Consider the following 232,500-nt stretch of genomic DNA (forward strand, 5'->3'; position numbering starts at 1 on the left):
ACACTCTCACACTCTCACACTCTCACACTCTCACAGCTTCAAGTAGCAGGACAACAAGCCCTACTGTCAGGGCTGTTTCATCAAGCTGTTCAGATAGAGAGATGGAGACAGAGACACGCACACACGCACACACGCACACTGCCCTCGTGTCACACACTTCAGGGAGAAAAAATATTAATTTTAAGACTCTTTTTATAAACACAAACTGAAGCAGAAAGCATGAGACCAAAGGATCTCTAGTATTTTGTACCAAGACATTCGAGCACAGAGCTGTTTAACCATGAGAACAGGATAGGAGACACAGAGAAAAGATCACAGAGAATTCCTCAGTAACAAACACACAGGACAGGAGACACAGTGAGGCAGAGAGGAGATCACAGAGAATCCCTCAGTATCAAACACAGCAGGACAGGAGACACAGTGAGGGAGAGGAGATCACAGAGAATCCCCTCAGTAATAAACACACAGCAGGACAGGAGACAGTGAGGGAGAGGAGATCACAGAGAATCTCTCAGTAACAAACACACAGGACAGGAGACACAGTGAGGCAGAGAGGAGATCACAGAGAATCCCCTCAGTAATAAACACACAGCAGGACAGGAGACACATTGTGAAAGGAGTAATGGAGGGAATTTCGGGGAAAAAGGAGATTGTGATATAATTACAGTATTGGTTTATCTAGCAGTATTAACTTGAGTGTTTAGATACACAGATTATATATATACTATTGCAACACGGTATCTATATCGCTTTGCCCTTACGCACACAAGGTATCTTATGCAATTTTCTATATGTATCACTTTTTCTTATTTAAACGTTTCAGTATTATATTTTATACACTTGGTGTCCCAGACTGCCTTGTAAAAGCCAGTGACGCTGTGTCACGAGACGGTGTCGGCCTCGTCATGTCGGTGTTGAGTTTTGTGCCAGTGTTGAGTTTGTCGTGGACGTGGCTACACAGTAATAAAGGCGTCTCGCGGTGCTGATCACACCCACTGAGCGTCAATGATCGATGCACACGCAGGCTGGGCCACGACCCGGATCGGGCTGCTGGGGTCTGTGTATGATCACAGCTGTACGGGGGCCTGCCCACTACACCCCCAGGACACTATAATTCCAGCAGGAAAGAAACACCACAGCACTGCTCAGGGAGCTACAACTTAACAACAACTGTGCCAACAGGCTTGAGGACCGCCGAGACATTAACGGGAATTCTTTAGAGCCAGCAGGGGTCGTGACCACAGGACAACCTCTCTACTGGAAAAATACACTCAGGGAGGAGCACTTGAGACAGACTGAGGCAGTTCTGCACACAGAGGGGGGTGGGAGGGGGGAACAAGCCTCCCAGCCATGTTGTGTAAACCATGATCCTGGCTTCTCTCCAGACCCAGCTGGGTGAGACACTCCAGTCAGGACAGGAGACACTACTGTACACAGAGAGGGGTGGGAGTGGGGAACAAGCTGATACCCCAGCTTCTCTCAGGACCCAGCTGGGTGAGACACTCCAGTCAGAACAGGAGACACTGCTGTACACAGAGAGGGGTGGGGGTGGGGAACAAGCTGATACCCTGACTTCTCTCCAGACACTGCTGGATGAGCTCCTGCAGTCAGGACAGGGGACACTACTGTACACAGAGAGGGGTGGGAGTGGGGAACAAGCTGATACCCTGACTGCTCTCCAGACACAGCTGGGTGAGACACTCCAGTCAGGACTGGACACTACTGTACACAGAGAGGGGTGGGGTGGGGAACAAGCTGATACCCTGGCTTCTCCCCAGACACAGCTGGGTGAGACACTCCAGTCAGAAGAGGAGACACTACTGTACACAGAGAGGGGTGGGGGTGGGGAACAAGCTGATACCCTGACTTCTCTCCAGACACAGCTGGGTGAGACACTCCAGTCAGGACTGGACACTACTGTACACAGAGAGGGGTGGGGTGGGGAACAAGCTGATACCCTGGCTTCTCCCCAGACACAGCTGGGTGAGACACTCCAGTCAGAAGAGGAGACACTACTGTACACAGAGAGGGGTGGGGGTGGGGAACAAGCTGATACCCCGGCTTCTCTCCAGACACAGCTGGGTGAGCTCCTGCAGTCAGGACAGGGGACACTACTGTACACAGAGAGGGGTGGGGGTGGGGAACAAGCTGATACCCCGGCTTCTCTCCAGACACAGCTGGGTGAGACACTCCAGTCAGGACAGGAGACACTACTGTACACAGAGAGGGGTGGGGGTGGGGAACAAGCTGATACCCCGGCTTCTCTCCAGACACAGCTGGGTGAGACACTCCAGTCAGAAGAGGAGACACTACTGTACACAGAGAGGGGTGGGGGTGGGGAACAAGCTGATACCCCGGCTTCTCTCCAGACACAGCTGGGTGAGCTCCCCTGTCCTGACTGCAGGAGCTCTCGAGACGGATCAGGCCAGGGGCTACTCCGAGAGGCCCGGCCCCACCAGGACACGGACAGCAGGCGCACACAAAACCGACACCAGGAGGCGCGGAGCTGCGATTGGACTGATCTTTATTGGGGTACAGGCCAGCGGTGACAGAGCCCCGCGGGGCAGCTCCTCTATCCCCCCCCCGGGGGGAGCTGTGCTCAGTGGTGGCGGGGGGTCTCGTACCCGGTGGGCAGTGGGTTGGTGTGGGTGTTGTGGAACAGGGAGTGGTTCCCATCACCCCAGGGGAAGGGCTGAGAGGGGGGAGAGAGAGAGAGAGAGAGAGAGAGATTAATACAGACACAGTCAAGATCCAGTCCATCTGTGCACAAAGGGAGGCAGGAGAGGGAAACAGGGGCCCCTTGAGGACGAGACTGGACCCCTGGGGTCTCTGCCCTTGAGACCCCAGGCTGGCCTGTGAGCCAGTGGTCAGTCTCCTGCCCTTGCCTACCCTGGTGCGGATGGGGTCAGTGTGGGGGTACAGGGGTACAGTACTTTGGTGCAGATGCGAAGGTGGGGGTGGGGTCAGTGTGGGGGTACAGTACCTTGGTGCGTATGCGAAGATGGGGGTACGGTACGAACGCAGGAGGCTCATGGGAGTGATGCTGCATCTTCAGCCAAGCGTTGAGCATACAGACCCCAACACCAGGGAGAGCAACCAGGAAGGTCAGAGTGCGCCAGGTCCGCCCTGCAAAACAACAGTCACTAACACTGCACTGAGAGAGAGAGGGGTTAATACACACACACTGACTGGACACTCCAGTACATGAACACTGCACTGAGAGAGAGAGGGGTTAATACACACACACTGACTGGACACTCCAGTACATTAACACTGCACTGAGAGAGAGGGGTTAATACAGACACACTGACTGGACACTCCAGTACATTAACACTGCACTGAGAGAGAGAGGGGTTAATACAGTCACACTGACTGGACACTCCAGTACATTAACACTGCACTGAGAGAGAGAGGGGTTAATACACACACTGACTGGACACTCCAGTACATTAACACTGCACTGAGAGAGAGAGGGGTTAATACAGTCACACTGACTGGACACTCCAGTACATTAACACTGCACTGAGAGAGAGAGGGGTTCATACAGACACACTGACTGGACACTCCAGTACATTAACACTGCACTGAGAGAGAGGGGTTAATACACACACACTGACTGGACACTCCAGTACATTAACACTGCACTGAGAGAGAGAGGGGTTAATACACACACTGACTGGACACTCCAGTACATTAACACTGCACTGAGAGAGAGAGGGGTTCATACAGACACACTGACTGGACACTCCAGTACATTAACACTGCACTGAGAGAGAGAGGGGTTAATACACACACACACTGACTGGACACTCCAGTACATTAACACTGCACTGAGAGAGAGGGGTTAATACAGACACACTGACTGGACACTCCAGTACATTAACACTGCACTGAGAGAGAGAGGGGTTAATACAGACACACTGACTGGACACTCCAGTACATTAACACTGCACTGAGAGAGAGAGGGGTTAATACACACACACACTGACTGGACACTCCAGTACATTAACACTGCACTGAGAGAGAGGGGTTAATACAGACACACTGACTGGACACTCCAGTACATTAACACTGCACTGAGAGAGAGAGGGGTTAATACAGACACACTGACTGGACACTCCAGTACATTAACACTGCACTGAGAGAGAGAGGGGGGTTCATACAGACACACTGACTGGACACTCCAGTACATTAACACTGCACTGAGAGAGAGAGGGGGGTTCATACAGACACACTGACTGGACACTCCAGTACATTAACACTGCACTGAGAGAGAGAGGGGTTAATACACACACACTGACTGGACACTCCAGTACATTAACACTGCACTGAGAGAGAGAGGGGTTAATACACACACACTGACGAGAGAGAGAGACACACCACAGCACACGGACGGGCGACTCTCAATAATTAACCAGAAGAAACAAACAGAAAGAGAGGCTCAGACAAGGGGACTGAACTGCAGCTCGACAAATCAAGCAGTGAATTTCAGGACGAACTCGATCAGGACGGCAGCGTGTTCAGCGCGAGAGAGTGAGAGCAACAGACACACACAGACTGACCTCCGCCCCCATGACCTGCGTGACCTCCAGCCGCGGTACTGAGGGCCCTGAGAGCCAGGGTCCCCCCGAAAAGAGTCATCTCTCAACGAAACAGGGTCCCCTGAAGGTGAGAGCTTGCTGTGTCCGTTTGTCCTCTGCGCTGTTCTGGACTGTTCCTGCTGAGCTCCTCCCTGCGGAGAGTCTGTCTGTCTGCCAAGAATCAGCCCGTTTAAATATAGACACGCACTGCAGAGGGAGAGCAGACACACCGAGGAACACAGGCTGGACCGGGCCAAACTGGGCCAGGACCAGCCTCAGAACACTGCAGGGACAGGACAACACAGACACACACCGGACTAGACCAGTACCCCACTCCTCCAGTACAGAAGAGCCAGTCCAGACACACTGGACTAGACCAGTACCCCACTCCTCCTGTACAGAAGAGCCAGTCCAGACACACACTGGACTAGACCAGTACCCCACTCCTCCAGTACAGAAGAGCCAGTCCAGACACACACTGGACTAGACCAGTACCCCACTCCTCCCGTACAGAAGAGCCAGTCCAGACACACACTGGACTAGACCAGTACCCCACTCCTCCAGTACAGAAGAGCCAGTCCAGACACACACTGGACTAGACCAGTACCCCACTCCTCCAGTACAGAAGAGCCAGTCCAGACACACACTGAACTAGACCAGTACCCCACTCCTCCAGTACAGAAGAGCCAGTCCAGACACACACTGGACTAGACCAGTACCCCACTCCTCCAGTACAGAAGAGCCAGTCCAGACACACACTGGACTAGACCAGTACCCCACTCCTCCAGTACAGAAGAGCCAGTCCAGACACACACTGGACTAGACCAGTACCCCACTCCTCCCGTACAGAAGAGCCAGTCCAGACACACTGGACTAGACCAGTACCCCACTCCTCCCGTACAGAAGAGCCAGTCCAGACACACTGGACTAGACCAGTACCCCACTCCTCCAGTACAGAAGAGCCAGTCCAGACACACACTGGACTAGACCAGTACCCCACTCCTCCAGTCCAGAAGAGCCAGTCCAGACACACACTGGACTAGACCAGTACCCCACTCCTCCCGTACAGAAGAGCCAGTCCAGACACACACTGGACTAGACCAGTACCCCACTCCTCCAGTACAGAAGAGCCAGTCCAGACACACACTGGACTAGACCAGTACCCCACTCCTCCAGTACAGAAGAGCCAGTCCAGACACACACTGGACTGGACCAGTACCCCACTCCTCCAGTACAGAAGAGCCAGTCCAGACACACACTGGACTAGACCAGTACCCCACTCCTCCTGTACAGAAGAGCCAGTCCAGACACACTGGACTAGACCAGTACCCCACTCCTCCAGTACAGAAGAGCCAGTCCAGACACACACTGGACTAGACCAGTACCCCACTCCTCCAGTACAGAAGAGCCAGTCCAGACACACACTGGAGTAGACCAGTACCCCACTCCTCCTGTACAGAAGAGCCAGTCCAGACACACTGGACTAGACCAGTACCCCACTCCTCCAGTACAGAAGAGCCAGTCCAGACACACACTGGAGTAGACCAGTACCCCACTCCTCCAGTACAGAAGAGCCAGTCCAGACACACACTGGAGTAGACCAGTACCCCACTCCTCCAGTACAGAAGAGCCAGTCCAGACACACACTGGACTAGACCAGTACCCCACTCCTCCAGTACAGAAGAGCCAGTCCAGACACACACTGGAGTAGACCAGTACCCCACTCCTCCAGTACAGAAGAGCCAGTCCAGACACACACTGGACTGGACCAGTACCCCCTGACCGCCCGCGCGAAGATTAACCCTTTCCGTCCACACGCCAGGAGCGCTGGTGCGGTTTTACCGCTTATCGACCCGTCCAGACCAATCGCGCTTCGGGCCCGCTCGGGAGGGGCTCACTCACAGGGGGCCAGCCGCGAGGGCGCAGGAAGTGGAAGCCGTGTCACGCGGAGACACCTGCAGAAGCTCGGCTGTAACCCCTCGATTTCTCTGTCGCACACCTGTCTCACTCACACAGCGGAGAGACGGCGGTGTTGCTCCGCCCCCCGGGGGCGGGGTTTATATCAGCACGCCCGGCGATGCCACGCCCTTCGGCGGGGGGAGGGGCGGGGCTTTAAAAGGGGCCGCCGGTGCGCGCGCGTTACGTGTGCTGTGGTCTGCAGCAGAGCTCGAGACGTGTTGCAATTCGTGCGACGGAAGACCGATCGATACAGAGAGACCGCGACAGCACGGGAACCCCAAGCGCACGGACCAAGATGAACCCCGCAGCGGAGCCGGTGAGTCCGGAACAGTCTCTCTCAGTGCTGTGTGTCTCTTTTGACCCCTCTCTCTCTCAGTGCAGTGTTAATGTACTGGAGTGTCCAGTCAGTGTGTTTGTATTAACCCCTCTCTCTCTCTCAGTGCAGTGTTAATGTACTGGAGTGTCCAGTCAGTGTGTGTGTATGAACCCCTCTCTCTCTCAGTGCAGTGTTGATGTACTGGAGTGTCCAGTCAGTGTGTCTGTATTAACCCCTCTCTCTCAGTGCAGTGTTAATGTACTGGAGTGTCCAGTCAGTGTGTCTGTATTAACCCCTCTCTCTCAGTGCAGTGTTAATGTACTGGAGTGTCCAGTCAGTGTGTCTGTATTAACCCCTCTCTCTCTCAGTGCAGTGTTGATGTACTGGAGTGTCCAGTCAGTGTGTCTGTATTAACCCCTCTCTCTCTCAGTGCAGTGTTCATGTACTGGAGTGTCCAGTCAGTGTGTGTGTATTAACCCCTCTCTCTCTCAGTGCAGTGTTCATGTACTGGAGTGTCCAGTCAGTGTGTCTGTATTAACCCCTCTCTCTCTCTAGGACCCTGATCCCCCAGTGACTCAGTCTGTGTGGTCAGGCAGTGGTCAGAGGCCAGAGGACGACAGTCTTCCTCTGTTACAGGAGATGGCTGAAGAGGACGAAGACATTGACCTTTACAATGAGGAGACGTTTGGTCTGGGTGGGTGAGAACTCGTCTTTCCCTCTGACTCCTCTGATCTCTGGTCCCTGTTTTCTCTCTGTTCAGTTCAAGATGCAGTATTGGTATATCTGAGTGGCTGATGAATCAGTGTTGCCATAGCAAATAAATATACAATTAAGATTAAATGAAAAGATAAATCTACAGGTATTTACAACAAAGAGGCATCATCAAATATTTATATTTGCTGTGAACATATGAAGCATAATTGGGAGACAGGCTCACTGTTCCTCAGGCAGGGACAGGAGATCACACCTGTATTATTATTATTGAGAGACAGGCTCACTGTTCCTCAGGCTGGGACAGGAGATCACACACTGTATTATTATTATTATTATTGAGAGACAGGCTCACAGTCTGTTCCTCAGGCTGACAGGAGATCACACACTGTATTATTATTATTGAGAGACAGGCTCACTGTCTGTTCCTCAGGCTGGGACAGGAGATCACACACTGTATTATTATTATTGAGAGACGGGCTCACTGTCTGTTCCTCAGGCTGGGACAGGAGATCACACACTGTATTATTATTATTGAGAGACAGGCTCACTGTCTGTTCCTCAGGCTGGGACAGGAGATCACACACTGTATTATTATTATTGAGAGACAGGCTCACTGTCTGTTCCTCAGGCTGGGACAGGAGATCACACACTGTATTATTATTATTGAGAGACGGGCTCACTGTCTGTTCCTCAGGCTGGGACAGGAGATCACACACTGTATTATTATTATTGAGAGACGGGCTCACTGTTCCTCAGGCAGGGACAGGAGATCACACCTGTATTATTATTATTGAGAGACAGGCTCACTGTTCCTCAGGCTGGGACAGGAGATCACACACTGTATTATTATTATTGAGAGACGGGCTCACTGTCTGTTCCTCAGGCTGGGACAGGAGATCACACCTGTATTATTATTATTGAGAGACAGGCTCACTGTCTGTTCCTCAGGCTGGGACAGGAGATCACACCTGTATTATTATTATTGAGAGACGGGCTCACTGTCTGTTCCTCAGGCTGGGACAGGAGATCACACACTGTATTATTATTATTGAGAGACGGGCTCACTGTCTGTTCCTCAGGCTGGGACAGGAGATCACACACTGTATTATTATTATTGAGAGACAGGCTCACTGTCTGTTCCTCAGGCTGGGACAGGAGATCACACACTGTATTATTATTATTGAGAGACGGGCTCACTGTCTGTTCCTCAGGCTGGGACAGGAGATCACACACTGTATTATTATTATTGAGAGACGGGCTCACTGTCTGTTCCTCAGGCAGGGACAGGAGATCACACACTGTATTATTATTATTGAGAGACGGGCTCACTGTCTGTTCCTCAGGCTGGGACAGGAGATCACACACTGTATTATTATTATTGAGAGACGGGCTCACTGTCTGTTCCTCAGGCTGGGACAGGAGATCACACACTGTATTATTATTATTGAGAGACGGGCTCACTGTCTGTTCCTCAGGCTGGGACAGGAGATCACACACTGTATTATTATTATTGAGAGACGGGCTCACTGTCTGTTCCTCAGGCTGGGACAGGAGATCACACACTGTATTATTATTATTATTGAGAGACAGGCTCACTGTCTGTTCCTCAGGCTGGGACAGGAGATCACACACTGTATTATTATTATTGAGAGACGGGCTCACTGTCTGTTCCTCAGGCTGGGACAGGAGGTCACACGCTGTATTATTGTTATTATAGAGTTCTGTTCACACAGATGCCCCAATAGTTGTTGGGATCGTGTCTCACGCCCAGTGTCTCTCTCTGACCCCCGGCACCTCCCCCTTCTCTCTCTCAGATCTGGAGTCGGGGTCTGACGAGGGGGACCCCACGGACCTCCTGCTCTTCTGTGGACACCCGGAGCCCCTGCCCGCCAGCGCCCCTGCGTTCAGCGAGGTGACTCCGAGAGTCCAGCCTGCGTCGCGGCCGGGGGGGCGCAGGCCGGTGTTTGATGACCCCGCGGTGGTCCGCACGGTGGAGGGGCGCCCCAGTCTGCAGGTCGGGGGGGGGGCCGTGGGGGGCGGGGTCACGCGGGGGGTCCCTCGGGGTCTCTGACTCCCCCTTCTCTCTCCAGAGTCTGGACAGCGCCATCGTCGACAGCAGCGTCAGCTCAGCCTGGGGGAGTCTGGACCCCGACTCGGTGAGTGACCCCTGCCCGCCGGCGTCTGGGGGGGCACTGCGCTAGGGCTGGGGGTGTCTGGGGGTTCAGGGTCACTGCTCTCTCTCTGTCTCCCCGTCTCCAGCCAGACACCCCTCTCTGGCTGCTGTCCCCCCAAGAGACTCCCCACTCATCCCAGAGCTCCATCCTGCAGGTGAGCACCCCCTTTTTCTGTGGGTGTGTGGATCACCCCTTTTATCCGTGTCCTTCTCTGTGTGCCCCCTGTCCCAGTCTCTGTGTGTGGTTGTGGGGGTGACCCCTCTGTGTGTGGGGCTGGGGGTGACCCCTCTCCCTGTCTCTGTGTGTGGTTGTGGGGTTACCCCTCTCTCCTTGTTGTTGTTGGGGTGACCCCTCTCTCCTTGTCTCTGTGTGTGGTTGTGGGGGTGACCCCTCTCTCCTTGTCTCTGTGTGTGGTTCTGGGGGTGACCCCTCTGTGTGTGGTTCTGGGGGTGACCCCTCTGCCTGTCTCTCAGGACAAGGCCATCATCAGAGTGATTGACAGGCCCAGCCCTGCCAGGATCCCGCCCACAACACTGGACTTCCTGTCTCCAGCGCCACGGTGCTTTACAGCGGGGTCCCCCTCCGTGAAGAGGGGTCCCCCCAGCCGGGGGTCCCCCCAGTCGTATGGGCCACGCTACCTGTCCCAGGTGAGGTGTGGGGTAGCCCTGGGTCGAGGTGGGGGTGTGTGGGTGTGTGTGTGTGTTTGGGGTAGCCCTGGGTCGAGGTGGGGGTGTGTGTTTTGGGGAGCCTGGGGTTGAGGCAGGGGAGGGGGGTGTGAGTTTGGGGGAGCCCAGGGTTGGTGTGATACACATCTTGACCACTAGGTGGCAATGTCGATCAACAGTGAGCGCCTGACTGAGAGATACTCTGGGGGTGATGTATGATGCTCTCCTGCCTCAGGCTCTGGGGGTCCCCAGGCTGGGTGTGTGAAGCTCTGGGCATGCTGTGTGTGATTCTGGGGTTCCCCAGGCTGGGTGGCTGTGTGTGATTCTGGGGTTCCCCAGGCTGGGTGGCTGTGTGAAGCTATGGGGGTGCTGTGTGTGATTCTGGGGTTCCCCAGGCTGGGTGGCTGTGTGAAGCTATGGGGGTGCTGTGTGTGATTCTGGGGTTCCCCAGGCTGGGTGTGTGAAACTCTAGGGGTGCTGGGTATGAATCTGGGGTTCCCCAGGCTGGGTGGCTGTGTCACTCTGGGGCTGCTGGGTGTGAATCTGGGGTTCCCCAGGGTGGGTGGTTGTGTCTGACGCTGGGGGGTGCTGTGTGAATGTCTGGGGGTGCTGGGTGTGAATCTGGGGTTCCCCAGGCTGGGTGCTGTGTGTGACTCTGGGGGTGCTGGGTGTGAATCTGGGGTTCCCCAGGCTGGGTGCTGTGTGTGACTCTGGGGGTGCTGGGTGTGAATCTGGGGTTCCCCAGGCTGGGTGCTGTGTGTGACTCTGGGGGTGCTGGGTGTGAATCTGGGGTTCCCCAGGCTGGGTGCTGTGTGTGACTCTGGGGGTGCTGGGTGTGAATCTGGGGTTCCCCAGGGTGGGTGGCTGTGTGTGACTCTGGGGGTGCTGTGTGTGACTCTGGGGGTGCTGGGTGTGAATCTGGGGTTCCCCAGGCTGGGTGCTGTGTGTGACTCTGGGGGTGCTGGGTGTGAATCTGGGGTTCCCCAGGCTGGGTGCTGTGTGTGACTCTGGGGGTGCTGGGTGTGAATCTGGGGTTCCCCAGGCTGGGTGCTGTGTGTGACTCTGGGGGTGCTGGGTGTGAATCTGGGGTTCCCCAGGCTGGGTGCTGTGTGTGACTCTGGGGGTGCTGGGTGTGAATCTGGGGTTCCCCAGGCTGGGTGCTGTGTGTGACTCTGGGGGTGCTGGGTGTGAATCTGGGGTTCCCCAGGCTGGGTGCTGTGTGTGACTCTGGGGGTGCTGGGTGTGAATCTGGGGTTCCCCAGGCTGGGTGCTGTGTGTGACTCTGGGGGTGCTGGGTGTGAATCTGGGGTTCCCCAGGGTGGGTGGCTGTGTGTGACTCTGGGGGTGCTGGGTGTGACTCTGGGGGTGCTGGGTGTGAATCTGGGGTTCCCCAGGCTGGGTGCTGTGTGTGACTCTGGGGGTGCTGGGTGTGAATCTGGGGTTCCCCAGGCTGGGTGCTGTGTGTGACTCTGGGGGTGCTGGGTGTGAATCTGGGGTTCCCCAGGCTGGGTGCTGTGTGTGACTCTGGGGGTGCTGGGTGTGAATCTGGGGTTCCCCAGGCTGGGTGCTGTGTGTGACTCTGGGGGTGCTGGGTGTGAATCTGGGGTTCCCCAGGGTGGGTGGCTGTGTGTGACTCTGGGGGTGCTGGGTGTGACTCTGGGGGTGCTGGGTGTGAATCTGGGGTTCCCCAGGCTGGGTGCTGTGTGTGACTCTGGGGGTGCTGGGTGTGAATCTGGGGTTCCCCAGGCTGGGTGCTGTGTGTGACTCTGGGGGTGCTGGGTGTGAATCTGGGGTTCCCCAGGCTGGGTGCTGTGTGTGACTCTGGGGGTGCTGGGTGTGAATCTGGGGTTCCCCAGGCTGGGTGCTGTGTGTGACTCTGGGGGTGCTGGGTGTGAATCTGGGGTTCCCCAGGCTGGGTGCTGTGTGTGACTCTGGGGGTGCTGGGTGTGAATCTGGGGTTCCCCAGGGTGGGTGGCTGTGTGTGACTCTGGGGGTGCTGGGTGTGAATCTGGGGTTCCCCAGGCTGGGTGCTGTGTGTGACTCTGGGGGTGCTGGGTGTGAATCTGGGGTTCCCCAGGCTGGGTGCTGTGTGTGACTCTGGGGGTGCTGGGTGTGAATCTGGGGTTCCCCAGGCTGGGTGCTGTGTGTGACTCTGGGGGTGCTGGGTGTGAATCTGGGGTTCCCCAGGCTGGGTGCTGTGTGTGACTCTGGGGGTGCTGGGTGTGAATCTGGGGTTCCCCAGGCTGGGTGCTGTGTGTGAATCTGGGGGTGCTGGGTGTGAGGTCACCTCTCCTTGTGCTGCAGTCGTCGGGGTTCCTTTCCCCCTCCTCCCCCAACCTGCGGACACCCCCGCGACCTTTCACCCCCAAGATGATGCAGCTGCGATTCGGGGCGCTGTCCCCCGCGCCGGGCCCCGCGGCCTTCTTCAGCCCCCCCCGCACCCCTTCACAGCGGCTCAGGTACGTGCCTGCTGCCCGGCTGCTGACCGCACCTTCGCCACAGGGGGCGCCACAGGCCTCACGCCTGCCCTCTCCACAGGGTCCCAGGACATGTGACCCAGCTGCACCCCCAACACCGGAGGATCCTCAACCAGCGCCAGAGAGTCCAGAGGTCAGTACTGACCCCCCTCTCAGTGTGTGTGTGTGAACCCCTCTCTCTCTCTCAGTGCAGTGTTAATGTACTGGAGTGTCCAGTCAGTGTGTCTGTATTAACCCCTCTCTCTCTCAGTGCAGTGTTAATGTACTGGAGTGTCCAGTCAGTGTGTGTGTGAACCCCTCTCTCTCTCTCAGTGCAGTGTTAATGTACTGGAGTGTCCAGTCAGTGTGTCTGTATTAACCCCTCTCTCTCTCAGTGCAGTGTTAATGTACTGGAGTGTCCAGTCAGTGTGTCTGTATTAACCCCTCTCTCTCTCAGTGCAGTGTTAATGTACTGGAGTGTCCAGTCAGTGTGTGTGTGAACCCCTCTCTCTCTCTCAGTGCAGTGTTAATGTACTGGAGTGTCCAGTCAGTGTGTCTGTATTAACCCCTCTCTCTCTCAGTGCAGTGTTCATGTACTGGAGTGTCCAGTCAGTGTGTCTGTATTAACCCCTCTCTCTCTCAGTGCAGTGTTAATGTACTGGAGTGTCCAGTCAGTGTGTGTGTATTAACCCCTCTCTCTCAGTGCAGTGTTAATGTACTGGAGTGTCCAGTCAGTGTGTGTGTATTAACCCCTCTCTCTCTCAGTGCAGTGTTAATGTACTGGAGTGTCCAGTCAGTGTGTGTGTATGAACCCCTCTCTCTCTCAGTGCAGTGTTAATGTACTGGAGTGTCCAGTCAGTGTGTCTGTATTAACCCCTCTCTCTCTCAGTGCAGTGTTAATGTACTGGAGTGTCCAGTCAGTGTGTGTGTATTAACCCCTCTCTCTCAGTGCAGTGTTAATGTACTGGAGTGTCCAGTCAGTGTGTGTGTATTAACCCCTCTCTCTCTCTCAGTGCAGTGTTAATGTACTGGAGTGTCCAGTCAGTGTGTCTGTATGAACCCCTCTCTCTCTCTCAGTGCAGTGTTAATGTACTGGAGTGTCCAGTCAGTGTGTGTGTATTAACCCCTCTCTCTCTCTCAGTGCAGTGTTAATGTACTGGAGTGTCCAGTCAGTGTGTCTGTATGAACCCCTCTCTCTCTCTCAGTGCAGTGTTAATGTACTGGAGTGTCCAGTCAGTGTCTGTATGAACCCCTCTCTCTCTCAGTGCAGTGTTAATGTACTGGAGTGTCCAGTCAGTGTGTCTGTATGAACCCCTCTCTCTCTCAGTGCAGTGTTCATGTACTGGAGTGTCCAGTCAGTGTGTCTGTATGAACCCCCCTCTCTCTCTCAGTGCAGTGTTAATGTACTGGAGTGTCCAGGCAGTGTGTCTGTATTAACCCCTCTCTCTCTCAGTGCAGTGTTAATGTACTGGAGTGTCCAGTCAGTGTGTTTGTATTAACCCCTCTCTCTCAGTGCAGTGTTAATGTACTGGAGTGTCCAGTCAGTGTGTTTGTATTAACCCCTCTCTCTCAGTGCAGTGTTAATGTACTGGAGTGTCCAGTCAGTGTGTCTGTATTAACTCCTCTCTCTCTCAGTGCAGTGTTAATGTACTGGAGTGTCCAGTCAGTGTGTCTGTATGAACCCCTCTCTCTCTCAGTGCAGTGTTAATGTACTGGAGTGTCCAGTCAGTGTGTCTGTATTAACCCCTCTCTCTCTCAGTGCAGTATTAATGTACTGGAGTGTCCAGTCAGTGTGTCTGTATGAACCCCTCTCTCTCTCTCAGTGCAGTGTTAATGTACTGGAGTGTCCAGTCAGTGTGTCTGTATTAACCCCTCTCTCTCTCAGTGCAGTGTTAATGTACTGGAGTGTCCAGTCAGTGTGTCTGTATTAACCCCTCTCTCTCTCAGTGCAGTGTTCATGTACTGGAGTGTCCAGTCAGTGTGTCTGTATGAACCCCTCTCTCTCTCTCAGTGCAGTGTTAATGTACTGGAGTGTCCAGTCAGTGTGTCTGTATTAACCCCTCTCTCTCTCAGTGCAGTGTTAATGTACTGGAGTGTCCAGTCAGTGTGTCTGTATTAACCCCTCTCTCTCTCAGTGCAGTGTTAATGTACTGGAGTGTCCAGTCAGTGTGTCTGTATTAACCCCTCTCTCTCAGTGCAGTGTTAATGTACTGGAGTGTCCAGTCAGTGTGTCTGTATTAACCCCTCTCTCTCTCAGTGCAGTGTTAATGTACTGGAGTGTCCAGTCAGTGTGTCTGTATTAACCCCTCTCTCTCAGTGCAGTGTTAATGTACTGGAGTGTCCAGTCAGTGTGTCTGTATTAACCCCTCTCTCTCTCAGTGCAGTGTTAATGTACTGGAGTGTCCAGTCAGTGTGTCTGTATTAACCCCTCTCTCTCTCAGTGCAGTGTTCATGTACTGGAGTGTCCAGTCAGTGTGTCTGTATGAACCCCTCTCTCTCTCAGTGCAGTGTTCATGTACTGGAGTGTCCACTCAGTGTGTCTGTATGAACCCCCCTCTCTCTCAGTGCAGTGTTAATGTACTGGAGTGTCCAGTCAGTGTGTGTGTATTAACCCCTCTCTCTCTCAGTGCAGTGTTCATGTACTGGAGTGTCCAGTCAGTGTGTCTGTATGAACCCCTCTCTCTCTCAGTGCAGTGTTAATGTACTGGAGTGTCCAGTCAGTGTGTGTGTATTAACCCCTCTCTCTCTCAGTGCAGTGTTCATGTACTGGAGTGTCCAGTCAGTGTGTCTGTATGAACCCCTCTCTCTCAGTGCAGTGTTAATGTACTGGAGTGTCCAGTCAGTGTGTCTGTATTAACCCCTCTCTCTCTCTCTCTCAGTGCAGTGTTAATGTACTGGAGTGTCCAGTCAGTGTGTCTGTATGAACCCCTCTCTCTCTCAGTGCAGTGTTAATGTACTGGAGTGTCCAGTCAGTGTGTCTGTATTAACCCCCCTCTCTCTCTCAGTGCAGTGTTAATGTACTGGAGTGTCCAGTCAGTGTGTCTGTATGAACCCCTCTCTCTCTCAGTGCAGTGTTAATGTACTGGAGTGTCCAGTCAGTGTGTCTGTATGAACCCCTCTCTCTCTCAGTGCAGTGTTAATGTACTGGAGTGTCCAGTCAGTGTGTCTGTATGAACCCCTCTCTCTCAGTGCAGTGTTAATGTACTGGAGTGTCCAGTCAGTGTGTCTGTATTAACCCCTCTCTCTCTCAGTGCAGTGTTAATGTACTGGAGTGTCCAGTCAGTGTGTCTGTATGAACCCCTCTCTCTCTCAGTGCAGTGTTAATGTACTGGAGTGTCCAGTCAGTGTGTGTGTATTAACCCCTCTCTCTCTCAGTGCAGTGTTCATGTACTGGAGTGTCCAGTCAGTGTGTCTGTATGAACCCCTCTCTCTCTCAGTGCAGTGTTAATGTACTGGAGTGTCCAGTCAGTGTGTCTGTATTAACCCCTCTCTCTCAGTGCAGTGTTAATGTACTGGAGTGTCCAGTCAGTGTGTCTGTATTAACCCCTCTCTCTCAGTGCAGTGTTAATGTACTGGAGTGTCCAGTCAGTGTGTCTGTATTAACCCCTCTCTCTCAGTGCAGTGTTAATGTACTGGAGTGTCCAGTCAGTGTGTCTGTATTAACCCCTCTCTCTCTCTCTCTCAGTGCAGTGTTAATGTACTGGAGTGTCCAGTCAGTGTGTCTGTATGAACCCCTCTCTCTCTCAGTGCAGTGTTAATGTACTGGAGTGTCCAGTCAGTGTGTCTGTATTAACCCCCCTCTCTCTCTCAGTGCAGTGTTAATGTACTGGAGTGTCCAGTCAGTGTGTCTGTATGAACCCCTCTCTCTCTCAGTGCAGTGTTAATGTACTGGAGTGTCCAGTCAGTGTGTCTGTATGAACCCCTCTCTCTCTCAGTGCAGTGTTAATGTACTGGAGTGTCCAGTCAGTGTGTCTGTATGAACCCCTCTCTCTCAGTGCAGTGTTAATGTACTGGAGTGTCCAGTCAGTGTGTCTGTATTAACCCCTCTCTCTCTCAGTGCAGTGTTAATGTACTGGAGTGTCCAGTCAGTGTGTCTGTATGAACCCCTCTCTCTCTCAGTGCAGTGTTAATGTACTGGAGTGTCCAGTCAGTGTGTGTGTATTAACCCCTCTCTCTCTCAGTGCAGTGTTCATGTACTGGAGTGTCCAGTCAGTGTGTCTGTATGAACCCCTCTCTCTCTCAGTGCAGTGTTAATGTACTGGAGTGTCCAGTCAGTGTGTCTGTATTAACCCCTCTCTCTCAGTGCAGTGTTAATGTACTGGAGTGTCCAGTCAGTGTGTCTGTATTAACCCCTCTCTCTCAGTGCAGTGTTAATGTACTGGAGTGTCCAGTCAGTGTGTCTGTATTAACCCCTCTCTCTCAGTGCAGTGTTAATGTACTGGAGTGTCCAGTCAGTGTGTGTGTATTAACCCCTCTCTCTCTCTCAGTGCAGTGTTAATGTACTGGAGTGTCCAGTCAGTGTGTGTGTATTAACCCCTCTCTCTCTCAGTGCAGTGTTAATGTACTGGAGTGTCCAGTCAGTGTGTCTGTATGAACCCCTCTCTCTCTCAGTGCAGTGTTAATGTACTGGAGTGTCCAGTCAGTGTGTCTGTATTAACCCCTCTCTCTCTCAGTGCAGTGTTAATGTACTGGAGTGTCCAGTCAGTGTGTCTGTATGAACCCCTCTCTCTCTCAGTGCAGTGTTAATGTACTGGAGTGTCCAGTCAGTGTGTCTGTATTAACCCCTCTCTCTCTCTCTCTCAGTGCAGTGTTAATGTACTGGAGTGTCCAGTCAGTGTGTCTGTATGAACCCCTCTCTCTCTCAGTGCAGTGTTAATGTACTGGAGTGTCCAGTCAGTGTGTCTGTATTAACCCCCCTCTCTCTCTCAGTGCAGTGTTAATGTACTGGAGTGTCCAGTCAGTGTGTCTGTATGAACCCCTCTCTCTCTCAGTGCAGTGTTAATGTACTGGAGTGTCCAGTCAGTGTGTCTGTATGAACCCCTCTCTCTCTCAGTGCAGTGTTAATGTACTGGAGTGTCCAGTCAGTGTGTCTGTATGAACCCCTCTCTCTCTCAGTGCAGTGTTAATGTACTGGAGTGTCCAGTCAGTGTGTCTGTATGAACCCCTCTCTCTCAGTGCAGTGTTAATGTACTGGAGTGTCCAGTCAGTGTGTCTGTATTAACCCCTCTCTCTCTCAGTGCAGTGTTAATGTACTGGAGTGTCCAGTCAGTGTGTCTGTATTAACCCCTCTCTCTCTCAGTGCAGTGTTAATGTACTGGAGTGTCCAGTCAGTGTGTCTGTATTAACCCCTCTCTCTCTCAGTGCAGTGTTCATGTACTGGAGTGTCCAGTCAGTGTGTCTGTATTAACCCCTCTCTCTCTCAGTGCAGTGTTCATGTACTGGAGTGTCCAGTCAGTGTGTGTGTATTAACCCCTCTCTCTCTCAGTGCAGTGTTAATGTACTGCAGTGTCCAGTCAGTGTGTGTGTATTAACCCCTCTCTCTCTCCGGTAGAAGGTGCTCAGACTCCAGGTGGGATCCTTACTCCCACATCATGTCGGAGAAGGAGAAACAGTGGGTGATCCGACTGCAGATGATCCAGCTGCAGAGTGAGAACCCACACCTGGATGATTATTACTATCAGGTACTGCAGCTGGGCAGGGGGATAGGAGTCTCTGTGCTCTGGGGGACAGGAGTGAGGAAGGGGGACGGGAGTCTGGGGGACTCTGCTCTCAAGGGGACGGGAGTCTCGGCGTGCTGCGCTCTGGGGGACTCTGCTTTCAAGGGGACGGGAGTCTCGGCGTGCTGTGCTCTGGGGGACGGGAGTCTGGGGGACTCTGCTTTCAAGGGGACGGGAGTCTTGGCGTGCTGCGCTCTGGGGGACGGGAGTCTGGGGGACTCTGCTTTCAAGGGGACGGGAGTCTTGGCGTGCTGCGCTCTGGGGGACGGGAGTCTGGGGGACTCTGCTTTCAAGGGGACGGGAGTCTCGGCGTGCTGCGCTCTGAAGGACGGGAGTGAGGAAGGGGGACGGGAGTCTTTGCTCTCGGGGTACGGGAGACTCAATGCTGCGCTCTGGGTGATAGGAGTATTACCAGCGCCTGGAGAGGAAACTGGCCGAGGAGGAGATGCTGGGTGACAGGAGCAAGAGGGAGCCTCCCAAGCTGACCACACCGTACGTGACCAAGACTGACACCTACCAGCCCGGTGAGTGTGTGTCTGTGTGTGTCTGTGTGTGTCTGTGTGTGTCTGTGTGTGTCTGTGTGTGTCTGTGTGTGTCTGTGTGTGTCTGTGTGTGTCTGTGTGTGTCTGTGTGTGTCTGTGTGACCTGACCACACCGTATGTGACCACGACTGACACCTACCGGCCTGGTGAGTGTGTGTCTGTGTGATAGGGCTCTCTCTCTCTCTCTTTCTCAATTCAATTCAAGGTGCTTTATTAGCATGACCGATGGGTACAATCAGTGTTGCCAAAGCAAATAAAAATAATAAAATTAACATGGAACAAGACAAAAAATAGAAGTAAAATAAAATCTACAGACATTTACAACAGAGACATATTATAAAATATTGACATATACTGTAGGCGGCTGGAGCATTATTGGGAGACAGACTCACTGTTCCTCAGGCTGGGACAGGAGATCACATACTGGGCTGCCAGATCAACTGAGTTCCCTCCTCCCTCTCCCAGTAGGATTGGGACCTGTTGTGGTTTTGGCAGGTGTGGGAACTCTGGGATTAGATTTCTGAATTTTGGGAAGAATGTTTCTCTAATCCCAGAGTATCTGTCACAGTGCAGTAGGAAGTGCACCTCTGTCTCTATTTCTCCCCGCTGGCAGTGGGAGCACAGCCTGTCCTCTCTGGACAGCCAGGTCTGCCTGTGTCCAGTGTGTGTGTCCAGGCTGTGGTCACTGAGCCTGTCCTCTCTGGACAGCCAGGTCTGCCTGTGTCCAGTGTGTGTGCCCAGGCTGTGGTCACTGAGCCTGTCCTCTCTGGGCAGCCAGGTCTGCCTGTGTCCAGTGTGTGTGTCCAGGCTGTGATCACTGAGCCTGTCCTCTCTGGACAGCCAGGTCTGCCTGTGTCCATTGTGTGTGTGTCCAGGCTGTGGTCACTGAGCCTGTCCTCTCTGGGCAGCAAGGTCTGCCTGTGTCCAGTGTGTGTGTCCAGGCTGTGGTCACTGAGCCTGTACTTCGTCAGGGTCGGTTTCTGTTTGTTGTTTCTTATTTTGGTCAAATATTCAGCTAGTGTGTATTGTCTGTTTAGGGTTCTGTAGCATTCCAGTTGATGTTGTTTGTGTGTGTGTCCCAGTGTGTGAGATATTGCTGTTTGATCTGTGCTGTGATGTGGTTGAGTCTGGGTTGTGGTGCTCTAGCAGTGCTGTCCTGAGGCTGGTTAGTGTCGGTGTGGCTCAGGTCAGTGAGCCTCAGGACCAGCTGGCTCAGGGGGCTCTGTTTTGGGCTCAGCTCTTGGCTCAGCAGGGCTTTGTGGTGGTAGGAATTTTGGTCGCTGTTTTTTAGGTGTAGCCAATACTTTAATACTCTCTTCTGTATGTTTATCAATAGTGGGTACTGGCCTAATTCGGCCCTGCACCCGTTGTTAGGAGTTTTTCTCTGCACACGGAGGATGTTTCTACAGATCTCCATGTGCAGAGTTTCTGTGGGGTGTTTGTCCCATTGGGTGTAATCCTGGTCTGTGAGGGGACCCCACACTTCACTGCCGTATAGGGCAATGGGTTGGATTACACTTTCAAATATTTGGAGCCAGATTCTTGTTGGTGGGTTGATGTTGAAGAGCCTCCTTCTTATTGCGTAGTAAGCCCTGAGTGCCTTCTCCCTCAGTGCCTTCACTGCCAGGTCAAAACTCCCTGAAGAGCTGATGGTGAGACCGAGATATGTGTAGCTGGATGTGTGCTCCAATGTGTTGTTGTTCAGTGTGAATTTGTACCTGTTTCCCTGAGGTCTGGCTTTCTTCTGGAAAACCATAACTCTGGTCTTGTCCAGATTGACTGTCAGTGCCCAGGTCTGACAGTACTGCTCCAGCAGTGCCAGGTTCTGCTGCAGCCCCTGTTCTGTGGGCGACAGCAGGACCAGGTCATCTGCGTAGAGCAGGAACTTGATTTCTGTGTCGTGTAGTGTAAGACCAGGAGCTGCAGACTGCTCCAACATTCCTGCTAATTTGTTGATTATAGATATTGAACAGTGTTGGGCTCAGGCTGCAGCCCTGTCTCTGTGTCTCTGACAGTGGGATGGGTCTCTCTCTCTCTCTCTCTCAATGTGCTCTCTCTCAGTCGTGCACATTGAGGGCTCTCTGGGTCAGGTCGCTGTCTCCACCTGCTTCTCTCCCCGACGAGCGATCGACGCCGTCCACGCACACACCTCGGAGGAGGTGAGCTCGCCTGTGTGTGTCTAGACTGGGGGGGTCCTGTGCGTATCTGGAGTGACCTCTCGTCCCCCTGCAGGAGCAGAAGGACACTCGTCAACAGCGCCTCTCTGTCCTGCACTCCATCGAGCAGGTGGGTCTGCAGCTCTGGGCGGTTCAGGGGTCTCTGGGGGTCTCTGCTCCTGACTGTGTGGATCCTCAGATGTACATGATGCTGTTGGGGGGAGAGGAAGGGGTCTCGGGGGGGTCTCTGTGGGGTTCAGGGGTCTCTGGGGGTCTCTGCTCCTGACTGTGTGGATCCTCAGATGTACATGATGCTGCTGGAGGTAGAGGAGGGGGAGAGGAAGGGGTCTCTGTGGGGTTCAGGGGTCTCTGGGGGTCTCTGCTCCTGACTGTGTGGATCCTCAGATGTACATGATGCTGCTGGAGGTAGAGGAGGGGGAGAGGAAGGGGTCTCTGTGGGGTTCAGGGGTCTCTGGGGGTCTCTGCTCCTGACTGTGTGGATCCTCAGATGTACATGATGCTGCTGGAGGTAGAGGAGGGGGAGAGGAAGGCGGCTCTCTTCTCCGAGGAGGAGAGACAGAGGCTGAGGGACAAGAGGACACTCCGGGTCCAGAAGATCTGTGGGAGGCTGCAGCGCCCCCTGTCGGTGTGAGTGTGGTACTGCGCCGCTGCCTGCCCGCGAGCCCGGACCCGCTGCCAGCGGCTGACGGGCTCGCTCCGGTCCTGTCCTGTCCACAGGGAGTCCCGGGACGAGTTCCTGCCCTACCTGCTCGTCGCCAAGGGCAAGCGACTGGTGGCCAGACTCCTCCCCTTCCTGTCCCATGAGTCTGCGCTGCAGATACTGACCGCCGTGACCACACACCTTCCTGTGTTGATGGCCCGCGACACCCCTGGAGTGGATGAGGTGCAGTGTCCAGTCAGTGTGTCTGTATTAACCCCTCTCTCTCTCTGTGCAGTGTTAATGTACTGGAGTGTCCAGTCAGTGTGTGTGTATTAACCCCTCTCTCTCTCAGTGCAGTGTTCATGTACTGGAGTGTCCAGTCAGTGTGTCTGTATGAACCCCTCTCTCTCTCTCAGTGCAGTGTTCCTGTACTGGAGTGTCCAGTCAGTGTGTCTGTATTAACCCCTCTCTCTCTCAGTGCAGTGTTAATGTACTGGAGTGTCCAGTCAGTGTGTCTGTATTAACCCCTCTCTCTCAGTGCAGTGTTCATGTACTGGAGTGTCCAGTCAGTGTGTGTGTGTATTAACCCCTCTCTCTCAGTGCAGTGTTCATGTACTGGAGTGTCCAGTCAGTGTGTCTGTATTAACCCCTCTCTCAATCAGTGCAGTGTTAATGTACTGGAGTGTCCAGTCAGTGTGTCTGTATTAACCCCTCTCTCTCAGTGCAGTGTTAATGTACTGGAGTGTCCAGTCAGTGTGTCTGTATGAACCCCCCTCTCTCTCAGTGCAGTGTTAATGTACTGGAGTGTCCAGTCAGTGTGTCTGTATTAACCCCTCTCTCTCTCAGTCTCTCCCTGTGCTGTACCCAGCTCTGTGTGTTGTGATTGGGGGGCTGACCTTCACTCAGCTGATTGGTGTCCTGAAGAGTTTCACTGCTGCACTTCCAGACTGCAAAGACACGCGTCTGTCTCTGGCCTGTCAGAACAAGGTCAGCATGTGGCTCTGCTTGCCTGCGTGAGTCCCTGCTGTGTCTCTTGTGACCAACCCCTCTCTCCTTCTCTCTCAGTTTGGGATATCATTGCTTTATGCTCTGCTGTCTCAGGGGGAGAGACTCCTCTCCTCCAACACCCCCATGGAGCCCAGCATTGGAGACTTCGAGATCTGGTTAGTGTACAATACAGACAAAGTGACCACTTCATCTCTGGTGTGTGTGTGTGTGTGTGTGTGTGTGTGTGTGTGTGTGTGTGTGTGTGTGTGTGTGTGTGTGTGTGTGTGTGTGTGTGTGTGTGTGTGTGTGTGTGTGTGTGTGTGTGTGTGTGTGTGTGTGTGTGTGTGTGTGTGTGTGTGTGTGTCTCTCTCTCTCAGTGCAGTGTTGATGGACTCTAGTGTGTTAATCTCTCTCAGGACAGACACAGTGTTCCAGGTAGCTCACCAGCTGTCTCAGTGCTCCCTGGTTGAGCCCTTGCTGCTGCCCTCTAACCTGCTGTCGCTGTTCTGTCGCTACCTGGACAAGAACACTGTGCACCAGCTGGAGGACAGCATGGAGTGAGTATCTGTCCTGCACCCTCCTCTCTGCCTTCTCTCTCTCTCAATTCAATTCAAGCTGCTTTATTAGCATGACCGATGGGTACAATCAGTGTTGCCTCTCGCTCAGGGACAGGAGATCACACAAATTATTATTATTACTATTGAGAGACAGGCTCACTGTCTGTTCCTCAGGCTGGGACAGGAGATCACACACTGTATTATTATTATTGAGAAACGGGCTCACTGTCTGTTCCTCAGGCTGGGACAGGAGATCACACACTGTATTATTATTATTGAGAGACAGGCTCACTGTCTGTTCCTCAGGCTGGGACAGGAGATCACACACTGTATTATTATTATTGAGAGACGGGCTCACTGTCTGTTCCTCAGGCTGTGACAGGAGATCACACACTGTATTATTATTATTGAGAGACAGGCTCACTGTCTGCTCCTCAGGCTGGGACATATATTTAATATGTTAAAGTGTCCAATTACTTTTGGGCCTCAGAGATGGGGCACTACGTATAAAAAGGGTTGTGAGTCCTATATGTTTTACCCAATACAGACCTAAATAACCTCAAATGAAAGCTGACATTCTGCACTTGAACCTCAGTCGTTGTTTCATTTCAAATCCAGTGTGCTGGTGTTTGTCTTCCAGCGTGTGAATCCTCTCTCTCTCTCTGCAGGAGATCCACTGCTGTTGGCTGCCCAGCTGTTCCTTCTTAACGCCTGCCCATCGGAGCGCTGTGTGTGTGTGTGTATTGGCTCCTCTCCCTGAGCTTGAGCAGCAGTCGCAGACTGGCCAGCAGGTGGCGCTGTCCCTCTGCAGCATAGCTCTGTGACTGTTCGTGGGTGTCGACTTGAGTCCTTCCAGGGGTCAAGGGTCAAGTCGACACCTGGAGCACTTCCTCTGTGATCTGATGTCTCCCCAGCAGGGCCAGAGCTCCTGTCTGACCTCATGACCCCCCCCCAAATGCAGGTCGAAGAAGGAAGAGTTCCCTTTCTGTCTCTGTGTGGGACAGTAATAGAGATCAGTGCTGTAAGAGAGCTGTGTCTCTGTGTGGGACAGTAATAGAGATCAGTGTTGTAAGAGAGCTGTCTCTGTGTGACAGTAATAGAGATCAGTGCTGTAAGAGAGCTGTCTCTCTGTGTGGGACAGTAATAGAGATCAGTGCTGTAAGAGAGCTGTCTCTGTGTGACAGTAATAGAGATCAGTGCTGTAAGAGAGCTGTCTCTCTGTGTGGGACAGTAATAGAGATCAGTGCTGTAAGAGAGCTGTCTCTGTGTGACAGTAATAGAGATCAGTGCTGTAAGAGAGCTGTGTCTCTGTGGGACAGTAATAGAGATCAGTGATGTAAAAGAGCTGTCTCTCTGTGTGGGACAGTAATAGAGATCAGTGCTGTAAGAGAGCTGTGTCTCTGTGTGGGACAGTAATAGAGATCAGTGCTGGATTTTATAGGCACTGCTGAATAGATCTGCTCAGTCTTGGGGAGAGGATATTGAAAGGAGTGTGTATGTGTGTATATATATATATAAAACTATAAGGTTTGTATAGTAAAACAAGTGTAAAATCTGATTTCTAATAGTGCAATTATGTTTTTCCTTCTTGAAAATTTTCCCTTTGGACACGATGGTTCGGTTCTGAACAGGCCGGAGTTACTGTGGACTCCTGGAGGTTTTGGGGTTCCTGGGCTGTTTTGGGGGGGACAGCCCAGCGCTGTGGACGGCGTCCGTTTTCTCAAGTTCATTTTCTTTTAATTTATACGACCCTAAACTCCTCTGGCTTTATTTTTTTTTTATTTTTCAGATTTTTGTACACCGAAACAAACGCTAACATTTAGTGCACTGGCTTTGTACAGCACCTGCACAGAAACAAATAAAGTGATTTCTTTCTGAACTGCACACCAGCGGGTCGTCTGGGGTCGTGATTGTGTCTGTCCCCTCGCTCTCACAGGGCTGGGGGCGCGAGTGTCTGTCCCCTCGCTCTCACAGGGCTGGGGTCGTGATTGTGTCTGTCCCCTCGCTCTCACAGGGCTGGGGTCGTGATTGTGTCTGTCCCCTCGCTCTCACGGGGCTGGGGGCGTGAGTGTCTGTCCCCTCGCTCTCACGGGGCTGGGGGCGTGAGTGTCTGTCCCCTCGCTCTCACGGGGCTGGGGGCGTGTCTGTCTGTCCCCTCGCTCTCACGGGGCTGGGGGCGTGTCTGTCTGTCCCCTCGCTCTCACGGGGCTGGGGGCGTGAGTGTCTGTCCCCTCGCTCTCACAGGGCTGGGGTCGTGATTGTGTCTGTCCCCTCGCTCTCACGGGGCTGGGGGCGCGAGTGTCTGTCCCCTCGCTCTCACGGGGCTGGGGGCGCGAGTGTCTGTCCCCTCGCTCTCACGGGGCTGGGGGTGTGAGTGTCTGTCCCCTCGCTCTCACGGGGCTGGGGGTGTGAGTGTCTGTCCCCTCGCTCTCACGCGGGGCTGGGGGCGTGAGTGTCTGTCCCCTCGCTCTCACGGGGCTGGGGGCGTGAGTGTCTGTCCCCTCGCTCTCACGGGGCTGGGGGCGTGAGTGTCTGTCCCCTCGCTCTCACGCGGGGCTGGGGGCGCGAGTGTCTGTCCCCTCGCTCTCACGGGGCTGGGGGCGTGAGTGTCTGTCCCCTCGCTCTCACGCGGGGCTGGGGGCGCGAGTGTCTGTCCCCTCGCTCTCACGGGGCTGGGGGCGCGAGTGTCTGTCCCCTCGCTCTCAAGGGGCTGGGGGCGTGAGTGTCTGTCCCCTCGCTCTCACAGGGCTGGGGGCGTGTCTGTCCCCTCGCTCTCACGGGGCTGGGGGCGTGAGTGTCTGTCCCCTCGCTCTCATGGGGCTGGGGGCGTGAGTGTCTGTCCCCTCGCTCTCATGGGGCTGGGGGCGTGAGTGTCTGTCCCCTCGCTCTCACGCGGGGCTGGGGGCGTGAGTGTCTGTCCCCTCGCTCTCACGGGGCTGGGGGCGTGAGTGTCTGTCCCCTCGCTCTCACGCGGGTCTGGGGGCGTGTCTGTCCCCTCGCTCTCTCGCCAACTGGGTTTGTGTGGAATAAGCAGCCCCCGACGGCGCACTCATACTCGAGCGGACACCGCTCTCACGGGGCTGGGGGCGTGAGTGTCTGTCCCCTCGCTCTCACGCGGGGCTGGGGGCGTGAGTGTCTGTCCCCTCGCTCTCACGGGGCTGGGGGCGTGTCTGTCTGTCCCCTCGCTCTCACGGGGCTGGGGGCGCGAGTGTCTGTCCCCTCGCTCTCACGGGGCTGGGGGCGCGAGTGTCTGTCCCCTCGCTCTCACGCGGGGCTGGGGGCGTGAGTGTCTGTCCCCTCGCTCTCACGGGGCTGGGGGCGTGAGTGTCTGTCCCCTCGCTCTCACGCGGGTCTGGGGGCGTGTCTGTCCCCTCGCTCTCTCGCCAACTGGGTTTGTGTGGAATAAGCAGCCCCCGACGGCGCACTCATACTCGAGCGGACACCGCTCTCACGGGGCTGGGGGCGTGAGTGTCTGTCCCCTCGCTCTCACGCGGGTCTGGGGGCGTGTCTGTCCCCTCGCTCTCACGGGGCTGGGGGCGTGAGTGTCTGTCCCCTCGCTCTCACGCGGGTCTGGGGGCGTGTCTGTCCCCTCGCTCTCTCGCCAACTGGGTTTGTGTGGAATAAGCAGCCCCCGACGGCGCACTCATACTCGAGCGGACACCGAGCTCCCGTGTGCAGGAGTGCGGGCTGCAGACACAAGCGGCCCTTTGTGTTTAAACACAGGGACTCCAGCGGACAGGGGCGGGCGAAGGGGCACTGCTGGGAACACAGGAAAGCACGGAAATGTGTGCTGGGAACGCTGGCAGCCCTGTGAGCTCAGGGAAGCGTGATAGATAACAGACAACCAGTTCAGGACTGTTCTAGGTCAATTTGAGAAAAATACGCCGCGCGTCTCTGTGTTTCGCTCCCGCGCGCCTGAAGTAAAAACTTCTTTTAGCTGCTGAGACGGACTCCTGCGATGGAAATGCAGCTGGCGGATTGCTGAAGCAGGTGAGCCCCACACTGCGCGTGAAGGGCTTGGTTTACCGCCGTGTGTGTGTGTGGAAAAAGCTGCTGAACGGCTCGACCCGCTGCCCCTCCGGAAGACGCGCTCACTCAGAAGCAGGGGCAGGGCGGATGATGTCAAGTGTGCAGTGGAGTGCTGCCCAGAGCACGTCACCACGAGCAGATGCTCCTCGCTGCGCTGAGCCGAGTCTGCGGAGGCCGTTGATGTGGCCCGTTTGCTCGTTCACGTTCGGTGCGAGTTGGAGGGCACGTCCCACGAGCGCTTTCTGTTCCGTCGGGCGCTTCAGGAGCGCGCGGATCTCAGCTGCTGGAGGGACGGGTCGCAGTGAAGGACACCCACGGGAGTTCGTACCGACGCTGCCAGAGCCGTGACGAGCCGAGTCGGCGGTGTAGCTGCACGGATTGGAGAGGTTGCTCCAGAAATGAGCAGCGCGGTCCGCCGTGAGGCCTGGGCCTGAGAACCTGTCGGCCTGGCGTGAGCAGTGACCTCACATCTGCTTTGCTCGACTGAACAGGCTCACCCCTCTCACTGAGGTGGTGCTTTTTTATTGTTTATTTTTAATCATCATTCTGTAAAGCGCTTTGAGAAGCCCCCTTTAAAGGCACTATATCAAATACAGTTTATGATGATATTTATTATATGTGTGTGTAAGTGTGCGCACACACACGCTCACGTCGGTCACTGAGAATTTCTGGGGTTCCTATGAGATGATGACTTGTAGGTGGTACCTGGATGCTTTGGGTTGAGCAGGGGTGGTACTTGGTCCAAACACTTTGAGAACCACTGGTCTATTTACACACGACTGGCCAACTGCATCATCAAGTCTGCTGATGACATCACAGTCTGCTGATGACATCACAGTCATCGGTCGTATCAGCAACCCTGATGGAACCGCCTACAGGAGGGGTGCCACAGCAACAACCTCGCACTTAACACACTTAACAACAACACTTAACCTCACACTTGACATCGGCGAATCAGAAGAGACTATCGAGAACGTGGGGCACACCCATCATCGTTCAGGGGGCTCCAGTCAGCCTTGTTAGCACCTCAGATCGCTGGCGGGCCGAGCTGGTCAGGGCTCCCTGAAGCTGGCGAAGTGGGCGATGAGCAGGACGGCGCTCACCAGTTCTCACCAGTTCTTGTCCGGTACTGGGGAGAGTGGCCTGACCGCTGGTTTGACAGGCTGGCGTGGTGGAGCCACAGGGAGCGTCCTGAGGTCCGCGCAGAACATCACCGAGACCGAGCTCCCCCATCGACCGGATCGGGCTCGAGCTGCAGTCTGGGACCCGGTTCTCCCTGTTTCCTGTTTCCCTGGGCGCTGGCGGGAGGTCTCAAGACCGACAGACTCAGGAACAGTTTCTTCCCCCGAGCAGTCCGCATCTTAATGAGCTCAAATTAGCACCTCCACGTACCAGCGCCTGCACTTGAAGGTACTACACTGTCTGCACTGTGTCCTGTCTCGGCTGTCTTATAACGTCGATTGTCCGTTTGTCACTTGTGCATCTGTTTTCTGGGTACAGCTGGACTCTTGTTGTCGAGGGCAGAGGAAGAATTGGTGACTCTTGAATCTCCCTGTGGCCGGGGGATCGGACACTGGGCAGTAAGATGGCTGGTAAAGGGTGTTTGTCGAGTTTGCAGTCTCCCTGGCCAAGACCAGCGCAGTGGACACACGCTGGGGCATCTCGGTCCGGGCAGAGCATACACACACAGAGCAGCACATCTGTCTGCCAGCTGCTGTCTGGGGCAACACTGAGCCCTCGGTCACAGCTGAGCTCCCTGGGCGCTAATAACACCGACAGCAGACACAACAGTCACTCAGCGTCTCTCTCAGTGCAGTGTTCATGTACTGGAGTGTCCAGTCAGTGTGTCTGTATGAACCCCCCTCTCTCAGTGCAGTGTTAATGTACTGGAGTGTCCAGTCAGTGTGTGTGTATTAACCCCTCTCTCTCTCTCTCTCTCTCTCTCAGTGCAGTGTTAATGTACTGGAGTGTCCAGTCAGTGTGTGTGTATTAACCCCTCTCTCAGTGCAGTGTTAATGTACTGGAGTGTCCAGTCAGGGTGTGTATTAACCCCTCTCTCTCTCAGTGCAGTGTTAATGTACTGGAGTGTCCAGTCAGTGTGTCTGTATTAACCCCTCTCTCTCAGTGCAGTGTTAATGTACTGGAGTGTCCAGTCAGTGTGTGTGTGTATTAACCCCTCTCTCTCTCTCAGTGCAGTGTTTGTGTACTGGAGTGTCCAGTCAGTGTGTGTGTATGAACCCCTCTCTCTCTCAGTGCAGTGTTAATGTACTGGAGTGTCCAGTCAGTGTGTGTGTATTAACCCCCCTCTCTCTCTCAGTGCAGTCTTAATGTACTGGAGTGTCCAGTCAGTGTGTGTGTATTAACCCCCCTCTCTCTCTCAGTGCAGTGTTAATGTACTGGAGTGTCCAGTCAGTGTGTCTGTATTAACCCCTCTCTCTCTCAGTGCAGTGTTAATGTACTGGAGTGTCCAGTCAGTGTGTCTGTATTAACCCCCCTCTCTCTCTCAGTGCAGTGTTCATGTACTGGAGTGTCCAGTCAGTGTGTCTGTATTAACCCCTCTCTCTCTCTCAGTGCAGTGTTCATGTACTGGAGTGTCCAGTCAGTGTGTCTGTATTAACCCCTCTCTCTCTCAGTGCAGTGTTAATGTACTGGAGTGTCCAGTCAGTGTGTCTGTATTAACCCCTCTCTCTCTCTCAGTGCAGTGTTCATGTACTGGAGTGTCCAGTCAGTGTGTCTGTATTAACCCCTCTCTCTCTCAGTGCAGTGTTAATGTACTGGAGTGTCAGTCAGTGTGTGTGTATTAACCCCTCTCTCTCTCAGTGCAGTGTTAATGTACTGGAGTGTCCAGTCAGTGTGTGTGTATTAACCCCCCTCTCTCAGTGCAGTGTTAATGTACTGGAGTGTCCAGTCAGTGTGTCTGTATTAACCCCTCTCTCTCTCAGTGCAGTGTTCATGTACTGGAGTGTCCAGTCAGTGTGTCTGTATTAACCCCTCTCTCTCTCAGTGCAGTGTTAATGTACTGGAGTGTCCAGTCAGTGTGTGTATTAACCCCTCTCTCTCTCAGTGCAGTGTTAATGTACTGGAGTGTCCAGTCAGTGTGTCTGTATGAACCCCTCTCTCTCTCAGTGCAGTGTTAATGTACTGGAGTGTCCAGTCAGTGTGTGTGTATTAACCCCTCTCTCTCTCAGTGCAGTGTTAATGTACTGGAGTGTCCAGTCAGTGTGTGTATTAACCCCTCTCTCTCTCAGTGCAGTGTTAATGTACTGGAGTGTCCAGTCAGTGTGTCTGTATTAACCCCTCTCTCTCTCAGTGCAGTGTTAATGTACTAGAGTGTCCAGTCAGTGTGTGTGTATTAACCCCTCTCTCTCTCAGTGCAGTGTTAATGTACTGGAGTGTCCAGTCAGTGTGTGTATTAACCCCTCTCTCTCTCAGTGCAGTGTTAATGTACTGGAGTGTCCAGTCAGTGTGTCTGTATTAACCCCTCTCTCTCTCAGTGCAGTGTTAATGTACTGGAGTGTCCAGTCAGTGTGTCTGTATTAACCCCTCTCTCTCAGTGCAGTGTTAATGTACTGGAGTGTCCAGTCAGTGTGTGTGTATTAACCCCTCTCTCTCTCAGTGCAGTGTTAATGTACTGGAGTGTCCAGTCAGTGTGTCTGTATTAACCCCTCTCTCTCTCAGTGCAGTGTTAATGTACTGGAGTGTCCAGTCAGTGTGTCTGTATTAACCCCTCTCTCTCAGTGCAGTGTTAATGTACTGGAGTGTCCAGTCAGTGTGTGTGTATTAACCCCTCTCTCTCTCAGTGCAGTGTTAGTGGACTCAGGGCTGCTGTGCTTGAGAAGCTGCCAATGTCTCCCAGGCTGCTCTGTTGTCTGGGTCTTCCAGACAGGCTGCAGGGAGTTTGGCCACAGACTGACAGTCAATAAACCGGAGAATTTACAGCTCATATTAGCTCACTGTCTGCGTGTCAGAGAGAGGAGCAGTGCTGGAGTAACAGTGCAGTAAGAGTGCAGTAACAGTGCAGTAACAGTGCAGTAAGAGTGCAGTAAGAGTGCAGTAGGGGTGTTGCTGTTCACCACAGACTTCCACACTGCACTGAGACACTTCATCATCGTCGTCATCCTCCTCTTTCTCAGAGCACACAGACCCAGTCCAGCTGCTTCATCATCACCCTCCTCTTCCTCAGAGCTGTAGACTCACTGCATACAGACCCAGACTCACTGCTTCATCATCACCCTCCTCTTCCTCAGAGCTGTAGACTCACTGCACACAGACCCAGTCCAGCTGCTTCATCATCACCCTCCTCTTCCTCAGAGCTGTAGACTCACTGCACACAGACCCAGTCCAGCTGCTTCATCATCACCCTCCTCCTCTTCCTCAGAACTGTAGACTCACTGCTCACAGACGCAGTCTGGCTGCTTCATCCTCCTCCTCCTCTTCCTCAGAGCTGTACTCTTCACTCTCCAGTCAGGTTCATCTTGGAGACAGACTTCAGCTATTTAAAAAATGTTTGATCATTCCAGCTGAGAAGCTCATATGTTTAGTTTAAAATCATGTATAGTTGCTCGTGTCCTGGGCTGCAGCTGTGTTTGCCTGGGAGTCTGACTGCAGTCATTGTGTTGGCATCTGTCACAGCTGGGCCACACTACACAGCCCAGAACACAAATATCCTGTCTCCTCCCTGACTGGGGCTCTCCATTCCAGCACCAGAGAGAGGAGGTCACAGAGAATCCCTCAGTAACACACACAGCAGGACAGGAGACACAGTGAGGGAGAGGAGATCACAGAGAATCCCTCAGTAACACACACACAGCAGGACAGGAGACACAGTGAGGGAGAGGAGATCACAGAGAATCCCTCAGTAACAAACACAGCAGGACAGGCGACACAGTGAGGGAGAGGAGATCACAGAGAATCCCTCAGTAACACACACACAGCAGGACAGGAGACACAGTGAGGGAGAGGAGATCACAGAGAATCTCTCAGTAACAAACACACAGCAGGACAGGAGAGACAGTGAGGGAGAGGACATCACGGAGAATCCCTCAGTAACACACACACAGCAGGACAGGAGACACAGTGAGGGAGAGGAGATCACAGAGAATCCCTCAGTAACACACACACAGCAGGACAGGAGACACAGTGAGGGAGAGGAGATCACAGAGAATCTCTCAGTAACAAACACAGCAGGACAGGAGACACAGTGAGGGAGAGGAGATCACAGAGAATCCCTCAGTAACAAACACAGCAGGACAGGAGACACAGTGAGGGAGAGGAGATCACAGAGAATCCCTCAGTAACAAACACACAGCAGGACAGGAGACACAGTGAGGGAGAGGAGATCACAGAGAATCCCTCAGTAACAAACACACAGCAGGACAGGAGACACAGTGAGAGAGAGAGGAGATCACAGAGAATCCCTCAGTAACAAACACACAGCAGGACAGGAGACACAGTGAGGGAGAGGAGATCACAGAGAATCCCTCAGTAACAAACACACAGCAGGACAGGAGACACAGTGAGAGAGAGGAGATCACAGAGAATCCCTCAGTAATGAACACACAGCAGTACAGGAGACACAGTGAGGGAGAGGAGATCACAGAGAATCCCTCAGTAACAAACACACAGCAGGATAGGAGACACAGTGAGGGAGAGGAGATCACAGAGAATCCCTCAGTAATGAACTAAGGGGAAAAACTAAGGCTACTCCTGGAAGAGGTGTGAGTGGGGCCAGCAGGGGGCGCCCTCACCCAGCTCACAGCCCACTGGAGCCCAGCAGGGGGCGCTGTCCCCCAGCTCACAGCCCACTGGAGCCCAGCGGGGGGCGCTGTCCCCCAGCTCACAGCCCACTGGAGCCCAGCAGGGGGCGCTCTCACCCAGCTCACAGCCCACTGGAGCCCAGCAGGGGGTGCTGTCCCCCAGCTCACAGCCCACTGGAGCCCAGCAGGGGGCGCTGTCCCTCAGCTCACAGCCCACTGGAGCCCAGCAGGGGGGGCCTGGCCAGTACCTGGAGGGGAGACTCCTGGGAGAGGTGTGAGTGGGGCCAGCAGGGGGCGCTCTCACCCTGCGCTCTGATGCCCCAGTCCAGTGATGGTGAGCTATAAAAGAGTAGGGCTGGACACTGACGGGGACACTGGACTGTAAACAGGCGCCGTCCTTCTGATGAGACATGAAGCCGGTGTCCTGACTCTCTGTGCTCATTAAAATCCAGTGGTGTCTCTATAAAAGTGTTGGGGTGTCACCCCGGTGTCCCCCTGGTCTTTACCAGTCCAGTCCTCCTAATAACCCCTAATGACCTCTGACCTGTCCTCATCACTCTGAGAGCTGCTGTGTGGGAGAGGACTGGAGTATCATCCAGGTGGGGTACACACTGCTGGGGGTGGGGGGGAACCCCATTACTGTAAAGAGCTTTGAGTGGGGTGTCCAGAAAAACACTATAGAAGTGTAAGGAATTATTATTATTATTTTTATGATTATTATTTTGATGATGAACACACACAACAGGACAGGAGACAGCGTGTGTGTGTCTATACAGTGAGTCTGAACTCCAGGTGTGTGTTTGTGTGTGTCTATACAGTGAGTCTGTACTCCGTGTGTGTGTGTGTGTGTGTGTGTGTGTGTGTCTATACAGTGAGTCTGTACTCCGTGTGTGTGTGTGTGTGTGTGTGTGTGTGTGTGTGTGTGTGTGTGTGTGTGTGTGTGTGTGTGTGTGTGTGTGTTAGCAGCAAGTGTTTTATTCCTACAGCCCAGGAAGCTGAGAGTGAAGATTAGTGTGGTCTGTGGGGGTCATCTGTGGCGTGTTCCCAGCACGCAGTCTTGACGTGGGGGTGTGAGGTATGTGTTGGGGCGCAGGCCTGCAGAGGCTGGGCGCTGTCCAAGTGTGCAAGGGGTTTCAGGGGTCAGAGGTCAGACGTTAACCCCTTGCTGACCCTGGGTTCAGACAGCAGTGGTGTATTTCACAGCAGGGTGAGAGTTCTCACAGAGAGAGAATCCAGGAGAACAGACTGGCGCCAGGGACTGACCCAGAGACCCAGAGACCCAGAGACACAGAGACACAGAGACCCAGAGACAGGGACTGACCCAGAGACACAGAGACCCAGAGACACAGAGACACAGAGACAGGGACTGACCCAGAGACCCAGAGACCCAGAGACCCAGAGACCCAGAGACAGGGACTGACCCAGAGACCCAGAGACCCAGAGACCCAGAGACCCAGAGACAGGGACTGACCCAGAGACCCAAAGACCCAGAGACCCAGAGACACAGAGACACAGAGACCCAGAGACACAGAGACACAGAGACAGGGACTGACCCAGAGACCCAGAGACCCAGAGACACAGAGACACAGAGACACAGAGACAGGGACTGACCCAGAGACCCAAAGACCCAGAGACACAGAGACACAGAGACACAGAGACAGGGACTGACCCAGAGACCCAGAGACACAGAGACACAGAGACACAGAGACAGGGACTGACCCAGAGACCCAGAGACCCAGAGACCCAGAGACACAGAGACACAGAGACAGGGACTGACCCAGAGACCCAAAGACCCAGAGACACAGAGACAGGGACTGACCCAGAGACCCAGAGACCCAGAGACCCAGAGACCCAGAGACACAGAGACACAGAGACAGGGACTGACCCAGAGACCCAGAGACCCAAAGACCCAGAGACACAGAGACACAGAGACACAGAGACAGGGACTGACCCAGAGACCCAGAGACCCAGAGACAGGGACTGACCCAGAGACCCAGAGACCCAGAGACACAGAGACAGGGACTGACCCAGAGACCCAAAGACCCAAAGACCCAGAGACACAGAGACACAGAGACAGGGACTGACCCAGAGACACAGAGACAGAGTCTGACCCAGAGACACAGACCCACAGACCCACAGACCCAGAGACCCAAAGACCCAGAGACAGGGACTGACCCAGAGACACAGAGACAGAGTCTGACCCAGAGACACAGACCCACAGACCCACAGACCCAGAGACACAGAGACACAGAGACAGAGTCTGACCCAGAGACACAGACCCACAGACCCACAGACACAGAGACACAGAGACAGTCTGACCCAGAGACACAGACCCAGAGACACAGAGACACAGAGACAGAGTCTGACCCAGAGCCACAGAGACACAGAGACAGAGTCTGACCCAGAGACCCAGAGACAGGGACTGACCCAGAGACACAGAGACACAGAGACAGAGTCTGACCCAGAGACACAGACCCACAGACCCACAGACCCACAGACCCAGAGACCCAGAGACACAGAGACACAGAGACACAGAGACAGAGTCTGACCCAGAGACACAGACCCAGGGACACAGAGACAGAGTCTGACCCAGAGACCCAGAGACACAGAGACAGAGTCTGACCCAGAGACACAGAGACCCAGAGACACAGAGACAGAGTCTGACCCAGAGACACAAAGACACAGAGACAGAGTCTGACCCAGAGACCCAGAGACCCAGAGACCCAGAGACCCAGAGACAGGGACTGACCCAGAGACACAGAGACAGAGTCTGACCCAGAGACACAGAGACCCAGAGACACAGAGACAGAGTCCGACCCAGAGACCCAGAGACAGGGACTGACCCAGAGACCCAGAGACACAGAGACAGGGACTGACCCAGAGACACAGACCCACAGATCCACAGACCCAGAGACACAGAGACACAGAGACAGGGACTGACCCAGAGACACAGAGACAGGGACTGACCCAGAGACACAGAGACAGAGTCTTACCCAGAGACCCAGAGACCCAGAGACACAGAGACCCAGAGACCCAGAGACACAGAGACAGGTACTGACCCAGAGACACAGAGACAGAGTCTGACCCAGAGACCCAGAGACACAGAGACCCAGAGTCAGGGTCTGACACAGAGTCACAGAGACTAGAGACACAGAGTCTGAGTCTAACCCAGAAACACAGAGACACATAGACACTGAGACACAGAGACAGATTCTGACCCAGAGACACAGAGACACTGAGACATTGAGACAGGGACAGAGAATCAGGGTCTGACACAGAGACACAGAGTCAGGGTCTGAAACAGAGTCACAGAGTCACAGGGACAGAGAGTCAGGGTCTGACACAGAGACACAGAGTCAGGGTCTGAAACAGAGTCACAGGGACAGAGAGTCAGGGTCTGACACAGAGACAGAGAGTCGGGGTCTGAAACAGAGTCACAGGGACAGAGAGTCAGGGTCTGACACAGAGACAGAGAGTCAGGGTCTGAAACAGAGTCACAGAGTCACAGGGACAGAGAGTCAGGGTCTGACACAGAGACAGAGAGTCGGGGTCTGATACAGAGACAAAGAGTCAGGGTCTGACACAGAGTCACAGAGTCACAGGGACACAGGGACAGAGAGTCAGGGTCTGACACAGAGACACAGAGGCACAGAGTCAGAGTCTGACACAGAGACACAGAGACACAGAGTTAGGGTCTGACAGAGACACAGAGACACAGAGTCAGAGTCTGACAGAGAGACACAGAGTTAGGGTCTGACAGAGAGACCCAGAGACAGAGTCACAGAGACACAGAGACACAGAGTCAGTCTGACACAGAGACACAGAGACAGTCTGACACAGAGACACAGAGACAGGGGGACAGAGAGTCAGGGTCTGACACAGAGACCCAGAGACAGAGTCACAGAGACACAGAGACACAGAGTCAGAGTCTGACACAGAGACACAGAGACACAGAGTCAGAGTCTGACACAGAGACACAGAAACACAGGTGTTAGTGTAACAGGAGGTCTGAGCAGTAGTCACTGTACTGAACACAGGTGTTAGTGGAACAGGAGGTCTGAGCAGTAGTCACTGTACTGAACACAGGTGTTAGTGGAACAGGAGGTCTGAGCAGTAGTCACTGTACTGAACACAGGTGTTAGTGGAACAGGAGGTCTGAGCAGTAGTCACTGTCTGATGCTATACTGAACACAGGTGTTAGTGGAACAGGAGGTCTGAGCAGTAGTCACTGTCTGATGCTATACTGAACACAGGTGTTAGTGGAACAGGAGGTCTGAGCAGTAGTCACTGTACTGAACACAGGTGTTAGTGGAACAGGAGGTCTGAGCAGTAGTCACTGTCTGATGCTATACTGAACACAGGTGTTAGTGGAACAGGAGGTCTGAGCAGTAGTCACTGTCTGATGCTATACTGAACACAGGTGTTAGTGGAACAGGAGGTCTGAGCAGTAGTCACTGTCTGATGCTATACTGAACACAGGGTTAGAGTAACAGGAGGTCTGAGCAGTAGTCACTGTACTGAACACAGGTGTTAGTGGAACAGGAGGTCTGAGCAGTAGTCACTGTCTGATGCTATACTGAACACAGGTGTTAGTGGAACAGGAGGTCTGAGCAGTAGTCACTGTCTGATGCTATACTGAACACAGGTGTTAGTGGAACAGGAGGTCTGAGCAGTAGTCACTGTCTGATGCTATACTGAACACAGGTGTTAGTGGAACAGGAGGTCTGAGCAGTAGTCACTGTCTGATGCTATACTGACTGCCCGTCTCTCACTCTCCTCCTGACAGAAACAGTGGGCGTGGTCTGGGTGGTGGGCGGCGCCCTGTGCAGTAAGGGGCGGTGCTATGGGCGGGGTCAGTCACTATAAAAGGCCAGTGCGCTCCTCAGACCTTCCCAGTTGTGCCGTCTGCTCAGTGAGGACCATCAGCCATCAGCCATCAGCCATCAGCCATCAGCCATCAGCCATCAGCCATCAGCCATCAGCCATCAGCCATCAGCCATCAGCCATCAGCGTATCTCTGTTCCTCCACAATGCTGGGACACACACTGCTGCAGACCTTCCTGGCGCTCTGGCTTGTGAAACAGTCTCTGCAAGGAGGTGAGACAGGCAGGGGGAGAGGGGCAGACAGGGGGAGAGGGGTACTGGGCAGAGGTAGACAGGTGCAGGGGGAGAGGGGTACTGGGAAGAGGCAGATAGGGGGAGAGGGGTACTGGGCAGAGGTAGACAGGTGCAGGGGGAGAGGGGTACTGGGCAGAGGCAGACAGGGGGAGAGGGGTACTGGGCAGAGGTAGACAGGTGCGGGGGGAGAGGGGTACTGGGGAGAGGCAGACAGGGGGAGAGGGCTTTTGGGGGAGGTAGACAGGTGCAGGGGGAGAGGGGTACTGGGGAGAGGCAGATAGGGGGAGAGGGGTACTGGGCAGAGATAGACAGGTGCAGGGGGAGAGGGGTACTGGGCAGAGGTAGACAGGTGCAGGGGGAGAGGGGTACTGGGGAGAGGTAGACAGGTGCAGGGGGAGAGGGGTACTGGGGAGAGGCAGACAGGGGGAGAGGGCTTTTGGGGGAGGTAGACAGGTGCAGGGGGAGAGGGGTACTGGGGAGAGGCAGACAGGGGGAGAGGGGTACTGGGCAGAGGTAGACAGGTGCAGGGGGAGAGGGGTACTGGGGAGAGGCAGATAGGGGGAGAGGGGTACTGGGCAGAGATAGACAGGTGCAGGGGGAGAGGGGTACTGGGGAGAGGCAGACAGGGGGAGGGGGGTACTGGGCAGAGGCAGGGAGGGGGTATTGGGCCGAGGGGGCAGATGTGAAAGGTTTCCTGCTCTGCTGTCACTCTTGCAGTCTCTGGGCCAGGCTGAGATCGTTACTCCTACAATCTCTTTGCTGATGGGCTGGACTGACTTCTGTGCAGTTGTACAGATCTTCAGGGTGTGTGTGTGTGTGTGTGTCCTGTGATGGACCGCTGTCCTGTCCAGGGTGTGTGTGTGTGTGTTTGTGTGTGTGTGTGTGTCCTGTGATGGACCACTGTCCTGTCCAGGTGTGTGTGTGTGTGTGTGTGTGTGTGTGTGTGTGTGTGTGTGTGTGTGTGTGTGTGTGTGTGTGTGTCCTGTGATGGACCACTGTCCTTTTTCTTCACGACCTCTCTCCCTCCCTCTCTCTCTCTCTCTCTCCCCCTCTCCCTCCCTCTCCCTCCCTCTCTCCCTCTCTCCCTCCCTCTCTCTCTCCCTCTCTCTCTCTCTCTCTCCCTCTCTCCCTCTCTCTCTCTCCCGGCTGTGTTTGCCTGTGAAATTCCTGCGTCTGTGTGGCGGTCAGCTGGGGTGAGACAGGCTCACCTCTGCAGCCTGCTGGGAATCTGGCAGGACTGTGTGAGGGCTGGGCCGGACAATGTGCCCCTTCTGCCCCTGTGCTGTTCCAGCCAGCGTGCACACCCCCTCCCCCCCTGCTGTTAACTAACACCCCCACTTTTACAACAGTCCTGCCAGAGTTACCCCAGTGTGTCTTCCTGTCTGACAGCTGGGGTTCTGTGATGGGCCAGACCTTGACCGGACCTGAGCCAGTGGACCAGCTGTCCTGTCCTCCTGGTCCAACAGGACTGGTCCTGAACCACTGGACCAGCTGTCCTCCTGGTCTAACAGGACTGGTCCTGAACCAGTGGACCAGCTGTCCTCCCGGTGTAACAGGACTGGTCCTGAGCCAGTGGACCAGCTGTCCTCTCCTCCTGGTCCAACAGGACTGGTCCTGAGCCAGTGGACCAGCTGTCCTCCTGGTCCAACAGGACTGGTCCTGAGCCAGTGGACCAGCTGTCCTCCTGGTCCAACAGGACTGGTCCTGAGCCACTGGACCAGCTGTCCTCCTGGTCCAACAGGACTGGTCCTGAACCACTGGACCAGCTGTCCTCCTGGTCCAACAGGACTGGTCCTGAGCCACTGGACCAGCTGTCCTCCTGGTCCAACAGGACTGGTCCTGAGCCAGTGGACCAGCTGTCCTGTCCTCCTGGTCCAACAGGACTGGTCCTGAGCCAGTGGACCAGCTGTCCTCCTGGTCCAACAGGACTGGTCCTGAGCCAGTGGACCAGCTGTCCTCCTGGTCCAACAGGACTGGTCCTGAGCCACTGGACCAGCTGTCCTCCTGGTCCAACAGGACTGGTCCTGAACCACTGGACCAGCTGTCCTCCTGGTCCAACAGGACTGGTCCTGAGCCAGTGGACCAGCTGTCCTGTCCCCCTGATACACGCTGGCCTGTAAGAGGACTGTGTGATGATGATGATGATGATGAAGGTGCTGTCTGTTCCACAGGAGTGAAGCCCCAGACAGGAGGTGCTCTTGGAAGATTGCTCCTGCCTTCAGCAATGAGAGGTGAGACACCAGGCTACAGCTGTGATCTCCTCTCTCTCTCTCTCTGAGCCTCCTGTCCTGTTGTGTGTTTATTACTGAGGGATTGTGTGTTGTTTGAATGTGTATTTCTGAATTACAGTGTTTATTATAGTGTGTGTCCTGCAGCTCTGTGCTCTTGTCTTTCAGGGTTTATTATAGTGTGTGTGTGCTGTAGCTCTGTGCTCTTGTCTTTCAGGGTTTATTATAGTGTGTGTGCTGTAGCTCTGTGCTCTTGTCTTTCGGGGTTTATTATAGTGTGTGTGCTGTAGCTCTGTGCTCTTGTCTTTCAGGGTTTATTATAGTGTGTGTCCTGTAGCTCTGTGCTCTTGTCTTTCAGGGTTTATTATAGTGTGTGTGCTGTAGCTCTGTGCCCTTGTCTTTCGGGGTTTATTATAGTGTGTGTCCTGCAGCTCTGTGCTCTTGTCTTTCAGGGTTTATTATAGTGTGTGTCCTGCAGCTCTGTGCTCTTGTCTTTCAGGGTTTATTATAGTGTGTGTGTGCTGTAGCTCTGTGCTCTTGTCTTTCAGGGTTTATTATAGTGTGTGTGCTGTAGCTCTGTGCTCTTGTCTTTCAGGGTTTATTATAGTGTGTGTGCTGTAGCTCTGTGCTCTTGTCTTTCAGGGTTTATTATAGTGTGTGTGCTGTAGCTCTGTGCTCTTGTCTTTCAGGGTTTATTATAGTGTGTGTGCTGTAGCTCTGTGCTCTTGTCTTTCAGGGTTTATTATAGTGTGTGTGCTGTAGCTCTGTGCTCTTGTCTTTCAGGGTTTATTATAGTGTGTGTGCTGTAGCTCTGTGCTCTTGTCTTTCAGGGTTTATTATAGTGTGTGTGCTGTAGCTCTGTGCTCTTGTCTTTCAGGGTTTATTATAGTGTGTGTGCTGTAGCTCTGTGCTCTTGTCTTTCAGGGTTTATTATAGTGTGTGTGCTGTAGCTCTGTGCTCTTGTCTTTCGGGGTTTATTATAGTGTGTGTGTGCTGTAGCTCTGTGCTCTTGTCTTTCGGGGTTTATTATAGTGTGTGTGCTGTAGCTCTGTGCTCTTGTCTTTCGGGGTTTATTATAGTGTGTGTGCTGTAGCTCTGTGCTCTTGTCTTTCAGGGTTTATTATAGTGTGTGTGCTGTAGCTCTGTGCTCTTGTCTTTCGGGGTTTATTATAGTGTGTGTGCTGTAGCTCTGTGCTCTTGTCTTTCGGGGTTTATTATAGTGTGTGTCCTGCAGCTCTGTGCCCTTGTCTTTAGGGGTTTATTATAGTGTGTGTGCTGTAGCTCTGTGCTCTTGTCTTTCGGGGTTTATTATAGTGTGTGTGCTGTAGCTCTGTGCCCTTGTCTTTCGGGGTTTATTATAGTGTGTGTGCTGTAGCTCTGTGCTCTTGTCTTTCGGGGTTTATTATAGTGTGTGTGCTGTAGCTCTGTGCTCTTGTCTTTCGGGGTTTATTATAGTGTGTGTGCTGTAGCTCTGTGCTCTTGTCTTTAGGGGTTTATTATAGTGTGTGTCCTGCAGCTCTGTGCCCTTGTCTTTAGGGGTTTATTATAGTGTGTGTGCTGCAGCTCTGTGCTCTTGTCTTTCAGGGTTTATTATAGTGTGTGTGTGCTGTAGCTCTGTGCTCTTGTCTTTCAGGGTTTATTATAGTGTGTGTGTTGTAGCTCTGTGCCCTTGTCTTTCAGGGTTTATTATAGTGTGTGTGCTGTAGCTCTGTGCTCTTGTCTTTCAGGGTTTATTATAGTGTGTGTGCTGTAGCTCTGTGCTCTTGTCTTTCAGGGTTTATTATAGTGTGTGTGCTGTAGCTCTGTGCCCTTGTCTTTCAGGGTTTATTATAGTGTGTGTGCTGTAGCTCTGTGCCCTTGTCTTTCAGGGTTTATTATAGTGTGTGTGCTGTAGCTCTGTGCTCATGTCTTTCGGGGTTTATTATAGTGTGTGTGCTGTAGCTCTGTGCTCTTGTCTTTCGGGGTTTATTATAGTGTGTGTGCTGTAGCTCTGTGCTCTTGTCTTTCGGGGTTTATTATAGTGTGTGTGCTGTAGCTCTGTGCTCTTGTCTTTCGGGGTTTATTATAGTGTGTGTGCTGTAGCTCTGTGCTCTTGTCTTTCGGGGTTTATTATAGTGTGTGTGCTGCAGCTCTGTGCTCTTGTCTTTCGGGGTTTATTATAGTGTGTGTGCTGTAGCTCTGTGCTCTTGTCTTTCAGGGTTTATTATAGTGTGTGTGCTGTAGCTCTGTGCTCTTGTCTTTCAGGGTTTATTATAGTGTGTGTCCTGTAGCTCTGTGCTCTTGTCTTTCAGGGTTTATTATAGTGTGTGTGCTGTAGCTCTGTGCTCTTGTCTTTAGGGGTTTATTATAGTGTGTGTGTGCTGTAGCTCTGTGCCCTTGTCTTTCAGGGTTTATTATAGTGTGTGTGCTGCAGCTCTGTGCTCTGATGTCTGTTGTGTTTCAGGGGCTGGAGCAGGTGCTGCACTGGGGCCATATGGGGCCAAAGCTGGAGGTGAGAAGTGGGGTACATTTGGGTACAGGGTCAGTGACAGTGGGGTACAGGGATAGTGGGGTACAGAATGGTGACAGTGGGGTTCAGTGGGGGACAGGACAGTTACAGAGGGGTACAGGTTCAGTGCGGTACAGGGACGGTGACAGTGGGGTACAGTGGGGTACAGGGACGGTGACAGTGGGGTACAGGGTCAGGGACAGTTGGGTTCAGTGGGGTACAGGGACGGTGACAGTGGGGTACAGGGACGGTGACAGTGGGGTTCAGTGGGGTTCTGTGGGGTACTGTGACAGTGACAGTGGGGGACAGTGACAGTGGGGTACTGGGTCAGGGACAGTGGGGTTCGGTGGGGTTCTGTGGGGGACAGTGACAGTGGGGTACAGGGACGGTGACAGTGGGGTACAGTGACAGTCGGGTACTGGGTCAGGGACAGTGGGGTTCAGTGGGGGACAGTGACAGTGGGGTACTGGGTCAGGGACAGTGGGGTTCAGTGGGGTTCTGTGGGGTACTGTGACAGTGACAGTGGGGTTCAGTGGGGGACAGTGACAGTGGGGTACAGGACAGTGACAGTGGGGTTCAGTGGGGGACAGTGACAGTGGGGTACTGGGTCAGGGACAGTGGGGTTCAGTGGGGTTCTGTGGGGTACTGTGACAGTGACAGTGGGGTTCAGTGGGGGACAGTGACAGTGGGGTACAGGACAGTGACAGTGGGGTTCTGTGGGGTACTGTGACAGTGACAGTGGGGTTCAGTGGGGGACAGTGACAGTGGGGTACAGGACAGGGACAGTGGGGTTCAGTGGGGGACAGTGACAGTGGGGTACTGTGACAGTGACAGTGGGGTTCGGTGGGGTTCTGTGGGGTACAGTGGGGGCACTCCGACAGTCTCCTCAGGCTCTGCTAACTCCTGTGCTCCTGCCTGCAGGTGTGACCCTGCCCCTGGGACTGCAGCCTGGCCGCAGGTTCGGAGTCAAGCCTGGAAAAGCAGGGGGTGAGGAGGGGCGCTGGGGCACTGGGGCGCTGGGGAGGGGAGGGGCGCTGGGGCACTGGGGTGAGGAGGGGCGCTGGGGTGCTGGGGTGGGGAGGGGCGCTGGGGCACTGGGGCGCTGGGGTGGGGAGGGGCGCTGGGGCACTGGGGTGGGGAGGGGCGCTGGGGCGCTGGGGCACTGGGGTGGGGAGGGGCGCTGGGGCACTGGGGCGCTGGGGAGGGGAGGGGCGCTGGGGCGCTGGGGCACTGGGGTGGGGAGGGGCGCTGGGGCACTGGGGTGAGGAGGGGTGCTGGGGCGCTAGAGCACTGGGGCACTGGGGTGCTGGGGTGGGGAGGGGCGCTGGGGCACTGGGGCACTGGGGTGGGGAGGGGCGCTGGGGCACTGGGGCGCTGGGGAGGGGAGGGGCGCTGGGGCACTGGGGCACTGGGGTGGGGAGGGGCGCTGGGGCACTGGGGTGGGGAGGGGCGCTGGGGTGCTGGGGCGCTGGGGTGGGGAGGGGCGCTGGGGCGCTGGGGTGAGGAGGGGTGCTGGGGCGCTGGGGTGAGGAGGGGTGCTGGGGCGCTGGGGCACTGGGGCACTGGGGTGGGGAGGGGCGCTGGGGCACTGGGGTGGGGAGGGGCGCTGGGGTGCTGGGGCGCTGGGGTGGGGAGGGGCGCTGGGGCGCTGGGGTGAGGAGGGGCGCTGGGGTGAGGAGGGGTGCTGGGGCGCTGGGGTGAGGAGGGGCGCTGGGGCGCTGGGGCGCTGGGGTGGGGAGGGGCGCTGGGGCACTGGGGCGGGGAGGGGCGCAGGGGCGCTGGGGTGTGTGGTGTGTGTGTGTCAGGTGGAGCTGGGCGTCGAGACTCGTTAAGAGGGGTAACACATTAACCCCTGTGTCTCCGCAGGGGCAGCTGCGGGGGCTGCAGCCAGGCCACTGAAACAGGGTGAGTAGAGTCCCACCCCTCGCCGAGCTCCGCACAGCGAAGCACAATCCTCGCGTGACTTGTCGCGTGTGTTTCAGGTTACGGCGTCCAGCCAGGCTATGGAGCAGGTACGACCATCTCTTCGTCATCATCAAATCTTCATCATCATCACTACTGTGACCTTCTTCATCACTGCTATTTCTGTTGCAGGAGCAGCACTCGGGCTACCTCAGGCCAGGAAACAGAAAGCAGGTGAGAGACACAGCAGCACCCTGTGTGTGTGTGTGTGTGTGTGTGTGTGTGTGTGTGTGTGTGTGTGTGTGTGTGTGTGTGTGTGTGTGCGCGCGCAACTGGCTCTCCGGTGCTCTGCTGTCCTCACTGTGTGTCTCTGTCTCTGTGTCTGTCTGCTGTCCTCACTGTGTGTCTCTGTGTCTGTCTGCTGTCCTCACTGTGTCTCTGTTTCTGCAGGTTATGGCGGCAATGGATATGCTTATGGGGCTCAGCCACTCGGAGGTCAGTGTGTGACAGTGTGTGTCGGGGTGTGTGACAGTCCACAGCTCTTTAAACTTACTACACCTGTCTTTTGTTGCTAGGATACGGACCTGGGGCAGGAGCCTATCTGGGGGCGGGGCTTGGGGCAGGTAAGAGCCAATAGGCTGTCTGTCTGCTTTTGTCCATGTCCCTGATTCGCTGTGTCATCTGGGTCTTCACCAGCACAACCCACCCCTCTCACACCTCTTTCCCCCTCAGGGCCTGGAGTCTCTGCTGGACTGGCAGGTCAGTCTGCGTGTGCGTGACTGTGCAGGTGTCTACATGTGTGCGCGTGACTGTGCAGGTGTCTACATGTGTGCGCGTGTCTGTGCAGGTGTCTACACGTGTGCGCGTGTCTGTGCAGGTGTCTACACGTGTGCGCGTGTCTGTGCAGGTGTCTACATGTGTGCGCGTGTCTGTGCAGGTGTGTGCGTGCGTGTTACAATAGGGGCTCCAGTCCCAGTACAGAAGACCAGTCTGTTACAATAGGAGCTACAGTCCCAGTGCAGTAGACCAGTCTGTTACAATAGGGGCTCCAGTCCCAGTACAGTAGAACAGTCTGTTACAATAGGGGCTACAGTCCCAGTACAGAAGACCAGTCTGTTACAATAGGAGCTACAGTCCCAGTACAGTAGACCAGTCTGTTACAAAAGGGGATCCAGTCCCAGTACAGAAGACCAGTCTGTTACAATAGGGGCTACAGTCCCAGTACAGTAGACCAGTCCTGTTACAATAGGAGCTACAGTCCCAGTACAGTAGACCAGTCCTGTTACAATAGGAGCTACAGTCCCAGTACAGTACAACAGTCCTGTTACAATAGGAGCTACAGTCCCAGTACAGTAGGACAGTCTGTTACATTAGGAGCTACAGTCCCAGTACAGTACAACAGTCCTGTTACAATAGGAGCTACAGTCCCAGTACAGGAGACCAGTCTGTTACAATAGGAGCTACAGTCCCAGTACAGTAGACCAGTCTGTTACAATAGGAGCTACAGTCCCAGTACAGAAGACCAGTCTGTTACAATAGGGGCTACAGTCCCAGTACAGTAGACCAGTCTGTTACAATAGGAGCTACAGTCCCAGTACAGGAGACCAGTCTGTTACAATAGGAGCTACAGTCCCAGTACAGTAGACCAGTCTGTTACAATAGGAGCTACAGTCCCAGTACAGTAGACCAGTCCTGTTACAATAGGAGACACAGTCCCAGTACAGTAGACCAGTCCTGTTACAATAGGAGCTACAGTCCCAGTACAGTAGAACAGTCTGTTACAATAGGAGCTCCAGTCCCAGTACAGTAGACCAGTCTGTTACAATAGGGGCTCCAGTCCCAGTGCAGTAGACCAGTCCTGTTACAATAGGGGCTCCAGTCCCAGTGCAGTAGACCAGTCCTGTTACAATAGGAGCTACAGTCCCAGTACAGTAGACCAGTCTGTTACAATAGGAGCTACAGTCCCAGTACAGTAGACCAGTCTGTTACAATAGGAGCTACAGTCCCAGTACAGTAGACCAGTCTGTTACAATAGGAGCTACAGTCCCAGTACAGTAGGACAGTCCTGTTACAATAGGAGCTACAGTCCCAGTACAGTAGACCAGTCTGTTACAATAGGAGCTCCAGTCCCAGTACAGGAGACCAGTCTGTTACAATAGGAGCTCCAGTCCCAGTGCAGTAGACCAGTCTGTTACAATAGGAGCTCCAGTCCCAGTACAGGAGACCAGTCTGTTACAATAGGAGCTCCAGTCCCAGTGCAGTAGACCAGTCTGTTACAATAGGAGCTACAGTCCCAGTACAGTAGACCAGTCTGTTACAATAGGAGCTACAGTCCCAGTACAGTAGACCAGTCTGTTACAATAGGAGCTACAGTCCCAGTACAGTAGACCAGTCTGTTACAATAGGAGCTACAGTCCCAGTACAGGAGACCAGTCTGTTACAATAGGAGCTCCAGTCCCAGTACAGGAGACCAGTCTGTTACAATAGGAGCTCCAGTCCCAGTACAGGAGACCAGTCTGTTACAAAAGGAGCTCCAGTCCCAGTACAGGAGACCAGTACTGTTACAATAGGAGCTACAGTCCCAGTACAGTAGACCAGTCCGTTACAATAGGAGCTACAGTCCCAGTACAGTAGACCAGTCTGTTACAATAGGAGCTACAGTCCCAGTGCAGTAGAACAGTCCTGTTACAATAGGAGCTACAGTCCCAGTACATTAGACCAGTCTGTTACAATAGGAGCTACAGTCCCAGTACAGTAGAACAGTCTGTTACAATAGGAGCTACAGTCCCAGTACAGTAGACCAGTCTGTTACAATAGGGGCTACAGTCCCAGTACAGTAGAACAGTCTGTTACAATAGGAGCTACAGTCCCAGTACAGGAGACCAGTCTGTTACAATAGGAGCTACAGTCCCAGTAAAGTAGACCAGTCTGTTACAATAGGAGCTACAGTCCCAATACAGTAGGACAGTCTGTTACAATAGGAGCTCCAGTCCCAGTACAGTAGACCAGTCTGTTACAATAGGAGCTCCAGTCCCAGTCCAGTAGACCAGTCCTGTTACAATAGGAGCTACAGTCCCAGTGCAGTAGGACAGTCTGTTACAGTAGGAGCTACAGTCCCAGTACAGTAGACCAGTCTCTTACAATAGGAGCTACAGTCCCAGTACAGTAGACCAGTCCTGTTACAATAGGAGCTACAGTCCCAGTACAGTAGACCAGTCTGTTACAATAGGGGCTACAGTCCCAGTGCAGTAGGACAGTCCTGTTACAATAGGAGCTACAGTCCCAGTACAGTAGACCAGTCTGTTACAATAGGAGCTCCAGTCCCAGTACAGGAGACCAGTCTGTTACAATAGGAGCTCCAGTCCCAGTGCAGTAGACCAGTCTGTTACAATAGGAGCTCCAGTCCCAGTACAGGAGACCAGTCTGTTACAATAGGAGCTCCAGTCCCAGTGCAGTAGACCAGTCTGTTACAATAGGAGCTACAGTCCCAGTACAGTAGACCAGTCTGTTACAATAGGAGCTACAGTCCCAGTACAGTAGACCAGTCTGTTACAATAGGAGCTACAGTCCCAGTACAGTAGGACAGTCCTGTTACAATAGGAGCTACAGTCCCAGTACAGTAGACCAGTCTGTTACAATAGGAGCTACAGTCCCAGTACAGGAGACCAGTCTGTTACAATAGGAGCTCCAGTCCCAGTGCAGTAGACCAGTCTGTTACAATAGGAGCTCCAGTCCCAGTACAGGAGACCAGTCTGTTACAAAAGGAGCTCCAGTCCCAGTACAGGAGACCAGTACTGTTACAATAGGAGCTACAGTCCCAGTACAGTAGACCAGTCCGTTACAATAGGAGCTACAGTCCCAGTACAGTAGACCAGTCTGTTACAATAGGAGCTACAGTCCCAGTGCAGTAGAACAGTCCTGTTACAATAGGAGCTACAGTCCCAGTACAGTAGACCAGTCTGTTACAATAGGAGCTACAGTCCCAGTACAGTAGAACAGTCTGTTACAATAGGAGCTACAGTCCCAGTACAGTAGACCAGTCTGTTACAATAGGGGCTACAGTCCCAGTACAGTAGAACAGTCTGTTACAATAGGAGCTACAGTCCCAGTACAGGAGACCAGTCTGTTACAATAGGAGCTACAGTCCCAGTAAAGTAGACCAGTCTGTTACAATAGGAGCTACAGTCCCAATACAGTAGGACAGTCTGTTACAATAGGAGCTCCAGTCCCAGTACAGTAGACCAGTCTGTTACAATAGGAGCTCCAGTCCCAGTCCAGTAGACCAGTCCTGTTACAATAGGAGCTACAGTCCCAGTGCAGTAGGACAGTCTGTTACAGTAGGAGCTACAGTCCCAGTACAGTAGACCAGTCTCTTACAATAGGAGCTACAGTCCCAGTACAGTAGACCAGTCCTGTTACAATAGGAGCTACAGTCCCAGTACAGTAGACCAGTCTGTTACAATAGGGGCTACAGTCCCAGTGCAGTAGAACAGTCTGTTACAGTAGGAGCTACAGTCCCAGTACAGTAGACCAGTCTGTTACAATAGGAGCTACAGTCCCAGTGCAGTAGACCAGTCTGTTACAATAGGAGCTACAGTCCCAGTGCAGTAGACCAGTCCTGTTACAATAGGAGCTACAGTCCCAGTGCAGTAGACCAGTCCTGTTACAATAGGAGCTCCAGTCCCAGTACAGTAGACCAGTCTGTTACAATAGGAGCTCCAGTCCCAGTCCAGTAGACCAGTCCTGTTACAATAGGAGCTACAGTCCCAGTGCAGTAGGACAGTCTGTTACAGTAGGAGCTACAGTCCCAGTACAGTAGAACAGTCTCTTACAATAGGAGCTACAGTCCCAGTACAGTAGACCAGTCTCTTACAATAGGAGCTACAGTCCCAGTACAGTAGACCAGTCCTGTTACAATAGGAGCTACAGTCCCAGTACAGTAGACCAGTCTGTTACAATAGGGGCTACAGTCCCAGTGCAGTAGAACAGTCTGTTACAGTAGGAGCTACAGTCCCAGTACAGTAGACCAGTCTGTTACAATAGGAGCTACAGTCCCAGTACAGTAGACCAGTCTGTTACAATAGGAGCTACAGTCCCAGTACAGTAGACCAGTCCTGTTACAATAGGAGCTACAGTCCCAGTGCAGTAGACCAGTCTGTTACAATAGGAGCTACAGTCCCAGTACAGTAGGACAGTCCTGTTACAATAGGAGCTACAGTCCCAGTACAGTAGACCAGTCTGTTACAATAGGAGCTACAGTCCCAGTGCAGTAGACCAGTCTGTTACAATAGGAGCTACAGTCCCAGTACAGTAGACCAGTCCTGTTACAATAGGAGCTACAGTCCCAGTACAGTAGACCAGTCTGTTACAATAGGAGCTACAGTCCCAGTGCAGTAGACCAGTCTGTTACAATAGGAGCTACAGTCCCAGTACAGTAGACCAGTCTGTTACAGTAGGAGCTACAGTCCCAGTACAGTAGACCAGTCTGTTACAATAGGGGCTACAGTCCCAGTACAGTAGACCAGTCCTGTTACAATAGGAGCTACAGTCCCAGTACAGTAGGACAGTCTGTTACAATAGGGGCTACAGTCCCAGTACAGTAGACCAGTCCAGTTACAATAGGGGCTACAGTCCCAGTACAGTAGAACAGTCTGTTACAATAGGAGCTACAGTCCCAGTACAGTAGACCAGTCTGTTACAATAGGGGCTACAGTCCCAGTACAGTAGACCAGTCCTGTTACAATAGGAGCTACAGTCCCAGTACAGTAGGACAGTCTGTTACAATAGGGGCTACAGTCCCAGTACAGTAGACCAGTCCAGTTACAATAGGGGCTACAGTCCCAGTACAGTAGAACAGTCTGTTACAATAGGAGCTACAGTCCCAGTACAGTAGACCAGTCCAGTTACAATAGGGGCTACAGTCCCAGTACAGTAGAACAGTCTGTTACAATAGGAGCTACAGTCCCAGTACAGTAGACCAGTCTGTTACAATAGGGGCTCCAGTCCCAGTGCAGTAGACCAGTCTGTTACAATAGGAGCTACAGTCCCAGTACAGTAGACCAGTCTGTTACAATAGGGGCTCCAGTCCCAGTGCAGTAGACCAGTCCTGTTACAATAGGACCTACAGTCCCAGTACAGTAGACCAGTCCTGTTACAATAGGAGACACAGTCCCAGTACAGTAGACCAGTCTGTTACAATAGGGGCTCCAGTCCCAGTGCAGTAGACCAGTCCTGTTACAATAGGACCTACAGTCCCAGTACAGTAGACCAGTCCTGTTACAATAGGAGACACAGTCCCAGTACAGTAGACCAGTCCTGTTACAATAGGAGCTACAGTCCCAGTACAGTAGACCAGTCTGTTACAATAGGAGCTACAGTCCCAGTACAGTAGAACAGTCTGTTACAATAGGGGCTACAGTCCCAGTACAGTAGAACAGTCTGTTACAATAGGAGCTACAGTCCCTGTACAGTAGACCAGTCCAGTTACAATGGGGGCTACAGTCCCAGTACAGTAGAACAGTCTGTTACAATAGGAGCTACAGTCCCAGTACAGTAGACCAGTCTGTTACAATAGGGGCTCCAGTCCCAGTGCAGTAGACCAGTCTGTTACAATAGGAGCTACAGTCCCAGTACAGTAGACCAGTCTGTTACAATAGGGGCTCCAGTCCCAGTGCAGTAGACCAGTCCTGTTACAATAGGAGCTACAGTCCCAGTACAGTAGACCAGTCCTGTTACAATAGGAGACACAGTCCCAGTACAGTAGACCAGTCTGTTACAATAGGAGACACAGTCCCAGTGCAGTAGACCAGTCTGTTACAATAGGAGCTACAGTCCCAGTACAGTAGGACAGTCTGTTACAATAGGGGCTACAGTCCCAGTACAGTAGACCAGTCTGTTACAATAGGAGCTCCAGTCCCAGTACAGTAGACCAGTCTGTTACAATAGGAGCTCCAGTCCCAGTACAGTAGACCAGTCTGTTACAATAGGAGCTACAGTCCCAGTGCAGTAGGACAGTCTGTTACAATAGGGGCTGTAGGACAGTACAGTAGGACAGTCTGTTACAATAGGGGCTGTAGGACAGTGCAGTAGGACAGTCCGACTGCAGGACAGGGTCTCAGTGTTGACTCAGGGTTTGGGAATGGCGCAGCTGGGTTCGCTGGGCTGGGCGATGGAGGTAAGACTGAGCACAGAGATTCGGACACACTGATATTGTACTTGTAAGATATACCCTAATTATACAGTACCTGTCTCCTCTCTCTCTCTCCTCTCCCCCGATCACCTGTCTCCTCTCTCTCTCTCCTCTCCCCTGATCACCTGTCTCCTCTCTCTCTCCTCTCCCCTGATCACCTGTCTCCTCTCTCTCTCTCCTCTCCCCGATCACCTGTCTCCTCTCTCTCTCCTCTCCCCCCATCACCTGTCTCCTCTCTCTCTCTCCTCTCCCCCGATCACCTGTCTCCTCTCTCTCCTCTCCCCCGATCACCTGTCTCCTCTCTCTCTCCTCTCCCCCCATCACCTGTCTCCTCTCTCTCTCCTCTCCCCCCATCACCTGTCTCCTCTCTCTCTCTCCTCTCCCCGATCACCTGTCTCCTCTCTCTCTCCTCTCCCCTGATCACCTGTCTCCTCTCTCTCTCCTCTCCCCCCATCACCTGTCTCCTCTCTCTCCTCTCCCCCCATCACCTGTCTCCTCTCTCTCTCCTCTCCCCCCATCACCTGTCTCCTCTCTCTCTCCTCTCCCCCCATCACCTGTCTCCTCTCTCTCTCCTCTCCCCCCATCACCTGTCTCCTCTCTCTCTCCTCTCCCCCCATCACCTGTCTCCTCTCTCTCTCCTCTCCCCCCCATCACCTGTCTCCTCTCTCTCTCCTCTCCCCCCATCACCTGTCTCCTCTCTCTCTCCTCTCCCCCCATCACCTGTCTCCTCTCTCTCTCCTCTCCCCCCATCACCTGTCTCCTCTCTCTCTCCTCTCCCCCCATCACCTGTCTCCTCTCTCTCTCCTCTCCCCCCATCACCTGTCTCCTCTCTCTCTCCTCTCCCCCGATCACCTGTCTCCTCTCTCTCTCCTCTCCCCCGATCACGTGTCTCCTCTCTCTCTCCTCTCCCCCGATCACCTGACTCCTCTCTCTCTCCTCTCCCCCGATCACCTGACTCCTCTCTCTCCTCTCCCCCCATCACCTGTCTCCTCTCTCTCTCCTCTCCCCCCATCACCTGTCTCATGTCTTCTCTCTCAGGTCAGGCTGGACTCCCTCAGGCTGGGAAAGTCAAGCAGGCTGGTAAGTGTCTCTGTCTATCTGTCTCGCTCTCTGGGTTTCTGTCTGTCTCTGTCTGACTGGGTTTCTGTTGGGAGTGACTGGTGTGTGTCGGGGTGGGAGTGACCAGTGTGTGTCTCCTCTCTGCAGGTTATGGGAATGGTGCTGCTGGCTATCCTGGGGCTGGACTTGGTAACGGTGAGTCTCAAGAAGTCAATCGGAGCAACAGAGACAGGAGGCACAGTGAGAGGGAGGAGACAGACAATCCCTCTGTGGGACAGGAGACACAAACTGCTGCTCGATGATGCTGTATCTCTCCCCTGCTTTCTGATCTCAGCTGATAGCAGAGTGAATGGATCTGAGTGACTGTGGTCTCTCAGCTGATAGCAGAGTGAATGGATCTGAGTGACTGTGGGTGTGGTCTCTCAGCTGATAGCAGAGTGAATGGATCTGAGTGACTGTGGTCTCTCAGCTGATAGCAGAGTGAATGGATCTGAGTGACTGTGGGTGTGGTCTCAGCTGATAGCAGAGTGAATGGATCTGAGTGACTGTGGGTGTGGTCTCATCTGATAACAGAGTGAATGGATCTGAGTGGCTGTGGTCTCTCAGCTGATAGCAGAGTGAATGGATCTGAGTGGCTGTGGTCTCTCAGCTGATAGCAGAGTGAATGGATCTGAGTGACTGTGGGTGTGGTCTCAGCTGATAGCAGAGTGAATGGATCTGAGTGACTGTGGGTGTGGTCTCAGCTGATAGCAGAGTGAATGGATCTGAGTGACTGTGGGTGTGGTCTCAGCTGATAGCAGAGTGAATGGATCTGAGTGACTGTGGGTGTGGTCTCAGCTGATAGCAGAGTGAATGGATCTGAGTGACTGTGGGTGTGGTCTGTCAGCTGATAGCAGAGTGAATGGATCTGAGTTGCTGTGGTCTCTCAGCTGATACCAGAGTGAATGGATCTGATTGGCTGTGGGCACTCACTGAGCCTGTCCTCTCTGGACAGCCAGGTCTGCCAGTGTTCAGTGTGTGTGTCCAGGCTGTGGTCACTGAGCCTGTCCTCTCTGGACAGCCAGGTCTGCCTATGTCCAGTGTGTGTGTCCAGGCTGTGGTCACAGTTTCTGTTTGTTGTTTCTTATCTTGGTAAGATATTCAATTCAAGGTGCTTTATTAGCATGACCGATGGGTACAATCAGTGTTGCCAAAGCAAATAAAAATAATAAAATTAACATGGAACAAGACAAAAAATAGAAGTAAAATAAAACCTACAGAAATATTACAGACATTTACAACAGAGACATATTATAAAATATTGACATATACTGTAGGCGGCTGGACCATTATTGGGAGACAGACTCACTGTTCCTCAGGCTGGGACAGGAGATCACATACTGGGCTGCCAGATCAACTGAGTTCCCTCCTCCCTCTCCCAGTAGGATTGGGACCCGTTGTGACTCTGGCAGGTGTGGGAACTCTGGGTTTAGATTTCTGAGTTTAGGGAAGAATGTTTCTCTAATCCCAGAGTATCTGTCACAGTGCAGTAGGAAGTGCACCTCTGTCTCTATTTCTCCCCGCTGGCAGTGGGAGCACAGCCTGTCCTCTCTGGGCAGCCAGGTCTGCCTGTGTCCAGTGTGTGTGTCCAGGCTGTGGTCACTGAGCCTGTCCTCTCTGGACAGCCAGGTCTGCCTGTGTCCAGTGTGTGTGTCCAGGCTGTGGTCACTGAGCCTGTCCTCTCTGGACAGCCAGGTCTGCCTGTGTCCAGTGTGTGTGTCCAGGCTGTGGTCACTGAGCCTGTCCTCTCTGGACAGCCAGGTCTGCCTGTGTCCAGTGTGTGTGTCCAGGCTGTGGTCACTGAGCCTGTACTTCGTCAGGGTCTGTTTCTGTTTGTTATTTTTTATTTTGGTCAAATATTCAGCTAGTGTGTATTGTCTGTTTAGGGTTCTGTAGCATTCCAGTTGATGTTGTGTTTGTGTGTGAGATATCTCTCTCTCTCCTGTCTCCAATCACCTGTCTCCTCTTTCTCTCTCCTCTCCCCCGATCACCTGTCTCCTCTCTCTCCTGTCTCCGATCACCTGTCTCCTCTCTCTCTCCTCTCCCCCGATCACCTGTCTCATGTCTCCTCTCTCAGGTCAGGCTGGGAAAGTCAAGCAGGCTGGTAAGTGTCTCTGTCTATCTGTCTCGCTCTCTGGGTTTCTGTCTGTCTCTGTCTGACTGGGTTTCTGTTGGGAGTGACTGGTGTGTGTCGGGGTGGGAGTGACCAGTGTGTGTCTCCTCTCTGCAGGTTATGGGAATGGTGCTGCTGGCTATCCTGGGGCTGGACTTGGTAACGGTGAGTCTCAAGAGGCACAGTGAGAGGGAGGAGACAGACAATCCCTCTGTGGGACAGGAGACACAAACTGCTGCTCGATGATGCTGTATCTCTCCCCTGCTTCCTAATCTCAGCTGATAGCAGAGTGAATGGATCTGAGTGACTGTGGGTGTGGTCTCAGCTGATAGCAGAGTGAATGGATCTTAGTGGCTGTGGGTGTGGTCTCAGCTGATAACAGAGTGAATGGATCTGAGTGGCTGTGGGTGTGGTCTCAGCTGATAGCAGAGTGAATGGATCTGAGTGACTGTGGTCTCTCAGCTGATAGCAGAGTGAATGGATCTGAGTGACTGTGGTCTCTCAGCTGATAGCAGAGTGAATGGATCTGAGTGACTGTGGGTGTGGTCTCAGCTGATAGCAGAGTGAATGGATCTGAGTGACTGTGGGTGTGGTCTCAGCTGATAGCAGAGTGAATGGATCTGAGTGACTGTGGGTGTGGTCTCAGCTGATAGCAGAGTGAATGGATCTGAGTGACTGTGGGTGTGGTCTCAGCTGATAGCAGAGTGAATGGATCTGAGTGACTGTGGGTGTGGTCTCAGCTGATAGCAGAGTGAATGGATCTGAGTGACTGTGGGTGTGGTCTCAGCTGATAGCAGAGTGAATGGATCTGAGTGACTGTGGTCTCTCAGCTGATAGCAGAGTGAATGGATCTGAGTGGCTGTGGGCACTCGCTGAGCCTGTCCTCTCTGGGCAGCCGGGTCTGCCTGTGTCCAGTGTGTGTGTCCAGGCTGTGGTCACTGAGCCTGTCCTCTCTGAACAGCCAGGTCTACCTGTGTCCAGTGTGTGTGTCCAGGCTGTGGTCACTGAGCCTGTCCTCTCTGGGCAGCCTGGTCTGCCTGTGTCCAGTGTGTGTGTCCAGGCTGTGGACACTGAGCCTGTCCTCTCTGGGCAGCCAGGTCTGCCTGTGTCCAGTGTGTGTGTCCAGGCTGTGGTCACTGAGCCTGTACTTCGTCAGGGTCTGTTTCTGTTTGTTGTTTCTTATCTTGGTCAGATATCTCTCTCTCTCCTGCTTCCTATCACCTGTCTCCTCTCTCTCTCTCCTCTCCCCCGATCACCTGACTCCCCTCTCTCTCTCTCCTCTCCCCCCATCACCTGTCTCCTCTCTCTCTCTCTCTCTCTCTCTCCTCTCCCCTGATCACCTGTCCCCTTTCTCTCTCCTCTCCCCCCATCACCTGTCTCCTCTCTCTCTCTCTCTCCTCTCCCCCCATCACCTGACTCCTCTCTCTCTCCTCTCCCCTGATCACCTGTCTCCTCTCTCTCCTCTCCCCCCATCACATGTCTCCTCTCTCTCTCCTCTCCCCCCATCACCTGTCTCATGTCTTCTCTCTCAGGTCAGGCTGGACTCCCTCAGGCTGGGAAAGTCAAGCAGGCTGGTAAGTGTCTCTGTCTATCTGTCTCGCTCTCTGGGTTTCTGTCTGTCTCTGTCTGACTGGGTTTCTGTTGGGAGTGACTGGTGTGTGTCGGGGTGGGAGTGACCAGTGTGTGTCTCCTCTCTGCAGGTTATGGGAATGGTGCTGCTGGCTATCCTGGGGCTGGACTTGGTAACGGTGAGTCTCAAGAAGTCAATCGGAGCAACAGAGACAGGAGGCACAGTGAGAGGGAGGAGACAGACAATTCCTCTGTGGGACAGGAGACACAAACTGCTGCTCGATGATGCTGTATCTCTCCCCTGCTTCCTGATCTCAGCTGATAGCAGAGTGAATGGATCTGATTGACTGTGGGTGTGGTCTCAGCTGATAGCAGAGTGAATGGATCTGAGTGGCTGTGGGTGTGGTCTCAGCTGATAGCAGAGTGAATGGATCTGAGTGACTGTGGTCTCTCAGCTGATAGCAGAGTGAATGGATCTGAGTGACTGTGGTCTCAGCTGATAGCAGAGTGAATGGATCTGAGTGACTGTGGTCTCTCAGCTGAAAGCAGAGTGAATGGATCTGAGTGACTGTGGTCTCTCAGCTGATAACAGAGTGAATGGATCTGAGTGACTGTGGGTGTGGTCTCAGCTGATAGCAGAGTGAATGGATCTGAGTGACTGTGGGTGTGGTCTCAGCTGATAACAGAGTGAATGGATCTGAGTGGCTGTGGGTGTGGTCTCTCAGCTGATAGCAGAGTGAATGGATCTGAGTGACTGTGGTCTCTCAGCTGATAGCAGAGTGAATGGATCTGAGTGACTGTGGTCTCTCAGCTGATAACAGAGTGAATGGATCTGAGTGGCTGTGGGCACTCACTGAGCCTGTCCTCTCTGGGCAAACGGGTCTGCCTGGGTCCAGTGTGTGTGTCCAGGCTGTGGTCACTGAGCCTGTCCTCTCTGAAAAGCCAGGTCTGCCTGTGTCCAGTGTGTGTGTCCAGGCTGTGATCACTGAGCCTGTCCTCTCTGGGCAGCCTGGTCTGCCTGTGTCCAGTGTGTGTGTCCAGGCTGTGGACACTGAGCCTGTCCTCTCTGGGCAGCCAGGTCTGCCTGTGTCCAGTGTGTGTGTCCAGGCTGTGGTCACTGAGCCTGTACTTCGTCAGGGTCTGTTTCTGTTTGTTGTTTCTTATCTTGGTCAGATATCTCTCTCTCTCCTCCCTCCTATCACCTGTCTCCTCTCTCTCTCCTCTCCCCCGATCACCTGACTCCCCTCTCTCTCTCCTCTACCCCGATCACCTGTCTCCTCTCTCTCTCCTGTCTCTCTCTCCTATTGTACTTGTAAGATATGCCCTAATTATACCTGTCCCCTCTCTCTCTCCTCTTCCCCCATCACCTGTCTCCTCTCTCTCTCTGCTCTCCCCTGATCACCTGTCTCCTCTCTCTCCTCTCTCAGGTCAGGCTGGACTCCCTCAGGCTGGGAAAGTCAAGCAGGCTGGTAAGTGTCTCTGTCTATCTGTCTCGCTCTCTGGGTTTCTGTCTGTCTCTGTCTGACTGGGTTTCTGTTGGGAGTGACTGGTGTGTGTCGGGGTGGGAGTGACCAGTGTGTGTCTCCTCTCTGCAGGTTATGGGAATGGTGCTGCTGGCTATCCTGGGGCTGGACTTGGTAACGGTGAGTCTCAAGAAGTCAATCGGAGCAACAGAGACAGGAGGCACAGTGAGAGGGAGGAGACAGACAATCCCTCTGTGGGACAGGAGACACAAACTGCTGCTCGATGATGCTGTATCTCTCCCCTGCTTCCTGATCTCAGCTGATAGCAGAGTGAATGGATCTGAGTGGCTGTGGTCTCTCAGCTGATAGCAGAGTGAATGGATCTGAGTGGCTGTGGTCTCTCAGCTGATAGCAGAGTGAATGGATCTGAGTGGCTGTGGTCTCTCAGCTGATAGCAGAGTGAATGGATCTGATTGACTGTGGGTGTGGTCTCAGCTGATAGCAGAGTGAATGGATCTGAGTGACTGTGGGTGCAGTGAGATTGCTGAGGTCGGTGAGGTTTGTGGCATTGATACAGCTCGGTCTCATCTCTCCCACTCCCTGCACCAGGCTTCGGAAACGGCTTCGGAAACGGCTACAGAAACGGCTTCGGAAACGGTTACGGCGCTGGGCAGCTTCAGCCAGGATATGGAGCTGGTAATTACCTGTGTGTGTGTGTGTGTGTGTTTTAGGTCTGGGATACCCCAGTGTGCGTAACTGTGTGTGTGTGTGTTTTAGGTCTGGGATACCCCAGTGTGCGTAACTGTGTGTGTGTGTGTTTTAGGTCTGGGATACCCCAGTGTGTGTAACTGTGTGTGTGTGTTTTAGGTCTGGGATACCCCAGTGTGTGTAACTGTGTGTGTGTGTTTTAGGTCTGGGATACCCCAGTGTGTGTAACTGTGTGTGTGTGTGTGTGTTTTAGGTCTGGGATACCCCAGTGTGTGTAACTGTGTGTGTGTGTGTGTGTGTGTGTGTGTGTGTGTGTGTGTGTGTGTTTTAGGTCTGGGATACCCCAGTGTGTGTAACTGTGTGTGTGTGTTTTAGGTCTGGGATACCCCAGTGTGTGTAACTGTGTGTGTGTGTGTGTGTGTTTTAGGTCTGGGATACCCCAGTGTGTGTAACTGTGTGTGTGTGTGTGTGTGTTTTAGGTCTGGGATACCCCAGTGTGTGTAACTGTGTGTGTGTGTTTTAGGTCTGGGATACCCCAGTGTGTGTAACTGTGTGTGTGTGTTTTAGGTCTGGGATACCCCAGTGTGTGTAACTGTGTGTGTGTGTTTTAGGTCTGGGATACCCCAGTGTGTGTAACTGTGTGTGTGTGTTTTAGGTCTGGGATACCCCAGTGTGTGTAACTGTGTGTGTGTGTGTGTGTGTGTGTGTGTGTTTTAGGTCTGGGATACCCCAGTGTGTGTAACTGTGTGTGTGTGTTTTAGGTCTGGGATACCCCAGTGTGTGTAACTGTGTGTGTGTGTGTGTGTGTGTGTGTGTGTGTGTGTGTGTGTGTTTTAGGTCTGGGATACCCCAGTGTGTGTAACTGTGTGTGTGTGTGTGTGTGTGTGTGTGTGTTTTAGGTCTGGGATACCCCAGTGTGTGTGTGTGTGTGTGTGTGTGTGTGTGTGTTTTAGGTCTGGGATACCCCAGTGTGTGTGTGTGTGTGTGTGTGTGTGTGTTTTAGGTCTGGGATACCCCAGTGTGTGTAACTGTGTGTGTGTGTGTGTGTGTGTGTTTTAGGTCTGGGATACCCCAGTGTGTGTAACTGTGTGTGTGTGTGTGTGTGTGTGTGTGTGTGTGTGTGTGTGTTTTAGGTCTGGGATACCCCAGTGTGTGTAACTGTGTGTGTGTGTGTTTTAGGTCTGGGATACCCCAGTGTGTGTGTGTGTGTGTGTGTGTGTGTGTTTTAGGTCTGGGATACCCCAGTGTGTGTGTGTGTGTGTTTTAGGTCTGGGATACCCCAGTGTGTGTGTGTGTGTGTGTGTGTGTGTTTTAGGTCTGGGATACCCCAGTGTGTGTAACTGTGTGTGTGTGTGTGTTTTAGGTCTGGGATACCCCAGTGTGTGTAACTGTGTGTGTGTGTGTGTGTTTTAGGTCTGGGATACCCCAGTGTGTGTAACTGTGTGTGTGTTTTAGGTCTGGGATACCCCAGTGTGTGTAACTGTGTGTGTGTGTGTGTTTTAGGTCTGGGATACCCCAGTGTGTGTAACTGTGTGTGTGTTTTAGGTCTGGGATACCCCAGTGTGTGTAACTGTGTGTGTGTTTTAGGTCTGGGATACCCCAGTGTGTGTAACTGTGTGTGTGTTTTAGGTCTGGGATACCCCAGTGTGTGTAACAGTGTGTGTGTTTTAGGTCTGGGATACCCCAGTGTGTGTGTGTGTGTGTGTGTGTGTGTGTGTGTGTGTGTGTGTGTGTGTGTGTGTGTGTTTTAGGTCTGGGATACCCCAGTGTGTGTAACTGTGTGTGTGTTTTAGGTCTGGGATACCCCAGTGTGTGTAACTGTGTGTGTGTTTTAGGTCTGGGATACCCCAGTGTTTTGGCTGATGGTGCTGGACTAGGAGCAAAGGCTGGGAAAGCAGCAGGAACAGCAGGAGCAGGTAACTAAACCACAAGGGACTGACCTCCTCGCTGTCTGACTAACCTCCTCGCTGTCTGACTGACCTCCTCGCTGTCTGACTGACCTCCTCGCTGTCTGACTGAAGGACTCGCTGTCTGACTGACCGCCTCGCTGTCTGACTGACCGCCTCGCTGTCTGACTGAAGGACTCGCTGTCTGACTGACCTCCTCGCTGTCTGACTGACCGCCTCGCTGTCTGACTGACCTCCTCGCTGTCTGACTGACCTCCTCGCTGTCTGACTGACCGCCTCGCTGTCTGACTGACCGCCTCGCTGTCTGACTGACCGCCTCGCTGTCTGACTGACCTCCTCGCTGTCTGACTGAAGGACTCGCTGTCTGACTGAAGGACTCGCTGTCTGACTGAAGGACACACTGACACTGAAGGACTCGCTGTCTGACTGAAAGACTTGCTGTCTGACTGAAGGACACACTGACACTGAAGGACTCGCTGTCTGACTGAAAGACTTGCTGTCTGACTGAAGGACACACTGACACTGAAGGACACACTGACACTGAAGGACTCGCTGTCTGACTGAAGGACTCGCTGACACTGAAGGACTCGCTGTCTGACTGAAGGACACACTGACACTGAAGGACTCGCTGTCTGACTGAAAGACTTGCTGTCTGACTGAAGGACACACTGACACTGAAGGACTCGCTGTCTGACTGAAAGACTTGCTGTCTGACTGAAGGACACACTGACACTGAAGGACACACTGACACTGAAGGACTTGCTGTCTGACTGAAGGACACACTGACACTGAAGGACTCGCTGTCTGACTGAAGGACACACTGACACTGAAGGACTCGCTGTCTGACTGAAGGACTCGCTGTCTGACTGAAGGACACACTGACACTGAAGGACTCGCTGTCTGACTGAAGGACTCGCTGTCTGACTGAAGGACACACTGACACTGAAGGACTCGCTGTCTGACTGAAGGACACACTGACACTGAAGGACACACTGACACTGAAGGACTCGCTGTCTGACTGAAGGACACACTGACACTGAAGGACACACTGACACTGAAGGACTCGCTGTCTGACTGAAGGACTCGCTGTCTGACTGAAGGACACACTGACACTGAAGGACTCGCTGTCTGACTGAAGGACTCGCTGTCTGACTGAAGGACTCACTGTCTGACTGAAGGACTCGCTGTCTGACTGAAGGACTCACTGTCTGACTGAAGGACACACTGACACTGAAGGACTCGCTGTCTGACTGAAGGACTCGCTGTCTGACTGAAGGACTCGCTGTCTGACTGAAGGACACACTGACACTGAAGGACTCGCTGTCTGACTGAAGGACTCACTGTCTGACTGAAGGACTCGCTGACACTGAAGGACTCGCTGTCTGACTGAAGGACACACTGACACTGAAGGACTCGCTGACACTGAGGGACTCGCTGTCTGACTGAAGGACTCGCTGTCTGACTGAAGGACACACTGACACTGAAGGACACACTGACACTGAAGGACTCGCTGTCTGACTGAAGGACACACTGACACTGAAGGACTCGCTGTCTGACTGAAGGACTCGCTGTCTGACTGAAGGACTCGCTGTCTGACTGAAGGACACACTGACACTGAAGGACTCGCTGTCTGACTGAAGGACTCACTGTCTGACTGAAGGACTCGCTGACACTGAAGGACTCGCTGTCTGACTGAAGGACACACTGACACTGAAGGACTCGCTGACACTGAGGGACTCGCTGTCTGACTGAAGGACTCGCTGTCTGACTGAAGGACACACTGACACTGAAGGACACACTGACACTGAAGGACTCGCTGTCTGACTGAAGGACACACTGACACTGAAGGACTCGCTGTCTGACTGAAGGACTCGCTGTCTGACTGAAGGACTCGCTGTCTGACTGAAGGACACACTGACACTGAAGGACTTGCTGTCTGACTGAAGGACACACTGACACTGAAGGACTCGCTGTCTGACTGAAGGACTCGCTGTCTGACTGAAGGACACACTGACACTGAAGGACACACTGTCTGACTGAAGGACACACTGACACTGAAGGACTCGCTGTCTGACTGAAGGACACACTGACACTGAAGGACACACTGACACTGAAGGACTCGCTGTCTGACTGAAGGACACACTGACACTGAAGGACTCGCTGTCTGACTGAAGGACACACTGACACTGAAGGACACACTGACACTGAAGGACTCGCTGTCTGACTGAAGGACTCGCTGACACTGAAGGACACACTGACACTGAAGGACTCGCTGTCTGACTGAAGGACTCGCTGTCTGACTGTACCGCTGTTCCTCGGGCGCTGAGCTGTCCTCTCCCGCCCTGTAGGGGGAGCCGGTCACTTGCCTTACGGAGCTGAGCCCGCGCTCCCGGCGGTGCTGGGTGCCGAAGGGAAGTCTGGGAAATACGGCCAGGTGCCGTACACAGGGGAGCCTGCGTCGCCCGCAGCCCTCGGACCCGAGGCCGCCCTGGGGAAATACGGTGAGCGACGGGCTGCGTTGGGGGGGGGGGCATGGTGTTCAGTTCTGTGACCCCAGAACTTCCTGTTGCAGGGGGAGCTCAGCCTCCGTTTGGCGCCGCTGGCCTGGGGTTCGACGCGTCTGCTGCCAAATACGGTACGGAGGCAACTTCCTGTCTCGGGCTGGGCGCGGGCGGGGCGCGGGCGGGCGCGGGGCGCCAGTCACACTAACTGTGCTTCTTCTTGGGACCTGCAGGGGGCGCTGGTCAGTTTGACTATAATGGAGCACAGCTGATTCCTGCAGCTCTGGACGGTGAGCCTCTGTGTGTGTCTGTGTGTGTCTGTGTGTCTATGTGTGTGTGTGAGAGAGAGACAGGCTACAGCACACAGAGAGGTGTGTGTGTGTGTGTGTGTGTGTGTGTGTGTGTGTGTGTGTGTGTGTGTGTGTGTGTGTGTGTGTGTGTGTGTGTGTGAGTGTCATTGTATCAGCAAGTTTACTGTCCCTCTCTCTGTCAGGAGCTGGACAGCTGCCATTTGAGCCTCAAACTGCTGGTCTGGGACCCAATGGGAAACTGGCAGGAAAATATGGTAGGAACCCCAATACCTTACTGTCTGTATTAACCCCTCTCTTTCAGTGCAGTGTTAATGTACTGGAGTGTCCAGTCAGTGTGTGTGTATTAACCCCTCTCTCTCTCAGTGCAGTGTAAATGTACTGGAGTGTCCAGTCAGTGTGTCTGTATTAACCCCTCTCTCTCTCAGTGCAGTGTTAATGTACTGGAGTGTCCAGTCAGTGTGTCTGTATTAACCCCTCTCTCTCTCAGTGCAGTGTTAATGTACTGGAGTGTCCAGTCAGTGTGTCTGTATTAACCCCTCTCTCTCTCTCAGTGCAGTGTTAATGTACTGGAGTGTCCAGTCAGTGTGTGTGTATTAACCCCTCTCTCTCTCAGTGCAGTGTTAATGTACTGGAGTGTCCAGTCAGTATGTCTGTATTAACCCCTCTCTCTCTCAGTGCAGTGTTAATGTACTGGAGTGTCCAGTCAGTGTGTCTGTATTAACCCCTCTCTCTCTCTCAGTGCAGTGTTAATGTACTGGAGTGTCCAGTCAGTGTGTGTGTATTAACCCCTCTCTCTCTCTCAGTGCAGTGTTAATGTACTGGAGTGTCCAGTCAGTGTGTCTGTATTAACCCCTCTCTCTCTCAGTGCAGTGTTAATGTACTGGAGTGTCCAGTCAGTGTGTCTGTATTAACCCCTCTCTCTCTCAGTGCAGTGTTAATGTCCTGGAGTGTCCAGTCAGTGTGATTGTATTAACCCCTCTCTCTGTTGTCAGGTAATGGTCAGTTGCCGTTTGGTGCTCAGACTGCTGGCCTTGGGGCTGAAGGCAAGCTGGGTGAGTCTTGTCACTGTCCTCCTGTCTCTCTCTTTCCTGTCCTTTCATTGGGACGCCTGTGTGCATCCCTCTGTGTGTGTGTGTGCGTCCCTCTGTGTGTGTGTGTGTGTGTGTGTGCGTCCCTCTCTCTCTCTCTCTCTCTCTCTCTCTCTGTGTGTCTCTCTCTCTCTCTCTCTCTCTCTCTCTCTCTCTCTCTCTCTCTCTGTGTCTCTGTCTGAGAGCTACTGACTGTCTTTCCTCTTCCAGGTAATGGAGGAGGTTACCTGAATGGAGGACTGCAGCCTGCAGGTAGGACTGAGGGACAGTCAGACAGGCGGACAGACAGTGGAAATGGACACACAGATATGACCCACAGTAGAAATGTCTTTTGTCAGATTCACTCTTAACCTCTCTGCCTGTCCGCCAGCCCTGTGTCTCTCTCAGTGAGCTGTCTGCCTGTCTGTCAGTGCTCTGTGCCTGTCTGCGTGTCTGACAGACCTGTCTCTCTCAGTGAGCTGTCTGTCTGCCTGTCTCTGTGCCTGTCGGTGCTCTGTGTCTGTGTGCTTGTCTGTCTGCCTGTCTGTCTGTGTGCCAGTGCCCTATTTCTGTCTGCCTGTCTGTGAGTCTGTGCTCCAGTCCCCACCTGTCTGCCTTCCTGTCAGTGCCCTGTGCCTGCCTGTCTGCCTGCCTGCCTGTCTGCCTGCCTGTCAGCGCCCTGTGTCTGCCTGTCTGCCTGCCTGTCAGCGCCCTGTGTCTGCCTGTCTGTCTGCCTGTCAGTGTCCTGCGCCTGCTTGTCTGCCTGCCTGCCTGCCTGTCAGTGCTCTGTGCCTGCCTGTCTGCCTGCCTGTCAGTGCTCTGTGCCTGCCTGTCTGCCTGCCTGTGTCCCTGCCTGTCAGTGCCCAGTGCCTGCCTGTCTGTCTGCCTGTCAGTGCTCTGTGCCTGTCTGCCTGCCTGTCTGTCTGCCTGTCAGTGCCCAGTGCCTGTCTGTCTGCCTGTCAGTGCCCAGTGCCTGCCTGTCTGCCTGCCTGTCAGTGTCCTGTGCCTGCCTGTCTGCCTGCCTGTCAGTGCTCTGTGCCTGCCTGTCTGCCTGCCTGTCAGTGTCCTGTGCCTGCCTGTCTGCCTGCCTGTCGGTGCTCTGTGCCTGCCTGTCTGCCTGCCTGTCAGTGCTCTGTGCCTGCCTGTCTGCCTGCCTGTCAGTGTCCTGTGTCTGCCTGTCTGCCTGCCTGTCTGTCTGCCTGTCAGTGCTCTGTGCCTGCCTGTCTGTCTGCCTGTCAGTGTCCTGTGTCTGCCTGTCTGCCTGCCTGCCTGTCTGCCTGCCTGTCAGTGTCCTGTGTCTGCCTGTCTGCCTGCCTGTCTGTCTGCCTGTCAGTGCTCTGTGCCTGCCTGTCTGTCTGCCTGTCAGTGTCCTGTGTCTGCCTGTCTGCCTGCCTGTCTGCCTGCCTGTCAGTGCTCTGTGCCTGCCTGTCTGTCTGCCTGTCAGTGTCCTGTGTCTGCCGGTCTGTCTGCCTGCCTGTCAGTGCTCTGTGCCTGTCTGTCTGCCTGCCTGTCAGTGTCCTGTGTCTGTCTGCCTGTCTGCCTGCCTGTCTGCCTGCCTGTCAGTGCTCTGTGCCTGCCTGTCTGCCTGCCTGTCAGTGTCCTGTGTCTGCCTGTCTGCCTGCCTGTCTGCCTACCTGTCAGTGTCCTGTGTCTGCCTGTCTGTCTGCCTGCCTGTCTGTCTGCCTGTCAGTGCTCTGTGCCTGCCTGTCTGTCTGCCTGTCAGTGTCCTGTGTCTGCCTGCCTGTCTGCCTGCCTGTCTGCCTGCCTGCCTGCCTGTCTGTCTGCCTGTCAGTGCTCTGTGCCTGCCTGTCTGTCTGCCTGTCAGTGTCCTGTGTCTGCCGGTCTGTCTGCCTGCCTGTCAGTGCTCTGTGCCTGCCTGTCTGTCTGCCTGTCAGTGCTCTGTGCCTGCCTGTCTGTCTGCCTGTCAGTGTCCTGTGTCTGCCGGTCTGTCTGCCTGCCTGTCAGTGCTCTGTGCCTGCCTGTCTGTCTGCCTGTCAGTGTCCTGTGTCTGCCTGCCGGTCTGCATGTCTGCCTGTCAGTGCCCCGTGTCTGCCGGTCTGTCTGCCTGCCTGTCAGTGCTCTGTGCCTGCCTGTCTGCCTGTCTGTCAGTGCCCCGTGTCTGTCTGTCTGCCTGCCTCCCTGCCTGTCAGTGCCCTGTCCCTGCCTGCCTGCCTGTCTGCCTGCCTGTCTGCCTGTCTGTCTGCGTGCCTGCCTGTCAGTGCTCTGTCCCTGTCTGCCTCCCTGTCTGCCTCCCTGTCTGTCTGCCTGCCTGCCTGTCTGTCTGCGTGCTGGCTTGCTAACCCTGCGGCCTCCCCCTCCCTCACACCTCCGCAGGTCCAGAGGTCCCTGCTGCTCCCCTGCTCCCCACTGCTGCTGGCCCCTCCCTCCCACCTCCTGACAGCCAATCGCAGGCTCCGCTGCCAGCGCAGGCAGAGCAGCTGCAGCAGCTACAGCAGCTGTATGCGCAGCTACAGCAGCTTCAGCAGCCCATTGCCAAGGGCAACGCTAAACCGTGCAAGACAGGTATGACACAGAGAGAGAGACAGACAGACAGACAGACAGACAGACAGACAGACAGACAGGGGGTCAGTGCTGACAGTGAGAGAGAGAGAGACAGACAGGGGGTCAGTGCTGACATTGAGAGAGAGAGAGAGACAGATAGACAGGGGGTCAGTGCTCACAGAGAGAGAGACAGACAGACAGGGGGTCAGTTCTCACAGAGAGAGAGAGACAGACAGACAGGGGGTCAGTGCTGACAGTGAGAGAGAGACAGACAGGGGGTCAGTGCTCACAGAGAGAGAGAGACAGACAGGGGGTCAGTCTGTCAGCATGTTACAGGTTGTTAGCGTGGGCTTGGCGTGTAGCAGGTTATTAATGTCTGCTGGGCATCTTGCAGGTTATGCAGGACAGCTGGGAGCTGGACAGGGACCCTATGGTGAGTAGAGAAATGACAGGTGTCACTGGAGTCTCTCTGTCTCTGTCTGCTGTCTGACTGTACACTGGGGTCTCTCTGTCTGCTGTCTGACTGTACACTGGGGTCTCTCTGTCTGCTGTCTGACTGTACACTGGGGTCTCTCTGCCTGCTGTCTGACTGTACACTGGGGTCTCTCTGTCTGCTGTCTGACTGTACACTGGAGTCTCTCTGTCTCTGTCTGCTGTCCGACTGTACACTGGGGTCTCTCTGCCTGCTGTCTGACTGTACACTGGAGTCTCTCTGCCTGCTGTCTGACTGTACACTGGAGTCTCTCTGTCTGCTGTCTGACTGTACACTGGAGTCTCTCTGTCTCTGTCTGCTGTCTGACTGTACACTGGAGTCTCTCTGTCTCTGCCTGTTGTCTAACTGTACACTGGGGTCTCTCTGACTGCTGTCTGACTGTACACTGGGGTCTCTCTGTCTCTGCCTGTTGTCTGACTGTACACTGGGGTCTTTCTGTTTGCTGTCTGACTGTACACTGGGGTCTCTCTGCCTGTTGTCTGACTGTACACTGGGGTCTCTCTCTCTGTCTGCTGTCTGACTGTACACTGGGGTCTCTCTCTCTGTCTGCTGTCTGACTGTACACTGGGGTCTCTCTGTCTGCTGTCTGACTGTACACTGGAGTCTCTCTCTCTCTGTCTGCTGTCTGACTGTACACTGGGGTCTCTCTGTCTGCTGTCTGACTGTACACTGGGGTCTCTCTGTCTGCTGTCTGACTGTACACTGGGGTCTCTCTGCCTGCTGTCTGACTGTACACTGGAGTCTCTCTGTCTCTGTCTGCTGTCTGACTGTACACTGGAGTCTCTCTGTCTCTGTCTGCTGTCTGACTGTACACTGGAGTCTCTCTGTCTCTGCCTGTTGTCTGACTGTACACTGGAGTCTCTCTGTCTCTGTCTGCTGTCTGACTGTACACTGGAGTCTCTCTGTCTCTGCCTGTTGTCTAACTGTACACTGGGGTCTCTCTGACTGCTGTCTGACTGTACATTGGGGTCTCTCTGCCTGTTGTCTGACTGTACACTGGGGTCTCTCTCTCTGTCTGCTGTCTGACTGTACACTGGGGTCTCTCTGTCTGCTGTCTGACTGTACACTGGGGTCTCTCTGTCTCTGACTTCTGTCTGACTGTACACTGGGGTCTCTCTGACTTCTGTCTGACTGTACGCTGGAGTCTCTCTGTCTCTGCCTGCTGTCTGACTGTACACTGGAGTCTCTCTGACTGCTGTCTGCTGTCTGACTGTACACTGGAGTCTCTCTGTCTGCTATCTGACTGTACACTGGGGTCTCTCTGTCTGCTGTCTGAATGTACACTGGGGTCTCTCTGTCTCTGACTGTTGTCTGACTGTACACTGGGGTCTCTCTCTCTGTCTGCTGTCTGACTGTACACTGGGGTCTCTCTGTCTGCTGTCTGACTGTACACTGGAGTCTCTCTGACTGCTGTCTGACTGTACACTGGGGTCTCTCTGTCTCTGACTGTTGTCTGACTGTACACTGGGGTCTCTCTCTCTGTCTGCTGTCTGACTGTACACTGGGGTCTCTCTGTCTGCTGTCTGACTGTACACTGGGGTCTCTCTGTCTCTGCCTGCTGTCTGACTGTACACTGGGGTCTCTCTGTCTGCTGTCTGACTGTACACCGGGGTCTCTCTGTCTGCTGTCTGACTGTACACTGGAGTCTCCCTGTCTCTGCCTGTTGTCTAACTGTACACTGGAGTCTCTCTGTCTGCTGTCTGACTGTACACTGGAGTCTCTCTGTCTGCTGTCTGACTGTACACCGGGGTCTCTCTGTCTGCTGTCTGACTGTACACTGGAGTCTCCCTGTCTCTGCCTGTTGTCTAACTGTACACTGGAGTCTCTCTGCCTGCTGTCTGACTGTACACTGGAGTCTCTCTGCCTGCTGTCTGACTGTACACTGGAGTCTCTCTGCCTGCTGTCTGACTGTACACTGGGGTCTCTCTGTCTGCTGTCTGACTGTACACTGGAGTCTCTCTGACTGCTGTCTGACTGTACACTGGAGTCTCTCTGACTGCTGTCTGACTGTACACTGGGGTCTCTCTGACTGTTGTCTGAATGTACACTGGGGTCTCTCTGACTGTTGTCTGACTGTACACTGGAGTCTCTCTGTCTGCTGTCTGACTGTACACTGGAGTCTCTCTGTCTGCTGTCTGACTGTACACTGGGGTCTCTCTCTCTGTCTGCTGTCTGACTGTACACTGGAGTCTCTCTGTCTGCTGTCTGACTGTACACTGGAGTCTCTCTGTCTGCTGTCTGACTGTACACTGGGGTCTCTCTCTCTGTCTGTTGTCTGACTGTACACTGGGGTCTCTGTCTCTGTCTGCTGTCTGACTGTACACTGGGGTCTCTCTGTCTGCTGTCTGACTGTACACTGGGGTCTCTCTGTCTGCTGTCTGACTGTACACTGGGGTCTCTCTGTCTGCTGTCTGACTGTACACTGGAGTCTTTCTGTCTCTGACTTCTGTCTGACTGTACACTGGGGTCTCTCTGACTTCTGTCTGACTGTACGCTGGAGTCTCTCTGTCTCTGCCTGCTGTCTGACTGTACACTGGAGTCTCTCTGACTGCTGTCTGCTGTCTGACTGTACACTGGAGTCTCTCTGTCTGTTGTCTGACTGTACACTGGGGTCTCTCTGTCTCTGACTGTTGTCTGACTGTACACTGGGGTCTCTCTCTCTGTCTGCTGTCTGACTGTACACTGGGGTCTCTCTGTCTGCTGTCTGACTGTACACTGGAGTCTCTCTGACTGCTGTCTGACTGTACACTGGGGTCTCTCTGTCTCTGACTGTTGTCTGACTGTACACTGGGGTCTCTCTCTCTGTCTGCTGTCTGACTGTACACTGGGGTCTCTCTGTCTGCTGTCTGACTGTACACTGGGGTCTCTCTGCTTCTGTCTGACTGTACACTGGGGTCTCTCTGTCTGCTGTCTGACTGTACACTGGGGTCTCTCTGTCTGCTGTCTGACTGTACACCGGGGTCTCTCTGTCTGCTGTCTGACTGTACACTGGAGTCTCCCTGTCTCTGCCTGTTGTCTAACTGTACACTGGAGTCTCTCTGTCTGCGGTCTGACTGTACACTGGAGTCTCTCTGTCTGCTGTCTGACTGTACACTGGGGTCTCTCTGTCTGCTGTCTGACTGTACACCGGGGTCTCTCTGTCTGCTGTCTGACTGTACACTGGAGTCTCCCTGTCTCTGCCTGTTGTCTAACTGTACACTGGAGTCTCTCTGCCTGCTGTCTGACTGTACACTGGAGTCTCTCTGCCTGCTGTCTGACTGTACACTGGAGTCTCTCTGACTGCTGTCTGACTGTACACTGGGGTCTCTCTGTCTGCTGTCTGACTGTACACTGGAGTCTCTCTGACTGCTGTCTGACTGTACACTGGAGTCTCTCTGACTGCTGTCTGACTGTACACTGGGGTCTCTCTGACTGTTGTCTGAATGTACACTGGGGTCTCTCTGACTGTTGTCTGACTGTACACTGGAGTCTCTCTGTCTGCTGTCTGACTGTACACTGTAGTCTCTCTGTCTGTTGTCTGACTGTACACTGGGGTCTCTCTCTCTGTCTGCTGTCTGACTGTACACTGGAGTCTCTCTGCTTGCCGTCTGACTGTACACCGGGGTCTCTCTGTCTCTGCCTGCTGTCTGACTGTACACTGGGGTCTCTCTGTCTGCTGTCTGACTGTACACTGGGGTCTCTCTGTCTGCTGTCTGACTGTACACTGGGGTCTCTCTGACTCACAGAGAGAGAGAGACAGACAGGGGGTCAGTCTGTCAGCATGTTACAGGTTGTTAGCGTGGGCTTGGCGTGTAGCAGGTTATTAATGTCTGCTGGGCATGTTGCAGGTTATGCAGGACAGCTGGGAGCTGGACAGGGACCCTATGGTGAGTAGAGAAATGACAGGTGTCACTGGAGTCTCTCTGTCTCTGCCTGCTGTCTGACTGTACACTGGGGTCTCTCTGACTGCTGTCTGACTGTACACTGGGGTCTCTCTGTCTCTGCCTGTTGTCTGACTGTACACTGGGGTCTCTCTCTCTGTCTGACTGTACACTAGGGTCTCTCTCTCTGTCTGCTGTCTGACTGTACACTGGGGTCTCTCTGAATGCTGTCTGACTGTACACTGGGGTCTCTCTGTCTCTGTCTGCTGTCTGACTGTACACTGGGGTCTCTCTCTCTGTCTGCTGTCTGACTGTACACTGGGGTCTCTCTCTCTGTCTGCTGTCTGACTGTACACTGGGGTCTCTCTCTCTGTCTGGTGTCTGACTGTACACTGGGGTCTCTGTCTCTGTCTGCTGTCTGACTGTACACTGGGGTCTCTCTCTCTGTCTGCTGTCTGACTGTACACTGGGGTCTCTCTCTCTGTCTGCTGTCTGTCTGTACACTGGGGTCTCTCTGTCTGCTGTCTGTCTGTACACTGGGGTCTCTCTCTCTCTCTGTGCCTGTCTCTCTTGATCACCGTCTGTTTATACGACACACCTGTCTGTCTCTCTGGATCATCGTCTGTATATACGACCCACCTGCCTGTCTCTCTGCCTGTCTCTCTCGATCACCGTCTGTATATACGACCCACCTGCCTGTCTCTCTGCCTGTCTCTCTCGATCACCGTCTGTATATACGACACACCTGCCTGTCTCTCTGCCTGTCTCTCTGCCTATCTCTCTCGATCACCGTCTGTATATACGACACACCTGCCTGTCTCTCTGCCTGTCTCTCTGCCTGTCTCTCTCGATCACCGTCTGTATATACGACACACCTGCCTGTCTCTCTGCCTGTCTCTCTCGATCACCGTCTGTATATACGACACACCTGCCTGTCTCTCTGCCTGTCTCTCTGCCTGTCTCTCTCGATCACCGTCTGTATATACGACACACCTGCCTGTCTCTCTGCCTGTCTCTCTGCCTGTCTCTCTCGATCACCGTCTGTATATACGACACACCTGCCTGTCTCTCTGCCTGTCTCTCTCGATCACCGTCTGTATATACGACACACCTGCCTGTCTCTCTGCCTGTCTCTCTCGATCACCGTCTGTATATACGACACACCTGCCTGTCTCTCTGCCTGTCTCTCTGCCTGTCTCTCTGCCTGTCTCTCTCGATCACCGTCTGTATATACGACACACCTGCCTGTCTCTCTGCCTGTCTCTCTCGATCACCGTCTGTATATACGACACACCTGCCTGTCTCTCTGCCTGTCTCTCTCGATCACCGTCTGTATATACGACACACCTGCCTGTCTCTCTGCCTGTCTCTCTGCCTGTCTCTCTCGATCACCGTCTGTATATACGACACACCTGCCTGTCTCTCTGCCTGTCTCTCTCGATCACCGTCTGTATATACGACACACCTGCCTGTCTCTCTGCCTGTCTCTCTCGATCACCGTCTGTATATACGACACACCTGCCTGTCTCTCTGCCTGTCTCTCTCGATCACCGTCTGTATATACGACACACCTGCCTGTCTCTCTGCCTGTCTTTCTCGATCACCGTCTGTATATACGACACACCTGCCTGTCTCTCTGCCTGTCTCTCTCGATCACCGTCTGTATATACGACACACCTGCCTGTCTCTCTGCCTGTCTCTCTCGATCACCGTCTGTATATACGACACACCTGCCTGTCTCTCTGCCTGTCTCTCTCGATCACCGTCTGTATATACGACACACCTGCCTGTCTCTCTGCCTGTCTCTCTCGATCACCGTCTGTATATACGACCCACCTGTCTGTCTCTCTGCCTCTCTCTCTCGATCACCGTCTGTATATACGACCCACCTGCCTGTCTCTCTGCCTGTCTCTCTGCCTGTCTCTCTCGATCACCGTCTGTATATACGACCCACCTGTCTGTCTCTCTGCCTGTCTCTCTGCCTGTCTCTCTCGATCACCGTCTGTATATACGACCCACCTGTCTGTCTCTCTGCCTGTCTCTCTCGATCACCGTCTGTATATACGACACACCTGCCTGTCTCTCTGCCTGTCTCTCTCGATCACCGTCTGTATATACGACACACCTGCCTGTCTCTCTGCCTGTCTCTCTCGATCACCGTCTGTATATACGACACACCTGCCTGTCTCTCTGCCTGTCTCTCTCGATCACCGTCTGTATATACGACACACCTGCCTGTCTCTCTGCCTGTCTCTCTGCCTGTCTCTCTGCCTGTCTCTCTCGATCACCGTCTGTATATACGACACACCTGCCTGTCTCTCTGCCTGTCTCTCTCGATCACCGTCTGTATATACGACACACCTGCCTGTCTCTCTGCCTGTCTCTCTGCCTGTCTCTCTGCCTGTCTCTCTCGATCACCGTCTGTATATACGACACACCTGCCTGTCTCTCTGCCTGTCTCTCTCGATCACCGTCTGTATATACGACACACCTGCCTGTCTCTCTGCCTGTCTCTCTGCCTGTCTCTCTCGATCACCGTCTGTATATACGACACACCTGCCTGTCTCTCTGCCTGTCTCTCTCGATCACCGTCTGTATATACGACACACCTGCCTGTCTCTCTGCCTGTCTCTCTGCCTGTCTCTCTCGATCACCGTCTGTATATACGACACACCTGCCTGTCTCTCTGCCTGTCTCTCTCGATCACCGTCTGTATATACGACACACCTGCCTGTCTCTCTGCCTGTCTCTCTGCCTGTCTCTCTCGATCACCGTCTGTATATACGACACACCTGCCTGTCTCTCTGCCTGTCTCTCTCGATCACCGTCTGTATATACGACACACCTGCCTGTCTCTCTGCCTGTCTCTCTGCCTGTCTCTCTCGATCACCGTCTGTATATACCACACACCTGCCTGTCTCTCTGCCTGTCTCTCTCGATCACCGTCTGTATATACGACACACCTGCCTGTCTCTCTGCCTGTCTCTCTGCCTGTCTCTCTCGATCACCGTCTGTATATACGACACACCTGCCTGTCTCTCTGCCTGTCTCTCTCGATCACCGTCTGTATATACGACCCACCTGTCTGTCTCTCTGCCTGTCTCTCTCGATCACCGTCTGTATATACGACCCACCTGCCTGTCTCTCTGCACACAGGTGGCAAGGAGTGGAAAACTGGTCTCAATGGATTTAATGGCTTCAGATACAGAGGTGAGATCTACCCCCTCACTACACACCCCTCACTACACACACACACTACCTCTACACACCCACTACACACCCTCACACCCCTCACTCCCACACTACACACCCATTACACACACTCACACCCCTCACTACACACCCCTCACTAAACACACACACTACCTCTACACACCCTCTACACACCCCTCACCTCACACTCACACCCCTCACTCCCACACTACATACTCACTACACACAGACACACCCTCTACACACACTCACACCCCTCACTACACACCCCCACCTCACGCTCACACCCCTCACTCCCACACTACATACTCACTACACACAGACACACCCTCTACACACACTCACACCCCTCACTACACACCCCCACCTCACACTCACACCCCTCACTCCCACACTACACACCCATTACACACAGACACACCCTCTACACACCCTCTACACACCCTCACACCCCTCACTACACACCCCCACCTCACACTCACACCCCTCACTCCCACACTACACACCCATTACACACACTCACACCCCTCACTACACACCCCTCACTACACACCCCCACCTCACACTCACACCCCTCACTCCCACACTACATACTCACTACACACAGACACACCCTCTACACACCCATTACACACACTCACACCCCTCACTACACACCCCCACCTCACACTCACACCCCTCACTCCCACACTACATACTCACTACACACAGACACACCCTCTACACACCCATTACACACACTCACACCCCTCACTTAACATCCACACTACAGACCCACTACACACACTACACACCCTCACACTCACACCCCTCACTCCCACCCTACACACCCACACACCTGTAATGAACACACAGCAGGACAGGAGACACAGTGAGAGAGAGGAGATCACAGAGAATACCTCAGTAACAAACACACAGCAGGACAGGAGACACAGTGAGAGAGAGGAGATCACAGAGAATCTCTCAGTAACAAACACACAGCAGGACAGGAGACACAGTGAGAGAGAGAGGAGATCACAGAGAATCCCTCAGTAACAAACACACAGCAGGACAGGAGACACAGTGAGGGAGAGGAGATCACAGAGAATCCCTCAGTAACAAACACACAGCAGGACAGGAGACACAGTGAGAGAGAGAGGAGATCACAGAGAATCCCTCAGTAACAAACACACAGCAGGACAGGAGACACAGTGAGGGAGAGGAGATCACAGAGAATCCCTCAGTAACAAACACACAGCAGGACAGGAGACACAGTGAGAGAGAGGAGATCACAGAGAATCTCTCAGTAACAAACACACAGCAGGACAGGAGACACAGTGAGAGAGAGAGGAGATCACAGAGAATCCCTCAGTAACAAACACACAGCAGGACAGGAGACACAGTGAGGGAGAGGAGATCACAGAGAATCCCTCAGTAACAAACACACAGCAGGACAGGAGACCCAGTGAGAGAGAGGGGATCACAGATAATCTCTCAGTAATAAACACACAGCAGGACAGGAGACACAATGAGGGAGAGAGGAAATCACAGAGAATCCCTCAGTAATGAACACACACAGCAGGAAAGGAGACACAGTGAGGGAGAGGAGATCACAGAGAATCCCTCAGTAACAAACACACAGCAGTACAGGAGACACAGTGAGGGAGAGGAGATCACAGAGAATCCCTCAGTAATGAACACACACAGCAGGACAGGAGACACAGTGAGGGAGAGGAGATCACAGAGAATCCCTCAGTAACAAACACACAGCAGGACAGGAGACACAGTGAGAGAGAGAGGAGATCACAGAGAATCCCTCAGTAACAAACACACAGCAGGACAGGAGACACAGTGAGGGAGAGGAGATCACAGAGAATCCCTCAGTAACAAACACACAGCAGGACAGGAGACACAGTGAGAGAGAGGAGATCACAGAGAATCTCTCAGTAACAAACACACAGCAGGACAGGAGACACAGTGAGAGAGAGAGGAGATCACAGAGAATCCCTCAGTAACAAACACACAGCAGGACAGGAGACACAGTGAGGGAGAGGAGATCACAGAGAATCCCTCAGTAACAAACACACAGCAGGACAGGAGACCCAGTGAGAGAGAGGGGATCACAGATAATCTCTCAGTAATAAACACACAGCAGGACAGGAGACACAATGAGGGAGAGAGGAAATCACAGAGAATCCCTCAGTAATGAACACACACAGCAGGAAAGGAGACACAGTGAGGGAGAGGAGATCACAGAGAATCCCTCAGTAACAAACACACAGCAGTACAGGAGACACAGTGAGGGAGAGGAGATCACAGAGAATCCCTCAGTAATGAACACACACAGCAGTACAGGAGACACAGTGAGGGAGAGGAGATCACAGAGAATCCCTCAGTAACAAACACACAGCAGTACAGGAGACACAGTGAGGGAGAGGAGATCACAGAGAATCCCTCAGTAACAAACACACAGCAGGACAGGAGACACAGTGAGGGAGAGGAGATCACAGAGAATTCCTCAGTAATGAACACAAAGCAGGACAGGAGACTCAGTGCTCGCAGGGTTTTCAGACGCAGGTTTAATATTTCCTCTCTCCTCTCTGCAGGCTGAGCCCTGAGTGACTCCTGACACCAGCGTCGGTATCTGCTCTCCATTGTTGTGTTTGTTGTGTTTGGTACAAGTTTTGTATATTGTTTCTCTTTGCTGTGGACTGTGTGAGTGAGAGAGGAGCAGATCTCATTTCAACACACAAAACTGTCCCTCTCTCTGTCCTCTGTCCTGTCTCGATCCCCATTTCTCAAGCTCCTCCTCTCCCTGTCTGTCTCTCTCTCCCTCTCCCCATCTGTCTCTCTTGCTTCTTTCCATGTCTCCTTCGCTGTGCCTGTCTCTCTCTCTCTCTCTCTCTCTCTCATACCCCTGTCTGTCGTCATCCCCTCCCAGTGCTGCTGTGTTTCAATAAAGATCTCTCCTCCAGAGATTTCTGGCTCATTTGTAAAAGTTATTGACAGTCCTGATCTGCGTCATCTTTACTGTACTGCACACTGAACACAGGCGTCCTGCTCGTCATACTGCACACTGAACACAGGCGTCCTGCTCGTCGTACTGCACACTGAACACAGGGGTCCTGCTCGTCGTACTGCACACTGAACACAGGCGTCCTGCTCATCGTACTGCACACTGAACACAGGCGTCCTGCTCGTCGTACTGCACACTGAACACAGGGGTCCTGCTCGTCGTACTGCACACTGAACACAGGCGTCCTGCTCGTCATACTGCACACTGAACACAGGCGTCCTGCTCGTCGTACTGCACACTGAACAGACCGGCGTCCTGGTCGTCGTACTGCACACTGAACACAGGCATCCTGCTCGTCGTACTGCACACTGAACAGACAGGCATCCTGCTCGTCGTACTTCACACTGAACACAGGCGTCGTACTTCACACTGAACAGACAGGCGTCCTGCTCGTCGTACTTCACACTGAACAGACAGGCGTCCTGCTCGTTGTACTGCACACTGAACACAGGCGTCCTGCTCGTTGTACTGCACACTGAACAGACAGGCGTCCTGCTAGTCGTACTTCACACTGAACACAGGCGTCGTACTTCACACTGAACACAGGCGTCCTGCTAGTCGTACTGCACACTGAACAGACAGGCGTCGTACTTCACACTGAACAGACAGGTGTCGTACTTCACACTGAACAGACCGGCGTCCTGCTCGTCGTACTGCACACTGAACACAGGCGTCCTGCTCGTCGTACTGCACACTGAACAGACAGGCGTCCTGCTAGTCGTACTTCACACTGAACACAGGCGTCGTACTTCACACTGAACAGACAGGTGTCGTACTTCACACTGAACAGACCGGCGTCCTGCTCGTCATACTGCACACTGAACACAGGCGTCCTGCTCGTCGTACTGCACACTGAAGAGACCGGCGTCCTGCTCGTCGTACTGCACACTGAACACAGGCGTCCTGCTCGTCGTACTGCACACTGAACAGACAGGCATCCTGCTCGTTGTACTTCACACTGAACACAGGCGTCGTACTTCACACTGAACAGACAGGCGTCCTGCTAGTCGTACTTCACACTGAACACAGGCGTCCTGCTCGTTGTACTGCACACTGAACAGACAGGCGTCCTGCTAGTCGTACTTCACACTGAACACAGGCGTCGTACTTCACACTGAACACAGGCGTCCTGCTAGTCGTACTGCACACTGAACAGACAGGCGTCGTACTTCACACTGAACAGACCGGCGTCCTGCTCGTCGTACTGCACACTGAACACAGGCGTCCTGCTCGTCGTACTGCACACTGAACACAGGCGTCCTGCTCGTCGTACTGCACACTGAACACAGGCGTCCTGCTCGTCGTACTGCACACTGAACACAGGCGTCCTGCTCGTCATACTGCACACTGAACACAGGCGTCCTGCTCGTCGTACTGCACACTGAACACAGGCGTCCTGCTCGTCGTACTGCACACTGAACACAGGCGTCCTGCTCGTCGTCCTGCACACTGAACACAGGCGTCCTGCTCGTCATACTGCACACTGAACACAGGCGTCCTGCTCGTCGTACTGCACACTGAACAGACCGGCGTCCTGCTCGTCGTACTGCACACTGAACAGACAGGCATCCTGCTCGTCGTACTTCACACTGAACACAGGCGTCGTACTTCACACTGAACAGACAGGCGTCCTGCTCGTCGTACTTCACACTGAACAGACAGGCGTCCTGCTAGTCGTACTTCACACTGAACACAGGCGTCCTGCTCGTTGTACTGCACACTGAACAGACAGGCGTCCTGCTAGTCGTACTTCACACTGAACACAGGCGTCGTACTTCACACTGAACACAGGCGTCCTGCTAGTCGTACTGCACACTGAACAGACAGGCGTCGTACTTCACACTGAACAGACAGGTGTCGTACTTCACACTGAACAGACCGGCGTCCTGCTCGTCGTACTGCACACTGAACACAGGCATCCTGCTCGTCGTACTGCACACTGAACACAGGGGTCCTGCTCGTCGTACTGCACACTGAACACAGGCGTCCTGCTCGTCGTACTGCACACTGAACACAGGCGTCCTGCTCGTCGTACTTCACACTGAACACAGGCGTCCTACTCGTCGTACTGCACACTGAACAGACAGGCGTCCTGCTAGTCGTACTGCACACTGAACACAGGCGTCCTGCTCGTCGTACTGCACACTGAACACAGCTGTCCTGCTCGTCGTACTGCACACTGAACAGACAGGAGTCTTGCTCATTGAAGAAAGAAAGCCAGAAGAAAGCCAGACCTCAGGGAAACAGGTACAAATTCACACTGAACAACAACACATTGGAGCACACATCCAGCTACACATATCTCGGTCTCACCATCAGCTCTTCCGGGAGTTTTGACCTGGCAGTGAAGGCACTGAGGGAGAAGGCACTCAGGGCTTTCTACGCAATAAGAAGGAGGCTCTTCAACATCACCCCACCAACAAGAATCTGGCTCCAAATATTTCAAAGTGTAATCCAACCCATTGCCCTATACGGCAGTGAAGTGTGGGGTCCCCTCACAGACCAGGAGTACACCCAATGGGACAAACACCCCACAGAAACTCTGCACATGGAAATCTGTAGAAACATCCTCCGTGTGCAGAGAAAAACTCCTAACAACGGGTGCAGGGCCGAATTAGGCCAGTACCCACTATTGATAAACACACAGAAAAGAATATTAAAGTATTGGCTACACCTAAAAAACAGCGACCAAAATTCCTACCACCACAAAGCCCTGCTGAGCCAAGAGCTGAGCCCAAAACAGAGCCCCCTGAGCCAGCTGGTCCTGAGGCTCACTGACCTGAGCCACACCAACACTAACCAGCCTCAGGACAGCACTGCTAGAGCACCACAACCCAGACTCAACCACATCACAGCACAGATCAAACAGCAATATCTCACACACTGGGACACACACACACAAACACAACATCAACTGGAATGCTACAGAACCCTAAACAGACAATACACACTAGCTGAATATTTGACCAAAATAAGAAACAACAAACAGAAACAGACCCTGACGAAGTACAGGCTCAGTGACCACAGCCTGGACACACACACAGGACACAGGCAGACCTGGCTGTCCAGAGAGGACAGGCTCAGTGACCACAGCCTGGACACACACACTGGACACAGGCAGACCTGGCTGTCCAGAGAGGACAGGCTCAGTGACCACAGCCTGGCGATAGAAACTGGGCGACACAGGCAGACCTGGCTGCCCAGAAAGGACAGGCTCAGTGACCACAGCCTGGCCATAGAAACTGGGCGACACAGGCAGACCTGGCTGTCCAGAGAGGACAGGCTCAATGACCACAGCCTGGAAACACACATTGGACACAGGCATACCTGGCTGTCCAGAGAGGACAGGCTCAGTGACCACAGCCTGGACACACACACTGGACACAGGCAGACCTGGCTGTCCAGAGAGGACAGGCTCAGTGACCACAGCCTGGACACACACACTGGACACAGGCAGACCTGGCTGTCCAGAGAGGACAGGCTCAGTGACCACAGCCTGGCCATAGAAACTTGACACAGGCAGACCTAGCTGTCCAGAGAGGACAGGCTCAGTGACCACAGCCTGGACACACACACTGGACACAGGCCGACCTGGCTGTCCAGAGAGGACAGGTGATCTCCTGTCCCAGCCTGAGGAACAGACAGTGAGCCTGCCTCTCAATAATAATAATACAGTGTGTGATCTCCTGTCCCAGCCTGAGGAGCAGACAGTGAGCCTGTCTCTCAATAATAATAATACAGTGTGTGATCTCCTGTCCCAGCCTGAGGAACAGACAGTGAGCCCGTCTCTCAATAATAATAATACAGTGTGTGATCTGCTGTCCCAGTCTGAGGAACAGACAGTGAGCCTGTCTCTCAATAATAATAATACAGTGTGTGATCTCCTGTCCCAGCCTGGAGGAGCTCTTTTCCACTGGGACCTTTGTGTGTGTGTGTGTGTATGTGTGTGTGTGTGTGTGTGTGTGTGTGTGTGTGTGTGTGTGTGTGTGTGTGTGTGTTACAGTAGGAATTATAAACTCATACTCCATTTCAGTATTCTTTCATTTGGATTGATTTCCAGCTCATATATCTGGCTCGATAAGCTGACTGTGGCACTGAAAGCCTCACTGTTCCTTCACATCTTATTGAGGAGTCTGACGGAGTATTATAGAACTTTATTGGGAAGAATAAACCTCATTCTGTTAGAAAACACCTTCTGAGTAAACCTAAACATCAAGGTGGCATGAATGTTATAGACTTTATGTCAAATATAACATTTAAAACTAAGTGGATTAGGAAATATATTAATAACAAATGAAATATTTGGAATCTTATTCCAAACATAACTTTTCAGAATGTTGGGGATCTTGACTTTTTGTTAAAATGTAACTTTGATATTAAAAAAAAATCCCAATTAAGTGATCTAATTTCCACAAGCTGGTATGATTATATTGGACTTTGTTATACAAACAGTTTTTCACCACACACATATCATATTTGGAAAGATAAAGACATTAAGGGTAAAAATAAAGCTTTTTTTACAGACTCGTTTAACAACACAATGTACAGTATGTCGTGGCTCAGCTGTTGAATGAAGACGGTGGTTGTTTACTCCTGAATTCCTGGAGAGACTCCAGCTCGCTGTCGCCCTGAGGAACACGCGGTAGTTTCTAGTGCCATTCCGGAAGGCGCAGAGCGCTTCTTCAAAGCAAATCCCAGCGCGATCAGGACCGACTTCCTTTCTGGTCCGTTCACGGGGGGCGTGGGCATGGAGGATAAGAAATGGAATTATACGTGGAGAAGGAATCTTTGTAAAACCCATCTAATCTCTCCTCGTTCATCTTTCTGGAATGCAGTGTGTGAAAATACAAACGAAGTTAGTTTGGACAACTCCTGGTCGATATTGTACTACAGGTCAAGTTAAAGAGATATCAGTTCTATCCAGTGAAATGAGCGCTCTCTGAGTGTGTGTCTGTGCAGGGGGACCTGTGTGTGTCTTGGGCTGACGGCGCTCTCTGAGTGTGTGTCTGTGCAGGGGGACCTGTGTGTGTCTTGGGCTGACGGCGCTCTCTGAGTGTGTGTCTGTGCAGGGGGACCTGTGTGTGTCTTGGGCTGACGGCGCTCTCTGAGTGTGTGTCTGTGCAGGGGGACCTGTGTGTGTCTTGGGCTGACGGCGCTCTCTGAGTGTGTGTCTGTGCAGGGGGACCTGTGTGTGTCTTGGGCTGACGGCGCTCTCTGAGTGTGTGTCTGTGCAGGGGGACCTGTGTGTGTCTTGGGCTGACGGCGCTCTCTGAGTGTGTGTCTGTGCAGGGGGACCTGTGTGTGTCTTGGGCTGACGGCGCTCTCTGAGTGTGTGTCTGTGCAGGGGGACCTGTGTGTGTCTTGGGCTGACGGCGCTCTCTGAGTGTGTGTCTGTGCAGGGGGACCTGTGTGTGTCTTGGGCTGACGGCGCTCTCTGAGTGTGTGTCTGTGCAGGGGGACCTGTGTGTGTCTTGGGCTGACGGCGCTCTCTGAGTGTGTGTCTGTGCAGGGGGACCTGTGTGTGTCTTGGGCTGACGGCGCTCTCTGAGTGTGTGTCTGTGCAGGGGGACCTGTGTGTGTCTTGGGCTGACGGCGCTCTCTGAGTGTGTGTCTGTGCAGGGGGACCTGTGTGTGTCTTGGGCTGACGGCGCTCTCTGAGTGTGTGTCTGTGCAGGGGGACCTGTGTGTGTCTTGGGCTGACGGCGCTCTCTGAGTGTGTGTCTGTGCAGGGGGACCTGTGTGTGTCTTGGGCTGACGGCGCTCTCTGAGTGTGTGTCTGTGCAGGGGGACCTGTGTGTGTCTTGGGCTGACGGCGCTCTCTGAGTGTGTGTCTGTGCAGGGGGACCTGTGTGTGTCTTGGGCTGACGGCGCTCTCTGAGTGTGTGTCTGTGCAGGGGGACCTGTGTGTGTCTTGGGCTGACGGCGCTCTCTGAGTGTGTGTCTGTGCAGGGGGACCTGTGTGTGTCTTGGGCTGACGGCGCTCTCTGAGTGTGTGTCTGTGCAGGGGGACCTGTGTGTGTCTTGGGCTGACGGCGCTCTCTGAGTGTGTGTCTGTGCAGGGGGACCTGTGTGTGTCTTGGGCTGACGGCGCTCTCTGAGTGTGTGTCTGTGCAGGGGGACCTGTGTGTGTCTTGGGCTGACGGCGCTCTCTGAGTGTGTGTCTGTGCAGGGGGACCTGTGTGTGTCTTGAGCTGACGGCGCTCTCTGAGTGTGTGTCTGTGCAGGGGGACCTGTGTGTGTCTTGGGCTGACGGCGCTCTCTGAGTGTGTGTCTGTGCAGGGGGACCTGTGTGTGTCTTGGGCTGACGGCGCTCTCTGAGTGTGTGTCTGTGCAGGGGGACCTGTGTGTGTCTAGGGCTGACGGCGCTCTCTGAGTGTGTGTCTGTGCAGGGGGACCTGTGTGTGTCTCGGGCTGACGGCGCTCTCTGAGTGTGTGTCTGTGCAGGGGGACCTGTGTGTGTCTCGGGCTGACGGCGCTCTCTGAGTCTGTGTCTGTGCAGGGGGACCTGTGTGTGTCTTGGGCTGACGGCGCTCTCTGAGTGTGTGTCTGTGCAGGGGGACCTGTGTGTGTCTTGGGCTGACAGCGCTCTCTGAGTGTGTGTCTGTGCAGGGGGACCTGTGTGTGTCTTGGGCTGACGGCGCTCTCTGAGTGTGTGTCTGTGCAGGGGGACCTGTGTGTGTCTTGGGCTGACGGCGCTCTCTGAGTGTGTGTCTGTGCAGGGGGACCTGTGTGTGTCTTGGGCTGACGGCGCTCTCTGAGTGTGTGTCTGTGCAGGGGGACCTGTGTGTGTCTAGGGCTGACGGCGCTCTCTGAGTGTGTGTCTGTGCAGGGGGACCTGTGTGTGTCTTGGGCTGACGGCGCTCTCTGAGTGTGTGTCTGTGCAGGGGGACCTGTGTGTGTCTTGGGCTGACGGCGCTCTCTGAGTGTGTGTCTGTGCAGGGGGACCTGTGTGTGTCTTGGGCTGACGGCGCTCTCTGAGTCTGTGTCTGTGCAGGGGGACCTGTGTGTGTCTTGGGCTGACGGCGCTCTCTGAGTGTGTGTCTGTGCAGGGGGACCTGTGTGTGTCTTGGGCTGACAGCGCTCTCTGAGTGTGTGTCTGTGCAGGGGGACCTGTGTGTGTCTTGGGCTGACGGCGCTCTCTGAGTGTGTGTCTGTGCAGGGGGACCTGTGTGTGTCTTGGGCTGACGGCGCTCTCTGAGTGTGTGTCTGTGCAGGGGGACCTGTGTGTGTCTTGGGCTGACAGCGCTCTCTGAGTGTGTGTCTGTGCAGGGGGACCTGTGTGTTTCTTGTCGGGCTGAATGGGGGGTCCTTGAAGCAGTTATTTATTTGTTAGGTGGAGGTTTGTGAAGTTCTTTTGGACGGACTTGCAGAGTTGTGTTTGCAGGCAGTTAAAGGTGTTTTTTAGATTTAAGTTTTTTTTATATTTTATTGTACTGCTTAATAGAAAATATGGAAAAAGAGCATGTATTTATAGAATGGTCTAGTAATAATCCCCTTTTTAGTACTTTCGAGGTGGAGCTGAAACACTATTTAAATTCTATTAAAAATGTCAGAAATAATAAAGCACGGAAAACATATGTGTAAAAAAATACAGTTTGATCACATAAATTACTTCATGACCTTTGGCGGTTAAATGTTTTTTTCTGTTTGTTTTTTTTTTCTCTCGTACATGTTTCTGATCCTCTGGTTGTAGTTGTATTTGTAAATTCTTTATAAGTTTAATAATCATTTGTTTTAAAAAGAACCTGAAAACCGCTATCAGCTCCAGCAGCAGCGCTTGCCGGAAGTCGTCATCAAGCTGCGACGCGCTGCGTCTCCGAGCTGCGCCCGCGTCTTTCCGTGATGACGGACTGCACCTCTTCCGAAAGCTGGCGAAATAAATAAATAGACTCAAAGAAATTTAGTTGGATTTTAGAGCAGTTTGAAGATGAAGCTTCTAAGTAAAGACATTGAGAAAGACAATGCGGGGTAAGTCTATCGGGATAGAAACGTCTGGTCTTCGGTATAATTGTCTCGTAGTCATTCATTTAAACTCTGTTGTGTCATAAAACATGAGTGATTTACTCTCACTGTTAATGTACTGGAGTGTCCAGTCAGTGTGTCTGTATGAACCCCTCTCTCTCAGTGCAGTGTTAATGTACTGGAGTGTCCAGTCAGTGTGTGTATTAACCCCTCTCTCTCTCAGTGCAGTGTTAATGTACTGGAGTGTCCAGTCAGTGTGTCTGTATTAACCCCTCTCTCTCTCTCAGTGCAGTGTTAATGTACTGGAGTGTCCAGTCAGTGTGTGTGTATTAACCCCTCTCTCTCAGTGCAGTGTTAATGTACTGGAGTGTCCAGTCAGTGTGTGTGTATTAACCCCTCTCTCTCTCAGTGCAGTGTTAATGTACTGGAGTGTCCAGTCAGTGTGTGTGTATTAACCCCTCTCTCTCTCAGTGCAGTGTTAATGTACTGGAGTGTCCAGTCAGTGTGTGTGTATTAACCCCTCTCTCTCTCTCAGTGCAGTGTTAATGTACTGGAGTGTCCAGTCAGTGTGTGTGTATTAACCCCTCTCTCTCTCTCAGTGCAGTGTTAATGTACTGGAGTGTCCAGTCAGTGTGTGTGTATTAACCCCTCTCTCTCTCTCAGTGCAGTGTTAATGTACTGGAGTGTCCAGTCAGTGTGTTTGTATTAACCCCTCTCTCTCAGTGCAGTGTTAATGTACTGGAGTGTCCAGTCAGTGTGTCTGTATTAACCCCTCTCTCTCAGTGCAGTGTTAATGTACTGGAGTGTCCAGTCAGTGTGTCTGTATTAACCCCTCTCTCTCTCAGTGCAGTGTTAATGTACTGGAGTGTCCAGTCAGTGTGTGTATGAACCCCTCTCTCTCTCAGTCAGGTGACACTGATTCCAGAGGAGCCAGAGGACATGTGGCACACCTACAATCTCCTACAGGTGGGCGACAGCCTGCGAGCCTCCACAATCAGGTGAGTCACCATGGAAACACCCTTCAGACACGTGAGTCCTGTCTGCCTGTCTGTCTCTCAGGAAGGTGCAGACAGAGTCCTCCACAGACAGTGTCTCTCTCTGTGTCTGTCTCTCAGGAAGGTGCAGACAGAGTCCTCCACAGACAGTGTCTCTCTCTGCGTCTGTCTCTCAGGAAGGTGCAGACAGAGTCCTCCACAGACAGTGTCTCTCTCTGCGTCTGTCTCTCAGGAAGGTGCAGACAGAGTCCTCCACAGGCAGTGTCTCTCTCTGCGTCTGTCTCTCGGGAAGGTGCAGACAGAGTCCTCCACAGACAGTGTCTCTCTCTGTGTCTGTCTCTCAGGAAGGTGCAGACAGAGTCCTCCACAGACAGTGTCTCTCTCTGTGTCTGTCTCTCAGGAAGGTGCAGACAGAGTCCTCCACAGACAGTGTCTCTCTCTGCGTCTGTCTCTCAGGAAGGTGCAGACAGAGTCCTCCACAGACAGTGTCTCTCTCTGCGTCTGTCTCTCAGGAAGGTGCAGACAGAGTCCTCCACAGACAGTGTCTCTCTCTGCGTCTGTCTCTCAGGAAGGTGCAGACAGAGTCCTCCACAGACAGTGTCTCTCTCTGCGTCTGTCTCTCAGGAAGGTGCAGACAGAGTCCTCCACAGACAGTGTCTCTCTCTGCGTCTGTCTCTCAGGAAGGTGCAGACAGAGTCCTCCACAGACAGTGTCTCTCTCTGCGTCTGTCTCTCAGGAAGGTGCAGACAGAGTCCTCCACAGACAGTGTCTCTCTCTGCGTCTGTCTCTCAGGAAGGTGCAGACAGAGTCCTCCACAGGCAGTGTCTCTCTCTGTGTCTGTCTCTCAGGAAGGTGCAGACAGAGTCCTCCACAGGCAGTGTGGGCAGTAGCCGTGTGAGGACCACACTCACCATCTCCGTGGAAACCATCGACTTCGACACGCAGGCCTGCCAGTTGAGAGTGAAAGGCACCAACATCCAGGAGAACGAGTTCGTCAAGGTGAGGCCCCGCCCACCCCTGATATTGACCCCGCCCCATCTGAGTATAGACCCCGCCCCCAATAGGATTATATCTCACCCTCCTTCGATTAGAAACACGCCCCCCTTAATCATGGCTCCGCCCTGTTTTAACCCCTCCCCAACCCAACTCCTGGATTCTCTGTCTCTCCTGTCTGTCTCTCCTGTCTGTCTCTCCTGTCTGTCTCTCTGTCTCATTCCGTCCTCCTGTCTGTCTCTGTCTCTCTCAGAGATTGTTATTATAGGATGTTATTGTTTCTAGATGGGAGCCTATCACACTATAGAGCTGGAGCTCAACAGGAAGTTGTCTCTGTCTCTGTCTCTGTCTCTCTCAGAGATTGTTATTATAGGATGTTATTGTTTCTAGATGGGAGCCTATCACACTATAGAGCTGGAGCTCAACAGGAAGTTCACTCTGTCTCTGTCTCCGTCTGTCTCTGTCTCTCTCAGAGATTGTTATTATAGGATGTTATTGTTTCTAGATGGGAGCCTATCACACTATAGAGCTGGAGCTCAACAGGAAGTTGTCTCTGTCTCTGTCTCTGTCTCTGTCTCTGTCTCTGTCTCTGTCTCTGTCTCTGTCTCTGTCTCTGTCTCTGTCTCTGTCTCTGTCTCTGTCTCTGTCAGAGATTGTTATTATAGGATGTTATTGTTTCTAGATGGGAGCCTATCACACTATAGAGCTGGAGCTCAACAGGAAGTTGTCTCTGTCTCTGTCTCTGTCTCTGTCTCTGTCTCTGTCTCTGTCTCTGTCTCTGTCTCTGTCTCTGTCTCTGTCTCTGTCTCTGTCTCTGTCAGAGATTGTTATTATAGGATGTTATTGTTTCTAGATGGGAGCCTATCACACTATAGAGCTGGAGCTCAACAGGAAGTTGTCTCTGTCTCTGTCTCTGTCTCTGTCTCTGTCTCTGTCTCTGTCTCTGTCTCTGTCAGAGATTGTTATTATAGGATGTTATTGTTTCTAGATGGGAGCCTATCACACTATAGAGCTGGAGCTCAACAGGAAGTTGTCTCTGTCTCTGTCTCTGTCTCTGTCTCTGTCTCTGTCTCTGTCTCTGTCTCTGTCTCTGTCTCTGTCTCTGTCTCTGTCTCTGTCTCTGTCTCTGTCTCTGTCTCTGTCAGAGATTGTTATTATAGGATGCTATTGTTTCTAGATGGGAGCCTATCACACTATAGAGCTGGAGCTCAACAGGAAGTTGTCTCTGTCTCTGTCTCTGTCTCTGTCTCTGTCTCTGTCTCTGTCAGAGATTGTTATTATAGGATGTTATTGTTTCTAGATGGGAGCCTATCACACTATAGAGCTGGAGCTCAACAGGAAGTTGTCTCTGTCTCTGTCTCTGTCTCTGTCTCTGTCTCTGTCTCTGTCTCTGTCTCTGTCTCTGTCTCTGTCTCTGTCTCTGTCTCTGTCAGAGATTGTTATTATAGGATGTTATTGTTTCTAGATGGGAGCCTATCACACTATAGAGCTGGAGCTCAACAGGAAGTTCACTCTGGCTAAGAAGGTTTGGGACAGTGTGGTTCTGGACAGGATCGGTGAGTGAGCTTGCCTGCCTGTCTCTCTCTCTGCCTGTGGGTCTTACTGCTTGCCTGTCTGTCTCTCTCTCTCTGTGTTTCTCTCTCAGAGAACACCTGCCTGTCTGTCTCTCTGTCTGTGTCCCCCTCTCTCTCAGAGCAGACCTGCCTGTCTGTCTGTGGTTCTCTCAGAAGAGACCTGCCTGTCTGTCTCTCTCTCTCAGAGCAGGTCTGCCGGTCTCACGGCCTGTCTGTCTGTCTCACTGCCTGCCTCTCTCTCGGAGCGGGCCTGTCTGTCTCACTGTCTCTTTCTCTCTCTCGGAGCGGGCCTGCCTGTCTGCCTGTCTCTCTCTTAGAGCGGGCCTGTCTGTCTCACTGCCTGCCTGCCTGTCTGTCTGTCTCTCTGTCTCTCTCAGAGCGGGCCTGTCTGTCTCACTGCCTGCCTGCCTGTCTGTCTCTCTGTCTTTCTCAGAGTGGGCCTGTCTGTCTCACTGCCTGCCTGCCTGTCTCAATTCAGTTCAATTCAAGGTGCTTTATTAGCATGACCGATGGGTACAATCAGTGTTGCCAAAGCAAATGAAAGTAATAATATTTACATTAAAGAAAACAAAAAATAGAAGTAAAATAAAATCTACAGACATGTTACAGACATTTACAACAAAGACATATTATATAATATTGACATATACTGTAGGCGGCTGGAGCATTATTGGGAGACGGACTCACTGTTCCTCAGGCTGGGACAGGAGATCACATACTGGGCTGCCAGATCAACTGAGTTCCCTCCTCCCTCTCCCAGTAGGATTGGGACCTGTTGTGACTCTGGCAGGTGTGGGAACTCTGGGAATAGATTTCTGAATTTCTGAATGTCTCTCTCTCTCTCTCTCTCTCTCTCTCTCTCTCTCTCTCTCTCTCTCTCTCTCTCTCTCTCTCTCTCTCTCTCTCTCTCTCTCTCTCTCTCTCTCTCTCTCAGAGCAGGCCTGTGACCCAGCACAGAAGGCAGATGTCGCAGCTGTGGTCATGCAGGAGGGTCTGGCCAACATCGTGCTTGTGACCCCAGCGATGACCCTGCTGAGGGCAAAGGTCGAGGTCACCATTCCGCGCAAGAGAAGAGGGAGCTGTGCCCAGCATGACAAGGTGTGTGTGTGTGTCTCGGGACAAGGTTGTGTGTGTGTGTGTCTCGGGACAAGGTTGTGTGTGTGTGTGTCTCGGGACAAGGTTGTGTGTGTGTGTGTCTCGGGACAAGGTTGTGTGTGTGTGTGTCTCGGGACAAGGTTGTGTGTGTGTGTGTGTCTCGGGACAAGGTTGTGTGTGTGTGTGTGTCTCGGGACAAGGTTGTGTGTGTGTGTGTGTCTCGGGACAAGGTTGTGTGTGTGTGTGTGTCTCGGGACAAGGTTGTGTGTGTGTGTGTCTCGGGACAGTGTGTGTGCGCGCGTCTCGGGACAGTGTGTGTGTGTGTGCGCGCGTCTCGGGACAGTGTGTGTGTGTGTGTGTGTGTGCGCGCGTCTCGGGACAGTGTGTGTGTGTGTGCGCGCGTCTCGGGACAAGGTGTGTGTGTGTGCGTGTGCGTCTCGGGACAAGGTGTGTGTGTGTGTGGTACTCACGCCCTGCCTGTCTCTCTCTCTCAGGCTCTGGAGAGGTTCTATGATGCTGTGATGCAGGGGATACTCAGACACGTCAACTTTGATGGTGAGAGTTTTCCATCGTTCTCTCTGTGGAAATGTGTTTTAACCCCTGTGTTTAGTAATGAGCCTGTCTCTCTCTCTCTCAGTGGTGCAGTGTGTAGTAATGAGCCTGTCTCTCTCTCTCTCTCTCTCTCAGTGGTGCGGTGTGTAGTAATGAGCCTGTCTGTCTCTCAGTGGTGAGGTGTGTAGTAATGAGCCTGTCTGTCTCTCGGTGGTGAGGTGTGTAGTAATGAGCCTGTCTCTCTCTCTCTCGGTGGTGCAGTGTGTAGTAATGAGCCTGTCTGTCTCTCAGTGGTGAGGTGTGAGTAATGAGCCTGTCTCTCTCTCTCAGTGGTGAGGTGTGTAGTAATGAGCCTGTCTGTCTCTCAGTGGTGAGGTGTGTAGTAATGAGCCTGTCTGTCTCTCGGTGGTGAGGTGTGTAGTAATGAGCCTGTCTCTCTCTCGGTGGTGCAGTGTGTAGTAATGAGCCTGTCTGTCTCTCAGTGGTGAGGTGTGTAGTAATGAGCCTGTCTGTCTCTCAGTGGTGAGGTGTGAGTAATGAGCCTGTCTGTCTCTCGGTGGTGAGGTGTGTAGTAATGAGCCTGTCTCTCTCTCTCTCTCTCTCGGTGGTGCAGTGTGTAGTAATGAGCCTGTCTGTCTCTCAGTGGTGAGGTGTGTAGTAATGAGCCTGTCTGTCTCTCAGTGGTGAGGTGTGAGTAATGAGCCTGTCTGTCTCTCAGTGGTGAGGTGTGAGTAATGAGCCTGTCTCTCTCTCTCTCGGTGGTGCAGTGTGTAGTAATGAGCCTGTCTGTCTCTCGGTGGTGCAGTGTGTAGTAATGAGCCTGTCTGTCTCTCAGTGGTGAGGTGTGAGTAATGAGCCTGTCTCTTTCTCAGTGGTGAAGTGTGTAGTAATGAGCCTGTCTGTCTCTCAGTGGTGAGGTGTGAGTAATGAGCCTGTCTCTCTCTCAGTGGTGAAGTGTGTTCTGGTGGCCAGTCCTGGCTTTGTGAAGGACCAGTTCTGCAGCTTCATGTTCCAGCAGGCAGTGAAGACCGACAACAAGCTCCTTCTGGAGAACCGCTCCAAGTTCCTGCAGGTCCACTCCTCCTCTGGACACAAGTACTCTCTGAAAGGTACCCCTCCAGTCCAGTCTGGGGCGCACTGTCCCCCTCCAGTCCAGTCTGGGGCGCACTGTCCCCCTCCAGTCCAGTCTGGGGCGCACTGTCCCCCTCCAGTCCAGTCTGGGGCGCACTGTACCCCTCCAGTCCAGTCTGGGTCACACTGTCCCCCTCCAGTCCAGTCTGGGTCACACTGTCCCCCTCCAGTCCAGTCTGGGTCACACTGTCCCCCTCCAGTCCAGAGATCACTGGTCCAGTCTGGGTCACTCTGTCCCCCTCCAGTCCAGTCTGGGGCGCACTGTCCCCCTCCAGTCCAGAGATCACTGGTCCAGTCTGGGGCGCACTGTCCCCCTCCAGTCCAGTCTGGGGCGCACTGTCCCCCTCCAGTCCAGTCTGGGGCGCACTGTCCCCCTCCAGTCCAGAGATCACTGGTCCAGTCTGGGGCGCACTGTCCCCCTCCAGTCCAGTCTGGGGCACACTGTACACTGGTCCAGTGATAATTGTACCTTCAGCACTCTCTCACCTGGAGTCTGTCTCTCTGTCTCTGTGTCCAATGCAGAGAGACACCAAGTGGTCAGAAGGTGTAACTGCAAGCAGAAACTCTGCAACTGCAGGCTGAAATACTCTCTTTCTGCTGCAATATCTTAATTAATAACCAGAATATTAATCATAATTATCATCTCTCCTCACAGAAGTTCTTTCTGATCCAGCAGTGACAAACAGACTGTCTGACACTAAGGTGAGTGTCTGTATTAACCCCTCTCTCTCTCAGAGCAGTGTTAATGTACTGGAGTGTCCAGTCAGTGTGTCTGTATTAACCCCTCTCTCTCTCTCAGTGCAGTGTTAATGTACTGGAGTGTCCAGTCAGTGTGTCTGTATTAACCCCTCTTTCTCTCAGTGCAGTGTTAATGTACTGGAGTGTCCAGTCAGTGTGTCTGTATTAACCCCTCTCTCTCTCAGTGCAGTGTTCATGTACTGGAGTGTCCAGTCAGTGTGTCTGTATGAACCCCTCTCTCTCTCAGTGCAGTGTTCATGTACTGGAGTGTCCAGTCAGTGTGTGTATTAACCCCTCTCTCTCTCTCAGTGCAGTGTTAATGTACTGGAGTGTCAGTCAGTGTGTCTGTATTAACCCCCCTCTCTCTCTCAGTGCAGTGTTAATGTACTGGAGTGTCTAGTCAGTGTGTCTGTATTAACCCCTCTCTCTCTCAGTGCAGTGTTCATGTACTGGAGTGTCCAGTCAGTGTGTCTGTATGAACCCCTCTCTCTCTCAGTGCAGTGTTCATGTACTGGAGTGTCCAGTCAGTGTGTCTGTATGAACCCCTCTCTCTCTCAGTGCAGTGTTAATGTACTGGAGTGTCCAGTCAGTGTGTGTATTAACCCCTCTCTCTCTCTCAGTGCAGTGTTAATGTACTGGAGTGTCAGTCAGTGTGTCTGTATTAACCCCTCTCTCTCTTGCAGGCTGCAGGAGAAGTTAAGACACTAGAAGATTTCTACAAAATGCTGCAACATGAGCCTGACAGAGCTTTCTATGGGTGAGAGAGACAGTCAGCGCCAGAATATGAACAAGAAACTGAAGCAGACAGACAGGCGGTGAGGGGAGATCTGGACAGACTGGGAGAGAGAGAGACAGACGGGCAGGCAGTGAGGGGGAGATCTGGACAGACTGGGAGAGAGGCAGACAGACAGGCAGGCAGTGAGGGGAGATCTGGACAGACTGGGAGAGAGAGAGACAGGCAGGCAGTGAGGGGAGATCTGGACAGACTGGGAGAGAGAGAGACAGACAGGCAGTGAGGGGAGATCTGGACAGACTGGGAGAGAGAGAGACAGACAGGCAGTGAGGGGAGATCTGGACAGACAGACAGACAGGCAGTGAGGGGGAGATCTGGACAGACTAGGAGAGAGGCAGACAGACAGGCAGTGAGGGGAGATCTGGACAGACTGGGAGAGAGGCAGACAGACAGGCAGTGAGGGGAGATCTGGACAGACTGGGAGAGAGGCAGACAGACAGGCAGTGAGGGGAGATCTGGACAGACTGGGAGAGAGGCAGACAGACAGGCAGTGAGGGGAGATCTGGACAGACTGGGAGAGAGGCAGACAGACAGGCAGTGAGGGGAGATCTGGACAGACTGGGAGAGAGGCAGACAGACAGGCAGTGAGGGGAGATCTGGACAGACTGGGAGAGAGGCAGACAGGCAGTGAGGGGAGATCTGGACAGACTGGGAGAGAGGCAGACAGACAGGCAGTGAGGGGAGATCTGGACAGACTGGGAGAGAGGCAGACAGGCAGTGAGGGGAGATCTGGACAGACTGGGAGTGAGGCAGACAGGCAGTGAGGGGAGATCTGGACAGACTGGGAGTGAGGCAGACAGGCAGTGAGGGGAGATCTGGACAGACTGGGAGTGAGGCAGACAGGCAGTGAGGGGAGATCTGGACAGACAGACAGACAGGCAGTGAGGGGAGATCTGGACAGACTGGGAGTGAGGCAGACAGGCAGTGAGGGGAGATCTGGACAGACTGGGAGTGAGGCAGACAGGCAGTGAGGGGAGATCTGGACAGACTGGGAGAGAGACAGGCAGGCAGGCAGTGAGGGGAGATCTGGACAGACTGGGAGAGAGACAGGCAGGCAGGCAGTGAGGGGAGATCTGGACAGACTGGGAGAGAGGCAGACAGACAGGCAGTGAGGGGAGATCTGGACAGACTGGAAGTGAGGCAGACAGGCAGTGAGGGGAGATCTGGACAGACAGGCAGTGAGGGGAGATCTGGACAGAGAGAGACAGGCAGACAGGCGTTGAGTGGCAGTAGATAATGTTAAGTAAGTAATTGCTCTGGTTCTGCAGGATAGCGCACGTGGAGAAGGCTAATGAGGCATTGGCAGTCGATGTGCTGTTGATCAGCGATGAGCTGTTCAGGTGAGGTGTGAGCTGGGGGGTGTGTGTGAGTGGGGGGGTGAGACAAGGTGTGTGTGTGTGTGTGTGTGTGTGTGGGGTGTGAGCAGGCGTGAGATCTGTCCCTCTCTGCTCCTGTCCCTCCAGACACCAGGATGTTGTGTGTGGGGTGTGAGCAGGTGTGTGTGTTTGTGTGGGGTGTGAGCAGGCGTGAGATCTGTCCCTCTCTGGTCCTGTCCCTCCAGACACCAGGATGTTGTGTGTGGGGTGTGAGCAGGTGTGTGTGTGTGTGTTTGTGTGGGGTGTGAGCAGGCGTGAGATCTGTCCCTCTCTGCTCCTGTCCCTCCAGACACCAGGACGTCGCCACGCGGAGCCGATATGTCAGGCTGGTGGACAGCGTCCGAGAGAACGCAGGATCCGTCAGGTCAGAGCAGAGCCAACAGGGCACCCCGATAATCCCCAGTGATCACCCCTCACCTCCACACACACACACACACACACACACACACACACACACACACACACACACACACACACACCGATCTGACATCTTGTCTCTGCTCTTCCAGGATCTTCTCCAGTCTGCATGTGTCTGGAGAACGTGAGTATCTGTTACTGTTCAATCCTGGAGTGACTGGACACACTCTCTCAGTGCAGTGTTAATGTACTGGAGTGTCCAGTCAGTGTGTCTGTATGAACCCCTCTCTCTCTCAGTGCAGTGTTCATGTACTGGAGTGTCCAGTCAGTGTGTGCATTAACCCCTCTCTCTCAGTGCAGTGTTAATGTACTGGAGTGTCCAGTCAGTGTGTGTGTGTGTGTGAACCCCCCTCTCTCTCTCAGTGTGTATTAACCTGTCTCTCTCTCTCTCTGTCAGAGCTGAATCAGCTCAGTGGAGTGGCTGCGATCCTGAGGTTCCCAGTAGCTGACCTGTCTGATGGGGAGCAGGACTCCAGCTCAGAGGAGGGCTGAGCTCTGCTGGCCCGGTGTTTCAGGAGGTTGGTCACCTGGAAACTAGTGTGTTCGTATTAAACCACTTTCACCCCGACTGAAGACCCCCGGACCCTGACGGACTGGGGTCTCAGGGACTGAGCTGAGCCCAGAGCCACAGTGACCTTTAACCCCTGACTGAAGACCCCCGGACCCTGAAAGACTGGGGTCTCAGGGACTGAGCTGAGCCCAGAGTCACAGTGACCTTTAACCCCCGACTGAAGACCCCCGGACCCTGACGGACTGGGGTCTCAGGGACTGAGCTGAGCCCAGAGTCACAGTGACCTTTAACCCCTGACTGAAGACCCCCGGACCCTGACGGACTGGGGTCTCAGGGACTGAGCTGAGCCCAGAGCCACAGTGACCTTTAACCCCTGACTGAAGACCCCCAAGCCCCTGAAAGACTGGGGTCTCAGGGACTGAGCTGAGCCCAGAGTCACAGTGACCTTTAACCCCTGACTGAAGACCCCCAAGCCCCTGAAAGACTGGGGTCTCTAAGACTGAGCTGAGCCAGTTACTGTCCTCATGAGCCCAGAGCCATAGTGACCTTTAACCCCGACTGAGCACTGGTCCAGTTCTGAGCTGTTGTTTTAACTGGTTCTGCTCCGGTTGTCCCGACAGGTGGCCGGTCTGGAGGCGGCGCCGGACCGGACCGGACTGGACGGGCTTGGCCCAGATGGACTCTGTGCTTCGGACCCGTCCTCTGCGGGGGTGTGTTCAGCTCAGCTCCTTAATAAAGTCTGTGTTGCTATTGGCTGGTTGTGGAGAAGTGGGTGTGGTTTAGTCTTACATCACAGACTGGGTGTCTGGTCTGAAACTACACTGGACACACTGAGCACCCCAACACACCGGCCATACTGAGCTTAACGCACACTGGACACACTAAGCACCCCAACACATGCTGAGCTTAACGCACATTGAACATACTGAGCACCTCAACACACCGACCATACTGAGCTTAACGCACACGGGACACATTAAGCACCCCAACACACACTGAGCACTCCAACACACTGAGCTTAACGCACACTGGACACACCGAGCACCCCAACACACCGGACATACTGAGCTTGACGCACACTGGACACACTGAGCACCCCAACACACCGGACATACTGAGCTGACGCACACTGGACACACTGAGTGCCTCAACACACTGGATCTGCTAGACACACTGAGCACCTCAACATACACTGAGCAGCTCAACACACTGGGTGCTGCCAGACCTCACTCTCAGTCCCCCCCGACAGAGGACAGGAGCAGCACCAGTAGGAATATAGAGCTCCAGTTTATTACAGAAAGATCCAGTTTACAGCGCGGGCCGCCTGCAGCCAGAGAGCAGAGCTGGACGGACGGACAGGGGGCGCGGCCTGGTCCTGGCCTGCTGGACACCAGCGCCCGACCCGCTCCAGGACACCAGCGCCCGGGCGTGACCCGGGCCAGGAGACCAGCGCTCGGGCGTGACCCAGTCCAGTAGACCAGCGCTCCGAGGTGACCCAGTCCAGTAGACCAGCGCTCGGGCGTGACCCAGTCCAGTAGACCAGCGCTCCGGGGTGACCCAGCGCTCCGGCGTGACCCGGGCCAGGAGACCAGCGCTCCGAGGTGACCCGGGCCAGTAGACCAGCGCTCCGGGGTGACCCAGTCCAGTAGACCAGCGCTCGGGCGTGACCCAGTCCAGTAGACCAGCGCTCCGGGGTGACCCAGTCCAGTAGACCAGCGCTCGGGGTGACCCAGTCCAGTAGACCAGCGCTCCGGGGTGACCCAGTCCAGGAGACCAGCGCTCGGGCGTGACCCAGTCCAGTAGACCAGCGCTCCGGGGTGACCCAGCGCTCCGGGGTGACCCAGCGCTCGGGCGTGACCCAATCCAGTAGACCAGCGCTCCGGGGTGACCCAGTCCAGTAGACCAGCGCTCCGGGGTGACCCAGCGCTCCGGCGTGACCCGGGCCAGGAGACCAGCGCTCGGGCGTGACCCAGTCCAGTAGACCAGCGCTCCGGGGTGACCCAGTCCAGTAGACCAGCGCTCCGGGGTGACCCAGCGCTCCGGGGTGACCCAGCGCTCCGGCGTGACCCGGGCCAGGAGACCAGCGCTCGGGCGTGACCCAGTCCAGGAGACCAGCGCTCCGGGGTGACCCAGTCCAGTAGACCAGCGCCCGGGCGTGACCCGGGCCAGGACACCAGCGCTCGGGCGTGACCCGGGCCAGGAGACCAGCGCTCGGGCGGGCAGTGAACCCTTCAGCTCACTGGATCGCGGCGGGCGAGGGCACAGACAGCGCCCCCTGCAGGCAGCCCCCCCCCCTGCTGGGACCAGTCCCGTTCGCTGAGCAGAATGACATCATCGCTAGTGATGAGACAGAATCGTTAATAACAGGCTATCCCGCACCTGTGTGTTAAAAAAAATATTTTAGTAGGAATCTTTCTGACCCAGATGAAATTATGACCAGCAGGATTCTCGGTATCGCTGAGCAACCCTGGACTCGTGTGCGCGTGTGGTTGTTCGCGAGAGACTCTCCATGACCTCTCCTCTCTCTCGGTGTGTCTCCTGTCCCATTGGTTTGCGGTCCGTACCGAGAAATTGTCAAAGAGCTCTTCTCTGTCCTCCAGTGTTATACAATGTAATTATTAAAGAATTATTCCAAGATCATATTAATGGAGTGTTTACTTCTTCATCATGTCCTGCTGACATGATCGCCAGTCTAACGGAAAAGGAGGGGGACGGGCACCCGTCCTGGGGCTGGACACGCCTGCTGATGGACAGGCTGGTGTCCATCCCACAGCCCCCAGCTGAACTCACCACAGTGACTCCGGTCTGCACCGCCTCACTGAGGAAGATGAGGAGGAACAAGTAGACAAGAGTCTACAGCTCTGAGGAAGAGGAGGGTGATGAAGCAGCTGGACTGGGTCTGTGTGCAGTGAGTCTACAGCTCTGAGGAAGAGGAGGGTGATGATGAAGCAGCTGGACTGGGTCTGTGTGCAGTGAGTCTACAGCTCTGAGGAAGAGGAGGGTGATGATGAAGCAGCTGGACTGGGTCTGTGTGCAGTGAGTCTACAGCTCTGAGGAAGAGGAGGAGGAGGATGAAGCAGCTGGACTGGGCCTGTGTGCAGTGTTTACAGCTCTGAGGAAGAGGAGGGTGATGATGAAGCAGCTGGACTGGGTCTGTGTGCAGTGAGTCTACAGCTCTGAGGAAGAGGAGGGTAATGAAGCAGCTGGACTGGGTCTGTGTGCAGTCTACAGCTCTGAGGAAGAGGAGGAGGAAGATGAAGCAGCTGGACTGGGCCTGTGTGCAGTGAGTCTACACCTCTGAGGAAGAGGAGGAGGAGGATGAAGCAGTGAGTCTACAGCTCTGAGGAAGAGGAGGGTGATGATGAAGCAGTGAGTCTACAGCTCTGAGGAAGAGGAGGGTGATGATGAAGCAGTGAGTCTACAGCCCTGAGGAAGAGGAGGAGGGTGATGAAGCAGCTGGACTGGGTCTGTGTGCAGTGAGTCTACAGCTCTGAGGAAGAGGAGGGTGATGATGAAGCAGCTGGACTGGGCCTGTGTGCAGTGAGTCTACACCTCTGAGGAAGAGGAGGAGGAGGATGAAGCAGTGAGTCTACAGCTCTGAGGAAGAGGAGGGTGATGATGAAGCAGTGAGTCTACAGCTCTGAGGAAGAGGAGGAGGAGGATGAAGCAGTGAGTCTACAGCTCTGAGGAAGAGGAGGGTGATGATGAAGCAGTGAGTCCACAGCTCTGAGGAAGAGGAGGGTGATGATGAAGCAGTGAGTCTACAGCTCTGATTAAGAGGAGGGTGATGAAGCAGCTGGACTGGGTCTGTGTGCAGTGAGTCTACAGCTCTGAGGAAGAGGAGGGGAGGATGAACACTCCTTCCTCAGCCCTGTGGCCTCAGTCCTGGCCAGTGGTCACTCTGCGCTGATGCAGGTGGACACAGGGAGTGACCAGTCCAGGGCCCTTCAGAGCTTTACTCACACGCAGCAGTGAGACAGGACGAGCGCGTAACCCTCCTTCTCCGTGTGAGCCCCCATCCTGAGGGAACGCTCCAGGGCCTACACCCTGTCCTCTACGCTCTGTGAGAGTGTACCCCTCTCCTCTACGCTGTGAGAGAGGATACCCCTATCTACGCTCTGTGTGAGAGTGTACCCCTATCCTCTACGCTGTGTGAGAGTGTACCCCTATCCTCTACGCTCTGTGTGAGAGTGTACCCCTATCCTCTATGCTGTGTGAGAGTGTACCCCTATCCTCTACGCTCTGTGTGAGAGTGTACCCCTCTCCTCTATGCTGTGTGAGTGTACCCCTCTCCTCTACGCTGTGAGAGAGGATACCCCTCTCCTCTACGCTGTGAGAGAGGATACCCCTATCCTCTACCCTGTGTGTGTGAGTGTGTACCCCTCTCCTCTACGCTCTGTGTAAGAGTGTACCCCTCTCCTCTACACTGTGAGAGAGTGTACCCCTCTCCTCTACGCTGTGAGTGTACCCCTCTCCTCTACGCTCTGTGTGAGAGTGTACCCCTCTCCTCTACGCTGTGAGAGAGGATACCCCTATCCTCTACGCTCTGTGTGAGAGTGTACCCCTATCCTCTACGCTCTGTGTGAGAGTGTACCCCTATCCTCTATGCTGTGTGAGAGTGTACCCCTCTCCTCTACGCTCTGTGTGAGAGTGTACCCCTCTCCTCTATGCTGTGTGAGTGTACCCCTCTCCTCTACGCTGTGAGAGAGGATACCCCTCTCCTCTACGCTGTGAGAGAGGATACCCCTATCCTCTACCCTGTGTGTGTGAGTGTGTACCCCTCTCCTCTACGCTCTGTGTAAGAGTGTACCCCTCTCCTCTACACTGTGAGAGAGTGTACCCCTCTCCTCTACACTGTGAGAGAGTGTACCCCTCTCCTCTACGCTCTGTGTGAGAGTGTACCCCTCTCCTCTACGCTCTGTGTGAGAGTGTACCCCTCTCCTCTACGCTGTGGGTGTGAGTGTATCCTATCCTCTACGCTCTGTGTGTGAGTGTACCCCTCTCCTCTACGCTGTGAGAGAGGATACCCCTATCCTCTACCCTGTGTGTGTGAGTGTGTACCCCTCTCCTCTACGCTCTGTGTAAGAGTGTACCCCTCTCCTCTACGCTGTGTGAGTGTACCCCTCTCCTCTACGCTCTGTGTGAGAGTGTACCCCTCTCCTCTACGCTCTGTGTGAGAGTGTACCCCTCTCCTCTACGCTGTGGGTGTGAGTGTATCCTATCCTCTACGCTCTGTGTGTGAGTGTACCCCTCTCCTCTACGCTGTGAGAGAGGATACCCCTATCCTCTACCCTGTGTGTGTGAGTGTGTACCCCTCTCCTCTACGCTCTGTGTAAGAGTGTACCCCTCTCCTCTACGCTGTGTGAGTGTACCCCTCTCCTCTACGCTCTGTGTGAGAGTGTACCCCTCTCCTCTACGCTCTGTGTGAGAGTGTACCCCTCTCCTCTACGCTGTGGGTGTGAGTGTATCCTCTCCTCTACGCTCTGTGTGTGAGTGTACTCCTCTCCTCTACGCTGTGAGAGACTGTACCCCTATCCTCTGCGCTGTGTGTGTACCCCTATCCTCTACTCTCTGTGTGTGAGTGTGTACTCCTCTCCTCTACGCTGTGAGAGAGTGTACCCCTATCCTCTGCGCTGTATGTGTACCCCTATCCTCTACTCTCTGTGTGTGAGTGTGTACTCCTCTCCTCTACGCTGTGAGAGAGTGTACCCCTATCCTCTGCGCTGTGTGTGTACCCCTATCCTCTACTCTCTGTGTGTGAGTGTGTACTCCTCTCCTCTACGCTGTGAGAGACTGTACCCCTATCCTCTGCGCTGTGTGTGTACCCCTATCCTCTACTCTCTGTGTGTGAGTGTGTACTCCTCTCCTCTACGCTGCGAGAGAGTGTACCCCTATCCTCTATGCTCTGTGTGTGTACCCCTATCCTCTACGCTCTGTGTGTTTCTCTCCGTGTATGAGTGTACCCCATCTCTCTCTCTCTCTGTGTGTGTGAGTGTACCCCGTCTCTCTCTCTCTCTCTCTCTCTCTGTGTGTGTGTGAGTGTACCCTGTCTCTCTCTGTGTGTGTGTGAGTGTACCCCATCCCTCTCTCTCTCTCTGTGTGTGTGTGTGTGAGAGTACCCTGTCTCTCTCTCTCTCTGTGTGTGTGTGAGTGTACCCCATCCCTCTCTCTCTCTCTCTCTGTGTGTGTGTGTGAGTGTACCCTGTCTCTCTCTCTCTGTGTGTGTGAGTGTACCCCGTCTCTCTCTCTCTCTCTCTGTGTGTGTGTGAGTGTACCCTGTCTCTCTCTCTGTGTGTGTGTGTGAGAGCACCCCTGTCCCTCTCTGCGCCCCGGTCAGTCGGGGGGACAGCGGTGTGTGCTGATCCACAGCAGGTCGTCCAGCACGCCCCAGTGCAGCTGCAGGATGGAGCCCACCACCAGCACGTGCATGATCTGGTGGCTGTTGCCCCAGTAGTCGAAGCGGCCGGGCCGCAGGCGCTCGGGCACGCGGCTCACGTTGATGAGGCCGCCCAGCAGCGCCAGCGCGTCCATGGCCAGGAAGTGGCGCAGCGCGCCGGGGGCGCCCGCGCCCAGCCCCGCGCCGCGCAGCAGGAACAGCAGCAGGCGGAACAGCGCCTGCCAGGCGAAGGACCAGAGCCGCCGCGCGCTGCTGGGCGCCGTCACCGCGCCGTAGATCGAGCAGCTGGACAGCAGCACGTAGGCCAGCAGCGCCACGCCGCGCGTCCGCGGGTAGCACAGCAGCGTGGTGTAGACGATCGGGAGGGCCCCTGGGGAGAGACAGGGAGAGAGAGACGGGTCACACACACTGAGACAGAGAGAGAGAGACAGGTCACACACACAGAGAGAGAGAGACGGGTCACACACACTGAGAGAGAGAGACGGGTCACACACACTGAGAGAGAGACGGGTCACACACACTGAGAGAGAGAGACGGGTCACACACACAGAGAGAGAGAGAGACAGGTCACACACACAGAGAGAGAGAGACGGGTCACACACACAGAGAGAGAGAGAGAGACGGGTCACACACACAGAGAGAGAGAGAGAGACGGGTCACACACACAGAGAGAGAGAGACGGGTCACACACACTGAGAGAGAGAGAGACGGGTCACACACACTGAGAGAGAGAGAGAGAGACTGGTCACACACACAGAGACAGAGAGAGAGAGACGGGTCACACACACTGAGAGAGAGAGACAGGTCACACACACTGAGAGAGAGAGAGAGAGACTGGTCACACACACAGAGACAGAGAGAGAGAGAGACAGGTCACACACACAGAGAGAGAGAGACGGGTCACACACACAGAGAGAGAGAGACGGGTCACACACACACAGAGAGAGAGAGACGGGTCACACACACAGAGAGAGAGAGAGACAGGTCACACACACAGAGAGAGAGAGACAGGTCACACACACAGAGAGAGAGAGAGAGACGGGTCACACACACAGAGAGAGAGAGAGACGGGTCACACACACTGAGAGAGAGAGAGACAGGTCACACACACTGAGAGAGAGAGAGAGACGGGTCACACACACTGAGAGAGAGAGAGACGGGTCACACACACTGAGAGAGAGAGAGACGGGTCACACACACTGAGAGAGAGAGAGACGGGTCACACACACTGAGAGAGAGAGAGAGAGAGACGGGTCACACACACAGAGACAGAGAGAGAGAGACGGGTCACACACACTGAGAGAGAGAGACAGGTCTCACACACACAGAGACAGAGAGAGAGAGAGAGAGACAGGTCACACACACAGAGAGAGAGAGACAGGTCACACACACAGAGAGAGAGAGACGGGTCACACACAGAGAGAGAGAGAGACGGGTCACACACAGAGAGAGAGAGAGACGGGTCACACACACAGAGAGAGAGAGAGACGGGTCACACACACAGAGAGAGAGAGAGAGACGGGTCACACACGCTGAGAGAGAGAGAGACGGGTCACACACGCTGAGAGAGAGAGAGGTCACACACACAGAGAGAGAGAGAGACGGGTCACACACACAGAGACAGAGAGAGAGAGACGGGTCACACACACAGAGAGAGAGAGACGGGTCACACACACAGAGAGAGAGAGACGGGTCACACACACAGAGAGAGAGAGACGGGTCACACACACACAGAGAGAGAGAGACGGGTCACACACACAGAGAGAGAGAGAGACAGGTCACACACACAGAGAGAGAGAGACAGGTCACACACACAGAGAGAGAGAGAGAGACGGGTCACACACACAGAGAGAGAGAGAGAGACGGGTCACACACACAGAGAGAGAGAGAGAGACGGGTCACACACACAGAGAGAGAGAGAGACGGGTCACACACACTGAGAGAGAGAGAGACGGGTCACACACACTGAGAGAGAGAGAGAGACGGGTCACACACACTGAGAGAGAGAGAGACGGGTCACACACACTGAGAGAGAGAGAGACGGGTCACACACACTGAGAGAGAGAGAGAGAGAGACTGGTCACACACACAGAGACAGAGAGAGAGAGACGGGTCACACACACTGAGAGAGAGAGAGAGAGACAGGTCACACACACAGAGAGAGAGAGACGGGTCACACACACAGAGAGAGAGAGACGGGTCACACACACAGAGAGAGAGAGAGACGGGTCACACACACAGAGAGAGAGAGACGGGTCACACACACAGAGAGAGAGAGACGGGTCACACACACAGAGAGAGAGAGAGACAGGTCACACACACAGAGAGAGAGAGACGGGTCACACACACAGAGAGAGAGAGAGAGACGGGTCACACACACAGAGAGAGAGAGAGAGACGGGTCACACACACAGAGAGAGAGAGACGGGTCACACACACTGAGAGAGAGAGACGGGTCACACACACTGAGAGAGAGAGAGAGAGACTGGTCACACACACAGAGACAGAGAGAGAGAGACGGGTCACACACACTGAGAGAGAGAGACAGGTCACACACACTGAGAGAGAGAGAGAGAGACTGGTCACACACACAGAGACAGAGAGAGAGAGAGACAGGTCACACACACAGAGAGAGAGAGACGGGTCACACACACAGAGAGAGAGAGACGGGTCACACACACACAGAGAGAGAGAGACGGGTCACACACACAGAGAGAGAGAGAGACAGGTCACACACACAGAGAGAGAGAGACAGGTCACACACACAGAGAGAGAGAGAGAGACGGGTCACACACAGAGAGAGAGAGAGAGACGGGTCACACACACTGAGAGAGAGAGAGACAGGTCACACACACTGAGAGAGAGAGAGAGACGGGTCACACACACTGAGAGAGAGAGAGACGGGTCACACACACTGAGAGAGAGAGAGACGGGTCACACACACTGAGAGAGAGAGAGACGGGTCACACACACAGAGAGAGAGAGAGAGAGACGGGTCACACACACAGAGACAGAGAGAGAGAGACGGGTCACACACACTGAGAGAGAGAGACAGGTCTCACACACACAGAGACAGAGAGAGAGAGAGAGAGACAGGTCACACACACAGAGAGAGAGAGACAGGTCACACACACAGAGAGAGAGAGACGGGTCACACACAGAGAGAGAGAGAGACGGGTCACACACACAGAGAGAGAGAGAGACGGGTCACACACACAGAGAGAGAGAGAGAGACGGGTCACACACGCTGAGAGAGAGAGAGACGGGTCACACACGCTGAGAGAGAGAGAGGTCACACACACAGAGAGAGAGAGAGACGGGTCACACACACAGAGACAGAGAGAGAGAGACGGGTCACACACACAGAGAGAGAGAGACGGGTCACACACACAGAGAGAGAGAGACGGGTCACACACACACAGAGAGAGAGAGACGGGTCACACACACAGAGAGAGAGAGAGACAGGTCACACACACAGAGAGAGAGAGACAGGTCACACACACAGAGAGAGAGAGAGAGACGGGTCACACACACAGAGAGAGAGAGAGAGACGGGTCACACACACAGAGAGAGAGAGAGACGGGTCACACACACTGAGAGAGAGAGAGACGGGTCACACACACTGAGAGAGAGAGAGAGACGGGTCACACACACTGAGAGAGAGAGAGACGGGTCACACACACTGAGAGAGAGAGAGACGGGTCACACACACTGAGAGAGAGAGAGAGAGAGACTGGTCACACACACAGAGACAGAGAGAGAGAGACGGGTCACACACACTGAGAGAGAGAGACAGGTCTCACACACACAGAGACAGAGAGAGAGAGAGAGAGACAGGTCACACACACAGAGAGAGAGAGACGGGTCACACACAGAGAGAGAGAGAGACGGGTCACACACACAGAGAGAGAGAGACGGGTCACACACACAGAGAGAGAGAGAGACGGGTCACACACACAGAGAGAGAGAGAGAGACGGGTCACACACGCTGAGAGAGAGAGAGACGGGTCACACACGCTGAGAGAGAGAGAGGTCACACACACAGAGAGAGAGAGAGACGGGTCACACACACAGAGACAGAGAGAGAGAGACGGGTCACACACACAGAGACAGAGAGACGGGTCACACACACTGAGAGAGAGAGAGACGGGTCACACACACAGAGAGAGAGAGAGACGGGTCACACACACAGAGAGAGAGAGAGACGGGTCACACACACAGAGAGAGAGAGAGATGAGGCTCACCGACCTGAGCCACACCAACACTAACCAGCCTCAGGACAGCACTGCTAGAGCACCACAACCCAGACTCAACCACATCACAGCACAGATCAAACAGCAATGTCTCACACACTGGGACACACACACACAAACACAACATAAACTGGAATGCTACAGAACCTTAAACAGACAATACACACTAGCTGAATATTTGACCAAAATAAAAAATAACAAACAGAAACAGACCCTGACGAAGTACAGGCTCAGTGACCACAACCTGGCCATAGAAACTGGGCGACACAGGCAGACCTGGCTGCCCAGAGAGGACAGGCTCAGTGACCACAGCCTGGACACACACACTGGACACAGGCAGACCTGGCTGTCCAGAGAGGACAGGCTGTGCTCCCACTGCCAGCAGGGAGAAATAGAGACAGAGGTGCACTTCCTACTGCACTGAGACAGATACTCTGGGATTAGAGAAACATTCTTCCCGAAATTCAGAAATCTAATCCCAGAGTTCCCACACCTGCCAAAACCACAACAGGTCCCAATCCTACTGGGAGAGGGAGGAGGGAACTCAGTTGATCTGGCAGCCCAGTATGTGATCTCCTGTCACAGCCTGAGGAACAGTGAGTCTGTCTCCCAATAATGCTCCAGCCGAATACAGTATATGTCGATATTATATAATATGTCTTTGTTGTAAATGCCTGTAACATGTCTGTAGATTTTATTTTACTTCTATTTTTTGTTTTGTTCTATGTTAATTTTATTATTTTTATTTGCTTTGGCAACACTGATTGTACCTATCGGTCATGCTAATAAAGCACCTTGAATTGAATTGAATTGAATTGAGACGGGTCACACACACTGAGAGAGAGAGAGAGAGGTCACACACACAGAGAGAGAGAGAGACGGGTCACACACACAGAGAGAGAGAGAGACTGGTTGTAAATGTCTGTAACATGTCTGTAGATTTTATTTTACTTCTATTTTTTGTTTTGTTCTATGTTAATTTTATTATTTTTATTTGCTTTGGCAACACTGATTGTACCTATCGGTCATGCTAATAAAGCACCTTGAATTGAATTGACTGGTCACACACACAGAGACAGAGAGAGAGAGACGGGTCACACACACAGAGAGAGAGAGACAGGTCACACACAGAGAGAGAGAGAGAGAGAGAGAGAGAGAGAGAGACAGGTCACACACACTGAGAGAGAGAGAGGGAGACAGGTCACACACAGAGAGAGAGAGAGAGAGGGAGACAGGTCACACACACTGAGAGAGAGAGAGAGACAGGTCACACACACAGAGAGAGAGAGAGAGAGAGAGAGAGAGAGAGACAGGTCACACACAGAGAGAGAGAGAGAGAGAGAGAGAGAGAGAGAGAGAGAGACAGGTCACACACACTGAGAGAGAGAGAGAGGTCACACACACACAGAGAGAGGTCACACACACACAGAGAGAGAGAGAGGTCACACACAGAGAGAGAGAGAGAGAGAGAGACAGGTCACACACTGAGAGAGAGAGAGAGGTCACACAGAGAGAGAGAGAGACAGGTCACACACAGAGAGAGAGAGAGAGAGAGAGAGAGAGAGAGAGAGAGAGAGAGAGAGAGAGAGAGAGAGAGAGAGAGAGAGAGAGAGAGACATACAGAAAAGAATATTAAAGTATTGGCTACACCTAAAAAACAGTGACCAAAATTCCTACCACCACAAAGCCCTGCTCAGCCAAGAGCTGAGCCCAAAACAGAGCCCCCTGAGCCAGCTGGTCCTGAGGCTCACCGACCTGAGCCACACCAACACTAACCAGCCTCAGGACAGCACTGCTAGAGCACCACAACCCAGACTCAACCACATCACAGCACAGATCAAACAGCAATATCTCACACACTGGGACACACACACACAAACACAACATAAACTGGGATGCTACAGAACCTTAAACAGACAATACACACTAGCTGAATATTTGACCAAAATAAAAAATAACAAACAGAAACAGACCCTGACGAAGTACAGGCTCAGTGACCACAACCTGGCCATAGAAACTGGGCGACACAGGCAGACCTGGCTGCCCAGAGAGGACAGGCTGTGCTCCCACTGCCAGCAGGGAGAAATAGAGACAGAGGTGCACTTCCTACTGCACTGTGACAGATACTCTGGGATTAGAGAAACATTCTTCCCGAAATTCAGAAATCTAATCCCAGAGTTCCCACACCTGCCAAAACCACAACAGGTCCCAATCCTACTGGGAGAGGGAGGAGGGAACTCAGTTGATCTGGCAGCCCAGTATGTGATCTCCTGTCACAGCCTGAGGAACAGTGAGTCCGTCTCCCAATAATGCTCCAGCCGCCTACAGTATATGTCGATATTATATAATATGTCTTTGTTGTAAATGTCTGTAACATGTCTGTAGATTTTATTTTACTTCTATTTTTTGTTTTGTTCTATGTTAATTTTATTATTTTATTTGCTTTGGCAACACTGATTGTACCCATCGGTCATGCTAATAAAGCACCTTGAATTGAATTGAATTGAGAGAGAGAGAGAGAGAGAGAGACTTCCAGGGCCAGGGAAACGTGCTGCTCTGTGGTGACCTCAACGCACGAACAGGCACACTGGCAGACTTCACCAGCACACAGGGAAATACTCACATATTCGGACAATCCCCTCTGTACCACACACCGGTCACCTCACACAGGTGCAGCCAAGACACCACGGTCAACAGCACCGGGCGCGAGCTGCTGCAGCTCTGTCAAGGGCTGGGCCTGTACATCGTCAACGGCAGGACTAGAGGGGACTCTCTAGGCAGGTTCACCTACAGCTCAGCTCTGGGCAGCAGTGTGGTGGACTACGCCATCACCGACCTGGACCCCTCCTGTATCAGTGCCTTCACTGTCAGGCCACAAACTCCCCTCTCTGACCACAGCCAGATCACACTCTACATGAAGAGAGCACACCAGCACAGAGACACACTGACACAGCCCAGCCAGCTGTATGACCTCAACCAGGCGTACAGATGGGACACAGACAGCCTAGACAGATACCAAACTGCACTGGGCCATGACGAAATTCAGACACTGATGGACACATTCCTAACCAACAAATTAGGCATAAACATGGCCACACAAAAACTAAATCACCTATTCCACAAACTAGCATCAAAATCTAAGCTAAAAACAACTACATCAAAAAACTACCAAAAAACAAAAGCAAAAGAAAAGTGGTTTGATACGGAGTGCAAAAACATCAGAAATGCACTACGAAAAGTCTCAAATGAAAAACACAGACAACCACACAACACAGATCTGCGACTCAGGTACTGTGACATGGTAAAACTTTACAAACACACGCTGAAAAAGAAAAGAAACACATACATAGACAAACAACTTGCAGAAATTGAGGAGTCACTAAATCAGAATTGTTTCTGGGAGAAGTGGAACAACTTAAACAAATCAAAACCAGAAGAATTGGCCATCCAAAATGGAACAATCTGGCAAACATACTTTGAAAATCTCTATGAAAAGCTCCCAAATACAAATCAATCAGACCAAAACACCATTTATGAAAAACTCAAAATTTTGGAATTGGCTATCAAAGACAACCAAAACCCCTTAGACTCCCCAATCACTGAGCAGGAGCTACTGGACAAACTCCAGGCCCTCAGACCACGCAAAGCCTGTGGCCATGATGGAGTCATAAATGAGATGCTGAGACACAGCAGCCCAAAGTTGCAACAAGCCCTGCTCAAACTCCTCAATCTCATCATGACAGCCGGATGTTTCCCAGAGGCCTGGAACCAAGGACTGATCACGCCCATCTATAAGAGTGGAGATAGACTCGATCCCAACAACTACCGGGGCATCTGTGTGAACAGTAACCTGGGGAAGGTATTCTGCAGTATCCTAAATACACGAATACTGGCCTTCCTTACCGAACACAATGTCCTGAGTAAAAGTCAGATTGGCTTCTTGCCAGATCACCGCACATCTGATCACATTTACACCCTACACACACTGATAGACAAACACGTCCACCAAAAACACAAAGGAAAAATTTTTGCCTGCTTTGTCGATTTCAAAAAAGCATTTGACTCGATTTGGCATGAGAGATTGTTTTATAAACTACTCCAAAGTGGCATAGGGGGCAAAGTGTACGACATCATTAAATCAATGTATTCAGAGAGCAAATGTGCAGTGAAAATTGGAAACAAAAGGACTAAATTCTTCACCCAAGGCCGCGGGGTGAGACAGGGCTGCAGCCTGAGCCCAACACTGTTCAATATCTATATCAATGAATTAGCAGGAATGTTGGAGCAGTCTGCAGCTCCTGGTCTTACACTACACGACACAGAAATCAAGTTCCTGCTCTACGCAGATGACCTGGTCCTGCTGTCGCCCACAGAACAGGGGCTGCAGCAGAACCTGGCACTGCTGGAGCAGTACTGTCAGACCTGGGCACTGACAGTCAATCTGGACAAGACCAGAGTTATGGTTTTCCAGAAGAAAGCCAGACCTCAGGGAAACAGGTACAAATTCACACTGAACAAGAACACATTGGAGCACACATCCAGCTACACATATCTCGGTCTCACCATCAGCTCTTCCGGGAGTTTTGACCTGGCAGTGAAGGCACTGAGGGAGAAGGCACTCAGGGCTTTCTACGCAATAAGAAGGAGGCTCTTCAACATCAACCCACCAACAAGAATCTGGCTCCAAATATTTCAAAGTGTAATCCAACCCATTGCCCTATACGGCAGTGAAGTGTGGGGTCCCCAAGAGCTGAGCCCAAAACAGAGCCCCCTGAGCCAGCTGGTCCTGAGGCTCACTGACCTGAGCCACACCGACACTAACCAGCCTCAGGACAGCACTGCTAGAGCACCACAACCCAGACTCAACCACATCACAGCACAGATCAAACAGCAATATCTCACACACTGGGACACACACACACAAACACAACATCAACTGGAATGCTACAGAACCCTAAACAGACAATACACACTAGCCGAATATCTGACCAAAATAAGAAACAACAAACAGAAATAGACCCTGACGAAGTACAGGCTCAGTGACCACAGCCTGGACACACACACTGGACACAGGCAGACCTGGCTGTCCAGAGAGGACAGGCTCAGTGACCACAGCCTGGACACACACACTGGACACAGGCAGACCTGGCTGTCCAGTGAGGACAGGCTCAGTGACCACAGCCTGGACACACACTGGACACAGGCAGACTTGGCTGCCCAGAGAGGACAGGCTCAGTGACCACAGCCTGGACACAAACTGGACACAGGCAGACCTGGCTGCCCAGAGAGGACAGGCTGTGCTCCCACTGCCAGCAGGAAGAAATAGAGACAGAGGTGCACTTCCTACTGCACTGTGACAGATACTCTGGGATTAGAGAAACATTCTTCCCTAAACTCAGAAATCTAATCCCAGAGTTCCCACACCTGCCAGAGTCACAACGGGTCCCAATCCTACTGGGAGAGGGAGGAGGGAACTCAGTTGATCTGGCAGCCCAGTATGTGATCTCCTGTCCCAGCCTGAGGAACAGTGAGTCCGTCTCCCAATAATGCTCCAGCCGCCTACAGTATATGTCAATATTTTATAATATGTCTTTGTTGTAAATGTCTGTAACATGTCTGTAGATTTTATTTTACTTCTATTTTTTGTTTTCTTTAATGTAAATATTATTACTTTCATTTGCTTTGGCAACACTGATTGTACCCATCTGTCATGCTAATAAAGCACCTTGAATTGAATTGAATTGACAGGTCACACACACACTGAGAGAGAGAGACAGGTCACACACACACTGAGAGAGAGAGAGAGAGAGAGAGAGAGAGAGAGAGAGAGAGACAGGTCACACACACACTGAGAGAGAGAGAGAGAGAGAGAGAGAGAGACAGGTCACACACACACAGGGAGAGAGACAGGTCACATACACAGAGAAAGAAGTTACACACACACACAGAGAGAGACAGGTCACACACACTGCGCGTCTGTGGGTAGCACACCAGTGTGGTGTAGAAGATAGGGAGAGTCCCTGGAGAGAGAGAGACAGGTAACACAGAGAGAGAGACAGGTAATACACACTGAGAGACACGTAATACTGAGAGAGATACGAAACAACACTGAGAGAGAGAGACAGGTAATACTGACTGGACACTCCAGTACATTAACACTGCACTGAGACAGTAGGCGAGAGGGGTTGATCAGACTGACCCAGAGTGTTTATCATGCAGATACCGCACATGTCCAGGGTGAGAAGGGTACGGTAGACAGGAGCCCCACCCTCATGGTTCATGAACAGGTGGTACAGCACTGAGCCCAGCTGAGGAGACAGGCAGGCCAGGAAGTGAACCACACCCAGCCATGTCACACTGATCTGGGACCAGGGAATATTGAGAGGGAGGAGCACCAAGAAACACAGCAGAGGGATTCCTGTGGAGAGACAGACAGGGGTTAATACAGACACACTGACTGGACACTCCAGTACATTAACACTGCACTGAGAGAGAGAGGGGTTCATACAGACACACTGACTGGACACTCCAGTACATTAACACTGCACTGAGAGAGAGAGGGGGGTTAATACAGACACACTGACTGGACACTCCAGTACATTAACACTGCACTGAGAGAGAGAGGGGTTCATACACACACACTGACTGGACACTCCAGTACATTAACACTGCACTGAGAGAGAGGGGTTCATACAGACACACTGACTGGACACTCCAGTACATTAACACTGCACTGAGAGAGAGAGGGGTTAATACACACACACTGACTGGACACTCCAGTACATGAACACTGCACTGAGAGAGAGAGGGGTTAATACAGACACACTGACTGGACACTCCAGTACATTAACACTGCACTGAGAGAGAGAGGGGTTAATACACACACTGACTGGACACTCCAGTACATTAACACTGCACTGAGAGAGAGAGAGGGGTTCATACAGACACACTGACTGGACACTCCAGTACATTAACACTGCACTGAGAGAGAGAGGGGTTCATACAGACACACTGACTGGACACTCCAGTACATTAACACTGCACTGAGAGAGAGAGGGGTTCATACAGACACACTGACTGGACACTCCAGTACATGAACACTGCACTGACAGAGAGAGGGGTTCATACACACACACTGACTGGACACTCCAGTACATTAACACTGCACTGAGAGAGAGGGGTTAATACAGACACACTGACTGGACACTCCAGTACATTAACACTGCACTGAGAGGGAGAGGGGTTAATACAGACACACTGACTGGACACTCCAGTACATTAACACTGCACTGAGAGAGAGAGGGGTTCATACACACACACTGACTGGACACTCCAGTACATTAACACTGCACTGAGAGAGAGAGGGGTTAATACAGACACACTGACTGGACACTCCAGTACATTAACACTGCACTGAGAGAGAGAGAGGGGTTAATACACACACACTGACTGGACACTCCAGTACATTAACACTGCACTGAGAGAGAGGGGTTAATACACACACACTGACTGGACACTCCAGTACATGAACACTGCACTGAGAGAGAGGGGTTAATACAGACACACTGACTGGACACTCCAGTACATTAACACTGCACTGAGAGAGGGGGGTTAATACACACACACTGACTGGACACTCCAGTACATGAACACTGCACTGAGAGAGAGGGGTTAATACAGACACACTGACTGGACACTCCAGTACATTAACACTGCACTGAGAGAGAGAGGGGGGTTAATACAAACACACTGACTGGACATTCCAGTACATTAACACTGCAATGAGAGAGAGAGGGGTTAATACAGACACACTGACTGGACACTCCAGTACATTAACACTGCACTGAGAGAGAGGGGTTAATACACACACACTGACTGGACACTCCAGTACATTAACACTGCACTGAGAGAGAGAGGGGTTAATACAGACACACTGACTGGACACTCCAGTACATTAACACTGCACTGAGAGAGAGAGAGGGGTTAATACAGACACACTGATTGGACACTCCAGTACATTAACACTGCACTGAGAGAGAGGGGTTAATACAGACACACTGACTGGACACTCCAGTACATTAACACTGCACTGAGAGAGAGGGGTTAATACAGACACCCTGACTGGACACTCCAGTACATTAACACTGCACTGAGAGAGAGGGGTTAATACACACACACTGACTGGACACTCCAGTACATTAACACTGCACTGAGAGAGAGAGAGGGGTTAATACAGACACACTGACTGGACACTCCAGTACATTAACACTGCACTGAGAGAGAGAGGGGTTCATACAGACACACTGACTGGACACTCCAGTACATTAACACTGCACTGAGAGAGAGAGGGGTTAATATAGACACACTGACTGGACACTCCAGTACATTAACACTGCACTGAGAGAGAGAGGGGTTCATACAGACACACTGACTGGACACTCCAGTACATTAACACTGCACTGAGAGAGAGGGGTTAATACAGACACACTGACTGGACACTCCAGTACATTAACACTGCACTGAGAGAGAGAGGGGTTAATACAGACACACTGACTGGACACTCCAGTACATTAACACTGCACTGAGAGAGAGAGGGGTTCATACAGACACACTGACTGGACACTCCAGTACATTAACACTGCACTGAGAGAGAGAGGGGTTAATATAGACACACTGACTGGACACTCCAGTACATTAACACTGCACTGAGAGAGAGAGGGGTTCATACAGACACACTGACTGGACACTCCAGTACATTAACACTGCACTGAGAGAGAGGGGTTAATACAGACACACTGACTGGACACTCCAGTACATTAACACTGCACTGAGAGAGAGAGGGGTTAATACAGACACACTGACTGGACACTCCAGTACATTAACACTGCACTGAGAGAGAGAGAGGGGTTAATACAGACACACTGATTGGACACTCCAGTACATTAACACTGCACTGAGAGAGAGGGGGGTTAATACAGACACACAAACTCCAGTAAGACTGCACTCAGCGTATTAACCCCCTCTCTCTGTTATTGTGTATACTGTGAATGGGGGATAACCTTTTTTTCCCTGTAAGCCTGTTAGCTAATGGACTTATCAAAGGTTTGTAAGGAGAAAGAGATTCATTAGAATGTCAAGGTCACAGAGGAAATATAAAACAATCTGGAGACACTCAGTTTAACACACACACTGATCCCAGCAGAGACACTGTCTCACACTCAGTTTAACACACACACTGATCCCAGCAGAGACACTGTCTCACACTCAGTTTAACACACACACTGATCCCAGCAGAGACACTGTCTCACACTCAGTTTAACACACACACTGATCCCAGCAGAGACACACTGTCTCACACTCAGTTTAACACACACACTGATCCCAGCAGAGACACTGTCTCACACTCAGTTTAACACACACACTGATCCCAGCAGAGACACTGTCTCACACTCAGTTTAACACACACACTGATCCCAGCAGAGACACTGTCTCACACTCAGTTTAACACACACACTGATCCCAGCAGAGACACTGTCTCACACTCAGTTTAACACACACACTGATCCCAGCAGAGACACTGTCTCACACTCAGTTTAACACACACACTGATCCCAGCAGAGACACACTGTTTCACACTCAGTTTAACACACACACTGATCCCAGCAGAGACACACTGTCTCACACTCAGTTTAACACACACACTGATCCCAGCAGAGACACTGTCTCACACTCAGTTTAACACACACACTGATCCCAGCAGAGACACCGTCTCACACTCAGTTTAACACACACACTGATCCCAGCAGAGACACTGTCTCACACTCAGTTTAACACACACACTGATCCCAGCAGAGACACCGTCTCACACTCAGTTTAACACACACACTGATCCCAGCAGAGACACACTGTCTCACACTCAGTTTAACACACACACTGATCCCAGCAGAGACACACTGTCTCACACTCAGTTTAACACACACACTGATCCCAGCAGAGACACACTGTCTCACACTCAGTTTAACACACACACTGATCCCAGCAGAGACACTGTCTCACACTCAGTTTAACACACACACTGATCCCAGCAGAGACACACTGTCTCACACTCAGTTTAACACACACACTGATCCCAGCAGAGACACTGTCTCACACTCAGTTTAACACACACACTGATCCCAGCAGAGACACTGTCTCACACTCAGTTTAACACACACACTGATCCCAGCAGAGACACTGTCTCACACTCAGTTTAACACACACACTGATCCCAGCAGAGACACTGTCTCACACTCAGTTTAACACACACACTGATCCCAGCAGAGACACTGTCTCACACTCAGTTTAACACACACACTGATCCCAGCAGAGACACCGTCTCACACTCAGTTTAACACACACACTGATCCCAGCAGAGAGACACTGTCTCACACTCAGTTTAACACACACACTGATCCCAGCAGAGACACTGTCTCACACTCAGTTTAACACACACACTGATCCCAGCAGAGACACTGTCTCACACTCAGTTTAACACACACACTGATCCCAGCAGAGACACACTGTCTCACACTCAGTTTAACACACACACTGATCCCAGCAGAGACACTGTCTCACACTCAGTTTAACACACACACTGATCCCAGCAGAGACACTGTCTCACACTCAGTTTAACACACACACTGATCCCAGCAGAGACACTGTCTCACACTCAGTTTAACACACACACTGATCCCAGCAGAGACACTGTCTCACACTCAGTTTAACACACACACTGATCCCAGCAGAGACACTGTCTCACACTCAGTTTAACACACACACTGATCCCAGCAGAGACACTGTCTCACACTCAGTTTAACACACACACTGATCCCAGCAGAGACACTGTCTCACACTCAGTTTAACACACACACTGATCCCAGCAGAGACACTGTCTCACACTCAGTTTAACACACACACTGATCCCAGCAGAGACACACTGTCTCACACTCAGTTTAACACACACACTGATCCCAGCAGAGACACTGTCTCACACTCAGTTTAACACACACACTGATCCCAGCAGAGACACTGTCTCACACTCAGTTTAACACACACACTGATCCCAGCAGAGACACTGTCTCACACTCAGTTTAACACACACACTGATCCCAGCAGAGACACACTGTCTCACACTCAGTTTAACACACAGCACTAATACTGTGATTTTACCCTGATCTCACTGGACTGTACTGAACTGCACTGTAAGTTTACCACAGTCTCACTGGCCTTTACTGAACAGTACTGTGATTTTACCCTGATCTCACTGGGCTTTACTGCACTGTAATGTGATTTTACCACAATATCACCACTCTTTAATGGGTTGTACCATGGTTGATGGTGTTACTTCAGGGTGAAATGACTGAAATGAACAGAGGGGTATTAATGGAGTATTAAGCGTCACAGGGAGTATTAATGGAGTACTAATCAGCTTTCTTCACCCCAGAGTTTCCACTCAACACCTTAATCTTCTCAGCCTCTTACCAACATCACTGTCCAGCTCAGAGCTTCACAGCAAACATTTCACCCAGGTACACACTGAACACACACACTGGTCTGTACTCCAGGAGTGTGTGTGTGTGTGTGTGTGTGTGTGTGTGTGTGTGTGTCTACACAGTGAGTCTGTACTCCAGGAGTGTGTGTGTGTGTCTACACAGTGAGTCTGTACTCCAGGAGTGTGTGTGTGTGTGTGTGTGTGTGTGTGTGTGTGTGTGTGTGTGTGTGTGTGTGTCTATACAGTGAGTCTGTACTCCAGGAGTGTGTGAGTGTGTCTACACAGTGAGTCTGTACTCCAGGTGTGTGTCTGTCTCTATACAGTGAGTCTGTACTCCAGGTGTGTGTGTGTGTGTGTGTGTGTGTGTGTGTGTGTGTGTGTCTATACAGTGAGTCTGTACTCCAGGTGTGTGTGAGTGTGTGTCTATACAGTGAGTCTGTACTCCAGGAGTGTGTGTGTGTGTGTGTCTATACAGTGAGTCTGTACTCCAGGAGTGTGTGTGTGTGTGTGTGTGTGTGTGTGTGTGTGTGTGTGTGTGTGTGTGTGTGTGTGTGTGTCTACACAGTGAGTCTGTACTCCAGGAGTGTGTGTGTGTGTGTGTGTGTGTGTGTGTGTGTCTACACAGTGAGTCTGTACTCCAGGAGTGTGTGTGTGTGTGTGTGTGTGTGTGTGTGTGTGTGTGTGTCTACACAGTGAGTCTGTACTCCAGGAGTGTGTGTGTGTGTGTGTGTGTGTGTGTGTGTCTACACAGTGAGTCTGTACTCCAGGAGTGTGTGTGTGTGTGTGTGTGTGTGTCTACACAGTGAGTCTGTACTCCAGGAGTGTGTGTGTGTGTGTGTGTGTGTGTGTGTGTGTCTACACAGTGAGTCTGTACTCCAGGAGTGTGTGTGTGTGTGTGTGTGTGTGTCTACACAGTGAGTCTGTACTCCAGGAGTGTGTGTGTGTGTGTGTGTGTGTGTGTGTGTGTGTCTACACAGTGAGTCTGTACTCCAGGAGTGTGTGTGTGTGTGTGTGTGTGTGTGTGTGTGTCTACACAGTGAGTCTGTACTCCAGGAGTGTGTGTGTGTGTGTGTGTGTGTGTGTGTGTGTGTGTGTGTGTGTGTGTCTACACAGTGAGTCTGTACTCCAGGAGTGTGTGTGTGTGTGTGTGTGTGTGTGTGTGTGTGTGTGTGTGTGTGTGTGTCTACACAGTGAGTCTGTACTCCAGGAGTGTGTGTGTGTGTGTGTGTGTGTGTGTGTGTGTCTACACAGTGAGTCTGTACTCCAGGAGTGTGTGTGTGTGTGTGTGTGTCTACACAGTGAGTCTGTACTCCAGGAGTGTGTGTGTGTGTGTGTGTGTGTGTGTGTGTGTGTCTACACAGTGAGTCTGTACTCCAGGAGTGTGTGTGTGTGTGTGTGTGTGTCTACACAGTGAGTCTGTACTCCAGGAGTGTGTGTGTGTGTGTGTGTGTGTGTGTGTGTGTGTGTCTACACAGTGAGTCTGTACTCCAGGAGTGTGTGTGTGTGTGTGTGTGTGTCTACACAGTGAGTCTGTACTCCAGGAGTGTGTGTGTGTGTGTGTGTGTGTGTGTGTGTGTGTGTCTACACAGTGAGTCTGTACTCCAGGAGTGTGTGTGTGTGTGTGTGTGTGTGTGTGTGTCTACACAGTGAGTCTGTACTCCAGGAGTGTGTGTGTGTGTGTGTGTGTGTGTGTGTGTGTGTGTGTGTGTCTACACAGTGAGTCTGTACTCCAGGAGTGTGTGTGTGTGTGTGTGTGTGTGTGTGTGTGTGTCTACACAGTGAGTCTGTACTCCAGGAGTGTGTGTGTGTGTGTGTGTGTGTGTGTGTGTGTGTGTGTGTCTACACAGTGAGTCTGTACTCCAGGAGTGTGTGTGTGTGTGTGTGTGTGTGTGTGTGTGTGTGTGTGTGTGTGTGTGTCTACACAGTGAGTCTGTACTCCAGGAGAGTGTGTGTGTGTGTGTGTGTGTGTGTCTACACAGTGAGTCTGTACTCCAGGAGTGTGTGTGTGTGTGTGTGTGTGTGTGTGTGTGTGTGTGTGTGTGTCTACACAGTGAGTCTGTACTCCAGGAGTGTGTGTGTGTGTGTGTGTGTGTGTGTGTCTATACAGTGAGTCTGTACTCCAGGTGTGTGTGTGTGTGTGTGTGTGTGTCTATGCAGTGAGTCTGTACTCCAGGTGTGTGTGTGTGTGTGTGTCTATACAGTGAGTCTGTACTCCAGGTGTGTGTGTGTGTGTGTGTGTGTGTGTCTATACAGTGAGTCTGTACTCCAGGTGTGTGTGTGTGTGTGTGTGTGTGTGTGTGTGTGTGTGTGTCTACACAGTGAGTCTATACTCCAGGTGTGTGTGTGTGTGTGTGTATACAGTGAGTCTGTACTCCAGGTGTGTGTGTGTGTGTGTGTGTATACAGTGAGTCTGTACTCCAGGTGTGTGTGTGTGTGTGTGTGTGTGTGTGTGTGTGTGTGTATACAGTGAGTCTGTACTCCAGGTGTGTGTGTGTGTGTGTGTGTGTGTGTGTGTGTGTGTATACAGTGAGTCTGTACTCCAGGTGTGTGTGTGTGTGTGTGTGTGTGTGTGTGTGTGTATACAGTGAGTCTGTACTCCAGGTATACGTGTGTGTGTGTGTGTGTGTCTATACAGTGAGTCTGTACTCCAGGTGTGTGTGTGTGTGTCTATACAGTGAGTCTGTACTCCAGGTGTGTGTGTGTGTGTGTGTGTGTGTCTATACAGTGAGTCTGTACTCCAGGTGTGTGTGTGTGTGAGAGTCACTGACACACAGAGAGTCACTGACACACACACACACACACACACACACACACAGAGCCCCAGAGTCACTGACACAGAGCCCCAGAGTCACTGACACACACACAGCCCCAGAGCCACTAACACACACAGAGCCACTGACACACACACACAGCCCCAGAGCCACTAACACACACAAACAGTCCCAGAGCCACTGACACACACACAGAGCCCCAGAGTCACTGACACACAGAGAGTCACTGACACACACAGCCCCAGAGTCACTGACGCACACACACAGCCCCAGAGTCACTGACACATAGCCAATGACACACACACACAGCCCCAGAGCCACAGACACACACAGCCCCAGAGTCACTGACACAGAGAGTCACTGACACACACACGCACAGCCCCAGAGCCACTGAAAAACACAGAGAGTCACTGACACACACAGTGCCCCAGAGTCACTGACACACAGAGTCACTGACACACACACACAGCCCCAGAGTCACTGACACAGAGCCACTGACACACACACACAGAGCCCCAGAGTCACTGACACACAGAGTCACTGACACACACACACAGCCCCAGAGTCACTGACACAGAGCCACTGACACACACACACAGAGCCCCAGAGCCACTGACACACACACACAGAGCCCCAGAGCCACTGACACAGAGAGTCACTGACACACACACACAGCCCCAGACCCACTGACACACACACACACAGAGCCCCAGACCCACTGACACAGAGAGTCACTGACACACACAGCCCCAGAGTCACTGACACACAGAGAGTCACTGACACACACAGCCCCAGAGTCACTGACACACACACACAGCCCCAGAGTCACTGACACAGAGTCACTGACACACACACACAGAGCCCCAGAGCCACTGACACACACACACAGAGCCCCAGAGCCACTGACACAGAGAGTCACTGACACACACACACAGCCCCAGAGTCACTGACACACACACACAGAGCCCCAGAGTCACTGACACAGAGTCACTGACACACACACACAGAGCCCCAGAGTCACTGACACACACACACAGAGCCCCAGAGTCACTGACACAGAGAGTCACTGACACACACACACAGAGCCCCAGAGTCACTGACACAGAGTCACTGACACACACAGAGCCCCAGAGCCACTGACACACACACACAGAGCCCCAGAGCCACTGACACACACACAGAGCCCCAGAGCCACTGACACACACACACAGAGCCCCAGAGCCACTGACACAGAGCCACTGACACACACACACAGCCCCAGAGCCACTGACACACACACACACAGCCCCAGAGTCACTGACACACACACACACAGCCCCAGAGCCACTGACACACACAGCCCCAGAGCCACTGACACAGAGCCACTGACACACACACACAGCCCCAGAGCCACTGACACACACACACACACACAGCCCCAGAGCCACTGACACAGAGCCACTGACACACACACACAGCCCCAGAGTCACTGACACACACACACAGAGCCCCAGAGCCACTGACACACACACACAGCCCCAGAGCCACTGACACACACACACAGCCCCAGAGCCACTGACACACACACACAGCCCCAGAGCCACTGACACACACACACAGCCCCAGAGTCACTGACACACACACACACACACAGCCCCAGAGCCACTGACACACACACAGAGCCCCAGAGTCACTGACACACACACACACACACACACACACACACACACACACACACACACACACAGAGCCCCAGAGTCACTGACACACACACACACAGAGCCCCAGCGGCCGGCGCCGTGCGGACCCACCGTGCGTGTAGATGTTGCCGAGCTCGTTGTGCAGGTAGCAGAGGCTGCGCAGGCAGTCCTGCACGGACGACACGGGCCGGTAGCCCGTCAGCACGTACTTGTTGAACTGCAGGTGCGGGGGCGAGCTGGCCCAGTCCAGGAGCCGCGGCCCGTCCAGGAACGCCATGGCCGCTAACCGCGCCGCCCGCACGCCGAGCTCAGCTGGGGCCCAGAGGCAGCTGTCTCCCCGGTCCGGTCCGGCCCGGCCCGTTAAAACCCCATCGCCCCCAGCTGCCGGCTCTCGGGTCCGGAGCCCCGCTCGGCCCGTGCCGTCCGGACCGGCTCCTCCGCGCACACGAGTGCCGCCGGTCCGGTGACCCAGGGGAACGGTCCCTCCGAGGGACACGAAGCCCAGCCGACCAGCCGGGCCAGCAGAATGAAACCGGTCCCAGTGAAGAGCCGCGTGTCCGCCGGTCCCGGGTGCCGGTCCGGCGCTCCGGTCACCGCGTTGCCTGGACACGCCGGGGGCGCGCACGCCGCCGGGGCCGCGCAGGGACGTCGCCAGGAAACCGGCCGGGTTGTTATTGTTCGAGGCGCCGAGGGGCTCCGGTCCCACAAACACCGGCTCGGCCCCGGTCGTGGTCCCGGCCCGGGCCCCGGTCCCGGTCTGCCCCGGCCTCGCTCTCTCCGCTGCTGGGCTCTGGGCCTGCCCCGGGCGCTGCGAACCGACCTGCCGGGCTGCGCGCTGTGTCTGCCCGGCTGCAGCTCCTACACTGAAGCCGCCGCCGCCGCCTTCCGGGGGGCGGAGAGGAGGGCGGAGAGAGGAGAGAAGAGAGAGGAGGGCGGAGACAGGAGAGAGAGGAGGGGGGAGGTACAGAGAGAGAGACAGGAGAGTACAGGCTCAGTGACCACAGCCTGGCCATAGAAACTGGGCGACACAGGCAGACCTGGCTGTCCAGAGAGGACAGGCTCAGTGACCACAGCCTGGACACACACTGTACACAGGCAGACCTGGCTGTCCAGAGAGGACAGGCTCAGTGACCACAGTCTGGACACACACACTGGACACAGGCAGACCTGGCTGCCCAGAGAGGACAGGCTCAGTGACCACAGTCTGGACACACACACTGGACACAGGCAGACCTGGCTGCCCAGAGAGGACAGGCTCAGTGACCACAGCCTGGACACACACACTGGACACAGGCAGACCTGGCTGTCCAGAGAGGACAGGCTGTGCTCCCACTGCCAGTGGGGAGAAATAGAGACAGAGGTGCACTTCCTACTGCACTGTGACAGATACTCTGGGTTTGAGAAACATTCTTCCCTAAACTCAGAAATCTAATCCCAGAGTTCCCACACCTGAGAATCACAACGGGTCCCAATCCTACTGGGAGAGGGAGGAGGGAACTCAGTTGATCTGGCAGCCCAGTATGTGATCTCCTGTCACAGCCTGAGGAACAGTGAGTCTGTCTCCCAATAATGCTCCAGCCGCCTACAGTATATGTCAATATTTTATAATATGTCTTTGTTGTAAATGTCTGTAATATGTCTGTAGATTTTATATTAATGTTATTTTTGTGGTGTTTCATGTGAATTTCATTATTTTTATTTGCTTTGGCAACACTGATTGTACCCATCGGTCATGCTAATAAAGCACCTTGAATTTAATTGAATTGACAGGAGAGAGGAGGGGGGAGAGAGGAGAGAGGAGGGGGGAGGGGGGAGACAGGAGAGAGGAGGAGGGGGAGGTACAGAGAGAGAGATAGGATGTAAAGGAGACAGACATCATGATCCTACAGGAGACATGGTGTCGGGGAGACTTGGCTACCCACTGTCCCCCAGGCTACAAGGAGATCATGATGCCCTCTGTCAAAAAACCCCAAATCACCCGGGGCAGAGACTCTGGGGGGATCATTGTGTGGTACAGAGCGGAGCTCAGTCACTCCATACAATTAGTAAAGAAAGAAGAGTCACGAGTTTGGCTTAAATCAAAAGAAATACCATCTGTACAGAAAACGAGGTTTTCCTGTGTGCTGTCTACATCCCGCCCTCAGAATCCCCCTACTACAGTGAGGGAATTCTCCCCAGTCTCCACACGGAGATCGGTCACTTCCAGGGCCAGGGAAACGTGCTGCTCTGTGGTGACCTCAACGCACGAACAGGCACACTGGCAGACTTCACCAGCACACAGGGAAATACTCACATATTCGGACAATCCCCTCTGTACCACACACCGGTCACCTCACACAGGTGCAGCCAAGACACCACGGTCAACAGCACCGGGCGCGAGCTGCTGCAGCTCTGTCAAGGGCTGGGCCTGTACATCGTCAACGGCAGGACTAGAGGGGACTCTCTAGGCAGGTTCACCTACAGCTCAGCTCTGGGCAGCAGTGTGCTGGACTACGCCATCACCGACCTGGACCCCTCCTGTATCAGTGCCTTCACTGTCAGGCCACAAACTCCCCTCTCTGACCACAGCCAGATCACACTCTACATGAAGAGAACACACCAGCACAGAGACACACTGACACAGCCCAGCCAGCTGTATGACCTCAACCAGGCATACAGATGGGACACAGACAGCCTAGACAGATACCAAACTGCACTGGGCCATGAGGAAATTCAGACACTGATGGACACATTCCTAACCAACAAATTAGGCATAAACATGGCCACACAAAAACTAAATCACCTATTCCACAAACTAGCATCAAAATCTAAGCTAAAAACAACTACATCAAAAAAACTACCAAAAAACAAAAGCAAAAGAAAAGTGGTTTGATACGGAGTGCAAAAACATCAGAAATGCACTACGAAAAGTCTCAAATGAACAACACAGACAACCACACAACACAGATCTGCGACTCAGGTACTGTGACATGGTAAAACTTTACAAACACACGCTGAAAAAGAAAAGAAACACATACATAAACAAACAACTTGCAGAAATTGAGGAGTCACTAAATCAGAACTGTTTCTGGGAGAAGTGGAACAACTTAAACAAATCAAAACCAGAAGAATTGGCCATCCAAAATGGAACAATCTGGCAAACATACTTTGAAAATCTCTATGAAAAGCTCCCAAATACAAATCAATCAGACCAAAACACCATTTATGAAAAACTCGAAAGTTTGGAATTGGCTATCAAAGACAACCAAAACCCCTTAGACTCCCCAATCACTGAGCAGGAGCTACTGGACAAACTCCAGGCCCTCAGACCACGCAAAGCCTGTGGCCATGATGGTGTCATAAATGAGATGCTGAGACACAGCAGCCCAAAGTTGCAACAAGCCCTGCTCAAACTCCTCAATCTCATCATGACAGCTGGATGTTTCCCCGAGGCCTGGAACCAAGGACTGATCACGCCCATCTATAAGAGTGGAGATAAACTCGATCCCAACAACTACCGGGGCATCTGTGTGAACAGTAACCTGGGGAAGGTATTCTGCAGTATCCTAAATACACGAATACTGGCCTTCCTTACCGAACACAATGTCCTGAGTAAAAGTCAGATTGGCTTCTTGCCAGATCACCACACATCTGATCACATTTACACCCTCCACACACTGATAGACAAACACGTCCACCAAAAACACAAAGGAAACATTTTTGCCTGCTTTGTCGATTTCAAAAAAGCATTTGACTCGATTTGGCATGAGAGATTGTTTTACAAACTACTCCAAAGTGGCATAGGGGGCAAAGTGTACGACATCATTAAATCAATGTATTCAGAGAGCAAATGTGCAGTGAAAATTGGAAACAAAAGGACTAAATTCTTCACCCAAGGCCGTGGGGTGAGACAGGGCTGCAGCCTGAGCCCAACACTGTTCAATATCTATATCAATGAATTAGCAGGAATGTTGGAGCAGTTTGCAGCTCCTGGTCTTACACTACACCACACAGAAATCAAGTTCCTGCTCTATGCAGATGACCAGGACCTGGCTGTCCAGAGAGGACAGGCTCAGTGACCACAGCCTGGACACACACACTGGACACAGGCAGACCTGGCTGCCCAGAGAGGACAGGCTCAGTGACACAGCCTGGACACACACACTGGACACAGGCAGACCTGGCTGTCCAGAGAGGACAGGCTCAGTGACCACAGCCTGGACACACACACTGTACACAGACAGACCTGGCTGCCCAGAGAAGACAGGCTCAGTGTCTACAGCCTGGACACACACACTGGACACAGGCAGACCTGGCTGTCCAGAGAGGACAGGCTCAGTAACCACAGCCTGGCCATAGAAACTGGACACAGGCAGACCTGGCTGTCCAGAGAGGACAGGCTTAGTGACCACAGCCTGGCCATAGAAACTGGACACAGGCAGACCTGGCTGTCCAGAGAGGACAGGCTCAGTGACCACAGTCTGGACACACACACTGGGTACAGGCAGACCTGGTTGTCCAGAGAGGACAGGCTCAGTGACCACAGCCTGGACACACACACTGGACACAGGCAGACCTGGCTGTCCAGAGAGGACAGGCTCAGTGACCACAGCCTGGACACACACACTGGACACAGGCAGACCTGGCTGTCCAGAGAGGACAGGCTCAGTGACCACAGTCTGGACACACACACTGGACACAGGCAGACCTGGCTGTCCAGAGAGGACAGGCTCAGTGTCGACAGCCTGGACACACACACTGGACACAGGCAGACCTGGCTGTCCAGAGAGGACAGGCTCAGTGTCGACAGCCTGGACACACACACTGGGTACAGGCAGACCTGGCTGTCCAGAGAGGACAGGCTCAGTGACCACAGTCTGGACACACACACTGGACACAGGCAGACCTGGCTGTCCAGAGAGGACAGGCTCAGTGTCGACAGCCTGGACACACACACTGGACACAGGCAGACCTGGCTGTCCAGAGAGGACAGGCTCAGTGACCACAGCCTGGACACACACACTGTACACAGGCAGACCTGGCTGTCCAGAGAGGACAGGCTCAGTGACCACAGCCTAGACACACACACTGGACACAGGCAGACCTGGCTGTCCAGAGAGGACAGGCTCAGTGTCGACAGCCTGGACACACACACTGGACACAGGCAGACCTGGCTGTCCAGAGAGGACAGGCTCAGTGTCGACAGCCTGGACACACACACTGGGTACAGGCAGACCTGGCTGTCCAGAGAGGACAGGCTCAGTGACCACAGTCTGGACACACACACTGGACACAGGCAGACCTGGCTGTCCAGAGAGGACAGGCTCAGTGTCGACAGCCTGGACACACACACTGGACACAGGCAGACCTGGCTGTCCAGAGAGGACAGGCTCAGTGACCACAGCCTAGACACACACACTGGACACAGGCAGACCTGGCTGTCCAGAGAGGACAGGCTCAGTGACCACAGTCTGGACACACACACTGGACACAGGCAGACCTGGCTGTCCAGAGAGGACAGGCTCAGTGTCCACAGTCTGGACACAGACACTGGACACAGGCAGACCTGGCTGTCCAGAGAGGACAGGCTCAGTGTCTACAGCCTGGACACACACACTGGACACAGGCAGACCTGGCTGTCCAGAGAGGACAGGCTCAGTGACCACAGCCTAGACACACACACTGGACACAGGCAGACCTGGCTGTCCAGAGAGGACAGGCTCAGTGACCACAGCCTAGACACACACACTGGACACAGGCAGACCTGGCTGTCCAGAGAGGACAGGCTGTGCTCCCACTGCCAGTGGGGAGAGATAGAGACAGAGGTGCACTTCCTGCTGCACTGGGACAGATGCTCTGGTGTGACAGCCCTTGACCGAGTGCTATTTTCCTCTGTGCCCAGGTGCTGCCAGTGAAGGGAGCAGATGAGGTGGGTGGAGGGATGTGGCGGGGTTCCTGGGTTCCTGGGGCTGGCGGAGGGTGTGTGCGTTCGGTCTGTTAGTGCAGGCAGGTGTGGAAGCAGAAGTCTTGTTTGTACCAGGCTGTTGATCAGGCACGGCTACATCTGTTTTCTGGTTCCAGTTTTTCTGCTGTGTTTGTTTTTCTTCTGTCGTCAGGATCTTGGCCTGGGAGTTTTTGTTTCCTGGTTTTTCCCCCCGATGTGAATCCGAAGGCCGACTTCTGGGTTCCTGGGTTTGTGGTGATGATGAAGTTGCTTGGTGCTCCCAGGGGAGTCTGATCTGTCGGATTTTCATGTTGCAGCGTTTCGGTCAAGCCCTAGTCATGTATTTTAGAATAATAATAATAATAATAATAATAATAATAATAATAATAATAAACTTTATTTTATATAGCACCTTTAAAGGTGGCTCCTCAAAGCGCTTTACAGGATGACAATAACAATAAATAAGAAGACTACAACAATAAATAAGAAAATTTCACAAGACAGGACACAATTATAATTACAACAATACAACAATAACAATAGAGGAGACCGTGGAAGGTGGTATTAAGAAGAGCAGAGGGGTGAAGAATGGAACCAGTTCAGTAAAGGCTTTTCTGAAGAAGAAGGTTTTGAGTCTGGATTTGAAGGAGTTTAGAGAAGGTGACTCTCTGATGTCCTTGGGCAAAGAGTTCCAGAGCTTGGGGGCGCAACAGGAGAAGGCCCTGTCACCCCTAGAGTGTCGAGGGGCTTGGGGGACAGACAGGAGGGCAGAATTAGAGGAGCGAAGGTGGTGAGGTGGTGAAGGGCGATAGTAGCTCAGACAGGTACTGAGGTGCCCAGCCAAGCAGAGCCTTACAGGTGAGCATGAGGATTTTAAAGTCTATGCGGAATTTGACTGGAAGCCAGTGCAGGGACTCCAGGATAGGAGTAATGTGAGCACTTGCACTAGACCTGGTCAGGATTCTGGCTGCTGAATTGTGGACAGACTGCAGTTTGTTTTAAGGTCGTAGCGTCGGGGATTAGAGAAACATTCTTCCCTCCCTTTACAGATCTAATCCCAGAATTCCCACACCTGCCAGAATCACAACAACTCCCCATCATACTGGGAGAGGGAGGAGCTGAACTGGAACTGGAGTATGTGATCTCCTGTCCCAGCCTGAGGAACAGACAGTGAGCCTGTCTCTCAATAATAATAATACAGTGTGATCTCCTGTCCCAGCCTGAGGAACAGACAGTGAGCCTGTCTCTCAATAATAATAATACAGTGTGATCTCCTGTCCCAGCCTGAGGAACAGACAGTGAGCCCGTCTCTCAATAATAATAATACAGTGTGTGATCTCCTGTCCCAGCCTGAGGAGCAGACAGTGAGCCTGTCTCTCAATAATAATAATACAGTGTGTGATCTCCTGTCCCAGCCTGAGGAACAGACAGTGAGCCTGTCTCTCAATTATAATAATACAGTGTGTGATCTCCTGTCCCAGCCTGAGGAACAGACAGTGAGCCTGTCTCTCAATAATAATAATACAGTGTGTGATCTCCTGTCCCAGCCTGAGGAACAGACAGTGAGCCCGTCTCTCAATAATAATAATACAGTGTGTGATCTCCTGTCCCAGCCTGAGGAACGGACAGTGAGCCTGTCTCTCAATAATAATACAGTGTGTGATCTCCTGTCCCAGCCTGAGGAACAGACAGTGAGCCTGTCTCTCAATAATAATAATAATAATAATAATAATAATAATAATAATAATAATAATAATAATACAGTGTGTGATCTCCTGTCCCAGCCTGAGGAACAGTGAGCCCGTCTCTCAATAATAATAATACAGTGTGTGATCTCCTGTCCCAGCCTGAGGAACAGACAGTGAGCCCGTCTCTCAATAATAATAACACAGTGTGTGATCTCCTGTCCCAGCCTGAGGACCAGACAGTGAGCCTGTCTCTCAATAATAATAATACAGTGTGTGATCTCCTGTCCCAGCCTGAGGAACAGACAGTGAGCCCGTCTCTCAATAATAATAATACAGTGTGTGATCTCCTGTCCCAGCCTGAGGAACAGACAGTGAGCCTGTCTCTCAATAATAATAATACAGTGTGTGATCTCCTGTCCCAGCCTGAGGACCAGACAGTGAGCCTGTCTCTCAATAATAATAATACAGTGTGTGATCTCCTGTCCCAGCCTGAGGAACAGACAGTGAGGCTGTCTCTCAATAATAATAATAATAATAATACAGTGTGTGATCTCCTGTCCCAGCCTGAGGAACAGACAGTGAGCCTGTCTTTCAATAATAATAATACAGTGTGTGATCTCCTGTCCCAGCCTGAGGAACAGACAGTGAGCCCGTCTCTCAATAATAATAATACAGTGTGTGATCTCCTGTCCCAGCCTGAGGAACAGACAGTGAGCCTGTCTTTCAATAATAATAATAATACAGTGTGTGATCTCCTGTCCCAGCCTGAGGAACAGACAGTGAGTCTGTCTCTCAGTAATAATAATACAGTGTGTGATCTCCTGTCCCAGCCTGAGGAACAGACAGTGAGCCTGTCTCTCAATAATAATAATACAGTGTGTGATCTCCTGTCCCAGCCTGAGGAACAGACAGTGAGCCTGTCTCTCAATAATAATAATACAGTGTGTGATCTCCCATCCCAGCCTGAGGAATAGTGAGCCTGTCTCTCAATAATAATAATAATACAGTGTGTGATCTCCCGTCCCAGCCTGAGGAATAGTGAGTGTATCTGTATCTTGCAGTGTGTGTGAGTGTGTGTATGTGTGTGTGAGTGTTTATTTGTGTGTGAAGCACTGTGTGTGAGTTTGTGTAGCAGTGTTTGTAGCAGTGTGTGTGAGTGTTTATTTGTGTGTGAATCAGTGTGTGTTAAGTGTTACCACACCTGCAACAGCACAGACAACACCCATTACTACACACACAACACACTACAACAGCACAGACAACACCCATCACTACACACACAACACACCGCAACAGCACAGACAACACCCATCACTACACACACAACCCACCGCAACAGCACAGACAACACCCATTACTACACACACAACACACCGCAACAGCACAGACAACACCCATTACTACACACAACACACCGCAACAGCACAGACAACACCCATCACTACACACACAACACACCACAACAGCACAGACAACACCCATTACTACACACACAACACACCGCAACAGCACAGACAACACCCATCACTACACACACAACACACCGCAACAGCACAGACAACACCCATTACTACACACAACACACCGCAACAGCACAGACAACACCCATCACTACACACACAACACACCACAACAGCACAGACAACACCCATTACTACACACACAACACACCGCAACAGCACAGACAACACCCATCACTACACACACAACACACCGCAACAGCACAGACAACACCCATCACTACACACACAACCCACCGCAACAGCACAGACAACACCCATTACTACACACACAACACACCGCAACAGCACAGACAACACCCATTAGTACATACACAACACACTGTGCCATTAACACACACAACCAACACGCAATCACACAACACACTGCCAGTGTGATCATTACTCATTGCTCTGACCTTGCTCAGTTTGTTTGTTCCTCTACACATTACAAACGACACAGCTTAGATTGAGTTATTGCTGCCCTCCCCTTGATCTAGGCCTCTCTGACCACCCAGCCATCCTCTTCAATCTGGAATGACCTGTTTCTAACACTCCCCCCCGACACGCTCTGTAAACGTCCGCAACTGGCGATCAATTGATCTCCCAAGGGCTGCAAGTTCTGCTTTGTCCTCCTTATCTTGTTTCTCTTCCTCTGACCCTCTAGAGGACAAAACACCGTTACTTGACAATGCTCTTTTATCTACCCTCAACACATTTGCTCCTTTAAAAACTCGAACCATCTCCTTCTCTCGCCCTGCCCCCTGGTACAACGACCATCTGCGCTCCATGAAGGTGCCTCTCGCAAACTTGAGCGTAGGTGGCGTCTTTCCGGCCTAAATGTACATTATCAGGCCTGGAGAGATTACTTATCTGAATATCAGGTTACTGTAGAGTCTGCTAGATCCACCTACTTCTCTCACATCATTGAAAATCACCAAAACAACCCCAGACACCTCTTCTCCACCATCAACAGACTGCTCAAGCCAAACTGCCCCACCACATGACCTGCCTCATCACAACTTCGCAACACATTCTTAGATTTCTTTAGTTCCAAGATCGACATCATCCGGCATCACATTCTCTCCACTACGGATATAATTTCCACACCTCCTCCCTCCTCATCCAACTTCTCTGGTTCCCTTCTCTCCAGCTTCTCTCTTCTTGACTCAGAATCCCTCAACAAACTAGTCACATGCATGAAACCCACCACATCTATTTTAGATCCCATTCCCACCACTTTATTCCAGTCCTGTTTCTCTTCTCTCTGTCCCATTGTCCTCAATATAATACATGAATCCTTGAGCACCGGCATTGTACCAACGGTCCTCAAAACTGCTGCCATTACCCCAGTGCCAAAGAAGCCTAACATGGCTCTCGACAATCTTAACAACTTCCGCCCCATCTCCAACTTACCCTTTCTCTCTACAATTCTAGAAGGTGCTGTCACACTTCAGTTACATAACCACCTCATGACAAACAACCTTTTCAAACCCCTCCAATCTGGCTTCTGTCAACTTCACAGCACAGAAACTGCCCTGGTCAAAGTCACCAACGATCTCCTAATAGCTTCTGACTCTGGTTCTCTTCCTATAATAATTATAATAATTGCTTACACTTATATAGCGCTTTTCTGGACACTCCACTCAAAGCGCTTTACAGGTAATGGGGACTCTCCTCCACCACCACCAATGTGCAGCATCCACCTATACTCATCCTTCTTGATCTCAGTGCTGCCTCTGACACTGTTGACCATGACATCTTGCTTTCTCGTCTCGAGACTGTGTTTGGAGTCTCTGACACTGCTCTCAGATGGTTCAGGTCTTACCTCACTGATCGCTGTCACTTTGTCTCTCTCAATGGGTACAGGTCTGGAATTGGTCTTGCTAAGTCTGGTGTTCCTCAGGGCCCGATACTGGGTCCCCTACTTTTCAGCATTTACATGTTCCCACTTGGTCAGCTTTTAGCATCACGTGGTCTAAGTCATCATTTCCGTACTGAAGATACTCAGATCTATGTCCATATTAAACCCGACACTGATGTGGCTGTCTCTGTTCTCTCTGTGACAAGACTTATTGACATCCCATCAGCTCTAGAGCCAGTGCTGTAAACCTGTCTGTGGAGGGTACTGTACCAGAGCTTCAGTCTACATTGAAGAACCTGGGGGTGATATTTGATTCAGGCTTGACATTCGGCCCACACATGCAGCATCCTGTCAAAACATCTTTCTTCCACCTCAGAATCATCTCTAGACTACGCCCTGTGTTATTCCTAACTGTGGCTGAAAAGCGCATCAACACATTCGTCTTCTCCTGAATCGACTACTGCAATGCTCTACTCTCTGGGGTTTCTAAATCCACACTGAACAAACTCCAGTCTGTCCAGAATCCGCCAGCCACAATCCTGACCAGGTCCAGTGCAAGTGATCCCATCACTCCTGTCCTGGAGTCCCTGCACTGGCTTCCCGTCAGGTTTCGTGTCGACTTCGAAATCCTCCTGCTCGCCTGTAAGGCTCTGCTTGTCTGAGCTGCTGTCGCCCTGCTCCCCACCTCACCACCTTCGCTCCTCTGATTCTGCTCTCCTGTCTGTCCCCCAAGCCCCTCGACACTCTAGGGGTGACAGGGCTTCTCCTGCTGCGCCCCCAAGCTCTGGACTCTCTCCCCAAGGACATCAGAGAGTCTCCTTCTCTAAACCCCTTCAGATCCAGACTCAAACCTGTTCTTCAGAAGAGCCTGGACTGACCTGGTTCTGTTCTTGGGTCACAGTCTGGGTCACACTGTACCCCTCCAGTCCAGTCTGGGTCACACTGTCCCCCTCCAGTCCAGAGATCACTGGTCCAGTCTGGGTCACACTGTCCCCCTCCAGTCCAGAGATCACTGGTCCAGTCTGGGTCACACTGTACCCCTCCAGTCCAGTCTGGGTCACACTGTACCCCTCCAGTCCAGAGATCACTGGTCCAGTCTGGGGCACACCGTACCCCTCCAGTCCAGTCTGGGGCACACTGTACCCCTCCAGTCCAGGGATCACTGGTCCAGTCTGGGTCACACTGTACCCCCTCCAGTCCAGTCTGGGTCACACTGTACCCCTCCAGTCCAGAGATCACTGGTCCAGTCTGGGTCACACTGTACCCCTCCAGTCCAGTCTGGGTCACACTGTACCCCTCCAGTCCAGAGATCACTGGTCCAGTCTGGGTCACACTGTCCCCCTCCAGTCCAGTCTGGGTCACACTCTACCCCTCCAGTCCAGAGATCACTGGTCCAGTCTGGGTCACACTGTCCCCCTCCAGTCCAGTCGGGGTCACACTGTACCCCTCCAGTCCAGAGATCACTGGTCCAGTCTGGGGTCACACTGTACCCCTCCAGTCCAGAGATCACTGGTCCAGTCTGGGTCACTCTGTACCCCTCCAGTCCAGTCTGGGTCACACTGTACCCCTCCAGTCCAGAGATCTCTGGTCCAGTCGGGGTCACACTGTCCCCCTCCAGTCCAGTCTGGGTCACACTGTACCCCTCCAGTCCAGAGATCTCTGGTCCAGTCGGGGTCACACTGTCCCCCTCCAGTACGGTCGGGGTCACACTGTACCCCTCCAGTCCAGAGATCACTGGACCAGTCTGGGTCACACTGTCCCCCTCCAGTCCAGAGATCACTGGTCCAGTCTGGGTCACACTGTCCCCCTCCAGTCCAGTCTGGGTCACACTGTACCCCTCCAGTCCAGAGATCTCTGGTCCAGTCGGGGTCACACTGTCCCCCTCCAGTCCGGTCGGGGTCACACTGTACCCCTCCAGTCCAGAGATCACTGGACCAGTCTGGGTCACACTGTCCCCCTCCAGTCCAGTCGGGGTCACACTGTACCCCTACAGTCCAGAGATCACTGGTCCAGTCTGGGTCACACTGTCCCCATCCAGTCCACAGATCACTGGTCCAGTCTGGGTCACACTGTACCCCTCCAGTCCAGTCTGGGTCACACTGTACCCCTCCAGTCCAGAGATCACTGGTCCAGTCTGGGTCACACTGTACCCCTCCAGTCCAGTCTGGGTCACTCTGTACCCCTCCAGTCCAGAGATCACTGGTCCAGTCTGGGTCACACTGTACCCCTCCAGTCCAGTCTGGGTCACACTGTACCCCTCCAGTCCAGTCTGGGTCACACTGTACCCCTCCAGTCCAGAGATCACTGGACCAGTCTGGGTCACACTGTACCCCTCCAGTCCAGTCTGGGTCACACTGTACCCCTCCAGTCCAGAGATCACTGGTCCAGTCTGGGTCACACTGTACCCCTCCAGTCCAGTCTGGGTCACACTGTACCCCTCCAGTCCAGAGATCACTGGTCCAGTCCAGTCTGGGTCACACTGTACCCCTCCAGTCCAGTTTGGGTCACACTGTACCCCTCCAGTCCAGAGATCACTGGTCCAGTCTGGGTCACTCTGTACCCCTCCAGTCCAGTCTGGGTCACTCTGTACCCCTCCAGTCCAGAGATCACTGGTCCAGTCTGGGGCACACTGTACCCCTCCAGTCCAGAGATCACTGGTCCAGTCTGGGTCACACTGTACCCCTCCAGTCCAGTCTGGGTCACTCTGTACCCCTCCAGTCCAGAGATCACTGGTCCAGTCTGGGGTCACACTGTACCCCTCCAGTCCAGTCTGGGTCACTCTGTACCCCTCCAGTCCAGTCTGGGTCACACTCTACCCCTCCAGTCCAGAGATCACTGGTCCAGTTGGGGTCACACTGTACCCCTCCAGTCCAGAGATCTCTGGTCCAGTCTGGGTCACACTGTACCCCTCCAGTCCAGTCTGGGTCACACTGTACCCCTCCAGTCCAGAGATCACTGGACCAGTCTGGGTCACACTGTCCCCCTCCAGTCCAGTCGGGGTCACACTGTACCCCTACAGTCCAGAGATCACTGGTCCAGTCTGGGTCACACTGTCCCCATCCAGTCCACAGATCACTGGTCCAGTCTGGGTCACACTGTACCCCCCCAGTCCAGTCTGGGTCACACTGTACCCCTCCAGTCCAGTCTGGGTCACACTGTACCCCCCCAGTCCAGTCTGGGTCACACTGTATCCCTCCAGTCCAGTCTGGGTCACACTGTACCCCTCCAGTCCAGAGATCACTGGTCCAGTCTGGGTCACACTGTACCCCTCCAGTCCAGTCTGGGTCACACTGTATCCCTCCAGTCCAGTCGGGGTCACACTGTGCCCCTGGTCTGTTGGTCCAAGCCCTGCCGAACACAGTGGCTCCTTTGTCTGAGAGACTGTGAGCTCTCTCGCCTGTTTCCAGGACAGAGACAGTGTCTGTGTGGTGTCTTGTCTGACATCCGTGATTGCAGGACAATGGTTCTCTCTTCAGTCATGAAGCACCTGCTCCTGGTACAATGATGGCCTTCTGCCAGAAAGCAGGAACTGAGTCCTGCGACTTTCTGTCCGATGAGGAAACAGCGACTGTACTTCCCTCGTCCCCATCGCTATAAATGTCCCGACATCCCCGTATTCAGTTCATGTATCTCCAGATCTCCGAGCTCTTCGCCCGTCAGCGAGTCCAGATCTCCGAGCTCGTCGCCCATCAGCGAGTCCAGATCTCCGAGCTCGTCGCCCGTCAGCGAGTCCAGATCTCCGAGCTCGTCGCCCGTCAGCGAGTCCAGATCTCCGAGCTCGTCGCCCGTCAGAGTGAGTCCAGATCTCCGAGCTCGTCGCCCGTCAGCGAGTCCAGATCTCCGAGCTCGTCGCCCGTCAGAGTGAGTCCAGATCTCCGAGCTCGTCGCCCATCAGCGAGTCCAGATCTCAGAGCTCGTCGCCCGTCAGCGAGTCCAGATCTCCGAGCTCGTCGCCCGTCAGCGAGTCCAGATCTCCGAGCTCGTCGCCCGTCAGAGTGAGTCCAGATCTCAGAGCTCGTCGCCCGTCAGCCAGTCCAGATCTCCGAGCTCGTCGCCCATCAGCGAGTCCAGATCTCCGAGCTCGTCGCCCTTCGGCGAGTCCAGATCTCCGAGCTCGTCGCCCGTCGGCGAGTCCAGATCTCCGAGCTCGTCGCCCGTCAGAGTGAGTCCAGATCTCCGAGCTCGTCGCCCGTCAGAGTGAGTCCAGATCTCCGAGCTCGTCGCCCGTCAGCGAGTCCAGATCTCAGAGCTCGTCGCCCGTCAGCGAGTCCAGATCTCCGAGCTCGTCGCCCGTCAGCGAGTCCAGATCTCAGAGCTCGTCGCCCGTCAGCGAGTCCAGATCTCAGAGCTCGTCGCCCGTCAGCGAGTCCAGATCTCCGAGCTCGTCGCCCGTCAGAGTGAGTCCAGATCTCCGAGCTCGTCGCCCGTCAGCGAGTCCAGATCTCCGAGCTCGTCGCCCGTCAGAGTGAGTCCAGATCTCCGAGCTCGTCGCCCGTCAGCCAGTCCAGATCTCAGAGCTCGTCGCCCATCAGCGAGTCCAGATCTCCGAGCTCGTCGCCCTTCGGCGAGTCCAGATCTCCGAGCTCGTCGCCCGTCGGCGAGTCCAGATCTCCGAGCTCGTCGCCCGTCGGCGAGTCCAGATCTCCGAGCTCGTCGCCCGTCAGAGTGAGTCCAGATCTCCGAGCTCGTCGCCCGTCAGAGTGAGTCCAGATCTCCGAGCTCGTCGCCCGTCAGCGAGTCCAGATCTCAGAGCTCGTCGCCCGTCAGTGAGTCCAGATCTCCGAGCTCGTCGCCCGTCAGCGAGTCCAGATCTCCGAGCTCGTCGCCCGTCAGCGAGTCCAGATCTCCGAGCTCCTCGCCCGTCAGCGAGTCCAGATCTCCGAGCTCGTCGCCCATCAGCGAGTCCAGATCTCCGAGCTCGTCGCCCGTCAGAGTGAGTCCAGATCTCCGAGCTCGTCGCCCGTCAGCGAGTCCAGATCTCCGAGCTCGTCGCCCGTCAGCGAGTCCAGATCTCCGAGCTCGTCGCCCGTCAGCGAGTCCAGATCTCCGAGCTCCTCGCCCGTCAGTGAGTCCAGATCTCCGAGCTCGTCGCCTGTCAGCGAGTCCAGATCTCCGAGCTCCTCGCCCGTCAGTGAGTCCAGATCTCAGAGCTCCTCGCCCGTCAGTGAGTCCAGATCTCCGAGCTCCTCGCCCGTCAGTGAGTCCAGATCTCAGAGCTCGTCGCCCATCAGCGAGTCCAGATCTCCGAGCTCGTCGCCCGTCAGAGTGAGTCCAGATCTCCGAGCTCGTCGCCCGTCAGCGAGTCCAGATCTCCGAGCTCGTCGCCCGTCAGCGAGTCCAGATCTCCGAGCTCGTCGCCCGTCAGCGAGTCCAGATCTCCGAGCTCCTCGCCCGTCAGTGAGTCCAGATTTCCGAGCTCCTCGCCCGTCAGAGTGAGTCCAGATCTCAGAGCTCGTCGCCCGTCAGTGAGTCCAGATCTCCGAGCTCGTCGCCTGTCGAGGGTCAGGAGTCATGCTGCCCAGTGTGCTGCTGTACTGGACTCTGTCCCTGTCTGTGGCGTGGGGCTCCACTGTCCAGCTGGACAGTAATGGATACAGAGGAGTGGTCATCGCCATTCACCCCAGAGTGCCAGAGAGCCCTGCCCTCATCTCCAGCATCAAGGTGAGCGGTGCTCAGGCTCGGAGCTGAGGCGGTCACTCTGCAGGTGTGCCACTCGAGCCTGTCTGTGTCTCCTCTTCCCAACAGGACATGTTCGCCGCGGTCTCGTCGTACCTGTTCGCCGCCACAGGGAGGCGAGCTTACTTCCAGGAGGTCAGGATCCTCGTGCCCAACACCTGGAGAAGAAACAACAGCCTCTACAGCAGGCCGCGCACGGAGAAATACACAAAGGTCAAGTACTGTAGTGTACAACACCATACTGAGAAAGACCCCACAGTCCAGGCTCTATACTACACAATACTACCCTGTAGTGAGAAATACTCCACAGGCCAGACTATGTACTTCATTATACAACACTGTACTGAGAAATACCCCCCAATCCAGACTCTATACTTCACCATACTACACTGCAATAAGAAATACTCCACAGTCCAGACTCTGTACTTCACTATACTACACTGTACTGAGAAATACCCCCCAATCCAGACTCTATACTTCACCGTACTGCACTGTACTGAGAAACAGTCCACAGTCCATACTCTGTACTTCACTATACTACACTGTACTGAGAAATACCCCCCAATCCAGACTATGTACTTCAATATACTACACTGTACTGAGAAATACTCCACAGTCCAGACTCTGTACTTCACTATACTACACCGTACTGAGAAATACCCCCCAATCCAGACTCTATACTTCACCATACTACACTGCAATAAGAAATACTCCACAGTCCAGACTCTGAACTTCACTATACTACACTGTACTGATAAAAGCTCCACAGTCCAGGCTCTGTACTTCACTATACTACACTGTACTGATAAATACTCCACAGTCCAGGCTCTGTACTTCACTATACTACACGTACTGAGAAATTCTCCACAGTCCAGACTCTGTACTTCACTATACTACACTGTACTGATAAATACTCCATAGGCTAGACTATACTACACTGTACTAAGAAATGCTCCACAGTCCATACTCTGTACTTCACTACACTACACTGTACTGAGGAACACTCCACAGGCCAGATTATGCACTTCACTATACTACACTGTACTGAGAAATACTCCATAGGCTAGACTATACTACACTGTACTGAGAAATACTCCACAGGCTACACTCTGTACTGCACTATACTACCCTGCAGAGAGAACTACTCCAAAGTCCAGGCTCAAAGGAGATACACAGAGTACACAGCTGGTCTCTCCTGTGCCCCCTACAGGCCAGTGTGATCGTGTCAGACCCCTCCTGCAAGGACAGCACAGGACCTCCCGCTGCTCCCTACACGCTGACCGATGGGCACTGCGGCCAGCCGGGACGGTACACACACATGAGCCCCAGGTACCTGCTGGAGGAACAGGGCGTCCGCAGCTACGGACCCAGAGGTGAGGGGTCAAACATGGAGCGTCCAGTCAGTGTGTCTGTATGAACCCCTCTCTCTCTCAGTGCAGTGTTAATGTACTGGAGTGTCCAGTCAGTGTGTCTGTATTAACCCCTCTCTCTCAGTGCAGTGTTAATGTACTGGAGTGTCCAGTCAGTGTGTCTGTATGAACCCCTCTCTCTCTCAGTGCAGTGTTAATGTACTGGAGTGTCCAGTCAGTGTGTGTGTATTAACCCCTCTCTCTCTCAGTGCAGTGTTGATGTACTGGAGTGTCCAGTCAGTGTGTGTGTATGAACCCCTCTCTCTCTCAGTGCAGTGTTAATGTACTGGAGTGTCCAGTCAGTGTGTCTGTATGAACCCCTCTCTCTCTCAGTGCAGTGTTAATGTACTGGAGTGTCCAGTCAGTGTGTCTGTATTAACCCCTCTCTCTCTCAGTGCAGTGTTGATGTACTGGAGTGTCCAGTCAGTGTGTCTGTATGAACCCCTCTCTCTCTCAGTGCAGTGTTAATATACTGGAGTGTCCAGTCAGTGTGTCTGTATGAACCCCTCTCTCTCTCAGTGCAGTGTTAATGTACTGGAGTGTCCAGTCAGTGTGTCTGTATGAACCCCTCTCTCTCTCAGTGCAGTGTTAATGTACTGGAGTGTCCAGTCAGTGTGTGTGTATTAACCCTCTCTCTCAGTGCAGTGTTAATGTACTGGAGTGTCCAGTCAGTGTGTCTGTATGAACCCCTCTCTCTCTCAGTGCAGTGTTCATGTGTGTCTGTCTCTTGCAGGACGTGTGCTGGTCCACTCCTGGGCTACTCTGCGATGGGGGGTGTTTAGTGAGTTTGACACAAGAATTCCCTTCTATCGTTCATCCACTGGACAAATAGAGGCCACCAGGTAAATACAACACAGGCGAACATACAACACATGTCTCTCAGTCTAGACTCCTCAGGGACTAGAAGAGTCTAGAGCCTGTGACTGGGCTGTGTCAGTGTGCTGGACTCCACAGGGACTAGAAGAGTCTAGAGCCCTGTGACTGGGCTGTGTCAGTGTGCTGGACTCCACAGGGACTAGAGGAGTCTAGAGCCCTGTGACTGGGCTGTGTCAGTGTGCTGGACTGCACAGGGACTAGAAGAGTCTAGAGCCTGTGACTGGGCTGTGTCAGTGTGCTGGACTCCACAGGGACTAGAAAAGTCTAGAGCCCTGTGACTGGGCTGTGTCAGTGTGCTGGACTCCACAGGGACTAGAAGAGTCTGGAGCCTGTGACTGGGCTGTGTCAGTGTCCTGGACTCCACAGGGACTAGAAGAGTCTGGAGCCTGTGACTGGGCTGTGTCAGTGTGCTGGACTCCACAGGGACTAGAAGAGTCTAGAGCCTGTGACTGGGCTGTGTCAGTGTACTGGACTCCACAGGGACTAGAAGAGTCTAGAGCCCTGTGACTGGGCTGTGTCAGTGTACTGGACTCCACAGGGACTAGAAGAGTCTGGAGCCCTGTGACTGGGCTGTGTCAGTGTGCTGGACTCCACAGGGACTAGAAGAGTCTAGAGCCTGTGACTGGGCTGTGTCAGTGTACTGGACCTGTCCAGTCTGTCTGGTCACCTGCTGCTCCTCTCTCAGGTGCTCGAAGGATCTTCCTGGCTCTCTGATTGACCGGGTCACTGGAGAAGCCTGTGATCTGGACCCCTTGACAGGTCTCCCCACTGAGAGCTGTGTCTTCGTGCTGCAGGACAACAGAGCCACTAGTGCCTCCATCATGTACCAGCCCTCCTTACCAGAGGTAAAACAGAGAGCACACATCAGACATCACACAACCTTTCAGTGTGATGGGCTTGGTTTCAGTTGGTGTCAGTGTGAGTGTGTGTCAGTGTCATTGTGAGTGTGTGTGTCAGTATCAGTGTGTGTGTCAGTGTGAGTGTGTGTGTCAGTATCAGTGTGTGTGTCAGTGTGAGTGTGTCAGTGAGTGTGTGTTAGTCAGTGTGAGTGAATGTGTCAGTGTGAGTGAGTGTATCAGTATGAGTGTGTGTGTCAGTGTGAGTGTGTCAGTGAGTGTGTGTTAGTCAGTGTGAGTGAGTGTATCAGTATGAGTGTGTGTGTCAGTGTGAGTGTGTGTTAGTGTCAGTGCGTGTTACAGTGTCAGTGTGAGTGTGTGTCAGTGTAAGTGTGTCAGATTCATTGAGTGTCTGACTGTGTTTGAGTGAGTCAGTGTGAGAGTGTATGAGTGTGTGATTGTGTGTGTCAGTTGAGAGGTGGGGAGTGTTCATGAGTGTGTGAGAGTGTGCCTGTGAGGGTGTGAGTGTGACAGTGTGAGCAAATATTAGTGTGAACGCGAGTGAGTATTAGTGTGAGTATTAGTTTGAGTGTGTATTAGTGTGAGTGTGTCTCCTGTGCCCAGTGCAGTGTCCAGTGTCCAGGTCCAGTAGAGGAGTATTAGTGTGAGTGTGTATTAGTGTGAGTGTGTCTCCAGTGCCCAGTGCAGTGTCCAGTGTCCAGGTCCAGTAGAGGAGTATTAGTGTGAGTGTGTATTAGTGTGAGTGTGAGTGTGTCTCCTGTGCCCAGTGCAGTGTCCAGTGTCCAGGTCCAGTAGAGGAGTATTAGTGTGAGTGTGTATTAGTGTGAGTGTGTCTCCTGTGCCCAGTGCAGTGTCCAGTGTCCAGGTCCAGTAGAGGAGTATTAGTGTGAGTGTGTATTAGTGTGAGTGTGTCTCCTGTGCCCAGTGCAGTGTCCAGTGTCCAGGTCCAGTAGAGGAGTATTAGTGTGAGTGTGTATTAGTGTGAATGTGTCTCCTGTGCCCAGTGCAGTGTCCAGTGTCCAGGTCCAGTAGAGGAGTATTAGTGTGAGTGTGTATTAGTGTGTCTCCTGTGCCCAGTGCAGTGTCCAGTGTCCAGGTCCAGTAGAGGAGTATTAGTGTGAGTGTGTATTAGTGTGAGTGTGTCTCCTGTGCCCAGTGCAGTGTCCAGTGTCCAGGTCCAGTAGAGGAGTATTAGTGTGAGTGTGTATTAGTGTGAGTGTGTCTCCTGTGCCCAGTGCAGTGTCCAGTGTCCAGGTCCAGTAGAGGAGTATTAGTGTGAGTGTGTATTAGTGTGAGTGTGTCTCCTGTGCCCAGTGCAGTGTCCAGTGTCCAGGTCCAGTAGAGGAGTATTAGTGTGAGTGTGTATTAGTGTGAGTGTGAGTGTGTCTCCTGTGCCCAGTGCAGTGTCCAGTGTCCAGGTCCAGTAGAGGAGTATTAGTGTGAGTGTGTATTAGTGTGAGTGTGTCTCCTGTGCCCAGTGCAGTGTCCAGTGTCCAGGTCCAGTAGAGGAGTATTAGTGTGAGTGTGTATTAGTGTGAGTGTGAGTGTGTCTCCTGTGCCCAGTGCAGTGTCCAGTGTCCAGGTCCAGTAGAGGAGTATTAGTGTGAGTGTGTATTAGTGTGAGTGTGAGTGTGTCTCCTGTGCCCAGTGCAGTGTCCAGTGTCCAGGTCCAGTAGAGGAGTATTAGTGTGAGTGTGTATTAGTGTGAGTGTGTCTCCTGTGCCCAGTGCAGTGTCCAGTGTCCAGGTCCAGTAGAGGAGTATTAGTGTGAGTGTGTATTAGTGTGAGTGTGTCTCCTGTGCCCAGTGCAGTGTCCAGTGTCCAGGTCCAGTAGAGGAGTATTAGTGTGAGTGTGTATTAGTGTGAGTGTGTCTCCAGTGCCCAGTGCAGTGTCCAGTGTCCAGGTCCAGTAGAGGAGTATTAGTGTGAGTGTGTATTAGTGTGAGTGTGTCTCCAGTGCCCAGTGCAGTGTCCAGTGTCCAGGTCCAGTAGAGGAGTATTAGTGTGAGTGTGTATTAGTGTGAGTGTGTCTCCTGTGCCCAGTGCAGTGTCCAGTGTCCAGGTCCAGTAGAGGAGTATTAGTGTGAGTGTGTATTAGTGTGAGTGAGTCTCCTGTGCCCAGTGCAGTGTCCAGTGTCCAGGTCCAGTAGAGGAGTATTAGTGTGAGTGTGTATTAGTGTGAGTGTGTCTCCTGTGCCCAGTGCAGTGTCCAGTGTCCAGGTCCAGTAGAGGAGTATTAGTGTGAGTGTGTATTAGTGTGAGTGTGAGTGTGTCTCCTGTGCCCAGTGCAGTGTCCAGTGTCCAGGTCCAGTAGAGGAGTATTAGTGTGAGTGTGTATTAGTGTGAGTGTGAGTGTGTCTCCAGTGTCCAGGTCCAGTAGAGAAGAAAGGCTCTTCTTTGTCTCGATCCCAGATCAAGCAGTTCTGTGATGACAGCTCCCACAATTTTGAGGCGCCCAGTGCCCACAATCAACTGTGCGACTACAGGAGCACCTGGGACGTCATCAGCCAGACCCCCGACTTCAATGGTCGCAACCCCCCAAATGCCACGGAGCCCCCCAGCCCCAGTTTCACCCTGCTGAGGGTCCGTCAGCGCGTGGTCTGCCTGGTGCTGGACACCTCGGGCAGCATGGGCTCGGTGAGAGGAGTACAGGAACAAGGAACTGACCGCTGGCACTGCTGGCACTCGGGCCGAGAGGCAGGGCGATTCTGTGGCAGGTGTGCTGGTTGTGCAGTTGTGCAGTTGTGCAGTGGTTATACTGTGGCAGTTGTGCTGGTTGTGCAGTTGTGCAGTGGTTATACTGTGGTAGTTTTGCAGTTGTGCAGTGGTTATACTGTGGCAGTTGTGCTGGTTGTTCAGTTGTGCAGTGGTTATATTGTGGCAGTTGTGCTGGTTGTGCAGTTGTGCAGTGGTTACACTGTGGTGGTTGTGCTGGTTGTGCAGTGGTTATACTGTGGCAGTTGTGCTGGTTGTGCAGTTGTGCAGTGGTTATACTGTGGTGGTTGTGCTGGTTGTGCAGTTCTGCAGTGGTTATACTGTGGTAGTTTTGCAGTTGTGCAGTGGTTACACTTTGGTAGTTGTGCTGGTTGTTCAGTTGTGCAGTGGTTATAGTGTGGTAGTTGTGCTGGTTATGCAGTTGTGCAGTGGTTATACTGTGGTAGTTGTGCAGTGGTTACACTGTGGTAGTTGTAGTGGTTGTGCTGGTTGTGCAGTTGTGCAGTGGTTATTCTGTGGCAGTTGTGCAGTGGTTACACAGTGGTAGTTGTGCTGGTTGTGCAGTAGTGATTCTGTGGTAAATGTGCTGGTTGTGTAGTTGTGCAGTGGTTATAATGTGGTATTTGTGCTAGTTGTGCAGTGGTTATTCTGTGGCAGTACACTAGTACAGTGGTGGTGCAGTGGTGATTCTGAAGTGATTCTGTGGCAGTGCACTAGTACAGTGGTGGTGCAGTGGTGATTATGTGGCAGTACACTAGTACAGTTGTTGTGCAGTGGTGATTCTGTGGCAGTGCACAAGTACAGTGGTTGTGCAATGGTGATTCTGTGGCAGTACACTAGTGCAGTGTTTATTCTGTGGTGATTCTGTGGCAGTACACTAGTACAGTGGTGGTGCAGTGGTGATTCTGTGGCAGTGCACTAGTACAGTGGTTGTGCAGTGGTGATTCTGTGGCAGTACACTAGTACAGTGGTGGTGCAGTGGTGATTCTGTGGCAGTGCACTAGTACAGTGGTGGTGCAGTGGTGATTCTGTGGCAGTGCACTAGTACAGTGGTGGTGCAGTGGTGATTCTGTGGCAGTACAATAGTACAGTGGTTGTGCAGTGGTGATTCTGTGGCAGTACACTAGTACAGTGGTGGTGCAGTGGTGATTCTGTGGCAGTACACTAGTGCAGTGTTTATTCTGTGGTGATTCTGTGGCAGTGCACTAGTACAGTGGTGGTGCAGTGGTGATTCTGTGGCAGTACACTAGTACAGTGGTGGTGCAGTGGTGATTCTGTGGCAGTACACTAGTGCAGTGTTTATTCTGTGGTGATTCTGTGGCAGTGCACTAGTACAGTGGTGGTGCAGTGGTGATTCTGTGGCAGCGCACTAGTACAGTGTTTATTCTGTGGTGATTCTGTGGCAGTGCACTAGTACAGTGGTGGTGCAGTGGTGATTCTGTGGCAGTACACTAGTACAGTGGTGGTGCAGTGGTGATTCTGTGGCAGTACACTAGTGCAGTGTTTATTCTGTGGTGATTCTGTGGCAGTGCACTAGTACAGTGGTGGTGCAGTGGTGATTCTGTGGCAGTACACTAGTACAGTGGTGGTGCAGTGGTGATTCTGTGGCAGTACACTAGTGCAGTGTTTATTCTGTGGTGATTCTGTGGCAGTGCACTAGTACAGTGGTTGTGCATTGGTGATTCTGTGGCAGTACACTAGTGCAGTGTTTATTCTGTGGTGATTCTGTGGCAGTACACTAGTACAGTGGTGTTGCAGTGGTGATTCTGTGGCAGTGCACTAGTACAGTGGTTGTGCATTGGTGATTCTGTGGCAGTACACTAGTGCAGTGTTTATTCTGTGGTGATTCTGTGGCAGTACACTAGTACAGTGGTGGTGCAGTGGTGATTCTGTGGCAGTACACTAGTACAGTGGTGGTGCAGTGGTGATTCTGTGGCAGTGCACTAGTACAGTGTTTATTCTGTGGTGATTCTGTGGCAGTGCACTAGTACAGTGGTGGTGCAGTGGTGATTCTGTGGCAGTGCACTAGTACAGTGGTGGTGCAGTGGTGATTCTGTGGCAGTGCACTAGTACAGTGTTTATTCTGTGGTGATTCTGTGGCAGTGCACTAGTACAGTGGTGGTGCAGTGGTGATTCTGTGGCAGTACACTAGTGCAGTGGTTGTGCAGTGGTGATTCTGTGGCAGTGCACTAGTACAGTGGTGGTGCAGTGGTGATTCTGTGGCAGTGCACTAGTACAGTGTTTATTCTGTGGTGATTCTGTGGCAGTGCACTAGTACAGTGGTGGTGCAGTGGTGATTCTGTGGCAGTGCACTAGTACAGTGGTGGTGCAGTGGTGATTCTGTGGCAGTGCACTAGTACAGTGGTGGTGCAGTGGTGATTCTGTGGCAGCGCACTAGTACAGTGGTGGTGCAGTGGTGATTCTGTGGCAGCGCACTAGTACAGTGGTGGTGCAGTGGTGATTCTGTGGCAGCGCACTAGTACAGTGGTGGTGCAGTGGTGATTCTGTGGCAGTACACTAGTACAGTGGTGGTGCAGTGGTGATTCTGTGGCAGCGCACTAGTACAGTGGTGGTGCAGTGGTGATTCTGTGGCAGCGCACTCGTACAGTTGTTGTGCAGTGGTGATTCTGTGGCAGTACACTAGTACAGTGGTGGTGCAGTGGTGATTCTGTGGCAGCGCACTAGTACAGTGGTGGTCCAGTGGTGATTCTGTGGCAGTACACTAGTACAGTGGTGGTGCAGTGGTGATTCTGTGGCAGTGCACTAGTACAGTGGTGGTGATTCTGTGGCAGTGCACTAGTACAGTGGTGGTGCAGTGGTGATTCTGTGGCAGTGCACTAGTACAGTGGTGGTGCAGTGGTGATTCTGTGGCAGCGCACTAGTACAGTGGTGGTGCAGTGGTGATTCTGTGGCAGCGCACTAGTACAGTGGTGGTGCAGTGGTGATTCTGTGGCAGTGCACTAGTACAGTGGTGGTGCAGTGGTGATTCTGTGGCAGCGCACTAGTACAGTGGTGGTGCAGTGGTGATTCTGTGGCAGCGCACTAGTACAGTGGTGGTGCAGTGGTGATTCTGTGGCAGCGCACTAGTACAGTGTTTATTCTGTGGTGATTCTGTGGCAGTGCACTAGTACAGTGTTTATTCTGTGGTGATTCTGTGGCAGTGCACTAGTACAGTGGTGGTGCAGTGGTGATTCTGTGGCAGTGCACTAGTACAGTGGTGGTGCAGTGGTGATTCTGTGGCAGTGCACTAGTACAGTGGTGGTGCAGTGGTGATTCTGTGGCAGCGCACTAGTACAGTGGTGGTGCAGTGGTGATTCTGTGGCAGTACACTAGTGCAGTGTTTATTCTGTGGTGATTATGTGGCAGTACACTAGTACAGTGGTGGTGCAGTGGTGATTCTGTGGCAGCGCACTAGTACAGTGGTTGTGCAGTGGTGATTCTGTGGCAGCGCACTAGTACAGTGGTGGTGCAGTGGTGATTCTGTGGCAGCGCACTAGTACAGTGGTGGTGCAGTGGTGATTCTGTGGCAGCGCACTAGTACAGTGGTGGTGCAGTGGTGATTCTGTGGCAGCGCACTAGTACAGTGGTGGTGCAGTGGTGATTCTGTGGCAGTGCACTAGTACAGTGGTGGTGATTCTGTGGCAGCGCACTAGTACAGTGGTGGTGCAGTGGTGATTCTGTGGCAGTGCACTAGTACAGTGGTGGTGCAGTGGTGATTCTGTGGCAGCGCACTAGTACAGTGGTGGTGCAGTGGTGATTCTGTGGCAGCGCACTAGTACAGTGGTGGTGCAGTGGTGATTCTGTGGCAGCGCACTAGTACAGTGGTGGTGCAGTGGTGATTCTGTGGCAGCGCACTAGTACAGTGGTGGTGCAGTGGTGATTCTGTGGCAGCGCACTAGTACAGTGGTGGTGCAGTGGTGATTCTGTGGCAGCGCACTAGTACAGTGGTGGTGCAGTGGTGATTCTGTGGCAGCGCACTAGTACAGTGGTGGTGCAGTGGTGATTCTGTGGCAGCGCACTAGTACAGTGGTGGTGCAGTGGTGATTCTGTGGCAGTACACTAGTACAGTGGTTGTGCAGTGGTGATTCTGTGGCAGCGCACTAGTACAGTGGTGGTGCAGTGGTGATTCTGTGGCAGTACACTAGTACAGTGGTTGTGCAGTGGTGATTCTGTGGCAGTGCACTAGTACAGTGGTGGTGCAGTGGTGATTCTGTGGCAGTGCACTAGTGCAGTGTTTATTCTGTGGTGATTCTGTGGCAGTGCACTAGTACAGTGGTGGTGCAGTGGTGATTCTGTGGCAGCGCACTAGTACAGTGGTTGTGCAGTGGTGATTCTGTGGCAGTGCACTAGTACAGTGGTGGTGCAGTGGTGATTCTGTGGCAGTGCACTAGTACAGTGGTGGTGCAGTGGTGATTCTGTGGCAGTACACTAGTGCAGTGGTGATTCTGTGGCAGTGCACTAGTACAGTGGTGGTGCAGTGGTGATTCTGTGGCAGTACACTAGTACAGTGGTGGTGCAGTGGTGATTCTGTGGCAGTGCACTAGTGCAGTGTTTATTCTGTGGTGATTCTGTGGCAGTACACTAGTACAGTGGTGGTGCAGTGGTGATTCTGTGGCAGCGCACTAGTACAGTGGTGGTGCAGTGGTGATTCTGTGGCAGCGCACTAGTACAGTGGTGGTGCAGTGGTGATTCTGTGGCAGTACACTAGTACAGTGGTGGTGCAGTGGTGATTCTGTGGCAGTGCACTAGTACAGTGGTGGTGCAGTGGTGATTCTGTGGCAGCGCACTAGTACAGTGGTGGTGCAGTGGTGATTCTGTGGCAGCGCACTAGTACAGTGGTGGTGCAGTGGTGATTCTGTGGCAGTGCACTAGTACAGTGGTGGTGCAGTGGTGATTCTGTGGCAGCGCACTAGTACAGTGGTGGTGCAGTGGTGATTCTGTGGCAGCGCACTAGTACAGTGGTGGTGCAGTGGTGATTCTGTGGCAGCGCACTAGTACAGTGGTGGTGCAGTGGTGATTCTGTGGCAGTACACTAGTACAGTGGTGGTGCAGTGGTGATTCTGTGGCAGTACACTAGTACAGTGGTGGTGCAGTGGTGATTCTGTGGCAGCGCACTAGTACAGTGGTGGTGCAGTGGTGATTCTGTGGCAGTGCACTAGTACAGTGGTGGTGCAGTGGTGATTCTGTGGCAGTGCACTAGTACAGTGGTGGTGCAGTGGTGATTCTGTGGCAGTACACTAGTACAGTGGTGGTGCAGTGGTGATTCTGTGGCAGCGCACTAGTACAGTGGTTGTGCAGTGGTGATTCTGTGGCAGCGCACTAGTACAGTGGTGGTGCAGTGGTGATTCTGTGGCAGCGCACTAGTACAGTGGTGGTGCAGTGGTGATTCTGTGGCAACGCACTAGTACAGTGGTGGTGCAGTGGTGATTCTGTGGCAGCGCACTCGTACAGACGTTATTTCCTCAGTCTGACAGGATCGCTCGGATGCGCCAGGCTGCGGAGATCTTCCTGGTCCAGATCCTGGAGCAGGACTCGCTGGCCGGAATCGTGCGCTTTGATAGCAGCGCGGTCATCCTGCAGCACCTCACCCTGGTCAGTGGGCTGGCCGTGCGGACAGAGCTGGCCCGCAAGCTGCCCACCCAGGCCTCAGGAGGGACCAACATCTGTGAGGGTCTAAACAAGGGGTTCGAGGTGAGAGAGAGCTTCTCCTTAGTGCCCCCTGGTGTCCACAGCCTGCAGGGTCAACACACCGTGTCTCCTGTGGGCCTTCGTAGCAGGACGTCACTATACAGACCCCAGAGGTCTCATTACGCACTGGACCATCGGTCCACTCACATATCAACTGGACCCGGAGACCCCAGTCCAACAGGACTGGACCTAAACCACCGCACCAGCTGTCCTCATGGTCCAACCGGACCTGAGCCACTGGGCCAGCTGTCCCCCTGGTCCAACAGAACCGGACCTGAACCACTGGACCAGCTGTCCTCCTGGTCAAACAGGACTGGACCTGAGCCACTGGGCCAGCTGTCCTCCTGGTCAAACAGGACTTGACCTGAGCCACTGGACCAGCTGTCCCCCTGGTCTCCGCCCCGGAGTGACCAGGTCTGCCTTGCTCCAGGTCCTGAGAGAGGATGACCAGGACGTCGCGGGCACTGAGATCATCCTACTGACAGACGGGGAGGACAGCAATGTGGGCTCCTGTCTGCAGACAGCGCAGAGCAGTGGGGTCACTATCCACACAGTGGCACTGGGCCCCAGCGCTGACCCTCTGCTGGAGCAGTTCGCCCTTCGAACAGGTAGGGATCCCCCTCTGTGTGAGTCCCACACAGAGCCTGTCCTGACCCCTCTCTCCCTCCTCACTGACCCAGGAGTGTCCAGTCCCACACAGAGCCTGTCCTGACCCCTCTCTCCCTCCTCACTGACCCAGGAGTGTCCAGTCCCACACAGAGCCTGTCCTGACCCCTCTCTCCCTCTCCTCACTGACCCAGGAGTGTCCAGTCCCACACAGAGCCTGTCCTGACCCCTCTCTCCCTCTCCTCACTGACCCAGGAGTGTCCAGTCCCACACAGAGCCTGTCCTGACCCCTCTCTCCCTCCTCACTGACCCAGGAGTGTCCAGTCCCACACAGAGCCTGTCCTGACCCCTCTCTCCCTCCTCACTGACCCAGGAGTGTCCAGTCCCACACAGAGCCTGTCCTGACCCCTCTCTCCCTCTCCTCACTGACCCAGGAGTGTCCAGTCCCACACAGAGCCTGTCCTGACCCCTCTCTCCCTCCTCACTGACCCAGGAGTGTCCAGTCCCACACAGAGCCTGTCCTGACCCCTCTCTCCCTCTCCTCACTGACCCAGGAGTGTCCAGTCCCACACAGAGCCTGTCCTGACCCCTCTCTCTCCCTCCTCACTGACCCAGGAGTGTCCAGTCCCACACAGAGCCTGTCCTGACCCCTCTCTCCCTCTCCTCACTGACCCAGGAGTGTCCAGTCCCACACAGAGCCTGTCCTGACCCCTCTCTCCCTCTCCTCACTGACCCAGGAGTGTCCAGTCCCACACAGAGCCTGTCCTGACCCCTCTCTCCCTCTCCTCACTGACCCAGGAGTGTCCAGTCCCACACAGAGCCTGTCCTGACCCCTCTCTCCCTCCTCACTGACCCAGGAGTGTCAAGTCCCACACAGAGCCTGTCCTGACCCCTCTCTCCCTCTCCTCACTGACCCAGGAGTGTCCAGTCCCACACAGAGCCTGTCCTGACCCCTCTCTCTCCCTCCTCACTGACCCAGGAGTGTCCAGTCCCACACAGAGCCTGTCCTGACCCCTCTCTCCCTCTCCTCACTGACCCAGGAGTGTCCAGTCCCACACAGAGCCTGTCCTGACCCCTCTCTCCCTCCTCACTGACCCAGGAGTGTCCAGTCCCACACAGAGCCTGTCCTGACCCCTCTCTCCCTCTTCACTGACCCAGGAGTGTCCAGTCCCACACAGAGCCTGTCCTGACCCCTCTCTCCCTCCTCACTGACCCAGGAGTGTCCAGTCCCACACAGAGCCTGTCCTGACCCCTCTCTCCCTCCTCACTGACCCAGGAGTGTCCAGTCCCACACAGAGCCTCTCCTGACCCCTCTCTCTCCCTCCTCACTGACCCAGGAGTGTCCAGTCCCACACAGAGCCTGTCCTGACCCCTCTCTCCCTCTCCTCACTGACCCAGGAGTGTCCAGTCCCACACAGAGCCTGTCCTGACCCCTCTCTCCCTCCTCACTGACCCAGGAGTGTCCAGTCCCACACAGAGCCTGTCCTGACCCCTCTCTCCCTCTCCTCACTGACCCAGGAGTGTCCAGTCCCACACAGAGCCTGTCCTGACCCCTCTCTCCCTCTCCTCACTGACCCAGGAGTGTCCAGTCCCACACAGAGCCTGTCCTGACCCCTCTCTCCCTCCTCACTGACCCAGGAGTGTCCAGTCCCACACAGAGCCTGTCCTGACCCCTCTCTCCCTCCTCACTGACCCAGGAGTGTCCAGTCCCACACAGAGCCTGTCCTGACCCCTCTCTCTCCCTCCTCACTGACCCAGGAGTGTCCAGTCCCACACAGAGCCTGTCCTGACCCCTCTCTCCCTCTCCTCACTGACCCAGGAGTGTCCAGTCCCACACAGAGCCTGTCCTGACCCCTCTCTCTCCCTCCTCACTGACCCAGGAGTGTCCAGTCCCACACAGAGCCTGTCCTGACCCCTCTCTCTCCCTCCTCACTGACCCAGGAGTGTCCAGTCCCACACAGAGCCTGTCCTGACCCCTCTCTCCCTCCTCACTGACCCAGGAGTGTCCAGTCCCACACAGAGCCTGTCCTGACCCCTCTCTCCCTCTCCTCACTGACCCAGGAGTGTCCAGTCCCACACAGAGCCTGTCCTGACCCCTCTCTCCCTCCTCACTGACCCAGGAGTGTCCAGTCCCACACAGAGCCTGTCCTGACCCCTCTCTCCCTCCTCACTGACCCAGGAGTGTCCAGTCCCACACAGAGCCTGTCCTGACCCCTCTCTCCCTCTCCTCACTGACCCAGGAGTGTCCAGTCCCACACAGAGCCTGTCCTGACCCCTCTCTCCCTCTCCTCACTGACCCAGGAGTGTCCAGTCCCACACAGAGCCTGTCCTGACCCCTCTCTCCCTCCTCACTGACCCAGGAGTGTCCAGTCCCACACAGAGCCTGTCCTGACCCCTCTCTCCCTCCTCACTGACCCAGGAGTGTCCAGTCCCACACAGAGCCTGTCCTGACCCCTCTCTCCCTCCTCACTGACCCAGGAGTGTCCAGTCCCACACAGAGCCTGTCCTGACCCCTCTCTCCCTCTCCTCACTGACCCAGGAGTGTCCAGTCCCACACAGAGCCTGTCCTGACCCCTCTCTCCCTCTCCTCACTGACCCAGGAGTGTCCAGTCCCACACAGAGCCTGTCCTGACCCCTCTCTCCCTCCTCACTGACCCAGGAGTGTCCAGTCCCACACAGAGCCTGTCCTGACCCCTCTCTCTCCCTCCTCACTGACCCAGGAGTGTCCAGTCCCACACAGAGCCTGTCCTGACCCCTCTCTCCCTCCTCACTGACCCAGGAGTGTCCAGTCCCACACAGAGCCTGTCCTGACCCCTCTCTCTCCCTCCTCACTGACCCAGGAGTGTCCAGTCCCACACAGAGCCTGTCCTGACCCCTCTCTCCCTCTCCTCACTGACCCAGGAGTGTCCAGTCCCACACAGAGCCTGTCCTGACCCCTCTCTCCCTCCTCACTGACCCAGGAGTGTCCAGTCCCACACAGAGCCTGTCCTGACCCCTCTCTCCCTCCTCACTGACCCAGGAGTGTCCAGTCCCACACAGAGCCTGTCCTGACCCCTCTCTCCCTCCTCACTGACCCAGGAGTGTCCAGTCCCACACAGAGCCTGTCCTGACCCCTCTCTCCCTCTCCTCACTGACCCAGGAGTGTCCAGTCCCACACAGAGCCTGTCCTGACCCCTCTCTCTCCCTCCTCACTGACCCAGGAGTGTCCAGTCCCACACAGAGCCTGTCCTGACCCCTCTCTCCCTCCTCACTGACCCAGGAGTGTCCAGTCCCACACAGAGCCTGTCCTGACCCCTCTCTCCCTCTCCTCACTGACCCAGGAGTGTCCAGTCCCACACAGAGCCTGTCCTGACCCCTCTCTCCCTCCTCACTGACCCAGGAGTGTCCAGTCCCACACAGAGCCTGTCCTGACCCCTCTCTCCCTCCTCACTGACCCAGGAGTGTCCAGTCCCACACAGAGCCTGTCCTGACCCCTCTCTCCCTCTCCTCACTGACCCAGGAGTGTCCAGTCCCACACAGAGCCTGTCCTGACCCCTCTCTCTCCCTCCTCACTGACCCAGGAGTGTCCAGTCCCACACAGAGCCTGTCCTGACCCCTCTCTCCCTCCTCACTGACCCAGGAGTGTCCAGTCCCACACAAAGCCTGTCCTGACCCCTCTCTCCCTCTCCTCACTGACCCAGGAGTGTCCAGTCCCACACAGAGCCTGTCCTGACCCCTCTCTCCCTCCTCACTGACCCAGGAGTGTCCAGTCCCACACAGAGCCTGTCCTGACCCCTCTCTCCCTCTCCTCACTGACCCAGGAGTGTCCAGTCCCACACAGAGCCTGTCCTGACCCCTCTCTCCCTCCTCACTGACCCAGGAGTGTCAAGTCCCACACAGAGCCTGTCCTGACCCCTCTCTCCCTCTCCTCACTGACCCAGGAGTGTCCAGTCCCACACAGAGCCTGTCCTGACCCCTCTCTCCCTCCTCACTGACCCAGGAGTGTCCAGTCCCACACAGAGCCTGTCCTGACCCCTCTCTCTCCCTCCTCACTGACCCAGGAGTGTCAAGTCCCACACAGAGCCTGTCCTGACCCCTCTCTCCCTCTCCTCACTGACCCAGGAGTGTCCAGTCCCACACAGAGCCTGTCCTGACCCCTCTCTCTCCCTCCTCACTGACCCAGGAGTGTCCAGTCCCACACAGAGCCTGTCCTGACCCCTCTCTCCCTCTCCTCACTGACCCAGGAGTGTCCAGTCCCACACAGAGCCTGTCCTGACCCCTCTCTCCCTCCTCACTGACCCAGGAGTGTCCAGTCCCACACAAAGCCTGTCCTGACCCCTCTCTCTCCCTCCTCACTGACCCAGGAGTGTCCAGTCCCACACAGAGCCTGTCCTGACCCCTCTCTCCCTCCTCACTGACCCAGGAGTGTCCAGTCCCACACAGAGCCTGTCCTGACCCCTCTCTCCCTCCTCACTGACCCAGGAGTGTCCAGTCCCACACAGAGCCTGTCCTGACCCCTCTCTCCCTCTCCTCACTGACCCAGGAGTGTCCAGTCCCACACAGAGCCTGTCCTGACCCCTCTCTCCCTCCTCACTGACCCAGGAGTGTCCAGTCCCACACAGAGCCTGTCCTGACCCCTCTCTCCCTCTCCTCACTGACCCAGGAGTGTCCAGTCCCACACAGAGCCTGTCCTGACCCCTCTCTCCCTCCTCACTGACCCAGGAGTGTCCAGTCCCACACAGAGCCTGTCCTGACCCCTCTCTCCCTCTCCTCACTGACCCAGGAGTGTCCAGTCCCACACAGAGCCTGTCCTGACCCCTCTCTCCCTCCTCACTGACCCAGGAGTGTCCAGTCCCACACAGAGCCTGTCCTAACCCCTCTCTCCCTCTCCTCACTGACCCAGGAGTGTCCAGTCCCACACAGAGCCTGTCCTGACCCCTCTCTCCCTCCTCACTGACCCAGGAGTGTCCAGTCCCACACAGAGCCTGTCCTGACCCCTCTCTCCCTCCTCACTGACCCAGGAGTGTCCAGTCCCACACAGAGCCTGTCCTGACCCCTCTCTCCCTCTCCTCACTGACCCAGGAGTGTCCAGTCCCACACAGAGCCTGTCCTGACCCCTCTCTCCCTCCTCACTGACCCAGGAGTGTCCAGTCCCACACAGAGCCTGTCCTGACCCCTCTCTCCCTCTCCTCACTGACCCAGGAGTGTCCAGTCCCACACAGAGCCTGTCCTGACACTCCCTGGACACATGAGGGAGGGGAGGGGTTTTGGGGGGACAGCTGACCCTCCTGTCCTGCCTGTGTTGTCCTGCAGGGGGACAGCGGTTCTCGAGCAGTGACAGGCTGGACTCCACTGCCCTGATCGATGCGTTCAGTGACTTCTCCTCTGAGTCTGGAGACGACAGTGTCACCACCATCCAGGCAAGTCTTCCAGAACCTTCTGACCTCATCACTTAACACCACCTCTGTCCTGGGTAGGACTGGGGACACTCACTGTCCTGGGGACACTCACTGTCCTGGGGAGGACTGGGGACACTCGCTGTCCTGGGGACACTCACTGTCCTTGGGAGGACTGGGGACACTCACTGTCCTGGGGAGGACTGGGGACACTCACTGTCCTGGGGACACTCAGTGTCCTGACGACACTCACTGTCCTGGGGAGGACTGGGGACACTCACTGTCCTGGGGACACTCACTGTCCTGGGGAGGACTGGGGACACTCACTGTCCTGGGGACACTCACTGTCCTGGGGAGGACTGGGGACACTCGCTGTCCTGGGGAGGACTGGGGACACTCACTGTCCTGGGGACACTCTCTGTCCTGGGGACACTCTCTGTCCTGGGGAGGACTGGGGACACTCACTGTCCTGGGGACACTCTCTCTCCTGGGGAGGACTGGGGACACTCACTGTCCTGGGGAGGACTGGGGAGACTCTCTGTCCTGGGGAGACTCTCTGTCCTGGGGAGGACTGGGGAGACTCTCTGTCCTGGGGACACTCTCTGTCCTGGGGAGGACTGGGGAGACTCTCTGTCCTGGGGAGGACTGGGGACACTCACTGTCCTGGGGAGGACTGGGGACACTCTCTGTCCTGGGGAGGACTGGGGAGACTCTCTGTCCTGGGGACACTCTCTGTCCTGGGGAGGACTGGGGAGACTCTCTGTCCTGGGGAGACTCTCTGTCCTGGGGAGGACTGGGGAGACTCTCTGTCCTGGGGACACTCTCTGTCCTGGGGAGGACTGGGGAGACTCTCTGTCCTGGGGAGGACTGGGGACACTCTTTGTCCTGGGGAGGACTGGGGACACTCTCTGTCCTGGGGAGGACTGGGGAGACTCTCTGTCCTGGGGAGGACTGGGGACACTCTCTGTCCTGGGGAGGACAGGGGACACTCTCTGTCCTGGGGAGACTCTCTGTCAGATTATTTCCATCATTCCAGCTGTAATTGGCTGTTGTGTCATTATTGTGTCATTATTGTGTCATTATTGTGTCATCGTTGTGTCATTATTGTGTCAGTGTTGTGTCAGTGTTGTGTCAGTGTTGTGTCAGTGTTGTGTCTGCCCCCCTCACACACTGGAACTGCGGACTCAGCTCTGTCCCCTGTCCCCCTGTCCCCCTGTCCCCAGGTCCTGAGTGTGAGTGCTGTGATCGGTCCTGGAGCCCGGCTCAGAGGCACAGTGACTCTGGACTCCACTGTGGGCAACAGCACCGTGTTCACTGTCACCTGGCAGAGCAGCCCGCCGGACATCCAGGTGGACAGCCCCCGCGGGGACGCCTACAACAGCTCACACCTGGACCCCCAGCAGAGCCCACGCGTCAGCCGCCTCAGAGTGCCAGGGGTGGCCGAGGTACAGCTGTCTGTCTGTCCGTCTGTCTGTCTGTGAGGCCTGTCTGTCTGTCTCTCTGATCCTGTCTCCCTGTGAGCCCTGTCTGTCTGTCTGTCTGTCTCTCCCCCTGTGAGCCCTGTCTGTCTCTCTCCCTGTGAGGCCTGTCTGTCTGTCTCTCTGATCCTGTCTCCCTGTGAGCCCTGTCTGTCTGTCTGTCTCTCCCCCTGTGAGCCCTGTCTGTCTGTCTCTCTCCCTGTGTGGCCTGTCTGTCTGTCTCTCTCCCTGTGAGCTCTATCTGTCTGTCTCTCCCCCTGTGAGCCCTGTCTGTCTGTCTCTCTGATCCTGTCCCCCTGTGAGCCCTGTCTGTCTGTCTCTCTCCCTGTGAGCTCTGTCTGTCTGTCTCTCTCCCTGTGTGGCCTGTCTGTCTGTCTCTCTGATCCTGTCCCCCAGTGAGCCCTGTCTGTCTGTCTCTGCCCCTGTGAGCCCTGTCTGTCTGTCTCTCCCCCCTGTGAGCCCTGTCTGTCTGTCTCTCTGATCCCGTCCCCCTGTGAGCCCTGTCTGTCTGTCTCTCTCCCTGTGAGCCCTGTCTGTCTCTCCCCCTGTGAGCCCTGTCTGTCTGTCTGTCTGTCTGTCTGTCTCCCTGTTAGCTCTATCTGTCTGTCTCTCCCCCTGTGAGCCCTGTCTGTCTGTCTCTCCCCCTGTCTGTCTGTCTGTCTCTCCCCCTGTGAGCCCTGTCTGTCTGTCTGTCTCTCCCCCTGTGTGGCCTGTCTGTCTGTCTCTCTCCCTGTGAGCCCTGTCTGTCTGTCTGTCTGTCTGTCTGTCTCTCCCCCTGTGAGCCCTGTCTGTCTGTCTCTCCCCCTGTGAGCCCTGTCTGTCTGTCTGTCTGTCTGTCTGTCTCTCCCCCTGTGAGCCCTGTCTGTCTGTCTCTCCCCCTGTGTGGCCTGTCTGTCTGTCTGTCTCTCCCCCTGTGAGCCCTGTCTGTCTGTCTGTCTCTCCCCCTGTGTGGCCTGTCTGTCTGTCTGTCTCTCCCCCTGTGAGCCCTGTCTGTCTGTCTGTCTCTCCCCCTGTGAGCCCTGTCTGTCTGTCTCTCCCCCTGTGTGGCCTGTCTGTCTGTCTGTCTCTCCCCCTGTGAGCCCTGTCTGTCTGTCTGTCTCTCCCCCTGTGTGGCCTGTCTGTCTGTCTGTCTCTCCCCCTGTGAGCCCTGTCTGTCTGTCTGTCTCTCCCCCTGTGAGCCCTGTCTGTCTGTCTCTGCCCCTGTGTGGCCTGTCTGTCTGTCTGTCTCTCCCCCTGTGTGGCCTGTCTGTCTGTCTCTCCCCCTGTGAGCCCTGTCTGTCTGTCTGTCTCTCCCCCTGTGAGCCCTGTCTGTCTGTCTCTGCCCCTGTGAGCCCTGTCTGTGTGCTGCAGGCTGGAAGCTGGAGCTACTCTGTCCTCAACACTGACAGCAGTCAGCAGACCTTCACCCTGACTGTGACCTCCAGCGCTGCGCACGAGTGTGTGTCTCCCATCACTGTGACGGGAGGCATGAATGTCACCGCCACCACCTACCCCCAGCCAATCACCATCACCGTGCGGGTCTCCCAGGGCGACAGGCCTGTTGTCAACGCCATCGTCGTGGCAATCATGGAGCTCGCCAACGGGTCCAAAATCAGGCTGCCTCTACAGGACAACGGCATAGGTGTGCAGTCAGTGTGTGTGTATTAACCCCTCTCTCTCTCAGTGCAGTGTTAATGTACTGGAGTGTCCAGTCAGTGTGTCTGTATTAACCCCTCTCTCTCTCAGTGCAGTGTTAATGTACTGGAGTGTCCAGTCAGTGTCTGTATTAACCCCTCTCTCTCTCAGTGCAGTGTTAATGTACTGGAGTGTCCAGTCAGTGTGTGTGTATGAACCCCTCTCTCTCAGTGCAGTGTTAATGTACTGGAGTGTCCAGTCAGTGTGTCTGTATTAACCCCTCTCTCTCTCTCAGTGCAGTGTTCATGTACTAGAGTGTCCAGTCAGTGTGTGTGTATTAACCCCTCTCTCTCTCAGTGCAGTGTTAATGTACTGGAGTGTCCAGTCAGTGTGTCTGTATTAACCCCTCTCTCTCTCAGTGCAGTGTTAATGTACTGGAGTGTCCAGTCAGTGTGTGTGTATTAACCCCTCTCTCTCTCAGTGCAGTGTTAATGTACTGGAGTGTCCAGTCAGTGTGTCTGTATTAACCCCTCTCTCTCTCAGTGCAGTGTTAATGTACTGGAGTGTCCAGTCAGTGTGTCTGTATTAACCCCTCTCTCTCTCTCTCAGTGCAGTGTTAATGTACTGGAGTGTCCAGTCAGTGTGTCTGTATTAACCCCTCTCTCTCTCTCTCAGTGCAGTGTTAATGTACTGGAGTGTCCAGTCAGTGTGTCTGTATTAACCCCTCTCTCTCTCAGTGCAGTGTTGATGTACTGGAGTGTCCAGTCAGTGTGTGTGTATTAACCCCTCTCTCTCTCAGTGCAGTGTTAATGTACTGGAGTGTCCAGTCAGTGTGTGTATTAACCCCTCTCTCTCTCAGTGCAGTGTTAATGTACTGGAGTGTCTAGTCAGTGTGTGTGTATTAACCCCTCTCTCTCTCAGTGCAGTGTTAATGTACTGGAGTGTCCAGTCAGTGTGTGTGTATTAACCCCTCTCTCCCTCTCAGTGCAGTGTTAATGTACTGGAGTGTCCAGTCAGTGTGTGTGTATGAACCCCTCTCTCTCAGTGCAGTGTTCATGTACTGGAGTGTCCAGTCAGTGTGTGTGTATTAACCCCTCTCTCCCTCTCAGTGCAGTGTTAATGTACTGGAGTGTCCAGTCAGAGTGTGTGTATGAACCCCTCTCTCTCAGTGCAGTGTTCATGTACTGGAGTGTCCAGTCAGTGTGTGTGTATTAACCCCTCTCTCTCTCAGTGCAGTGTTAATGTACTGGAGTGTCCAGTCAGTGTGTCTGTATTAACCCCTCTCTCTCTCAGTGCAGTGTTAATGTACTGGAGTGTCCAGTCAGTGTGTGTATGAACCCCTCTCTCTCAGTGCAGTGTTAATGTACTGGAGTGTCCAGTCAGTGTGTCTGTATTAACCCCTCTCTCTCTCAGTGCAGTGTTAATGTACTGGAGTGTCCAGTCAGTGTGTGTGTATTAACCCCCCTCTCTCTCTCAGTGCAGTGTTAATGTACTGGAGTGTCCAGTCAGTGTGTGTGTATGAACCCCTCTCTCTCTCAGTGCAGTGTTAATGTACTGGAGTGTCCAGTCAGTGTGTGTGTATTAACCCCTCTCTCTCTCAGTGCAGTGTTAATGTACTGGAGTGTCCAGTCAGTGTGTGTGTATTAACCCCTCTCTCTCAGTGCAGTGTTAATGTACTGGAGTGTCCAGTCAGTGTGTCTGTATTAACCCCTCTCTCTCTCAGTGCAGTGTTAATGTACTGGAGTGTCCAGTCAGTGTGTGTGTATTAACCCCTCTCTCTCTCTCAGTGCAGTGTTAATGTACTGGAGTGTCCAGTCAGTGTGTGTGTATTAACCCCTCTCTCTCTCAGTGCAGTGTTAATGTACTGGAGTGTCCAGTCAGTGTGTCTGTATTAACCCCTCTCTCTCTCAGTGCAGTGTTAATGTACTGGAGTGTCTAGTCAGTGTGTGTGTATTAACCCCTCTCTCTCTCAGTGCAGTGTTCATGTACTGGAGTGTCCAGTCAGTGTGTGTATGAACCCCTCTCTCTCTCAGTGCAGTGTTAGTGGACTGCAGTGTATTAACCCCTCTCTCTCTAGGTGCTGATATCTTCAGGAATGATGGGGTGTACTCGGGGTTGTTCTTCAGCTATGGGGGTGATGGTCGGTACAGTCTGAAGTTCGAGGTGATGGGGACTGGGGGGGCAGTGCAGGTCTGGACACAGGCAGCGAACTCCGTCTCTCCTCAGCCTGAATACATCGATGGCAATGGTGAGCACCCCCTGCACCCCAACTCCAGCCCCCCTCACCCTCCTCCACTCCAACTCCTATCTCCCCCACTGTCCCTCGCCCCTCTGCACCCCAATTCCAGCCCCCTGCACCCCAACCTGTCCTCCTCCGCCCCTGCGCCCCAATATCAGCCCCCCTCCCCCCTGCACCCCAAGTCCTACCTCACCCTCCTGTGCCCCACCTCCAGCTCACCCCCCGCAGCCCCCCTGCAGCCCAGGCTGCTCGGGGACGCTGTGCCTCCTCTCCTCCGCAGGAACGCTGCACCCCAGCGCCCCCTCTGGCCGGCCGGGGCAGAACGGCACAGCGCTGGGCAACTTCAGCCGCAGTGGCAGTGGGGGCACAGTGACGGTCAGCCAGGTGCCCCCCGCGCCCCGAGACCAGTTCCCCCCCGGCCGGGTGACTGACCTGCAGGCTGCTCTGCTCAACCGCAGCGTGGAGCTGCTGTGGACAGCACCTGGAGACGACTACTACACTGGGACAGGTGACACACAGGGACAGGAGACACACAGGGACAGGAGACACACCTGGAGACGACTACTACACTGGGACAGGTGACACACAGGGACAGGAGACACACCCGGAGACGACTACTACACTGGGACAGGTGACACACAGGGACAGGAGACACACCCGGAGACGACTACTACACTGGGACAGGTGACACACCCGGAGACAACTACTACACTGGGACAGGAGACACACTGGGACAGGAGACACACCCGGAGACGACTACTGCACTGGGACAGGAGACACACAGGGACAGGAGACACACCCGGAGACGACTACTACACTGGGACAGGTGACACACAGGGACAGGAGACACACCCGGAGACGACTACTACACTGGGACAGGAGACACACCTGGAGACGACTACTACACTGGGACAGGTGACACACAGGGACAGGAGACACACCCGGAGACGACTACTACACTGGGACAGGTGACACACCCGGAGACGACTACTACACTGGGACAGGTGACACACAGGGACAGGAGACACACAGGGACAGGAGACACACCCGGAGACGACTACTACACTGGGACAGGAGACACACTTGGAGACGACTACTACACTGGGACAGGTGACACACCCAGAGACGACTACTACACTGGGACAGGTGATACACAGGGACAGGAGACACACCCGGAGACGACTACTACACTGGGACAGGTGACACACAGGGACAGGAGACACACAGGGACAGGAGACACACCCGGAGACGACTACTACACTGGGACAGGAGACACACCTGGAGACGACTACTACACTGGGACAGGAGACACACAGGGACAGGAGACACACCCGGAGACGACTACTACACTGGGACAGGTGACACACAGGGACAGGAGACACACCCGGAGACGACTACTACACTGGGACAGGAGACACACCTGGAGACGACTACTACACTGGGACAGGTGACACACAGGGACAGGAGACACACCCGGAGACGACTACTACACTGGGACAGGTGACACACCCGGAGACGACTACTACACTGGGACAGGTGACACACAGGGACAGGAGACACACAGGGACAGGAGACACACCCGGAGACGACTACTACACTGGGACAGGTGACACACTGGGACAGGAGACACACCTGGAGACGACTACTACACTGGGACAGGTGACACACAGGGACAGGAGACACACCCGGAGACGACTACTACACTGGGACAGGTGACACACCCGGAGACGACTACTACACTGGGACAGGAGACACACAGGGACAGGAGACACACCCGGAGACGACTACTACACTGGGACAGGTGACACACTGGGACAGGAGACACACAGGGACAGGAGACACACCCGGAGACGACTACTACACTGGGACAGGTGACACACTGGGACAGGAGACACACCCGGAGACGACTACTACACTGGGACAGGTGACACACCTGGAGACGACTACTACACTGGGACAGGTGACACACAGGGACAGGAGACACACCCGGAGACGACTACTACACTGGGACAGGTGACACACCCAGAGACGACTACTACACTGGGACAGGTGACACACAGGGACAGGAGACACACCCGGAGACGACTACTACACTGGGACAGGTGACACACAGGGACAGGAGACACACCCGGAGACGACTACTACACTGGGACAGGTGACACACAGGGACAGGTGACACACCCAGAGACGACTACTACACTGGGACAGGTGACACACAGGGACAGGAGACACACCCGGAGACGACTACTACACTGAGACAGGTGACACACAGGGACAGGAGACACACAGGGACAGGAGACACACCCGGAGACGACTACTACACTGGGACAGGTGACACACAGGGACAGGAGACACACCCGGAGACGACTACTACACTGGGACAGGTGACACACAGGGACAGGAGACACACCTGGAGACGACTACTACACTGGGACAGGTGACACACCCAGAGACGACTACTACACTGGGACAGGTGACACACAGGGACAGGAGACACACAGGGACAGGAGACACACCCGGAGACGACTACTACACTGGGACAGGTGACACACAGGGACAGGAGACACACCCGGAGACGACTACTACACTGGGACAGGTGACACACCTGGAGACGACTACTACACTGGGACAGGTGACACACTGGGACAGGAGACACACCCGGAGACGACTACTACACTGGGACAGGTGACACACAGGGACAGGTGACACACCCAGAGACGACTACTACACTGGGACAGGTGACACACAGGGACAGGAGACACACCCGGAGACGACTACTACACTGGGACAGGAGACACACCCGGAGACGACTACTACACTGGGACAGGTGACACACAGGGACAGGAGACACACCCGGAGACGACTACTACACTGGGACAGGTGACACACAGGGACAGGAGACACACCCGGAGACGACTACTACACTGGGACAGGTGACACACCCAGAGACGACTACTACACTGGGACAGGTGACACACAGGGACAGGAGACACACAGGGACAGGAGACACACCCGGAGACGACTACTACACTGGGACAGGTGACACACAGGGACAGGAGACACACCCGGAGACGACTACTACACTGGGACAGGTGACACACAGGGACAGGAGACACACCTGGAGACGACTACTACACTGGGACAGGTGACACACTGGGACAGGAGACACACCTGGAGACGACTACTACACTGGGACAGGTGACACACAGGGACAGGTGACACACCTGGAGACGACTACTACACTGGGACAGGTGACACACTGGGACAGGAGACACACCCGGAGACGACTACTACACTGGGACAGGTGACACACAGGGACAGGTGACACACCCAGAGACGACTACTACACTGGGACAGGTGACACACAGGGACAGGAGACACACAGGGACAGGAGACACACCCGGAGACGACTACTACACTGGGACAGGAGACACACCCGGAGACGACTACTACACTGGGACAGGTGACACACAGGGACAGGAGACACACCCGGAGACGACTACTACACTGGGACAGGAGACACACAGGGACAGGAGACACACCCGGAGACGACTACTACACTGGGACAGGTGACACACAGGGACAGGAGACACACCCGGAGACGACTACTACACTGGGACAGGTGACACACAGGGACAGGAGACACACAGGGACAGGAGACACACCCGGAGACGACTACTACACTGGGACAGGAGACACACCCGGAGACGACTACTACACTGGGACAGGTGACACACAGGGACAGGAGACACACCCGGAGACGACTACTACACTGGGACAGGTGACACACTGGGACAGGAGACACACCCGGAGACGACTACTACACAGGGACAGGTGACACACAGGGACAGGAGACACACCCGGAGACGACTACTACACTGGGACAGGTGACACACAGGGACAGGAGACACACCTGGAGACGACTACTACACTGGGACAGGTGACACACTGGGACAGGAGACACACCCGGAGACGACTACTACACTGGGACAGGAGACACACCTGGAGACGACTACTACACTGGGTTAGGTGACACACAGGGACAGGAGACACACCCGGAGACGACTACTACACTGGGACAGGTGACACACCTGGAGACGACTACTACACTGGGACAGGTGACACACTGGGACAGGAGACACACCCGGAGACGACTACTACACTGGGACAGGTGACACACAGGGACAGGTGACACACCCAGAGACGACTACTACACTGGGACAGGTGACACACAGGGACAGGAGACACACAGGGACAGGAGACACACCCGGAGACGACTACTACACTGGGACAGGAGACACACCCGGAGACGACTACTACACTGGGACAGGTGACACACAGGGACAGGAGACACACCCGGAGACGACTACTACACTGGGACAGGTGACACACTGGGACAGGAGACACACAGGGACAGGAGACACACCCGGAGACGACTACTACACTGGGACAGGTGACACACAGGGACAGGAGACACACCCGGAGACGACTACTACACTGGGACAGGTGACACACAGGGACAGGAGACACACAGGGACAGGAGACACACCCGGAGACGACTACTACACTGGGACAGGAGACACACCCGGAGACGACTACTACACTGGGACAGGTGACACACAGGGACAGGAGACACACCCGGAGACGACTACTACACTGGGACAGGTGACACACTGGGACAGGAGACACACCCGGAGACGACTACTACACAGGGACAGGTGACACACAGGGACAGGAGACACACCCAGAGACGACTACTACACTGGGACAGGAGACACACCCAGAGACAACTACTACACTGGGACAGGAGACACACTGGGACAGGAGACACACCCAGAGACGACTACTACACTGGGACAGATGGGCATACCCGGAGACGACTACTACAATGGGACAGGAGACACACTGGGACAGGTGACACACCGGAACAGGAGACACACTGGGACAGGAGACACAAGCGGAGACGACTACTACACTGGGACAGGTGACACACTGAGACAGGAGACACACCCAGAGACGACCCTGAGACACAGTGACTAGACGTCCGTCCCCCTCACAGACATTCTCTCACTCTCCCATCTGACTTGTCCCAGTGAGGAGATGCTGGCTGTCCTGGGACAGGAGAGACAAGTGGGAAAGGTGAGACAGGTTGGACAGGAGAGACAGGTGGGACAGGATGCTGGCTGTCCTGGGACAGGTGAGACAGGTGGGACAGGATGCTGGCTGTCCTGGGACAGGTGGGACAGGTGAGACAGAATGCTGGCTGTCCTGGGACAGGTGGGACAGGTGAGACAGAATGCTGGCTGTCCTGGGACAGGTGAGACAGGTGAGACAGGATGCTGGCTGTCCTGGGCCAGGTGGGACAGGTGAGACACATGAGACAGGATGCTGGCTGTCCTAGGACAGGAGGGACAGGAGAGACAGGTGGGAAAGGTGAGACAGGTTGGACAGGAGAGACAGGTGAGACAGGATGCTGGCTGTCCTGGGACAGGTGAGACAGAATGCTGGCTGTCCTGGGACAGGTGAGACAGGTGAGACAGGATGCTGGCTGTCCTGGGACAGGTGAGACAGGTGAGACAGAATGCTGGCTGTCCTGGGACAGGTGGGACAGGTGAGACAGAATGCTGGCTGTCCTGGGACAGGTGAGACAGGTGAGACAGGATGCTGGCTGTCCTGGGACAGGTGGGACAGGTGAGACACATGAGACAGGATGCTGACTGTCCTAGGACAGGAGGGACAGGAGAGACAGGTGGGAAAGGTGAGACAGGTTGGACAGGTGAGACAGGATGCTGGCTGTCCTGGGACAGGTGGGACAGGTGGGACAGGTGAGACAGGAAGCCGCCTGTCCTCTTTATTCTTCTCTCTCTGGGCTGTGAGCTGCTGGACATGCGCAGTGTGTCAGCTGACCGTGTCTGTGTCCCCAGTCTCACGCTATGACCTCAGGGTGCACCCCAGCCCCCACGCCCTGAGGGACAACTTCACAGCATGCGCCCAGATCAACACGTCCTCTGTGGTCATTCTGGCTGCCGGTCAGCCCCAGAGCCTCCGCGCGGCGCTGGACGAGCTGCCCGCCGGGAACCGGTCAGTCCTGTACTTCGCCCTGCGCGCCCAGGACGAGGCTGGACAGGAGTCACCCACCTCCATCATCACACAGGTCAGCAGAGGGGTCAGCACAGGGGTCAGCACAGGGGTCAGCAGAGGGGTCAGCACACAGGTCAGCACAGGAGCCAGCACAAGGGTCAGCACAGGGGTCAGCAGAGGGGCCAGCACAGGGGCCAGCACAGGGGTCATCACAGGGGCCAGCACAGGGGTCATCACAGGGGTCAGCACAGGGGTCATCACACAGGTCAGCACAGGGGTCAGCACACAGATCAGCACAGTAGTCAGCACAGGGGTCAGCACAGGGGCCAGCACACAGGTCAGCACAGGGGTCAGCACAGGGGCCAGCACACAGGTAAGCACAGGGGTCAGCACACAGGTCAGCACAGGGGTCAGCACAGGGGCCAGCACAGGGGTCAGCACAGGGGTCAGCACAGGGGCCAGCACAGGGGTCAGCACACAGGTCAGCACAGGGGTCAGCACACAGGTCAGCACAGGGGCCAGCACAGGGGCCAGCACACAGGTAAGCACAGGGGTCAGCACACAGGTCAGCACAGGGGTCATCACAGGGGTCAGCACAGGGGTCAGCAGAGGGGCCAGCAGAGGGGTCAGCACAGGGGCCAGCACAGGGGCCAGCACAGGGGTCAGCACAGGGGTCAGCACACAGGTCAGCACAGGGGTCAGCACAGGGGCCAGCACACAGGTCAGCACAGGGGTCAGCACACAGGTCAGCACAGGGGCCAGCACAGGGGCCAGCACACAGGTCAGCACAGGGGTCAGCACAGGGGTCAGCACACAGGTCAGCACAGGGGTCAGCACAGGGGCCAGCAGAGGGGTCAGCACAGGGGCCAGCACAGGGGCCAGCACAGGGGTCAGCACAGGGGTCAGCAGAGGGGCCAGCACAGGGGTCAGCACAGGGGCCAGCACAGGGGCCAGCACAGGGGTCAGCACTCCAATCTGCATGCAAGTCAGTATCTGGACACAGAGAGGCAGACAGAGGGCAGCTGTCCTGTGGTCTGGACACAGACAGACAGACAGACAGGGGGCAGCTGTCCTGTGGTCTGGACACAGACAGACAGACAGACAGACAGGGGGCAGCTGTCCTGTGGTCTGGACACAGACAGACAGACAGACAGACAGGGGGCAGCTGTCCTGTGGTCTGGACACAGACAGACAGACAGACAGAGGGCAGCTGTCCTGTGGTCTGGACACAGACAGACAGACAGACAGACAGACAGGGGGCAGCTGTCCTGTGGTCTGGACACAGACAGACAGACAGACAGACAGAGGGCAGCTGTCCTGTGGTCTGGACACAGACAGACAGACAGACAGACAGGGGGCAGCTGTCCTGTGGTCTGGACACAGACAGACAGACAGACAGACAGAGGGCAGCTGTCCTGTGGTCTGGACACAGACAGACAGACAGACAGGGGGCAGCTGTCCTGTGGTCTGGACACAGACAGACAGACAGACAGACAGGGGGCAGCTGTCCTGTGGTCTGGACACAGACAGACAGACAGACAGACAGACAGACAGGCAGACAGACAGGGGGCAGCTGTCCTGTGGTCTGGACCACCTGTCTCTCTCTCCTGCAGGTCTCGGTGTCTGTGTACACCCCTCCGGCCCCTCCGGCCCCCCAGCCCGCCCCCCAGGCCGGGACAGGCGCTGACCGCTGTGCGCTGTGGTGGGCGACCCTCCTGCTGCTGGGTGGGCCGCTGGCCTGCGTCGCCGTGGCGATCTGCTGGAGGAGACGCAGGAGACAGCAGCAGGCCGGAGGACTGACCATCCACAACGCCATGGCGATGGCCAAGCACTGACCTGACCAGCAGGGGGAGCCATGTGACTGAGACTCCACACACACCCCTCTGTGTGACTGAGACTCCACACACACACACCCCTCTGTGTGACTGAGACTCCACACACACACACCCCTCTGTGTGACTGAGACTCCACACACACACACACCCCTCTGTGACTGAGACTCCACACACACACACCCCTCTGTGTGACTGAGACTCCACACACACACACCCCTCTGTGTGACTGAGACTCCACACACACACACCCCTCTGTGATTGAGACCCACACACACACACCCCTCTGTGTGACTGAGACTCCACACACACACACCCCTCTGTGATTGAGACCCACACACACACACCCCTCTGTGTGACTGAGACTCCACACACACACACCCCTCTGTGTGACTGAGACTCCACACACACACACCCCTCTGTGTGACTGAGACTCCACACACACACACACCCCTCTGTGACTGAGACTCCACACACACACACCCCTCTGTGTGACTGAGACTCCACACACACACACCCCTCTGTGTGACTGAGACTCCACACACACACACCCCTCTGTGATTGAGACCCACACACACACACCCCTCTGTGTGACTGAGACTCCACACACACACACCCCTCTGTGATTGAGACCCACACACACACACCCCTCTGTGTGACTGAGACTCCACACACACACACCCCTCTGTGTGACTGAGACTCCACACACACACACCCCTCTGTGATTGAGACCCACACACACACACACTAGTTTCCAGATGATCTGCCCTTGTGATTGAAGACTGTCAATGGTGACGTTGCCCCTGAGCCCAAGGCGAAGACGCAGTGCTCCTATCCTCAGTACGTCTGCAGGAGCAGGCCCAGGGACACACTGGGAACCAGTCCAGAACCAGGCCCAGCAGGGCCCAGAGCTCCGGGCAGAGTCAGACCGGGTCATCGCTCCTGACAATCCCTTCCTCTCCCAGACACTGTCAGTACCTCTCACTCTCTCACTCTCTCACTCTCTCACTCTCACTCTCTCTCTGTCAATTTTCAATTTCAATTTCAATTCCCGGTGTTTTAATGGCAGGACCAGTCAGTGAAACCTGTGTTACCAATGCAAAACAAAAACAATTAACATAAACTAAAATCAACAATAAAGATCACTTTATAAGCCAGATACAGTCTCTCGTGTGAGGAGTCTGTCTTGTCACAGACCCCAGCCTGCTCTCCAGGAGACACACACACACACACACACACACACACACACACACACACAGGGAGTGCAGCTGGGGGTCAGGGGCCTGGCTCAGGGGCCCCAGCTCTCCAGGAGACACACACAGGGAGAGAAGCTGGGGGTCAGAGCGCAGGGTCACACATTTACACAGCACCCCTGGAGCAGCTGGGGTTCAGGGGCCTGGCTCAGGGGCCCAACTCTCCAGGACACACTGTATACACACACACACACACACACACACACACACACACACACAGGGAGAGAAGCTGGGGTTCAGGGGCCTCGATCAGGGGCCCAACAGAGTAGGATTCAAACCGGCAACCTCCCGGCCACAGGCGCAGGTCCTGAACCCCAGAGCCACCCCACCACCCAATAAAGACAATAAAGACTTTGTTGTCAATAAAGACACGGCCATAAGATATACTGTATACATATAAATATATGGAGCATTATTGAGAGACAGGCTCAAGGTTCCTCAGGTTTGGACAGGAGATCACACCTGTATTATTATTATTGAGAGACAGGCTCACTGTCTGTTCCTCAGGCTGGGACAGGAGATCACACACTGTATTATTATTATTGAGAGACAGGCTCACTGTCTGTTCCTCAGGCTGGGACAGGAGATCACACACTGTATTATTATTATTGAGAGACAGGCTCACTGTCTGTTCCTCAGGCTGGGACAGGAGATCACACACTGTATTATTATTATTGAGAGACGGGCTCACTGTCTGTTCCTCAGGCTGGGACAGGAGATCACACACTGTATTATTATTATTGAGAGACAGGCTCACTGTCTGTTCCTCAGGCTGGGACAGGAGATCACACACTGTATTATTATTATTGAGAGGCAGGCTCACTGTCTGTTCCTCAGGCTGGGACAGGAGATCACACACTGTATTATTATTATTGAGAGACAGGCTCACTGTCTGTTCCTCAGGCTGGGACAGGAGATCACACACTGTATTATTATTATTGAGAGACAGGCTCACTGTCTGTTCCTCAGGCTGGGACAGGAGATCACACACTGTATTATTGAGAACACTACAGGACACCAGTCAGCAGACAGAAACACTGCAGGACACCAATCAGCAGTGTGAAGCACAGCAGGACGCCAGGCAGCAGAGCGAAACACTGCAGGACGCCAGGCAACAGAGCGAAACACTGCAGGACGCCAGGCAGCAGAGTGAAACACAGCAGGACGCCAGGCAGCAGAGCGAAACACAGCAGGACGCCAGGCAACAGAGCGAAACACTGCAGGACACCAGTCAGCAGAGAGAAACACTGCAGGACACCAGTCAGCAGAGAGAAACACTGCAGGACACCAGGCAGCAGAGAGAAACACTGCAGGACGCCAGGCAGCAGAGTGAAACACTGCAGGACACCAGTCAGCAGAGAGAAACACTGCAGGACGCCAGTCAGCAGAGCGAAACACTGCAGGACGCCAGTCAGCAGAGAGAAACACTGCAGGACACCAGTCAGCAGAGAGAAACACTGCAGGACGCCAGGCAGCAGAGAGAAACACTGCAGGACGCCAGGCAACAGAGCGAAACACTGCAAGACGCCAGGCAGCAGAGAGAAACACTGCAGGACGCCAGGCAGCAGAGAGAAACACTGCAGGACGCCAGGCAGCAGAGAGAAACACTGCAGGACACCAGGCAGCAGAGTGAAACACTTCAGGACGCCAGGCAGCAGAGAGAAACACTGCAGGACGCCAGGCAGCAGAGAGAAACACTGCAGGACGCCAGGCAGCTGAGAGAAACACTGCAGGACGCCAGGCAGCAGAGAGAAACACTGCAGGACGCCAGGCAACAGAGTGAAACACTGCAGGACGCCAGGCAGCAGAGAGAAACACTGCAGGACGCCAGGCAGCAGAGAGAAACACTGCAGGACGCCAGGCAGCAGAGAGAAACACTGCAGGACGCCAGGCAGCAGAGCGAAACACTGCAGGACGCCAGGCAGCAGAGAGAAACACTGCAGGACGCCAGGCAGCAGAGAGAAACACTGTAGGACGCCAGTCAGCAGAGTGAAACACTGCAGGACGCCAGGCAGCAGAGCGAAACACTGCAGGACACCAGGCAGCAGAGTGAAACACAGCAGGACACCAGGCAGCAGACAGAAACACTGCAGGACGCCAGGCAGCAGAGTGAAACACTGCAGGACACCAGGCAGCAGAGTGAAACACTGCAGGACGCCAGGCAGCAGAGAGAAACACTGCAGGACACCAGGCAACAGAGCGAAACACTGCAGGACACCAGGCAACAGAGCGAAACACTGCAGGATGCCAGGCAGCAGAGTGAAACACTGCAGGACACCAGGCAGCAGAGTGAAACACTGCAGGACGCCAGGCAGCAGAGAGAAACACTGCAGGACACCAGGCAACAGAGCGAAACACTGCAGGACGCCAGGCAACAGAGCGAAACACTGCAGGACGCCAGGCAGCAGAGTGAAACACTGCAGGACACCAGTCAGCAGAGAGAAACACTGCAGGACACCAGTCAGCAGAGCGAAACACTGCAGGACGCCAGGCAGCAGACAGAAACACTGCAGGACACCAGGCAGCAGAGAGAAACACTGCAGGACACCAGGCAGCAGAGAGAAACACTGCAGGACACCAGGCAACAGAGTGAAATGCAGCAGGACGCCAGGTCCCCGATACATACCAGTGAGCTGGAGTTTTTCTGGAGTCTTGTTTTGGTAAAAGAAAATTCATTTCAGAAATAAAGTGATACCATAGATTTATCCATACACAGTAGAGCATTTTGTTTTTATTACTAATCAGAAACAGTTTAAATCCAACCTTTGAAGCGAGGCTGAGAGTGAGACAGAACAGACAATAAGGACACTGTGGTGAAAGAGGAATAGAGAGGGAGAGACAGAGAGACAGAGATGGAGAGACGGAGAGGGGAGAGACAGAGAGACAGAGGAACAGAGGAACAGAGAAGGAGAGACAGAGACGGCGAGACGGAGAGACGGAGAGGGGAGAGGGGAGAGGGGAGAGACAGAGAGACAGAGAGACAGATGAACAGAGAGGCAGAGACAGAGAGGGAGAGAGACAGACGGAGAGATGGAGAGGGGAGAGACAGAGGAACAGAGACAGAGAGACAGAGAGACAGACACAGGTGCTAGAAGATCTCTAAGCCCACTGGCACAAGGTTCTTCTCAGCCCTCTACAGAGCAGAGACCTGACCGAGTCTCTCCTGCGAGGACAGCGACTCCATCGCTGCCTCTGGAAGTGTCTGGGACAGCACGGGACAGAGAGTCACTCCCATGCAGAGTCATTCAGCCCTGACTGTCCAGAGAGGACAGTGACAGTACAGATCACAGAGTTGATCCCCAGCTACGCCTTCTCCCCAGCGTGAGTCCGCTGGTGTTTCCTCAGGACCCCCGACTGGATGAAGCTCTTCCCGCACTGGGCGCAGGTGTAGGGCTTCTCCCCCGTGTGGATGCGCTGGTGCGTTTTGAGGTTGGACATCTGGCTGAAGCCCTTGCCGCAGTGCGAGCAGCGGTGCGGCCTCTCGCCCGTGTGGGTCTGCTGGTGCTTCTTCAGGGCCCCCGAGTCGATGAAGCTCTTCCCGCACTGCGGGCAGCAGTAGGGCCGCTCGCCGGTGTGGATGCGCTGGTGGATCTGCAGCTGGGAGAGCTGGCTGAAGCTCTTGCCGCACTGGGCGCAGGGGTAGGGCCGCTCGCCCGTGTGGATGCGCTGGTGCTTCTTCAGGTCCCCCGAGTAGATGAAGCCCTTGCCGCAGGTGGGGCAGCGGTAGGGCCGCTCGCCGGTGTGGGTGCGCTGGTGGATCTGCAGGTGCGACAGCTGGCCGAAGCTCTTGTCGCACTGCGCGCAGCGGTAGGGGTTGACGGCGGCGTGGATGCGCTGGTGGGCCTTGAGGTGCACGGCCAGCATGAAGCGCTTGCCGCAGTGCGCGCAGGGGAAGGGCCGCTCGCCCGTGTGGATGCGCTGGTGCTGCGCCAGGTACCGCGCCGTCTTGAAGCTCTTGGGGCACTGCGGGCAGGGGAAGGGCCGGTCAGGGGTGTGGGTCTGCTGGTGGCGCTCCAGGTTGCCCGAGTGGTTGAAGCTCTTCCCGCACTGGGGGCAGGAGTAGAGCTTCTCGCCCGTGTGGATGCGCTGGTGGCGCTCCAGGCTGCCCGCGCTGCCGAAGCTCTTGCCGCACTGGGCGCAGGGGTAGGGCCGCTCGCCCGTGTGGATGCGCTGGTGCTTCTTCAGGTCCCCCGAGTAGACGAAGCCCTTGCCGCAGGTGGGGCAGCAGTAGGGCCGCTCGCCGGTGTGGGTGCGCTGGTGCGTCTGCAGGGTGCCCAGCTGAATGAAGCCCTTCCCGCACTGCGAGCAGGAATACGGCCGCTCGCCCGTGTGGATGCGCTGGTGCTTCTTCAGGTCCCCCGAGTAGACGAAGGTCTTCTCGCAGTGCGGGCAGCTGTAGGGCCGCTCGCCGCTGTGGATGCGCTGGTGCACCTTCAGGTACTGGACCAGGGTGAAACTCTTCCCACACTCGCTGCAGATGTAGGGGCCCTGGCCAGTGTGGATCTGCTGGTGAGCCTTCAGGTTCTGAGAGTGACTGAACGTCTTCCCACACTGAGCGCAGCGGTACGGCCGCGCTCCGGCGCCGGGCCGCTGGGGTTCCGGGTCAGCCGGGCCACAGACTGGGTCATCTGGCTCTTCTTTGATCAGAACTGTTAGCACCTCGGAGTTGTGGTCAGTGCGATCTGACGTCTCTGCAAGTCCGCCACAGATGTACTCCTCTTCATCCGTCTCTTCCTGCTTGATGTGGACCGACTCCACTCCCTCGGGGTGGAAACAGTCTTCGGCCTCCATTTCCTCCTTGACACGGACAGTGGTTATGTCCCCAGAGCAGACAGAGTCTCCTCCATCGCTGTCCGGCTCTGACCCGCTGAGCTGCCCGTCTGTAACTGGGTCGGACTCAGGTTCGCTGGTCCTGCCTTCAGAGGTCGCCGGGAACAGTTCTGTCACGCAGACCGCTGCTGGCCCACTGAGCTCCTTCTCCATTCCAGCAGATTCCAGTGGGCCGAGTCTCCTGCAGGGAGATCCAGACTATTTATACAGTCCACACAGGACAGCAGATCACTCTGTTTATACAGTCCACACAGGACAGCAGATCAGTCTGTTTATACAGTCGACACAGGACAGCAGATCACTCTGTTTATACAGTCCACACAGGACAGCAGATCAGTCTGTTTACACAGTCCACACAGGACAGCAGATCAGTCTGTTTATACAGTCCACACAGGACAGCAGATCAGTCAGTTTATACAGTCCACACAGGACAGCAGATCACTCTGTTTATACAGTCCACACAGGACAGCAGATCAGTCTGTTTATACAGTCCACACAGGACAGCAGATCAGTCTGTTTATACAGTCCACACAGGACAGCAGTTCAGTCTATTTATACAGTCCACACAGGACAGCAGCTCAGGGGTCTGTTTCTACAGTCCACACGGGACAGCAGTTCAGGCAGCAGATCAGGGGCTGTTTATAGAGTCCACACAGGATAACAGTTCAGGTAGCAGATCTTTTCTCACATGTATATATATATATGTTACTGTATACAGTCACATTATAGGAAGCTTGGGTCAGTATAAACAGTATCTCTGGATAGGAACATCGGAGCAGTGAACTTAGTCTCTCTGTACAGGAAGACCAGAGCAGTATATACAGTCCCTGTACAGGAAACTCACGTCAGTGTAAACTGTCTTTATGTAGGTCAGAGTGTGACCCTCAGACTTCAGACTGGTCCTGTCTGTCTTCAGGAGCTGTGTGTGTGTGTGTGTGTGTGTGTGTGTGTCCTCAGACTGGAGTCCTGTCTGTCTTCTGTGTGTCCTCAGACCTCAGCTCTGCCGGTGGGGATACTGGAGGTCAGAGACGCCTGTCAGCCAGGGTGTCAGAGGGACAGAGGCTGTTTACACTTCCAGCTGGACGAGAGCAGCCCCTCGGTGAGGAGTCTGCATGTCCCAGAGCCCCCGGCTGCAGGGCCTGACGCCGATGCTGCCGCAGACCGCTCACGTGACACGAAACTACCCCCCCCGGGAAGAGGGACCGCAGTACCTACCCGCTCTGTCCTGCCCCTGTGTCCGCAGGGCCGGTCTGTCCACCCGGGTCCCGCGGCTGCCCGGCCCGGCCCGGCCCGGCCTGTGCGCTCCTGGGCCCCCGAGCTCCGGTCCGGCCGGCCGCTCTCACAGCACCGCGCCGCCAGCGAGCCGAGACATGTCCGGGGGATCAGCGGCGGTCAGCGGGGCAGGGGAAACAAACACACACGGCTCACAAAGCACAACACCACCCGGGCCGCCTCGGCGCGCCTCGGCCTTTTCCGTAACAAGGAGCGAACCGCTGGTGGCCGGAAGTGCGCGGCGGCTCGGGAAGGCACGGGCCGCGGGGCGGAGCGCTTGCGGGTGACGTCACACGCGCGCCCGCGGCCGCGGCGGCCGCCATGTTGGCAGGGGGCTGCGCGGCTGCGGCGTTCATGAGCCTCTCCTGTCCGGCCGGCTGCCGGAGGAAACGCGCTCAGCGGCCGGGACCGTAAATCTATCGTCTTGCTCCGTTCATTCACGTCACCGAGCGGCGGGCGTGTGTGTCGAACACAGCAGGGGGCGCCTGTAGCGGGGACCAGCCTCACTGGAGATGTGAACCTGCAAACTCCAGAACTCTCACTGACATAAACACACACCGACACACTCTCACTGACATGAACACACACTGACACACTCTCACCGACATGTACACACACTGACACACACTGTCACACTCTCACTGACATATACACACACCGACACACTCTCACTGACATGTACACACACTGACACACTCTCACTGACATGTACACACACTGACACACACTGTCACACTCTCACTGACATATACACACACCGACACACTCTCACTGACATGAACACACACTGACACACTCTCACTGACATGTACACACACTGACACACTCTCACTGACACACTATCACTCACTGAGATACACACACTGACACACTCTCACTCACTGAGATACACACACTGACACACTCTCACTGACACACTATCACTCACTGAGATACACACACCGACACACTCTCACTGACATGAACACACACTGACACACTCTCACTGACACACTATCACTCACTGAGATACACACACTGACACACTCTCACTGACACACTATCACTCACTGAGATACACACACTGACACACTCTCACTGACACACTATCACTCACTGAGATACACACACTGACACACTCTCACTGACACACTCTCACTCACTGAGATACACACACCGACACACTCTCACTGACACACTATCACTCACTGAGATACACACACTGACACACTATCACTCACTGAGATACACACACTGACACACTCTCACTGACACACTATCACTCACTGAGATACACACACTGACACACTCTCACTGACACACTATCACTCACTGAGATACACACACTGACATACTCTCACTGACACACTATCACTCACTGAGATACACACACTGACACACTCTCACTGACACACTATCACTCACTGAGATACACACTGACACACTCTCACTGACACACTATCACTCACTGAGATACACACACTGACACACTATCACTCACTGAGATACACACACTGACACACTCTCACTGACACACTATCACTCACTGAGATACACACACTGACACACTCTCACTGACACACTATCACTCACTGAGATACACACACTGACACACTCTCACTGACACTTACACACACTAGCACATTTTCGCTGACATATACTCACATCCCACACACACACTCTTACTGATACACACACTGAAACATGCACACACAGAACACACTCTCACTGAGACACTCAAACTCTCCAACACTCACACACACCCCTCCCAGACACACACATTATCACACACTGACACTCTCACACACAAACTCACACACCCTTCCCCGACACACACACATTCACACACACCGACACACTCACACACAAACTCACACACCCTGCCCCGACACACACACATTCACACACGCTGACACACTCACACACAAACTCACACGCCCTTCCCCGACACACACAGCACAGTCCTTCTCTGACTCAATGGTCTCACCAATTAAGTTTTTATTGTGAGTAAAAAATAACCTTAACATCCAGCTCAACACACACTGGACACAGGCAGACCTGGCTGTCCAGAGAGGACAGGCTCAGTGTCCACAGCCTGGACACACACACTGGACACAGGCAGACCTGGCTGTCCAGAGAGGACAGGCTCAGGGACACAGCCCGGTGACAGTACAGAACACAGAGTTGATCCCCACTCAGAGGCCAGAGCTACGCCTTCTCCCCAGCGTGAGTCCGCTGGTGGTTCCTGAGCACGATGGAGCGGATGAAGCTCTTCCCGCACTGGGCGCAGGTGTAGGGCTTCTCCCCCGTGTGGATGCGCTGGTGCGTCCTGAGGTTGGACATCTGGCTGAAGCCCTTGCCGCAGTGCGAGCAGCGGTGCGGCCTCTCGCCCGTGTGGGTCTGCTGGTGCTTCTTCAGGACCGCCGACTGGCTGAAGCTCTTCCCGCACTGGGAGCAGGAGTAGGGCCGCTCGCCGGTGTGCGTGCGCTCGTGGTTCCTCAGGACCGCCGACTGGCTGAAGCTCTTGCCGCACTGGGCGCAGGGGTAGGGCCGTTCGCCCGTGTGGATGCGCTGGTGCTTCTTCAGGTCCCCGGACTGAGTGAAGCCCTTGCCGCAGTGCGAGCAGCGGTGCGGCCTCTCGCCCGTGTGGGTCTGCTGGTGCTTCTTCAGGGCCCCCGAGTCGATGAAGCTCTTCCCGCACTGGGAGCAGCAGTAGGGCCGCTCGCCGGTGTGGATGCGCTGGTGGATCTGCAGCTGGTCAAGCCGGCTGAAGCTCTTCCCACACTGGGCACAGGGGTAGGGGGTCTCGCCCGTGTGGATGCGCTGGTGCTTCTTCAGGTCCCCCGAGTAGACGAAGCCCCTGCCGCAGTGCGGGCAGCTGTAGGGCCGCTCGCCGCTGTGGATGCGCTGGTGCACCTTCAGGTTCTGGACCAGGGTGAAACTCTTCCCACACTCGCTGCAGATGTAGGGGCCCTGGCCAGTGTGGATCTGCTGGTGAGCCTTCAGGTTCTGAGAGTGACTGAACGTCTTCCCACACTGAGCGCAGCGGTACGGCCGCGCTCCGGCGCCGGGCCGCTGGGGTTCCGGGTCAGCCGGGCCACAGACTGGGTCATCTGGCTCTTCTTTGATCAGAACTGTTAGCACCTCGGAGTTGTGGTCAGTGCGATCTGACGTCTCTGCAAGTCCGCCACAGATGTACTCCTCTTCATCCGTCTCTTCCTGCTTGATGTGGACCGACTCCACTCCCTCGGGGTGGAAACAGTCTTCGGCCTCCATTTCCTCCTTGACACGGACAGTGGTTATGTCCCCAGAGCAGACAGAGTCTCCTCCATCGCTGTCCGGCTCTGACCCGCTGAGCTGCCCGTCTGTAACTGGGTCGGACTCAGGTTCGCTGGTCCTGCCTTCAGAGGTCGCCGGGAACAGTTCTGTCACGCAGACCGCTGCTGGCCCACTGAGCTCCTTCTCCATTCCAGCAGATTCCAGTGGGCCGAGTCTCCTGCAGGGAGATCCAGACTATTTATACAGTCCACACAGGACAGCAGATCAGTCTGTTTATACAGTCCACACAGGACAGCAGATCAGTCTGTTTATACAGTCGACACAGGACAGCAGATCAGTCAGTTTATACAGTCCACACAGGACAGCAGCTCAGGCAGCAGATCAGTCTGTTTATACAGTCCACACAGGACAGTAGATCAGTCTGTTTATACAGTCCACACAGGACAGCAGATCACTCTGTTTATACAGTCCACACAAGACAGCAGCTCAGGCAGCAGATCAGTCTCACATATACATTTATTCTGCAATTAAAAAGTAATAAACATAAAAAATACACTTGCACACATATTTTACTGATAAAACGGTACATTTTATTTCTTCTTAAGCATTAATGATCTAATTATTGATGTTGCATAATGTTCATATTATAAACAATTAATACTTATACCATATCTAATAATTTCCGATGACCTAATTACTGAATAGATAATTAAGTTATGATTATTGTGATAACTTGGAATAATGACAACTGCCAGATCACAGCTCAGACACAGAAACTGGACACAGGCACTGATGGCTGTCCAGAGAGGCACGGCTCGGCACGGCCTGGCGCTGTGTCGCTGGCGGGGCTGTTTAACACCGCGCTGCGGTCGTGCTCGATGAGAAACTGCCCCCCGCCGGGCAGAGGCACCGCCGTACCTACCCCGCTCTGTCCTGCCGCCCGGTCTCCCCACAGCCCGGCTTCAGAGAGCGGACACGGCAGAAGTAAAATACTTCATACTTAATATATCAACTCTAAATACACCCATACAGAACTACTACAGAATTATTACTGCTCTTGTTGTTGTTGTTATGGTTCATCGGGCTTCCTCTTCCGTCGCCGCGATGACGCCAGAGCCCGCGCCGATGCGACGCGGGTGAGTGACGTCACTCACTTAGCAACGCCCTGTTTTTTTTCTTTTCTGATCAACCTTCTTTATCATTTCAGCAAGACGAGGAAAAATAAATAAATATATATACGCAATACACACAAGAGTACACATCTGCACGTTAAAAAGAAAGATTAAATGAGGTAAATAAAGTACGCGCAGCTTTCATATTCTTACTTGTAGAGTCCGGAGATACGCCCTCAATCTCTTCCCAGACCGCTCCGTGTCCTGTGTGTGCTCACGGCCAGCAGGACGGCGGAGTCAATAACACATGACATTCCTGCATTTATTCTCAATGGGATTCTAAAGTAAAGCAACATATTGCTTTATGTCATTTCGCAGATCACTCTAGGACATAGCGAAACTCCTGAGAAAGTGTCTCCACTTCACCCCTGAGAGAGTGTGTCTCTCGCCCCTCACCCCTAAGAGAGTGTGTGTCTCTCACCCCTCGCCCCTGAGACAGCCTGGCCATAGAAACTGGGCGACACAGGCAGACCTGGCTGTCCAGAGAGGACAGGCTCAGTGACCACAGCCTGGACACACACACTGGACACAGGCAGACCTGGCTGCCCAGAGAGGACAGGCTCAGTGACCACAGCCTGGACACACACACACTGGACACAGGCAGACCTGGCTGTCCAGAGAGGACAGGCTCAGTGACCACAGCCTGGACACACACTGGACACAGGCAGACCTGGCTGCCCAGAGAGGACAGGCTCAGTGACCACAGCCTGGACACACACACTGGACACAGGCAGACCTGGCTGCCCAGAGAGGACAGGCTGTGCTCCCACTGCCAGCAGGGAGAAATAGAGACAGAGGTGCACTTCCTACTGCACTGTGACAGATACTCTGGGATTAGAGAAACATTCTTCCCGAAATTCAGAAATCTAATCCCAGAGTTCCCACACCTGCCAAAACCACAACAGGTCCCAATCCTACTGGGAGAGGGAGGAGGGAACTCAGTTGATCTGGCAGCCCAGTATGTGATCTCCTGTCACAGCCTGAGGAACAGTGAGTCCGTCTCCCAATAATGCTCCAGCCGCCTACAGTATATGTCAATATTATCTAATATGTCTTTGTTGTAAATGTCTGTAACATGTCTGTAGATTTTATTTTACTTCTATTTTTTGTTTTGTTCCATGTTAATTTTATTATTTTTATTTGCTTTGGCAACACTGATTGTACCCATCGGTCATGCTAATAAAGCACCTTGAATTGAATTGAAAAATTGAGTGTGTGTCTCTCGCCCCTCACCCCTGAGAGAGTGTGTGTCTCTCGCCCCTCACTCCTGAGAGAGTGTCTCCCCCTCACCCCTGAGAGAGTGTGTCTCTCATTTCTCACCCCTGAGAGTGTCTCTCGCCCCTCACCCCTGAGAGAGTGTCTCCCCCTCACCCCTGAGAGAGTGTGTGTCTCTCGCCCCTCACTCCTGAGATTGAGGACATGGCGAAAACAAATGGTATTGTACCAAGTTTCCGGAGCTCCTAAATTAATTGGAAATCTCCGCACACCAAGGGTCTTTCCTGGGTAAATCTGATGAACAGTTCTATACATCTCCCTCACCTAGCTCGAGCCAGGATCTGCGCGGGCGGGCGCAGGCTGTGAGGGAACAAGTCCAGGTGTGTTCCTGCTGAGAAGAGAAGAGAAGAAACACAGCTGGTTATACAGCATTCATCCCTATTTTATTCCAGTGGAATTGGATCCGAAACGAGTTGTCCAAACTAGTTTAACTGACAAGATATTGCTGTATTCGTTTTGAACTATTATAAACCTACTGTATGGCTGAATGTGGCCTTTCCTTTCTGCCTGATCCAGGCTGTCAGTCCTCCATGGTTTCTGATGGACCACTGTCACAGTTTCTGGAAGGAGGCAGCGCCCTTCTTCGGATCTGCAGCACGGGCGTCAACTTTCAATCTAGTATTGATGAACTGTAACAGTCGGTGTGATTAGACATTGCCCCATCAGCACCAGGTCAGTGTTTTACCCAGATGACACCACCTTCAGCCCCGTTTTCAGAGCACAAGTCCCCTCTCTCTGATGCTCCGGTGGTATACCGACGGGAGGGCTCGCCTACGGAAGCACGTTGCCCCACATCGGAATTATGTCAGTGAAAATACCCCCTACTTCTTGAGAAACGAGCAGATATACACCACCAGCTTAGATTATTTTATGAATAATTCTGTAATCATTTTATTTTGGAATGTGTGTTAAATGTTCAAAAGTCTATTTAAGCCCCGTTCTGCCTGTGTTTCACAAATATTTTAATCCTCCAAATATTTTCCGAAAGACTTGACAGTACATCCAAGACAAGAGAGGCATAGAGTAACCTAGAGAGACCGCCAGCTGTAGATAGGATTATAGGAGCTCCTATAGACAGGAACAGGTGTGGGGCTCCTATAGACAGGAACAGGTGTGGAGCTCCTATAGACAGGAACAGGTGTGGAGCTCCTATAGACAGGAACAGGTGTGGAGCTCCTATAGACAGGAACAGGTGTGGGGCTCCTATAGACAGGAACAGGTATGGCGCTCCTATAGACAGGAACAGGTGTGGAGCTCCTATAGACAGGAACAGGTGTGGGGCTCCTATAGACAGGGAGGGGTATGGTGCTCCTATAGACAGGAACAGCTGTGGAGCTCCTATAGACAGGAACAGGTGTGGGGCTCCTATAGACAGGAACAGGTGTGGAGCTCCTATAGACAGGAACAGGTATGGTGCTCCTATAGACAGGAACAGGTGTGGAGCTCCTATAGACAGGAACAGGTGTGGGGCTCCTATAGACAGGAACAGGTATGGTGCTCCTATAGACAGGAACAGGTGTGGAGCTCCTATAGACAGGAACAGGTGTGGTGCTCCTATAGACAGGGAGGGGTATGGCGCTCCTATAGACAGGAACAGGTGTGGAGCTCCTATAGACAGGAACAGGTGTGGGGCTCCTATAGACAGGGAGGGGTATGGCGCTCCTATAGACAGGAACAGGTGTGGAGCTCCTATAGACAGGAACAGGTGTGGGGCTCCTGTAGACAGGGAGGGGTATGGCGCTCCTATAGACAGGAACAGGTGTGGTGCTCCTATAGACAGGGAGGGGTATGGCGCTCCTATAGACAGGAACAGGTGTGGGGCTCCTGTAGACAGGGAGGGGTTTGGAGCTCCTATAGACAGGGAGGGGTATGGCGCTCCTATAGACAGGAACAGCTGTGGTGCTCCTATAGACAGGAACAGGTGTGGGGCTCCTATAGACAGGAACAGGTATGGTGCTCCTATAGACAGGGAGGGGTATGGTGCTCCTATAGACAGGAACAGGTGTGGAGCTCCTATAGACAGGAACAGGTGTGGGCTCCTGTAGACAGGGAGGGGTATGGTGCTCCTATAGACAGGAACAGGTGTGGAGCTCCTATAGACAGGAACAGGTGTGGGGCTCCTATAGACAGGAACAGGTATGGCGCTCCTATAGACAGGAACAGGTGTGGAGCTCCTATAGACAGGAACAGGTGTGGTGCTCCTATAGACAGGGAGGGGTATGGTGCTCCTATAGACAGGAACAGGTGTGGAGCTCCTATAGACAGGAACAGGTGTGGAGCTCCTATAGACAGGAACAGGTGTGGGGCTCCTGTAGACAGGGAGGGGTATGGCGCTCCTATAGACAGGAACAGGTGTGGGGCTCCTATAGACAGGGAGGGGTATGGCGCTCCTATAGACAGGAACAGGTGTGGGGCTCCTATAGACAGGGAGGGGTATGGTGCTCCTATAGACAGGAACAGGTATGGTGCTCCTATAGACAGGAACAGGTGTGGAGCTCCTATAGACAGGAACAGGTGTGGAGCTCCTATAGACAGGGAGGGGTTTGGAGCTCCTATAGACAGGAACAGGTGTGGTGCTCCTATAGACAGGGAGGGGTTTGGAGCTCCTATAGACAGGAACAGGTGTGGTGCTCCTATAGACAGGAACAGGTGTGGAGCTCCTGTAGACAGGAACAGGTGTGGGCTCCTGTAGACAGGGAGGGGTATGGTGCTCCTATAGACAGGAACAGGTGTGGAGCTCCTATAGACAGGAACAGGTGTGGGGCTCCTGTAGACAGGGAGGGGTATGGTGCTCCTATAGACAGGAACAGGTGTGGGGCTCCTATAGACAGGAACAGGTGTGGGGCTCCTATAGACAGGAACAGGTGTGGGGCTCCTATAGACAGGGAGGGGTTTGGAGCTCCTGTAGACTGATTCAGGCTCCATATCTTCTGATATAAAACACAACCACCCTGACTCTCGAGCTCTGTGTTGTACAGGGATGGGTGAGTTGATCCCAGACGTGCTCAGTGGGGTGTGTGTGTGTGTGTCACTGGTCAGGCCCTGACTCTCTCGGGCTCTGTGTTGTACAGGGATGGGTGAGTTGATCCCAGACGTGCTCAGTGGGGTGTGTGTGTGTGACTGGTCAGGCCCTGACTCTCTCAGGCTCTGTGTTGTTCAGGGATGGGCGAGTTGATCCCAGACGTGCTCAGTGGTGTGTGTGTGTGTGTGTGTGTGAGACTGGTCAGGCCCCGACTCTCTCAGGCTCTGTGTTGTTCAGGGATGGGTGAGTTGATCCCAGACGTGCTCAGTGGGGTGTGTGTGTGTGACTGGTCAGGCCCTGACTCTCTCAGGCTCTGTGTTGTTCAGGGATGGGCGAGTTGATCCCAGACGTGCTCAGTGGTGTGTGTGTGTGTGTGTGAGACTGGTCAGGCCCTGACTCTCTCAGGCTCTGTGTTGTTCAGGGATGGGTGAGTTGATCCCAGACGTGCTCAGTGGGGTGTGTGTGTGTGTGTGTGTGACTGGTCAGGCCCTGACTCTCTCAGGCTCTGTGTTGTTCAGGGATGGGCGAGTTGATCCCAGACGTGCTCACTGGGGTGTGTGTGTGTGTGTGTGTGTGACTGGTCAGGCCCTGACTCTCTCAGGCTCTGTGTTGTACAGGGATGGGTGAGTTGATCCCAGACGTGCTCAGTGGGGTGTGTGTGTGTGTGACTGGTCAGGCCCTGACTCTCTCAGGCTCTGTGTTGTACAGGGATGGGTGAGTTGATCCCAGACGTGCTCAGTGGGGTGTGTGTGTGTGTGTGTGTGTGTGTGTGTCACTGGTCAGGCCCTGACTCTCTCAGGCTCTGTGTTGTTCAGGGATGGGTGAGTTGATCCCAGACGTGCTCAGTGGGTGTGTGTGTGTGTGTGTGTGTGTGTGTGTGTGTGTGTGTGTGTGTGTGTGTGTGTGTGACTGGTCAGGCCCTGACTCTCTCAGGCTCTGTGTTGTACAGGGATGGGTGAGTTGATCCCAGACGTGCTCAGTGGGGTGTGTGTGTGTGTGTGTGTGACTGGTCAGGCCCTGACTCTCTCAGGCTCTGTGTTGTACAGGGATGGGCGAGTTGATCCCAGACGTGCTCAGTGGGGTGTGTGTGTGTGTGACTGGTCAGGCCCTGACTCTCTCAGGCTCTGTGTTGTTCAGGGATGGGCGAGTTGATCCCAGACGTGCTCAGTGGTGTGTGTGTGTGTGACTGGTCAGGCCCTGACTCTCTCAGGCTCTGTGTTGTACAGGGATGGGCGAGTTGATCCCAGACGTGCTCAGTGGGGTGTGTGTGTGTGTGACTGGTCAGGCCCTGACTCTCTCAGGCTCTGTGTTGTTCAGGGATGGGCGAGTTGATCCCAGACGTGCTCAGTGGGGTGTGTGTGTGTGTGTGTGTGTGTGTGACTGGTCAGGCCCTGACTCTCTCAGGCTCTGTGTTGTACAGGGATGGGTGAGTTGATCCCAGACGTGCTCAGTGGGGTGTGTGTGTGTGTGTGTGTGTGTGTGTGTGTCACTGGTCAGGCCCTGACTCTCTCAGGCTCTGTGTTGTTCAGGGATGGGTGAGTTGATCCCAGACGTGCTCAGTGGGGTGTGTGTGTGTGTGTGTGTGTGTGTGTGTGTGTGTGTGTGTGTGTGTGACTGGTCAGGCCCTGACTCTCTCAGGCTCTGCGTTGTACAGGGATGGGTGAGTTGATCCCAGACGTGCTCAGTGGTGTGTGTGTGTGTGTCACTGGTCAGGCCCTGACTCTCTCAGGCTCTGTGTTGTTCAGGGATGGGCGAGTTGATCCCAGACGTGCTCAGTGGAGTTGGTGTGTTTAACAAGTCTCACTAGCTTTTTGACTGTCTGTCTGTCTCTCTCTCTCCTCTCTCCCTCCTCTCTCTCCTCTCTCTCTCCTCCCTCTCTCTCACTTCCTCTCTGTCAGTTAAGGCTGCGGTGAGTCTCAGCTCTTCCTCACTCCACTCTCTCGCGCTGAGACGCCGGTCCGCCGCCTGACAGACCCGACTCGACCCGACCCGACCCGGCCTGCTCGTCCTCTCGCTGACCTGGTAAGGACTGTCCAGCGCCTCTGCGTCCGGCGGGGGGGGGAGGGAGGTGGACAGGCTGGCAGAGAGAGGAGGCCAGCGGAGGTTTCTGTGTGAACTCCTCCAGCGTTGTACAAAGGCTGATTGTTGTTGCTAATTGCTGCTAATTGGGTAGCAGAGGCAGCGAGTGTGTGGAGAGAGGGAGAGAGCTCGTGTGGTGTGTGTTTCAGGGACAGGCTCTGTATCACAGCAGACTGGAGTCCCTTCTGCTTCAACTGGGCCTGTTAGAAACACCCACTGTCATCACAGTCCACTGCGCTAACACTGTGTTACAACAGACCAGTTCTGTTATACCAGGAGCTGCAGTAAGAGTACAGTACAGCAGTGTTAGTACATCTCTACTACTGTCTCTCTTACAGCACTGATCTCTATTACTGTCCTACACAGAGACACAGCTCTTTTACAGCACTGATCTCTATTACTGTCCCACACAGAGACACAGCTCTCTTACAGCACTGATCTCTATTACTGTCCCACAGAGTCACAGCTCTTTTACAGCACTGATCTCTATTACTGTCCCAAAGAGACACAGCTCTTTTACAGCACTGATCTCTATTACTGTCCCACACAGAGACACAGCTCTTTTACAGCACTGATCTCTATTACTGTCAGACAGAGACACAGCTCTTTTACAGCACTGATCTCTATTACTGTCCCACACAGAGATACAGTTCTTTTACAGCACTGATCTCTATTACTGTCCCACACAGAGACACAGCTCTCTTACAGCACTGATCTCTATTACTGTCCCACAGAGACACAGCTCTCTTACAGCACTGATCTCTATTACTGTCACACAGAGACACAGTTCTTTTACAGCACTGATCTCTATTACTGTCCCACACAGAGACACAGCTCTCTTACAGCACTGATCTCTATTACTGTCCCACACAGAGACACTGCTCTCTTACAGCCCTGATCTCTATTACTGTCCCACACAGAGACACAGCTCTCTTACAGCACTGATCTCAATTACTGTCACACAGAGACACAGCTCTCTTACAGCACTGATCTCTATTACTGTCCCACACAGAGACACAGCTCTTTTACAGCACTGATCTCTATTACTGTCACACAGAGACACAGCTCTTTTACAGCACTGATCTCTATTACTGTCGCACAGAGACACAGCTCTTTTACAGCACTGATCTCTATTACTGTCCCACACAGAGACACAGCTCTCTTACAGCACTGATCTCTATTACTGTCCCACACAGAGACACAGCTCTCTTACAGCACTGATCTCTATTACTGTCCCACAGAGACACAGCTCTTTTGTGCACTGATGTGACCCAGAGAGATGAGACAGAAGTGGCAGAGATGAGAGAGTGCATTCTGCAGAAGAGGGAGAGAGCAGTTAGACCACATCCTCTCTCTATCACACCAACTCCTCACTGTCTCTGTCACACAGACTACTGATCTCTCTGTTTAATGCACAGCTTTCTCCCAGGATCACTGCTGTCTCTCAGGGTCACACTGGATCCATTTCCCAGGGTCAGAGTGGACCACTGCTCTCTCTCGGTTTCAGAATGGACCACTGCTCTCTCCCAGCGTCAGACTAGATCACTGTTCTCTCTCGGGGTCACACTGGATCACTGCGCTTTCCCAGAGTCAGAGTGGATCAGTGTCCTCTCTCAGGGTCAGACTAGATCACTGCTGTCTCTCAGGGTCACACTGGATCACTGCTCTCTCCCAGGGTCAGAGTGGATCACTGTCCTCTCCCAGGGTCAGACTATACCACTGCTGTCTCTCAGGGTCAAACTGGATCACTGCTCTCTCCCAGGGTTAGAGTGGATCACTGTCCTCTCCCAGGGTCAGACTAGATCACTGCTGTCTCTCAGGGTCAAACTGGATCACTGCTCTCTCCCAGGGTTAGAGTGGATCACTGTCCTCTCCCAGGGTCAGACTAGATAACAGTCAGGTCCAGTCCTGTAGTCACAGGAGGACAGCTGGTCCAGTGGCTCAGGTCTGGTCCTGTTGGACCAGGAGGACCGCTGGTCCAGTCCTGTGGAGTGTGATGAGTGTTCAGTGCTGGCTCAGGTGTCTGTCTCTCAGGGTGATGTCAGTGCAGAAATGGGGAACCTGCACACAGCTCCGAGCGGGGGGGCAGGGGGCGGGGCAGGGGCAGAGGGCAGGAGCCAGTTTGTGCCCTTATAAGTCGCTGATGTGAGTCTGTGGTTTCTGTTTTGCTGTTTTTAAAAGCAGGTCGAGTTTCAAAACTCTCTGTTTCCACTTCCTTCCTCTGATGCCTGTGTGTGCAAGAGAGCAGCACGTCGAGACTAGAGAGCAGGGTAGAAACACAGTACAGCGCAGTAAAGCCCAGTGAGAGCAGGGTAGAAACACAGCACAGCGCAGTAAAGCCCAGTGAGATCGGGGTAGAAACACAGCACAGCGCAGTAAAGCCCAGTGAGATCGGGGTAGAAACACAGTACAGCGCAGTAAAGCCCAGTGAGAGCAGGGTAGAAACACAGTACAGCGCAGTAAAGCCCAGTGAGAGCAGGGTAGAAACACAGTACAGCGCAGTAAAGCCCAGTGAGATCGGGTTGAAACACAGTACAGCGCAGTAAAGCCCAGTGAGAGCAGGGTAGAAACACAGTACAGCGCAGTAAAGCCCAGTGAGATCGGGGTAGAAACACAGTACAGCGCAGTAAAGCCCAGTGAGATCGGGGTAGAAACACAGTACAGCGCAGTAAAGCCCAGTGAGAGCAGGGTAGAAACACAGTACAGCGCAGTAAAGCCCAGTGAGATCGGGGTAGAAACACAGTACCAGCGCAGTAAAGCCCAGTGAGATCGGGGTAGAAACACAGTACAGCGCAGTAAAGCCCAGTGAGATCGGGGTAGAAACACAGTACAGCGCAGTAAAGCCCAGTGAGACCCCTGCAGATCAGTTCACATGAGACGGCTGAAGCTCTTTCTCAGCAGCAGAAGGGAGTGGTACAGCTCCATCCTGCTCTGTGACTTCCTGTGTGAAACAGACGTACTGAGCTGTAACTCATGACCACTAAGACACATCAACCACTGCAGTGTGTCTGTATGAACCCCTCTCTCTCTCAGTGCAGTGTTAATGTACTGGAGTGTCCAGTCAGTGTGTGTGTATTAACCCCTCTCTCTCTCAGTGCAGTGTTAATGTACTGGAGTGTCCAGTCAGTGTGTCTGTATTAACCCCTCTCTCTCTCTCAGTGCAGTGTTAATGTACTGGAGTGTCCAGTCAGTGTGTCTGTATTAACCCCTCTCTCTCAGTGCAGTGTTAATGTACTGGAGTGTCCAGTCAGTGTGTGTATTAACCCCTCTCTCTCTCTCTCAGTGCAGTGTTAATGTACTGGAGTGTCCAGTCAGTGTGTCTGTATGAACCCCTCTCTCTCTCAGTGCAGTGTTAATGTACTGGAGTGTCCAGTCAGTGTGTCTGTATTAACCCCTCTCTCTCAGTGCAGTGTTAATGTACTGGAGTGTCCAGTCAGTGTGTCTGTATTAACCCCTCTCTCTCTCAGTGCAGTGTTAATGTACTGGAGTGTCCAGTCAGTGTGTCTGTATTAACCCCTCTCTCTCTCAGTGCAGTGTTAATGTATTGGAGTGTCCAGTCAGTGTGTCTGTATGAACCCCTCTCTCTCTCTCAGTGCAGTGTTAATGTACTGGAGTGTCCAGTCAGTGTGTCTGTATGAACCCCTCTCTCTCTCAGTGCAGTGTTAATGTACTGGAGTGTCCAGTCAGTGTGTCTGTATTAACCCCTCTCTCTCTCAGTGCAGTGTTAATGTACTGGAGTGTCCAGTCAGTGTGTGTGTATTAACCCCTCTCTCTCTCAGTGCAGTGTTAATGTACTGGAGTGTCCAGTCAGTGTGTGTGTATTAACCCCTCTCTCTCTCAGTGCAGTGTTAATGTACTGGAGTGTCCAGTCAGTGTCTGTATGAACCCCTCTCTCTCTCAGTGCAGTGTTAATGTACTGGAGTGTCCAGTCAGTGTGTCTGTATTAACCCCTCTCTCTCTCAGTGCAGTGTTAATGTACTGGAGTGTCCAGTCAGTGTGTGTGTATGAACCCCTCTCTCTCTCTCCCTCAGTTGACCACTGACCATGTCCAGGAAGGTTGTCCGCACCAGTAAGTTCCGCCACGTGTTTGGCCAGGGGGTGAAGGCTGACCAGTGCTACGATGATATGCGCATCTCGCAGATGACCTGGGACAGCACCTTCTGCTCCGTCAACCCCAAGTTCCTGGCCATGATCGTGGAGGCCAGTGGAGGGGGTGCCTTCATGGTGCTGCCCCTCGCCAAGGTACCAGCCGTGCGACAGCGCCACCTGCTGGCAGCCCTGCGCAGGGCTGGGGTCAGTGAGGGCTGGGGTCAGTGAGGGCTGGGGTCAGTGCAGAGAGCTGGGGTCAGTGAGGGCTGGGGTCAGTGAGGGCTGGGGTCAGTGCAGAGAGCTGGGGTCAGTGGAGAGAGCTGGGGTCAGTGCAGAGAGCTGGGGTCAGTGAGGGCTGGGGTCAGTGCAGAGAGCTGGGGTCAGTGAGGGCTGGAGTCAGTGAGGGCTGGGGTCAGTGCAGAGAGCTGGGGTCAGTGAGGGCTGGGGTCAGTGAGGTCTGGGGTCAGTGAGGGCTGGGGTCAGTGAGGTCTGGGGTCAGTGAGGGCTGGGGTCAGTGCAGAGAGCTGGGGTCAGTGAGGGCTGGGGTCAGTGAGGGCTGGGGTCAGTGCAGAGAGCTGGGGTCAGTGAGGGCTGGGGTCAGTGAGGGCTGGGGTCAGTGAGATCTGGGGTCAGTGCAGAGAGCTGGGGTCAGTGAGGGCTGGGGTCAGTGAGGGCTGGAGTCAGTGAGGGCTGGGGTCAGTGAGGTCTGGGGTCAGTGCAGAGAGCTGGGGTCAGTGCAGAGAGCTGGGGTCAGTGAGAGCTGGGGTCAGTGAGATCTGGGGTCAGTGCAGAGAGCTGGGGTCAGTGAGGGCTGGGGTCAGTGAGGTCTGGGGTCAGTGAGGGCTGGGGTCAGTGCAGAGAGCTGGGGTCAGTGAGGGCTGGGGTCAGTGAGGGCTGGGGTCAGTGCAGAGAGCTGGGGTCAGTGAGGGCTGGGGTCAGTGAGGGCTGGGGTCAGTGCAGAGAGCTGGGGTCAGTGGAGAGAGCTGGGGTCAGTGCAGAGAGCTGGGGTCAGTGAGGGCTGGGGTCAGTGCAGAGAGCTGGGGTCAGTGCAGAGAGCTGGGGTCAGTGAGGGCTGGAGTCAGTGAGGGCTGGGGTCAGTGAGGGCTGGGGTCAGTGAGGGCTGGGGTCAGTGCAGAGAGCTGGGGTCAGTGAGGGCTGGGGTCAGTGAGGGCTGGGGTCAGTGCAGAGAGCTGGGGTCAGTGAGGGCTGGGGTCAGTGAGGGCTGGGGTCAGTGCAGAGAGCTGGGGTCAGTGAGGGCTGGGGTCAGTGAGGGCTGGAGTCAGTGAGGGCTGGGGTCAGTGCAGAGAGCTGGGGTCAGTGAGGGCTGGGGTCAGTGAGGTCTGGGGTCAGTGAGGGCTGGGGTCAGTGCAGAGAGCTGGGGTCAGTGAGGTCTGGGGTCAGTGAGGGCTGGGGTCAGTGAGGGCTGGGGTCAGTGCAGAGAGCTGGGGTCAGTGAGGGCTGGGGTCAGTGAGGGCTGGAGTCAGTGAGGGCTGGGGTCAGTGCAGAGAGCTGGGGTCAGTGAGGGCTGGGGTCAGTGAGGTCTGGGGTCAGTGAGGGCTGGGGTCAGTGCAGAGAGCTGGGGTCAGTGAGGTCTGGGGTCAGTGAGGGCTGGGGTCAGTGCAGAGAGCTGGGGTCAGTGAGGTCTGGGGTCAGTGAGGGCTGGGGTCAGTGCAGAGAGCTGGGGTCAGTGAGGGCTGGGGTCAGTGCAGAGAGCTGGGGTCAGTGAGGGCTGGGGTCAGTGAGGGCTGGAGTCAGTGAGGGCTGGGGTCAGTGAGGTCTGGGGTCAGTGAGGGCTGGGGTCAGTGAGGTCTGGGGTCAGTGAGGGCTGGGGTCAGTGCAGAGAGCTGGGGTCAGTGAGGGCTGGGGTCAGTGAGGGCTGGGGTCAGTGCAGAGAGCTGGGGTCAGTGAGGGCTGGGGTCAGTGAGGGCTGGGGTCAGTGCAGAGAGCTGGGGTCAGTGGAGAGAGCTGGGGTCAGTGCAGAGAGCTGGGGTCAGTGAGGGCTGGGGTCAGTGCAGAGAGCTGGGGTCAGTGAGGGCTGGAGTCAGTGCAGAGAGCTGGGGTCAGTGAGGGCTGGAGTCAGTGAGGGCTGGGGTCAGTGCAGAGAGCTGGGGTCAGTGAGGGCTGGAGTCAGTGAGGGCTGGGGTCAGTGAGGTCTGGGGTCAGTGAGGGCTGGGGTCAGTGAGGTCTGGGGTCAGTGAGGGCTGGGGTCAGTGCAGAGAGCTGGGGTCAGTGAGGGCTGGGGTCAGTGAGGGCTGGGGTCAGTGCAGAGAGCTGGGGTCAGTGAGGGCTGGGGTCAGTGAGGGCTGGGGTCAGTGAGGGCTGGGGTCAGTGCAGAGAGCTGGGGTCAGTGAGGGCTGGGGTCAGTGAGGGCTGGGGTCAGTGCAGAGAGCTGGGGTCAGTGAGGGCTGGGGTCAGTGAGGGCTGGGGTCAGTGAGGGCTGGGGTCAGTGCAGAGAGCTGGGGTCAGTGAGGGCTGGGGTCAGTGAGGGCTGGGGTCAGTGCAGAGAGCTGGGGTCAGTGAGGGCTGGGGTCAGTGCAGAGAGCTGGGGTCAGTGAGGGCTGGGGTCAGTGCAGAGAGCTGGAGTCAGTGAGGGCTGGGGTCAGTGCAGAGAGCTGGGGTCAGTGCAGAGAGCTGGGGTCAGTGAGGGCTGGAGTCAGTGAGGGCTGGGGTCAGTGCAGAGAGCTGGGGTCAGTGCAGAGAGCTGGGGTCAGTGAGGGCTGGGGTCAGTGAGGGCTGGGGTCAGTGAGGGCTGGGGTCAGTGAGGGCTGGAGTCAGTGAGGGCTGGGGTCAGTGAGGGCTGGGGTCAGTGAGGGCTGGAGTCAGTGAGGGCTGGGGTCAGTGCAGAGAGCTGGGGTCAGTGAGGGCTGGGGTCAGTGAGGTCTGGGGTCAGTGAGGGCTGGGGTCAGTGCAGAGAGCTGGGGTCAGTGAGGTCTGGGGTCAGTGAGGGCTGGGGTCAGTGCAGAGAGCTGGGGTCAGTGAGGTCTGGGGTCAGTGAGGGCTGGGGTCAGTGCAGAGAGCTGGGGTCAGTGAGGGCTGGGGTCAGTGCAGAGAGCTGGGGTCAGTGAGGGCTGGGGTCAGTGAGGTCTGGGGTCAGTGAGGGCTGGGGTCAGTGCAGAGAGCTGGGGTCAGTGAGGGCTGGGGTCAGTGAGGGCTGGGGTCAGTGCAGAGAGCTGGGGTCAGTGAGGTCTGGGGTCAGTGAGAGCTGGGGTCAGTGAGGGCTGGGGTCAGTGCAGAGAGCTGGGGTCAGTGCAGAGAGCTGGGGTCAGTGAGGGCTGGGGTCAGTGAGGGCTGGGGTCAGTGCAGAGAGCTGGGGTCAGTGAGGGCTGGGGTCAGTGAGGTCTGGGGTCAGTGAGGGCTGGGGTCAGTGCAGAGAGCTGGGGTCAGTGAGGTCTGGGGTCAGTGAGATCTGGCGTCAGTGCAGAGAGCTGGGGTCAGTGAGGTCTGGGGTCAGTGAGGGCTGGGGTCAGTGCAGAGAGCTGGGGTCAGTGAGGGCTGGGGTCAGTGAGGGCTGGGGTCAGTGCAGAGAGCTGGGGTCAGTGAGGGCTGGGGTCAGTGAGGGCTGGGGTCAGTGCAGAGAGCTGGGGTCAGTGAGGGCTGGGGTCAGTGAGGTCTGGGGTCAGTGAGGGCTGGGGTCAGTGCAGAGAGCTGGGGTCAGTGAGGGCTGGGGTCAGTGAGGGCTGGAGTCAGTGAGGGCTGGGGTCAGTGCAGAGAGCTGGGGTCAGTGCAGAGAGCTGGGGTCAGTGAGGGCTGGGGTCAGTGAGGGCTGGGGTCAGTGCAGAGAGCTGGGGTCAGTGAGGGCTGGGGTCAGTGAGGTCTGGGGTCAGTGAGGGCTGGGGTCAGTGCAGAGAGCTGGGGTCAGTGAGGTCTGGGGTCAGTGAGAGCTGGGGTCAGTGCAGAGAGCTGGGGTCAGTGCAGAGAGCTGGGGTCAGTGAGGGCTGGGGTCAGTGCAGAGAGCTGGGGTCAGTGAGGGCTGGGGTCAGTGAGGGCTGGGGTCAGTGAGGGCTGGAGTCAGTGAGGGCTGGGGTCAGTGCAGAGAGCTGGGGTCAGTGAGGGCTGGGGTCAGTGAGGGCTGGGGTCAGTGCAGAGAGCTGGGGTCAGTGGAGAGAGCTGGGGTCAGTGCAGAGAGCTGGGGTCAGTGAGGGCTGGGGTCAGTGCAGAGAGCTGGGGTCAGTGAGGGCTGGAGTCAGTGAGGGCTGGGGTCAGTGCAGAGAGCTGGGGTCAGTGAGGGCTGGGGTCAGTGAGGTCTGGGGTCAGTGAGGGCTGGGGTCAGTGAGGTCTGGGGTCAGTGAGGGCTGGGGTCAGTGCAGAGAGCTGGGGTCAGTGAGGGCTGGGGTCAGTGAGGGCTGGGGTCAGTGCAGAGAGCTGGGGTCAGTGAGGGCTGGGGTCAGTGAGGGCTGGGGTCAGTGAGATCTGGGGTCAGTGCAGAGAGCTGGGGTCAGTGAGGGCTGGGGTCAGTGAGGGCTGGAGTCAGTGAGGGCTGGGGTCAGTGAGGTCTGGGGTCAGTGCAGAGAGCTGGGGTCAGTGCAGAGAGCTGGGGTCAGTGAGAGCTGGGGTCAGTGAGATCTGGGGTCAGTGCAGAGAGCTGGGGTCAGTGAGGGCTGGGGTCAGTGAGGTCTGGGGTCAGTGAGGGCTGGGGTCAGTGCAGAGAGCTGGGGTCAGTGAGGGCTGGGGTCAGTGAGGGCTGGGGTCAGTGCAGAGAGCTGGGGTCAGTGAGGGCTGGGGTCAGTGAGGGCTGGGGTCAGTGCAGAGAGCTGGGGTCAGTGGAGAGAGCTGGGGTCAGTGCAGAGAGCTGGGGTCAGTGAGGGCTGGGGTCAGTGCAGAGAGCTGGGGTCAGTGAGGGCTGGGGTCAGTGCAGAGAGCTGGGGTCAGTGAGGGCTGGAGTCAGTGAGGGCTGGGGTCAGTGAGGGCTGGGGTCAGTGCAGAGAGCTGGGGTCAGTGAGGGCTGGAGTCAGTGAGGGCTGGGGTCAGTGAGGTCTGGGGTCAGTGAGGGCTGGGGTCAGTGAGGTCTGGGGTCAGTGAGGGCTGGGGTCAGTGCAGAGAGCTGGGGTCAGTGAGGGCTGGGGTCAGTGAGGGCTGGGGTCAGTGCAGAGAGCTGGGGTCAGTGAGGGCTGGGGTCAGTGAGGGCTGGGGTCAGTGAGGGCTGGGGTCAGTGCAGAGAGCTGGGGTCAGTGAGGGCTGGGGTCAGTGAGGGCTGGGGTCAGTGCAGAGAGCTGGGGTCAGTGAGGGCTGGGGTCAGTGAGGGCTGGGGTCAGTGAGGGCTGGGGTCAGTGCAGAGAGCTGGGGTCAGTGAGGGCTGGGGTCAGTGCAGAGAGCTGGGGTCAGTGAGGGCTGGGGTCAGTGAGGGCTGGGGTCAGTGCAGAGAGCTGGGGTCAGTGAGGGCTGGGGTCAGTGCAGAGAGCTGGAGTCAGTGAGGGCTGGGGTCAGTGCAGAGAGCTGGGGTCAGTGCAGAGAGCTGGGGTCAGTGAGGGCTGGAGTCAGTGAGGGCTGGGGTCAGTGCAGAGAGCTGGGGTCAGTGCAGAGAGCTGGGGTCAGTGAGGGCTGGGGTCAGTGAGGGCTGGGGTCAGTGAGGGCTGGAGTCAGTGAGGGCTGGGGTCAGTGCAGAGAGCTGGGGTCAGTGAGGGCTGGGGTCAGTGAGGTCTGGGGTCAGTGAGGGCTGGGGTCAGTGCAGAGAGCTGGGGTCAGTGAGGTCTGGGGTCAGTGAGGGCTGGGGTCAGTGCAGAGAGCTGGGGTCAGTGAGGTCTGGGGTCAGTGAGGGCTGGGGTCAGTGCAGAGAGCTGGGGTCAGTGAGGGCTGGGGTCAGTGCAGAGAGCTGGGGTCAGTGAGGGCTGGGGTCAGTGAGGTCTGGGGTCAGTGAGGGCTGGGGTCAGTGCAGAGAGCTGGGGTCAGTGAGGGCTGGGGTCAGTGAGGGCTGGGGTCAGTGCAGAGAGCTGGGGTCAGTGAGGGCTGGGGTCAGTGAGGGCTGGGGTCAGTGCAGAGAGCTGGGGTCAGTGGAGAGAGCTGGGGTCAGTGCAGAGAGCTGGGGTCAGTGAGGGCTGGGGTCAGTGCAGAGAGCTGGGGTCAGTGAGGGCTGGGGTCAGTGCAGAGAGCTGGGGTCAGTGAGGGCTGGAGTCAGTGAGGGCTGGGGTCAGTGCAGAGAGCTGGGGTCAGTGAGGGCTGGAGTCAGTGAGGGCTGGGGTCAGTGAGGTCTGGGGTCAGTGAGGGCTGGGGTCAGTGAGGTCTGGGGTCAGTGAGGGCTGGGGTCAGTGCAGAGAGCTGGGGTCAGTGAGGGCTGGGGTCAGTGAGGGCTGGGGTCAGTGCAGAGAGCTGGGGTCAGTGAGGGCTGGGGTCAGTGAGGGCTGGGGTCAGTGAGGGCTGGGGTCAGTGAGGGCTGGGGTCAGTGCAGAGAGCTGGGGTCAGTGAGGGCTGGGGTCAGTGAGGGCTGGGGTCAGTGCAGAGAGCTGGGGTCAGTGAGGGCTGGGGTCAGTGAGGGCTGGGGTCAGTGAGGGCTGGGGTCAGTGAGGGCTGGGGTCAGTGCAGAGAGCTGGGGTCAGTGAGGGCTGGGGTCAGTGCAGAGAGCTGGGGTCAGTGAGGGCTGGGGTCAGTGAGGGCTGGGGTCAGTGCAGAGAGCTGGGGTCAGTGAGGGCTGGGGTCAGTGCAGAGAGCTGGAGTCAGTGAGGGCTGGGGTCAGTGCAGAGAGCTGGGGTCAGTGCAGAGAGCTGGGGTCAGTGAGGGCTGGAGTCAGTGAGGGCTGGGGTCAGTGCAGAGAGCTGGGGTCAGTGAGGGCTGGAGTCAGTGAGGGCTGGGGTCAGTGCAGAGAGCTGGGGTCAGTGCAGAGAGCTGGGGTCAGTGCAGAGAGCTGGGGTCAGTGCAGAGAGCTGGGGTCAGTGAGGGCTGGGGTCAGTGAGGGCTGGGGTCAGTGAGGGCTGGGGTCAGTGAGGGCTGGAGTCAGTGAGGGCTGGGGTCAGTGCAGAGAGCTGGGGTCAGTGAGGGCTGGGGTCAGTGAGGTCTGGGGTCAGTGAGGGCTGGGGTCAGTGCAGAGAGCTGGGGTCAGTGAGGTCTGGGGTCAGTGAGGGCTGGGGTCAGTGCAGAGAGCTGGGGTCAGTGAGGTCTGGGGTCAGTGAGGGCTGGGGTCAGTGCAGAGAGCTGGGGTCAGTGAGGGCTGGGGTCAGTGCAGAGAGCTGGGGTCAGTGAGGGCTGGGGTCAGTGAGGTCTGGGGTCAGTGAGGGCTGGGGTCAGTGCAGAGAGCTGGGGTCAGTGAGGGCTGGGGTCAGTGAGGGCTGGGGTCAGTGCAGAGAGCTGGGGTCAGTGAGGTCTGGGGTCAGTGAGAGCTGGGGTCAGTGAGGGCTGGGGTCAGTGCAGAGAGCTGGGGTCAGTGCAGAGAGCTGGGGTCAGTGAGGGCTGGGGTCAGTGAGGGCTGGGGTCAGTGCAGAGAGCTGGGGTCAGTGAGGGCTGGGGTCAGTGAGGTCTGGGGTCAGTGAGGGCTGGGGTCAGTGCAGAGAGCTGGGGTCAGTGAGGTCTGGGGTCAGTGAGATCTGGCGTCAGTGCAGAGAGCTGGGGTCAGTGAGGTCTGGGGTCAGTGAGGGCTGGGGTCAGTGCAGAGAGCTGGGGTCAGTGAGGGCTGGGGTCAGTGAGGGCTGGGGTCAGTGCAGAGAGCTGGGGTCAGTGAGGGCTGGGGTCAGTGAGGGCTGGGGTCAGTGCAGAGAGCTGGGGTCAGTGAGGGCTGGGGTCAGTGAGGTCTGGGGTCAGTGAGGGCTGGGGTCAGTGCAGAGAGCTGGGGTCAGTGAGGGCTGGGGTCAGTGAGGGCTGGAGTCAGTGAGGGCTGGGGTCAGTGCAGAGAGCTGGGGTCAGTGCAGAGAGCTGGGGTCAGTGAGGGCTGGGGTCAGTGAGGGCTGGGGTCAGTGCAGAGAGCTGGGGTCAGTGAGGGCTGGGGTCAGTGAGGTCTGGGGTCAGTGAGGGCTGGGGTCAGTGCAGAGAGCTGGGGTCAGTGAGGTCTGGGGTCAGTGAGAGCTGGGGTCAGTGCAGAGAGCTGGGGTCAGTGCAGAGAGCTGGGGTCAGTGAGGGCTGGGGTCAGTGCAGAGAGCTGGGGTCAGTGAGGGCTGGGGTCAGTGAGGGCTGGGGTCAGTGAGGGCTGGAGTCAGTGAGGGCTGGGGTCAGTGCAGAGAGCTGGGGTCAGTGAGGGCTGGGGTCAGTGAGGTCTGGGGTCAGTGAGGGCTGGGGTCAGTGCAGAGAGCTGGGGTCAGTGAGGGCTGGGGTCAGTGAGGGCTGGGGTCAGTGCAGAGAGCTGGGGTCAGTGAGATCTGGGGTCAGTGGAGGTCTGGGGTCTGTGTGTGTCTGTGTGTGTCTGTGTGTGTACTTTCGCTGTCTCTGGTACTTTTACCTTATTCGGTCACAGCAGCCCTGAGTGCAGCTGCCAGGAAGTGGTGATGTGGGCGGAGCTGAGAGAGACTGAGAGAGAGAGACTGAGAGAGAGAGAGAGACTGAGAGAGAGAGAGACTGAGAGAGAGAGAGACTGAGTCTTTGCTGTAAATGTCTGTAACATGTCTGTAGATTTTATTTTACTTTTATTTTCTGTTTTGTTTCATGTGAATTTCATTATTTTATTTGCTTTGGCAACACTGATTGTACCCATCGGTCATGCTAATAAAGCACCTTGAATTGAATTGAAAGAGAGAAAGAGAGAGTTTGAAATTAAATTTAAGAGGGAATTTGTATGTGAACTAAACAGAGACTGAGAAACACAAACATAGAGAGAGGATCTGTGTGAATCTGTACTGGTGACTCTGAGCCCTGAATCTGTACTGGTAACTCTGAGCCCTGAATCTGTACTGGTCACTCTGAGCTCTGAATCTGTACTGGTGACTCTGAGCTCTGAATCTGTACTGGTCACTCTGAGCTCTGAATCTCTACTTGTCACTCTGAGCCCTGAATCTGTACTGGTGACTCTGAGCTCTGAATCTCTACTGGTCACTCTGAGCTCTGAATCTGTACTGGTCACTCTGAGCCCTGAATCTGTACTGGTCACTCTGAGCTCTGAATCTCTACTGGTCACTCTGAGCCCTGAATCTGTACTGGTGACTCTGAGCTCTGAATCTCTACTGGTGACTCTGAGCCCTGAATCTGTACTGGTGACTCTGAGCTCTGAATCTCTACTGGTGACTCTGAGCTCTGAATCTGTACTGGTCACTCTGAGCCCTGAATCTGTACTGGTGACTCTGAGCTCTGAATCTCTACTGGTCACTCTGAGCCCTGAATCTGTACTGGTGACTCTGAGCTCTGAATCTCTACTGGTCACTCTGAGTTCTGAATCTGTACTGGTCACTCTGAGCCCTGAATCTGTACTGGTCACTCTGAATTCTGAATCTCTACTGGTGACTCTGAGCTCTGAATCTGTACTGGTGACTCTGAGCTCTGAATCTGTTGATTCACAGACACAGAACAGACTCGGCACCCCTGCGCTATCTGTGATATCTGCACAAGTGTCGAACCCTGGTTTAGGAGTGTGTTCACGATGGTAGCCAGCTCTGAGTACCCCAGTCCAGAAAGCAGTGTCGTCACGAAGCCACACTCTCCCTGATCTCCTCCCTGTCTCACACACAGCTACAGACTATTAACAAACTCAGGCTGACTGGGGTAATTGGTGGCATGTCCACACAAATTCAAACCATCTGACTGAATTCATCCCTAGGCTGCCATTAGCCCCTCTCTCTCTCAGTGCAGTGTTAATGTACTGGAGTGTCCAGTCAGTGTGTCTGTATTAACCCCTCTCTCTCTCAGTGCAGTGTTAATGTACTGGAGTGTCCAGTCAGTGTGTCTGTATTAACCCCTCTCTCTCTCTCAGTGCAGTGTTAATGTACTGGAGTGTCCAGTCAGTGTGTCTGTATTAACCCCTCTCTCTCTCAGTGCAGTGTTAATGTACTGGAGTGTCCAGTCAGTGTGTCTGTATTAACCCCTCTCTCTCAGTGCAGTGTTAATGTACTGGAGTGTCCAGTCAGTGTGTGTGTATTAACCCCTCTCTCTCTCAGTGCAGTGTTAATGTACTGGAGTGTCCAGTCAGTGTGTCTGTATTAACCCCTCTCTCTCTCAGTGCAGTGTTAATGTACTGGAGTGTCCAGTCAGTGTGTCTGTATTAACCCCTCTCTCTCAGTGCAGTGTTAATGTACTGGAGTGTCCAGTGTGTCTGTATTAACCCCTCTCTCTCTCAGTGCAGTGTTAATGTACTGGAGTGTCCAGTCAGTGTGTGTGTATTAACCCCTCTCTCTCTCAGTGCAGTGTTAATGTCCTGGAGTGTCCAGTCAGTGTGTCTGTATTAACCCCTCTCTCTCAGTGCAGTGTTAATGTACTGGAGTGTCCATTCAGTGTCTGTATTAACCCCTCTCTCTCTCAGTGCAGTGTTAATGTACTGGAGTGTCCAGTGTGTCTGTATTAACCCCTCTCTCTCTCAGTGCAGTGTTAATGTACTGGAGTGTCCAGTCAGTGTGTGTGTATTAACCCCTCTCTCTCTCAGTGCAGTGTTAATGTCCTGGAGTGTCCAGTCAGTGTGTCTGTATGAACCCCTCTCTCTCAGTGCAGTGTTAATGTGCTGGAGTGTCCAGTCAGTGTGTCTGTATGAACCCCTCTCTCTCAGTGCAGTGTTAATGTACTGGAGTGTCCAGTCAGTGTGTGTATTAACCCCTCTCTCTCCCAGTGCAGTGTTAATGTACTGGAGTGTCCAGTCAGTGTGTCTGTATTAACCCCTCTCTCTCTCAGTGCAGTGTTAATGTACTGGAGTGTCCAGTCAGTGTGTCTGTATTAACCCCTCTCTCTCAGTGCAGTGTTAATGTACTGGAGTGTCCAGTGTGTCTGTATTAACCCCTCTCTCTCTCAGTGCAGTGTTAATGTACTGGAGTGTCCAGTCAGTGTGTGTGTATGAACCCCTCTCTCTCTCAGTGCAGTGTTAATGTACTGGAGTGTCCAGTCAGTGTGTCTGTATGAACCCCTCTCTCTCAGTGCAGTGTTAATGTGCTGGAGTGTCCAGTCAGTGTGTGTATTAACCCCTCTCTCTCTCAGTGCAGTGTTAATGTACTGGAGTGTCCAGTCAGTGTGTCTGTATTAACCCCTCTCTCTCTCAGTGCAGTGTTAATGTACTGGAGTGTCCAGTCAGTGTGTCTGTATTAACCCCTCTCTCTCAGTGCAGTGTTAATGTACTGGAGTGTCCAGTCAGTGTGTCTGTATTAACCCCTCTCTCTCAGTGCAGTGTTAATGTGCTGGAGTGTCCAGTCAGTGTGTGTGTATGAACCCCTCTCTCTCTCAGTGCAGTGTTAATGTACTGGAGTGTCCAGTCTGTGTGTCTGTATTAACCCCTCTCTCTCTCAGTGCAGTGTTCATGTACTGGAGTGTCCAGTCAGTGTGTCTGTATTGACCCCTCTCTCTCTCTCAGACAGGTCGTGTTGACATCGCCCAGCCCACGGTGTGTGGTCACACTGGTCCTGTCCTGGATATTGAGTGGTGTCCTCACAATGACAACATCATCGCCAGCGGTTCTGAGGACTGTTCAGTCATGGTGAGATTCCCACGCTGCCTCACTCAGCCAGAGCCTTCCCATGACTCACTGTGAGAGGTCGCTGTGACCTCCCTGTAGCTCTGTAGGCTGCTCTGCCTGTCTGTCTGTCTCTCTGCCTGTCTGTCTGGATTTCTGCCTGTCTCTTTGTCTGTCTGCCTGTCTCTCTGCCTGTTTGACTGTCTGTCGGTCTCTCAGCCTGTTTCTCTGTCCTGCCTGTCTGTCTGCATTTCTGCCTGTCTGTCTCTCTGCCTGTTTGTTTGTATTTCTGTCTGTCTGTCTGCATTTCTGCCTGTCTGTCCTTCAGCCTGTCTGTCTGTTAATCTACCTGTCTGACTCTCTCTCTCTGCCTCTCTGTCTGCAATTCTGTCTGTTTGTCTCTCTGTCTACTTGTCTGTCTGTCTCTCTGCCTCTCTGTCTGCAATTCTGTCTGTTTGTCTCTCTGTCTACTTGTCTGTCTGTCTCTCTGCTTGTCTGTCTGCATTTCTGCCTGTCTGCCTGTCTGTCTCTCTGTCTGTCTACTGGTCATCCTGTCTGTGTCTCTGCTGGTCAGTATCCATGAGACTGGACATGTCTGGAACTGGCTGGACGCTGAGGGAGACGATCAGTACAGACTGTGTGAGATTCCTGACAGGGGTCTGAGCAGACCAGTGGTCACTCTGTCTCTCTGACCACTCTCTCTCTCTCTGTAGATCTGGGAGATTCCTGACGGGGGTCTGAGCAGGCCAGTGGTCACTCTGTCTCTCTGACCACTCTCTCTCTCTCTGTAGATCTGGGAGATTCCTGACGGGAGTCTGAGCAGGCCAGTGGTCACTCTGTCTCTCTGACCACTCTCTCTCTCTCTGTAGATCTGGGAGATTCCTGACGGGGGTCTGAGCAGGCCAATGGTCACTCTGTCTCTCTGACCACTCTCTCTCTCTCTGTAGATCTGGGAGATTCCTGACGGGGGTCTGAGCAGGCCAGTGGTCACTCTGTCTCTCTGACCACTCTCTCTCTCTCTGTAGATCTGGGAGATTCCTGACGGGGGTCTGAGCAGGCCAGTGGTCACTCTGTCTCTCTGACCACTCTCTCTCTCTCTGTAGATCTGGGAGATTCCTGACGGGGGTCTGAGCAGGCCAGTGGTCACTCTGTCTCTCTGACCACTCTCTCTCTCTCTGTAGATCTGGGAGATTCCTGACGGGGGTCTGAGCAGGCCAGTGGTCACTCTGTCTCTCTGACCACTCTCTCTCTCTCTGTAGATCTGGGAGATTCCTGACGGGGGTCTGAGCAGACCAGTGGTCACTCTGTCTCTCTGACCACTCTCTTTCTCTCTGTAGATCTGGGAGATTCCTGACGGGAGTCTGAGCAGGCCAGTGGTCACTCTGTCTCTCTGACCACTCTCTCTCTCTCTGTAGATCTGGGAGATTCCTGACGGGAGTCTGAGCAGGCCAGTGGTCACTCTGTCTCTCTGACCACTCTCTCTCTCTCTGTAGATCTGGGAGATTCCTGACGGGGGTCTGAGCAGGCCAGTGGTCACTCTGTCTCTCTGACCACTCTCTCTCTCTGTAGATCTGGGAGATTCCTGACGGGGGTCTGAGCAGGCCAGTGGTCACTCTGTCTCTCTGACCACTCTCTCTCTCTCTGTAGATCTGGGAGATTCCTGACGGGGGTCTGAGCAGGCCAGTGGTCACTCTGTCTCTCTGACCACTCTCTCTCTCTCTGTAGATCTGGGAGATTCCTGACGGGGGTCTGAGCAGGCCAGTGGTCACTCTGTCTCTCTGACCACTCTCTCTCTCTCTGTAGATCTGGGAGATTCCTGACGGGGGTCTGAGCAGGCCAATGGTCACTCTGTCTCTCTGACCACTCTCTCTCTCTCTGTAGATCTGGGAGATTCCTGACGGGGGTCTGAGCAGGCCAGTGGTCACTCTGTCTCTCTGACCACTCTCTCTCTCTCTGTAGATCTGGGAGATTCCTGACGGGAGTCTGAGCAGGCCAGTGGTCACTCTGTCTCTCTGACCACTCTCTCTCTCTCTGTAGATCTGGGAGATTCCTGACGGGAGTCTGAGCAGACCAGTGGTCACTCTGTCTCTCTGACCACTCTCTCTCTCTCTGTAGATCTGGGAGATTCCTGACGGGGGTCTGAGCAGGCCAGTGGTCACTCTGTCTCTCTGACCACTCTCTCTCTCTCTGTAGATCTGGGAGATTCCTGACGGGAGTCTGAGCAGGCCAGTGGTCACTCTGTCTCTCTGACCACTCTCTCTCTCTCTGTAGATCTGGGAGATTCCTGACGGGAGTCTGAGCAGGCCAGTGGTCACTCTGTCTCTCTGACCACTCTCTCTCTCTCTGTAGATCTGGGAGATTCCTGACGGGAGTCTGAGCAGGCCAGTGGTCACTCTGTCTCTCTGACCACTCTCTCTCTCTCTGTAGATCTGGGAGATTCCTGACGGGGGTCTGAGCAGGCCAGTGGTCACTCTGTCTCTCTGACCACTCTCTCTCTCTGTAGATCTGGGAGATTCCTGACGGGAGTCTGAGCAGGCCAGTGGTCACTCTGTCTCTCTGACCACTCTCTCTCTCTCTGTAGATCTGGGAGATTCCTGACGGGAGTCTGAGCAGGCCAGTGGTCACTCTGTCTCTCTGACCACTCTCTCTCTCTCTGTAGATTTGGGAGATTCCTGACGGGAGTCTGAGCAGGCCAGTGGTCACTCTGTCTCTCTGACCACTCTCTCTCTTTCTGTAGATCTGGGAGATTCCTGACGGGAGTCTGAGCAGGCCAGTGGTCACTCTGTCTCTCTGACCACTCTCTCTCTCTCTGTAGATCTGGGAGATTCCTGACGGGAGTCTGAGCAGGCCAGTGGTCACTCTGTCTCTCTGACCACTCTCTCTCTCTCTGTAGATCTGGGAGATTCCTGACGGGGGTCTGAGCAGGCCAGTGGTCACTCTGTCTCTCTGACCACTCTCTCTCTCTGTAGATCTGGGAGATTCCTGACGGGAGTCTGAGCAGGCCAGTGGTCACTCTGTCTCTCTGACCACTCTCTCTCTCTGTAGATTTGGGAGATTCCTGACGGGAGTCTGAGCAGGCCAGTGGTCACTCTGTCTCTCTGACCACTCTCTCTCAATTCAATTCAATTCAATTCAAGGTGCTTTATTAGCATGACCGATGGGTACAATCAGTGTTGCCAAAGCAAATAAAAATAATAAAATTAACATAGAACAAAACAAAAAATAGAAGTAAAGTAAAATCTACAGACATGTTACAGACATTTACAACAAAGACATATTATATAATATCGACATATACTGTAGGCGGCTGGAGCATTATTGGGAGACGGACTCACTGTTCCTCAGGCTGTGACAGGAGATCACATACTGGGCTGCCAGATCAACTGAGTTCCCTCCTCCCTCTCCCAGTAGGATTGGGACCTGTTGTGGTTTTGGCAGGTGTGGGAACTCTGGGATTAGATTTCTGAATTTCGGGAAGAATGTTTCTCTAATCCCAGAGTATCTGTCACAGTGCAGTAGGAAGTGCACCTCTGTCTCTATTTCTCCCTGCTGGCAGTGGGAGCACAGCCTGTCCTCTCTGGGCAGCCAGGTCTGCCTGTGTCGCCCAGTTTCTATGGCCAGGTTGTGGTCACTGAGCCTGTACTTCGTCAGGGTCTGTTTCTGTTTGTTATTTTTTATTTTGGTCAAATATTCAGCTAGTGTGTATTGTCTGTTTAAGGTTCTGTAGCATTCCAGTTTATGTTGTGTTTGTGTGTGTGTGTCCCAGTGTGTGAGATATTGCTATTTGATCTGTGCTGTGATGTGGTTGAGTCTGGGTTGTGGTGCTCTAGCAGTGCTGTCCTGAGGCTGGTTAGTGTTGGTGTGGCTCAGGTCGGTGAGCCTCAGGACCAGCTGGCTCAGGGGGCTCTGTTTTGGGCTCAGCTCTTGGCTGAGCAGGGCTTTGTGGTGGTAGGAATTTTGGTCACTGTTTTTTAGGTGTAGCCAATACTTTAATACTCTCTTCTGTATGTTTATCAATAGTGGGTACTGGCCTAATTCGGCCCTGCACCCGTTGTTAGGAGTTTTTCTCTGCACACGGAGGATGTTTCTACAGATCTCCATGTGCAGAGTTTCTGTGGGGTGTTTGTCCCATTGGGTGTAATCCTGGTCTGTGAGGGGACCCCAAACTTCACTGCCGTATAGGGCAATGGGTTGGATTACACTTTCAAATATTTGGAGCCAGATTCTTGTTGGTGGGTTGATGTTGAAGAGCCTCCTTCTTATTGCGTAGAAAGCCCTGAGTGCCTTCTCCCTCAGTGCCTTCACTGCCAGGTCAAAACTCCCGGAAGAGCTGATGGTGAGACCGAGATATGTGTAGCTGGATGTGTGCTCCAATGTGTTGTTGTTCAGTGTGAATTTGTACCTGTTTCCCTGAGGTCTGGCTTTCTTCTGGAAAACCATAACTCTGGTCTTGTCCAGATTGACTGTCAGTGCCCAGGTCTGACAGTACTGCTCCAGCAGTGCCAGGTTCTGCTGCAGCCCCTGTTCTGTGGGCGACAGCAGGACCAGGTCATCTGCGTAGAGCAGGAACTTGATTTCTGTGTCGTGTAGTGTAAGACCAGGAGCTGCAGACTGCTCCAACATTCCTGCTAATTCATTGATATAGATATTGAACAGTGTTGGGCTCAGGCTGCAGCCCTGTCTCACCCCGCGGCCTTGGGTGAAGAATTTAGTCCTTTTGTTTCCAATTTTCACTGCACATTTGCTCTCTGAATACATTGATTTAATGATGTCGTACACTTTGCCCCCTATGCCACTTTGGAGTAGTTTATAAAACAATCTTTCATGCCAAATCGAGTCAAATGCTTTTTTGAAATCGACAAAGCAGGCAAAAATTTTTCCTTTGTGTTTTTGGTGGACGTGTTTGTCTATCAGTGTGTGTAGGGTGTAAATGTGATCAGATGTGCGGTGATCTGGCAAGAAGCCAATCTGACTTTTACTCAGGACATTGTGTTCGGTAAGGAAGGCCAGTATTCGTGTATTTAGGATACTGCAGAATACCTTCCCCAGGTTACTGTTCACACAGATGCCCCGGTAGTTGTTGGGATCGAGTTTATCTCCACTCTTATAGATGGGCGTGATCAGTCCTTGGTTCCAGGCCTCGGGGAAACATCCGGCTGTCATGATGAGATTGAGGAGTTTGAGCAGGGCTTGTTGCAACTTTGGGCTGCTGTGTCTCAGCATCTCATTTATGACTCCATCATGGCCACAGGCTTTGCGTGGTCTGAGGGCCTGGAGTTTGTCCAGTAGCTCCTGCTCAGTGATTGGGGAGTCTAAGGGGTTTTGGTTGTCTTTGATAGCCAATTCCAAAATTTTGAGTTTTTCATAAATGGTGTTTTGGTCTGATTGATTTGTATTTGGGAGCTTTTCATAGAGATTTTCAAAGTATGTTTGCCAGATTGTTCCATTTTGGATGGCCAATTCTTCTGGTTTTGATTTGTTTAAGTTGTTCCACTTCTCCCAGAAACAATTCTGATTTAGTGACTCCTCAATTTCTGCAAGTTGTTTGTCTATGTATGTGTTTCTTTTCTTTTTCAGCGTGTGTTTGTAAAGTTTTACCATGTCACAGTACCTGAGTCGCAGATCTGTGTTGTGTGGTTGTCTGTGTTTTTCATTTGAGACTTTTCGTAGTGCATTTCTGATGTTTTTGCACTCCGTATCAAACCACTTTTCTTTTGCTTTTGTTTTTTGGTAGTTTTTTGATGTAGTTGTTTTTAGCTTAGATTTTGATGCTAGTTTGTGGAATAGGTGATTTAGTTTTTGTGTGGCCAAGCTTATGCCTAATTTGTTGGTTTGATACGGAGTGTTTAGGAATGTGTCCATCAGTGTCTGAGTTTCGTCATGGCCCAGTGCAGTTTGGTATCTGTCTAGGCTGTCTGTGTCCCATCTGTATGCCTGGTTGAGGTCATACAGCTGGCTGGGCTGTGTCAGTGTGTCTCTGTGCTGGTGTGTTCTCTTCATGTAGAGTGTGATCTGGCTGTGGTCGGAGAGGGGAGTTTGTGGCCTGACAGTGAAGGCACTGATACAGGAGGGGTCCAGGTCGGTGATGGCGTAGTCCACCACACTGCTGCCCAGAGCTGAGCTGTAGGTGAACCTGCCTAGAGAGTCCCCTCTAGTCCTGCCGTTGACGATGTACAGGCCCAGCCCTTGACAGAGCTGCAGCAGCTCGCGCCCGGTGCTGTTGACCGTGGTGTCTTGGCTGCACCTGTGTGAGGTGACCGGTGTGTGGTACAGAGGGGATTGTCCAAATATGTGAGTATTTCCCTGTGTGCTGGTGAAGTCTGCCAGTGTGCCTGTTCGTGCGTTGAGGTCACCACAGAGCAGCACGTTTCCCTGGCCCTGGAAGTCTCTCTCTCTGTAGATCTGGGAGATTCCTGACGGGAGTCTGAGCAGGCCAATGGTCACTCTGTCTCTCTGACCACTCTCTCTCTCTCTGTAGATCTGGGAGATTCCTGACGGGAGTCTGAGCAGGCCAGTGGTCACTCTGTCTCTCTGACCACTCTCTCTCTTTCTGTAGATCTGGGAGATTCCTGACGGGAGTCTGAGCAGACCAGTGGTCACTCTGTCTCTCTGACCACTCTCTCTCTCTCTGTAGATCTGGGAGATTCCTGACGGGAGTCTGAGCAGGCCAGTGGTCACTCTGTCTCTCTGACCACTCTCTCTCTCTCTGTAGATCTGGGAGATTCCTGACGGGGGTCTGAGCAGGCCAGTGGTCACTCTGTCTCTCTGACCACTCTCTCTCTCTGTAGATCTGGGAGATTCCTGACGGGGGTCTGAGCAGGCCAGTGGTCACTCTGTCTCTCTGACCACTCTCTCTCTCTCTGTAGATCTGGGAGATTCCTGACGGGGGTCTGAGCAGGCCAGTGGTCACTCTGTCTCTCTGACCACTCTCTCTCTCTCTGTAGATCTGGGAGATTCCTGACGGGGGTCTGAGCAGGCCAGTGGTCACTCTGTCTCTCTGACCACTCTCTCTCTCTCTGTAGATCTGGGAGATTCCTGACGGGGGTCTGAGCAGGCCAGTGGTCACTCTGTCTCTCTGACCACTCTCTCTCTCTGTAGATCTGGGAGATTCCTGACGGGGGTCTGAGCAGGCCAGTGGTCACTCTGTCTCTCTGACCACTCTCTCTCTCTCTGTAGATCTGGGAGATTCCTGACGGGGGTCTGAGCAGGCCAGTGGTCACTCTGTCTCTCTGACCACTCTCTCTCTCTCTGTAGATCTGGGAGATTCCTGACGGGGGTCTGAGCAGGCCAGTGGTCACTCTGTCTCTCTGACCACTCTCTCTCTCTCTGTAGATCTGGGAGATTCCTGACGGGGGTCTGAGCAGGCCAATGGTCACTCTGTCTCTCTGACCACTCTCTCTCTCTCTGTAGATCTGGGAGATTCCTGACGGGGGTCTGAGCAGGCCAGTGGTCACTCTGTCTCTCTGACCACTCTCTCTCTCTGTAGATCTGGGAGATTCCTGACGGGGGTCTGAGCAGGCCAGTGGTCACTCTGTCTCTCTGACCACTCTCTCTCTCTCTGTAGATCTGGGAGATTCCTGACGGGGGTCTGACCAAGCCGATGACCGAGGCAGTGGTCACTCTGGAGGGTCACTCCAAGCGTGTCGGGATTCTGAGCTGGCACCCCACTGCACACAATGTTCTACTCAGCGCAGGTACTGCATCCCCACTGCACACTCCCTGAACACTCCCTGCACACTCCCTGAACACACCCTGAATGCACCCTAAAAACTCCCTCAACACATCCTACAAACCTGAGCAAACACTGAAAATCATCTGAACACACCTTGCAAACTGGTAGTGTTAATGTACTGGAGTGTCCAGTCAGTGTGTGTGTATTAACCCCTCTCTCTCTCAGTGCAGTGTTAATGTACTGGAGTGTCCAGTCAGTGTGACTGTATTAACCCCTCTCTCTCTCAGTGCAGTGTTAATGTACTGGAGTGTCCAGTCAGTGTGACTGTATTAACCCCTCTCTCTCTCAGTGCAGTGTTAATGTACTGGAGTGTCCAGTCTGTGTGTCTGTATTAACCCCTCTCTCTCTCTCAGTGCAGTGTTAATGTACTGGAGTGTCCAGTCAGTGTGTCTGTATTAACCCCTCTCTCTCTCAGTGCAGTGTTAATGTACTGGAGTGTCCAGTCAGTGTGTGTGTATTAACCCCTCTCTCTCTCAGTGCAGTGTTAATGTACTGGAGTGTCCAGTCAGTGTGTGTGTATTAACCCCTCTCTCTCTCAGTGCAGTGTTAATGTACTGGAGTGTCAGTCAGTGTGTGTGTATGAACCCCTCTCTCTCTCAGTGCAGTGTTAATGTACTGGAGTGTCCAGTCAGGGTGTGTATTAACCCCTCTCTCTCAGTGCAGTGTTAATGTACTGGAGTGTCCAGTCAGTGTGTGTGTATGAACCCCTCTCTCTCAGTGCAGTGTTAATGTACTGGAGTGTCCAGTCAGTGTGTCTGTATTAACCCCTCTCTCTCTCTCAGTGCAGTGTTAATGTACTGGAGTGTCCAGTCAGTGTGTCTGTATTAACCCCTCTCTCTCAGTGCAGTGTTAATGTACTGGAGTGTCCAGTCAGTGTGTCTGTATTAACCCCTCTCTCTCAGTGCAGTGTTAATGTACTGGAGTGTCCAGTCAGTGTGTCTGTATTAACCCCTCTCTCTCTCAGTGCAGTGTTAATGTACTGGAGTGTCCAGTCAGTGTGTCTGTATTAACCCCTCTCTCTCTCAGTGCAGTGTTAATGTACTGGAGTGTCCAGTCAGTGTGTGTGTATTAACCCCTCTCTCTCTCAGTGCAGTGTTAATGTACTGGAGTGTCAGTCAGTGTGTGTGTATGAACCCCTCTCTCTCTCAGTGCAGTGTTAATGTACTGGAGTGTCCAGTCAGGGTGTGTATTAACCCCTCTCTCTCAGTGCAGTGTTAATGTACTGGAGTGTCCAGTCAGTGTGTGTGTATGAACCCCTCTCTCTCAGTGCAGTGTTAATGTACTGGAGTGTCCAGTCAGTGTGTCTGTATTAACCCCTCTCTCTCTCTCAGTGCAGTGTTAATGTACTGGAGTGTCCAGTCAGTGTGTCTGTATTAACCCCTCTCTCTCAGTGCAGTGTTAATGTACTGGAGTGTCCAGTCAGTGTGTCTGTATTAACCCCTCTCTCTCAGTGCAGTGTTAATGTACTGGAGTGTCCAGTCAGTGTGTCTGTATTAACCCCTCTCTGTCTCAGTGCAGTGTTAATGTACTGGAGTGTCCAGTCAGTGTGTCTGTATTAACCCCTCTCTCTCTCAGTGCAGTGTTAATGTACTGGAGTGTCCAGTCAGTGTGTCTGTATTAACCCCCCTCTCTCTCAGTGCAGTGTTAATGTACTGGAGTGTCCAGTCAGTGTGTGTGTATGAACCCCTCTCTCTCTCAGTGCAGTGTTAATGTACTGGAGTGTCCAGTCAGTGTGTCTGTATTAACCCCTCTCTCTCTCAGTGCAGTGTTAATGTACTGGAGTGTCCAGTCAGTGTGTGTGTATTAACCCCTCTCTCTCTCAGTGCAGTGTTAATGTACTGGAGTGTCCAGTCAGTGTGTGTGTATTAACCCCTCTCTCTCTCAGTGCAGTGTTAATGTACTGGAGTGTCAGTCAGTGTGTGTGTATGAACCCCTCTCTCTCTCAGTGCAGTGTTAATGTACTGGAGTGTCCAGTCAGGGTGTGTATTAACCCCTCTCTCTCAGTGCAGTGTTAATGTACTGGAGTGTCCAGTCAGTGTGTGTGTATGAACCCCTCTCTCTCAGTGCAGTGTTAATGTACTGGAGTGTCCAGTCAGTGTGTCTGTATTAACCCCTCTCTCTCTCTCAGTGCAGTGTTAATGTACTGGAGTGTCCAGTCAGTGTGTCTGTATTAACCCCTCTCTCTCAGTGCAGTGTTAATGTACTGGAGTGTCCAGTCAGTGTGTCTGTATTAACCCCTCTCTCTCAGTGCAGTGTTAATGTACTGGAGTGTCCAGTCAGTGTGTCTGTATTAACCCCTCTCTGTCTCAGTGCAGTGTTAATGTACTGGAGTGTCCAGTCAGTGTGTCTGTATTAACCCCTCTCTCTCTCAGTGCAGTGTTAATGTACTGGAGTGTCCAGTCAGTGTGTCTGTATTAACCCCCCTCTCTCTCAGTGCAGTGTTAATGTACTGGAGTGTCCAGTCAGTGTGTGTGTATGAACCCCTCTCTCTCTCAGTGCAGTGTTAATGTACTGGAGTGTCCAGTCAGTGTGTCTGTATTAACCCCTCTCTCTCTCAGTGCAGTGTTAATGTACTGGAGTGTCCAGTCAGTGTGTGTGTATTAACCCCTCTCTCTCTCAGTGCAGTGTTAATGTACTGGAGTGTCCAGTCAGTGTGTGTGTATTAACCCCTCTCTCTCTCAGTGCAGTGTTAATGTACTGGAGTGTCAGTCAGTGTGTGTATTGACCCCTCTCTCTCAGGCTGTGACAATGTCATCATGATCTGGAATGTGGCTTGTGGGGAGCCTGTGATCCGCCTGGACTCTCTGCACTCTGACATGATCTACAGTGTGGGCTGGAACTGCAATGGCAGCTGTATTGTCACCTCCTGCAAGGACAAGGTCATCCGCATCATCGACCCCCGAAAGGGCTCCGTCATCGCTGTGAGTGAGGCCTCAGGACCGCCACTGCCACTCCCACTGCCACTCCCACTGACACTGCCACTCCCACTGCCACTGACACTGACACACCCACTGACACTGACACTGACACTCCCACTGACACTGACACTGACACTCCCACTGACACTGACACTGCCACTCCCACTGACACTGACACTGCCACTCCCACTGACACTGACACACCCACTGACACTGCCACTGCCACTGACACTGACACTCCCACTGACACTCCCACTGACACTGCCACTGACACTGACACTGACACTGACACTGCCACTGCCACACCCACTGACACTGACACTGACACACCCACTGCCACACCCACTGCCACTGACACACCCACTGACACTGACACTGCCACTGACACTGACACTGACACACCCACTGCCACTGACACACCCACTGCCACTGTCACACCCACTGACACTGACACACCCACTGCCACACCCACTGCCACTGACACACCCACTGCCACTGACACTGACACTGACACACCCACTGCCACACCCACTGCCACTCCCACTGCCACTGACACTGACACACCCACTGACACTGACACACCCACTGCCACACCCACTGCCACTGACACACCCACTGCCACTGACACTGACACTGACACACCCACTGCCACACCCACTCCCACTCCCACTGACACTGACACTGACACTCCCACTGACACTGACACTGCCACTGACACTGACACTGACACACCCACTGACACTGCCACTGCCACACCCACTGCCACTGACACTGACACTGACACTGACACTGACACACCCACTCCCACTGACACTGCCACTGACACTGACACTGACACACCCACTGACACTGACACTGCCACTGACACTGACACTGACACTGACACACCCACTCCCACTGACACTGCCACTGACACTGACACTGACACACCCACTGACACTGACACTGCCACTGACACTGACACTCCCACTGCCACTGACACTGACACTGACACACCCACTGACACTGACACACCCACTCCCACTGACACTGACACTCCCACTGACACTGACACTGACACTGACACACCCACTGACACTCCCACTGACACTGACACTGCCACTGCCACTGACACTGCCACTGACACTGACACTCCCACTGACACTGACACTGACACTGCCACTGACACTGACACTGACACTGACACACCCACTGACACTGACACACCCACTCCCACTGACACTGACACTGACACACCCACTGCCACTGACACACCCACTGACACACCCACTGTCACTGACACTGACACTGACACTGACACTGACACTGACACTCCCACTGCCACTGACACTGACACTGACACTGACACTGACACACCCACTCCCACTGACACTGACACACCCACTCCCACTGACACTGACACTCCCACTGACACTGACACTGACACTCCCACTGACACTGACACTGACACTCCCACTGACACTGACACTGCCACTGCCACTGACACTGACACTGACACTGACACTGACACTGACACACCCACTGACACTGCCACTGACACTCCCACTGACACTGACACTGACACTCCCACTGACACTGACACTGACACTGACACTGACACTGACACTGACACTCCCACTGACACTGACACTGACACTGACACACCCACTGACACTGACACTGACACTCCCACTGACACTGACACTGACACTCCCACTGACACTGACACACCCACTGACACTGACACTGACACTGCCACTGACACTGACACACCCACTGACACTGACACTGCCACTCCCACTGACACTGACACACCCACTGACACTGACACTGACACTGACACTGACACTGCCACTGCCACTGACACTGACACTGACACTGACACACCCACTCCCACTGCCACTGCCACTGACACTCCCACTGCCACTCCCACTGCCACTCCCACTGACACTGCCACTCCCACTGCCACTGACACTGACACACCCACTGACACTGACACTGACACTCCCACTGACACTGACACTGACACTCCCACTGACACTGACACTGCCACTCCCACTGACACTGACACTGCCACTCCCACTGACACTGACACACCCACTGACACTGCCACTGCCACACCCACTGCCACTGACACACCCACTGCCACTGTCACACCCACTGACACTGACACACCCACTGCCACACCCACTGCCACTGACACACCCACTGACACTGACACTGACACTGACACTGACACTGACACACCCACTGCCACTGACACTGACACTGACACTGACACTGACACACCCACTGACACTGACACTGACACTGACACTGACACTGACACTCCCACTGACACTGACACTGACACTGACACACCCACTGACACTGACACTGACACTCCCACTGACACTGACACTGACACTCCCACTGACACTGACACACCCACTGACACTGACACTGACACTGCCACTGACACTGACACACCCACTGACACTGACACTGCCACTGCCACTCCCACTGACACTGACACACCCACTGACACTGACACTGCCACTCCCACTGACACTGACACTGACACTCCCACTGACACTGACACACCCACTGACACTGACACTGACACTGACACTGACACTGACACTGACACACCCACTGCCACTGACACTGACACTGACACTGACACTGACACACCCACTGACACTGACACTGACACTGACACTGACACTGACACTGACACTCCCACTGACACTGACACTGACACTGACACACCCACTGACACTGACACTGACACTCCCACTGACACTGACACTGACACTCCCACTGACACTGACACACCCACTGACACTGACACTGACACTGCCACTGACACTGACACACCCACTCCCACTGACACTGACACACCCACTCCCACTGCCACTGACACACCCACTGACACTGACACTGACACTGACACTGCCACTGACACTGACACTGACACTGACACTGACACACCCACTCCCACTGCCACTGCCACTGACACTCCCACTGACACTGACACTGACACTCCCACTGACACTGACACTGACACTGACACTGACACTGACACTGACACTGCCACTGACACACCCACTGACACTGACACTGACACTGACACACCCACTGACACTGACACTGACACTGACACTGCCACTGACACTGACACTGACACTGACACTCCCACTGACACTGACACTGACACACCCACTGACACTGACACTGACACTCCCACTGACACTGACACACCCACTCCCACTGACACTGACACACCCACTCCCACTGCCACTGACACACCCACTGACACTGACACTGACACTGACACTGACACTGACACTGACACACCCACTGCCACTGACACTGACACTGACACACCCACTGACACTGACACTGCCACTGACACTGACACACCCACTCCCACTGACACTGACACTGACACTGACACTGACACACCCACTCCCACTGACACTGCCACTGACACTGACACTGACACACCCACTGACACTGACACACCCACTCCCACTGACACTGACACTCCCACTGACACTGACACTGACACTGACACACCCACTGACACTCCCACTGACACTGACACTGCCACTGCCACTGACACTGCCACTGACACTGACACACCCACTGTCACTGACACTCCCACTGACACTGACACTGACACTGACACTGACACTGCCACTGACACTGACACTGACACTGACACACCCACTGACACTGACACACCCACTCCCACTGACACTGACACTGACACACCCACTGCCACTGACACACCCACTGACACACCCACTGTCACTGACACTGACACTGACACTGACACTGACACTGACACTCCCACTGACACTGACACTGACACTGACACACCCACTGACACTGACACTGACACTGCCACTGACACTGACACACCCACTCCCACTGACACTGACACACCCACTCCCACTGACACTGACACTCCCACTGACACTGACACTGACACTCCCACTGACACTGACACTGACACTCCCACTGACACTGACACTGCCACTGCCACTGACACTGACACTGACACTGACACTGACACTCCCACTGACACTGACACTCCCACTGACACTCCCACTGACACTGCCACTGACACTGACACTGACACTGACACTGACACTGACACACCCACTGACACTGACACTGACACTGACACTGACACTCCCACTGACACTGACACTGACACTGACACACCCACTGACACTGACACTGACACTCCCACTGACACTGACACTGACACTCCCACTGACACTGACACACCCACTGACACTGACACTGACACTGCCACTGACACTGACACACCCACTGACACTGACACTGCCACTCCCACTGACACTGACACACCCACTGACACTGACACTGACACTGCCACTGACACTGACACACCCACTCCCACTGACACTGACACACCCACTCCCACTGCCACTGACACACCCACTGACACTGACACTGACACTGACACTGACACTGACACACCCACTGACACTGCCACTGACACTGACACTGACACTGACACTCCCACTGCCACACCCACTGACACTCCCACTGCCACACCCACTGCCACACCCACTGCCACTGCCACTCCCACTGCCACTGACACTGACACACCCACTGACACTGACACTGACACTCCCACTGACACTGACACTGCCACTCCCACTGACACTGACACTGCCACTCCCACTGACACTGACACACCCACTGACACTGCCACTGCCACACCCACTGCCACTGACACACCCACTGCCACACCCACTGCCACTGACACACCCACTGACACTGACACTGACACTGACACACCCACTGACACTGACACACCCACTGACACTGACACACCCACTCCCACTGACACTGACACTGACACTGACACTGACACACCCACTCCCACTGACACTGCCACTGACACTGACACTGACACACCCACTGACACTGACACTGTCACACCCACTGACACTGACACACCCACTCCCACTGACACTGCCACTGACACTGACACTGACACACCCACTGACACTGACACTGACACACCCACTCCCACTGACACTGACACTCCCACTGACACTGACACTGACACTGACACACCCACTGACACTCCCACTGACACTGACACTGCCACTGCCACTGACACTGCCACTGACACTGACACACCCACTGACACTGACACTGCCACTGCCACTCCCACTGACACTGACACTGACACTGACACTGACACTCCCACTGCCACTGCCACTGACACTCCCACTGACACTGACACTGACACACCCACTGACACTGACACACCCACTCCCACTGACACTGACACTCCCACTGACACTGACACTGACACTGACACACCCACTGACACTCCCACTGACACTGACACACCCACTGACACTGACACTGACACACCCACTGACACTGACACTCCCACTGACACTGACACACCCACTGACACTGACACTGACACACCCACTGACACTGACACACCCACTCCCACTGCCACTGCCACTCCCACTGACACTGACACTGACACTCCCACTGCCACTGCCACTGCCACTGCCACTCCCACTGACACTGACACTGACACTCCCACTGCCACTGCCACTGCCACTGACACTCCCACTGCCACACCCACTGACACTGACACTGCCACTCCCACTGACACTGACACTCCCACTGACACTGACACACCCACTGCCACACCCACTCCCACTGACACTGACACTGACACTGACACACCCACTCCCACTGACACTGACACTCCCACTGACACTGACACTGCCACTCCCACTGACACTCCCACTGCCACACCCACTGACACTCCCACTGACACTGACACTCCCACTGACACTGACACTGACACTGACACTGACACACCCACTGCCACTGACACACCCACTGCCACACCCACTGCCACTGACACTGACACTGACACTGACACTCCCACTGCCACACCCACTCCCACTGACACTGACACTGACACACCCACTGCCACTCCCACTGACACTGACACTCCCACTGACACTGACACTGACACTGACACACCCACTGTCACTGACACTCCCACTGACACTGACACTGACACTGACACTGACACTGCCACTGACACTGACACTGACACTGACACACCCACTGACACTGACACACCCACTCCCACTGACACTGACACTGACACACCCACTGCCACTGACACACCCACTGACACACCCACTGTCACTGACACTGACACTGACACTGACACTGACACTGACACTCCCACTGACACTGACACTGACACTGACACACCCACTGACACTGACACTGACACTGCCACTGACACTGACACACCCACTGACACTGACACTGACACTCCCACTGACACTGACACTCCCACTGACACTGACACTGACACTCCCACTGACACTGACACTCCCACTGACACTGACACTGACACTCCCACTGACACTGACACTGCCACTGCCACTGACACTGACACTGACACTGACACTCCCACTGACACTCCCACTGACACTGCCACTGACACTGACACTGACACTGACACTGACACTGACACACCCACTGACACTGACACTGACACTGACACTGACACTGACACTGACACTCCCACTGACACTGACACTGACACTGACACACCCACTGACACTGACACTGACACTCCCACTGACACTGACACTGACACTCCCACTGACACTGACACACCCACTGACACTGACACTGACACTGCCACTGACACTGACACACCCACTGACACTGACACTGCCACTCCCACTGACACTGACACACCCACTGACACTGACACACCCACTCCCACTGACACTGACACACCCACTCCCACTGCCACTGACACACCCACTGACACTGACACTGACACTGACACTGCCACTGACACTGACACTGACACTGACACTGACACACCCACTGCCACTGCCACTGACACTCCCACTGCCACACCCACTGCCACACCCACTGCCACTGACACTCCCACTGCCACACCCACTGCCACTCCCACTGCCACTCCCACTGCCACACCCACTGCCACTGCCACTGACACTCCCACTGCCACACCCACTGACACTCCCACTGACACACCCACTCCCACTGACACACCCACTGCCACACCCACTGCCACTGACACACCCACTGCCACTGACACTGACACTGACACACCCACTGACACTGACACTGCCACTGACACTGACACACCCACTCCCACTGACACTGACACTGACACTGACACTGACACACCCACTCCCACTGACACTGCCACTGACACTGACACTGACACACCCACTGACACTGACACTGTCACACCCACTGCCACTGACACTGACACTCCCACTGACACTGACACTGCCACTCCCACTGACACTCCCACTGCCACACCCACTGACACTCCCACTGACACTGACACTCCCACTGCCACTGACACTGACACTGACACTGACACTCCCACTGCCACACCCACTCCCACTGACACTGACACTGACACACCCACTGCCACTCCCACTGACACTGACACTGACACTGACACTGACACACCCACTGTCACTGACACTCCCACTGACACTGACACTGACACTGACACTGACACTGACACACCCACTGACACTGACACTGACACTGCCACTGACACTGACACACCCACTCCCACTGACACTGACACACCCACTCCCACTGACACTGACACTGACACTCCCACTGACACTGACACTGCCACTGCCACTGACACTGACACTGACACTGACACTGACACTCCCACTGACACTGACACTCCCACTGACACTCCCACTGACACTGCCACTGACACTGACACTGACACTGACACTGACACTGACACACCCACTGACACTGACACTGACACTGACACTGACACTGACACTGACACTCCCACTGACACTGACACTGACACTGACACACCCACTGACACTGACACTGCCACTCCCACTGACACTGACACTGCCACTCCCACTGACACTGACACACCCACTGACACTGACACTGACACTGCCACTGACACTGACACACCCACTCCCACTGACACTGACACACCCACTCCCACTGCCACTGACACACCCACTGCCACTGACACTGACACTGACACTGACACTGACACACCCACTGCCACTGCCACTGACACTCCCACTGCCACACCCACTGACACTCCCACTGCCACACCCACTGCCACACCCACTGCCACTGACACTCCCACTGCCACACCCACTGCCACTCCCACTGCCACTCCCACTGCCACACCCACTGCCACTGCCACTGACACTCCCACTGCCACACCCACTGCCACACCCACTGCCACTCCCACTGCCACTCCCACTGACACACCCACTCCCACTGACACACCCACTGCCACACCCACTGCCACTGACACACCCACTGCCACTGACACACCCACTCCCACTGACACTGACACACCCACTGCCACTGTCACACCCACTGACACTGCCACACCCACTGACACACCCACTGCCACTGCCACTGCCACTGCCACACCCACTGACACTCCCACTGCCACACCCACTTCCCTCTTTTTTTCGGCTCCTTTTTCTGTTTCCTACATTTCACAGATACTCCATTCCTCTCTAAGTATTAGTAATAATAATAATAATAATAAAAATAATAATAATAATTGCTGACCCTTATGTAGCGCCTGTCTGGACACTCCACTCAAAGTGCTGTACAGGTCATGGGGATCCCCCCCACCCCCAGCAGTGTGTACCCCACCTGGATGAGGCTCCAGTCCTCTCCCACACAGCAGCTCTCAGTGGAGGAGAGCAGAGCGATGAGGACAGGTCAGAGAGGGGGGTTATTAGGAGGCCTTGATGGGTAAGGGCCAGGGGAAAATCTGGCCAGGACACTGGGGTAACACCCCGACTCTTTTATAGAGACACCCCGGGATTGTTAATGAGCACAGAGAGTCAGGACCCCGGCTTCACGTCTCATCAGAAGGACGGCGCCTGTTTACAGTCCAGTGTCCCCGTCAGTGTCCAGCCCTACTCTTTTATAGCTCACCATCACTGGACTGGGGCATCAGAGCGCAGGGTGAGAGCGCCCCCTGCTGGCCCCACTCACCCCTCTCCCAGGAGTAGCCTTAGTTTTTCCCAGGAGTCTCCCCTCCAGGTACTGACCAGGCTCCCCCTGCTGGGCTTTAGTGGGTTTCCAGTTGTGAGTTGCAAAGTGATATGACTGCAACTAACACTGTGATAAATGCAGTGTTAATGTACTGGAGTGTCCAGTCAGTGTGTGTATGAACCCCTCTCTCTCAGTGCAGTGTTAATGTACTGGAGTGTCCAGTCAGTGTGTCTGTATTAACCCCTCTCTCTCTCAGTGCAGTGTTAATGTACTGGAGTGTCCAGTCAGTGTGTCTGTATGAGCCCCTCTCTCTCTCAGTGCAGTGTTAATGTACTGGAGTGTCCAGTCAGTGTGTCTGTATTAACCCCTCTCTCTCAGTGCAGTGTTAATGTACTGGAGTGTCCAGTCAGTGTGTCTGTATTAACCCCTCTCTCTCAGTGTAGTGTTAATGTACTGGAGTGTCCAGTCAGTGTGTCTGTATTAACCATCCTCTCTCAGTGCAGTGTTAATGTACTGGAGTGTCCAGTCAGTGTGTCTGTATTAACCCCCCTCTCTCTCAGTGCAGTGTTAATGTACTGGAGTGTCCAGTCAGTGTGTCTGTATTAACCCCCCTCTCTCTCAGTGCAGTGTTAATGTACTGGAGTGTCCAGTCAGTGTGTCTGTATTAACCCCCCTCTCTCTCAGTGCAGTGTTAATGTACTGGAGTGTCCAGTCAGTGTGTCTGTATTAACCCCCCTCTCTCTCAGTGCAGTGTTAATGTACTGGAGTGTCCAGTCAGTGTGTCTGTATGAGCCCCTCTCTCTCTCGGTGCAGTGTTAATGTACTGGAGTGTCCAGTCAGTGTTTGTATTAACCCCTCTCTCTCTCTCAGTGCAGTGTTAATGTACTGGAGTGTCCAGTCAGTGTGTGTGTATTAACCCCTCTCTCTCTCAGTGCAGTGTTAATGTACTGGAGTGTCAGTCAGTGTGTGTGTATTAACCCCTCTCTCTCTCAGTGCAGTGTTAATGTACTGGAGTGTCAGTCAGTGTGTGTGTATGAACCCCTCTCTCTCTCAGTGCAGTGTTAATGTACTGGAGTGTCAGTCAGTGTGTGTATTGACCCCTCTCTCTCTCAGTGCAGTGTTAATGTACTGGAGTGTCCAGTCAGTGTGTCTGTATTAACCCCTCTCTCTCTCAGTGCAGTGTTAATGTACTGGAGTGTCCAGTCAGTGTGTCTGTATGAACCCCTCTCTCTCAGTGCAGTGTTAATGTACTGGAGTGTCAGTCAGTGTGTGTATTGACCCCTCTCTCTCTCAGTGCAGTGTTAATGTACTGGAGTGTCCAGTCAGTGTGTCTGTATTAACCCCCCTCTCTCTCAGTGCAGTGTTAATGTACTGGAGTGTCCAGTCAGTGTGTCTGTATTAACCCCTCTCTCTCAGTGCAGTGTTAATGTACTGGAGTGTCCAGTCAGTGTGTCTGTATTAACCCCTCTCTCTCTCTGTGCAGTGTTAATGTACTGGAGTGTCCAGTCAGTGTGTCTGTATTAACCCCTCTCTCTCTCTGTGCAGTGTTAATGTACTGGAGTGTCCAGTCAGTGTGTCTGTATTAACCCCCCTCTCTCTCAGTGCAGTGTTAATGTACTGGAGTGTCCAGTCAGTGTGTCTGTATTAACCCCTCTCTCTCAGTGCAGTGTTAATGTACTGGAGTGTCCAGTCAGTGTGTCTGTATTAACCCCTCTCTCTCAGTGCAGTGTTAATGTACTGGAGTGTCCAGTCAGTGTGTCTGTATTAACCCCTCTCTCTCTCTGTGCAGTGTTAATGTACTGGAGTGTCCAGTCAGTGTGTCTGTATTAACCCCTCTCTCTCTCAGTGCAGTGTTAATGTACTGGAGTGTCCAGTCAGTGTGTGTGTATGAACCCCTCTCTCTCTCAGTGCAGTGATAATGTACTGGAGTGTCCAGTCAGTGTGTCTGTATTAACCCCTCTCTCTCTCAGTGCAGTGTTAATGTACTGGAGTGTCCAGTCAGTGTGTCTGTATTAACCCCTCTCTCTCAGTGCAGTGTTAATGTACTGGAGTGTCCAGTCAGTGTGTCTGTATTAACCCCTCTCTCTCTCAGTGCAGTGTTCATGTACTGGAGTGTCCAGTCAGTGTGTCTGTATTAACCCCTCTCTCTCTCAGTGCAGTGTTAATGTACTGGAGTGTCCAGTCAGTGTGTCTGTATTAACCCCTCTCTCTCTGTTGCAGGAGAAGGAGAAGCCTCATGAGGGCTCCAGACCTGTCAGGGCGATCTTTGTGTCTGATGGGAAGATCCTGACCACAGGGTTCAGCCGCATGAGTGAGAGACAGGTGGCCTTGTGGGATCCGGTACGTCCTGATGACCTACGACCTTCAGGGGGCAGTATTAGCAGCAGTAGTGATCAGTGCTGGTGAACAGTAGTGATTCTCCTCGTGACTGTGCTGCTCTGTGTGTGTCTGTGCAGAGCAGTTTCTCAGAGCCCATGACACTGCAGGAGCTCGACACCAGCAGTGGAGTCCTGCTACCCTTCTTTGACCCCGATACTGGTATCGTTTACCTGGTGGGCAAGGTTAGTTTTCTGGAAAGAGTTAACATCCCTTCCTCTCAGTTCAGTGTGTATTAACCCCTCTCTCTCTCAGTACAGTGTGTATTAACCCCTCTCTCTCAGTATAGGTTGTATTAACCCCTCTCTCTCAGTACAGGGTGTATTAACCCCTCTCTCTTTCAGTACAGGGTATATTAACCCCTTTCTCTCAGTTCAGTGTGTATTAACCCCTATCTCTCAGTACAGGGTGTATTAACCCCTCTCTCTCAGTATAGGTTGTATTAACCCGTCTGTCTCTCTCGGTACAGGGTATAGTAACCCCTTTCTCTCTGTTCAGGGTGTAACACCTCTCTCTCTCAGTACAGGGTGTATTAACCCCTCTCTTTCTCTCAGTTGTGTGTATTAACCCCTCTCTCAGTACAGCGTGTATTAACCCCTCTCTCTCAGTATAGGTTGTATTAACCCGTCTGTCTCTCAGTTCAGTGTGTATTAACCCCTCTCTCTCAGTACAGGGTTATTAACCCCTCTCTCTCAGTATAGGTTGTATTAACCCATCTGTCTCTCAGTTCAGTGTGTATTAACCCCTCTCTCTCCGTACGGGGTGTATTAACCCGTCTGTCTCTCTCAGGGGGACAGCAGTATCCGGTATTTCGAGATCACGGATGAGGCTCCCTATGTCCACTACCTGTCCATGTACAGCAGTAAGGAGTCCCAGAAGGGCATGGGTTACATGCCCAAGAGAGGCCTGGAGATCAACAAGTGTGAGATAGCCAGGTACGCTGACCGCCGGGCTGACCACCCTCTGTCCTGCAGGACTGACCGTATAGGGTTGGTCTGCATACAGTACTGGTCTCTACACAGAGCTGGTCTGTATACAGTATTGGTCTCTACACAGAGCTGGTCTGTATACAGTACTGGTCTCTATACAGAGCTGGTCCGTATACAGTATTGGTCACTATACAGAGCTGGTCTGTACTGTATACAGTACTGGCCTCTATACAGAGCTGGTCTGTATACAGTATTGGTCACTATACAGAGCTGGTATGTACTCTATACAGTATTGGTCACTATACAGAGCTGGTCTGTATACAGTATTGGTCTCTATACAGAGCTGGTATGTACTGTATATAGTATTGGTTACTATACAGAGCTGGTCCGTATACAGTATTGGTCACTATACAGAGCTGGTCCGTATACAGTATTGGTCTCTATACAGAGCTGGTCTGTATACAGTATTGGTTACTATACAGAGCTGGTCCGTATACAGTATTGGTCACTATACAGAGCTGGTCCGTATACAGTACTGGTCACTATACAGAGCTGGTCTGTATACAGTATTGGTCACGATACAGAGTTGGTCTGTATACAGTATTGGTCACTATACAGAGCTGGTCTGTACTGTATACAGTATTGGTCACTATACAGAGCTGGTCTGTACTGTATACAGTACTGGTCTCTATACAGAGCTGGTCTGTATACAGTATTGGTCACTATACAGAGCTGGTCCGTATACAGTATTGGTCACTATACAGAGCTGGTCCGTATACAGTACTGGTCACTATACAGAGCTGGTCCGTATACAGTATTGGTCACTATACAGAGCTGGTCTGTACTGTATACAGTACTGGTCTCTATACAGAGCTGGTCTGTATACAGTATTGGTCACGATACAGAGCTGGTCTGTACTGTATACAGTATTGGTCACTATACAGAGCTGGTCCGTATACAGTACTGGTCACTATACAGAGCTGGTCCGTATACAGTACTGGTCACTATACAGAGCTGGTCTGTATACGATGTCGATTGTTATATGGTGCATCGTGGTCTCAGTCAGTCCCTGCTGTCTCCACAGGTTCTATAAGCTACACGAGAGGAAATGTGAGCCTATTGTAATGACCGTCCCCCGCAAGGTAAGAGCACCTGTACCTGTTCACCTGTAGACACTGTCGACAGTGTGCCTGTCTCTGTAGACACCCTGTCTCCCATTACACACTGACGCTCCTCTCTCTCTCCCAGTCCGATCTGTTCCAGGAGGACCTCTACCCTGACACGATTGGTCCAGAGCCTGCGGTGGAGGCTGACGATTGGTTCGCTGGGAAGGACGGGGAGCCAATCCTGATCTCGCTGAAGGAGGGCTTCGTCGCGACCAAGACCAAAGAGTTCAAAGTGGTGAAGAGCTTGCTGAGCACCAGCAGGCTGGCTGGACACAAGCAGGCAGACAGCGGGGTAAGAGAGACAGACAGGCCCTGGACACACAGACAGGCCCTGGACACACAGACAGGCACTGGACACACAGACAGGCCCTGGACACAAGCAGGCAGACAGCGGGGTAAGAGAGACAGACAGGCCCTGGACACACAGACAGGCCCTGGACACACAGAGAGGCACTGGACACACAGACACTAGACACACAGCCAGGCATCTGTTCTGTGATCTGGACACAGACAGACAGACAGACAGACAGACAGACAGACAGACAGAGGGATACTCACTGGGGCGAGCACTCAGACTGCACTGACCCCTCTCTCTCAGGACGTCCAGTCTCTGGCTGAGGAGCTGAAGAAGCTGAGGACAGCAGTGGAGGCGCTGACCAAGAGGGTGCAGACCCTGGAGCAGAAGAGCTAGAGCCATTGTCTGTCACCGCGTCGTCCAGACGGGACGAGCCCGAGACCCCAGCCCCGTGTGTGTGCGTTTCTCAACTAGCTGAAACCAAAAATAAACAATGACTGTAATATGCCAACTGAACATGTGGTCTGACTCACCTCAATGGGACAGGGAGAGATTTACTCCAGACTGAAGGGCGAAGTTCCTTTCAGCTCTGGAGCTACTCCAGATATCTGAAGAAGCATAAACATCAAAACACCTGAAGAACACACCTCACACACCTGAAGAACACACCTCACACACCTGAAGAACACACCTCACACACCTGAAGAACACACCTCACACACACCTGAAGAACACACCTCACACACCTGAAGAACACACCTCACACACCTGAAGAATACACCTCACACACCTGAAGAACACACCTCACACACACCTGAAGAACACACCTCACACACCTGAAGAACACACCTCACACACCTGAAGAACACACCTCACACACACCTGAAGAACACAGTCTCACACACACCTGAAGAACACACCTCACACACACCTGAAGAACACACCTCACACACCTGAAGAACACACCTCACACACCTGAAGAATACACCTCACACACCTGAAGAACACAGTCTCACACACACCTGAAGAACACAGTCACACATACCTGAAGAGCACAGCCTCACACACACCTGAAGAACACAGTCACACACCTGAAGAACACACCTCACACACACCTGAAGAACACAGTCACACACCTGAAGAACACAGTCACACACACACCTGAAGAACACAGTCTCACACACACCTGAAGAACACACCTCACACACCTGAAGAACACACCTCACACACACCTGAAGAGCACAGCCTCACACACACCTGAAGAACACACCTCACACACCTGAAGAACACACCTCACACACACCTGAAGAACACAGTCTCACACACACCTGAAGAACACAGTCTCACACACCTGAAGAACACAGCCTCACACACCTGAAGAACACACCTCACACACCTGAAGAACACAGTCACACACAGCTGAAGAACACAGCCTCACACACCTGAAGAACACAGCCTCACACACCTGAAGAACACACCTCACACACCTGAAGAACACAGTCACACACAGCTGAAGAACACAGCCTCACACACCTGAAGAACACACCTCACACACCTGAAGAACACAGTCACACACCTGAAGAACACAGTCACACACAGCTGAAGAACACAGTCACACACCTGAAGAACAGTCACACACACACCTGAAGAACACAGTCTCACACACACCTGAAGAACACAGCCTCACACACCTGAAGAACACAGCCTCACACACCTGAAGAACACAGTCACACACACCTGAAGAACACAGTCACACACACACCTGAAGAACACACCTCACACACCTGAAGAACACAGCCTCACACACCTGAAGAACACACCTCACACACCTGAAGAACACAGTCACACACCTGAAGAACACAGTCACACACACACCTGAAGAACACAGTCACACACACCTGAAGAACACAGCCTCACACACCTGAAGAACACACCTCACACACCTGAAGAACACAGTCACACACACCTGAAGAACACAGTCACACACACACCTGAAGAACACACCTCACACACCTGAAGAACACAGCCTCACACACCTGAAGAACACACCTCACACACCTGAAGAACACAGTCACACACCTGAAGAACACAGTCACACACACACCTGAAGAACACAGTCACACACACCTGAAGAACACAGCCTCACACACCTGAAGAACACACCTCACACACCTGAAGAACACAGTCACACACACACCTGAAGAACACACCTCACACACCTGAAGAACACAGCCACACACACCTGAAGAACACAGCCTCACACACCTGAAGAACACAGTCACACACACCTGAAGAACACACCTCACACACCTGAAGAACACAGTCACACACCTGAAGAACACAGTCACACACACACCTGAAGAACACAGTCTCACACACACCTGAAGAACACACCTCACACACCTGAAGAACACAGTCACACACCTGAAGAACACAGTCACACACAGCTGAAGAACACAGTCACACACCTGAAGAACAGTCACACACACACCTGAAGAACACAGTCTCACACACACCTGAAGAACACAGCCTCACACACCTGAAGAACACAGCCTCACACACCTGAAGAACACAGTCACACACACCTGAAGAACACAGTCACACACACACCTGAAGAACACACCTCACACACCTGAAGAACACAGCCTCACACACCTGAAGAACACACCTCACACACCTGAAGAACACAGTCACACACCTGAAGAACACAGTCACACACACACCTGAAGAACACAGTCACACACACCTGAAGAACACAGCCTCACACACCTGAAGAACACACCTCACACACCTGAAGAACACAGTCACACACACCTGAAGAACACAGTCACACACACACCTGAAGAACACACCTCACACACCTGAAGAACACAGCCTCACACACCTGAAGAACACACCTCACACACCTGAAGAACACAGTCACACACCTGAAGAACACAGTCACACACACACCTGAAGAACACAGTCACACACACCTGAAGAACACAGCCTCACACACCTGAAGAACACACCTCACACACCTGAAGAACACAGTCACACACACACCTGAAGAACACACCTCACACACCTGAAGAACACAGCCTCACACACCTGAAGAACACAGTCACACACACCTGAAGAACACAGCCTCACACACCTGAAGAACACAGTCACACACACCTGAAGAACACACCTCACACACCTGAAGAACACAGTCACACACCTGAAGAACACAGTCACACACACACCTGAAGAACACAGTCTCACACACACCTGAAGAACACACCTCACACACCTGAAGAACACAGTCACACACACCTGAAGAACACACCTCACACACCTGAAGAACACAGTCACACACCTGAAGAACACAGTCTCACACACCTGAAGAACACACCTCACACACCTGAAGAACACACCTCACACACCTGAAGAACACAGTCTCACACACACCTGAAGAACACAGTCTCACTGACAGCCTATCTAGACAAGACCAGAAAGTTTTCTAGAAGAAAAAAGGACACACTGACACACACTGACACACACACTGACACACACACTGACACACACTGACAGACAGAGAGATGGGGCTGGGTGCTGTTCACAGAGAGCAGGTCTCTCTCCTGTCAGGACAGGCAGAGCAGGAGGCTGAAATAGCTGCTCTCTGCGTGTCCCAGCCTGGCCAGGAGCTCAGCCCTCTGTGTGTGTGTGTCTATACAGTGAGTCTGTACTCCAGGTGTGTGTGTGTGCGTGTCCCAGCCTGGCCAGGAGCTCAGCCCTCTGTGTGTCTGCCCCCTAAGCCCAGGCACACTGCCTGCTGCCTCTGTGTGTGTGTGTGTGTGTGTGTGTGTGTGAGTGTGTGTGTCAGGCAGGGCTGTGACTGCACACTGCCTGCAGCCTCTATCTGTGTGTGAGTGTGTGTGTGAGTGTGTGTCAGGCAGGGCTGGGACTGCACACTGCCTGCTGCCTCTCTGTGTGTGAGTGTGTGTGTGTGTGTGAGTGTGTGTGTGTCAGGCAGGGCTGGGACTGCACACTGCCTGCAGCCTCTATCTGTGTGT

At 53.9% G+C, this 232,500-nt stretch overlaps 7 protein-coding genes and 1 pseudogene across 25 annotated transcripts; 5 read left to right on the forward strand and 3 right to left on the reverse strand.

Annotated features, from left to right (window-relative positions):
* Nucleotides 1–2,507: 2,507 nt before the first annotated feature.
* cox6a2 (cytochrome c oxidase subunit 6A2) lies at nt 2,508–6,599 on the reverse strand. Its single transcript, XM_088637318.1, has 4 exons — nt 6,483–6,599; nt 4,563–4,751; nt 2,984–3,126; nt 2,508–2,692 (listed from the first exon to the last, which is right to left on the reverse strand). Exons 2-4 carry the CDS (start codon nt 4,639–4,641, stop codon nt 2,600–2,602), a joined length of 315 nt encoding a protein of 104 aa, XP_088493444.1. The 5' UTR covers nt 4,642–4,751; nt 6,483–6,599; the 3' UTR covers nt 2,508–2,599.
* A 54-nt stretch (nt 6,600–6,653) lies between these two features.
* Nucleotides 6,654–25,368, forward strand: patl2 (PAT1 homolog 2). 4 transcript variants are annotated; one of them, XR_015939710.1, is made up of 19 exons: nt 6,654–6,855; nt 7,411–7,549; nt 9,384–9,583; nt 9,660–9,725; nt 9,829–9,897; nt 10,217–10,390; nt 12,713–12,867; nt 12,947–13,018; nt 18,416–18,545; nt 18,985–19,105; nt 21,185–21,282; nt 21,356–21,409; nt 21,788–21,927; nt 22,018–22,183; nt 22,787–22,927; nt 23,006–23,103; nt 23,344–23,484; nt 24,153–24,563; nt 24,742–25,368. XR_015939710.1 is itself a non-coding variant. In XM_088637280.1 (18 exons), exons 1-18 carry the CDS (start codon nt 6,835–6,837, stop codon nt 24,190–24,192), a joined length of 2,025 nt encoding a protein of 674 aa, XP_088493406.1. In that variant the 5' UTR covers nt 6,654–6,834; the 3' UTR covers nt 24,193–24,658. The 4 variants fall into 4 exon arrangements, 3 of the variants coding, with proteins under 3 accessions (XP_088493406.1, XP_088493407.1, XP_088493408.1); XM_088637280.1 differs by lacking the exon at nt 24,742–25,368 and having other exon boundaries at nt 24,153–24,658; XM_088637281.1 differs by lacking the exon at nt 24,742–25,368 and having other exon boundaries at nt 9,384–9,481; nt 24,153–24,658.
* Nucleotides 25,369–38,175: 12,807 nt separating this feature from the next.
* Nucleotides 38,176–77,956, forward strand: LOC148659534 (uncharacterized). Of its 5 annotated transcripts, XM_088633789.1 has the most exons (32): nt 38,176–38,188; nt 38,259–38,366; nt 40,559–40,618; nt 43,059–43,106; nt 44,025–44,090; nt 44,970–45,008; nt 45,086–45,115; nt 45,198–45,239; nt 45,456–45,500; nt 45,581–45,628; nt 52,135–52,179; nt 53,233–53,274; nt 53,401–53,448; nt 55,370–55,396; nt 55,523–55,570; nt 56,938–56,979; nt 57,106–57,153; nt 58,402–58,443; nt 58,570–58,617; nt 59,047–59,133; nt 60,981–61,061; nt 63,401–63,553; nt 63,625–63,687; nt 63,787–63,843; nt 64,047–64,118; nt 64,857–64,916; nt 65,163–65,204; nt 67,266–67,454; nt 67,828–67,866; nt 71,754–71,792; nt 74,943–74,996; nt 77,585–77,956. In XM_088633789.1, exons 2-32 carry the CDS (start codon nt 38,300–38,302, stop codon nt 77,587–77,589), a joined length of 1,776 nt encoding a protein of 591 aa, XP_088489915.1. In that variant the 5' UTR covers nt 38,176–38,188; nt 38,259–38,299; the 3' UTR covers nt 77,590–77,956. The 5 variants fall into 5 exon arrangements, with proteins under 5 accessions (XP_088489915.1, XP_088489918.1, XP_088489916.1 ...); XM_088633792.1 differs by lacking the exon at nt 67,266–67,454; XM_088633790.1 differs by lacking the exon at nt 55,370–55,396.
* Nucleotides 77,957–82,747: 4,791 nt separating this feature from the next.
* pelo (pelota mRNA surveillance and ribosome rescue factor) lies at nt 82,748–96,944 on the forward strand. 2 transcript variants are annotated; one of them, XM_088637296.1, is made up of 15 exons: nt 82,748–82,909; nt 85,797–86,022; nt 86,922–87,014; nt 87,860–88,010; nt 89,470–89,560; nt 90,513–90,676; nt 91,168–91,228; nt 92,173–92,334; nt 93,012–93,058; nt 93,778–93,851; nt 95,156–95,227; nt 95,553–95,627; nt 95,773–95,804; nt 96,078–96,198; nt 96,812–96,944. In XM_088637296.1, the coding sequence occupies exons 2-14, from the start codon at nt 85,982–85,984 to the stop codon at nt 96,170–96,172; spliced, it is 1,158 nt and encodes a 385-aa protein (XP_088493422.1). In that variant the 5' UTR covers nt 82,748–82,909; nt 85,797–85,981; the 3' UTR covers nt 96,173–96,198; nt 96,812–96,944. The 2 variants fall into 2 exon arrangements, with proteins under 2 accessions (XP_088493422.1, XP_088493424.1); XM_088637298.1 differs by having other exon boundaries at nt 82,770–82,947.
* A 515-nt stretch (nt 96,945–97,459) lies between these two features.
* On the reverse strand, nt 97,460–123,186 carry LOC148659536 (progestin and adipoQ receptor family member 4-like). Of its 5 annotated transcripts, none has more exons than XR_015939714.1 (4): nt 122,932–123,186; nt 113,040–113,258; nt 100,876–102,958; nt 97,460–100,817 (listed from the first exon to the last, which is right to left on the reverse strand). XR_015939714.1 is itself a non-coding variant. In XM_088637312.1 (3 exons), exons 1-3 carry the CDS (start codon nt 123,095–123,097, stop codon nt 102,525–102,527), a joined length of 819 nt encoding a protein of 272 aa, XP_088493438.1. In that variant the 5' UTR covers nt 123,098–123,186; the 3' UTR covers nt 97,460–102,524. The 5 variants fall into 5 exon arrangements, 1 of the variants encoding a protein (XP_088493438.1); XR_015939716.1 differs by having other exon boundaries at nt 97,460–100,479; nt 100,692–102,958; XR_015939715.1 differs by having other exon boundaries at nt 97,460–100,268; nt 100,326–102,958.
* A 15,972-nt stretch (nt 123,187–139,158) lies between these two features.
* Nucleotides 139,159–171,397, forward strand: LOC148659537 (calcium-activated chloride channel regulator 3A-1-like). 6 transcript variants are annotated; one of them, XR_015939708.1, is made up of 15 exons: nt 139,159–139,455; nt 139,540–139,683; nt 140,681–140,843; nt 141,613–141,721; nt 142,441–142,600; nt 145,025–145,249; nt 150,794–151,018; nt 151,446–151,623; nt 156,914–157,020; nt 158,220–158,441; nt 159,825–160,095; nt 162,166–162,336; nt 162,608–162,835; nt 167,421–167,524; nt 167,574–168,240. XR_015939708.1 is itself a non-coding variant. In XM_088637264.1 (15 exons), the coding sequence occupies exons 1-15, from the start codon at nt 139,306–139,308 to the stop codon at nt 170,241–170,243; spliced, it is 2,805 nt and encodes a 934-aa protein (XP_088493390.1). In that variant the 5' UTR covers nt 139,159–139,305; the 3' UTR covers nt 170,244–171,397. The 6 variants fall into 6 exon arrangements, 5 of the variants coding, with proteins under 5 accessions (XP_088493390.1, XP_088493393.1, XP_088493391.1 ...); XM_088637264.1 differs by lacking the exons at nt 167,421–167,524; nt 167,574–168,240 and adding exons at nt 168,252–168,481; nt 170,022–171,397; XM_088637267.1 differs by lacking the exons at nt 162,608–162,835; nt 167,421–167,524; nt 167,574–168,240 and adding exons at nt 168,252–168,481; nt 170,022–171,397.
* A 2,807-nt stretch (nt 171,398–174,204) lies between these two features.
* Nucleotides 174,205–181,972, reverse strand: LOC148659538 (uncharacterized; annotated as a pseudogene). The gene is made up of 3 exons (XR_015939717.1): nt 181,776–181,972; nt 179,770–181,070; nt 174,205–176,067 (listed from the first exon to the last, which is right to left on the reverse strand). The product of XR_015939717.1 is annotated as an uncharacterized LOC148659538 (transcript).
* A 6,215-nt stretch (nt 181,973–188,187) lies between these two features.
* On the forward strand, nt 188,188–228,979 carry coro1a (coronin, actin binding protein, 1A). The gene is made up of 11 exons (XM_088637292.1): nt 188,188–188,344; nt 192,433–192,643; nt 203,886–204,008; nt 211,549–211,678; nt 214,456–214,637; nt 225,918–226,037; nt 226,154–226,258; nt 226,863–227,008; nt 228,087–228,144; nt 228,251–228,460; nt 228,767–228,979. The coding sequence occupies exons 2-11, from the start codon at nt 192,446–192,448 to the stop codon at nt 228,857–228,859; spliced, it is 1,365 nt and encodes a 454-aa protein (XP_088493418.1). The 5' UTR covers nt 188,188–188,344; nt 192,433–192,445; the 3' UTR covers nt 228,860–228,979.
* Nucleotides 228,980–232,500: the final 3,521 nt, after the last annotated feature.

This window comes from Lepisosteus platostomus, chromosome 6, assembly GCF_059453375.1.
Source record: "Lepisosteus platostomus isolate fLepPlt1 chromosome 6, fLepPlt1.hap1, whole genome shotgun sequence".
Lineage (NCBI taxonomy): Eukaryota > Metazoa > Chordata > Actinopteri > Semionotiformes > Lepisosteidae > Lepisosteus > Lepisosteus platostomus.

Excerpts from the sequence above, each read along its gene's own strand:
- cox6a2 (XM_088637318.1), bottom strand. The coding sequence starts at position 4,641 with ATGACTCTTTTCGGGGGGACCCTGGCTCTCAGGGCCCTCAGTACCGCG. Across the intron at positions 3,127-4,562 it reads CGCAGGTCATGGGGGCGGAG|GGCGGACCTGGCGCACTCTG; the intron begins GTCAGTCTGTGT and ends GTTGTTTTGCAG. Across the intron at positions 2,693-2,983 it reads ATCTTCGCATACGCACCAAG|CCCTTCCCCTGGGGTGATGG; the intron begins GTACTGTACCCC and ends CCCCCCTCTCAG.
- patl2 (XM_088637280.1), top strand. The coding sequence starts at position 6,835 with ATGAACCCCGCAGCGGAGCCG. Across the intron at positions 6,856-7,410 it reads TGAACCCCGCAGCGGAGCCG|GACCCTGATCCCCCAGTGAC; the intron begins GTGAGTCCGGAA and ends CTCTCTCTCTAG. Across the intron at positions 22,184-22,786 it reads ACACCCCTGGAGTGGATGAG|TCTCTCCCTGTGCTGTACCC; the intron begins GTGCAGTGTCCA and ends TCTCTCTCTCAG.
- LOC148659534 (XM_088633789.1), top strand. The coding sequence starts at position 38,300 with ATGCTGGGACACACACTGCTGCAGACCTTCCTGGCGCTCTGGCTTGTG. Across the intron at positions 55,571-56,937 it reads TGGGGCTGGACTTGGTAACG|GTCAGGCTGGACTCCCTCAG; the intron begins GTGAGTCTCAAG and ends CTTCTCTCTCAG. Across the intron at positions 64,119-64,856 it reads GAAACTGGCAGGAAAATATG|GTAATGGTCAGTTGCCGTTT; the intron begins GTAGGAACCCCA and ends CTCTGTTGTCAG.
- pelo (XM_088637296.1), top strand. The coding sequence starts at position 85,982 with ATGAAGCTTCTAAGTAAAGACATTGAGAAAGACAATGCGGG. Across the intron at positions 87,015-87,859 it reads CTGCGAGCCTCCACAATCAG|GAAGGTGCAGACAGAGTCCT; the intron begins GTGAGTCACCAT and ends TCTGTCTCTCAG. Across the intron at positions 93,059-93,777 it reads ACAGACTGTCTGACACTAAG|GCTGCAGGAGAAGTTAAGAC; the intron begins GTGAGTGTCTGT and ends TCTCTCTTGCAG.
- LOC148659536 (XM_088637312.1), bottom strand. The coding sequence starts at position 123,097 with ATGGCGTTCCTGGACGGGCCGCGGCTCCTGGACTGGGCCAGCTCGCCC. Across the intron at positions 113,259-122,931 it reads CGGCAACATCTACACGCACG|GAATCCCTCTGCTGTGTTTC; the intron begins GTGGGTCCGCAC and ends GTCTCTCCACAG. Across the intron at positions 102,959-113,039 it reads CTGCATGATAAACACTCTGG|GGGCCCTCCCGATCGTCTAC; the intron begins GTCAGTCTGATC and ends GTCTCTCCCCAG.
- LOC148659537 (XM_088637264.1), top strand. The coding sequence starts at position 139,306 with ATGCTGCCCAGTGTGCTGCTGTACTGGACTCTGTCCCTGTCTGTGGCG. Across the intron at positions 139,684-140,680 it reads GCACGGAGAAATACACAAAG|GCCAGTGTGATCGTGTCAGA; the intron begins GTCAAGTACTGT and ends TGCCCCCTACAG. Across the intron at positions 141,722-142,440 it reads GGACAAATAGAGGCCACCAG|GTGCTCGAAGGATCTTCCTG; the intron begins GTAAATACAACA and ends CTCCTCTCTCAG.
- coro1a (XM_088637292.1), top strand. The coding sequence starts at position 192,446 with ATGTCCAGGAAGGTTGTCCGCACCAGTAAGTTCCGCCACGTGTTTGGC. Across the intron at positions 204,009-211,548 it reads CTGAGGACTGTTCAGTCATG|ATCTGGGAGATTCCTGACGG; the intron begins GTGAGATTCCCA and ends CTCTCTCTGTAG. Across the intron at positions 214,638-225,917 it reads GAAAGGGCTCCGTCATCGCT|GAGAAGGAGAAGCCTCATGA; the intron begins GTGAGTGAGGCC and ends TCTCTGTTGCAG.